Consider the following 273,902-nt stretch of genomic DNA (forward strand, 5'->3'; position numbering starts at 1 on the left):
CCCAAGTAGCTGGGATCACAGGTGTGCACCACAGTACCTGACTAATTTTTGTATTTTAGGTAGAGTCGGGGTTTCACCACGTTGGCCAGGCTGGTCTCAAATTCTTGGCTTCAAGTGATCCGCCCGCCTCAGCCTCCCATAGTGCTGGGATTACAGGCATTAGCCACCGCACCTGGCCTCAATATCCTTTTCCTTTGTCTTGTCACTTCTCCAAAAATTTGCTGCTGTATGTTGAAGGTGCTATATAAGCAGGAATTATGTAAGCTATATAAGACACCTCATTTCTATTGGCATCTCCCATGTATACACAAGGTATACATGTTAATAAATTTGTTTTTCCCTTGTTAATTCTTTTTTTTTTCTTTTTCTTTTTCTTTTTTTTTTTTGAGACGAAGCCTCTCTCTGTCGCCCAGGCCGGAGTGCAGTGGCGCAATCTCGGCTCACTGCAAGCTCCGCCTCCCGGGTTCACGCCATTCTCCTGCCTCAGCCTCCCGAGTAGCTGGGACTACAGGCGCCTGCTAATTTTTTTTTTGTATTTTTAGTAGAGATGGGGTTTCACTGTGTTAGCCAGGATGGCCTTGATCTCCTGACCTCCTGATCTGCCCGTCTCAGCCTCCCAAAGTGCTCGGATTACAGGCGTGAGCCACCGTGCTCGGCCTCTTTTTTTTTTTTTTTTTTTTTTTTTGAGACAGAGTCTCACTCTGGGAGGAACCAAATTTGTAGATGTGAGGCCGCCACATGTGTGCTCTCTGGGCCTGAGGACCCAGGATGATGCCCAGAGCTTGCTACATTCTGCCCCATGGTAGCTTGACCAACTACTCACAAAAAGGGGTAGAGTGCAGCGGCACGATCTTAACTCACTGCAGCCCTGAACTCCTGGGATCAAGTGATCCTCCTACTTCAGCATCCTGAGTAGGTGGCACCACAGGTGCCTGCCACCACAACTGGCTAATTTCTTTTTATTTTTTATTTTTTGTAGAAATGGAGTCTCACCATGTTACCCAGGCTGGCCTTGAGCCCTGGGCTTAAGCAATCTTCCCACCTCGACCTTCCAAAGTGCTGGAATTACAGGCGTGAACCACCGCGCCCACCCTTGTTAATTCTTTCATTGCAAGGATCCATCACAGCTAAGAACTAAGAATAAAGGAAAAAGTATTTTTCCTCCCCTACACCCTGTTCCCATAAAGCAATCACTCAATTCATCCCTCCTCCCAGCCCCTGGCAACCACTAATCTGCATTCTCTGCTGTCTCTCTATATTTTTACCACTTCTTGATTTTTTTTTTTTTTTTTTTTTTTGAGACAGAGTCTCACTCTGTTGCCCAGGCTGGAGTGCAGTGGTGCAATCTCAGCTCACAGCAGCCTCTGCCTCCCGGGTTCAAGCAATTCTCCTGCCTCGGTCTCCCAAGTGGCTGAGAGTACAGCTGCGTGCCACCACACCCGGCTAATTTTTGTATTTTTAGTAGAGACGGATTTTACCATATTGACCAGGCTGGTCTTGAACTCTTGACCTCTTGACCTCAAGGGATCTGCCCGGCTCGGCCTCCCAAAGTGCTGGGATTACAGGCATGAGTCCCCATGCCTGACCTCCTTGATATTTCACACAAATGGAATCATACAATGGAATCATACAATATGTGACCATTTGTGTTGGCCTCTTCCATCAAGCATAGTGGGTTGTTTTGGTTTTTGCTTTCTGTTTTTGAGATAGGGTCTTGCTCTGTCACCAGGCTGGAGTGCGGTGGTGCGATCATAGCTCACTGCAGCCTTGAACTCCTGGGCTTGAGAGATCCTCCTGCCTCAGCCTCCACATTGCCTGGGACTATAGGTGCACACCACCACATCTGGTCAATTTTTTTAATTTTTCTTTTGTAGAGATGGGGTCTCGCTATGTTCACCAGGCTGGTTTCAACCTCCTGGACTCAAGGGATCCTCCTGCCTTGGCCTCCCAAAGTGCTGGGATTATAGGTGTGAGCCAACGCTCACAGCTGAGCATAATGGTGTTGAGGTTCATCTAAGTTGCAGCATGTATCAGAATTTCATTCCACTTGCAGCTGAATAACATTGTGCCATATGGATGGACCACATTTTGTTTATCCACATATCAGCTGATGGTCATTTGGGCTGTTTCCGCCTTTTAGTGATCGTGAATAAGTACAGCTATAAACATTCATGAATATGTAGTTGGAGTCCCTGGATTCAATTCCTTTGGGTCTATACCTAGAAGTGGGGTTGCTGGGTCATTTTGTAACTCTATGTTGAACTTTTTGAGTAATTGCCCAACTCTTTCCCACAGTAGTGGTACCATTTTCCATCCCCACCAGCTATTACACAAGGGTTCCAATATTGCCACATCCTTGCAACATCCTTTTTTGATTATGATAGCTATCATAGTAGGTGCGAAGTGGTATCCCATTGTGGTTTTGTTTTGCCTTTTCCTGATGACTAATGATGTTAACCAGTCTGTTTGTTCGTTTGAATTTTTTTTGTTTTTGAGACAGAGTCTCAGTCTGTTGCCTAGGCTGGAGTGCAGTGGCGATATCAGCTCACTGCAACCTCCACCTCCCAGGTTCAAGCGATTCTCGTGCCTCAGCCTCCCAAATAGCTGGGATTACAGCACACCTGCCACTGTGCCCGGCTAATTTTATATTTTTAGTAGAGACAGGGTCTCGCCATGTTGGCCAGGCTGGTCTCAAACTCCTGATCTCAAGAGATCTGCCCACCTCGGCCTCCCAAAGTGCTGGGATTATAGGCGTGAGTCACTGCGTCTGGCCTTGATGTTAACCAGTTTTCTTTCACAAAATATTTCCTCTTGATTTCAACTCTTGTTACTCTTCTCCTGCACTGCCTTCCTCCTGTTGTTTAAAGTTACAGCAGATTCCTGCCTCAGGACCTTTGCACGTTCTGTTTCCTCTGCAGAAATGTTCTTGAGCCAGATACCAACGTGGCTCCCTCCTTCCCTAACTTCCTCTACTCGAATGTCATCGTCTCACGGAACTCACCCGATCACACCCTCCTGGACACTTCCTACCCATGTTACCCGCTGGTGACCTGTCTTGTTCACGGCTATATCCACACAGCCTGGCAGAAAACAGAGAACCTGTTTTGTAAGTTTCACTGCCTGTGGGGCTCAGCATCCTGTCCAAAGGTCTCTTCTTGTGCTCCAAGGGAACATGGAACACAAGAGGGCACAAGAAAGACTTTGTCCACTCCTATGATTTTCTTTCTCTCTGTCTCTTTTTTTTTTTTTTTTTTTTTTTAACAGAGTCTCACTCTGTTGCCCAGGCTGGAGTGCAGTGGCGTGATTTCGGCTCACTGCCATCTCCACCTCCCGAGTTCAAGCAATTCTCCTGCCTCAGCCTCCCGACCAGCTGGGATTACAGGCACCTGCCACCACGCCCCCACTAATTTTTGGAGTTCTTAATAGAATAGGGTCTCACCATGTTGGCCAGGCTGGTCTCAAACTCCTGGGCTCAAGTGATCCACCCACTTCAGCCTCCCAAACTGCTGGGATTACAGGCGTGAGCCACCATGCCCAGTCTCTTTTTTTTTTTCTTATTCTTTGTTTTTGAGACAGGGTCTCGCTCTGTTGCCCAGGCTGGAGTGCAGTGGCGTGATCATAGCACCACTGCTGCATTGAACTCCTGGGCTCAAGTGATCCTCCATCCTCAGCCTCCCATAGCACTGGGATTACAGGTGTGTGCCACCACACCTGGCCCCAAGAGACTCTTTAACTCCCACATCCAGCTCCTGTTAAGACTTGGGTCCACTGGCTGAGCTCAGTGACTCACACCTGTAATCCCAGAACTTTGGGAGGCCAAGGCAGGCGGATCACTTGAGGTCAGGAGTTGGAGACCAGCCTAGCCAATATGGCAATATGGTGAAACCCCGTCTCAAAAAAAAAAGACTTGGGTCCACGGGTCTTTGTGCACTCCCCTCTCCCCCAGTGGTGGTGGGGGGGGGGGTCACTTTTTTTCTTTTTTTTTTAGAGTCAGAGTCTCGCTCTGTCACCCAGGCTGGAATACAGTGGTATGATCTTAGCTCACTGCAACCTCTGCCTCAGGGTTCAAGCGATTCTCCTGCCTCAGCTTCCCAAGTAGCTGGGATTACAGGCACGCACCACCACACCCAGCTAATTTTTGTATTTTTAGTAGAGATGGGGTTTCACCCTCTTGGCCAGGCTGGTCTCGAACTCCTGACCTTGGGGAATCCGCCCACCTCGGCCTCCCAAAGTGCTAGGATTACAGGCATGAGCCACTGCGCCCAGCCACGGGGTCACTGTTTTCACAGCAGAAAAACTCAAGCCAAGCCAACTGCAGTGGCTTGTGCCTGTGGTCCCAGCTACTCAGGAGGCTGAGGCACGAGAATCGATTGAATCCAGGAGATGGAGGTTGCAGTGAACCGAGATCACGCCACTGCACTCCAGCCTGGGCATCAGCAAGACCCATCTCTAAAAAAGTAAAAATAAAAAAAAATAAAAAAATCCAAAGCCAAGGTCCAGACATGCAGAGGAAAGAGGCCTCTGGCTGTAAAGTCTGTTGCTGCATGAATAAGCAGATCCCTCCCCTCGGGCCCAACAGCCTTGGAACAGCGCAATGCATTTGCCCGAGTGCTTCCTGTGTGCTGGGTCCTGCTCTAGGCAACAGAGATACAGCAGTGAGCTTTGCAGACACAGCCCAGCCCTCCCAGCGTCCCCCATCTGACTAGGTCTGAGCTCGACCTTTGAAACAGACACAGGAGCTGGCCTGGTGTTCACAGCTGGCCTTGGTGTTGCTAGGAGCTGGCCTGGCAGTCAAAGCAGGGCCCTGGTGTCCTCCTACTAGACATAAACAATCTCACATGACACCGACATCAGACAAGGCCACTCTGTGACCGTGGCAGAGCAAGACAAAACAAGCCTGCTCCGTAATCATGTCTGAACACAGGCAAAACACGAACACTGTCCACACTATCAGAGTAACTGGACCTCTTTTGCTGCTAGCTAATACCAGCAACGGCTGGCTGTTCCTTACCAAGCACAGCTTTAGTCTTCTGACTTCTTTCCTTCCTTCCTTCTTTCCTTCCCCTCCCTCCTTCCCTCCCTCCTTCCTTCCTTCTTCCTTCCTTTCCCTCCCTCCCTGCTTCCTTCCCTCCTTCTCTCCCTCCCTCCCTCCTTCCCTCCTTCCTTCCTTCTTTCCTTCTTCCTTCCTTTCCCTCCCTCCCTCACTCCTTCCTTCCTTCCTTCCTTCTTTCCTTCCTTCCAGCTCCCAGCTTCCCTGGAGCTCTAAGGAGGCAGAATTTGCACAAAAAACAAAACCGTGCCCCCAAAACACTTAACAGAACTGCAGATCCCAAATCCCTCTCCCTCCCTCCCTCCCTCCCTCCTTTCCTTCCTTCCTTCCCTCCCTCTCTCCTTCCTTCCTTCCTTCTGACTTCTTCATACAGATGATTAAGATGCTGAGTAATAGTTACTTCTCTCCCTAGCTGCTCTTTTGTTTTGTGTTGTTTCTGAGACAGAGTCTCACTCTGTCGCCCAGGCTGGAGTGCAGTGGCGGAATCATAGCTCACTGCAACCTCAATGTCCTGGGTTCAAGAAATCCTCCCACCTTAGCCTCCCAAGTAGCTGGGACTATAGGCATGTGCCACCGCACCTGGCTTTTTAATTTTTTGTAGAGATAGGGTCTCACTTGTTGCCCAGGCTGGTCTCAAACACCTGGGCTCAAGCAATCCTCCCGCTTCAGCCTCTCAAAGTGCTGGGATTACAGGCCTGAGCCACTGCACTCAGCCTTCCTTGCTGCTTTTTTTTTTTTTTTTTTTTTTTTTGAGACAGAGTTTTGCTCTGTGGCCCAAGCTGGAGTGCAGTGGCACGATCTCGGTTCACTGCAACCTCCACCACCTGGATTCAAGCGATTCTCCTGCCTCAGCCTCCTGAGTAGCTGGGATTACAGGTGCCCGCCACCATGCCCAACTAGTTTTTTTTTTTCTTTGAGACAGAGTTTTGCTCTTGTCGCCCAGGCTGGAATGCGATGGCGTGATCTCGGCTCACTGCAACCTCCGCCTCCTGGGTTCAAGCGATTCTCCTGCCTCAGCCTCCTGAGTAGCTGGGAATACAGGTGCCCGCCACCACACCCAGCTATTTTTTATATTTTTAGTAGAGACAGGGTTTCACCATGTTGGCCAGGCTGGCCTCGAACTCCTGACCACAGGAGATCCGCCTGCCTCAGCCTCCTGAGTAGCGGGGATTACAGGTGTGAGCCACCACGCCCGGCTAATTTTTGTATTTTCAGCAGAGACAGGGTTTCACGATGTTCGCCAGGCTGGTCTCAAACTCCTGACCTCAAGTGATCCACCTGCCTTGGCCTCCCAAAGTGCTGGGATTACAGGCATGAGCCACCACACCTAGCCACAACAGCCCTTTTCTGGACAGTACTTTGGGAGGCTGAGATTACAAATGTGAGCCACCATGCCTCACCTGTGTGTTGTTTTTATTTGTTTTTATCTGCTCATCTCAAAAAAGAAAGTAAAATTTCCAACCAATAAATTCATCCCACCCAAATCCCCCACTTCCTTAAGCTGTGCCCCCAAAACACCGAGCAGAATTGCAAATCCCATAATAAGTGCTTTCTGGCCGGGCGCGGTGGCTCACGCTTATAATCCCAGCACTTTGGGAGGCCGAGGCGAGCGGATCACCTGAGGTCGGCAGTTCGAGACCAGCCTGACCAACATGGAGAAACCCCCATCTCTACTAAAAATACAAAATTAGCCGGGTGTGATGGCACATGCCTATAATCCCAGCTACTCGGGAGCCTGAGGCAGGAGAATCACGAACCAGGGAGGCGGAGGTTGCGGTGAGCTGAGATCGTGTCATTGCACTCCAGCCTGGGCAACAAGAGCGAAACTCCATCTCAAAAAAATAAATAACGAAAAAAAGTTATTTCTAACACCTCCCTACTGAGACCCCCATAGTGCCCTATGACATGTATGAGCTCTCTCTCCCTCTCTCTTTCTCTCTCTCTTTGATGAATAATAAGCTTGAATGTGTTCAATCACAGGTACATTCCTGGCGGTCTTTGGCTGGGGAAGGAGGGGTGACTGGCCCCTTTAAAGGGAGATCTGTGAGCCCTAGAATAATATCAAAAGGTGCAGTGATTCAGGGAAGTGGGTCCATTCTCTGTGGGGTGTGTAGAAGGTAGAGGGACAGAAAAACTTTAGAGGATGATAATAATAATGGACACCAGCAGCCTATTTCATCAAATCCTCAACACTGACACTGCTTTCTGAACTGGCTACCATCATTAGTCCCCTTTTGCAGATGACATAACCTAAGTCCTAGCTGGGCATCGTGGCACACACCTGTAGACCCACCTACTTGGGAGGCTGCGGCGAGAGGATCGCTGGAGCCCAGGAGTTCAAGTCCAGCCTGGGCAACATAGCGAGAGCTTACCTCAAAAACAAAACCAACCGAACAAAACCCCAGAGGCTCCAAGAAGTCAATTACTTGCCTGGGTTCCTGGAGCTCTAAGGAGGCAGTATTCGCACCAAGCCTGCCTGGTAATTTTCCTGCCGGCTGCCCCTAGAGGTGCTGAGTGGTCATTGTGACAGTATCATTACACAAAGGAAGCTCTTGGGGTCACAATGGGCAGGGCTGGACCACCCTTGGATGCAGCCTGGGAAGGAACATGAGGGTCCTCTGAGAGACCAAAGACAGAGGGAGATCCAAAGATCTAGTCTGTAGCTAAGTGCATTTTCTAAGACTCATTGATTCACACGCCATCCCTTGAGGTAGGTACACTGTCCTTGTCCTGATGTACAGAGGTGAAAACTGAGGCTCATGGGAGCTTAATTACTTATTCCAAGATTACCTGGCTAGTAGTCTCAGTTGTTGGATTCTCTGATGACCCATTTTGGAGGTCATATTCAACTCTCAACTATTGCAGGTGGCAAATGATTCAAAAAGCAGCAAACTCAGCCAGGCGCGGTGGCTCATGCCTGTAATCCCAGCATTTTGGGAGGCCGAGGCGGGTGGATCACCTGAGGCTAGGAGTTCAAGACCAGGTTGGCCAACATGGCGAAACCCCGTCTCTACTAAAAATACAAAAATTGGCCAGGCGTGGTGGCGGACACCTATAGTCCCAGCTACTCTGGAGGCTGAGGTGGGAGAATCGCTTGAATCCGGGAGGCAGAGGTTGCAATGAGCTGAGAAAAAAAAAAAAAAGCAACAGACTTATACACAGAAAAACTGTGGTTTCATTAAAACACACACAGACACACACATACACACACACACCCCTTCATCCATGCTTTCTTTCTATTTTTGTGATGGGGACTCGCTCTGTCACCCAGGCTGGAGTGCAGTGGCGTGGTCTCGGATCACTGCAACCTCTGCCACCCAGTTCAAGCGGTTCTCCCGCCTCAGCCTTCTGAGTAGCTGGGATTACAGGTGCATGCCACCATGCCCAGCTAATTTTTGTATTTTTTTCTTTTTTTTTTTTGAGACGGAGTTTCGCTCTTGTTGCCCAGGCTGGAGTGCAATGGCGTAATCTCGGCTCACCACAACTTCCGCCTCCCGGGTTCAAGCTATTCTCCTGCCTCAGCCTCTGGAGTAGCTGGGATTACAGGCATGCGCCACCACGCCTGACTAATTTTGTATTTTTAGTAGAGATGGGGTTTCTTCATGTTGGTCAGGCTGGTCTTGAACTCCCGACCTCAGGCGATCGGCCCACCTCAGCCTCCCAAAGTGCTGGGATTATAGGCCTGAGCCACTGCACCCGTCTGATCCATGTTTTCTAAATAGGTAGAGGTAAGCAGGTTTTGTGGGTTGAAGTGATATGGGAGGTCTTCCTGCAAGAGGTGAGCCTGAGAACTTGGAATGCTGGTCTCCAAGGGAGACAGACAGGAGAGCAGGGGAGACTCTTGTGATCTAAGCGAAGGCAAGAAAGTTCCAGGTGACTGAGCAGAGGCGGAGAGTCGGGGGAGGCTTGGAGTCTGAAGCTGAAGGTCAGAGGAGAGAGCTAACTCTCAGAAAGTGTGAAGACAGGAAGAGATTGAGAATAGGCAGGACCTAGGACAACTGCAGAGCCGGGGAAAACCGGTAAGAAGTGCGTGGCAGGCCGGGCACAGTGGCTCACACCTGTAATCCCAGCTTTTTGGGAGGCCAAGGCAGACAGATCACTTGAGGTCAGGAGTTCGAGACCAGCCTGACCAATGTGGTGAAACCTCGTCTCTACCAAAAATACAAAACTTAGCTGGGCGTGGTGGCAGGCATCTGTTATCCCAGCTACTTGGGAGGCTGAGGCAGGAGAGTCAGTTGAATCCAGGAGGTGGAGGTTGCAGTGAGCTGAGATCGTGCCACTGCACTCCAGCCTGCGGGACAGAGTGAGACTCTGTCTCAAAAAGAAAAGGAAAGAAAGAAAGAAAGAGAAGGAAGGGAAGGGAAGGGAGCGGAGGAGAGGGGGGAGGGGAAGGGGAGGGGGAGGGGGAGGGAAGGGAGAAAAAGTGTGGCAGAAACAGAAATGGCCAGTGGCTGGGGTGCAGGGCTGGAGTTAGGCAGAGGAACAAAAATGGGTCCCCCAGAGGGGAAGAAGGAGAAAACCGTGGCCTTGATAACTGATTGAAGGTGAGAAGACGGGGTTCTCGTATCAGACATACAGTAGAATGCAGTGGTTAATTCTCCAAGTTCTAGAATCAGAGTCGCCCTGGGTTCAAATCTCAAGCAAATGACCACCTCCCTGAGCCTCAATGTCTTTTGTGAAGCAGTGGTTAAAACCTACCCTTGGCCAGGCACGGTGGCTCACACCTGTAATTCCAGCACTTTGGGAGGCTGAGGCAGAAGGATTGCTAGAGCCCGGGAGTTTGAGACCAGCCTGAGCAACATAGCCAGACCCCTGTCTCTAAAAAAAAAAAATGGAAAGAATTAGCCATGCATGGTGGCACACACCTATAGTCCCAGATGCTCAGAAGACTGAGGTGAGAGGACCGCTTGAGCCCAAGATGTTGAGCCCACCACACTTGTCTAATTTGTGTGTGTGTGTGTGTGTGTGTGTGGAGATGGGGTCCCACTATATTGCCCAGGCTGGTCTTGAACTCCTGGGCTCAAGCAGTCCTCTCACTCTGGCCTCTCTGTGTGCCTGGATACAGGTGTGAGCCACAGTACCCGGCTATTACCTTCTAACCTACTCTTCAATTTTTGTTGTTATATTTTTTATTATTGTCTGTCATCTCCCGCCCCATTATCAATTCCACAAAGGCAGGGATCTAGGTCTATTTTGTGAACTAATGTTAGTTCCCCACCCTCCTGGCCTCCAGGCCTAGAGTAGGGACAGAAATAATCCATTTATGTGGTGCCTACTGTGTGCCCGGCCTACAGTAGGCACCACATGAAAGATTTTTTTTTTTTTTTTGAGACAGAGTCTCGCTCTGTCGTCCAGGCTGGAGTGCAATGGCACAATCTCGGCTCACTGCAACCTCTGCCTCCCAGGTTCAAGCGATTCTCCTGCCTCAGCCTCCCGAGTAGCTGGGATTACAGGCGCCCACCACCACTCCAGGCTAATTTTTTATTTTATTTTATTTTTAGTACAGACGGGGTGTCACCACGTTGGCCAGGCTGGTCTCGAACTCCTGACCTCAGGTGATCCACCGGCCTCGGCCTCCCAAAGTGCTGAGATTACAGGCGTGAGCCCCCGCGTCCGGCCATGAATGATTATTTCTATCTCTGCTGTCTCTGGGGGAAGGCACAGAAGCTGTACCAGTTTCCCGTGATGTCCCCAGCCTCCAGCTCAGTGCTTGGCGAACAGAAAGGAGTCAAAGGCAGCGGAAAGGAGTCAAAAGCAGGAGTCAAAAGCAAGTGCCCCAAGGGGCACTTGCTCAGTCCCTCATCTCCACCCTTTCGCAGGTGGCTGGTGTCCCGCGATGGCCGCAGGCGCCCTCCTGCCGTGCCCGCGCCCGTGCCCGATGTCCCGGCTGGACTTCCTCAAGGCCTCGCACTTCTCGCTGGGGCCTGACCTGCGCCTGCACGAAGGCACCATGCGCACCACGTCGCACCGGGACTTCGCCTACCCGGCTGCCACCCGGGAGCCGCCGAGCCTGCAGCCGTCGCCCGCGCTGCTTTTCCCAATGGACCCGCGCTGGGACCGGGAAGAGCGCGTGTCGGAGGCGCGCCGCGCGTTCCCGCCGCCGTCCACGCCGCCGTGGGAGCTGCTGCAAGCGCAGGCGCGGGAACGCACGCTCGCCATGCAGGCCAGCAACCTGCACCTGCACGAGGACGCGCGAGCCGGGATCGGCCTCTCCAACGCGCGCGCCGCCTACGGCTGGCCCGAGCTGCCGGCGCGCACCCGAGAGCGGATCCGCGGCGCGCGCCTCATCTTCGACCGCGACTCCCTGCCTCCTGGCGACCGCGGCAAGTTGCGCATCCCGCCCACCACGCACCAGGCGCTCTTTCCACCCCACGACGCGCTCCCGCAGCCTCGCGCGCCCAGTTGCCACCTCGGTGAGCGCGCGCCCGGGCTGAGTGGGCGATTTGCTTCACCTTGTGGTTCTCGAACAGGGGCAAGGACTCTTCATTCCCCTTCCCCCAGGGAACATTTGGCAATGTCTGGAAACGCTTTTGGTGGTCAGGACTTGGGGGGTGGCCGGGCGCGGTGGCTCAAGCCTGTAACCTCAGCTCTTTGGGAGGCGGAGGCGGGGGGATCGCTTGAGGTCAAGAGTTCGAGACCAGCCTGGCCAATATGGAGGAACCCCGTCTCTACTAAAATACAAAAATTAGTAGGGTGCGGTGAAGGGTGCCTGTAATCCCAGCTACTTGAGAGGCTGAGGCAGGAGAATCGCTTGAACCCGGGGGCAGAGGTTGTGGTGAGCTGAGATTGTGCCGCCGCACTCCAACCTGGGAGACAGAGCAAGGCTCCGTCTCAAAAAAAGGAAAGAAAGAAAGGAAGAAGAGAAAGAAGAAAGAGATAGAGGAAGGAAGGAAGGAAGGAGAAGGAAGGAAGGAAAAGCAGACAGAGAGAGGAAGGGAGGGAAGGAGGGAGGAAGACTTGGGGGGTGGCGAGGCCACCCGCGGTGGCTTACGCCTGTAATCCCAGTGCTGTGGGAGGCCTAGGCAGGAGGATCTCTTGAGGCCAGAATTGGAGACCAGCCTGGGCAACATAGCGAGACCCATCTCTACAAAATAAAAATTTTATTATTTTTATTATATATATATGTATATATATTTTTTTGAGAAAGTGTCTCTCTCTGTCACCCAGGCTGGAGTGCAGTGGCATGATCTCGGCTCACACAGACTAGATCTGCCCAGCTCAAGTGATCCTCCCACCTCCGCCTGCCAGGCAGCTAGGACTGCAGACACGCATGTCACCAGGCCCAGCTAATTTTTTGTACTTATTTGTAGAGATGCAGTCTTACTATGTTGCCCTGGCGGGTCTTGAACTCCTGGGCTCAAGCAATCCACCCGCCTCGACCTCCCAAAGTGCTGGGATTACAGGCATGAGCCACTGAGCCCAGCCCTTACAAAATAAAAATTTAAAAAGATGGGCAGAGGTGCTACCAGCAGACAGCGGGTAGAGGCCAGAGATGCTGCCAAGTATCCTCCCAGCCAGCCCCAAATGTCAATTACACCAAGCCTCAGAAACCCTGGAACCACCTTGAGCATCAGTTTCAGCATCAGGAGGGTGGACATATCCTCTGAATCTGTCCAGAGTGGTGCATGGTTGGCAGAAGTCATGAATGCCAGTTTGGGGTCAGACAAATCAGTTAAGTTCCCCAGCTGTACACCCTCCTCCCCACACCCCCCAGCCTTACCACCTTAGTAGCTGTGTGAGTCTGAGGGAGTTAACCTCTCCAAGCCTCAGTTTCCCAATCTACAAAATGGGTGCAATCACAGGGCCCAGTTCACAGGAGCTGGTAAAGCTGAATGTGTATGGTGTGTCTGGTGCAGAGAGCACTTAACAAAGAGTAGCCAGCATTCATGTGATTTTCTAATTTTGTGACTGTAGGGACCCTTCAGGTGAACATTACTGGTCAGAGGCCCCTAAGATGGGCTCAGGGATTTGACATTTAGTTGTGATTTCTAGTTTCTGTGGTTTCTGGCAAGTTGCTTAACCTCTCTGAGCCTCAAGGAGGCTGTAACATAAGAGAAATGATACCAGGTCCAAGAAGAAGGTGCGGCCGGGTGCAATGGCTCATGCCTGTGATCCCAGCACTTTGGGAGGCTGAGGCAGGTGGATCACTTGAGGCCAGGAGTTGGAGACCAGCCTGGCCAATGTGGTGAAACCCCATCTCTACTAAAAATACAAAAATTAGCCTGACCTGGTGGTGCGTTCCTGTAATCCCAGCTACTTGGGAGGCTGAGGCAGGAGAATTGCTTGAACCTGGGAAGAGGAGGTTGCAGTGAGTCGAGATTGTGCCACTGCATGGGCCACAGAGCGAGACTCCATCTCCAAAAAAAAAAGAGAGAGAGAGGGAGAGAGAGATACCCAGTCCTGGAAGAAGATGCAATGCACTTAACCTATGCGTGGCTCAATATAGTCCTTAGTAGATATTATTGGGTGTTTTTTGTTTTATTGTGTGTGTGTGTTTTTGAGACAGAATCTCCCTCTGTGGCCCTGGCTGGAGTGCAGTGGCATGATCTCGGCTCACTGCAATCTCCACCTCCCAGGTTCAAATTATTTTCCTGTCTCAGTCTCCTGAGTAGCTGGGACTACAGGCACATGGCAACACACCCGGCTAATTTTTATATTTTTGGTAGGGATGGGGTTTCACTATATTGATCAGGCTGGTCTTGAACTCCTGACCTCAGGTGATCCACCTGCCTTGGCCTCTCAAAGTGCTAGGATTGCAGGCGTGAGCCACCGCACCTGGCTGTATTTTTAAATTTATCATTATTTTTTAGAGATGAGGGTCTTACTGTGTTGCCCAGGCTGGTCTCCAGCTCCTGGGCTCAAGCCCATCTTCGCACTTCAGCCACCTGAATAGCTGGGATTACAGGCATGGGCCATTGCACCTGGCTTGTAGTATAATTTATTTTATTTTTATTTTTATCTTTTGGTGTTTGCCAGACAGCTCTCAGTCTACACTGTTCAGAATGGCCCAGCTCCCCTTCCCAGGCAAGAAATAGAATTCCTTCCAGAGAGCTTGAGATGGCAGGGAATCTCAATCTCTCTCTCTTTCCCCTCTTGCCTATCCTAAGGGGGCCCCAACACCCTCAAGTGGGACTACACGAGACAAGATGGGACTTCCTACCAAAGACAGTTCCAGGCCCTGCCAGGCCCACCTGCCTTGATGTGTAAGAGGGTAAATTGAGGCTGTGTTGGGGCTGCAGGCGGGGGCAAAATTGGAGGCTGGGTGGTTTGGGCCTTCCTATCCCTGTCTGCCCACAGGCCTCCTCCAGAGTGGAGCTGGGAGACTGCAAGATCAGCTATGGATCAACGTGTTCGGAGCAGAAAGAGGCCTACAGGCCCCAGGGTCTGCCTGAAGATAGGTATAAAGGGGCCACTGCCGGGCGCGGTGGCTCGTTCCTGTAATCCCAGCACTTTGGGAGGCTGAGGCAGGCAGATCATGAGGTCAGGAGCTTGAGACCAGCCTGGCCGATATGGTGAAACCCCGTCTCTACTAAAAATACAACAATTAGCTGGGTGTGGTGGTGGGTGCCTGCAATCCCAGCTACTCCAGAGGCTGAGGCAGGAGAATCGCTTGAACCTGGGAGGCGGAGGCTGCAGTGAGCCAAGACTGCGCCACTGTACTCCAGCCTATTCGACAGAGCAAGACTCTATCTCAAAAAAAAAAAAAAAAAAAAGTGGGGGACGAGAGGGCACTGCCTTCCCACCCAGATGGGACAACTGGCTTTCAGTATCATGTGGTATTTGCCCCTTAGGGCTTTAGGGCCAATACTCTGCCTTTGAGGTCTCTGTCACTGGTAGCCAAGGTGCACTATTGTGCCAGATCTCCCATTATCAGAGCCCCGCAGCTTGGTCATTAGGAAACCCTGCTCCCCTCCCTCTTTCTGGGGGTTGCAAGGCCCCAGATGGATCCACTTTACCTTCTTCTTTTTTTTTTTTTTTTTTTTTTTGAGACGTAGTCTCGCTCTGTTGCCCCGGCTTGAGTGCAGTGGCACGATCTCAGCTCACTGCAACCTCCGCCTCCCGGGTTCAAGCGATTCTCCTGCCTCAGCCTCTGGAGTAGCTGGAATTACAGGCATGTGCCACCATGCCTAGCTAATTTTTGTATTTTTAGTAGAGATAGGGTTTCACCATTTTTGCCAGGCTGGTCTCAAAAGCCTGACCTCAGGTGATCCACCCACCTCAGCCTCCCAAAGTGCTGAGATTACAGGGGTGAGCCACCGTGCCCGGCCCACTTTACCTTATTCTTCATGGAATAATACACTACGTGCAGGTATGACAAGGCCCAGGCCGCAGCCCACATCCACTATGTAAATATCCGTCCTGGTGACGGCCTCTTCCGCGACAGGACCACCACGGCCGAGCACTTCTATGCCAGGGAGCCAGGTGAGAGCCTGAGGCCCGCCCCGCCCCGCCTCCCACCGCTGCCTCCCAGGGCAGCTCTGCACCTGTTCCGTTTCTGGCAGAGCCTTTTGTTCTTCACCACGATCAGACTCCGGAGTCGCACATCCTGAAAGGAAATTGGTGCCCCGGCCCCGGCAGTCTGGACACCTTCATGCAGTACTTCTACGGCCAGGTGAGCAGGAAGAGCGAAAAGGCGGCAGGGAAAAGGGCTTCCCAGACAGAGCAAATAGCAGGTGCAGAAGTCCCAAAGTGGGAGTGAGCTTGATATGTATGCAGGAATCTCCTGGATGCACTTGAGTGATCTAGGGCGAGTCACTTAACCACTCTGATCCTCCTCGGTGGCTCCTTCTGTAAAATGAGATAAGAGTACCAACTCCCAGTGCTACCAAGTGGGGCCCAGAAGGGGTGAGGGATCTGTCCAAGGTCACACAGAGCCCACCTCCTCCCTCCCCCCCCCAGGCCCGGGGACCCCTCGGACGCCGGAGCTTTCAAATGCCATGTGGTCCTACAGCCGCCACCCCCGACTCAGCCACCCAGCCGCCACGTGCCTCATGAGAAATTGCAGAGTCATGTGACCCTAGGGGAGCCAAAGCTACTCAGACGCTTCTTCAAGACCACCATGGGCTCAGACTACTGCCCCTCAGAGTGGAGGCAGGTGCAGAAAGCGCCCAACCTCCACTTGCAGCAGAGCAACCTGCCGCGGGGCACGGGCGGTGAGCGCTCCCGGGAAGCCCCGCCCCATGGAGCCCCGCCCCGGGAAGCCCAGCCCTGGAAGCCTCGCCCCTGCCACTGCTCTGGCCCCGCCCCTAACCAGCCCTCCCCTCCCCCCGGCTTCACCCCCTGAAAGGCAAAATCCCACCCCCAATTGACCAGAACCCCAACTCTGCCCCTGGATAATCCCGCCCCTTCATGGCCATGCCTCTCCCCTTCATAACTCCATCCTTCTGGACACGGCCATGCCCCTTCTCCATCCTCTCTTATCTAGTCTTAGCTCCTCCTCCATTGTCAGACTCTGGCTCCGCCCCTGACCCGCTAGCCTGCCCTGCCTGGCCCTGCCCACAGACTCACCTGGCCTGGCCCCGCCCCTGACCTTCTTAGCCCTTTGCCCTAGCTCTGGGCTCCTCCCCTAGCTCCTCTCTCCTCCTCCAGCTCCTCCCTCTTCCCAAGCTCCTCCCCCTTTCTCTGGCTCCTACCTCCCCCGGCTCCTTCCTTTGTCCCAGCTCCTCCCTCTTTCCCAGTTCCTCCTTCTTCCCTAGCTCCTCCCTCCTCCCCTGGCTCCTCCCTCCTCTCCTCCCTCCTCCCTCTTCCCCAGCTCCTTCCTGTTTCCCAGCTCCTCCCTCTTCCCCAGCTCCTCCCTCTTCCCCAGCTCCTCCCTCTTCCCCAGCTCCTCCCCCTTCCTCTGGCTCCTCCCTCCTTCTTTGGCTCCTCCCTCCCCCCCTCTCCTAATCCTTTCTTCTCCTCTGGTCAACTTCAGCGTTGGCCTGGGCTTGGCTCTTGAACCCTTCCCTTGAACTTCACCACACCCTCAGGACTGCCTCGGCCCACAGCCCTCACTCAGCCTCCCCAACCTGAATCTCCAGAATTCGATTTTTTAACCATGAACCAGAAGATGCTGAAGCCACACAGAACAGCTCCGGCCCCGGTGACTGAAGAGATGCTACAGCGGGTAAGGGAGGGGGAGGGGAGCCACCCATCATTAGGCAACCCCCACATGGGTGTAGAGTTATCTCAGGACGACTATGCTGTCACCCAGCCTTAGAGTTAGTGATCACCCAGGCTCGGGGGCATCTTAATATCCCTTCAGCCTCAAGATCATCCCTAGCTTGGCTGGGTGTAGTGGTTCACGCCTGTAATCCCAGCGCTTTGGGAGGCCGAAGCAGGTGGATCACCTGAAGTCAGGAGTTCGAGACCAGCTGGGCCAACATGGTGAAACCCCATCTCTACTAAAAATACAAAAATTAGCCAGGCATGGTGGCGCATGCCTGTAATCCCAGCTACTGGGGAGGCTGAGACAGAATTGCTTGAACCGGGGAGGCAGAGGTTTCAGTGAGCCAGGATCGCACCATTGCACTCCGGGCTGGGCAACAGAGCAAGACTCTGCCTCAAAAAAAGGAAAAAAAAATTGAGGTCATCTCTAGCTCACCCCCCAGGATCGTGTCAAGATTAGCTCAGAGGCATCTTTGTACCACCACCACTGTTATACCCAAGACGAGGGGTTAATTCAGAGCCACCCAGGATCACCCCAGCCCTGGAGTCCTTCCAGGGACACCCCTGGTTTCTCTCCATCTTCTTATCCAGCTCCTCATTCAGCCCAGCCTGGGGCCCTTTTTGCCCACCTCTCCCCGGGGTTCAACCTCCCCAGCCTTTGATGCTCTGGCTCTGCCCCTAAGCGGCCCCACCCTACCCCAGGCTTCACCTCCTGAAGGGCTAAATCCCACCCCAAATTGACCAGAACCCCAACTCCGCCCCGGGACAATCCCGCCCCTTCGTGGCCAAGCCCCGCCTCTGCATAACTCCACCCTTCTGGCCATAGCCTCGCCCCCTTCCCTATCCTCTCTTACCCAGTCTTAACCATCCTCCTTGGTCAGACATTGGCTCCGCCCCGACCAGCTAGCCTGCCTGCCTGGCCCCGCCCCCTGACTCATCAGGCCTGGAGATCCTGGGGTGGACAGGGTGGATTGGCTACCTCCCAGGCTGGCCTGCCAGGCTGTCCTCCCTGTCTCCACAGTGCAAGTACAGCCACATGGAGCCCCCTCTGGGTGGACTGCGCTTCTTCTCAACCCAATACAAGGACGAGTTTCCTTTCAAGTACCAGGGCCCAGCAGCCCTGAGACTGAAAAATCCTCAGGAGGGCTTCATGCCCCTGGGCATGCCTCACCAGCGCGGCTGCAGGGAGAAGATAGACCCTCGGCTCCCCCAGCCCCCTATGTACCAGTGCCCCAGCCAGCAATAAATGCCGTCTTGGCAACATTCCACTCCTTCCCATCAGTCAGCCAGTCCAGAGGATGCTTGGGTGGGTGGGGGCTGGAGGAAGGGACTGCACGGGAAAGGATGACTCCATTGCTGCTGCGTTGCCATGAAAAGTATGGAGTCAAGGCTGGGCGCGGTGGCTCACACCTGTAACCCCAGCATTTTGGGAGGCTGAGATGGGAGGATTGCTTGAGCCCAGGAGTTTGAGATCAGCCTGGGCAACATAGGGAGATCCTGTTTCTACAAAAAATAAGATAATTGGCCAGGCGCAGTGGCTCACACCTGTAATCCCTGCACTTTGGGAGGCCCAGGCAAGCAGATCACCTGAGATCAGGAGTTCGAGACCAACCTGGCTAACATGGTGAAAGCCTGTCTCTACTAAAATACAAAAATTAGCCGGACGTGGTGGCACATGTCTGTAATCCTAGCTACTCGGGAGGCTGAAGCACGGGAATCACTTGAACCTGGGAGGCGGAGGTTGCAGTGAGCCGAGATCATACCACTGAGCCCCAGCCTGGGCGACAGATCGAGACTACATCTCAAAAAATAAATAAATAAATAAATAAAAATTTTAGAAAGCCAGGCATGGTGGTACGTGCTTGTAGTCCAAGTTACTCAGGAGGCTGAGGTGGGAGGATCACTTAAGCCCAGAAATTTAATGCTGCAGTGAGCTATATGATTGCACCACTACACTCCAGTCAGGGCAACAGAGCAAAAACTGTCTCAAAAAAAGAATAAAGTTATAGTGCTTAACAGAGATACTGGCGTGTGTACTTCAGAACACAGATCCCTGGGGCCGGGGAAGGGCGGGGGTGCTGGATGGGCATAGTCCAAACCCCGACTCCTCCACGTCCTGGATAGTAGTTTGGACAAGTCACTTAACCCCTATGAGCCTCAATTTGCTCATCTATGAAATGGGGATAAGTAGCAATTCTCCCATGAGACTGTTATACATGAGAAATGTACACGCTTTTCAGTGCATGGGGCTGGGGTCGTGGAGGGGAAGCTTCCCTTCTGAGGATGAAAGTGGGGAAAGCCAGGGTGTGGGGAAAAAGCTTTCAATGGTGGGGACACTGGATGTGGCCCATAGAGGACATGGAGGAGTGGACACAGCTGAGAATAACTCTGCAAGTTTTTTTCCATCATGGACAGAGACTAGAGACCGAATGGGACACTGGCTGTCTGGGCAACTGGTCCCCAGGTCAGAGCAGAGTCTGGGGCAAATTGAAAAAAGCCATCAAGATATTACGAGGTCCAAGGGGGTAAGTGTTCAGCCAGGGACAAAATGTAAAGGGTCAAAAGGAGGAGGATGTGATGGGGCTCTGCAGCAAGTGAGTGACAGGGCTTAGCAAGGACCAGTACCTTGGACAGCGCCTGACCTTTAAGGTCCAGGGTGTGGTGAGGAGAAAGGTCTGTCTGGGATAAGGTCTGTCTTGGGTAAGGTGGGCTTTAGTGACCATGCCTGGGGCCTGCCTCTGTAGCTGTTGAACGTCCAGTTTCAAGGAGTGAACACGGCTTTCCTGAATCAAGAATCAAACCTCCAAAGACCAAGGACCCCAATCCAATAAATCATGAGGTTGAGCCAATCTCAACCCTGCCCAGGAGCCCTTTCCTGGTTGGCATCAGTTCTTCTAGGCCAGGTTGTCATTTCTGCAGGAATGGCAGGAGGGAATCCAGATTTGCATCCTGTAGGGACAAGATGACCCTTTTGGCCACATGTGGTATCCACATTGACCACGCAAGAATCCGCCAGCTGTAGAATACGTCCTCTAAAGATATTTGGCATCATGCTCTTCTGAGTTACTTCAGGATAAACCAGGGCTTGTCATTTATTGATGTCTTAGATCAGATCATTCTTTATTGGAGGCTCTCCTGTGCATTGTAGGATATTTAGTGCCATCCTTGTCCTCTACCCACTAAATGCCAGTAGAACCTCTCCCTCCCACTTGTAACAAAATGTCCCAAATATTGCCATATATCTTCCAGATGGGAGAGAATTGCCCTGGTTGGAAACCACTTCGATAAACTCATCCTCTTCTGATGAAGCTGGTCTGCCTAGTGACCAGACTACTAGAACAGAAAAGCTTTCCCTTTTTGCCTTGCCTGCTGGGAAGCTCAGAATATTTATTTGGTCTTAAGTTCCATGTAGCTCTAGTTGCAGGATTATCTTCCTGCCTCATCCCAGGAATGGCTTAAAACAGCCTTAGGCATTAGATGAAAACAGTCCATAGCAGTTAAAAAAGAGCTGGATTTCAGCACAACTTGAAGCATTTTCTAACAATGAAAATGACCAGCCCTAGGATGGCTTGCCAGGGAAGAATGGAAACTGTACTGGAGATGTTTAATCCGTGGGGAAAGACACTACATCAGGATTATTCTGGATGTATTTTATGGATTTATGACTAACCCTCCTATATTCCACTCACTCCCTTCCTTCCCCCAAAAGCCTAGGGATTAAGACAAAAAATATAGAATTGAATGTGAGAAACCAAGATTTTTTTTTTTTCGAAATGGAGTCTCGCTCTTGTCACCCAGCCTGGAAAGCAATGGTGCAATCTCAGCTCACTGCAACCTCCACCTCCTGGGTTCAAGCAATTCTCCTGCCTCAGCCTCCCAAATAGCTGGGATTACAGGTCCCCGCCACCATGCCTGGCTAATTTTTGTATTTTTAGTAGAGACGGGGTTTCACCATGTTGCTCAGCTGGTCTTCAACTCCTGACCTCGTGATCTGCCCGCCTTGGTCTCTCAAAGTGCTGGGATTACAGGCATGAGCCACCGTGCCCAGCCACCAAGATTAATTTTTAAAGGAAAACAACTTTCTCAGTGGTAAGCATCACCCAGCAGCAGAATTCAGACCTGCCTTTCTGTCCTTAGGCAAGAATACACCCTGACCCTCACTTTCCTTACCTGTAAAATGGGAATGCCAATAGTTCCCGTTTCATAGAGTGGTTACAGGAATTAAATAAAAGGTGCATGTACCATGCTCAGAAGAGGGCCTGGCACTTGGCTGCAGCTCAATGAATGGTGACTAAATGTGTTAATGTCTTATGTCATTTTGTTGCAAGTGACAGAAACCAAGCTCCATCTGGCTCAAGGAAAAAAAAGGAATTTTATTGATTTAGAAAAAGACAGGCCAGACGTGGTGGCTCATGCCTGCAATCCCAACACTTTGGGAGGCTGGGGCGGGAAGATCACTTGAACTCACAAGTTCAAGACCAGTCTGGGCAACATAGCGAGATCTCATCTCCACTAAAAATAACTTAGAAAATTAGCTGGGCATGGTGGTGTGCACCTGTAGTCTCAGCTACTTGGGAGGCTGAGGTGGGAGGACTGTTTGAGCCAAGAAGATTGAGTGTGCAGTGAGGTATTATCACTCCACTCCAGCCTCGGCAACTGAGCAAGTTCCTGTCTCAACAATAACACACACACACACACACACACACACACACACACACACACACAGAAACAAGAAGGTCTGAGTTTGGAATTGGGTCTAATATCAGCCATTTTGCATCAGGACTCTGTCCCTCTGGCCATCTCTCAGTCCTGTGTCCCTCCAAGCAACAGCAAAGGAAGATGCTGGTAGTATTTTCCAATCATTATGATTAGAGCCCCCAGAGAAGGGCGGGGCTTTCCACCACGCTCCCTCTATTGAATTTTTTTTTTTTTTTTTTTTGAGACATCTGTCACCCAAGCTGGAGTGCAGTGATGCAATCTCGGCTCACTGCAACCTCCGCCTCCTGAGTTCAAGCAATTCTCCTGCATCAGCCTCCCAAGTAGCTGGGACTACAGGCGTGCACCACCATGCCCGGCTAATTTTTGTATTTTTTATTACAGACGGGATTTCACCATGTTGGCCAGGCTGGTCTTGAACTCCTGAGCTCAAGTGATCCGCCCGCCTCAGCCTCCCAAAGTGCTGGGATTACAAGCATGAGCCACCGCACCGGGCCCCATATTGGGATTTAAGGAACAGGCTGATTGGCCCATTTGAATCACTCACCCAGTTGTGGACCAATCAGTGTGCCCAGAGGAAAACAATATGGTGATTGGTTTGCCCAGCTCAGGAGCCCACCCCTAGGTTATTTAATTCCCCAAACCCAGCCAGGATCACTGCGCTGGAGCCCAACCTTAATTGACTGTGTCTCCTAAGGACAGATCTGTGTCCTGCCCCAGGTTGCAATCTGGAAGGTGGATTAGCTCAGTTAATAGGCTCTTCCCAGTGAGAGTGATTGTCAGCTTTGTAGACAAGGAATGTTCAGCGTTTGGCAGTAGTTTAGGGTGTCAGATGTTCTCCCATAATCCCAGTCTTATCTTCTACCTCATCATCTGCCTCGTCTTTTAGCCTGGAGCGGAAAATTCAGCTCTGACGATCTCACAAGATGAAGCAGATGATTCTCTGCTTTGAGAAGAAACACATTCCAGAAACTTGTGTCTTTCTTGGGAGACTTTGTTGAAGATTGCATGAAAACTGCCCCGGGCCAGGCATGGTAGCTCATACCTGTAGTCCAGCAAGTTGGGAGGATCGCTGAAGTCAGGAGTTTGAGACCAGCCAGGGCAACATAGTGAGGTCCCATCTCTACAAATAAAATAATAATAATAGCCAGTCATGGTGGCTGTAGTCCCACCTACTCAGGAGGCTGAGTCCCCAGCTACTCATCTGTACTCCCAGCTACTCAAGAGGTTGAGGTGGGAGGTTGGCTTGAACCCAGGAGTTCAAGGCTGCAGTGAGCTATGATTGTGCCACTGCACTCCAGCCTGGGTGACACAATGAGACCCTGTCTCTAAAAAAGAAAGAAAGCTTCCCCATATTCCAATATTCTGGTCCTTAGGAGAAACATGGTTAGAGTTCCATGAAAAAATTGGTAACTATTTATTTATTTATTATTCATTTATTTTTGAGATGGAGTCTCGCTCTGTCGCCCAGGCTGGAGTGTAGTGGCATGATCTCGGCTAACTGCAATCTCCACCTCCCGGGTTCAAATGATTCTCCTGCCTCAGCCTCCCAAGTGGCTGGGATTACAGGTGCCCGCCACCATGCCCGGCTACTTTTTGTATTTTTAGTAGAGATGGGGTTTCACCATGTTGGCCAGGATGGTCTCAAACTCCTGACCTCAGTGATCCGCCCATCTCAGCCTCCCAAAGTGCTGGGATTACAAGTGTCAGCCACTGCGCCTGGCCAGCCAACAATTTAATCCACTGGTTTTCTTCCACATAACTCTATTTCTGGGGGAAAGCTCTTTTACAAAGCCCCATATACATCAAGACAGGTTGTGCATTGCATAACCTAAGGTGCCCTATTCACTTTATAGTCCGTGTATGTGGCAACCCTGGCTGTCTGTCACATCTTTCGTTAGTTGGTTCCACATTTTAAGGTTTTTTTTTTAAGATTTTTTTTTATTACTCTTTCCTTTCCAGGTAATAATTCCTAAATTAGTCAAGACTGTCACGGATGAAAGGAACAGACATCCACTAAAACTAGCTCAAACACCCAGAACATTTATTGGTTTGTGGTACAGGAAAGAATGAGTTCTGTGGCTTCAGGTATGGCTGCATCCAGGAGCTCAACAAATATAGCCAGAGTTATCTCTCTGACTCTTACTTGTACATCTTGGTGCATATTGGCCTCAGTCTGCAGACTGTTCTTTTGAACAACTGGGGAAAGCGGCTGCAGGCAGAATGAGCCCCCTGTGGCTCATAACCCCAGAAGTAGAATGAGAACCTCCAGTGTCACCTTCTCAACCCATACCTAATTATTGTGGCCAGGGGATAGGGGCCCTTTGATTAGAGTCCAGATCACATGGGACTGGGAAGGGGTGTTAGACACATGTGCATCTGGAGTAGTGGAGGGGACTCCACAAAGGAAAAGAAAGTACTGTTATATTCTGAGCCAAAGAAACAACAGATGTCATCACATGTATTTGTAATGGGATCATCCAGGAAGTGGCAGGATAACGAACTAGGGGCATAATCCAATTGAAGTTATCTCCAATCTCTCAGATCTGCTGTGGGCTCTGCGGAAAGATGGAAAGCAGGTCTCAGGCTGAGTCCAACACACATCTAGAAGGTTCAAGAAGGAAGAAGGAACCATAGGGTGTCTCTATAAGGAGGACATGGGGACAGAGGAGCATCTTATAGAATTTGGGCTTGTACTTGGTGGTTTGGGTTTTTGGTTTTGTTTTTGTTTTTGAGATGGAGTCTCGCTCTGTTGCTTAGGCTGGAGTGCAGTGGTGCAATCTCGGCTCACTGCAACCTCCACCTCCTGGGTTCAAGCAATTCTCCTGCCTCAGCCTCCCGAGCAGCTGGGATTACAGGCACCCACCACCACGCCCGGCTAATCTTTGTATTTTTAGCAGAGACAGGATTTCACCATGCTGGCCAGGCTGGTCTCAAACTCCTGACCTCAAGATCCACCCGCCTTGGCCTCCCAAAGTGCTGGGATCACAGGCGTGAGCCACCGCACCCAGCCTATACTGGGTGGTTTTAAAGAGAATTACTAGGGTGGTATTGTCGGGAAGCTGGGAGTACTTTGCTGACTAAGTATTTCGGTGATTTTTATCTCGGAGTTGGGAGGATGGAAGTTGGGTTGGAATTGTCGTCGGTAAGAAGAGGCAGTCAATTCTGCTCACTTGGAGAGGGGGATGAGAGCTCATTTTTGTGGTTGCAGAGGGCCCATGTCTCTATCTTGGTTCAGACATGGTCACAGAGTGGCCTTGCCTCACCGTTGTTTATACTCTGTGGCCACTGTTTATATTTAGTGGAGAACATCGTGGGCCAGCCGTCGGGAGCTGATTTCCACTGTCTCTCCTGGCTGGTAGCGGGGATCTGTGTCTCCAAGGAAAGTTTGCCCCCAGCCCTTCCCGGCCCCGCATAAAGGTTCTCCGGAAACCGTCACTCACATCTAGCACTTGGAGGCCTCCGGGGACAGCGGTGACCCACCATCTGGGTAGGAGGCTGAAAACACTAGAGGAGGAATATCCCAAATCTGTGCCTTGGCGGGTGTTACCCAGAAAGGGTGACGGGTTTCACCATGCAAAAAGGAAAAATTGGAGGAAGGCTAGGTTAAGCAAAGATAGGCGTGTTTTTAGATTGCAGAGCTGAGAGGCTTGGCTGTGCCTGTGTGCACTGCAAGTCTCCAAGAACAACATGTGTAGAGTTTTATGAACAAAGATAGAGTCAGAGACATGGGCAGCAGGCAGAGACAGAGAGAGAGACAGACAGACAGAGAGAGAGATAGAGGCAGAGAAAGCAACAGAGGCAAAGTGATTGGAACACAGAGAGAAAGAGGTGGGGACAGAGACACAGAGAAAGGAACAGAGATGGGAAGACAGGGAAAGAGACAGACAGAGAATGAACAGAGATAGAGAGATAGGGACGGAGAGAGACAGAGAGAGGGACAGGGATGGAGGGAAAGAGATAGGGCCAGGGCCACAGAGGGGCTGAGACAGGCCCAGGAGGAGACTAGGGACGGGGCCAGGGCTGCGTGCGGGCGGGGCACGGTGCAGACAAAGGCGCGGCCGCGCGGTCGGGGTGGCCCGGCCGGGGACAAAGGCCTGCCCGGGGGGCGGGGGCAGCGATGGCGACGGCCGCGGCGGGCGCGGGCGAACTACAAGTCCCAGCAGCTCCCGCTGCGGCCCTCGGCCGGCCCCTCTCGCTCCCCGGGAGCGCCTGGCGGGGCCGCTGGGCCGAGGGGGCCGCCGGCGGGGCTGGCGGGCGGGGGGCTTCCTGCGGGCCCGGGGGGAGCCGGCGGCCGGCGCGGGCGCGGCGGGCCGGGCAGGGGCGAGGGGCGCCGGGTGAGTGTCCCCGCGAGCGGGCTGGGGCCGGGGCGGGGGGCTGGGTGGGGGGCGGGCGGGCGAGGGGGCTCCAGGCGCGGGGCGCAGCCCGGGGCGACCTCTATTCGTCCCCCGTCCTGCGCGCAGCCGGCCCTGGCCCAGGCGAGCGGGGGTCGCGGGAGCGATGGGGAGGGGACTCCGCGGCCAGCCCTGGCCTAGCGCGCCCATCCCGCCGCTGAGGCCCGAGGGGGAAAGGGCCAGGAGGTTGGGAGCCTTCAATCGGGCGGGGTGGGGGGCGCCCGCCAGCTCTGGGGTCTGGAGCTCAGGACGCCCCCTCCCTAGGAGGCGATCCAGGACCCCGTCCCCTCCTGATTCGAGGTATTGTTCCCACCTCCCGCCTAGGGTCTGGAGTTCAGGAGGCCCTGTCCTCAAAAGGGGGACCTAGGGGTTCCCTCTTCCCCCAGGACCCTAGGAAGGGTTCCAGCGATTGTTCCCCTGCCCCTCCAGTCTTGGGGTCTGTAGTTCTGGAAGCTCATTCCCCTGGAGGTGATCCAGGGGTCCACCTGCCCTCACCCCTGGGAACTCAGGAAAGACTTAAGTGATTTATCCTCCCACCTTCCAGTTAAGAGATGGGAATTCAGGGGGCCCCTTCCCCTGGAGGCAATCTAAGGGTTCCTCTGCCCCTCATGCAGGAGGGGTCCCAGGTCTTGTTTCCCCCACTCTCCAACTGTGGGGTCTGGGTTGAGGACCCCCGTCCAGGAACTCGGCTCTGTTTGCCTGCACACTCCCAGCAATGGGGTTGTGGCTCAGTGTATTCCCTTCCCCAGAAGTGGAGCCACAGGTCTCCCCACAGCTTCTCCCAGGAGCAGATCATTCATTGTTGACACCTCAACACCCAGCCATGGGGTGGGGAGCTCAAGGCATCCTCCCGGCAGGTCATCCTGGGCTCCCATTGCTCCCCAGAAGTGGTTCCAGCTTTTGTCCCTCTACCTCCCAGTCTGCCCCTAGCCACAAGCTGGCAATTCAGTTCAGGATCCTTCCTGCAGGAAGGGCCACAAGTGTGCTGACACTACCCACCATGTCCCAGCCATGGGAGGAGATGGCTCAGGCGTTCCCTCATTAACTTCAGAGGGTCCCCAGGTATTATTTTTGCCTATCCTCCAGCTAGAAGTTAAAATTCAGGACCTTCTAGCCAACAGGGAAAACAGATATACTGGCCGGGCATGGTGGCTCATGCCTGTAATCACCATACTTTGGGAAGCTGAGGTGGGAGGATCACTTGAGCCCAGGAGTTTGAGTCCAGCCTAGGCAACATACCAAGACCCCATCTCAAACATAAATAAATAAATAAAACAGGTATACTAACAACTGTCCCCACCCTCTTGCCTATGGGGTTCATGAGTCTCCCTGGTCACCCCTCCTCACCAGGAGGGGTCCCAAATATCACTCTATCATGCTCACCATCTGCCTGTAGGAAAGGGCATTTCCCATCTGTCTAAGAGAGAATTTGACACTGACTCCCACCTGGAGCTGTGAGTTCTGGAATTCAGGTTTTCTTTTCCCCAGAGGGCAAGCCAGCGTCTTCTTGTCTTTCCCCAGTGACTTGGGAGGGATACCTGACATTATTTGTTGCATATTCTTATCCCCCAGACATGGGTTCTAGAGCTCAGAATGCTGCTGCTGGAGGGGTGCCTCCCTACCAGAACTCACCCCCTAAATTAATCTGCCACCCCCAAGTATGGGACAAGAATTCAGGCCATGTGCTCAGGAGCACAGGAACCCTGACACCCACACTGTTCCCCATGCGGGGATGCCCAGCAACGGGGTAGGAACCTAGGACTGTCTCCTCCACAGGACCCCAGCTTCCCACAAGAGGAGCCCAGGATGGAGAGAGGGGCAGAGCCATGGAGTTGGGGACTAGAAACCTCTAGTGCCGGGTCTCATGACCTCCGTCCAGGTTCGGGGCTGAGAGGGGAGGGTCCTACCATGTCCCACCTGGGTCCCTCAACTCCCTGCCCTAGCTGGGGTAAGTCAGAAATCTCCTTGCAGTCAGAGACAAGGGAAAGATCCACGTGTATGCTCAGAAGTGAGTGGGGTTTGGCCAGGCACAGTGGCTCATGCCTGTAATCCCAGCACTTTCTGAGGCTGAGGCCAGAGGTTTGCTTGAGTCCAGGAGTTTGAGACCAGCCTGGGCAACATAGCGACACCCCATCTCAAAAAAGAGAGAGAGAGGGAGAGAGAAAGGAAGGAAGGAAGGAAAGAAGGAAGAAGAGAGAGAAGGAAGGAAGGAAAAGAAAGAAAGAAGGAAAGAAAGAATTGAAGTTAGCTGAGTGTGGTGGTGCATCTGTAATTCCAGCTACTTGGGAGGCCGAGGTGGGAGGATTGCTTGAGCCCAGGAGTTCCAGTCTGCAGTGAGCTATGATCACATCACTGCACTCTAGCCTGGGTGACAGAGTGAGACCCTGTCTCAAAAAAATAAAAATAAAGAAGTGGGGCTGGGCACAGTGGCTCACGCCTGTAATCCCAGCACTTTAGGAGGCTGAGGCATGCAGATCACCTGAGGTCAGGAGTTTGAGACCAGCCTGTCTAACATGCTGAAATCCCATCTCTACTAAAAATACAAAAATTAGCCAGGCATGGTGGTGGACACCTGTAATCCCAGCTACTCAGGAGGCTGAGGCAGGAGAGTTGTTTGAACCCGGGAGGCGGAGGTTGCAGTGAGCCGAGATGGTACCGTTGCACTCCAGCCTTGGCAACAGAACGAGACCCCATCTCAAAAAAAAAAGTGGGCTCTGGGGGCACAATCAGGTCCCCTCTCTCATCCCTAACCAGACTCCAAAAGACACCCCCGCTCCCACAGAACCCACCTACCCTCTACCCTCTATCCTTGCCCTTGCAGGTCTTGCCCCAGAAGCTGCCGGCACATCCACGCCTGAAATGAGGCGCTCAGTCCTGGTCAGGAACCCAGGCCACAAAGGCCTGAGACCCGTTTATGAAGAGCTCGACTCTGACTCCGAGGACCTAGACCCCAATCCTGAAGATCTGGATCCGGTTTCTGAAGACCCAGAGCCTGATCCTGAAGACCTCAACACTGTCCCGGAAGACGTGGACCCCAACTATGAAGATCTGGAGCCCGTCTCGGAGGATCTGGACCCCGACGCCGAAGCTCCGGGCTCGGAACCCCAAGATCCCGACCCCATGTCTTCGAGTTTCGACCTCGATCCAGATGTGATTGGCCCCGTACCCTTGATTCTCGATCCTAACAGCGACACTCTCAGCCCCGGCGATCCAAGCGTGGACCCCATCTCCTCTGGCCTCACTGCCACCCCCCAGGTCTTGGCCACCAGCCCCGCGGTGCTCCCCGCCCCCGCCAGCCCGCCCCGGCCCTTCTCCTGCCCGGATTGCGGGCGAGCCTTCCGTCGCAGCTCCGGGCTGAGCCAGCATCGCCGTACCCACAGCGGCGAGAAGCCGTACCGCTGCCCCGACTGCGGGAAGTCCTTCAGCCACGGTGCCACCCTGGCGCAGCACCGTGGCATCCACACCGGGGCGCGGCCATACCAGTGCGCGGCCTGCGGCAAGGCCTTCGGCTGGCGCTCCACGCTGCTGAAACATCGCAGCAGCCACAGCGGGGAGAAGCCGCACCACTGCCCGGTGTGTGGCAAGGCCTTCGGGCACGGCTCGCTCCTGGCACAGCACCTGCGCACGCACGGCGGCCCGCGGCCCCACAAGTGCCCGGTGTGCGCCAAGGGCTTCGGTCAGGGCTCCGCGCTGCTCAAACACCTGCGCACGCACACGGGCGAGAGGCCCTACCCGTGTCCGCAGTGCGGCAAGGCCTTCGGGCAGAGCTCGGCGCTGCTGCAGCACCAGCGCACGCACACGGCCGAGCGCCCCTACCGCTGCCCCCACTGCGGCAAAGCCTTCGGGCAGAGCTCCAACTTGCAACACCACCTGCGCATCCACACGGGCGAGCGGCCGTACGCCTGCCCGCACTGCTCCAAGGCCTTTGGGCAGAGCTCAGCTCTGCTCCAGCACCTGCACGTGCATTCGGGCGAGCGTCCCTATCGCTGTCAGCTCTGCGGGAAGGCCTTCGGCCAGGCCTCCAGCCTCACCAAGCACAAACGGGTGCATGAGGGTGCAGCCGCTGCTGCAGCGGCCGCCGGCCTGGGCCTTGGGCCTGGCCTAAGCCCTGCATCCGTGATGAGGCCGGGGCAGGTCTCCCTCCTGGGTCCTGATGCTGTTTCTGTGCTCGGCTCTGGCTTGGGCCTCAGCCCTGGCACCAGCTCTGGCCGCAACCCTGACCCTGGCTCTGGGCCGGGCACTCTGCCGGATCCCAGCTCCAAACCCCTCCCCGGCTCCAGATCCACCCCCAGCCCTACTCCTGTGGAATCTTCTGACCCGAAGGCTGGGCACGACGATGATCCCGACCTTGTGCCCAGCCCAGACCCTGATCCTGTGCCCAGCCCTGATCCCAACCCTGTGTCCTGCCCTGACCCCTGCTCTCCCACTCGTGGCCCTGTCAGCCCAGCCCTCCCTACCGGCGAGAGTCCAGAGTGGGTACAGGCGCAAGGGGCACTGCTGGGGCCTGATGGCTGAAGGAGACGCCGGCATCCTAGGGGGCCTGGGGAAGTTGTGTGTTGTGCAGTTAGTAAAATCCTCCCACTGCCTCCGGGGTCTGTGTCGTGGCTTGCCTTTTGTGCTTTCTTTCTGAGCACAGCCCCTAGCTCCGGAGATGGGACAGTGTGGCCAGGGCCAGCCACAATCTGGAGCTCCAGTGTCCTGGCTTCCTTCTTGGGCCCACCAGCTAGACTTTCCAGCTTAACCCACAATGTCTCACCCTGGTCCATCCCACTAGTCACCACTCTCTGTTCCTCTCACTTATCCCTTGCTCTTCAAAGCCCACATAGTAGGTACACAAGTGGGCAAAAAGAGGTTGCTCATTTATGCAAAAACAAACATCTCTGGGTTGCTGGGGTCTCAGCAGGGAGCAAAAAAAGTTGCTCATTTATGCAATCAACAAACATTTCTGGATTGCTGGGGTCTCAGCAGGGAACAAGATAAATATGGCCTCGACCTGCACAGAGCTCACAGATATTAAATTCAGAATACTTAAAAAATAATTACAGGGTATAGTACATTCTAGGAGAAGCATAACAAGACTTCTGATATAAATGGTAGGCAGCTTTCTCAATGAAGGATTTTGTAATCCCAATAATCACTAATTTAATAATCAGTACTGTTTGCCCAGCCTTATGCGATAGTTTTTGCATTCTCTCATTTAATTCTCTCAACAGCCCCAGTAGGTAGATGACTTTGATTGAATAGCCCCATTTTGCAAATGAGAAAATTGAGGCACTTTTTTTTTTTTTTTTTTCAGACAGTCTTGCTCTGTTGCCCAGGCTGGAGTGCAGTGGTGTGATCATAGCTCACTGCAGCCTCGACCTCCTGGGCTCAAGCAATCCTCCCACCTTAGCCTCCCGAGTAGCTGGGATTGCAGGTGCATGCCCCACCCACTGCGCTCAGCTTGGAGTTGAAGGGACTCTGGAAGATGTAGAAGTGGCATTTGTCAGTGCCTAGATTTAAATCCCAATTGCCCTCCAGGGTCCAAATTCTTAACCATTACGCTCCAGGGCAAAAGTATGCAAAGGCTCTGGGGCTATGGAAAGATGAGCTTTGGATGGAGGTAGGGGCCAGATCAGAGGGCCCTGATAGACGAGAGTGGGGACTCTGCCTGTCAGTCCAGAGCAATGGGAAGCCAAGGGCAGGTTCTCGCAGGACGGATAGGAATTATTCTTTGAAGATGCTTGTGGCTGCTGGGTAGAGAGTGGAGTGGAGGGAGGCTGAGATCGGGGAGGAGGTTGCTGCAAAGATCCAGGCCAGGAATGTTGGAAGACTCTGGGCTGGGGGCCATAGGGGTGGGGATAAGTGGTTCTATTTGATACATAATTAGGAAATCGTGTTTGCTGAAGATGCGCAGGAGAAGGGTAAAAGGAGTTTCTGGGAGTAAGAGGAAGACAGCGTTGAGATAGTAGGCAGGGTCATCACCAGGCACCAAGGAGGATAAGGGGTCAAGCTCTAGACATGGAAGTCACGAGCCTGGCACCGGATTCGGGGCATGGCCGGGAACCAGGGCGGAGCTCATCGTTGCCAAGCTCAGAGTCAGCCCATCCCCCGCCAACCAGAGCGTGTCGGCGCTAGGACCTCGCGACTGCCTTCGACCCAGAGGGCGCCGGCTGAGGCACGCATGCGCGCTGTTCCGGCAGGGGTTGTCGTGGCGCAGGGGGCGGGACCAGAGGCGGTCACGTGAGGGGCTCTGGACTACCGGGTCACGTGACCGAGGCACAGATCAGCTGATGCCGGAGGGTTTGAAGCCGCGCCGCGAGGGAGCGAGGTCGCAGTGACAGCGGCGGGCGATCGGACCCAGGCTGCCCCGCCGTACCCGCCTGCGTCCCGCGCTCCCGCCCCAGCATGACAGCCCCGGCGGGGCCGCGCGGCTCAGGTGAGGGCGCGGGCGGCACCGTGGGGCCCCGAACTCAGGCGGGCGGGCTGTTTCTCCAACCTGGGGCGGCGGAGCTCCCAGTCTCCTTTTTTCTAAGCTCCAGCGCTGACTTTTCACGGTGGAGAAATGGGCAGACGGCTCCTAGAACTTGGGCGGCGGGTGGGCACCAGCCTCTCCGATTCTCCCTCCTGAACCCAGGCTCTGCTGGGTTCCCAAACTCAGGCAGGGATCGCGCCGGGCCGCCAGCTTCTCCCTTTGGGGCGGCGAGGTTCCTGGGATTCCCACTGGGAGCCTAGGTTCCAATTGCTCAACTTCGTCTGGAACTCAGACAGCGGGCACCAGCTTCTCCAACCCGCACGTGAGACTCCCAGGCTTCCCCTCCTGATTCCAGGAGACAAATGCTCAGCTTCCCTAAGCTCAAGCCTGGAGAGCTGGAGGGATTGCCCCCAGGCGATTAACTCAGTTTTAGCTTTCCAAACCGGTGGAAGCGCAGCCTTCTTGAATTCGGGCTTCCAGCCAATTCTGATGCGACCCCTCCTCGGGGAGGCTGGAGGAAGATGCCTTGTGTTAGCTTCCCTTTCTGGAGCTAGCTGGGGACCCCTACCTGATAGGTGTCCTGGTGTCCCAGCTAGTAGGGTCTGGGGTGGGTTAGCTGTAATCTCAGCTTTGTAAGCGGGCCCTGCCCTCTGGCTTTGTCGTAAATAGCCACAGCAGCATCCCATTGCAAAGGGAGGGGCCGGGAACTTGTCCATCTCTGCAGGGGAGGTTCTGACAGTGCACACATTTATCCTGACAGCTTTGCTAGGCAGGGGCCAGGCCCTAGAAAGCAACACGGGGCCAGGCCCTAGAAAGCACATCCCCATGGGGGTGTGACAGGGACAGTTCTGGGCTACTGTGACTGGTTTTGACTCCAGCAGTTGCTGAAAGCTTAGATCTAACCGTTAGGTTGGAAAAAAATAAACAGTGATTAGAACAGCTTGTGTTTGCTGAAGAGGTCTTTATCTGCTGTCTCACTGAATTCTCAGAGCAGCTTCAGGATCTCAACCTCAAGGCTCAGGAAGAGGGTGGACTCTTTTTTTTAATAAACTTTTTTTTGTGGCCCAGGCTGTAGTGCAGTGGCATAATCCTAGCTCATTGTAACATCGAACTCCTGGGCTCAAGTGATCCTCCCAACTCAGCCTCCCGGGTAGATGGGGTCCCAGCTACTAACTATGGGCATGAGCCGTCACACCTGACTATTTAAATTTTTTTTTTTTTTTTTTTTGTAGAGAGGGAGGTCTCGCTGTATTACCTAGGCTAGATTCTCCCACCTTGGCCTCCCAAAGCCGTTGGGATAACAGGCATGAGCCACTGAGCCCAGCCAAGGGGTAGCCTTTTTAAAATTTCCACTCTTCAGATGAGGAGATGAGCCCAGCCAAGGGGTAGCCTTTTTAAAATTTCTACTCTTCAGATGAGGAGATGGAGGCTCAGGGAGGTACCTGGAGTCAACCTACTGTAAAGTGGCAGGTCTGGGATTTGATGCTAGGGCTGCATGATTTCCAGGAGCTGGTGCTTTTCAGGGAGATAAAATGAGTCTTTAGCGAACGTGTTCCATTATTATTACTTATATTGTCAATTACCTCTTCTCCAGGTCCTTGGCTTCTGAGAGTGTCAGCTGATGGGCCAGGTTATAATGAACCCAGAGGTCATGTTTTGGGTATTTGTCCAGACAAACCTAGAATACAGGCTGAGTTCTGTGCTCATGTCAGGAAGCTGGAGTTGGGATGAGCCCAGGAGCCTTGAACGCCCAGTGAAAAGCCAGTGGGAGCAGTTCATTCTCTCCCCACAGATCAATAACGGGAACATTGATGAAATGTTCCGACATTCACCATGGACCAGCCCCTGTGATCAGTGCTTCATAAGCATCCAGTCCTTAGCGTTCCCATGAGACGTATTATTGCCCCATTTTGCAGATGAGGAAACTGAGGCTCAAGAGAGCTGGTGAGCAGGAGGGGCAGGAATCAGCCCAGGCCCTGTACCTCCCAAACCCTGTACCTCCCAAACCCCAACTCATAACCTTTGAGCAGGACAGGTGCATAGATACCTACAATGTCACAGGTTTTCTGGTTTTCTTTAGACCTCTCAGAGCTCTTCCTTGGCAGGAGGATGGGGACATGAAGATAGGGCGTGTGCTGCCTTCCTGGTTGGAGAAAGGGGAAAAGGGGAATTGCCCAGGCCTCACCCCAGTGCCCTCTCCTATTCCCACAGAGACCGAGCGGCTTCTGACCCCCAACCCCGGGTATGGGACCCAGGCGGGGCCTTCGCCAGCCCCTCCGACACCCCCGGAAGAGGAAGACCTTCGCCGTCGTCTCAAATACTTTTTCATGAGTCCCTGCGACAAGTTTCGAGCCAAGGGCCGCAAGCCCTGCAAGCTGATGCTGCAAGTGGTCAAGATCCTGGTGGTCACAGTGCAGGTGAGGCCAGCCAAGCAGGGGCCCCAGCCGAAGGCCACCTGTGGCTGCTGTGCTCCTTGAAGAAGAGTCTTAAAGCAGCACTTTGGGAGGCCGAGGCCGGTGGATCACTTGAGGCTGGGAGTTCAAGACCAGTCTGGCCAGCATGGTGAAACCCCGTCTCTACTAAAAATACAAAAAATATTAGCCCTGCATGGTGGCAGGTGCCTGTAATCCCAGCTACTTGGGAGGCCGAGGCAGGAGAATCGCTTGAACTGGGAGGCAGAGGTTGCCGTGAGCTGAAATCATGCCACTGCACTCCAGCCTGGGCAACAGAGCAAGACTCTGTCTCAAAAAAAAAAAAAAAAAAAGAAGCCGACTCTGAGGCTCTGAGGCTCAGAGAGGTTAAGAGACCTGCCCAAAGTCACACAGCACCAGAACATTGGGAGCTGGGATTTGAACCCAGGCAGTCTGACACCATGTTGACCCAATGGCTGCACAGATAGTTCTCCCTCCCCCATGCCAGACCTTATGCTCGGCTCTGGGAACCCCATGATGAATCAGACCCAACCACTGCCCTAAGTACTTGCTTCACATCTTGGGCTGACTTTAGCATGTCACTATGCCTCTAATTTTCCCTCAGAAAAGGAACCCAATTGGCCAGGCATGGTGGCTCATGCCTGTAATGCCGGCACTTTGGGAGGCTGAGGTGGGTGGATCATTTGAGGCCAGGAGTTTGAGACCAGCCTGGCCAACATTGCAAAACCCCATCTCTACCAAAAATACAAAAATTAGCTGGGTGTGGTGGCAGGTGCCTGTAACTCAGCTACTCAGGAGGCTGAGACAGGAGAATTGCTTGAATCTGGGAGGTGGAGGTTGCAGTGAGCTGAGATCATACCATGGCACTCCAGCTTGGGCAACAGAGTGAGACTCTGTCTCAAAAAAAAAAGAAAAGAAAAGGGACCCAGTCATGGTACTTAACCCTGAAAGTTTGAGTTTAACACAGAATCCAACATCCAGTAAACATTTAATGAACATTAGTCCCTGCAGTGAGATACACGAGTGCCCACCCTGTGTTGTACGGGGGAGGATACCGTGGTGGGCGTGGCATGGAGCTTATGCCAGGAGGTGGGGTGAAATTAATCAAAGCAAAGAAATGCATAAGTGAAATCCGTGTTTGTGGCCCAAGTTAGCACGGCCCTGCCCCACCCCAGTGGACATCTGCAGGGCCCTCCCTGTCCTCTTCCAGGGCCTGTGCACCGAGGGAGATACGCCCCAACCCCCATCCTAGCCATGCCAACCTCCACTACCCTCTCCCCAGCTCATCCTGTTTGGGCTCAGTAATCAGCTGGCTGTGACATTCCGGGAAGAGAACACCATCGCCTTCCGACACCTCTTCCTGCTGGGCTACTCGGACGGGGCGGATGACACCTTCGCAGCCTACACGCGGGAGCAGCTGTACCAGGCCATCTTCCATGCTGTGGACCAGGTGCTGGTGGGCAGGCAGGTGCAGGTGGGCGGGCAGGTGCAGGTGGGCGGGCAGGTGCTGGTGGGTGGGCTGCAGAGAGCGGGCCAGACTCACAGGCCCTCCCCTTCTCTGCCCACAGTACCTGGCGTTGCCTGACGTGTCACTGGGCCGGTATGCGTATGTCCGTGGCGGGGGTGACCCTTGGACCAATGGCTCAGGGCTTGCTCTCTGCCAGCAGTACTACCACCGAGGCCATGTGGACCCAGCCAACGACACATTTGACATTGATCCGATGGTGGTTACTGGTGAGTGGGCAGGACGAGGCTTCGCTGTTTGGAGCCTGAGCTGCTGGGATTAAAATCAACAGCTGTGGCTGGGCGAGGTGGCTCACGCCTATAATACCAGCACTTTGGGAGGCTGAGGAGGGAGGATTGCTTGAGGCCAGAAGTTTGAGACCAGCCTGGGCCACGTAGGAAGACCTTGTCTCTACGCACAAAAAAATTGGCTGGGCGTGGTGGCGTGCCCCTGTGGTCCCAGCTACTCAGGAGGCTGAGGCAGGAGGATCGCTTGAGTCCAGGAGGTTGAGGCTGCAGTAAGCTATAACCATGCCACTGCACTCCACCCTGGGTGACAGAGTGAGACCCTGTCTCAAAAAGAAAAAAAGCAAGAAAAAAAAACAAGTGTGCTTAGTGTGAGTGTGACTGTTGCCACGTAGAAAGCACCAGGTGTTATATTTTAATATGGTTCATTCAGTAAAACATCCGCAGGCCCAGAGAGTGCCAGGCCTGTAGGAATGACCCAACCCTGGGGAAGCACAGGGAAGAAGGCCACTGGGGACTCTGGGGAGACCAGCCTGGCCTCCCCGGCCCCCTGAGGCCCTTCCCTGACTCCCTGTCCTCAGACTGCATCCAGGTGGATCCCCCTGAGCGGCCCCCTCCGCCCCCCAGCGACGATCTCACCCTCTTGGAAAGCAGCGCCAGTTACAAGAACCTCACGCTCAAATTCCACAAGTACTGCCTGCTCACTCAAGGGGGGCCCAGGGTGGGGGAGGCAGCACACTAGGCACTCTCACCCCAGCAACTACTTCCCTAAGGTGGGGACAGGGCCCCCCCACCCGTGCTGGTGCCTGCTGGCTGAGCACTTCCCCTGCCAGCTGCAGAGTCAGCACATGGCAGGGGACGCTGGCACTTGGGGCCGGAAGGGACCCGAAGACACCCCTGACCCTCACCCGAGCCTCCTGCCTAGGCTGGTCAATGTCACCATCCACTTCCGGCTGAAGACCATTAACCTCCAGAGCCTCATCAATAATGAGATCCCGGACTGCTATACCTTCAGCGTCCTGGTGAGGCCCCCCGGGAACCCACAGGGCTCCTGAGTTCCAGGGCAGGGACCTGGTCAGGGAGTGTCTTGGGAGCACTGACCAAGGGCAAGCGTGCGGGTAATGAGGGAGGGAGCCCGGGGTCTGTCAGGCCACCTGTCATGTGGACCTTGGGGCTTGGGGCTGCCAAGGTTTACTCTGCCCCCAACTGGCCCCCACAGATCACGTTTGACAACAAAGCACACAGTGGGCGGATCCCCATCAGCCTGGAGACCCAGGCCCACATCCAGGAGTGTAAGCACCCCAGTGTCTTCCGGCACGGTGAGCCCCTGAGCCCCAGACCAGCGCTGACCAGGGGCCCTGGCCTGTCCTGGGATTCCCCAAGCCCCAGATCAGCGCTGCCTGGGGGCCGTGACCTCCCCAGGAATCCGCTGAGCCTCAGATCAGCACAGACCAGAGACCCTGTCCTGTGCTGAGATCCCCCAAGCCCCAGACCAGCACTGACCAGGGTTCTTGACTCACCCCAAGCAAGCCCTGAGCCCACCGACCAACCAAAACCAACCGTGTAGCCCCCTAGGTCTCCAGCCTGGCCTGGCACCAACGCTAGCCTCCCAAGGCTCCATGCCATCCTTGGCCTTACCCACTCTGCCCTCCCCTCAGGAGACAACAGCTTCCGGCTCCTGTTTGACGTGGTGGTCATCCTCACCTGCTCCCTGTCCTTCCTTCTCTGCGCCCGCTCGCTCCTTCGAGGCTTCCTGCTGCAGAACGTGAGGCTTCTGCGTTGTGTGTGCCGGTGTGCTCCCCGCCTGGCCCTGGGGCGATAAAAGCCAGGGCTTTGAGGGTCCTGTTCCTGGTCAGGCCCTCACCCCGCCTGCCTTCTGCAGGAGTTTGTGGGGTTCATGTGGCGGCAGCGGGGACGGGCCATTAGCCTGTGGGAGCGGCTGGAATTTGTCAATGGCTGGTACATCCTGCTCGTCACCAGCGATGTGCTCACCATCTCAGGCACCATCATGAAGATTGGCATCGAGGCCAAGGTGCGTCCTGCCCACACCCTGGGCCCCAGGTCCCATTCCTGCTGTCAGTGCCTATCTGGGGCCATATCCTCCCCAAGGACCCCCAAAGGAAGGGCTGGGCCAGATAGGTTGACGCAGCTCCCACCCACAGAACTTGGCGAGCTACGACGTCTGCAGCATCCTCCTGGGCACCTCGACGCTGCTGGTGTGGGTGGGCGTGATCCGCTACCTGACCTTCTTCCACAACTACAATGTGAGTTTTGCGCACGCGGCTGGGCCTTCCGCATGGTTACCCCACACCCTCCAAATAAATTCCTACACATGCAGCACTCACCAGCCCCGGCCAATGGCCCCTCGCAAGCCTCCTCCTCCTGCCTGCCCACACCAGATGTATCTGTCACTGCACCTGCGCGGGGCCCCTGGAGCCTGCTCCTTTGTGCCCACCCAGCTGAGTCCAGCCGTGCGTTGCCCTCGGACCCCCTCAGACACAGCCACGCCCCCTCTAGGCACCCACTGGCTCCCATGGCCACACCCCTCCCACCCCCATCTGGGTGCCCACAGCTGACCTGAGTTGTGGCCACACCCTCAACGAGGCTCCCTCTGCCCCAACCCAGATCCTCATCGCCACACTGCGGGTGGCTCTGCCCAGCGTCATGCGCTTCTGCTGCTGCGTGGCCGTCATCTACCTGGGCTACTGCTTCTGTGGCTGGATCGTGCTGGGGCCTTATCATGTGAAGGTACATCTAACCCCTGATGTCCTTGACATTGACCCCGTGACCTTGTCATTGACACTGTGACCCCCCAGATGACCCCTTGGTGACTGCTGGGAGTCTGTCCACTGTCCCCTGTGGTCCCTGGTGACCCTGACACTGACCCTGTGACCCTGTGTCATTATTGTCAGAGTTTCTGATGACCCTAATTTCGACCTGGATTACTCCCCTCCTCCTTTATCTACCCAGACCCTAGGTCGGCCCTGTGACCCTGTCATTGACCCTTGGTCCCGGCCATTCATGTGGGACCCCAGCCTGGGTCCCAGCCATTCATGTGGGACCCCAGCCTGGGACCCGGCCATTCACATGGGACCCCAGCCCAGGACCCGGCCATTCACATGGGACCCCAGCCTGGGACCCGGCCATTCCTGTGGGACCCCAGCCCCCAGCTCCTGGCCATTTACATGGGACCCCAGCCCAGGACCCGGCCATTCACATGGGACCCCAGCCTGGGTCCCGGCCATTCACATTGGACCCCAGCCCGGGACCCGGCCATTCCTGTGGGACCCCAGCCCCCAGCTCCTGGCCATTTACATGGGACCCCAGCCTGACCCCAGCCCCCGGTTCCTGGCCATGCCTTGGCTCCCTCTGACCCCGCCGCCCCTCTGGCAGTTCCGCTCGCTCTCCATGGTGTCTGAGTGCCTGTTCTCGCTCATCAACGGGGACGACATGTTTGTGACGTTCGCCGCCATGCAGGCGCAGCAGGGCCGCAGCAGCCTGGTGTGGCTCTTCTCCCAGCTCTACCTGTACTCCTTCATCAGCCTCTTCATCTACATGGTGCTCAGCCTCTTCATCGCGCTCATCACCGGCGCCTACGACACCATCAAGGTCAGCCGCACGCGCCCAGCCCCGAGCTCGGGCTCTGGGTGCCCTGGAGTCTGCCATGAGGGGGTCTTGGGGACACCGCAGGGTGAACAGAGAAGACCCCAGGAGAGAATATGGGAGACTCTATGAAACCAAAAAGAGGGTGGTTCGGAATTGGGGGGCGCGGGGGGATGTCAAGGTGGGTTTGGGCCAGGAGGGGGCCTGAGTTGGCCTTTACCAACAGGGCAACCGAGTCATAGAGTTTATTTATTTGTTTATTTGAGACGGAGTCTCGCTGTCACCCAGGGTGGAGTGCAGTGGTGCAATCTTGACTCACTGCAACCTTCACCTCCAGGGTTCAAGCAATTCTGTCTCAGCCTCCTGAGTAGCTGGGACTACAGGCACATGCCACTACGTCCAGCTAATTTTTGTATTTTTAGTAGAGATGGCATTTCACCGTATTGGTCGGGCTGGTCTCAAACTCCTGACCTCAGGTGATCCTACTGCCTTGGCCTCCCAAAGTGCTGAGATTACAGGCGTGAGTCACTACGCCCAGCCTATTTTATTTTATTATTAATGTATTATTCTTTATTTTATTAGAGACAAGGGTCTCACTATGTTACCCAGGCTGGTTTCAAACTCCTGAGGTCAAGTGATCCTCCCACTTTGGCCTCCCAAAGTGCTGGGATTACAGGCATAAGCCACCACACCCAGCCTATTTTTTTTTTTTTTTTGAAATGGAATCTTACTCTGTGGCCCAGGCTGGAGTGCAATGGCATGATCTCGGCTCACTGCAACCTCCGCCTTCTGAGTTCAAGCGACTCTTGTGCCTCAGCCTCCTGAGTAGCTGGGATTACTTGCGCGTGCCACCACACCTGACTAATTTTTGTATTTTTACTAGAGATGGGGTTTCACCACTTTGGCCAGGCTGGTCTCGAACTCCTGACCTCAGGTGATCCACCCGCCTTGGCCTCCCAAGGTGCTGGGATTACAGGCATGAGCCACTGAACCCAGCTAAGTCATACAGTTTCAATGACCTTGTCATTGACCCTGGGACGTTGCCATTAACACAGTGACCCTCAGCTGGCCCCATTCCTACGGCGGACCCCTAAAAACCCCACCCTGACCCCAGCCCCCAGCGATGACCCCGACTCCCTCTGACCCTGCCCAAAGTTAGCTTCTTTATTTTTTTTTGAGACGGAGTCTCGCTCTGTCACCCAGGCTGGAGTGCAGTGGTGCAATCTCTGCTCACTGCAACCTCTGCCTCCTGGGTTCAAACGATTCTCTTGCCTCAGTAGGCAAGCGATTCTCTCTTGCCTCCTGAGTAGCTGGGATTATAGGCACACACCACCATGCCTGGCTAATTTTTGTATTTTTAGTAGAGATGGGGTTTCACCATGTTAGCCAGGCTGGTCTCAAACTCCTGACCTTGTGATCCACCCGCCTCGGCCTCCCAAAATGCTGGGATTACAGGTGTGAGCCACTGTGCCCACCCAGGTTAGCTTCTGAGCAGTAAAACTGGGCTCAACCCAGGGCTGTCTGATTTCAGAAGCCATGCTCCTAACCCCTCTGTCCTCTGTTTAGTAGGGTGGCTGGGAACAGTGGTTTCCCTGCAAGCTGCAAGGGTCAGGGGACAGAGCAGGATGCGGAAGTGGCAGGTGGATAGGATTCTTTCAGCAGACATATCCAAGGGCCAAGATCTGTGCTGGGTTCTGGGCATGGAGGAAAATCCGGTGTGCATGATCTGTCTTAAGGCCTGTGGGCAAGGATGGCACAGGAACAGATATCCCATGACCAATGACCTACTTGTAACAGGTATGAAGGAAGAGTGGAAGGTTACAGAGGGACCCCGCTTTAGATTGGTATGAGAGTAGGTCCAGGAGAGCTTCTAGAATGTTCTATCCATCACTAGTCTCTAGCCCCATGCAGCTATTTAAATTTTGATTTTAATTCCGGCTGGGCACGGTGACTCACGCCTGTAATCCCAGCCCTTTGGGAGGCCGAGGGGGGTGGATCACCTGAGGTTAGGAGTTCAAGACCAGCCTGGCCAACATGGCAAAACCCCATCTCTAGTAAAAATACAAAAAATTAGCCGGACGCGGTGGCACGCACCTGTAATCCCAGCTACTCCGGAGACTGAGGCAGTAGAATTGCTTGAACCTGGGACGTAGAGGTTGCAGTGAGCTGAGATCAAGCCACTGCACTCCAACCTGGGTGACAGAGCGAGACTCTGCTTCAAAAACAAAACAAAACAATTTTTTAAAAATTTTAATTCAAATGAAGTACAATTGCAAGTTCAGCCCCTGACTTGCACTATCCTGTATCCAGTGCTCAAAAGCCAGTGTGGCTGGTGGCTGCCATATTGGACAGCATAGATATTGAATACTTCCATTGTCTCTAAACCGAAGAGATGGGAGCCCAAGGGCAGTGCACCGAGGGGAAGGAATAGCTAAAGCAAAGGTCTAGTAGCCTGAAAAAACTTGGAGAAAAGATGGCCCCTCCATGAGGCTGAGTGAGAGGAAGGAAGCCTTGGCTGGGATCCTGCCACATCCAGTGTCACCGGCAGATGGGTACACCCCCTTTTCCCCATGCATGGATTCAGCTGTCCCACAGACACATTCACTCAGGCCCTTGGAACTACTTCCTGTCTTGCCTTAGCACGTAGACATCACACACATGCATCCACTCTGGTGGGCAAACTCAGGCCCTGCTCCCACTGCTGTGCTCAGCGTGCACCCAGCTCACTCAATAGATGGTTTCTGAGCACCGAGGTCGTGTCAGCCCTGGCTCTAGGTCTCTAGGTGCTGGGCCCACAGCAGAGGGCAAAGACACAGACTGGCAAAGACACAGCTTGTATCCACATTGAGGGGTCAGTGAAGGTCTCTCTGTGCAAGCAAACTATGGAACAACGGGTGGAGCAGGCACAGCAAGTGCAAAGGCCCGGAGGTGGGAAGCGATGCAGATATGGCTGGAGGGGAGGGCTGACTTCAAGGGCCTTGGAGGTTGGGAGCCACTTTCAGGCTGAGCCTCCCGGCTTCTCTCCCCAGCATCCCGGCAGCGCAGGCGCAGAGGAGAGCGAGCTGCAGGCCTATATCGCACAGTGCCAGGACAGCCCCACCTCCGGCAAGTTCCGCCGCGGGAGCGGCTCGGCCTGCAGCCTTCTCTGCTGCTGCGGAAGGTTCGAGTCCCGGGTCTGGCCCATTCAGATTGGGGGTTAGGGACTGGAGAAAGGGGAGCGAGCCAGAGAAAACTGACGCCCCTCTTCCCTGCTTCCCTCCTCCAGGGACCCCTCGGAGGAGCATTCGCTGCTGGTGAATTGATTCGACCTGATTGCCATTGGACCTTAGGCCCTGGACTGCGGAGAACCCCGCCCCCTACCCCGCTTATTTATTTTTAGGGTTTGCTTTTAATGATCTGCTCCCTGTCGCGCCCGAGGAGGGCCTGGACCTTTCGTGTTGGACCCTTGGGGGCGGGGAGACAGGGTGGGGAGGGTGTTGAATAAAAGGGAAAATAAATGTGTCGTTTTCATTTTTAGCGGGAGGAGCAGTCCTTTCGTTAAGTGGTGTGAGGCCCTTTAAGGCGCGGCCACACTCAGCATGGCGGCCTCAGTCTGCCTTCCAACCATGGCGCGGGGGGCGGGGGGGTGGGGGGGGCGGGGGGGTGGGGGGGGCGGGAGGGACTGCGGTGCGACTAGGAGTGAATAATTTAAAGGGGCCGCGCCTGCGGAGCCGGGCGGAACGCTAGCGGTGTTGGCGCGGAGTGGACTCCGGCTGCGGCCCCTGGGTGAGTCTGGGTTTCCGTTGGCCTCGCAGGGGTGTCCCTTCGAGGGTCATTAGCGAGCCTCCGCTTTCCCACGATCTGTTCTCCGATTCCTATTAACTCTAGACTTTCTGATGTTCCCATACCCCCACGACTCGGCAGGTGTTTCCACACCGGTAGGCAGCTGTGCCCTGAGGTGGAAGAGAACCGGCCACCCAGGAATTTTCCAAGTAACGACTCGCAGTCTCCGGGATTCCTATCTCCCGGCCCCCGAATTTCCATTAATACTCTAGCGGTGTCAGAAACATCCTCCGCTTCCCAGAAAAATCCCAGTAATATTCCAGCATCTCTCAGTATCTTCCAAGGAGCCCGGACGCCCTCCCCAGGCCCGCTCTCACAAGCACCCCAGGAATGTGCCCACCCACCTCCCGGTTTTCCCAGCAGTAGTATTGTAATCTTCAGAATCTCAGTAACTTTCCAGTGACCCCGCATCCCCACCCACTAATTCCAGCGTCTCTGGTTACGCCTCCCAGCAATGGCGCCACCATCGGTCCCGGAGTCCCAGTGATGCTCCGTGCCATAGATCCCCCATAACTTCACTACTACGTGATAGTAAATCCCCGGCAAAAACCAGCAGCGCCTTGCAAGCCCACGCCACCCCAAGCATCCCAGGACTCTTCTGAAACGTGGGTATCAGACGCTTTCCACGGATACCCCGGCAGTACTCCGGTGCCTCCCATCTCCTGGGTCTTTCCCGGGGCAGGCTTGGGTCGGGAGCCGAGTATCTAGGTGCCCACTCCCGGACTCCACGGTTTGCGGGCCCCAGTTTTCCTGGGGTGGGGCATTCAGTCTTCGACGGAGTAGGGGGTGCGGCCTGGGGGGTGGGGTGGTCAGGCTTGATCAACCCCGCAGAGGGCAGTGACCCGGGAGGAAGTCACCAGGTGCAGGGGACCGTGCCCTGTGGGGACCTGCCTGCAGGCTGCTGACAGTGGGTGCCAGGTCGGCCTTTGGCCCCGGGGTGGGGTTGGACAGGCGGGGCGTCTGGTAGGCCCTACGCGTAGGCGAAGGGAGCAGGAAGCCGGGAACCCGCCTCACCTCCTGGCCAGGGCCGGGAGGTCGGTTTGCTCCATCCCTTAGTCCCGCAGCGCCCCTCTAGCCGCGCCCCTGGCAGGTGGAGACGCTTCCCCCGCCACCCCAGAGGGCAGGGCTTGAGCTGGGGGCAGGGCTTGAGGCAGGGGAGGGGCGGGCCCAGATTGACGACTTGCACGGGTTCCTTCGACTCCTTGATTTCCCAGGACTCCAGGCTACCAGATCGGCCGTCCAGCTGGAATCAACCGATGGAGGCTCCGCTGCAAACTGGAATGGTAAGGGGTGGGGCGGGGACCAGGTAGGTGCGGGCGTGGGGCGCCACGAGGACTACAACTCCCGGCGTGCTCAGCGCGCATTACGTGGTCTGGCGATAACACGCTGCGTCCGCTCGGGCGGAACTACGTTTCCCGGCATGCACTGCGGGCCGCCGGGCCTCAGGGAAGAGTCGCGCCCCCGGGGAGGGAGCAGCGCTGGCCCATTCTGCAGATGGGGACATCGAGTCACGGGCTGGCTACAAACTCCTCGGGGGCGAAGGTGGCGGAGAGGGATGGGTTCCAGGACGTCCCGGCGCCCGGGGAAGGCGCAGCGGGACGGATTTGCGGTGCGCAGCCAGTGCCGTTCGTCCCTCAGGTGCTGGGCGTGATGATCGGGGCCGGAGTGGCGGTGGTGGTCACGGCCGTGCTCATCCTCCTGGTGGTGCGGCGGCTGCGAGTGCCAAGTGAGCACCCGAGGGGCCCCTCTTGGGAGGCTGTGTGGTGGGGGGCCCAAATGCCCGGGTCCCGAGGCGGCAGAGATGGGGATTTGCTGGCGTCTGTTCGCGATACCCCAGCTCTGGCAGGGTGGAGTCTGCACAGAGCTCGGAGTGCCCCTGTCCCCACCTATCCCCAGAAACCCCAGCCCCGGATGGCCCCCGGTATCGGTTCCGGAAGAGGGACAAAGTGCTGTTCTATGGCCGGAAGATTATGCGGAAGGTGAGTCCGGGACCCCTGGGGTCCGCCCTGACCGCACAGAGGCCGCGCCCCTTCCTTATTTACACTTTTTAGTGTCCGCCACCGCTCCTTCCTTGATGGAGACCCCCTGGATCGGTCTGCCTCTTCTCCAAGGTCTGAATTAGCAATTGACCCATCTCCGCCTTCATTCTCCCAGGTGTCACAATCCACCTCCTCCCTCGTGGATACCTCTGTCTCCGCCACTTCCCGGCCACGCATGAAAAAGAAACTGAAGATGCTCAACATTGCCAAGAAGTAAGGCTGTGCTGGGTGTGACCTGGTATTAGGTGTTATCTCAGGGGCCTTTTGAGTAATCAACCTACACCAAAGTGTTGTGGAAGTCTTCCCATGTTGGCTGGGCTCTGTGGCTCATGCCTGTAATTCCCAGAACTTTGGGAGGCTGAGGCGGGCAGATCACCTGAGGTCAGGAGTTTGAGACCAGCCTGGCCAACATGGCAAAACCTCATCTCTACTAAAAATACAAAAATTAGCTGGGTGTGGTGGCATGGGCCTGTAATCCCAGCTACTCAGAAGGGTGAGACAGGAGAATCACTTGAATCTGGGAGGTGGAGGTTGCAGTGAGCTGAGATTGTGCCACTGCACTCCAGCCTGGGCAAGAGAGTGAGACTCTGTCTCAAAAAAAAAAAAAGAAGAAAGTCTTCCTGTTTCAGAGAGACATCTCTGGACTCTCCTCTCAGAGCTCTTCCACACCAGATCCGCTGTCTCTAGGGTCTCTCTTCCCTGAGGGCTACCTCAGTGATGTTCTCCTTCCACTGGAGTATCTGAGCTATTTGTTCCCAAGTCAATATCTCAGAGGTCTTGCCGTATATTTAGTGGGGGGGTCTACATCAGGGGTCTCCACGTAGGTTATTTCATGAGTCTCCTCACATGAGTGGTTTTCTTCCAGGGTACCTCACTGAGGTTAATTGTGTTTTTACGATCTCCTAAAGGGGCTATCTCCAGCCTCCAGCCTCTCTTCTCCAGGGGTTATCTCAGGCATCTCTCTACATCAGAAGGCATCTTTCCTATATTATGGACCTTGGAGTTCTTCCCACACTAAGGAGGCTGTCTCAGGAGCTTCTGTTCCCTAGGGGCTATCTTATGAATTTTCTTGCACTAGAAATATAGGAAGGACGCGTCAGAGATCCCTGTTGGCAGCAAGGAGCTATCTCAGGGTCTGCGAGAAAGGCTCTCCAACTCTTTGCAAGTTGAGTGCTGGCTCTGGGATCCCCTTGCATCATGGAGTCTACCTGGAGGTCTGCCTCAAGGGTTTCTTCACACCAGGGCATCATCCTAGGGCTCTCCGTGATCAATAGTCCTGCAATGGCAGGCCTTTCTTTTTTTTTTTTTTTTTTTGAGACGGAGTCTCGCTCTGTCGCCAGGCTAGAGTGCAGTGGCGTGATCTCGGCTCATGCAGCCTCCACCTCCTCGGTTCAAAAGATTCTCCTGCCTCAGCCTCCCGAGTAGCTGGTACTACAGGCGCACGCCACCATGCCCAGCTAATTTTTGCATTTTTAGTAGAGACGGGGTTTCACCATGTTGGCCAGGATGGTCTCGATCTCTTGACCTTGTGATCCGTCCGCCTCGGCCTCCTAAAGTGCTGGGATTACAGGCATGAGCGACTGAGCCCGGCCAATGGCAGGGCTTTCTATGAGTTGAGTAGAAGGGCTATCTCAAAGTTCCACATTATCAGTTGAGGGTCTATACCTCAGGTTTCTCCACATCACAGGAGCTGTCTCCAGTGTTTGCATACTCTTTAAGTGACTACACTGATATCTTCATGATTGTCAGAGGGCTATCTCAGCTTTCTGTGACCTAGGGAAGAGTTAGCCCAAGATCTCCCTGATCAAAAAAGGAATAATACTAACAATTATAATTATTATTATTATTTTGGAGACAGGATCACACTCTGTTTTTGAGGCTAGAGTGCAGTGGCACAATCACAGCTCACTGCAGCCTTGACCTCCTGGACTCAAGAGATCTCTCCTGCCTCAGCCTCTTAACTAGCTGAGACCATGGGCATGCACCACGATGCCTGGCTAATTTTTAAATGTTTTTGTAGAGATGGGGGTCTCACTGTGTTGCCTAGGCTAGTCTTGAACTCCTAGCCTCAAGCAATCCTCCTGCCTCGGCCTCCCAAAGTGCTGGTATTACAGGCATGAGCCACCACACCCAGCAAAAAAAGGAATTATGTCTGAATTTCTTGATTTCACTGAGTTTAACCCGGGGTGCCATCCTCCAAGGTCTATCTAGGGATCTTTTGCCAGTGGAGGGTCTATCTCAGCAATCACTCTGACTTGTGGGGAAGGGCTCTCCCAGGTCCACGATTAGCAGAGGGGCTACCTCTGGATTCTCCGCTTATAATGAGGGCTACTTCAGGGACCTCTGTGGCCATCAGAGGAGCTGTCTCAAGGTTCTCTGAGACTGGGAGGAAGGTCTATCTCAGGAATGTTTACATAGAGTAGACAGGCTGTATCTGCCATTCTCATATATTGGAAGCTATGTCAAAGGCATACTCACATTAAGGGGACTATCTGAGGAATCTACTCTGTGACTACTGGAAGGACCGTTTCAGGACCCCCATGATAAACACAGGTACCACTTCTGGGCCTACCCTTATCTTGGAAGCTCTGTCAGGGGTCTCCCTTCCTAAAGGGTTCAGCTTGGGCCTATGCCTAGTGGAGGGGCCATCTCAGAGAACTTTAGGTCTGGGGTCATAGGGTTTTCCCATAAAGGGCCAGATAGTAAATGTTTCAGGCTTTGCTGGCCACATATGGTCCCCATTGCAACTCTTCAACTCTGCTGCATGGGAGCAGCCATGATGATATGCAAATACATGAATGTGGCTTTGTACCACTAAAACTTTATTTACAAAAATAAATGTGGCCAGCCGGGTGCAGTGGCTCACGCCTGTAATCCTAGCACTTTGGGAGGCTGAGGTGGGAGGATCACTTGAGTTCAGGAGTTTGAGACCAGCCTGGCCAACATGGGGAAACCCCATCTCTACTAAAAATACAAAAAATTAGCCGGGTGTGGTGGCACCCACCTGTAGTCCCAGCTACTTGGGAGGCTGAGGCAGGAGAATCGCTTCAGCCTGGGAGGTGGAGGTTGCAGTGGGCCGAGATTTCGCCACTGCACTCCAGCCTGGGTAAAAGAGCGAGACTCCTGAGGCCAGGCGCAGTGGCTCATACCTGTAATCCCAGCACTTTGGGAGGCCGAGTCGGGCGGATCACCTGAGGTCGGGAGTTCAAGACCAGCGTGACCAACATGGAGAAACCCCGTCTCTACTAAAAATGCAAAATTAGCTGGGCGTGGTGGTACATGCCTGTAATCCCAGCTACTAGGGAGGCTGAGGCAGGAGAATCGCTTGAATCCGGGAGGTGGAGGTTGCAGTGAGCCGAGATCGCACCATTGCGCTCCAGCCTGGGAAACAAGAGCGAAACTCCGTCTCAAAAAAAAAAAAAAAAAAAAAATGGTGGCTGGCCTGATTTGGCCAGCGGGCCAGAGTTTGCTGTACGTGAGCCCTGGGGAAAGGAGTATGTGGGGGTCTTAGGTTTGCCTGAGCCTTCTCCCTGTCCCCCTCACCCCCGGCACCCCCCCGCCCCACCAGGATTCTGCGCATCCAGAAAGAGACGCCCACACTGCAGCGGAAGGAGCCCCCACCCGCAGTGCTGGAAGCTGACCTGACCGAGGGCGACCTGGCTAACTCCCATCTGCCCTCTGAAGTGCTTTATATGCTCAAGAACGTCCGGTCAGTGTTGGGGTGCAGGTGGGGGTGGAGGGCTGCAGACGTGGGGCCGCCCTGACCTCCAGCCTCTGTCGCCCACCGCCTGTCCAACAGGGTGCTGGGCCACTTCGAGAAACCGCTCTTCCTGGAGCTCTGCCGTCACATGGTCTTCCAGCGGCTGGGCCAGGGTGACTATGTCTTCCGGCCGGGCCAGCCAGATGCCAGCATCTACGTGGTGCAGGACGGGCTGCTGGAGCTCTGTCTGCCAGGGCCTGTGAGTGGGCCTCCCCAGGGGCTGCTGCAGGAGGATGGGTGGTGGGAATGGGCAGCAGGCATTGGTCTGTAGAGCTGGTGGTCTTTGGAGATGCGTCATTGGGAGTCAGGGGAACGGGTGACCAAGGACATTTGGGGTGGTCTGTGTAGTTGCTCAGTAGTTACAAGTATTGAACGATGGGAGATGCCTGCTCGTTGGAAGGGTTGGTGGGTTCCCCTGAGAAGGGATGAGAAGTGTCAGTGATCATTGGGATGGGTGAGGGGGCGACATGCCAGTCACCAGGGCGAGGCCACTGAGGGTCCACGGTCTCCTGTGTCTCAGGACGGGAAGGAGTGTGTGGTGAAGGAAGTGGTTCCTGGGGACAGCGTCAACAGCCTCCTCAGCATCCTGGATGTCATCACCGTGAGTGACCAGTTTCTGAGGCAGGGGGGCTGGGGTGCGAGGTCCCACCCAAGGGACTAGGTTGAAGGAAATCACTGGGTCCCCAATCTCTGATTCATCCCTGATGCTGCCGATGGCCCCTCACGGGACTGGCGCCAGGAAGGATTAGGGGAGTAGCGACGGGGACTCGCAGCCCCTGCCCTTGTCTCTCTTCACGCCCTCCCCTCCCCCAGGGTCACCAGCATCCCCAGCGGACCGTGTCTGCCCGGGCGGCCCGGGACTCCACGGTGCTGCGCCTGCCGGTGGAAGCATTCTCCGCGGTCTTCACCAAGTACCCGGAGAGCTTGGTGCGGGTCGTGCAGGTCAGTGGGCCTTCGCCTCCTGTCACCCCCCGATGGACCCCACCCTGGCCCCCACCCATTCCAGGCTCCAAGGGGCCGAGGCCCAGCAGCCAGCAGGCGCTGGAGCTGTGGTTATCGGCCTGGAGCAGCCAGACGTCCGCAGCCGCGGACTCCTCCCTTAGCTGCCTCGCCCCATTTTCCCCAGATTGTGGGTCTCCCCCTGGTTCCCGCCCGACCCCTTATGCTGCGAACTAGCTCGGCCCACCATCTGGCCCTGCCCCTTACCCCGCCCCATCTTATGGCCACGCCCCTCGAGCCCTGCAGATCATCATGGTGCGGCTGCAGCGAGTCACCTTCCTGGCACTGCACAACTACCTGGGTCTGACCAATGAGCTCTTCAGCCACGTGAGTGGGTGGCGGGGAGCGAGCACAGGGGGGATGGGGGCGAGGTCAGAATAGGACTCCCAGGACAGGCCACAAGCTGTTCTCTGCCCCCAGGAGATCCAGCCCCTGCGTCTGTTCCCCAGCCCTGGCCTCCCAACTCGCACCAGCCCTGTGCGGGGCTCCAAGAGGATGGTCAGCACCTCAGCTACAGACGAGCCCAGGGAGACCCCAGGCCGGCCACCTGATCCCACCGGGGCCCCGCTGCCTGGACCTACAGGTACCCAGGGACCCGAGGCCAGCCGAGCCCAATCTCCCAGGAAGCCCTGTCTCAGCCCCCAGCCCCTTTCTCAGTTCTGCATAGAGTCAACCTGAGCTTGTCTAGCCCCACAGGGACTCCATAGCTGGGTACCCAGGTCTGACTCCCATCTGGTACCCAGGAAGCTCTGTCCTCATCCCCAAGGTCCCATTGGAATTACTTTAACTAGTTCATCAGTCCCCAGCATCTCCTTATCTCCCAACCTGCTAATCCTCCTAGTAGCTCTGAGGGGCAGGAGCCTGAACATGTGTCTCCCCCAGGGGACCCCGTGAAGCCCACATCCCTGGAAACCCCCTCGGCCCCTCTGCTGAGCCGCTGCGTCTCCATGCCAGGGGACATCTCAGGTTTGGAGCACTGGGTCTGTGGGGAGGGCCATGGAGCTTCCAGGTTTGAATCCAGGTCCACCGCCTGCCTGTCTTGATTTTTTAATCTGCGAAATGGGAACACTGCCAGTACTTCCCCAGGCACTTTTTTGTAGCTATTCATTGAGATAGTGCTTCTCCCACCTGTGTTGAGAAGGATTCAGAGGGAGAGTGCAGGCGTTGATTAGTCATGTCTTCTACAGCAGTGGCCCATGGCACATTGGTATCCATTGGTCTCAGACTGCAACTGTGGTTACTCTCATCTTTTTCTTTTCTTTTGAGACCTGTCTCCCAGGCTAGAGTGCAGTGGTGCCATCATAGCTCACTGCAGCCTCGAACTCCTGTGCTCAAGTGATCCTCCAGCCCCAGCCTCCCAAATAGCTGGAACTACAGGCCTGCACCACTACACCTGTCTCATTTTTTAAAAATCTTACTCTCATCTTTATGGTTTTTTTGCCCACCTGCAGGCTTGCAGGGTGGCCCCCGCTCTGACTTTGACATGGCCTATGAGCGTGGCCGGATCTCCGTGTCCCTGCAGGAAGAGGCGTCTGGGGGGTCCCTGGCAGCCCCCGCTCGGGTAAGGCCTGGACCCTGGCCGGTGGTGGAGCCTGCAGGGGAAGGTGGCTGGGAGGGAGGATCAGGAGGTCACAAGCCTGCCCCACTCAGACCCCCACTCAGGAGCCTCGTGAGCAGCCGGCAGGCGCCTGTGAATACAGCTACTGTGAGGATGAGTCGGCCACCGGTGGCTGCCCTTTCGGGCCCTACCAGGGCCGCCAGACCAGCAGCATCTTCGAGGCAGCAAAGCGGGAGCTGGCCAAGCTGATGCGGATTGAGGTGGGCAGCCAAGGGGAGCTGGGCACAGGGCGCAAGGGAGGCCTGGCTGCACCCATCTCAACCCCCCTCCCTCCCCAGGACCCCTCCCTCCTGAACAGCCGAGTCTTGCTGCACCACGCCAAAGCCGGCACCATCATTGCCCGCCAGGGAGACCAGGTGAGGCTGACCCCTGACCTGTAACCATGCCACCTGAGATCATTCCCTATGACTTCTGTGACCTCTGTCTGATCCCTGCCCTTTGACTGTAAGACCAGCACCTTCTCCCATAGAAGCAGACCTCTCTCATCCTATCATTTCCAACCTCTAACCCTTGGGTGCTGTGACCCCCACCCCCTAACCCCACCCTATGTCCTCTGGACCTGTCAACCCTTCACCTGTGACCCCTGAACCTTTTGCCCTAGGACCCCAACTCCTAGATCTCTCCTGCCTGCCCTGGCTCTTCCTGTAACTCTGTTTTCTGAACGTCTGATCCTGCAGTATTCACTAACATGTCTGCTTCTTACGCTGACCACTGCCAGGATAGGGGCTCAATAAATGGCTACAAATCGCCATCTGGCCCTGGAAGGCCATGAACCAGCCCTGGGGGTGGGGTTTCAGGGCCTTGTGGTGGCACCCAGGATGTGTAGGAAAATGTATCCCACCATTCTGTCCACTGTCCATATGGGGAAAGTGAGGCCCGCCAAGGGTTAGTGACCCGACTACCAGCTGAAAGTCAGGAAGCCCCAGGGCAGGAGGAGGAGGGGGAAGAAGAGGAAGAAAGTTCAAACCCACACTCTGCCCCCAGAATGTGGCAGATGATCTAGAAAGTTCTCTGCTTCCTCATCAGTGGAATGAGGTAATGAAGAAGAGATGCCTAGTTTGCAGAACCCCAGTAAGACTTTTTTTTTTTTTTTGAGACGGAGTCTCGCTGTGTCACCCAGGCTGGAGTGCAGTGGCACAATCTCGGCTCACTGCAAGCTCCACCTCCTGGGTTCACTCCATTCTCCTGCCTGAGCCTCCTGAGTAGCTGGGACTACAGGCGCCCGCCACCATGCCCGGCTAATTTTTTGTATTTTTACTAGAGGGGGGGTTTCACTGTGTTAGCCAGGATGGTCTCGATCTCCTGACCTCGTGATCCGCCCGCCTCGGCCTCCCAAAGTGCTGGGATTACAGGCGTGAGCCACCGCGCCTGGCCTTTTTTTGTTTTGTTTTGAGACAGAGTCTTGGCTGTTGTCGCCCAGGCTGGAGTGCAGTGGCACAATCTCAGCTCACTGCAACCTCCGCCTCCTGGGTTCAAGAAATTCTCCTGCCTCAGCCTCCCGAGTAGCTGGGATTACAGGGTTGTGCCACCACGCCTGGCTAATTTTTATATTTTTAGTAGAGATGGGGTTTTGCCATGTTGTCCATCCAGGCTGGTCTCAAACTCCTGACCTCAGGTGATCCGCCTGCCTCGGCCTCCCAAAGAGCTGGGATTACAGGCATGAACCACTGTGCCCAGCCTACTGAGACATTTTTGATTGTTAGGATTTCACAGGGTACTGTTCCTGACACCTGATGGGTACAGACCAGGGATGCTCAAATGTACAGAGCAGCAGGCCGGAACCATACAGTCCATTATCCACAATGTAGGGTTTGCAAGAGTGACAAGTGATCAGGGAGGGGGTTTAGCAGCAGCTTATAGTGAGCGGGGGCCTGAGGTGACAGTGAGCTGTCATAGGCACCGGGACCCCAGCACTGCCCCAGGTTTGGGGGAGAGAAGCCTGGGGCAGGGTTGGGGTGGGGTGGGAGCTGTGGTTCCACTGTTAGCCGGCTGGGGTGTTGCTGTGTCACTTGACCCAGTGACAATGCTGTCCCCTTGAACCACCCATGGCAGGGATGGGCTCTTTTCTGGAGAGGAAGTCGAGGCTTTTGCCAGCTGTTCTTAGAATAGCTGAGGAAGTAAGGTTACCTTGTGGCTTCTTTGGGGGCCCCTGGGCCCTGCTTATCTGGGAGACTGTTGGCCACAACCCAGCCCTGGCCTGTCAGTGTACCACGCTGGTCTGCAGCCCCTCAGAGCTTCTCTGGGTTGGCAGGACTTTTGTTAGGGACCCCTTGCTCTCTTGTGCTTCTGCTTGAAACTTTTTTTTTTTTTTTTGAAACGGAGTCTTGCTCTGTCGCCCAGGCTGGAGCGCAGCGGTACGATCTTGGCTCACTGTAACCTCTGCCTCGTGGATTCAAGTGATTCTCCCACCTCAGCCTCCCTAGAAGCTGGGACTACAGGCACATGCCACCACGCCTGGCTAATTTTTGTAGTTTCAGTAGAGACGGTGTTTCACCATGTTGGCCAGGCTGGTCTCAAACTCCTGGCCTCAAGTGATCCACTCGCCTCAGCCTCCCAAAGTGCTGGGATTATAGGCGTGAGCCACTGCGCCTGGCCACAGTCTGGAAATTCTGTCTTAGAAGGTTCCAGCATGTGTTTATATCTCCTGGGACTGTGCCTCACCCAGGGGTCCCTGCAACGTTTTGGCAGGTGGAGCTTCACTGGGTGCCAGACAGGTTGGTGTGGTGGATAAAGAAGGAATCTCTCCATTTCTAGGCGGTTTCAGTTCCTCATTTATAAAGGCGTGGAACAGGAAGGTGTCTAGCTGGTCAGGCTACCCAAAAAAGAAACGTGTTTATCCAGCATTTGCCCCATCTCAAACCGTGTGCTGCCAGCTGGACAAGAGGCAGGAAAAGGGCTGGGCATGGTGGCTCATGCCTGTAATCCCAGCACCTTGGGAGGCCGAGGTGAGCAGATCACTTGAGGTCAGGAGTTCGAGACCATCCTGGCCAACATGGTGAAACCCCATATCTACTAAAAATTCAAAAATTAGCCAGGCGTGGTGGCAGAGGCCTGTAGTCCCAGCTACTCAGGAGCCTGAGGCAGGAGAATCGCTTGAACCCAGGAGACAGGTTGCAGTGAGCTGAGATCGCACCCCTGCATTCCAGCCTGGGCAACAGAGTGAGACCCTGTCTCAAAAAAAAAAAAAAAAAAAAAAAGTGGGGAGGGAAAGCCCTTAGTGGTCCCTGCCCTTGGGCAGCCCACAGTATTCTGAGAGACATGACTCAAAGCATTACACAAATTCTTGTAAAATCATAAGTGCTTAGTGTCACAAAGGAGATGATCTTGGCACTACAAAGTCTGGCTTAGACAGGGTGGCACTTCTAAGGGCATGACCTAAGAAGGAAGGAGGGGGAGGAACAAACTGAGTGCAAGTGGGAGGAAAGGTCTTTTCTAGGCAGAAGGAAGAGCTTGTGCAAATGTTGTGTTGTGGGAAGAAATAGGTTGATCTCTAAGAAATGAAAAAGGAAGTCAGTGGGTCTCAAGTGAAACAATATTTTTTTGGGGGGCGTGTAATGGTTTTATTGAGCTATAATTCATGTACTATACAATTTACCCATTTAAAGTATATACTTTAGGCTGGGCACAGTGGCTCACGCCTGTAATCCCAGCACTTTGGAAGGCCACAGCAGGATCTCTTGAGTCCAGGAGTTCGAGACCAGCCTGGGCAACATAGCAAAACCCAGTCTCTACAAAAAACAAACAAAATTAGCCAGGCGTGGTGGTGCATGCCTGTGGTCCCAGCTACACGGGAAGCTGAGGCAGGCATAAGCCACTGCACCCGGCCATGCCCGCCTAATTTTTGTATTTTTAGTAGAGACAGGGTTTCGCCATGTTGGCCAGGATGGTCTTGAACTCCTGACCTCAGGTGATCCGCCTGCCTCACCCTCCTAAAGTGCTGGAATTACAGGCATGAGCCACTGCATCCGGCCTTATGTAAGGGTTTCTGTGTAGACATATATTTTATTTATTTTTTTAAAGGTGAGGTCTCACTATGTTTCCCAGGCTGGTCTTGAACTCCTGGGACCAAGTGATCGTCCCACCTTGGCCTCCCAAAGTGCTTGGACATATGTTTTCATTTATCTTGGGTATATACTTAGGAGTTAAATTGCTGGGTTATAAGCCAATTCAATTTTTTTTTTTTTTTTTTAAGGGAGAATCTCGCTGTGTCGCCCAGGCTGGAGTGCAGTGGCGCGATCTCAGCTCACTGCAACCTCTGCCTCCTAGGTTCAAACAATTCTCCTGTCTCAGCCTCCCGAGTAGCTGGGATTACAGGCACATGCTGCCACGCCCAGCTAATTTTTGTATTTTTAGTAGAGACACTGTTTCACCATATTGGTCAGGCTGGTCTTGAACTCCTGACCTCAAGTTTTCTGTCTGCCTCAGCTTCCCAAAGTGCTGGGATTACAGATGTGAGCCACCACAGCCAGCCTCTATTTTTAATTTTTTTAAGCACTGTGTGTTTGTTTGTTTCTTTGCTAGACTGTTTTCCAAAGCAGCGGCACCATTTTACATTTCCATTGGCAGTGTATGTGAATTCCAGTCTCTCTACATTCTCTCTAACCCTTTGTAATTCTAGCCATCTTTGTGGGTGTGAAGTGTAGTATCTCATTGTGGTTTTGCTTTGCATTTCTCTAATGACTTGATGTTGAACAGCTTTTTATGTGCCTATTGGCCATTTGTATATCTTCTTTGGAGAAGTTTCTATTCAGATCTTTTGCCCATTTTACTCTATTTTTTTTAGAGATGGGGGTCTCACTATGTTGCCCAGGCTGGTCTCCAACTCCTGGGCTTAAACTATCAAGCGATCCTTCTGCCTTTGCCTCCCAAAATGCTGGGATTGCAGGCGTGAGCCACCGCACCTGGCCTTTAATTTATTTTAGAGATGGGGTCTTGCACTGTAGCCCAGGCTGGAGTATAGTGACGCTATCATAGCTCACTGCAACCTCAAACATCTAGGCTCAAGCAATCGTCCTGCCTCAGCCTCCAGAGTAGCCAGGACTATAGACACATGCTACCATGCCTGGCTAATTAAAAAAAAAATTTTTGTGTGTGTAGAGACAGGGTCTCACTATGTTACCCAGGCTGGTCTCGAACTCCTGGGCTCAAGCGATCTTCACAGTTAGGCCTCTCAAAGTGCTGGGATTACAGTTGTGGGCCACCACACCCAGCCCCTTCAGTATACTCTAAATCAGAGGTGTCCAATCTTTTGGCTTCCCTGGGCCACATTGGAAGAAGAATTATTGTCTTGGGCCACACATAAAATACACTAACAGTTATAGCTGGGCACAGTGGCACACACCTGTAATCCCAGCACTTTGAGAGGCTGAGGCGGTTGGATCACTGAGGTCAGGAGTTTGAGACCAGCCTGGCCAACATGGTGAAACCCCATCTCTACTAAAAATACAAAAATTAGCCAGGCGTGTGGCCGGCACCTTTAATCTCAGCTACTTGGGAGGCTGAGGCAGGAGAATCACTTGAACTCTGGAGGCAGAGGTTGCAGTGAGCCGAGTTTGCATCACTGCACTCCAGCCTGGGCGACAGAGCAAGACACCGTCTCAAAACAAACAAACCAAAAAAAAAACCCACTAAAGATAGCTGATGAGCTAAAAGAAAAAAAATCGCAAAAAAAAAACTCATAATGTTTTAACAAAGTTTATGAATTTGTGTTGGGCCAAATTCAAAGCCATCCTGGGCCACTTGCAGCCCGTGGGCAGTGGGGTGGACAAGCTTGCTTTAAATCATCTCGAGATTACTTATAATACCTAACACAATGTAAATGCTATGTAAATAGTCATTATATTGTATTATTTAGGGAATAATGGGGAAAATAGTCTGTAAATGGTCTGCACAGATGCAATTTTTTTTTTCCTGAATATTTTAGATCCAGGGTTGGTTGAATCCTGGGTATATGGAACATATATATATATACACACACACACACACACACACATATATATACATATATCTATAGAGATGCTTCTCATCTATATATAATCTATGTAAAAAAATATATACATATATTTTTTGAGACGGAGTCTCGCTCTGTCGCCCAGGCTGGAGTGCAGTGGTGCGATCTCAGCTCACTGCAAGCTCCGCCTCCCGGGTTTAAGCCATTCTCCTGCCTCAGCCTCCCAAGTAGCTGGGACTACAGGCGCCTGCCACCACGCCTGGCTAATTTTTTGTACTTTTAGTAGAGACGGGGTTTCACCATGTTAGCCAGGATGGTCTCGATCTCCTGACCTCGTGATCCGCCTGCCTCCAGCCTCCCAAAGTGCTGGGATTACTGGCGTGAGCCACCGTGCCCGGCTAAAAATATTTTTATATGTATTTATATTTATATATAGATGCTGCTTATATCCAAAGTCTTTATTCTCTCCTTCATGTTTTTCTCTTTTTTTTTTCTTCTTTTTTTTTGAGATGGAGTCTGGCTGTATCGCCCAGGCTGGAGTGCAGTGGCGCGATCTCGGCTCACTGCAAGCTCCGCCTCCTGGGTTCACGCCATTCTCCTGCCTCAGCCTCCCAAGTAGCTGGGACTACAGGCGCCCGCCACTGCGCCCGGCTAATTTTTTGTATTTTCAGTAGAGACGGGGTTTCACTGTGTTAGCCAGGATCGTCTCGATCTCCTGACCTCTTGATCCGCCTGCCTAGGCCTCCCAAAGTTCTGGGATTACAGGCGTGAGCCACCGCACCCGGCCTCCTTTTTTTTTTTAAGACAGTGTCTCAGTCTGTCGCCCAAGCTGGAGTGCAATGGCATGATCTCAGCCCACTGCAACCTCCGCCTTCCAGGTTCAGGCAATTCTCTTGCCGCAGCTTCCTGAGTAGCTGGAATTACAGACATGTGCCACGACGCCCAGCTAATTTTTTTATTTTAGTAGAGACAGGTTTCGCCACGTTGGCCAGGCTGGTGCCAAACTCCTGGCCTCAAGTGATCCCCCCCTGCCTGGCCTCCCAAAGCGCTGGGATTACAGCCGTGAGCCACCGCGCCCTGCGCCTTCATATTTTTCTTAACCCTTCCTTTCTTCTTTAATTTTTTCCTGTGGGGGCATGTTGACCTGAGCTGGGGTCCACCCTGTCCGGGTTCTGTGTTCATCACATCCCCTGCCCGCACAGGACGTGAGCCTGCACTTCGTGCTCTGGGGCTGCCTACACGTGTACCAGCGCATGATCGACAAGGCGGAGGACGTGTGCCTGTTCGTAGCGCAGCCCGGGGAACTGGTGGGGCAGCTGGCGGTGCTCACTGGCGAACCTCTCATCTTCACACTGCGAGCCCAACGCGACTGCACCTTCCTTCGGATCTCCAAGTCCGATTTCTATGAGTATGACAGCCCGATGTTGGAGTAGGGGTGGTACTCAGAGAACCCCATCCCTCAACCTCACTCCCAGAAGAGCAGAAGGGAGCCCCCAGATCTGGCCTCCCAGCGCTGGTGTAGGACAATTTTGAGGCCTTCCTCTTTCATCCCAAGTCTGTTCCTGCAGGATCATGCGCGCACAGCCCAGTGTGGTGCTGAGCGCGGCGCACACGGTGGCAGCCAGGATGTCGCCCTTCGTGCGCCAGATGGACTTCGCCATCGACTGGACTGCAGTGGAGGCGGGACGCGCGCTGTACAGGTGCAGCTCCCACCGCGCTGCTTAGGCCCGGCCTAGGGGTGGGGACCTGGGGGTGGTCAGACCTTGCTGACCTCCACGCCCACTCAGGCAGGGCGACCGCTCCGACTGCACTTACATCGTGCTCAATGGGCGGCTGCGTAGCGTGATCCAGCGAGGCAGCGGCAAGAAGGAGCTGGTGGGCGAGTACGGCCGCGGCGACCTCATCGGCGTGGTGAGCGCGACCCCCACCCACTGACCTCTGGCCTTTTCCAGGCCAGTCCCCGGACAACGCACACACATCATCCCGGGTAATCCAGGGAGTGGTGAATGCGGCTCCCGACCTCTGATGTCACCCAGTCCACTCCCCGCCCAGACCTCATTTCGTCGGAAAAGGGGATTCCGCCTGTCGTGGATCCCTGTCCTCTCCCTCTCCCCGGAGCTCTAATGGGTAGAGAGCGAGGCTTGCTTCCCTACACCCGCATTGCAGGGGAGCCTTAGATGGGGCAGTACAGGCCCCTTTCCACCCATCTTCGGCCTCTCCAGTCCCCACCCAAGCAGCCCCAATCATGCACGCGGCCCCCCAGGTGGAGGCACTGACGCGGCAGCCGCGAGCCACGACGGTGCACGCGGTGCGCGACACGGAGCTGGCCAAGCTTCCCGAGGGCACCTTGGGTCACATCAAACGCCGGTACCCGCAGGTGCGGCCTGTTGTGGGCGGGGCAGAGAGGCGGAGGCGGGACCCCGGGGGGGGGGGGCCGGGCCTAGTGTGTGGGCGGGGCTTCTAGAGGGGCGGGGTCGAGGGAGGGGCCGAAGCGAGAGAGTGAGGGCGGGGGCTCTTGGGGGTGGGACCCAGGAGCCCCGGCATAGGAGGGAGAGTTGGGACCTGGACAGCCGCTTCCCAGGTCTCACTGAAATGCCGGCCTCCAACGCCCCCAGGTCGTGACCCGCCTTATCCACCTACTGAGCCAGAAAATTCTAGGGAATTTGCAGCAGCTGCAAGGACCCTTCCCAGGTGAGAGCCGGCCGGCCCAGAGCGTGCTGGGAGATGTAGTCCGGTGTCCAGAGCCTGCTGGGCGGGAAGCCTTCTTTCCGGAGGGATGTTGGGAAATGGAGTTCCGCGAAGAAATCGTGCCCCTGAGAGTTTCAAACCCTAAGTAGGACCGAGGCGCAGAGCATTCTGGGGAATGGAGTTCGTGTTCCTGAGCATGCTGGGAAACGGAGTCCTCGACCCCAGGCGTGCTAGTTAATGGGCTCGAAAGTAAATCAGTGGTGCCCAGGAGGGAGTCTTAGGCGGTGGAGTCGGCGGAGTCTGCCCGGGAGTCAGGGCTTGCTGGGGAAGTCCACGGCCTGGACGTTGAGAGAAAGGGAGTCCTAGATCAGAATATGATGGCAGGGCCGGGCATGGTGGCTCATGCCTGTAATCTCAGCACTTTGGGAGGCCGAAGCAGGAGGATCGCTTGAGCCCAGGAGATTGAGTTTGAAACCAGCCTGGGCAACATAGTAGGACCCCTGTCTTCTACAAAAATTTCAAACATTAGCTGGGCGTGGTGACACATGCCTGTAGTCTCAGCCACTCGGGAGGCTGAGGCGGGAGGATTGACTGCTTGAGCCCGGAGGTCGAGGCTGCAGTGAGCCGTGATCGTGCCACTGTACTCCAGCCGGGACGACAGAACTAGAGCCTGTTTCAGAAAAAACAAAACAGCAAACAAACAAAACTCCCCATACCATGATGGAAAATAGTCTGTGGATTGTTGTTTAGGACTCTGGGCACCTTGCCTTCTGAAGTTACAGCATGCTTGGAGATGTAGCCCCCTGTCTCAGCCTGTGGCTTCAGTGAGCTAGAACAGAATGGGACGTGGGGTGGGGTTGGAGGCCTGCTGAAATGCGGGCCTGAGTTTCTACATTGTGGCGGCCAGATTCTGGGCTAGCCCAGCAACCTAGATACCCCTTTTCTCTCCAGGGGCTCTACCCAATTGGCCCTGACCCCTAGATCCCCCGAGGCGGGGGCAGGGCAGTAGTGGCAGAAAATCCATCATTAAGAAATTACAGAGGCCTGGGGCGGTGGCTCACGCCTGTAATCTCAGCACTTTGTGAGGCCGAGGCAGGTGAATCACTTGAGGTCAGGGGTTCGAGATCAGCCTGGCCAACGTGGTGAAAGTCATCTCTACTAAAAGTACAAAAATTAGTCGGGTGTGGTGGTGGGTGCCTGTAATCCCAGCTACTTGGACCGCTGAGGCAGGAGAATCGCTTGAACCGGGGAGGCAGAGGTTGCAGTGAGCCGAGCCTACGCCATTGCACTCCAGCCTGGGCAACCAGAGCAAAACTCCATCTCAAAAAAAAAAAAAGAAAAGAAAAAGAAAGAAATTACAGATAGAGAATACAATATCTACAAGACAAAAGAGGGTCATGATGGCGTGTGGCTGACAGAGGGAGGGAGGGAGGGAGGAAGGGAGGGAGAAAGAGGCTTTTCTAAGGACAGTGAGCTGAGACTTGACAAATGACATGGGGCCAGACATGAAAGAGAAACCAGGAGTGCTGCACAGGAGGCTGGTAGTTTTGAAGCACTGAGGAGGAAAGTGATCAAGGGGAGAGGTGGTAGGGGTTGGGGGGTAAGTCACATAGGGGCTAGGAGCTGTGGACAGGCATTTGAGCTTATTTAGATTGTTATAGGGGAGGAAGAATTCCACCAGTAAGGAGGCAACAAGAGGTCTAGGCAAGATATGGGAGTTGACAGCTGGTCTAGACTGTTAGTGGAGAAGCTGGGAAGCAACAGATGGGTCAAAAGTAGCTTTTGTTTTGTTTTCTTTTCTTTGTCTTTTATTTTGTTTTTAAGACAGGGTCTCGCTCTGTAGCCCAGGCTGGAGTGCAGTGGCACGATCTCGGCTCACTGCAACCTCTGCCTCCCGGGTTCAAGTGATTCTCCTGCCTCAGCCTCCCAAGTAGCTGGGATTACAGGTGTATGCCACCACGCCTGGCTAATTGTTGTGTATTTTTAGTAGAGCAGTGTTTCTCTATGTTGGCTAGGCTAAAAATAGCTTTATTTCTGCCTCGTTTTATGCTCAGGTCCCCCATTAGACAGAGGAACCAAGGCCAGAATGGGGCAGGGGCACTGGCCAATTGATCTCCCAAGCACAGTGAATCTGAATGGTTGTAGAGTTGTGTAATGGATCCCACTGAGGTGATCAGGGCCCAAACTGGAGGGTGGATGGCCAGGTTTTAACAAAAGAGGGAATAGTAGTTGAGGCCGAGGGTCCAGGACCAGAGCCATGGCTTTCAGTATGGTAGAGTCAAGACTTTGGGCAACTGGGGGCTGCAGTCTGGGAGCACAGGAGCAGGAATTTCAGATAAGGAGGAAGAGGAAGAAGAGGAGGAGGAGAGTTCATCTCTCCAGACACAGGTTCACACCACGAATCTCATCCATTGGGTTCTTAGCAGGCTCCGGGCTGGGTGTGCCCCCACACTCGGAACTCACCAACCCAGCCAGCAACCTGGCAACTGTGGCAGTCCTGCCTGTGTGTGCTGAGGTCCCCATGGTGGCCTTCACGCTGGAGCTGCAGCACGCCCTGCAGGCCATCGGTCAGTGGGGTGAGGGTCATGGGTGGAGGCTGGCGGTGGGTGGGACATTAGTGAGTGAGAGATGTTCGGGTAGGTCATTTGGGGGGTGGAGGGGAACAGGGCCACAGGGGTGGGGTAATGGATATTCTTTTCTGAGTTAGTCCCCAGCCCTGTGGACCATGGTTCCCAGCCTCCCTTCCCCACCTACCCCTAGGTCCGACGCTACTCCTTAACAGTGACATCATCCGGGCACGCCTGGGGGCCTCCGCACTGGATAGGTGTGTGTTGCAGAAGGGAGTGGGGAGGGTGGTGGGTGGGCCTGGAGCCTCAAATTCTTTCAGATCTGAGTTCAAGTTCTCGGCTTCCAACCACAGAGCCTGCGTCCTACCCATAGGTCAATGGGGAGATTCGCAGTGGTGTGAATCTGCCCACCGGGGCACGGACTTCCATGGTGGGAGTTTGGGTGTCTAAGTTCCTCCCAGCAACGGAGCTATGTGGTCTCGGGGAGCACACTGACCCCAGGCCAACCCCAGGATGACGCTGCCCCCTTCCCACCCAAGCATCCAAGAGTTCCGGCTGTCAGGGTGGCTGGCCCAGCAGGAGGATGCACACCGTATCGTACTCTACCAGACGGACGCCTCGCTGACGCCCTGGACCGTGCGCTGCCTGCGACAGGCCGACTGCATCCTCATCGTGGGCCTGGGGGACCAGGAGCCCACCCTCGGCCAGGTCGGAAGCCCGTGCCCCCTGATCTCACCCACCTCAGGCCCCGTCCTTTGCCCTCCAGTACCTGTACCAGGCCACATGCACCCTCGCCATGGGGGTAGGCAATCAGGGACCCAGGTGTGGACAGGTGGTGGTGGGGCGGCTGGTGACCTCCGCCGTCCGTCTTCCGAAGCTGGAGCAGATGCTGGAGAACACGGCTGTGCGCGCCCTTAAGCAGCTGGTCCTGCTCCACCGAGAGGAGGGCGCGGGCCCCACGCGCACCGTGGAGTGGCTAAATATGCGCAGCTGGTGCTCGGGGCACCTGCACCTGCGCTGTCCGCGCCGCCTCTTTTCGCGCCGCAGCCCTGCCAAGCTGGTGAGGAGCGGGCCGGCCACAACCTTCTAGGGGCGTGGCTAGTGGGCGTGGCTTGGGAGACTGGGGCGGGGCCTGGGAGAGCTGAGGACAGGCTCGAAGGTCAGGGTATCCCTGGGGGATCCGCCGGACCCCGCCCTCATGCTCCTGGGTCGCGGCTATCTCCCCCATCCCAGCATGAGCTCTACGAGAAGGTTTTCTCCAGGCGCGCGGACCGGCACAGCGACTTCTCCCGCTTGGCGAGGGTGCTCACAGGGAACACCATTGCCCTTGTGCTGGGCGGGGGCGGGGCCAGGTGAGGGCGGGGCTTGCTCCCTGGGGGCGGGGCCTGGATGTCCGAGGGTGGAGCTTCCTGGGAGAAACCGTGGGGCGGGGCCACGTTAGGGGCGGGGCTTGTTTCCGGGGGAGGGGCCTGGGTGTTCAAGGGTGGAGCTTCCCCCGGGAGAGACCCCGTGGGTAGGGGCGGGTCCTTTGTTCCTTAGCAGTGCGGGAGGTGGGAGGAGGTAGGGTCAGGGGAGTTCCTGCAGGTGGGGCCTAGCGGGTCACTGGGGCCCATTTTAACCGGCAGGGGCTGCTCGCACATCGGAGTACTAAAGGCATTAGAGGAGGCGGGGGTCCCCGTGGACCTGGTGGGCGGCACGTCCATTGGCTCTTTCATCGGTGCGCTGTACGCCGAGGAACGCAGCGCCAGCCGCACGAAGCAGCGGGCCCGGGAGTGGGCCAAGGTGTGTGTTGCGAGGAGGGATTTCGGCACCCCAGGAGTGCCATAAAACCCGTGGCTCCACCCTAACCTGATCCCATGGGGAAGCCTCCGGGGTCAGGGTGACCATTCCTAATTGAATCTGTGAACCCCAGCTGTCCGGACTTTTGTAGATATGCTTCTAGGACTCTGGGTAACCACTTTGGGACCTCCTGTCTACTGACCCTAACCCATAGCCCCCAACAAGAGCACCCAGGGCCCTTGGTGACCACTTTGTGAATGGCCTTGGGTGACCACATCATCCCTGAGTGCTCCTTTTTTTTTTTTTTTTTTTTTTTTTTGAGACTGAATCTTGCTCTGTCGCCCAGGCTGGAGTGCAGTGGCGCAATCTCGGCTCACTGCAACCTCCACCTCCCAGGTTCAAGTGATTTATCTGCTTCAACCTCCTGAGTAGCTGGGATTACAGGCACGCCCCACCAGCCCGGCAAATTTTTTTGTATTTTAGTATAGATGGGGTTTCACCATGTTGGCTAGGCTGCTTTTGAACTCCTGGCCTCAAGTGATCTGCCCGCCTTGGCCTCCAAAGTGCTGGGATTACCAGCGTGAGCCGCTGCACCTGGCCCCTAAGTGCTGCTTGCTCACCCCCTATTGATGAACCTTATCTGTGACCCCACGTAACTCCTATTTGACCCTGTCTGGCCCCCTTGTCCCTAGAGCATGACTTCGGTGCTGGAACCTGTGTTGGACCTCACGTACCCAGTCACCTCCATGTTCACTGGGTCTGCCTTTAACCGCAGCATCCACCGGGTCTTCCAGGATAAGCAGATTGAGGTAGGCCCACCTCATCCCCTGCCCAGCCTACCCCTCCCCAGAGGAGCCCCCTGCTCCTCCCCCACCTCGATCCCTGTCCCCGCAGGACCTGTGGCTGCCTTACTTCAACGTGACCACAGATATCACCGCCTCAGCCATGCGAGTCCACAAAGATGGTGGGTGTCCCCGCCCAGCCCGCAGCAACCGCTGACGCCACGTGGGGTTGGGGGGATGCTTCCGGGAGGGCCGCTGAGCGTCTGGGACGTTGTTAACACGAGTGACCGTCCACCCTGGCCCGATCGCCGACCACTAACCGCCACCCACTAATGCCCCGGAGACCCCAGGTACGTCCGTCCTCTGGGGAGGGGAGCAGGGAGACTCGTCGGACGCCTTACCCGCCTCACGCCATCCCCACAGGCTGTGTGTGGCGTTACGTCCGGGCCAGCGCCTCCTACTGCCCCTACCTGCCCCCACTGTGCGACCCTAAGGACGGGCACCTGCTGGTGGATGGGTGCTACGTTAACAACGTCCCAGGTCAGCGAGCCCGCCGGGCTGGCCGGGCCTCTGGCGTGTCTGAGCGTGTCTGTGCGTGTTTGTGTCTGTGTGTCCCACCGCGCAGGCTCCCTGTGGCGGTATGTGCGCGCCAGCATGACGCTGTCGGGCTACCTGCCCCCGCTGTGCGACCCCAAGGATGGGCACCTACTCATGGATGGCGGCTACATCAACAATCTGCCAGGCAAGTGGCTGCCCTCACCACCCGCACACGCAAGCACCTCCCGCACCACACACACGCACACGCATGGGCACACGCAGACAGGCTCAATGATGGGACACGTGCCCAAGCTGCCCATACAGGGGTGCAGACACACATGCGCACACATATGGTCACGTGCACAAGTTGATACATGAACGTGCCTGGGGACAGCGACATGTGCGGTTGAAATCTACATTCTGGCCGGGCGCGGTGGCTCAGCCTGGAATTCCAGCACTTTGGGAGGCCTGAGGTGGGCGGATCACCTGAGGTCAGGAGTTTGAGACTCGCCTGACCAACATGGTGAAACACCGTCTTTACTAAAAATACAAAAAATTAACCAGGCTGGTGGGGCGTGCCTGTAATCCCAGCTACTCAGGAGGCTGAGGCAGATAAATCACTTGAACCTGGGAGGTGGAGGTTGCAGTGAGCTGAGACCGTTCTACTGCACTCCAGCCTGGGTGACAGAGCAAGACTCAGTCTCAAAAAGAAAGAAAGAAAGAAAGAAATCTACATCTACCTGCTGGTGTGCTGTGTTAAGCACAAGTGGATGTACACACAAGAAGGACAGGTGCACACGTCCACACGCACGTCAGGGGACATGTAGATGGAATGCAACACTCAAAGGTGTGCACACCAGCTATATACGCACATGCTTTCAGGGGCAGGCAGGGCTCACACACACGTGTACACACAGGCATGTGTGCACAGATGAACACGTGCATCAGTGAAATAAGGCATTTGCCAACGCATGCCAGTCTGTTCCATTTGTCCTGCACGTTCCCTCAAACATGCAGGGTTGTGCACACATGTAGATAGGATGCGGCACCTCTAACCGAGGTAAGCCATGCCTACCACCTTTATGGGTGCAGGTAAGAGGCAGGCAGGTACACAACTTAAAATTCCACACCCCAGAAGTGTGCATATATGAATAGACATGTATGCTAGCTGCACACATGCTCACAATCTTGTAGGCCAGGGGTGGGCAAACTATGGCCCACAGGCTGAATCCTGCCCTCTGTTTGTATAAATAAAGCTTTATTGAGCCGGGCACAGTGGCCCATGCCTGTAATCCCAGCACTTTGGGAGGCTGAGGTGGGTGGATCACTTGAGGTCAGGAATTCGAGGCCAGCCTGGCCAACATGGTGAAACCCGGTTTCTACTAAAAATACAAAAATTAGCCGGGCGTGGTGGTGTATGCCTCTAATCCCAGCTACTCGGGAGGCTGAGGCAAGAGAGTTGCTTGAACCCGGGAGGTGGAGGTTGCACTGAGCCCGGATCGCGCCATTGCACTCCAGCCTGGGTGACAGAGTGAGACTCTGTCTCAAAAAATAAAACAAAACCTCCCAACACCTGACCCCCCTCCTCAACTTCAGTTGCATCATTTCCACGCCTGTGCATGACAGCATGGTGTTTGCAAGTGTGGGTGTTCTTTTTTTTTTTTGGCGTGATCATTTGCACGATGGCATCTGTGGGACTGGGTTGAACATCTCTGCCCCGGGCCCCCAAGGGGAGCAGCCCGCTGACCCACCCGGCCCCACAGCGGACATCGCCCGCAGCATGGGTGCCAAAACGGTCATCGCCATCGACGTGGGGAGCCAGGATGAGACAGACCTCAGCACCTACGGGGACAGCCTGTCCGGCTGGTGGCTGCTGTGGAAGCGGCTGAATCCCTGGGCGGACAAGGTGAAGGTTCCAGACATGGCCGAAATCCAGTCCCGCCTGGCCTACGTGTCCTGCGTGCGGCAGCTAGAGGTTGTCAAGTCCAGCTCCTACTGCGAGTACCTGCGCCCGCCCATCGACTGCTTCAAGACCATGGACTTCGGGAAATTCGACCAGATCTATGTGAGTGGGCAGGAGTGGCATGGTGCCTGCATAGGTGCTCTGGCTACACTTTGCTACTTAAAGCCCAGAGTGGTATGAGGGGGAGGAATCCAGGAGGAATCCAGGAATCCCATCTGGAATCTCTGGAAAACAGATCAGTGATCAATTGGTGATGTCTGCAGGGGATGTAGTAGGGGTGTGGCTGTGCATGTGCTGTGTAAGAACTTTCTCCTTATAGGCCAGCTGCACCCCTGGAAGCACTGTATAGTGATTTCTAGTGCCATTTCTGCATTGGTGGGAATGAGAATAGTGACGAAGTAGAAATGTCTGCCACAGTTCCAGGAAAGGGAGGTAGCAGTGTGTGTGTTATGTGCCACTGACCCTGAAAAATGTGCCATACCCCAAGCCAATTGAAATTGATCAGGGGGCCAGGCATGGTGTATCATGCCTGTAATCCCAGCACCTTGGGAAGCTGAGGTGGGAGGGTTGCTTGAAACCAGGAGTTCAAGACCAGCCTGGGCAACATAGCAAAACCCCATCTCTACAAAGATTAAAAATAAAAAATTAGCTGGATGTGGTTGTGCATGCCTGTCACCCCAGCTACTCGGGGGGCTGAGGTGGGAGGACCGCTTGAGCCCAGGAGTTTGAAGCTGCAGTGAGCTATGATTGCGTCACTGCACTCCAGCCTGGGCGACAGAGCAAAACTCTGCCTCTAAGAAAAAGAAAGGGCCAGGCATGGTGGCTCATGCATTTAATCCCAGCATTTTGGGAGGCCAAGGTGGGCAGATCACTTGAAGTCAGGATTTCAAGACCAGCCTGGTCAACATGGTGAAACTTCATCTCTACTAAATATACAAAAATTAGCCAGGTGTGGTGGCGCATGCCTATAGTCCCAGCTACTTGAGAGGCTGCAGCAGGAGAAATCGCTTGAACCTAGGAGACAGTGGTTGCAGTGAGCCAAGATTGTGCCACTGCACTCCAGCCTGGGTGACAGAGTGAGACTCTGTCTCAAAAAATAATATTAATTTTAAAAATTAAAGATAAAAATAATAAAAGAAAGAAAGAAATTGATCAGTAGCTGCAGCCCAGAAGCCCTGAGTCTGAGAAGAGATGTGTGATGTCCCTTGTGGGCTCACTGGGATAGCATGCCATGAGAAATTCAAGATGTTTGCTGTGGGCTTGGGAAATGGTGACATCCACAGATGTACTGCCTGTTTGCAGACGTCAGAATAAGCTCACACATCACCACCTTGTGTTATTTGCTGCCCAGCACCCTGCATGGGGCTGTGTGGGAAAGAACATGGAGAGATTGATTGGTAATGTCTGTCAAGGGCAGGACAGGGGATGTGTAGGCGAGTGTGCTATGTGCAGCTAACTCTGAAATAAGTTTAGTCTCAGATGCAACTCCCCCAGAGCATCAGGCTTTTGAGGGGCCAGAGAATGGGCAGACAGTGGGGACAAGCAAAGCAGGGTTGCAGAGACATGGACGCAGCCCCTCACTTCCCACAGGATGTGGGCTACCAGTACGGGAAGGCGGTATTTGGAGGCTGGAGCCGTGGCAACGTCATTGAGAAAATGCTCACAGACCGGCGGTCTACAGACCTTAATGAGAGCCGCCGTGCAGATGTAAGCCTGTGATGCCCCCAGGGCCACTCTGACTCCACTGATTCCAGAACCCAAGCCCCCTTAAAGTCTCCCCAAAACCTCAGATGACCCCACGTATCCCTGGGTTTTGCTGAGCTCTCAGACCTCCGCTGACTTCAGAGAGTTCCCACCCTAGGATCTCCTCTGAGCCCCCAGTGCACCACTGGGCCCCCCAGGGGCCCCAAGACTCTGTGGGCCCCCCCTAAGAGCCTCACCAGTGTCACCCCACAGGTGCTTGCCTTCCCAAGCTCTGGCTTCACCGACTTGGCAGAGATTGTGTCCCGGATTGAGCCCCCCACGAGCTATGTCTCTGATGGCTGTGCTGACGGTGAGGGGCCCAGGGGATCCCCAAGAGGGAGGGGAGTGGCTGGAGATGGCAGGCCAGCCCGGATCCCCTCACCCATGCCCTGCTTCCCGATTCCAGGAGAGGAGTCAGATTGTCTGACAGAGTATGAGGAGGACGCCGGACCCGACTGCTCGAGGGATGAAGGGGGGTCCCCCGAGGGCGCAAGCCCCAGCACTGCCTCCGAGATGGTGAGAGTGGGTGGCCCAGGGTCCCCTCACATCCCCCAGAGGGTCATGAGTATAGTGTCGGGCAGGGGAGCAGGGGGTGTATTTGAGATCCTGTGTGTGCTGGGTGCTGGCTGACATGTAACGCATCAGTGTCCCGTGCTGGGTGACGTGTGTGTGACCTTTCCTTGCAGGAGGAGGAGAAGTCGATTCTCCGGCAACGACGCTGTCTGCCCCAGGAGCCGCCCGGCTCAGCCACAGATGCCTGAGGACCTCGACAGGGGTAGCTCACTCCCCCTCCTGCTGCTATGCCTGTGACCCCTGGGGCCCACACACTGGACTGACCTGCCCTGAGCGGGGATGCAGTGTTGCACTGATGACTTGACCAGTCCCCTCCCCCAATAAACTCACCTCTTGGAAATGGCTTCCTGTCGTCTTCGGGTTGGGGACCCACCTTCTGTGCTCAGGATGGCTGGGGCTGGGGTCTGACACCACCTGGTGCTTGCCCCTCACAGGGAATGCCTTTCTAGAATCCACACGGAGCCCCACTAGGTGCTTGTCCCCACTCTGCCCCTTCTCTGGCTCCTCAGAAGCCAGTGCTGACTCCAGACCACAGGGCCAGACATTCCGTGCCACCCTCCTGGGCTCACAGGTGCTCTTGGGGGCCCGATGTGGCACCCCTCTTTTTTTTTTTTTTTTTTTTTTTGAGACGGAGTCTCACTCTGTCACCCAGGCCGGAGTGCAGTGGCATGATCTCTGCTCACTGCAACTTCCACCTCCCGGGTTCAAGCGATTCTCCTGCCTCAGCCTCCTGAGTAGCTGGGATTACAGGCGCTCGCTACCACCACACCCAGCTAAATTTTGTGGGGTTTTTTTTTTTGGTTTTGTTTTGTTTTTTGTTTTAATTTTTGAGACAGTGTCTCTCTCTGTCACCTAGGCTGGAGTGCAGTGATGCGATCTCAGCTTATTGCCACCTCCAGCTCCTGCATTCAAGTGATTCTCATGCCTCAGCCTTCCAAGTAGCTGGGGCCACAGGCGAGCACCACTATGCCTGGCTAATTTTTGTATTTTTTGTAGAGAAGTGGTTTCACCATGTTGGCCAGGCTGGTCTCAAACTCCTGGCCTCAAGCCATCCCCCTGCCTCAGCCTTCCAAAGTGCTGGGAAGGAATACAGGGATGTGTCGCCACACCTGGCCTTAATTTTTGTACTTTTAGTAGAGATGGCGTTTCATCAAGTTGCCCAGGCTGGTCTCAAACTCCTGACCTGAAGTGATCTGCCTGCCTTGGCCTCCCAAAGTGCTAGGATTACAGGTGTGAGCCTCCTTGACCAGCCAGCACGGTTGATCTTTTTTATGACTGAATAATATTCCATTGTGTGGATGGACCACATGGTGTTTATTGGTTCATCTGTTGGACACTCGAGTTGCTTCCACCTTTTGGCTGTGGTGTCTTATGCTGCTGTGAACACAGGTGTACAACTATCTGGATCCCTGATTTCAATTTCCTTGGCTAGATGCCCGGGAGTGGAATTGTTGGGTTATATGGAGATTCTGTGTTGAATTAAGGAAACGCCAAACTTTTCCATAGCGGCTGCACTGTTTTACATTCCCACCGACTGTCAGTGCCTCGAGCTGTCAGCACCATGGACAGAGATGGCGCTGTCCGAGGTGCTACTGACGCCCCCTCTGTGTCTTTCCCTCCAAGCCCCCCACCCCGATATCCCTGCGCCCTCCAGATCTCTGGGGTTTGAGTGTGGAGGGGGACATTTAGGGGAAAGTTCAGTCCATAGTTTGGCACCTGCTGGTGTCTGCATCTTAACGGGCTCCCCTTGCATCCTGGCTCACGAGGCTCCAGTTGTACCAGCCTTCATTCTATTCCCCAAGTTCTCCATCGATTCCTGGCTTAATGCACAGAATTGGGCTTTTTACTCCCTGTGTAGCTGATTAAGCCTGTCCTCAATTGTCACCTCTTCAGACTGTGTACAGTAACTTCCCTGTCCCCGTTGGCCCCTGTCTCCTTGCCTTTAAAGCACTTCATTTGTCACAGTTGCTTCACTTGTTTTTATTGTTTTAGTTGTTTATTATTATTATTATTATTACTTTGAGACAAGATCCCACTCTGTCACCCAGGCTGGAGTGCAGTGCTGCGATCACAGCTCACTGCATCTTTGACCTCTGTAGCTCAAGTGATCCTCCCACCTCAACCTCCTGAGTAGCTGGGACTACAGGCGCAAGTCATCACACCCAGGTAGTTTTGTCTTGATTTGTTTTGTTTTTTGTAGAGATGGGGGTCTCACCATGTTGTCCAGGCTGGTCTCAAACTTCTGGGCTCAAGCGATCTGCCTGTCTTGGCCTCCCAAAGTGATGGGATTACAGGTATAAAGTGTTTGTTTGTTTGTTTGTTTTAGAGTTTCACTCTGTTGCCCAGGCTGGAGTGCAGTGGTGCCTCTGCCTCCCAAGTCCAAGCTATTCTCCTGCCTCAGCCTCCCAAGTAGCTGGAATTACAGGCACCCATCACCACACCTGGCTAATTTTTGTATTTTTAGTAGAGATGGGGTTTCACTATGTTGGCCAGGCTGGTCTCTAACTGTGGACCTCAGATGATCTGCCTGCCTCAGCCCCCCAAAGTGCTGGGATTACAGGTGCAAGCCACCACAGCCAGCCTGAAGTTTTTAATTACCTTTTTTTTTTTTTTTTAGAGACAGGATCTTGCTCTGTTGCCCAGGCTGGAGTGCAGTGGTGCAGTCATAGCTCACTGCAGCCTCAACTTCCCAGGCTCAAGTGATGCTCCCACCTCAGCCTGCCAAGTAGCTGGGACTACAGGCAAGCACCACCACACCTGGCTAATTTTTAAAAAAATTTTTTGGTAGAGACAAGGGTTTCACTAGGTTGTCCAGGCTGTTCTCAAATTCTGGGGTTCAATTGATCCTTCTGCCTTGGCCACCCAACGTGCTGGGATTACAGGCATGAGCCACCACATCAGGCCTCACTTGCTTACTTGTTTCTCATCTGTCTCTGCAAGACACACTTAAATATAAGTTCCATCACTGGAAGAACCTTGCATAGAACAGCACCTGGCTCATGGTAGGTGCTCAGTAAATGTTGAATGACATCAAGCTCAAAGACGAAGCAAAGATCCCTGAGATAACTCCCACTCTCTCTCTCTCTCTCTCTCGTTTTGTTTTGTTTTGAGATAGGGTCTGGCTCTGTTGCCCACCCTGGAGTGCAATGGCGCCATCTCAGCTCACTGCAACCACTCCCGGGCTTAAACCGTCCTCTTACCTCAGCCTCCCTGGTAGCTGGGACCACAGGCACATGCAACCACACCTGGCTTAATTTTTGTATTTTTGATAGAGACAAGGTTTCGCCATATTGCCCAGGCTGGTCTTGAACTCTTGGGCTCAAGCAATCCACCTGCCTCGGCCTCCAGAAGTGCTGGGATTACAGGCATGAGCCACCGCACCTGGCCGACAATATGTTTTTGTTGCTGAAGTCACCCCATCTGTGGAACTTTGTGACAGCGAATTCTAGCAAATTAACATAGAAGCCCTTGGCTAGACTCAGCTGCCATGATGTGGATGGTGTAATGGATCAGTCAGGACAAGTCAGGTTATGCCGCTGTAACAAATAACACCAAAGTCTTGGGGGGCAAAAATAATACAAAAGTAATTTCTGAACTGGGTGCAGTGACTCACGCCTATAGTCCCAGCTACTTGGGAGGCTGAGGCAGGAGGATTGCTTGAGCCCAGGAGTTTGAGACCAGCCTGGGAAACATAGCAAGACCTCATTTCTAAAAAACTTTTTAAAATCAGCTGAGCATAGTGGCATGCACCTGCAGTCTTGGCTATTTGCGAGGTCGAAGCAGGAGGATCGCCTGAGCCCAAGAATTTGAGGCTGCAGTGAGCTATGATTTCACTACTGCACTCCAGCCTGGGTGACAGAGTGAGACTGTCTCTAAAACAAAAGTAGTCACTATCTGGAATGTTTTAGGTCATGGTGACTGAGGAAAGACATCTCTGGAAGGCCTCATACCCATCATTAAATACTCTGGTCCAGAAACGATGCAATACTTTTATCTCACTGCTCATTGGCCAGAAAAGGTCACATGGTCCTACCCAACTGTAAGTGGCCAGGAAAAAACAGCCTTACCATGTGCCCAGAAGAGGGCGCATTGGAAATATTTGGTGATCATCACTAATGATCAACAGGCTGGGCCGCAGTAGCTCACGCCTGTAATCCAAGCACTTTGAGTGGCCGAGGTGGGCGGATTGCTTGAGCTCAGTAGTTCGACATCAGCCTGGGCAACATGGCAAAACCCCATCTCTACCAGAAATACAAAAAATTAGCCAGGCATGGTGGTGTGAGCCTGAAATCCCAGATCCTAGGGAGGCTGAGGTAGGAGGATCACTTGAGCCAAGGGAGGTCTAGGCTGCAGTGAGCCATGATCATGCCACTGCACTCCAGCCTGGGCAATAGGGTGAGACCCTATCTCGAAAAATTAAAATAAAAACAAACAAAAAACAAACTATTGACTAACAGAGTTGGAACTGAGCCTCAACTGGACCTTCCTGGACTCTCTAGGCTACCCCTCTCTGGTTTCAGAGCTTGAGACTCAACTAGTGCCAAGAAATTTTGAGGTTCCAGTGAGGACCTGGGTTCAGGGTCAGGGGCCCTGTCCTGCAATCCACAGGAGCTGGCCATGAGGTGTGGACCCAAGAGACTGATAGAGTCAAATTCATAAGAGTGTTTTCTTGGTCTCTCTCTCTCTCTCTGTCTCTCTCTGTCTGTCTGTCTGTCTCTCTCTCTCTCCCCCTCTCCCTCTCCCTCTCCCTCTCCTCTTTTTCTTTCGTTCTTTGACAGAGTCTCTCTCTGTCACCCAGGCTGGAGTGCAGTGGTGTGATCTCGCCTTACTGCAACCTCCACCTCCTGAGCTCAAGTGATTCTCCCACCTCAGCCTCCTGAATAGCTGAGATTACAGGTGCATGCCACCAAGTCCAGCTAATTTTCTTTTTTAATTCTTAGTAGAGATGGGGTTTTGCCATGTTGGCCACGCTGATCTTGAACTCCTGACCTCAAGAAATCTGCCTGCCTTGGCCTCCCAAAATGCTGGGATTACAGGCATGAGCCACCACACCTAGGCTTTTGGTGTGTTTGTTGCCCAGTCTCTGGAAATGGCCATGTAGAGGTTGGATAGGGAAGAACCAACCTGGTCAGGCTGTAGGACATCTTTTGGCCACCCAGGCCCAGTGCAGTGGCTCATACCTGTAATCCCAACACTTTAGGAGGCCAAGGCAGGAGGATCGATTGAGGCCAGGGGTTCAAGACCAGCCCGGGTGACATAGAGAGACTCTGACTCTATGAAAAATATTAAAAGTAGCTGAGTGTGATGGTGGGCTTCTGTAGTCCCAGCTACTTGGGAGGCTGAAGTTAGAGGATTGCTTGAGCCCAGGAGTTAGAGGCTGCAGTGAGCTATACTTGCACCACTGCACTCCAGCCTGGGCAACAGAGTAAAACCTTTTATAAAAATAATATTAATAATAAGTTTAGGCCAGGCACAGTGGCTCATGCCTGTAATCTCAGCACTTTGGGAGGCCAAAGCAGGTAGGTCACTTGAGGCCAGGAGTTGGAGACCAGCCTGGCCAACATGGTGAAACCCCTTCTCTACTAAAAATACAAAAATTAGCTGGGTGTGGTGGTATGCACCTGTAATCCCAGCTTTTTGCGAGGCTGAGGCACGAGAATTGCTTGAACCTGGGAGGCAGAGATTACAATGAGCCAAGATCATGCCACTACGCTCCAGCCTGGGCGACAGAGTAAGCTTCTATCTCAAAAAATAAATAAACAAATTAAAAAAAATAAGAGGCTGGGCATGGCGGCTCACACCTGTAATCCCAGCACTTTGGGAGGCTAAGGCAGGAGGATCACTTGAGCCCAGGAGTTTGAGGCTGCAGTGAGCTATTATCACACCACTATGCTCCAGCCTGGGTGACAGAGCAAAACCCTATCTCCGAAACAAAAATAAAAACAAAAAAAGCAAAACACAGGGAATTTTCCTTTCCTTCTTCATTGCCGGAAAGGAAAAAAAAAAAAATCAGGGTCCTAGATTTGCACAGATTGGCAGGTTCTGCCCATTGCTAGCCAGTTGACCTTGGGCTTCCCTTCCCCCATTCTCAAATTTGTCACCTGTGTATTCTACCTAATTTTAGGCCCAATGGGTTGCTTTGTAATTTATTTTTATTTTTATTTTTTTTGAGATGGAGTTTTGCTCTTGTTGCCCAGGCTTGAGTGCAATGGTGTGATCTCGGCTCACTGCAACCTCCGTCTCCGCTCACCGCAACCTCCGCCTCCGGAGTTCAAGCAGTTCTCCTGCCTCAGCCTCCTGAGTAGCAGGGATTACAGGCATGCGCCACCACACTTGACTAATTTTGTATTTTTAGTAGAGACAGGGTTTCTCCATGTTGGTGAGGCTGGTCTCGAACTCCCGACCTCAGACGATCCTCCCACTTTGGCCTCCCAAACTGCTGGGATTACAGGCATCAGCCACCATGCCCGACCTATGATCTAAATAAAAGGAAACAGGCTGGGCGCAGTGGCTCACACCTGTAATCCCAGCACTTTGGGCGGCCAAAGTGGGAGGATCGCTTGACGTCAGGAGTTCGAAACCAGCCTGGGTAACATAGTGAAACCCCTGTCTCTAATAAAGAATAATACATTAATAATAAAATAAAATAGGCTAGGCGCAGTGGCTCACGCCTGTAATCCCAGCACTTTGGGAGGCCAAGGCGGGTGGATCACCTGAGGTCAGGAGTTCGAGACCAGCCTGGCCAACATGGTGAAACCCCATCTCTACTAAAAATACAAAAATTAGCCAGGCGTGGTGGTGCACGCCTGTAATCCCAGCTACTCGGGAGGTTGAGGCAGGATAATCGCTTGAACCCAGGAGGCAGAGGTTGCAGTGAGCTAAGATCATGCCACTGCGCTCCAGCCTGGGTGACAGAGCAAGACACCATCTCAAAAAAAATTAATAATAAAATAAAAATAAGATAAAACAAAACAGCGCTCCTTGCAGGAAGAAACTCACACACCTACCTGGACCGGCTTCTTACTTTTCTGCCATCAGGGGGCGATCTTGCTATGGCGTTCAGGCGTCTGGCTCCGGGGGTGGAGCTTTGCTGACTAGGGAAGAGTTAAGCACCGAGTAGCTGTGGGCTGACTTCTTGCTTTTTTTTTTTTTTTTTTTTTTTTGGTCCTTTAGAATTAACATTTATTGGAAAGGAGTGGAGGGGAGTGAGTACTGTTCTCGTTATAAAATCATTACCTGTGTGCTTCGGCCAGGTGCAGTGGCTCATGCCTGTAATCCCAGCACTTTGGGAAGCTGAGGCAGGTGGATCACTTGAGGTCAGGAGTTCGAGACCAGCCTGGACAACAAGATAAAACCCCGTATCTACTAAAAATACAAAAAATTTAGCCGGGGGTGGTGGTGGGCGCCTGTAATCCCAGCTACTCGGGAGGCTGAGGCAGGAGAATCGCTTGAACCCAGGAGGTGGAGGTTGCAGTGATCTGAGATCGCACCACTGCACGCCAGCCTGGGCAACAGAGCGAGACTCCATCTCAAACAAACCCACAAACAAATTATTACTTGTGTGCTTAGAACAAATTTATAAAACAAATGCAACATAAACATAAAGGTAATATGTGCTCATTTGGAAATATACGTTCGTGGAAAGCAGAGTGTAAAAAAAAAAAAAGGTCACAGGAATTCCACTGCCTGGACGTGAACACTGCTAATACTCTCTTCTCTTTTCTCAATTTCCTTTCTTTTGTTTTGTTTTGTTCTGTTTTGTTTTTTGAGACAAAGTCTCACTCGGTCACCCAGGCTGGTGTGCAGTGGTTTGATCTCGGCTCACTGCAAACTCCGCCTCCCGGGTTCAAGCGATTCTCCTGTCTCAGTCTCCTGAGTAGCTGGGATTACATGCGCCCGCCACCATGCCCGGCTAATTTTTGTATTTTTAGTAGAGATGGGGTTTCACCATGTTGGCCAGGCTGGTCTTGAACTCCTGACCTCAGGTGATCTGCCCACCTCGGCCTCCCAAAGCAATGGGTTACAGGTGTGAGCCCCAGTTCCCGGCCCAGAGTCAGTTTTTTATTCTGCAATCAATTTAAATGTCCTAGATTTGCTTTTATTGCAAGTCAGTGCCTTGAAAGAAAAGATGAGCGCGTTTGATGACATGAAAACATGCTTAACAAAGACAGAAGACAAACAAAGCCAATAGCCTGGAAGGAAATATTTGTCACATAAATTAGGCAGATGATCGAGCTTTGTTCATGTTTATTGAACACTTACTATTATATATACCAGCCATTGTTTGGGGGGGTTGTATTTATCAAATAACTTAATTTTTAGCCCTTTGATATAGGTAGTATTATTATTTCCTTTTTTATCTTTTTGGTGTTTTTGTTGTTGTTGTTGTTGTTGCTTTTGAGAATGGGTACTGCTCTGTTGCCCAGGCTGGAGTGCTATTGGGCAATCATATCTCACAGCAGCCTCGACCTCCCGGGCTCAAGCAATCCTCCCACCTCAGCCTCCCCAGTAGCTGAGACTACAGGCCCCTGTCACCACACCTGACTAATTTGTTTTATTTTTTCAAAGTGAGAAGGGGCGGGGGTCTCACTTTGTTGCCCAGGCTGGCCTCGAACTCCTGGGCTCCAGTGATCCTCCTGCCTCAGCTTCCCAAAGTGCTGGGATTACAGGTGTGAGCCACCGCACCCGGCCAGTTTTCGCTTCTTAATTTGGCAAATGCTAAAAATATTAACACATCCAGTCACACTGAAAGTTGGGTGAATAAGAAACATCTTCACAGTGTTGGGCTGGGAAACTGTCAAGTATGGAGATTTTAGGGGGAAGGGAATTTGACTGTCATCAAACAACAAAATTTTTTTTTTTTTTTGAGACAGAGTCTCGCTCTGTCGCCCAGACTGGAGTGCAGTGGCGCGATCTCGGCTCACTGCAAGCTCCGCCTCCCGGGTTCATGCCCTTCTCCTGCCTCAGCCTCCCAAGTAGCTGGGACTACAGGCGCCCGCCGCCACGCCCGGCTAATTTTTTGTATTTTGAGTAGAGACAGGGTTTCACTATGTTAACCAGGATGGTCTTGATCTCCTGACGTTGTGATCCGCCCGCCTTGGCCTCCCAATAAACAACAAATATAAAGTGCATAACTTTTGACCTAGCCAGGTTTCATCCAACAATCAATCCTCTATAAATGTATGTGCCTAAAGATGTGTGTTCATCACAGCGTTTTTCTGCAATGATGCCGTTGCTTGTAAAAGTGAAAATTGGAAAACAGTCTCAGTGACTGACAATAGAGGCATAGTTTAATAAATTAGGGCACAGTACCTTATGGGAATGCTCTGAAGCCATTAACAAGAATGAAACAGACTTATAGCTATTGACAAAAAAAATTCCTAGGTACTCTGCTCCATGGATAAAAAGAGTCATAGAACACTGTATACAGTATGATCACATTTACGTCCAAGACCATCAATGACACACAGGTTTGTACATGCATGGGATGCGCTGGGAGGATAGTTCCTTGGGAAGAAATATCAGGGTGGGAATTTAAGGGGGAGAATTTCAATATTTTTACTTTTCTACCGTTTGACACTTTAACAATGAGATTGCATTATTGTGATAATTTTTAAATTTATTTTGATAATTTTTAAAGCCCCCAGAAATGATCTTGTTTTGAAATTGTTAAATATTTCTTTTTGTTTGTTTTATTTATTTATTTATTTATTTATTTATTTATTTATTTATTTTTGAGACAGGGTCTCATCCCATCACCCAGGCTGGAGTGCAGTGGCACTATCTCAGCTCACTGCAGCCTCTGCCTCCCGGGCTCAAGTGATCCTCCCACCTCAGCCTCCCAAGTAGCTGGGACTACAGGGCATGATACCACCATGCCTAGCTAATTTTTTTATTTTTAGTAGAGGTGAGGTCTCCCTATGTTGCCCAGGCTAGTCTCAAACTCTGGGCTCAAGCAATCTGCCCGCCTTGGTCTTTCAAAGTGCTAGGATTACAGGCATGAGCCACCTTGCCTGGCTCTTTTTAAATTTTATTATTATTTTTTATTTTACAAAAGTAGAGACAGGGTCTCACTATTCTGCTCAGGCTGGTGTTGAACTCCTGGGCTCAAGTGGCTGGCCCACCTCCGCCTCCCAGAGTGTTGGGATCACAGGCTTGAGCCACTGCACCTGGCCTAAATATTTCTTTAAAATGACAGAAAGCCGGGCATTGTGGCTCACTTCTATAATCCCAGCACTCTGGGAGGCCGAGGCAGGCGGATTACCTGATGTCAGGAGTTCGAGACCAACCTGGTCAACATGGCAAAACCCCGTCTCTACTAAAAATACAAAAATTAGTCCCAGCTACTTGGGAGGCTGAGGCAGGAGAATCACTTGAACCCGGGAGGTGGAGGTTGCAGTGAGTCAAGATTGCACTACTGCACTCCAGCCTGGGCGACAGAGCAAGAGTCTGTCTCAAAAAAACAAAAAGAAAAACAAAACAGAAAATAAAACACAACAGAAGAGAGGCAGAGCAATAGTCTGGGAGGAAATATTTGTCACATCAATTAAGCAGAATATCAAGCATTGTTCATGTTTATTGAACATTTATTGTATACCAGCCACTGTTTTGAGGTGGGGGGTTATGGTTATATTTATCAAGTAAATTAATCCTGTGATCATGGTTGTTTATGACATTTCAGTGTTATGAATGCAACTGGGATGAATACCTGTTTTTTTTTGGCGGGGGGATGGAGTTTCGCTCTTATTGCTGGAGTGCAATGGCACGATCTCAGCTCACTGCAACCTCCGTCTCCTGGGTTCAAGCAATTCTCCTGCCTCAGCCTCCTGAGTAGCTGGGATTACAGGCATGCGCCACCACGCCTGGTTAATTTTGTATTTTTAGTAGAGACGGGGTTTCTCCGTGTTGGCCAGGCTGGCTCGAACTCCCAACCTCAGGTGATCCACCCGTCTCGGCCTCCCAAAGTGCTGGGATTACAGGCATGAGCCACTGCGCCCGGCCAGCGGATGAATATCTTTATGTACGAATCTTCACGTGCATCTGTGAGGATATCTTTATGTTACCTCTAATTTGTGTGTTTGGTTTATTTCAGAGTTGGGATCTCACTATGTTGCCCAGGCTGGTCTTAAACTGGACAATTCTCCGGCCTCAGTCTCTCAAAGCACTGGGATTACTGACAAGCCACTGCCCCAGTCCTGTTTGGTTTTCTTTACATTACAAAGCAAACTTTTTTGTCAGGGACTAAAATCAGGTAGAATACAAAGATGGTAAAACAGTCTGGGAGAGCTTAAACCCGAGGCCATCTAGCTGGCAAGTGGCAGAAGTTGCCACTCTGTGCACGTCCAGTTCCCTGTGCTTTTGTTTGTTTCTTGCTTTTTTTTTTTAGAGACAGGGTCTCTCTCTGTCGCCCAGCTGGGAGGGAGTGCAGAGGCATGATCATAGTTCAGTGCAGCCTCCACCTCCTAGGCTCAATCGATCCTCCCACCTCTGCCTCCCAAGTAGGTGGGACTAGAGGCATACAACACCATGCCTAGCTCATTTTTAATTTTTTTTTATAAAGACGGAGTCACGGCTGGGCACAGCGGCTCATGTCTGTAATCCCAGCACTTTGGGAGGCCAAAACCAGCAGATCACGAGGTCAGGAGTTTGAGACCAGCCTGGACAACATAGTGAAACCCCGTCTCTACTAAAAATTCGAAAATTAGCCAGGAGTGGGGCAGGTGCCTGTAATTCCAGCTACTCGAGAATGCTGAGGCAGGAGAATCACTTGAACTCGGGAGGCAGCGGTTGCAGTGAGCTGAGATCACACCACTGCACTCCAGCCTGGGGCAACAGAGTGAGACTTAGTCCTAAAAAAAAAAAAAAAAAAAAAAAAAAAAAAAAAAAAAGGCCAGGCGTGGTGACTCACGCCTATAATCCTAGCCCTTTGGGAGGCCGAGGTGGGTGGATCACCTGAGGTTGGGAGTTCAAGACCAGCCTGGCCAACATGGAGAAACCCTGTCTCTACTAAAAATACAAAAATTAGACAGGCGTGGTGGCACATGCCTGTAATCCCATTTACTCAGGAGGCTGAGGCAGGAGAATCGCTTGAACCCAGGTGGTGGAGGTTGTGATAAGCTGAGATCGCGCCATTGAACTCCAGCCTGGTCAACAAGAGCAAAACTCCATCTCAAAAAAAAAAAAAAAAGGTATTGACTTTTAAATTTTTCTTTTTCTTTTTTATTTTACTATTATTATACTTTAAGTTTTAGGGTACATGTGCACAACGTGCAGGTTAGTTACATATGTATACATGTGCCATGCTGGTGTGCTGCACCCATTAACTTGTCATTGTTACCGTGTAGAAATACAGTTTAGTTTTATATATTGATCTTGTATTCTACAACTTCACTAAATCACTTACTGGATCTAGTAGCTTTTTTGTACATTCATTCTGATTTTTTGTGTAGATGATGTTTCATTTTTATTTCTTTTCATATATGTTCGCTATCATCTTTATCTTCTTTCCAAGCCTGTGTGCTTTTTATTTCATTTCCTGCCTTATTGCACTGTCTGGGACTTCCAATACAATACTGAATAGAGGTAGTAAGAACAGACATCCTTGGCCAGGCATGGTGGCTCATGCCTGTAATCTCAGCACTTTGGGAGGCCAAGGTGGGCAGATCACCTGAGATCAGGAGTTCGAGACTAGCCTGGCCAACAATGCGGAACCCCCTCTCTACTGAAAATACAAAAATTAGCTGGGTGTGGTGGCATGTACCTGTAATCCCAGCTTCTTGGCAGTCTGAGTTGGGAGAATCGCTTGAACCTGGAAGGCAGAGGTTGCAGTGAGACGAGATCGTGCCACTGCACTCCAGCCTGAGGGACAAAGCAACAACACCCTGTCTCGAAAAACAAAACAAAACAAAAACCAGGCTGGGCGCAGTGGCTCTCGCCTGTAATCCCAGCACTTTGGGAGGCCAAGGTGGGCGGATCACGAGGTCAGGAGATTGAGACCATCCTGGCCAACATGGTGAAACCCCGTCTCTACTAAAATACAAAAAAAAAAAAAAAAGCTAGGCATGGTGGCACGTGCCTGTAATCCCAGCTACTCAGGAGGCTGAGGCAGAGGAATTGCTTGAACCTGGGAGGCGGAGGTTGCAGTGAGCTGAGATTGCGCCACTGCACTCCAGCGTGGTGACAGAGTAAGACTCCATGTCAAAAAAAAAAAAAAACAAAAAACTGGACATCCTTACCTTGTTTCCAATCTTAGGATAAAACATTGAGTCTTACTATTAAGTATGATATTAGCCATGTTTCATGTATTTCTTTGTTTAATCTCTTAATTTGGCAATTCCATTGATTGATTTTATTTTATTTTATTTATTTATTTTTTTGAGACACAGTCTCCCTCTTGTCCCCCAGGCTGGAGTGCAATGGCGCGATCTCAGCTCACTGCAACCTCCACCTCCCGGGTTCAAGCCATTCTCCTGCCTTGGTCTCCCAAGTAGCTGGGACTACAGGCACCTGCCACCACTCCCGGCTAATTTTTTTATTTTTAGTTGAGACGGGGTTTCACCATGTTGGCCAGGCTGGTCTCGAACTCCTGACCTCAGGTGATCCACCTGCCTCAGCCTCCTAAAGTGCTGGGAGGCTTTTTTTTTTTTTTTTTTAAACAGAGTCTCTCTCTGAGCCACCTCGCCCAGTCCCGTTGATTGATTTTCAAATGCCGAACCCACCTTGTATCCCTCAGATAAATTCCACTTAATCAGGACATGTTTTCCTTTTTATATACTCCTGGACTCAATTTGCTAATATTTTGTGGTGGATTGTTTGGATCGATGTTCCTGAAGAATACTGGTCTGTACTTTTCTTTCCGGGCATGGTGGCAGGCGCCTGCAATCCCAGCTACTCAGGTGTCTGAGGCAGGAGAATCGCTTGAACCGGGGAGGTGGAGGTTTGCAGTGAGCCAAGATGTGCCATTGCACTCCAGCCTGGGTGGCAAGAGCAAGACTCCATCTCAAAATAAAATAAAGGCTTAGTGGTTTTGCATTTTGAGGAACTTGTCTATGTCAGGTAAATTGTCAAATTTATTGCCACACAGTTGCTCATAAAATTTCCTCATTATCCTTTTAACATCCATAGGGACTGTAGTGATATCCCCTCTTTTACCTCAGTGTGCAAATGCTTTTCAAGCCTCTGCTTCTCTCACATTTTCTGTTGTCTCATTGGCCAAAATAAGTCATATGGCCAAACCCTGAGTCAGCATGGGAGGGGACTCCCCAAGGGCGTGGATACGAGCAGATGTGAACAAACCAGGAATTATTACTTCTACAATCCACCACTCGAAGTCCCTCCCTGTGGTAAGTTTCTGCACCTGAGGGACAGATTTTTTCACATTAGTTGCTTGGTGATTTATTAATATATATTTATTTATATATTTATTAATATATATTTAACAAATACATTAATAAATATATGTTAATATAGTTATTATAAATACGTTTATAGGCCGGGCGCAGTGGCTCATGCCTGTAATCCCAGCACTTTGGGAGGCTGAGGCAGGTGGATCACGAGGTCAGGAGTTCAAGTGGATCACGAGGTCAGGAGTTCAAGACCAGCCTGGCCAAGATGGTGAAACCCCGTCTCTACTAAAAACACGAAAAATTAGCCAGGCATGGTGGCAGATGCCTGTAATCCAGGCTACTTGGGAGGTTGAGGCAGAGAATTGCTTGAACCCAGGAGGCGAAGGTTGCAGTGAGCCGAGACCACACCATTGCACTCCAGCCTGGGCAACAGAGTGAGATTCCATCTCAAAAAAAAAAAATAAGTTTATAGAAATATATATCTATATAAATATATATATATATGGCCAGGCCAGGTGCAGTGACTCACACTTGTAATCCCAGCACGTTGGGAGGCCGAGGTGGGTAGATCAGTTGAGGTCAGGATTTCGAGACCAGCCTGACCAACATGGAGAAAGCCCGTCCCTACTAAAAATACAAAAGTAGTCGGGTGTGGTGTCGCATGCCTGTAATCTCAGGTACTCGGGAGGCTGAGGCACGAGAATAGCCTGAACCCGGGAGACGGAGGTTGCAGTGAGCCAAGATTGTGCCATTGCACTCCAGCCTGGGCAACAAGAGCAAAACTCTGTCTCAAAAAAAAAAAAAAAAAATTAGCCGGGCATGGCAGTGGGCACCTGTAATCCCAGCTACTTGGGAGGCTGAGACAGGAGAATTGTTTGAACCTGGGAGGCAGAGGTTGCAGTGAGCCGAGATGGCACCACTGCACTCCAGCCTGGGTGAGAGAGCGAGACTCTGTCTCAAAATGAAATAAAATAAAATAAGTAATAAAATAAAATAATAAACTCTATGATGACTGCAAGTCACTTCACACCTTGAAAATTATGTTTACATCTAGGATATATATATAGACAAGCTCTCACTCTGTTTTCCAGGCTGGCGTGCAGTGGAGTGATCATGGCTCACTGGAGCCTCAAACTCTTGGGTTCAAAACATCCTCCTGCCTCAGCCTCCTAAGTAGCTGGGGCTACAGATGTGCTCCACTACACCCTGCTAATTTTTTAAATCTTTTGTAGAGATGTGGGTCTCCCTTTGTTGCCCAGGTTGGTCTCCAATTCCTGGGCTCAAGCGATTCTCCTGCTTTGGCCTCCCAAAGTGCTGGGATTACAGGCATAAGCCACTGCACCCAGCCCTAGGATACATAACTTAGTAGAGAAGCTGAGAAGTGAGGAGAGCATACTGAAAGGTAAGTCAGGGTGATAGGGGCTCAGAAAGTACCAGAAGGGCCAGGAAACAGATTCCACAAACATCAATTGAGTACTTACTGTATACATGACTCTGCTAAAGGAATAACTGTGTGGCCAGCAGAGCTAGAAAATGTGGCTTTTCTCAATAATAAGCTCCCTGTTCGCGGAAAGAATCAAGGATAGGCTGAATTTTGTGAGCTCTGGGGGAAAGGTTTGGACTAGCAGATGCTTAAGCTCCGTTCTTCTGGAATAGTCTACAATTCCAACAACAGGGATTGTGTTTGGGGGAAAGATAGGAGGTGGACAAGAAACAGAAAATGAGGACACTGGCTGGGCGCAGTGGCTCACGCCTGTAATCCCAGCACTTTGGGAGGCCGAGGAGGGTGGATCACCTGAGGTCAGGAGTTCAAGACCAGCCTGGCCAACATGGTGGCCAACGTGGTGAAACCCCATCTCTACTAAAAATACAAGAATTAGCTGGGCGTGGTGGTGGGTGCCTATAATCCCAACTTGGGAGGCTGAGGCAGGAGAATTGCTTAAACCTGGAAGGTGGAGGTTTCAGTGAGCTGAGATCACGCCACTGCACTCCAGCCTGGGTGACAGAGTGAGACTCTGTCAGAAAGAAAGAAGGAAAGAAGGAAAAAAAGAAAGAAAGAGAGAAAGAGAGGAGAAAGAAAGAAGGAAGGAAGGAAGGAAAGAAAGAGGAAGGAAGGAAGGAAGGAGAAGGGAAGGGGAGGGAGGAAGGAAGGAAGGAAGGAAGGAGAAAGAAAGAAAGAAATAAAGAAAGAAAGAAAGAAAGAAAGAAGAAAGAAAGAAAGAAAGAAAGAAAGAAAGAAAGAAAGAAAGAAAGAAAGAAAGAAAGAAAGAAAGAAAAAGAGAAAGACAGACTGAAAGACCGGCCAGGTATGGTGGCTCACACCTGTAACTCCAGCACTTTGGGAGGCCAAGGTGGGTGGATCACTTGAAGCCAGGAGTTTCAGACCAGCCTGGCCAACATGGTGAAACCCTATTTTTACTAAAAAAATATAAAAAATAAAGTTACCGGGGCATGGTGGTGGCTAACACTTGTAGTCCCAGCTACTTGGGAGGCAGAAGCAGGAGAATGGCTTGAACCTGGGAGGCAGAAGTTGCAGTGAACCAAGATCGTGCCACTGGACTCCAGCCTGGGTGACTGAGGAAGACTCTGACTCAATAAAACAAGACAAAAAAACAACAAAAAAGAGGACACCGAAGGAGGAAGGATGGGAGTGCAGGAGAGAACACCTTGGGAGAGGAGAGAGGAAAGGGATGCTGGATAGGCAGGCCCCAAAGTTTGGGCTTAGCCCAGGAGGGTTCTTGGCTTCACCGAGGAAAGAATTCAAGGATGGTGGTGTAAGTTTTACTGAAGTGACAGCAGCAGCAGAGGTTCTGCTCCTGGCAGAGCAGGGCTGCCCCATAGGCAGGGAGCCCAGAATAGCAGCTGAGAGGCAGTGCTGCAGTGAGACTTATACCTACTTTTAATTGCATGCAAATGAAGGGGCAGATTATGCAGAAATTTCTAGAAAAGGGTGGTAACTTCTGGGTGACTGCCATGGAAAGGGGCGGTAAGTTCTGCAAGTTGCTATGGCAATGGTAAACTGACATGGCACACTGGAGGGCGTGTCTTAAGGAGAGGTGCTTTCACCTGTTCCCCGTTTCAGCTAGTGTTTTTTGTTTGTTTGCTTTTGGGGGACGGAGGCTCACTCTGCTGCCCAGGCTGGAGTGCAGTGGTGTGATCTCGGCTCACTGCAACCTCTGCCTCCCAGGTTCAATATTCTCCTGCCTCAGCCTCCCAAGTAGCTGGGATTACAGGCGCCCACCACCACGCCCAGCTAATTTTCATATTTTCAGTAGAGATGGGGTTACCTCATCTTGGCCAGGCTGGTTTTGAACTCCTGGCCTCAGGGGATCCACCAGCCTTGGCCTCCCAAAGTGCGGGGATTACAGGCATGAGCCACCGTGCCCGGGCTGTTTCAGCTAGCCTTCGGTCTGGTCCAGGCTCTTAGCCCCATCTCGGGAGTCCAGTCCTGCCTCCTACCTCAAAAGGAGTAGATGTGGCCACCAGGTGTGGTGGCTCACACCTGTAATCTCAGCACTTTGGGAGGCTGAGGCAAGTGGATCACCAGAGGTCAGGAGTTTGAGACCAGCCTGGCCAACATGGTGAAACCCTATCGCTACTAAAAATACAAAAATTAGCTGGGCGGGCCGGGTGCGGTGGCTCACGCCTGTAATCCCAGCACTTTAGGAGGCGAGGAAGGAGACTGAGGCACGAGAATAACTTGAATCCAGGAGGCAGAGGTTGTAGTGAGCTGAGATTGCACCACTGCACTCCAGCCTAGATGACAGAGCAAGATTCTGTCTCAAAAAATAAAACAATTTAAAAAAAAGAGTGGATGGTGGGTGATGATGCAGAGAGGTTTAGGAGGGGAGGTTTTAGGGGAAACCTCCCTCACTGACTCCTCTCACTGACTTCTTCATCGGACACCTTCTTTCCTGCCTTCCCATACACATACCACTAAGACCATCTTCCCCAAGGTCACTATAGGACGCCATGTCCCGAGATCCAATGCAACCACCCACTTCTTATCTCACACAGCCTCCAGGCCAGCCCAGGACACTGGAGACTACTCCCGCCTTCCCAAAGACTTTGTTCCCTTGTTAGTTTGATTTCCTCCCTCCCTGGAAGCTCAGAGCCTCCTCTTTCTCCTCCATTCCCTTCCAGGGCCACATCCTCAACCCATGTCTCACATTCCACGGAGCTTCCATTTATATCACTGGCACACCTGTATTCCCAGTCTATGTTTGTTGTTTTGAGTCAGAGTCTTGCTCTGTCCCCCAGGCTGGAGTGCAATGACACGATCTCGGATCACTGCAACCTCTGCCTCCTGGGTTCAAGCGATTCTCCTGCCTCAGCCTCCTGAGTAGCTGGGATTACAGGTGTATACCACTTTTTTGTATTTTATTTTATTTTATTTTTTCAAGGCAGGGTCTCACTCTGTCTCCCAGGCTGGAGTGCAATGGCATGATCTCGCCTCACTGCAACCTCCACCTCCCAGGTTCAAGTGATTCTCCTGCCTCAGCCTCCTGAGTAGCTGGGATTACAGGCATGCACCACTATGCCCAGCTAATGTTTGTATTTTACTACAGATGGGATCTCACCATGTTGGCCAGGCCAGTCTTGAACTCCTGGCCTCAAGTGATCCACCCGCCTTGGCCTCCCAAAGTACTGGGATTACAGGTGTGAGCCACCGCACCCAGCCTTGTATTCCTAAGTCTTGACCATGACTTGGAGGGTCTGGATCTGCAGAGCCCAGAAACTCCTGCGCCATGTGGTCTTGGTACACGGAGGTATGGTGAAACCCCAAAGTTTGTATGTGATTTGCTTTTTCCTGTGTATCTGCATGGTTGGTAAGGACAAGAAGATACCACAGTTTCAGAGGATGATACAGACATTCATTTGTGTTGGGCTCCTGTTGGCTTCACCAATATCAAAAAAGCTTCCAGCTGGGCATGGCGGCTCATGCCTGTAATGCCAGCATTTTGGGAGGCCATGGCAGACTGCTAGCTTGAGCCCAGGAGTTTGAGACCAGCCTGGACAACATAATGAGACCCCATTTTTTTTTTTTTTTGAGACAGAGTCTCGCTCTGTCACCCAGGCTGGAGTGCAGTGGCGCGATCTCGGCTCACTGCAAACTCTGCCTCCCAGATTCAAGCTATTTTCTTGCCTCAGCCTCCTGAGTAGCTGGGACTACAGGCGCCTGCCACCACGCCCGGCTAACTTTTTGTATTTTTAGTAGAGATGGGGTTTCACCGTGTTAGCCTGGATGGTCTTGATCTCCTGACCTCATGATCTGCCCGCCCCAGCCTCCCAAAGTGCTGGGATTACAGGCTTGAGCCACCACGCCCAGCAGAGATCCTATCTTTAAAAAACAGCTTAGCCGGGCATGGTGGCATCCACCTGTGGTCTCAGCAACTTGAGAGGCTGAGGTGGGAGGATCACTTGAGCCTGTAAGGTCAAGGCTGCAGTGAGCTATGATCATGCCACTGCGCTCCAGCTTGGGAAACAGAAACCCTGTCTCAAAAAGAAAAGGAAAGAGCAGCTGGAGCCCCCTTATCTCTGCACGTCTCCCCCACTCTCAATCACGTTGGTCTTTTTTTTTTTTTTTTAATCTACCAGAGTCACTTTCTCGCTTCTGTCTGCCCAAACACCTCCTCCTACCAGAGGGAGGGAAGGGAAGTTTCTTCCTATCAAGGACATATAAATGACAGAGAGCACACTTGAAATAATGTCCCTCCTTTGACCTCCATCAATATTGAGCATCTGCATGAACGTATTTATGCGTGTGTGCATGTGCGCAGATGTTCGTGTTAATGCATGCAATTCTGTGGGTATTACTGGGTACCTTTGTAAATATTTGAGTATGTATTTGTGGAGATTATCTATATTTTATTTTATTTTATTTTATTTTAATTAATTTATTTATTTTGACACAGAGTCTCGCTCTGTCACCCACGCTGGAGTGCAATGGCGAAATCTCAGCTCACTGCAACCTCCGCCTCCCGGGTTCAAGCGATTCTCATGCCTCAGCCTTCCGAGTAGCTGGGATTACTGGCGCGTGCCACCAATGCCGGGCTAATTTTTTGTATTTTTAGTAGAGATAGAGTTTCAACATGTTGGGCAGGCTGGTCTCGAACTCCTGACCTCAGGTGATCCGCCCACCTTGGTCTCCCAAAGTGCTGGGATTACAGGCATGAGCCACTGCGCCCGGCCCACCGTTATAGTGTCATACAGAGTAGTTTCATGCCCTGAACATTCTCTGTGTTCCACCTACTCATCCGTCCTCCCTCTTAACCCTTAGTAACCACGGAGCTTTTACTGTCTTCATAGTTTTGCCTTTTCCAGAATGTCATAGAGTTGGAGAAGTACACAATAAGTGGCCCTTTCAGACTGTGTTTTTCACTTAGCCATATGCACCTAAGTTTCTTTGGCATCTTTTTCACAGCTTCAGAGCTTTTTTTTTTTTTTTTTTTTGAGAAGGAGTCTTGCTCTGTCACCCAGGCTGGAGTGCAGTGACATGATCTTGGCTCACAGCAACTTCCACCTCCCAGGTTCAAGTGATTCTCGTGCCTCAGCCTCCTGAGTAGCTGAGATTACAGGCAAGCGCCACCACGCCCGGCTAATTTTTGTTTGTTTGTTTTTGTTTTTGAGGCGGAGTCTCGCTCTGTCGCCCAGGATGGAGTGCAGTGGCGCGATCTCTGCTCACTGCAAGCTCCACCTCCCTGATTCACACCATTCTCCTGCCTCAGCCTCCCGAGTAGCCGGGACTACAGGCGCCCGCCACCACGCCCGGCTAATTTTTTTTTTTTTTTTTTTGATATTTTTAATAGAGACGGGGTTTTACCATGTTGGCCAGGGTGATCCTGAATTCCAGGCCTTAAGTGATCAGCCCGCCTTGGCCTCCCAAATTCCTGGGATTACACACATGAGCCACCGCGCCCGCCTTTTTTGTTTTTTGTTTCAAAGAGAGATAGGGTCTTGCTGTGTCACCCAGGCTGGAACACGGTGGTGTGATCATAGCTCGCTCCTCTCACTCCTTTGGGGATCTTGTGTATTGGTGGAGGCGCCTGGGCCCGCTCTCATCATCACGTGATAAAGATGACAAATTTCTGGACTGCTTGATGGCTCTCCGGGATGTGAAACTCAACCCGTCCAAGATGAAACTCAACCTCCCCACCCAGCCTGGCCCCTCATATCCTGTCCCCATCTCAGCATGCAGCACCACCATCTACCTGCTTGCGAAAGGCAGAGATCTGGGCATCTTCCAAGACTCCGCCCTCCCTCTCTTGGCCGCCTGTTCCCATCCTCCAGCAAGCCCTGCCAATTCCATCTCCCAACACATTCTGCACCCGTGCGTGCTCCCCGGCCCCAAAGCCACACCCTGGGGCTGACCTCGTTACTGAAGCCTCTGTGGTCTACCTGAAATTGTCTTGGCAACACCGGGTCCCCCAAGGGTGACCTGAAGCTCACAGATGTGCACGGTTTTTTCTGGACCAAGTTTTCAGGTTTGATTTTGTCACCCGTATGTACGCAGTTTTCTTTTTTTCTTTCTTTTTTTTTTTTTGAGACGGAGTCTTGCTGTCACCCAGGCTGCAATGCAGTGGCACGATCACGGCTCACTGCAACCTCCGCCTCCCGGGTTCAAGCGATTCTCCTGCCTCAGCCTCCTGAGTAACTGGGATTACAGGTGTGCACCACCATGCCCGGCTTACTTTTTTCTATATTCTTGGTAGAGACGGGGTTTCACCATGTTGGCCAGGCTGTTCTCGAACTCTTGACCTCAAGTGATCCGCCTGCCTTGGCCCCCCGAAGGGCTGGGATTACAGGAGTAAGCCACTGCACCCAGCCTGTTCATGGTTTTTAAGGGGACAATGATTCCTCCTGCTGGGGGACATTTGGCGATGTCTGGAGACATTTTGGGTTGTCACAACTGGAGTGGGCTGCTACTGGCATCTGGTAGGTAGAGACCAAGGGTGCTGCTAAACATCATGCAATGCACAGGATGGCCCCCACAGCAAAGAGTTAGCCAAATATTCTACATCTCAATAGTGCAGTGATCAAGAAACCCTGTACTGGTACTACTCAAAGCGTGAGCTGCAGCCTGCAGCTGGTCCCCAAGCTGTTGATTTCCCATTTAGATGAGAGAGTCCAGAAAAAAAAGCTTTCAGAATCTTTATTTTTATTTATGTTTTTTGAGACGGAGTCTCACTCTGCCACCCAGGCTGGAGTGCTGTGGCATAATCTTGGCTCACTGCAACCTCCGCCTTCCAGGTTCAAGCAATTCTCCTGCCTCAATCTCTGAAATAGCTTGCACCACCATGCCTGGCTAATTTTTGTATTTTTAGTAGAGACAGGGTTTCACCATGTTGCCCAGGCTGGTTTCGAACTCCTGACCTCAGGTGATCTGCCTGCCTCGGCCTCCCAAAGTGCTGGGGTTACAGGCATGAGCCACCGCGCCCTGGCCAGCTTTTAGAATCTTTAAAGGCTGGGTACGGTGGCTCACGCCTGTGATCCTAGGACTTTGGGAGGCCGAGGCAGGAGGATCGTTGGAGCCCAGGAGTTCTAGTGCAGCCTGGGCAACATGGCGAGACCCCATCTCTGCAAAATAAAAAATAAATTAGCCAGATGTGGTGGCACATGCTTGTGGTCCTAGCTGCTTGGAAGGCTGGGGTGGGAGGATTGCTTGAGCCTGGGAGGTCCAGGCTGCAGTGAACCATGATCACACCACTGCACTCCAGCCTGGGTGACAGAGTGAAACCCTCTCTCAATAAATACATAAATAGAATCATTACAGTAATTTCACATAGTAATTTTATGACAGCTGGGCTCATGTTCTGCATGCCTTTTAAATTCCTTCCTGTATTAATAGAATTTTTATTTTATTTTTTTATTTTCATTTTCTTTTTTCTTTTTTTTTTTTTTTTGAGACGGAGTTTCGCTCTTGTTGCCCAGGCTAGAGTGCAATGGTGCGATCTCGGCTCACCACAACCTCCGCCTCCCAGGTTCAAGCAATTCTCCTGCCTCAGCCTCCCAAGTAGCTGCATGCGCCACCACGCCCAGCTAACTTTGTATTTTTATTAGAGATGGGAGTTTCTCCATGTTGGTCAGGCTGGTCTCAAACTCTCGACCTCAGGTGATCCGCCCGCCTTGGCCTCCAAAAGTGCTGGGATTACAGGCGTAAGCCACCGCGCCCGGCCTTTTATTTTCATTTTGTTGGAGACAAGGTCTCACTCTGTTGCCCAGGATGGAGTGCAGTGGTGTGATCACAGCTCACTGCAGCCTCCAACTCCTGGGCTCAAGTGACCTTCTTGCCTCAGCCTCCTGAGTGGCTGGGACTACAGGCTTGTGCCACCATGCCCAGCTAATAGACTTTTTAAAGAACAGTGTTAAATTTTCAGAAAAATCAAGTAGATGGTACAGAGAGTTTGAGTACACTCATTCTCCCCCAACACATACACAATACAATTTCCCCTTTTATTAACATCTTACACTGGTATGGCACATTTGATACAATCAATGAACCAATTTTTTTTTTTTTTTAGACAGAGTCTCACTCTGCTGCCCACACTGGAGAGGAGGGGTGCGATCTCAGCTCGCTGCAATCTCTGCCTCCCAGGAATGAACCAATATTGATACATTTTTAGTAACTAAAGTCCATTCTTCATTCAGTTTCTTCAGCTTTCCCTTAATGCCCTTTTTCTGTCCCAGGATCCCATGCAGGATTTCACATTTATTTATTTGAGACAGAGTCTCACTCTGTCACCCAGCCTGGAGTGCAATGGCGTGATCTTGGCTCCCTGCAACCTCCACCTCCCAGGTTCAAGCAATTCTCCAGCCTTAGCCTCTCAGTTCCTGAGAAACTGTCCCAGTTGAATGGAAGGAGAAGTGATGATTAAATATCATGTGAGGCCGGGTGTGGTGGCTCACGCCTGTAATCCCAGCACTTTGGTAGGTGGAGATGGGCAGATCACCTGAGGTCAGAAGTTCGAGACCAGCCTGGCCAACATGGTGAAACCCCGTCTCTACTAAAAAGACAAAAATTAGCCGGGCGTGGTGGTGTGTGCCTGTAATCCCAGCTACTCAGGAGGCTGAGGCAGAAGAATCACTTGAACCCAAGATGCAGAGGTTGCAGTGAGCCCAGATCTCGCCACAGCACTGCAGCCTGGGTGACGGAATGAGACTTTGTCTCAAAAAAAAAAAAAAATAGTCAGGTGTGGTGGCACCCACCTGTAGTCCCACCTACTCAGGAGGCTGAGGTGGGAGGATTGCTTGAGCCTAGGAGGTGGAGGCTGCAGTGAGCTGTGATCGCACCACTGCACTGCAGTCTGGGTAAGACAGCAAGACTGTGTCTCAAAAAAATAAATAAATAAAAGTACATACTAACAACATAATTTCTGACTGTCAAGGTTGTCTTTGACCGTCTGCTGGAGTAGTGTGTTAGGTTTCTCCACTGTAAAGTTATTCTTTTTTCCTCTTTCCTCCTTCCATACTGTGCTCTTTGGAAGGAAGGCACCCCGTGTAGCTTACACCTAAGGACTGGAGAGTTACATTCCACTCCTTGAGGGCAGAGCATCTTCATGAATTATTTGAAATTCTTCTGCAGAGGAAGAAGTCCCTCATCCCCTATTATGAAATTATGTGCTCCTTTTTTTTTTTTTTTTGAGACAGGGTCTTGCTCTGTTGCCCAGGCTGCAGTACACTTCTGCAAACACAGCTCACTGCAGCCCTAACCTCCCACTCTCAAGCAATCCTCCCACCTCAGCCTCCTGAATAGCTGGGATTACAGGTGTGCACCGCCACGTCGAGCTAATTTCTTTAATTTGTTTTATTTTTAGTAGAGATGGGGTTTCGCTATGTTGTAAAGGCTGGTCTGGAACTCCTGGCCTCAAGCGATCCTCCCGCCTTGGCCTCTCAAACTGCTGGGATTACAGACGTGAGCCACCATGCCTGGCCTGCTCATTTCTTGACATCAGTATGGACTCACAAATATTCATTTTATACTTCGGATTATAATCATCCGATGTCATTTTTTTTTTTTTTTTTTTGACAGGGTCTCTCTCTGTCACCCAGGCTGGAGTACAGTGGTGCAATCATATCTCACTGCAGTCTCAAACTCCTGGGCTCAAAGGATCCTCCCGCCTTAGCCTCCCAAGCAGCTGGGACCACAGGCATGCACCACCATACCTGGCTAATTTTTAAATGTTTTATTTTTCAGCCTGGGCAACATGGTGAAACTCCATCTCTACTAAAAATACAAAAACTTAGCCGGGCATGGTGGCACGCGCCTGCACTCCCAGCTAATCGGGAGGCTGAGGCATGAGAATCACGTGAACACGGGAGGAGGAGGTTACAATGAGTTGAGATCTTGCCACCACACTTCAGCCTGGGTAACAGAGTGAGACTCCATCTCAAAATAAATAAATAAATAAATAAATAAATAAATAAATAAATAAATAAAAATTAAAAAAAAAAAAAAAAGAAGAATGGGACCATGTGCGGTGGCTTACGCCTGTAATCCCAGCACTTTGGGAGGCTGAGGCGGGCGGATCACCTGAGGTCAGGAGTTCAAGACCAGCCTGGCCAAAATGGTGAAACACCATTTCTACTAAAAATACAAAAATTAGCCAGGCATGGTGGCGTGCGCTTGCACTCCCAGCTACTCAGGAGGTTGAGGCGCGAGAATTGCTTGAACGTGGGAGGCGAAGGTTGCGGTCAGCTGAGATTGTTCCACTGCTCTCCAGCCTGGGTGACAGAGTGAGACTCCATCTCAAAAAAAAAAAAAAAAAAAAAAAAAAAAAAATGAAGAAGTGGTGCTTCACCAGGGAGAGTCTGGGCAGCAAAATACCCTCCAGCGTCTCCTTGCATTGCTCCTGGCTGCACTCCAGGGACAGTGACCTTCCTTGAGCACCAGCTTGGTCCTTCCCCAGGGCCTTTGTCCTTGCCAGTTGCTCTGCCCGGAATGCTCTTCTCCCATCTGCTTCTTTTCATCACCCCATTCCCTGCCTTACCTCTCCCTCCTCCTTGAAGAAGCTTGCCCGGACAACTGCCCTAGCAAAAGCAGCTCCCACCCTGACTGTCGCTAGCCCCTTTGCTAGACTGTGCGATTGTCCCAATATTTTATCCCTAGGTGAAATTATCTTTTTCTTTCTTTTCTTTTTTTTTTTTTTTTTTTGAGACAGAGTCTCGATCTTTCGCTCAGGCTGGAGTCCAGTGGCATGAACTTGGCTCACTGCAACCTCCGCCTCCCGGGTTCATGTGATTCTCTTGCCTCAGCCTCCCGAGTAGCTGGGACTATAGGCGCGTGCCACCACACCCGGCTGATTTTTTGTATTTTCAGTAGAGATGGGGTTTCACCATGTTAGCCAGGATGGTTTCCATCTCCTGACCTTGTGATCCACCTGCCTCGGCCTCCCGAAGTGCTGGGATTATAGGCATGAGCCACCGCGCCCAGCCATGAAATGATCTCTTTCACTCGTATTAGTTTATTGCATCTAAATGCAACTGTCACGAGGCGCAAGGACAGGGATAGCCTTTGGCATGCACAATATTTGTTTTTTGTTTTGTTTTGTTTGTTTTTTGAGACGGAGTCCCGCTCTGTCCCCCAGGCTGGAGCGTGGTGCGCAATCTCAGCAAACTGCAACCTCCGCCTCCTGGGTTCAAGCAATTCTCCTGCCTCAGCCTCCCAAGTGGCTGGGACTACAGGTGTGCACCACCACACCTGGCTAATTTTTGTATTGTTTTATTTTATTTTATTTTATATTATTTTATTTTATTTTATTTTATTTTTTATTTTATTTTATTGAGACGGAGTCTTGCTCTGTTGCCCAGGCTGGAGTGCAATGGCATGATCTTTGCTCACTGCAACCTCCACCTCCCGGGTTCAAGCGATTTCCAGCTAATTTTTGTCTTTTAAGTAGAGACGAGGTTTCAGCAAGTTGGCCAGGCTGGTCTCGAACTCCTGATCTCAAGTGATCCGTCCACCTCGACCTCCCAAAGTGGCTAGGATTACAGGTGTGAGCTACCACGCCCGGCCTAATTTTTGTATTTTAGTAGAGACAGGGCTTCACCATGATGGCCAGGCTGGTCATGAACTCCTGACCTCAAGTAATCCACTTGCCTCAGCCTCCCAGAGTGCTGGGATTACAGGTGTGAGCCACCGTGCCTGGAATGTTGGTTTTTTGTTTAGTTTTTGTTTTTGTTTTTGTTTTTGTTTTTGTTTTTGAGATAGGATCTTGCTCTGTTGCCCAGGCTGGAGTTTAGTGGCATGATCACAACTCGCTTCACTGCAACCTCAACCTCCCAGGCTCAAGGGATTCTCCTGCCTCAGCCTCCCAAATAGCTGGAACTACAGGTTCGAGCCACCATACCCAGCTAATTTTTTGTATTGTTTGTAGAAATAGGGTTTTTCCATGTTGCCCAGGTTGGTCTCGAACTCCTGGGCTCAAGTGATCTACCGCCTCGGCCTCCCAAAGTGCTGGGACTACAAGCATGCACCACCCTGCCTGGCTAATTTTTGTATTTTTGTGTGTGTGTGTGGAGACAGGATCTCACTGTGTTGCCCAGGTTGTTGTCAAACTCCTGGGCTCAAGCGATCTGCCCACCTCTGCCTCCTAAAGTGCCGAGATTACAGGCGTGTGCCACCATGCCCAGCCAATATTGTTCTTAAAAATTATTTTGAGGCTGGGCACGGTGGCTCACACCTGTAATCCAGGCACTTTGGGAAGCGGAGGTGGAAGGATCGCTTGAGGCCAGGTGTTTGAAACCAGCCTGGGCAACATAGCCAGACTCATCTCTACAAAATATTTTTTAAATTAGCAGGGGGTGGTGGTGCACACCTGTAGTCCTAGCTACTCAGGAGGCTGAGACAGGAGGATCGCTTGAGCCCACGAGTTCCAGCCTACAGTGAACTATGATTGCGCCACTGCACTCCAGCCTGGGCATCAGAGCGAGACCCTATTTCTACAAATATATATAACATATATATACATATATAGCATATAATACTTACATATATAACATAATATTTACATATATATATATACACACTATATATAAATAATTCTTTTGAAATATTTTGGACATGTCTCCCTGAGGTACCTGGGGAGTGCTGATAATAAACTCCATACTGGCTGGGCACGGTGGCTCACGCCTGTAATCCCAGCACTTTGGGAGGCCGAGGTGGGCAAATCACTTTAGGTCAGGAGTTCGAGACCAGCCTGGCCAACATGGTGAAACCCCATCTCTACTAAAAATACAAAAATTAGCCAGGCGAGGTGGCAGGTGCCTGTAATCCCAGCTACTCGGGAGGTGGCACGATCTCAGCTCACTGCAACCTCCACCTACCAGGCTCAAGTGATCTTCCTGCCTTAGCCTCCAGAGTAGCTGGGATTACAGGTGCCCAGCACCACACCCAGTTAATTTTTGTATTTTTAGTAGAGAGGGGGTTTCGCCATGTTGCCCAGGCGGCTCTTGAACTCCTGACCTCAAGTGATCCACCCGCCTCAGCCTCCCAAAGTACTGGGATTACAGGCATGCACCACTGTGCCCATCCTGAAGGTCATAGACATTGAGAAAAGGGTGAACCAGCCTCGCAGTGGAAGGGCTGCAACGTGGCTCAGCTGGTGGACCCTAGATCCAGTGACTTGGGGCTCAAAGCCTCCTTCTATTCTCCTTGGTATATGACTCAGTTTTTCCATCTGTAAAATGGGTACAATCCTCATTATGCTGGTGTTGGCGTGAGGATTAATGAGATGATGTTGGGCATATAACACACTCAGAAATTGTCATCTATGAGTCTGATCCCTGAAGTACACACACAGGTAGAATTTTGCAGATGATTTTATGGGGTTTCACATACTCCCCCAAACCAAATCCTGAACTCCTGACCTATAAACCCTCTAAGTCATCCCCACCCCCAGCTTAATAACCAGGCTCTCTCTAATGAGTTAGGAGGTGTAAGAGCCCAAAGAGCTGCAGGTGTGGAAGGAGGCGGGAGGCTGGAGGGGGGCTCGGGGAGGGGCCGCCCCATGCGCACAGGGCAGCCAGTGTGTCTGAGGCTGCCTAGGCCGTAGGAACAGGCCCCCAGGGGCAGGTGGGATCTTGATTCCAGCAGGCAGTGTGTGGGTGGGGCAGTCTAGACCAGCCAGGCTTTCCAGTCCGCCCAGTGTGGGGGTTGGGCCAGTGGAGGCCCCTGGAGGCAGGGACAGGAGCACTCGACCTGCACCGACACCTCTGGACCTGGATGGCCCACCACCCATCCTTCCCAAACTGCAGCCCCCTCCCGGGATGGGAAGCTGAACCTGTGCGTCCACCCCACATCTCCTCGGATTGTGTGTGAGCAAATTGCATTTGCCTCCTTTGCTGGGTTTGTCCTTGGGGTCCACGGAGGTCATGGGAACCATCCCAGGAAAAGCAAACCCGCGTGTGAGCCGGCAGGACACGCCAAGCTCACAGAGGGGCAGGTTATGGCAGGAGCACCCTTTCCTGCTGGAAATGCTTCCCTGGGCCGGGAGCCCCAGGTCTCCAGATGGGGAAACTGAGGTCTAGTGGGGAAAAGACCTCGTTTAGGTCCTTCGAGGGGACTGGGACAGGAGCTGGGTCATGTGTCATCCACATCAGCACCTGCGCTCACACACATACACACTGGCCCCTTTGCGCACCCACACCCACTCCTGCACGGGCACATCCAGACAGGAGGGCCCACGCCCCAGCTCCCCTCCCTCGGCACACCCACCCCGATGCCTGCTCACATGCTCCAGACCATGAGACCCACGCCCCAAACACATGTGCAATTTCAACAAAGAGCTAGCTCTGGGGCCACCATCCGGGATCAGGGGTCTTGGAGACCAGCTTGCCACAGCGTCCTTCCATTTCATAGCATTTTTTTTTTTTTTTTTTTTTGAGACGGAGTGTTGCTCTTGCTGCCCAGGCTGGAGTGCAACAGTGCGATTTTGGCTCACCGCAACCTCCACCTCCCAGGTTCAAGCGATTCTCCTGCCTCAGACTCCTGAATAGCTGGGATTACAGGCATGCGACACCACGCCTGGCTAATTTTGTGTTTTTAGTAGAGATGGGGTTTCTCAATGTTGGTCAGGTTGGTCTTGAACTCCAGACCTCAGGTGATCTGCCCGCCTTGGCCTCCCAAAGTGCTGGGATTTTTTATTTATTTATTTTTTTGAGACGGAGTTTCGCTCTTGTTGCCCAGGCTGGAGTGCAGTGGTGCAATCTCAGCTCAGCGCAATCTCTGTCTTCTGGTTTCAAGCAATTCTCCTGCCTCAGCCCCCCAAGTAGCTGGGATTATAGGCATGCACCACCACCTCTGGCTAATTTTTTTTTTATTTTTAGTAGAGATAGGTTTCTCCATGTTGGTCAGGCTGGTCTTAAACTCCAGACCTCAGGTGATCCGCCCACCTCAGCCTCCCAAAGTGCTGGGATTACAGGCGTGAACCACTGGGCCCAGTCTTTTTTTTTTTTTTTTTTTTTTTTTTTTAAGATGGAGTCCTGCTCTTTCGCCCAGGCTAAAGTGCAGTGGCACGATCTCAGCTCACTGCAACCTCTGCCTCCTGGGTTCAAGCAATTCTTCTGCCTCAGCCTCCTGAGTAGCTGGGATCACAGGCGCCCGCCACCACACCCAGGTAATTTTTGTATTTTTAGTAGAGATGGGGTTTCACAATGTTGGCCAGGCTGGTCTTGAATTCCTGACCTCAGGTGATCCACCTGCCTCGGCCTCCCAAAGTGCTGGGATTACAGGTGTGAGCCACTGCACCCGGCCTGTATGTTATCTTTTTATGTATCACTTTCTGAGTGCATTTGTGTGCATGAAGCTGACATTTACATTTGTGTGAATTTGTGAATATTTGTGTGAGTCTGTGAGCACTTATTCCTGTGTGTGTGTGTGTGTGTGTTTTCTGAAAGTAACACACTTTTTTTTTTTTTTTTTTTTTTGAGACAGAGTCTCGCTCTGTCACCCAGGCTGGGGTGCAGTGGCATGATCTCAGCTCACTTCAACCTCTGCCTCCTGGGTTCAAGCGCTTCTCCTGCCTCGGCCTCCCAAGTAGCTGGGATTACAGGCGTGTGCCACCATGCCGGCTAATTTTTGTATTTTTAGTAGAGATGGGGTTTCAGCATGTTGGTCAGGCTGGTCTTGAACTCCTGACCTCAAGTGATCCACCCGCCTCGGCCTCCCAAAGTGCTGGGATTACAGGCTTGAGCCACCGCGCCCAGCTGAAAGTAACACACTTTTCTTTCCAGGCCTGGAAAGAACAAACTCACACAAACACTTGTGCATTCACAATTATATACAGCTAAGAGGCAGGCAGGGGATATTTTGACAAAAATACAATAGAGGGACAAGCACAGTGGCTCATGCCTGTAATCCCAGCACTTTGGGAGGCCAAAGCGGGAGGATCCCTTGAGCCTAGGAGTTTGAGATCAGCCTGGGCAATATAAGGAGATCCCATTTCTACACAAAACAAAAAATTAGCCAGGCATGGTGGCTGCAGTGAGCCATGATTGTGCCACTGCACTCAAGCCTGGGGTGACAGAGTGAGATCCTGTCCAAAAAAAAAAAAAAAAAAAAAACCACAGCAACAACAAAACAGACAATGAAACAAAAGCAAATATTAAAATATTAAAAACATCCGGCTGGGCGCGGTGGCTCACGCCTGTAATTCCAGCACTTTGGGAGGCCGAGGCAGGTGGATCACCTGAGGTCAGGAGATCGAGACCATCCTGGCTAACACAATGAAACCCCGTCTCTACTAAAAATACAAAATATTAGCTGGGCATGGTGGCTGGCGCCTGTAGTCCCAGCTACTGGGGAGGCTGAGGCAGGAGAATGGCATGAACCCGGGAGGCGGAGCTTGCAGTGAGCTGAGATCGCGCCACTGCACTCCAGCCTGGGTGACAGAGCGAGACTCGGTCTCAAAAAAAAAAACAAACAGAAAAAAAGACAAAAATCCACAAATTAGCGCTTAGACCTTACAAATAAACACAGAATTGCACTCATGTACACAAATATTTGTACTCAACACATTCACACACACTTCCATACTGACAGACACAATCAGATTCATACACAGATATGAATTCCTAGATAAATACGCACATTTGAACTCTCACAAAAGCATTCAGAAACAGGCATTCTTTTTTTTTTTTTTTTTTAGTGTGACGGAGTCTCACTCTGTCTCCCATACTGGAGTACAGTGGTGCAATCCTAGCTCGCTGCAACCTCTGCCTCCTGGGTTCAAGTGATTCTCCTGCCTCAGCCTCCCAAGTAGCTGCAATTATAGGTGTGGGCAACCACGCCTGGCTAACTTTTGTATTTTTAGTAGAGACGGGGTTTTACCATGTTGGCCAGGCTGGTCTTGAACTCCTGACCTCAGGTGATCCACCCGCCTCAGCCTCCCAAAGCACTGGGATTACAGGCGTGAGCCACTGCACCCGGCAGAAACAGGCATTCTTGCACAGGTATACCTGCTTTCATGCTTACACAATCTGTCACAGGCACCCACCATATATTCAAATCCATAAAGATACTCACATGTAAATACACATATATGCACAAAAATATAGTCAGGAACTGCTCATCATAAATCACACATTTGCCGGGCGCAGTGGCTCAAGCCTGTAATCTCAGCACTTTAGGAGGCCGAGGTGGGCGGATCACAAGGTCAGGAGATCGAGACCATCCTGGCTAACATGGTGAAACTGGTCTCTACTTAAAAAAATATATAAAAAATTAGCCAGGCGTGGTGGCGGGTGCCTGTAGTCCCAGCTACTCGGGAGGCTGAGGCAGGAGAATGGCGTGAACCCGGGAGGCAGAGCTTGCAGTGAGCCAAGATCGCGCCACTGCACTCCAGCCTGAGCGATAGAGCGAGACTCCGTCTCAAAAAATCAATCAATCAATCAATCAATGAATCACACATCCATGTGCATATAGCCAGATTCACATACTCAAATACAAACCCACTTAGACAAACATCCTCACCTCCACACACAGCCTTCTCCCAGCACACACTGCAGATACCAGAATAATACACGAAGACACTTGCAAATACACCCAGTACAGCTATGCAAGGACACTCATAGACACAAATAGTCACACTCCTGCAGAAATATACACACTTTTTTTTTTGAGACAGAGTCTCACTCTGTTGCCCAAGCTGGAGTGCCGTGGCACTATCTCAGCTTCTGCCTCCCTGGTTGAAGCGATTCTCCCGCCTCAGCCTCCTGAGTGCTTGGGTTTACAGGCATGCACCACTATGCCCGGCTAATTTTTTAAAAATTTATTTTTAGTAGAGACGGGGTTTTGCTATGTTGGCCAGGCTACTCTTGAACTCCTGGCCTGAAGTGATCTGCCCGCCTTACAGGTGTGGCCACCGCTCTCGGCCTGAAATACACACACTCTTAATGTCTCTCCATACTCCTGCATTGACAGAGGCATCAATAACACTTTCAAACAACACACCAGTACGTTTAGATGCACAGAGACAAGACATACTCGCAGCACTCCAAAAACAGACACACAGCCGGGCGCGGTGGCTCACGCCTGTAATCCTAGCACTTTGGGAGGCTGAGGCAGGTGGATCACCTGAGGTCAGGAGTTTGAGACCAGCCTGGCTAACATGGTGAAACCCCATCTCTAGTAAAAGTACAAAAATTAGCCGGGAGTGGTGGCGCACCCCTGTAATCCCAGCTACTCGGGAGGCTGAGGCGGGAGAATCGCTTGAGCCCGGGAGGCGGAGGTTGCAGTGAGCCGAGATCGCACCACTGCACTCCAGCCTGGGCGACAGAGTGAGTGAGACCCTGTCTCAAAAACAAAAACAAAAAACAGACACACACTCATCACTTCCATCCATCCTCAGGATACAGACATCTATATAATAGAGATCCTTGTACACACAACAAATTAAACACACACTTACACGTGCCCAGATACATACCCCAGACACACATACCCCTAGACACCCCCCAATACACTTGGTCACCACCCAAATGCATTCAGAGATACACAGATAGGAAGACACACATATTCTTGCGCCTTCACCAACATAATCAGAAACAGGTGCACCCAACTACTCGCTGCCTGCGGGCCGGCATTTATTGCAAGCACTTGCAGGAGCTCCTACGCCTAAGGGTAGACACTGGGGCTGGCACACACAGAGGGTCCCTAATCCTTTCCAGTACGCCAGGCGCGCGCGCACACACACACACACACACACGCGCGCGCACACATACACACTCAGTCCTCCGCAAGCTCCCTCCACCACCGCCGCAGTCCAGGCCGCCCCCCTCCGCCGCGCCCCTGCTGCTCCGTGCACCCTGCAGTGAGGGGCCTGGGCGGGGCGCAGGGGCGCGCCAGGGTCCGGGTCCGGGTTCGGGGGCGGGGCGCACCTGGGCTCCTCCCCGGGGCGGGCCCGACGCAGCGTCGCCAGCGCAAGCGGCCGCACCTGGCTCAGCGGCGGCGGCGGCGGCGGCGGCGGCAGCGGCGGTAGCAGCAGCGGGCCCGGCTGGGGCGCGAGCGCGGCGCAGCCCAGCCCAGCCCAGTCCGAGCGCGGACCCGGCGCCCGCAGCCCCGGCGCCGCCATGGTGGAGGCGGCGCCCCCCGGGCCCGGGCCGCTGCGGAGGACCTTTCTAGTGCCCGAGATCAAGTCGCTGGACCAGTACGATTTCTCGCGGGCCAAGGCGGCGGCCAGCCTGGCGTGGGTGCTGCGGGCCGCGTTCGGGGGCGCAGGTACCGGGGCTCGGGGGACCGGGGTGGAGGGCGGCGGGCCGGGCGCGGCAGGTGCGGGGGGGAGGCGGGGCGCCGGGCCGGGAAGGCCGGGGGCCGTGGGAACAATAGCGCCGGCCGCCGGGGGTCCCCGGGCTCGGGCCCCTGCCGGGCCGGGGCCTCCGAGCTTCCTGCTCGGCCCGGGCGGTGGACTTTGCCCCGCCGGCTGCGGGAACGCGGTGGGGGTGGGGCCCGCGGCCCAGCTCCGCGCGGGGGTCCCCGACATCCAAGCCTCCAGGTGAGCCGGGCGGGGTCTGCGGGCCGGGTGGGGTCTCCCGGTGCGGACCTCTCGTTCCCGCCTCCCGCACCCCCAAGGCCTTCCCTTGCACGCCTTTTTCTCTTTTACACACATCACGCCCCTGCGAGGATCTCCTCTCGGTCTCTTCCCCCGCCACACACCCTGGAGACCCAGACCCCAGCCTCGCTGGGGGGTCTCAAGCGCTCCGGTCTCCACCACCGCACGACCCCCAGGCCCCGACACACACCCCGCGTCGGCCCTGGCCGCGCTGCAGACGGCGACCGGGGAGCTCTGGGAACCCCCTCTTTCGCCTCCATAGCCCCCTCCAGCGCCTGGCAGCTGTGACTTATGGCCCCATTTTACTGGGGAGGTTGGCGAGCCCAGCCGAAGGGAAACGGCTAGTACAAGATCGCCTGGCGTGGGCCCCCCCCCCCCCCCCCCCCGCTCCCGGCTGCGGGGCCTTCTCCCATTAGAGCAGATCCTTCACTCCCTCCCCCAGGCCGGCTTGCCTGAGAGCCCGAGCCACCCTAATGGGGAGGATGCTGTAATCCCGGGTCCCCTGGATTAGAGGCCCTGGACACACTCAGTCTTGGCTTTGGGCAGCTTCACAACCCCAGGCCAGAGCTAGGAGTCAGGGCCTGCCCAGAGAAGACAGGGGTTAATTAAGGTCTGGGCCTTCCAGCGGGGAACCGTGGGGGGTACACCCTTTTCTCCCACTGGTTCTGCCCACTGGTGTTGGCACAGCCCATCCCCCCTCTCCCTGGCCTTCCCAGATCAACCTGTTCTGGGTGTGGGTCTCGGTGACAGCTGTCCGTCTCCTGGTTCCGCCCCAGCCTGTCCCTCTTTCTCCCAGACACTCTCTCTGTCTGTGCCTTTCCATGCACGCATTTCCCACTCTGGGGTCTACCTGCCTGCAGATATTTGCTTGAGGAAGAAAGATATTGGGGATTGGACAGCCAGGACAGCCCCAGCTCGTCACTTCCAAGGTTACCAGGCTGTAGAGAACTCAACGTGGAGAGGCAGAATTGAATGTGAAGTGCAGCTGCACCAGAATGCGAATTATCCCAATTATCTGAGCTTCCGTTTCCCCTTCTATAAAAGAACGGGTTCGTTCACAGATGTATCTGTTTTGCAGATGTTTGTGGGGCAGGGGCACTTACTATGTGTAGGGCACTGCTCCAGTGATGGAGACCCCAGTTACCTCTTTGCAAGGTTGCTGGGAGGTGTAAAAGCCGTAGTGACCGCGGAATCCTTCACGTGGCACAGGGTGCGCGATACATGCGAAACAGATGCTCGCTGCTGGTGTGATTGGCGGTGGTATATTTTTATGAATAATATTAACGTTATCCATTATCCCCTGGCCAGGAATCAGAGTAGAAATTATCCCATTTTGAAGAAAGCAAAGCAAACTTCTGATGAGGGGTGTTGGTGAGCTCCCAGTGCCCTGACTCACCCAGTTCTGTTCTTGTTGACCCAGCTCCCTCTGCTGTGTGACACACGGCAGTGGCTGCCTCTACCGTGAGGGTCAAGTTCAATCTGTTCCCTGTTCCACTCCCCTAAAAAGAGGAGAAGGGCTGAAGGAAATGGGAGCAGAGTTCTACAAGATTCATGAGCTCTGGGGACTCTTGACGGTATGATACCTATCAGGTGTCGGGCTGGGCGCTCGGGGTGTAGAAGAGATGGCAGGGGATAGATATGGAGCAGAGGGGGATGGGCAGGAAACCAGATCATAGGGAAGCTGGCCAGCGGGGCCTGGGGAAGGAAATTCTTGAAATCTTCCAGGGAGGGAAGAGATCCCACAGGTGGAAAGATTTGAGTCTGGAGGGATGCATAGATGTTTGACACGGAGAAGAGATGTGTGGGCAGTGGGCAGAGGCTCGGAGTGTGGACCAGCAGGGAATTCTCAGAGAAGAAGATGCAGGTCCTGGGGGTGGTGGTGGGAGATGAGGGAGGCTGGTCAGACTGAGGAAGGCCCTTCAGGCCCCTGGTTGTGGATCCAAGGGTACTGGGGAGCCACGGACGGTGTTGGGAACTGACAAGATCAGCTATGCAGTGGCCCCGTGGGAGCAGTGATGGCTCAGAGGAAGGGATAGTTCTGGCAGCTCCAAGGCACAGGTGTGAGAAGGCTGTGCAGAAATAAAAGCAGAACACAAGCTCGGAGATTAGATAAGAAAGGGTTCCAAGCCTGGCCAACACAGTGAAACCCCGTCTCTACTAAAAATCCAAAAATTAGCCGGGCATGATGGCGCACGCCTGTAGTCCCAGCTACTTGGGAGGCTGAGGCAGGAGAATCGTTGAACCTGTGAGGCAGAGGTTGCAGTGAGCCGAGATCGCACCACTGCACTCCAGCCTGGATGAAAGAGCGAGACTCTGTCTCAAAAAAAAAGGGTTCCATGTTAAACAGATTTGGAAAACACCCCATGCAGTTCTTTATGCCTTCAGAACAGCTGTGTGATGTGTGAGGGAAACTCGAGTTCATGTTGGACATTTTTATCCTGGACAAGTTATCTTAGCTCTCCAGGCCTTGGTTTTCTCACCTGTACAAGGGGTATAATAATAAGTGTTGTAAGGATTAAATGACTGGATGCAGGGAAGGTCATGGTATAAATAAATGGTTGGGTGTGGTGGCATGCGCTTGTAGTCCCAGCTACTCAGGAGGCTGAGGCAGGAGGATCGCCTGAGCCCAGGAGTTCCAGGGTACAGTCAGCTATGATCATGCCACTGCACTCCAGCCTGGGCAACAGAGTGAGACCCTGTCTCAATCAGTCTTCCATCCATCCATCCACCCATCCATCCATCCATTCATCCATCCATCCACCCATCCACCCACTCATCCATCCATCCACCCATCCATCCACCCACCCATTCATCCATCCATCCATCCATCCACCCACCTGCCTACCCACTGCACTCATCCATCCACCCACCCACCCACCTCACTCATCCATCCACCCACCCCACTCATCCATCCACCCATCCACCCACTCACTCATCCATCCATCCATCCATCCATCCATCCATCCACCCACCCATTCATTCATCCATCCATCCATCCATCCACCCACCCACCCACCCCACTCATCCATCCACCCACCCACCCACCCCACTCATCCATCCACCCACCCACCCACCCCACTCATCCATCCACCCACCCACCCACCCCACTCATCCATCCACCCACCCACCCACCCCACTCATCCATCCACCCACCCACCCACTTATCCATCCATCCACCCACCCACCCACCTACCCACCCACCCATCCACCTATCCACCCATCCATCCACCCGCCCACTCATCCATCCACCCGCCCACTCATCCATCCACCCACCCACCCATCCATCCACCCATCCATCCATCCATCCACCCTCCTACCCCTTCATCCACCCACCCACCCTCACACCCTCCCACCCATCCACCCTCCCACCCATCCACCCATCTACCCATCCATCCATCCATCCACCCACCCACTCATCTACCCATCCATCCATCCACCCACCCACCCACTCATCCATCCACCCACCCACCCACCCACTCATCCATCCACCCACCCACTCATCCATCCACCCACCCACCCACTCATCCATCCACCCACCCACTCATCCATCCACCCACCCACCCACTCATCCATCCACCCACCCACTCATCCATCCACCCACCCACCCACTCACCCACTCATCCATCCACCCACCCACTCACCCACTCATCCATCCACCCACCCACCCACTCATCCATCCACCCACCCACCCACCCACTCATCCATCCACCTACCCACTCACTCATCCATCCACCTACCCACCCACTCATCCACTCATCCACCCACCCACCCTTCCATCCACCCATCCATCCACCCACCCACCCATCCTCCCACCCTTCCACCCACCCACCCACTTATCCACCCATCCACCCTCCCACCCATCTACCCATCCATCTATCCATCCATCCACCTACCCATTCATCCATCCATCCATCCATCCACCCACCCATTCATCCATCCATCCATCCATCCTAGCTATGTTGTAGACCAGTGCTATTCAATATGGTGGCCACCAGCCAGATGTGGCTACTGAGTCACTTGAAATGTGGTTGATCTGAACCAAGATGCGCTGTAAATGTAAAATATACTCAGGGTTCCAAAGACTTGGTACAAAAACAAACAACAAAAACCAGTGTAAAATATCTTGTTAATAATATTTTTATGTTGATTACATGTTAAAATAAGAGTTGGATATGTCTTGGGTCAATAAAATATATTACTAAATTCTTATTGTTTCTACATATGTAATGTGGCTTCTAGAAAACTTGACGGCTAATGTGGGCTCACATTATATGCATTATATTTCTTTTTTTTCTTTTTGAGACAGCATCCTGCTCTGTGGCCCAGGCTGGAGTGCAGTGGCACGATCTTGGCTCACCACAGCCTCCACCTCCTGGGTTCAAGTGATTCTCATGCTTCAGCCTCCTGAGTAGCTGGGATTACAGACATGCGCCACCACACCCAGCTAATTTTTGTATTTTTAGTATAGATGGGGTTTCACCATGTTGGCCAGTCTGGGCACATTGTATTTCTATCAGACAGCAGTGTTCTGCTGTAAATAATGTTCAGTGAACATTTTAGCCAGGTGTGGTAGCACATGCCTGTAGTCCCAGCTACTCAGGAGGCTTAGGTGGGAGGGTCCCTTGAACTCAGGAGTTCAAGACCAGCCTGAGCAACATAGTGAGACCCTATCTCTAAAATAAAATAAAATAAAATAAAATAAAATAAATGAATAAATAAAATAAAAACAAAGTGGGGCCAGGTGTGGTGGCTCATGCCTGTAATCCCAGCACTTTGGGAGGCTAAGGTGGGTGGGTCGCTTGAGGTCAGGATTTGAGACCAGCCTGGTCAACGTGGTGAAACACTATCTCTACTAAAAATACAAAAATTAGCCAGGCATGGTGGTGCACGCCTGTAGTCCCAGCTACTTGGGAGGCTGAAGCAGGAGAATCCCTTGAACTTGGGAAGCAGAGGTCGCAGTGAGCTGAGATGGCACCACTGCACTCCAGCCTGGGTGACAGAGCAAGATTGTCTCAAAAAAAAGGAAAGAAAAATAAAATAAGTTTATAGTATAAGGCAGTGGCTCTCAACTGGTGATGATTTTGACACTTAATTGACATTTGGCAGTGTCTGGGGACATTTGTGGTTGTCATTACTTGGGAGGAATGTACTACTGACGTCTAGTAAGTACAGACCAGAGATTTTGCTCAACATCTTACAGTGTACGGGACAGGACAGCATCCCCTGAATACAGAGAATTTTCCAGCCCCAAGTACCAATGAACCAAGGTGGAAGAACATCGGTCTATAATAAGTGCCTGATAAATGTCAGTGTAGCCCTAGCTCAAGGTTTTGGTGTTTTTTGTTTCTTGTTTTTCATCTTAAAGGCCCTGAAAAGTCCTGTAGGAAAGAAACACGTGTGATTTTGCTGGTGGGAGCAAGACGTGCCCAAGGCCGGGGCTGGGGAGGTAGAGAGGAGGGTTTGGATTTGGGAGATATCAGGAAGTTGAAAGCCAAGGACGCATTAAATGTGGGGTGAGGGCGTGAAGAAAGGGAGGGAGGGTGATTTCTCACCGCCTTGGGGGCAGGGAGGAGGGGAGGTGTGGGTGAGATGTTGAGAGTTGTGGGAGATGCCCAGGGCGCAGTGGGGCCCATGGCAGCAGCTGTTGCGGTCTTCAGGTGGCCCTGGAAGCCGTCACGGGGTAGGGTGGCCTGGGGTGGGGGTGGGGCATGTCCATTTACAAGGAGACGCCTGTGGGAGGAAGATTTCTGGAAGAAGGAGGCACTGGGCACAGAGCCCAGGCGAGATACGGGCCCACAGATATGCTTTGGAGGTCCCTGCTGGCCTTGGGGAGACCGGAAACCATGAGGGCAGCACCAAGCTCAGGGAGATTGAGGGAGAGGTGGAGGGGGGCTGGGAGGGCAGGGAGGAAGTGAGCCTGAAATACCTCTTCTTTCAAGGAGCCAAGATGAGAGGGACAAAAAGAAGGCCCAAGTCTACATGCGGGTGGCGCGTTAAGTGGGACGGTCCAGTGTGGCTTTAGAAGGTGGGAAAGGAGCCAGGACAGGGAGGGACAGAGGGCAGCCAAGAGTGCCTGGGTCCTCACAGGTGGAGAACTCACATTCAAACATGTTCTGAAGCACTAGAACCCCTTACCCTGTTCTTTCTTTTTTTTTTTTGAGACAGAGCCTTGCTCTATCACCCAGGCTGGAGTGCAGTGGCACGATCTCGGCTGGCTGCAACCTCTGCCTCCCAGATTTAAGCGATTCTCCTGCCTCGGCTTCCCGGGTAGCTGGGATTATAGGCGTGTGCCACCATGCCCAGCTCATTTTTGTATTTTTAGTAGAGATGGGGTTTCACCATGTTGACAAAGCTGGTCTTGAACTCCTGACCTTAAAAGATCTGCCCACCTTGTTTTCCCAAAGTGCTGGGATTACAGGCATGAGTCACAGCACCCAGCCCCCACCCCGTTCTTTCAAACACACGCACAGAACCCCAATATACAAAACAAGTCTGGGCACAGTGGCTTATCCCTATAATCCCAGCACTTTGGGAAGCCGAGGCAGGTGGATCACTTGAGGCCAGGAAATTCGAAACCAGCCTGAGCAACATCGTGAGACTTCCGTCTTTACAAAAAAATTTAAAAATTGGCTGGGTGTGGTGGCACGTGCCTGCGGTCCCAGCTACTCAGGAGGCTGAGGCAGGGAGGATCCCTTGAGCCTGGAGTTCAGGTTGCAGTGAGCCATGATCGTGCCACTGCACTCCAGCAAAAACTCAAACAAACAGAGAAAGCTGTGCAGGCTGGGCGTGGTGGCTCATGCCTGTAATCCCAGCACTTTGGGAGGCCGAGGTGAGCAGATCGCTTGAGGTCAGGAGTTCAAGACCAGCCTGGCCAAAATGGTGAAACCCTGTCTCTACAACATACAAAAATTAGCCGGGTATGGCAGCATCACGCCTGTAATCCCAGATACTCGGGAGGCTGAGGCAGGAGAATCATTCGAGCCCGGGAGGCAGAGGTTGCAGTGAGCCAAGATTGCACCACTGCCCTCCAGCCTGGGCGACAGAGACTCTTATCTCCAAAAAACCACAAAAGCTGTGCAGATTAGAACAAGAGCTAGACAGATTCCCTGCTGTTGATTTCAGTCACCTCTTCCCCGACCCCTGCCAGGCCTTCCTGGCCTTCTCCTCTCCACTCTTGGTCCTACGTGGATTTCTGCCCCCAGCCCACTGTCCACCTGGGGCTTCCTCATGCCTCTTCCCACTGTCCTATTTAGGGACTTCAGGCTGCCTCTATGATGTGACCTCACCATCTCCCTAAGCCCCAGCCTTTCATATAATCTGCCTCAAGGATGTCCTCAAAGCCCCTCACATTCAATTTCACCCCTTCACCTCCCATTCCTCCTGCACCCCAGCTCAGTCATTACCCCTCTGTTCCATCTTCCCCCTCAGACTCAGCAAGGTCCTGGCTACCTCCCTCCCTGTCCCTTGCCTCCTCCCTTCAATCACCAAGTTTACATCACTCAACTCCCTTGATGTGCCTGTGGCGTGCCCACCTCCCCTGCTCGCCTGTGTGTCCCCTACTCATGCCCCACTGCCTGCAAGCTAAGAGAGGGCGTCCAGCTTGCTGGGTGTAACCCCAGTCCTGGCGTTGAAGAGCTATTTGGCCTGGGGCAAGGGACTTTCCTTCTCTGTGCCTCGGTTTCCTCCTCTGGAACATGGGGGTTGCCAGTTGGGACCTGGCTGCCTCCTAGCGTTGACGTAAGGCTCAGTGAGTCTACACTGGCAAGAGCAGGAAGGCTCTTAGGATTGCCGATGTTATTGTCTTTCCTGGGACCTACAAGAGCCAGTCCAGCTGGCCTGGGATTGGGGGTAGCCTCCCCTCCTTTCCACTGTAAGTGCCCATCAGCTCCCTGAGGCACCGTGTTCTCTCCCACCTCCTGGGCTTTGCATCTGCAGGACTCTCTGCGTACCACGCCATCACCCCTTCCTCCAGCAAACTCCTGCATATCTGCACTGTCAGTCCAGATCCCCTCTCTCCCTTCCTAGTGCCATCCTCCCTGGTCCAGACCCACTCTTAATCCGGGCCATGGGGTGTGTGTGTGTGTGTGTGTGTTGTACCTGGTGACCCTGACCCCCGGGTTTCCCCTCTATGCCCCCACAGAGCACGTGCCCCCGGAGCTGTGGGAGCCCTTCTATACCGACCAGTACGCGCAGGAGCATGTGAAGCCCCCGGTGACACGGCTGCTGCTCTCAGCCGAGCTCTACTGCAGAGCCTGGCGCCAGGCACTGCCACAGCTTGAAACACCCCCCAACCCCTCTGCACTGCTGGCCCTGCTGGCGCGGAGGGGCACAGTGCCTGCTTTGCCCGAGCGCCCGGTGCGCGAGGCCGACCTGAGGCACCAGCCCATTCTCATGGTAGGCCCCGCCACTGCCTGTTAGACCACGCCTACCATGCGCATCTCTTCCCCTCAAGCTCCTCCCACCAGTCCTGGCTCCTCCCAAGTTCCCTCTATCAGTCCTGGCTCCTCCTTTCAAGCTTTGTCGATTAAGCCTAGCTCCTCCCATCAGGCTTGGCTCCTCCCTCAGGTTCCTCCCACGAGGTCTGGCTCCTCCCCTCAAGCGCTATCCATTAAGTCTAGCTCCTATCAGTCTTGGCTCCTTCCCTTAAGCTCTGTCCATCAAACCTGGCTCCGCCCACCAGTCTAGGCTCCTCCCCTCAAGCTCTGTCCATTAAGCCTAGCTCTTCCCCCCAGCCCTGGCTCCTCCCCTCAAGCTCTTCCCATCAAGCCTGGCCCCTCCCATCAAACCCAGCTCCCCAAAAAGGCACTACTCTGGCCCTTGAGGATTTGCGTACACAGCCCACCCTATCCTAAGGCCTAGCATCTGACCTCAAAGTCCCGCCCATCGTGCGTGGCTCTTCCGGGACCCCATTTCTGGTTCCTTCCCTTAAGCCCCACCCGTGAACCACTGGCCCCGCCCCCTGAAGCCCCCCCCCCCCCCCCCCCCGTCAAATCCCTCCCATCTCCAGGTTCTTCGTTTTCCCAGGCCCTTGGGGGCCGAGGTGCGCCTCCTGCAGCTCTCAGGTCTCACCCTCTAGCGCTTGCCCCCACAGGGAGCCCACCTAGCTGTCATTGATGCTCTCATGGCTGCCTTTGCTTTCGAGTGGACAAAGACCCTGCCAGGTCCCTTGGCCCTGACCAGCTTGGAGCACAAGCTGCTTTTCTGGGTGGACACGGTAGGTGGGGTTGGGCCCGGGGTGGGTTCGGGGACCAGCATCGTCCAGTGGCCAGACCACTGACCCCCTCCCTGCCCTCCAGACCGTCCGGCGGCTGCAGGAGAAGACAGAGCAGGAAGCGGCCCAGCGAGCCTCTCCAGCAGCCCCTGCAGACGGGGCGGCCCCGGCGCAGCCCTCGGTGAGGCCAGGGCATAGAACCGTCAGAAGGATGGGGAACCGGAGATCTGGGAGGGCAGGGCTGTGCTTCCCGGCCACTCCTGAAGTGGGGAGGGGGCTAGAGGTGACACACTCTCTCTTTCTCCCCCCCCCTCAATCTCTCTGTGCCCCGCCCGTCCCCTGTGCCGGTACCCGCTACCCTCCTCTCTGCCTCTCTGGCCTCAGTGCCCTACGCGCTGGTACTGGAAGCTGGTTCCTGTAAGTGGGGCTGTCTGTCCGCCCCGTCTGCCTGCCCTGCTTGTAGCTCTGTCTGTCTGTATGTCTGTTTCTGCCTGCCTGTCTGCGCGCCCTCTCATACCTCCCCAAGCTGTGAGCAAAGGAGGTTGGACCCCAGTCCTGGGAGACAGGGAGAACCCCTCTGTGAACCAAAAGGTAGAACTGAGAGGGCGGACTCCTCCCCCAGCGAACTGATGGGTGGGGACGAACTTCCCCTCCCGTTATTCAGAAGGGCAAACACTCCCTGTTCCCATTAATGAAGAGGGTGGGACCCCCTGAACCTGTCCGCCTTAGCCGAGGTGGGGAGACCACATAAATTTCTGAAGGGGGGACCTGCAGCCCATCGCAAACGTGGATCCTGACCCTAGCAGGCAGGGCACCCTCTAGCCAAGGGGAAGACCCTCCGATGCAGAAGACGATAGACTAACCTTCCTAACTGAGACCCCCAGCTTCCCTAGAGAAAAATCCCAGCTTTGAAAAGGAGGAGGAGGCCCATCCCTGAAGCTGGAAGTTGAAATTTCTCTCTTCCCTGAATGAGCTGTGTGACCTTGCAGAAGTATCTAAACCTCTCTGTGCTTCATATAAATTACTCCCATAGTAGATAAACAAGGAGGAAGTGGGGGAGGTTTTGGGCTGGCTGGCGTCCCCACCTTTGCTCACTCCTTCCCCCACCCCGGGGCCTGGGTTGGGAGGTTTCCTTCCTGCCTACCCGCTTCCTCTGCATCCTCTCCCCAAGCTGGGGGCCTGGGTCTTTTGTGGGAGGAGGATTCCCCGCATAAGAGGGGGTTCCTACTCTGTGGGGTCCCTTGGAGCTGGGAGGAGCTGGGGTTCGTGAAGCCGGCCAGAGCAGTCAGGGAGCTTGACGGCCGGAGCTCAGGACCAGGGTCAGGGCTACCCCCTCCCCTCCAAAGGTGGGCTTGGGGGCCCAGCAGGTCAGCACCCCTCCCCCTTGCTGATGGCTGCTCCTCTCCCCCCAGCACGCAATTGCCTTCTGTTTGAAGGAGTCGGGGAGCAAACCCCCCATGGTAATGTATCCCCCGCCCCGGGGTCCCAGGAGTCCCTGTCCCCAGCCCCCGCTGCTGGCCTGGCTGCTCGAAGACATCTCCTCTGCCTCTTGCTGCTGCCCCTCCCCTGCTCCAGGCTGGCCCCCCAACTCTGTCTCTGGGACCCCAGCTTCCCGCCCCCTCATGGCGGAAACCCCAGGCCTCCCTGCCCAGCCTGCATGACCGCTGACCCTGGGGGCCAGCCTGGCCACTCACCTGACCTGGCTCCCATCTGCAGATCCGATACCGCAAGGACCGTGTGGTGGCGCGACGTGCCCCCTGCTTCCCGACGGTGACCAGCCTCCAGGACCTGGCCAGTGGGGCCGCGCTGGCCGCCACCATCCACTGCTATTGTCCCCAGCTGCTTCGACTTGAGGGTGAGTAAATGGATGTGGACCAGATCTTGTGCCGGGGAGCTGGGCATCCTAAGTCCCAGCCCCTAGACCCTCCATCCCCAGGTCTGCGAGACCAGCAATGATGCAGTGGCCATGAGGGCAGCTTCCGGAACTGGCAGGCCTGAGTTTGTGTCTCTCTCTTCCCCAATTGGCTGTGTGACCTCACACAAGTGTATAAACCTCTCTGTGCTTCCAGGAATTCATTCCTGCAGCAGATGAAACGTATGGAGTGTGGACTGTTTGCCAGACCTTGTTTTAGGCACTGGGGATCCAGCCAGAATAGACCCACTCCCCACTTCACAGACGGCTCTAGCTGGGGGAGAAAGATACTAAGTTTATCCAGAAGTACTTTTTTTTTTTTTTGAGACAGGAGTCTTGCTCTGTTGCCCGGGCTGGAGTGTAACGGCATGATCTCGGCTCACTGCAACCTCCACCTCCCAGGTTCAAGCCATTCTCCTGCCTCAGCCTCCTGAGTAGCTGGGACTACAGCCACATACCACCACGCCCGGCTAATTTTTGTATTTTTAGTAGAGACAGGTTTCACCGTGTTGGCCAGGCTGGTCTCGAATTCCTGACCTCAAGTGATCTGCCTACCTTGGCCTCCCTAAGTGCTGGGATTGCAAGCGTGAACCACTGCACCCGGCCCAGAAGTACTTTTTGGATATTGGGTACTCCTAAAGGCAATGGGTGGTCAGAAAAAGCTTTTTTTAAAAAAACTTTTTTTCTTTTTTATTAAAAAAAAAAATTATAGGGCTGGGTGTGGTGGCTCACGCCTGTAATCCCAGCAGTTTGGGAGACCGAGGCGGGTGGATCACAAGGTCACGAGTTCAAGACCAGCCTGGCCAGGATGGTGAAACCATCTCTACTAAAAATACAGAAATTAGCCGGGTGCGGTGGCGGGCGCCTGTAATCCCAGCTACACAGGAGGCTGCGGTAGGAGAATTGTTTGAATCCAGGAAGTGCAGGTTGCAGTGAGCCAAGACCATGCCATTGCACTCCAGCCTGGGTGACAGAGCGAGACTCCATCTCAAAAAAAAAAAAAAAAAAAATTATAAAATAGAGATGGGGTCTTGCTATGTTGCCCAGGCTGGTCTTGAACCCCTGGGCTCAAACATCCTCCCGCCTCAGCCTCCCCAAGTGCTAAGATTAGAGGTGTGAGCCACCACACCTGGCCCGGAAAAGCTTTTTGAGCTGAGGTCTTGGGGGAGAGTGTTCTAGAAAGATGCAAAGGCCTAAGGCAGTAGTCGCCAACTTTTTGGCTCCAGGGACCGGTTTTGTGGAAGACAATTTTTCCATGGACGGAGGCAGGGAGGTGGTCTTGGGATAATTCAAGCACGTTAATCTTTATTATGTACTTTATATCTAATACGTTGTAATATAGAATGAAATAATTCTACAACTCATCATCATGGGGAATCAGTGGGAGCCCTGAGCTTGTTCCTGCAACTACACGGTCCCAGCTGGGGGTAATGAGAGACAGTGACAGATCATCAGGCATTCGATTTTCATAAGGAGGGTGCACCCTAGATCCCTCACATGCAAGGTTCACAATAGGGTTCGCGCTCCGATGAGAATCGAATGCCGCCGCTGATCTGATGGAAGCAGGGCTCAGGCAGTCGGTCCTGCGAGTGATGGGGAGCGGCTGTAAATACACTCACTGTAGCTCACCTGCTGTACGGTTCAGTTCCTATCAGGCCACGCCCCGGGGGTTAAGGACCCTTGGCCTAAGGATGGTCTATCATAGAATTCACCTCGGCCGGGTACAGTGGCTCACGCCTGTAATCCCAGTACTTTGGGTGGCCGAGGCAGGCGGATCATGAAGTCAGGAGATCGAGACCATCTTGGCTAACACAGTGAAACCCCATCTCTACTAAAACCACAAAGGAGTGGCGCACTCCTGTATTCCCAGCTACTCGGGAGGCTGAGGCGGGAGAATCACTTGAACCTGGGAGGCAGAGGTTGCAGTGAGCCGGGATTGCGCCACTGCACTACAGCCTGGGTGACAGAGCGAGACTCCATCTCAAAAAAAAAAAAAAAAAAAAAAGAATTCACCTCTCGAAGGGCACCTGGCAGAAGCTGGGCTCATAGGAGGTCTTCCATGTGTGGGGGGCTGCTGGTCCCTGGCTTCCCTGGGGCCCCGTCTTCCTCCTCATGGAGTCGGGGACCTACTCCTCCTGTCCCCACAGAGGTGTGCTTGAAGGACCCCATGTCTGTGGCGGACAGTCTGTACAACCTCCAGCTCGTGCAGGATTTCTGTGCCTCTCGCCTTCCTCGTGGCTGCCCCCTGTCCCTTGAGGACTTGCTGTACGTCCCACCGCCACTCAAGGTAAGGCCATCCTGGGGCCTCCTGGGCCGAGGTGGGCGTCTGGGGCCAGGGGTCCCGTCTGCTGACCCGGCCTCCCACCTCCAGGTCAACTTGGTGGTGCTGCTGGCCGAGTTGTTCATGTGTTTTGAGGTGCTCAAGCCCGACTTTGTGCAAGTGAAGGACTTGCCTGATGGTCACGGTGAGGCCCTGGGGGCCTGGGGGCCGGGTGGGGGGCGGGTACGAGAGCCAAACCCCCGCCTGACCCTGTTCTCTGTATTGCAGCTGCCTCCCCCCGGGGCACTGAGGCTTCCCCACCTCAGAACAACAGCGGCAGTAGGTACGCTCCCCACACTGGGCGAGTCTCTGGCATTGTGGGTGGGGGGCTCCATGTCTGCCCTGCTGAGCACTGGGACGCAGCTGGGTGATGCTGTTGTCTTCCCCCTGGGGAGAGGTGGAGGAGGAGGTGGGGGTCCTGAGGCTGAAGTACGTCTCTCTGTACAGTTCTCCTGTCTTCAACTTCCGCCACCCGCTTCTGTCATCTGGTGGCCCCCAGTCCCCACTCCGAGGATCCACAGGTGAGGAGGGGGTAGGTGGCTTCTGTCATGGGGGACCCCCCCACTCACAGACTGCCCCAGTGGGCCTCATGTTGTCTCCTCGTGAGCCTTCCAGTAGCCTCTCCATCAGATCCCCCTTGGGCATCCTAAGGTGACCCCCAGAATGGCCTCCCCAGTGGCCCCACAGTACCCCATAGTGACAGTAAATGGCCCCGGGTATCTGTTTCTGGAAACCTCTGGTCTCACTAGACCACATAATGAGCCATCAGTGACTCACCCAATGACCTTGCAGAGGTTGTCCTCAGATGCTGGCTGACCCCACTCAGGGTTCCCAGGGTCCCCATAGTGACCACTCATCGCCTCCCCCAGGCTCCCTGAAGTCTTCCCCGTCCATGTCCCATATGGAGGCCCTGGGCAAGGCCTGGAACCGGCAGCTCAGGTGAGTACACCTCACAGGCCAGGGTAGGGGGTGGAGCAGGCTAGGGCGGGTTGGGGCCGAGGCTGGTCCCAGGGGCTGACCCCTCCCTTCCGCCGCCCAGCCGTCCCCTCTCCCAGGCTGTGTCATTCAGCACCCCCTTTGGCCTGGACAGCGACGTGGATGTCGTCATGGGAGACCCTGTGCTCCTCCGCTCTGTGAGCTCGGACAGCCTGGGCCCCCCGCGTCCCGCGCCGGCCAGGACCCCCACCCAGCCACCCCCGGAGCCTGGTGACCTGCCCACCATCGAGGAGGCTCTGCAGATCATCCACAGTGCCGAGCCCCGGCTCCTCCCAGATGGGGCCGCCGACGGCAGCTTCTACCTCCACTCCCCTGAGGGGCCCTCCAAGCCATCCCTGGCCTCCCCCTACCTGCCCGAGGGGACCTCCAAACCACTGTCCGACAGGCCCACCAAAGCACCGGTGTACATGCCACACCCCGAGACCCCCTCGAAACCATCTCCCTGTCTGGTGGGGGAGGCATCGAAACCGCCAGCCCTATCCGAGGGGTCGCCGAAGGCGGTGGCTTTGTCCCCAGCAGCCACCAACTCCGAGGTGAAAATGACCAGCTTTGCGGAACGCAAGAAACAGCTGGTGAAGGCAGAGGCTGAGGCCGGAGCGGGGTCCCCCACGTCCACTCCGGCCCCGCCGGAGGCCCTGAGCTCGGAGATGAGTGAGCTCGGCGCCCGGCTGGAGGAGAAACGCAGAGCCATCGAGGCTCAGAAGCGACGGATTGAGGCCATATTCGCCAAGCACCGCCAGCGGCTGGGCAAAAGCGCCTTCCTGCAGGTGCAGCCGCGGGAGGCCTCCGGGGAGGCGGAAGCAGAGGCGGAGGCCGATTCAGGTCCAGTCCCTGGTGGGGAGCGGCCCGCGGGCGAGGGCCAGGGTGAGCCAACCTCACGGCCCAAGGCAGTGACCTTCTCGCCAGACCTGGGCCCGGTGCCCCCCGAGGGGCTGGGGGAATACAATCGAGCGGTCAGCAAGCTGAGTGCCGCCTTGAGCTCGCTGCAGCGGGACATGCAGAGGCTCACGGACCAGCAGCAGCGGCTCCTGGCCCCGCCCGAGGCCCCCGCATCCGCCCCACCACCTGCTGCGTGGGTCATCCCTGGCCCCACGACGGGGCCCAAAGCTGCATCCCCCAGTCCCGCCCGGCGGGTCCCGGCCACGCGGCGCAGCCCTGGGCCCGGGCCCAGCCAGTCACCCCGCAGCCCGAAACACACGCGGCCGGCGGAGCTGCGGCTGGCACCCTTGACCAGGGTGCTCACGCCACCCCACGACGTAGACAGCCTCCCCCACCTGCGCAAGTTCTCGCCGAGCCACGTGCCCGTACAGACGCGCTCTTCCATCCTCCTGGCGGAGGAGACGCCCCCCGAGGAGCCAGCCGCCCGGCCGGGCCTCATCGAGATCCCGCTGGGCAGCCTGGCAGATCCCGCCGCCGAGGACGAGGGAGACGGGAGCCCCGCTGGTGCTGAGGATTCCTTGGAGGAGGAGGCGTCTTCGGAGGGGGAGCCCCGGGTGGGGCTGGGGTTCTTCTACAAGGTGAGTCCCCGAGCAGGTGGCTGGAGGGTCCTGGGCCTGGGGCAGGGGTGGGTGGGGGCGGGGGAGAGGTGGACAAACCCACCGTTGGATGAATAGGGCTTTACTGAGGGGTGGGTGGGCGGGTGGGGGATGGATGGGGAGCCAGGTGTGAGTGGACAGAAGAGGTGTGAGTGGCTGGGTAAGGCCTCCATGGGTGGGAGTGGGGGAGAGGGACATTTGCACTGTGGGGGGCAGGTATGTGGGGTGGCAGGAGCCTCAGATGGGATTTGACCCTGTCTGTTGGATAAGGACTTCCACAAGGGGCTGTGGGGGTGCAGTGGGGTGAGAAGTCCTCCCCCTATGGCTTAATGAGTGAGGCCCTCCGGTATGTTTGGGGGTGAGGGGTTTCCAGTGGCGGCTGACCCAGTCATGTCCCTCCCAAACAAGATATGGGTGGCCGGACAAGGGGGATATAGATGTGGGCAGGGGTGGAGAAACAGGGAGGAGTCATGGATAGACAGATGGATGAATGGCTGGTTGCATGGGTGGGTGGGTGATGGACAGATAGACGGACAGGACCAGGATCTTCAGGGCACCTCCTTGCTCATCCTCTCCTTCACCCCCTCGCCCCCAGCACGCTCCTACCGGCCCCCATTCTTGGCCCTGTCCTGTGTCCATTGTCTCTCCATTGCCATGGCTTTCCCAGCCGGGGCCACCACCATGTCTCACCTGGACACCTAGGGTCACCTTCTGACTGGCCTCTGCTGCCCGCCTCCATCCCGGGCCATTTTCCATTGAGCGGTTGGGGATTTTGACTGCTCCCCTTACCCTTGCTTTTAGAATGAAAGTCCTCCCCAGGGTGGCTGGGCACATTGGCTCATGCCTGTAATCCCAGCACTTTGGGAGGCCAAGGCGGGCGGATCACGAGGTCAGGAGATCGAGACCATCCTGGCTAACACGGTGAAACCCCGTCTACCAAAAATACAAAAAATTAGCCGAGCGTGGTGGCAGGAGCATGTAGTCCCAGCTACTCAGGAGGCTGAGGCAGGAGAATGGCGTGAACCCAGGAGGTGGAGCTTGCAGTGAGCCGAGATTGAGCCACTGCACTCCAGCCTGGGCGACAGAGCAAGACTACATCTCAAAAAAAAAAAAAAAAAAAGTGAGCACAGCCCAGAGCCCTGGGGAGGACTTTCTTTTCATTTTTTTTTTTGTTTTTTGTTTTTTGAGACAGTCTCGCTCTGTGGCCCAGGCTGGAGTGCAGTGGCATGATCTCGATTCACTGCAACCTCCACCTCCTGGGTTCAAGTGATTCTCTTGTCTCAGCCTCCCAAGTAGCTGGGACTACAAGAGCATGCCACCACACCCAGCTAATTTTTGCATTTTTAGTAAAGACAGGGTTTCTCCATGTTGGCCAGGCTGGTCTCAAACCCCTGACCTCAAGTGATCCAACTGCCTTGGCCTCCCAAACTGCTGGGATTACAGGTGTGGGCCACTGCGCCTGGCCTGTGTTCACTTCTGACTTAGTCCTGCGCCACTGTCCTCAGCTCTGTGTCCCAGCCACACTGGCCCCCCTGTACTTCTGTGCCCAATAGGTTTGCTCCAGCCTCAGGGCCTCGGCACTAGCTGTCCCCTCTGCCTGGAACGCTCTGCTCTGTACCCCTGTATGCCTACCTAGTTAAATCCTGATCATTCTACAGGGTACTTCCTCCGGGAAGCCTTCCTGGGTGTCTCCAGGCCAGGCCAGGGTCCCCCCGCAGTGTTGAGTGTCTGTGCCCAACACGAGCTTTTGCTGGTACTCACTGCTGTCTGCTGCCTTTGTCTTCCCCGTTGGGTTAAGCACTGTGTTTGTGAGCGGCACCCAGTGTATCCCATCCCTGTTGTGTCCCAGTACTTAGTGTGGGGCTGTGCATACAGTAGGCACCAACTAAGTGCATTTAAAACAATGATGAAAACAGAAGCACAGGTGGGTGGCAGGCTGGCTGGGTGGATGGAAGATGGGCCTCCAGCCATGTTGGGGGAGGGGGTGGCTGGCTGGACTCGGCATCTGTCCCCAGGATGAAGACAAGCCTGAGGACGAGATGGCCCAAAAGCGGGCCAGCCTGCTGGAGCGGCAGCAGCGGCGAGCAGAGGAGGCGCGGCGGCGCAAGCAGTGGCAGGAGGTGGAGAAGGAACAGCGGAGGGAGGAGGCCGCGAGGTGAGGCCGGGCTCCTTGGCCTGTCTGCCACCGCGGACCCCGTGAGTGGTTCTGATGCCGATTCCCTGTGATCTGCAGGCTGGCCCAAGAGGAGGCCCCCGGCCCAGCCCCGCCTGTGTCCGCAGTCCCCGCAGCCCCAATGGCGACCCCAGCCCCTGCTGCCCGGGCTCCAGCCGAGGAGGAGGTGGGCCCCCGGAAGGGGGACTTCACGCGGCAGGAGTACGAGCGCCGGGCCCAGCTGAAGCTGATGGACGACCTCGATAAGGTGCTGCGGCCCCGGGCTGCGGGGTCCGGGGGTCCAGGTCGGGGCGGGCGGAGGGCCACCCGGCCTCGCTCGGGTTGCTGTGACGACTCGGCCCTGGCACGAAGCCCAGCCCGCGGCCTGCTGGGTGAGGACCCTTGGGGGATGGGGCCTGCCCAGTGCCCTTTCCGGGGCTCACTGGGTGAGGCCCCCATGGGTAAGGGGGGAGGGGGAGGGATATGTAAGCAGGGGTGCCGGGAGGGGGCGGGTATGTGGGTGACAGGGGGCCTCAGGTGGGGTTGGACACTGTCTCTTGGGTAAAGACTTCCATAGGGGGCCGGGCGCAGTGGCTCCCGCCTGTAATCCCAGCACTTTGGGAGGCTGAGGAGGGCGGATCACCTGAGGTCAGGAGTTCGAGACCAGCCTGGCCAACATGGTGAAACCCCATCTCTGTTAAAAATACAAAAATTAGCCGGGCATGGTGGCACGCCTGTAGTCCCAGCTACTTGGGAGTCTGAGGCAGGAGAATCGCTTGAGCCTGGGAGGTGGAGGTTGCGGTGAGCCAAGATTGTACCACTGTACTCCAGCCTGGGCAACAGAGCGAGACTCCGTCTCAAAAATAAGACAAAAAAACAAAAAAAGACTTCCATAGGGATGTGGGGTGCAGTGGGGTGAGGGGTCTTTCTTCTGTGGCTTAATGGATAGGAACCTTTGAGAGTATGTTTGGGGTGAGGCGTTGCCAGTAGGGGCTGACCCAGTGCTGCTCCCCACTTGCCTGCTGGGCAGAGCATCCTCCCTCATAGAGCGGCCCCCCCATAGGGGTGCTACAGAGGGCTGAGGGGTCTTGGGCAGGGCTGACTCCTCCTGTGTCCCCTCACAGCCTGCTGGACCGGGTGTTGTGGAGGGCAGGGGCTTCTGGTGGGCACTGACCTACACTCTCTGTCCCCAGGCTCTCGGCTGAGCAAAATCTATTCCCAGTCCACCCTGTCACTGTCCACTGTGGCCAACGAGGCCCACAATAACCTCGGGGTGAAGAGGCCCACGTCTCGGTGAGTTTAGCCCGCACAGGCGGGGTTCGTGTGCCGGGTGGCCTCCCAGAGCCTGGGAGGTGTGTGGGCATCTGGGTGAACCTAGAGGGCGGTATGGCTCGAGTGTACGGATACACCATGAAGAGATGGAGGGACGCGTGTGGGCACGTGTGCATGGGGGATAGTCTACCTGGCAGACAGGACTCAAGCGTGTGCCTCAGTGCACCTGAGTGCCAGGTGTTCCTGAGGGAGGAGGACAGCACGGGGCACTGCATGGACTTGGGAGGGTGTGCAGTGTACACCGCCTCCTCTGCAGTGTGTGGCCTGCCTTTTTTCTTTTTTCTTTTTTGAGAGGGAGTCTCGCTGTGTCGCCTAGGCTGGAGTGCAGTGGCGCAATCTTGGCTCACTGCAACCTTCGCCTCCTGGGTGCAAGCGATTCTCGTGCCTCAGCCTCCCGAGTAGCTGGGGTTACCCGTGCCTGTAGAGATGGTGTTTCACCATGTTGGCCAGGCTGGCCTCGAACTCCCAACCTCAAGTGATCTGCCCGCTTTGGCCTCCCAAAGTGCTAGGATTACAGGCATGAGCCACGATGCCCAGCCGTGGCCCTTCTTTTCCTTGGCCCCTCTGCACATCGGGAAGCTTCCCATCTCTGACCCCACCTCCATCCCATCCTTCCCCCACTGCAGGGCTCCCTCCCCGTCAGGTCTCATGTCCCCAAGCCGCCTGCCTGGAAGCCGCGAACGGGACTGGGAAAATGGCAGCAATGCCTCCTCCCCAGCGTCAGTGCCCGAGTACACAGGTAAGCAGGGGCTCTGGGTGATGTGAGGAGCAACAGGCACCCTCCTCCACGGCCCCTGCTCATTCCTACTGCCCCCCGCCCCTCCCCCTGCCTCACCCTCTAGGTCCACGGCTGTACAAGGAGCCCAGCGCCAAGTCCAACAAGTTCATCATCCACAACGCCCTATCACACTGCTGCCTGGCGGGCAAGGTGAACGAACCGCAGAAGAATCGCATTCTGGAGGTGAGCCCACCCACATATGGGAGTTGGGGGCTGGTGGGTGGGTGGGTGGCCTGGCTTGGCCAGCTGACCATTTCCAGCACTCCTGCCCAGGAAATTGAGAAAAGCAAGGCCAACCACTTCCTGATCCTCTTTCGCGACTCGAGCTGCCAGTTCCGGGCGCTCTACACGCTGTCGGGGGAGACAGAGGAGCTATCGCGGCTGGCAGGGTATGGGCCCCGGACCGTCACGCCCGCCATGGTGGAAGGTATCTACAAGTACAACTCAGACCGCAAGCGCTTCACCCAGATCCCCGCCAAGACCATGTCCATGAGCGTCGATGCCTTCACCATCCAGGGACACCTCTGGCAGGGCAAGAAACCCACTACTCCCAAGAAGGGCGGCGGCACCCCCAAATAGCCCCACCCGGGCAGTCCACGGGCCGGGCCCTGTGTGCTGCGGCCGCCATCCCCTGGAGGACAGTCAGTCGGTATTCCTGGGTCCTGTCTGTCCCCAGCCGTGTCTGGGTGGGGCTGGAGTCTCCACCCTCTGACTTTGAGTCCAGTCCTGCTGTGGGGGCTGAGCTGGGAGGTTCAGGGACTCAGGGCTCAGCTCAGTCCCCTTGTCTGTCCTCCCCCACTTCTTGAATAAAATAATTCAAAGAGAAGTTGAACCTTGTCCCCTCCGAGGCTGGCCGGGGTCCCACACTCCCTGGCTGTGTTTTTAGTCTCCTGTTCTTTCTCAAACCAACTCCTGTCTTCAACCCCCATAATCCCCTAATGCAGCTTCAGCCAGGGCACTCCCAGCCCCCAACCAGGGCTGTTTCGAAGCTGCCTCTGAACTGATCTCTCGGGCTCGAGGTGTCCGACTGGCCCTTCCTGTGGCCTTGGCCAGCCCCGCTTGCTGGATTCTCCTGGTCTGTGGCTGTTGTTACTGGGCCTAACCAGCGTTTGGCATGGGGCCAACTTCTAACTTGATCTTGTCTCCCCTGGCCGGCCTGGTGTTTCCAGGCCTGGCATCTACCTCTGGGCCAGCGATTCCAGGTTTCTGTGAGATCTGTGTTTGACAATCCAGTTGCCCCCTTGGCCTTGCCTGGGTGCCTCAGATGTAAGGCCTGCCCTGCAACCCAGGCTGGCACTGGCTTCCCAGCTGCCACCCAGTTCTACCCAGCTCAGCCCTCCCCTCCTGTCTCACTTGCTTCTCTCCAGCCCTGTCACCTCCCTGCAAAGTCCAAGCCAATGGCCTGGGCCTCCCCATGTCCCCAGCTGCCTCCTGTCCACACAGCAGCCTGTGTGACCCATTCGAAGCACAAATCTGATTATATCCCTTGATGCTTAAAACCCCTTAATAGCCTAGAGCCCACTAATGGTTTCCCAGGCTTAGGACTAAGGACCACGCCCTGGTCCTGGGCCGTGCACAAGGTCTGGCGCCTGGCCCCCCTCCAGGCACAGAAGCGCGTTACTAATCACTTCCCAGAGCTGGGCCAGAGCCTGCCTGACTCCAAGACTTGAGGGCAAGGGCCAGTCCCTGGTGGGGAACAGACAGTGGGTGCCACCCCAGGGAGGCGGCAGCTGCCTGGGGCCACAGAAGAAGGGCTCTGAGAGGCAGGGGCTGGCGAGACCTGGGCAGCCAGGGGCTGGATCGCTCTTCCCAGGCTACAGAGGCTCAAGGAAGTTTCCGGGCAGGACCCACTCCAAGGCCCCAGGCAGCAGAGGGACTGGCCTCTCGAGTCCAGAACTGGCTCTGCGGGGTGAGGCCGGGCAGTGTCTGGCCTGGGGCCCAGCCGCCCCACCTCCCACAGCAGCCAATCCCGGCCCAAGGCCAGGCACTCCTGAGCTGTACTCCCTCGGGCACCTGGGCAGCAGGAAGGAGGCTCAGACCACGATATACAAACGTAGCTGTATTGGGGAGGGGGTGGGGAAGGGGGATAGGGGAGGGACAGGTCAGTCTTCCTTCAGGCTCCCGAACACTGCGGCTGGCACGCTCTGCTGCTCCAGCCTAACCTCTGTGGGGAAGGCGGGAGCCAGTCACCCTCCTGGCGTTGGCCTGTTCCCCAAGGCCCGCCCCGGCCCTGCCCCCATCCCTGCCCCCGCCAGGCCCTCACCGTTGGGCTCCAGGTCCATCTCGTCCTCGTCCTCGTCCTCGCCCAGCTGGATCTCCTCAGGGTTGACCTGCTGTGCCAGCTCTGCCAGCTCCTCCCGGGAGGCGTCACTCCTAGGGAGGGGCCATGCTGCCTCAGTTCCCCACCCCGGGACCCCTCGGGACCTGTCCCAGTCCTGTCCCATCCGAGGATCCGCCCTCACCTCACGAACAGGATCTTGCTCTGGGCGCGCAAGGGCTGGTCGCGCTCCGCTTCAGCCGCCAGCTGCTCTGCCCGCTGTTCCAGCAGCTTCATGTCGTCCATGCCGCTCTGCCCAGGGGCCAGGTCAGATACTAGTGGGTGGGAGCAGGGGGTCAGCGCCACGGGGGCCCCTCCCACACATCGGACGCTGCACTGTCCCAGTCCCCCAGGTGATGGCCCAGCCCTCAAGGAGATTGCCATCAGGATCCCAGGCTCCCAGACCCAGAAAGCCCAGGTCAGGCCGGGCTGAGATGCCCTGGATGAGGGACCCAGCCAGCTGGGACGGCTCACCGGTGCCCGTGGCACTGCCCGAGACCTTGAGCATCTGCGAGGCCATGAAGTTGACCTGCGTGTTGTATGTGGCCTGCACGCTGCGCCGGATACGCAGCATCTCCTTGATGGTGTCCTCGTTGCCATGCCGGACCTCGAAGTCCTTCCACGTCTGCCAGAACACGCCGGTCGTCTGTGTGGAGAGCAGGGCAGGGGTGGGTGTGTGTGCCCGTGAGCTGGCTGACTCCGCTGCAGCCCCCAACCCTGATGCCCGTCCCTCCCCACAGCCCCCAGCCCTACCCGGGGGTCACAGATCTGGGAGCAGAAGCTGTAGATGGCCCGGGCGCGGTCGATCTCCCCGAGCTTGCACTCCATGTCTGCAAATCTCAGGCACATCTCACGCGCATGCTCGTCCGACAGCACCTGGACACCAGGGTTGGGGAGGCCGGGAGTGAGGCCGGGGTAGCTCGGGGGCTCCCAACACACCATGGCCATCCCTGTGCTTCCAGAAGGCTCCTCCCCAGCCCCTCCCACCTGTCTGGACCCCTTCCGTCTGCTCAGGGACCTCCGGCCCCGGCCCAGCCCCCCACGGTGGGTACCTCAATGGCCTTTTGGTAGATGCCGCGGGTGTGGGTGACCCCATAGATCTCGGCCGCCCGCTTGATGTAGATGTTGAACATGTCGTACTGCTGGGCGGGCTCCACGGCCCTGGTGGCACGCTCGTACACGGCCATGGCATGCCGGGCCAGGCCCCACTCCTCCTCCAGCTGCGCATACAGCAGGTACAAGGCTGGGCGGGGAAGGGGGGAGAGGGGAGCATGGTCAGCCGAGGCCAGTCAGAAACCCAGCCCGCCCACAATCCCCACCCCAAGCCCTCTGCGCGCCTCACTCTTGGCGTATTTTGGGGGGCAGCCATCCAGAGCCTGTTCAAACAGGTCCCGCGCCCGCTCCAGCTTGCGGCCCCCATAGCGGGCAATGAATTTGGTCAGGTAGGTGCTCCAGATGTCGGACACGTTGGGCCACTTGAACAGCGAGATGCCGCGCTCGTACGCCTGTTACCACAGGGAGAGTCACATGTGAAAATCTGCAGATAGAGACCACCAGGCACCCGGGATGTCCTTGGGCGACGTCTGTAGGGAGCCCGCCGGGATCTCCCTTGGGGCCCTTCCCTGTCCACGCCTCCCTGTCCCTAATGGCAGTTGTGGGGGTCTGTCCTCTGCACTGTCTCCCTCTGTGAGAACCCCAAGAACAGGGGTGCAATGGGACCTGCTAAGCACAGTCTGGCCCCATAGGAGGTGACATGATGGGTGAAGGTGGGTGGCTCCCCAGCTCTGCTGATGCTGGCTGCCTGTCCCCAGGGAGGAGGTTGCACCCCCTGACAGAGAGGCAGGCAGTAGCACGCATGTGCATGTAGGACCTCCCCATTTGCGTATCTGTATAACGCCCACACGATCCATAGAAACACACACTCAAACATGACTGCTCCGGCCGCGGGACAGGGCCTTGCCACGGCGACACGCAACACACCCCCTGGACCCCACAACCCGTCTCCTGAGCAGTGGGGCAGGGAAAGCCCGCACACACTGGCACCAACACCCTCCCCACGAGTGATGGGTGCACATGGAAGTAGGACTCTGTGCCTGCTATGGAATGCACTGTGCCCCCCCAAAACACTCATATGCTCAAATCTTAACCCCCAGTACCTCAGAAAGTAGATTCGTTTGAAGATGAGATCATTAAGTTAAACTGAGGTCGTTAGGGGCCTCCTAATCCATTATGCCTGATGTCCTTTTAAGAAGAGGAAATTTCAAAAGTGACACACACACACAGAGAAGGCCACACAAAGACAAAGGGAGAAGGCGGCTGTCTGTAAGCTGAGGAGAGAGGCCTCAGGAGGAACTAGCCCTGCCCATGCCTCAATCCTGGACTTCCAGCCTGCAGGACGGGGAGAAGCTGAATCTCTGTTGTTTACATCACCCAGTCTGTATACTGTGTCACACAAGCCCCAGCAGACTTGTAAGTTGCCGAGGACCCCTGGGGAGGGGACACCGCCATCAGGGGCCTCTGGGTCCGCCCCAGCCCCTCACTTTGAAGCTCTCCTCGAAGTACTTGTGCTCCTCCAGGAACATGGCATAGTTGATGACGATCTGGGGCGTCGCGATACGCAGGTCCAGGATGCGGTCATACACGGCCTTAGTGGACTGCGGGGGTGGGGATGGGAAAGGTCGGAGCTGGTTCTGGAGCTGAGTCCGGTGCCCCGTCCCTCCCCAGCCACAGGCAGCTCACCTGGAAGGTGCCGAGGCTCTCCTCCAGGTCAGCGAGCATGGACCAGACCTTCAGCGACTTGTACACGCGGTTCTGCACAGGCTCTGAGCCATCAAAGTACTCGGCCCGGCGGGCAGGCAGCGCCGTGGCCTTCTGCAGGGGCAGACAGCGGCCGGGGAGGCACTCAGGGGCTGTCCCCAGCCCTTGCCGTACAATCTGCAGCCCCCACCCCACAGCCTGGGCCTGTTCTCACTCGCAGCAGCCGCAAGGCCTCATCGTAGTTCTCGTGTCGGAGCTCCAGCTCCCCGCACTGACACCACACGCTTGCCAGGTCATCCACCTGCTTGAAATTCACCTTGGTGGCCTTCTCCAGGATGACGCGGGCCTGCCGGGGCGGGCAGAGGCGAGGCTGAGACCCTGCCCACCTGGACAGCCCCCACCATCAAGGGTCAGAAAGGCCACCATGCTCACAAACATACAGGCACAAACACACAGGCACATGCACACGCACACACACACAGGCACACGCACACGCACACACACACAGGCACACGCACAGGCACACGCGCACAGGCACACACAGAGGCACGCACAGGCACACGCACAGGCACACACGCACACACACAGGCATATGCACAGGCACACACACAGGCGCACACACACACACAGGCACACGCACAGGCACACACACACACAGGCACATGCACAGGCACACGCACACACATGCACACACGCACACATCCATGCACACACACAGGCACACAAACATACATGCACACACATACAAGCACGCACACATGCATGAACACACAGGCACACACAACAGGGTGCTCACATCGTCCAGCTGCCCGTTGTCCTCATAAAACTTGGCAAACGCCACCCACAGAGTGTGGGGCTTGCCTGTGGCCTTGAAGGGGTCCACCGTCTGCACAGCCTCTGTGTAGGTGTTGATGATCTGGGGACAGGAGGGAGGAGGTCACATACAGGACTCAGGACCCTGCAGATGACGGTCGGGGCAGAGCTGTGGCTGAGGGGTGGGGCCTGGAGGGTGCTGTGGCCCCCGTCGGGAGAGGCCAGGAAGGAACTATGGTCCTTGCCAATGGTCGGGACCGAGAGAGAGTTGTGGCCCTCCAAGGGGCGGGGCCAGGAGGGACTGTGGCTCTGAGGGGCAGGGCTAGAGCAGGACGAGAACTCCAAGAACAGGGGTGGAATTGGACCTACTAAGCTGAGTCAGGCCCCTAGGAGGTGACATTATGGGTGAACGTGGGTAGCTCCCCAGTTCTGCAGGAAACTGTGGCCCTCAGGGGCAGGACCGGGGCAGCCTTCACACACCTCCCGGGGGCGGCCCTGGTGCAGGGCGACACGCTTGTGCCACTCGTGCACGTGGTGTGGGTTTTGGCGCAGCAAGACGCTGTTGAGGAGCAGGGGCCGCCGGCTGATGAGCTGCTCAAAGCGGGCCAGGCGTAGCTCCAGGTCCACATCATCTGGGAGCCGCGAACATGTTCGTGAGGGGCAGAGACCCAGGATGCAGGTCCCCGGATGTCACCGCCTCCGCTGCCCACCCTCACTGCCCTCTAACCCCCAGCCAAGTGCTCTGGGCCCTAGACACTCAGCTCGGGTGTCCACCTGAGCCCCACCCCCAGCCCCAGGTACTGCGGATATCCCCTCCTACCCGCACTGTTCCCCTAGCCCTCCTGCCCTGCCAGGATCTGGCCCAGGCCTGAGACGTGTCCCCATTCCTGGCTCCTCCAAGACCCCCACACCCCCTGCATCCACCCAGCCTCCTTCCCTGCTGGCCCCCAGCTGAGCCTCCTGGGGCTGCCTCACCTGAGATGTGTCCCACCCCTACCGCTAATGTGCACTCAGCTCTCTCCCCACCAGCCGGGGCCCCCAGAGGCTCACCCTCCTCCTCGCGCCCCAGCTCTGAGGCGGTCTCCATCTTTGCGGCGATCATGCTCTCCTCGAACTGGGCGTAGCTGTCAAACACCTGTGTGAAGTCCCGCACGGTCATCACCGTCCGGATGGCCTCCTCGTACACGTCCCGAGCCTGTGGAGACCCAGGGAAGGGGAGGTGAGAGGAAAGTGACGCAGGGGACAGGCAGCAGCACTCTTAGTACCAGCCCCAATCTGGAACCCCTGGGGGCCTTCTGGGGGCCCATCCAGCACCTCTGGGCAGTGATCCCAGGACAGAGCCTCAGTGGAGCCTTCTCACCCCCACCCTGCCCTGCACTGCCAGGGTGATCTTGGGAGCTTCAGGACCTCCTCAGTAAAGCGGGCAACTGCCCTTTGTGCACAGTGACCTCAGGCTCAACTGAGACACATGTGTGAAGCACTTGGCACCCAATAAATGGCCAAAAACCCCCCAGCACCTATGGGTCCACCCTGCAGGGACCCTCGCCTCAGCTCATCCTCCGAGGGCTCAGAATTTGCTCCAAAGCACCCCTCTCGCTTGCCTGACCCTCTTCCCCAGCCCGCCTGTCCCCCACCTGGCTCACCCGCCCCAGCTCAGGTCCCCTTTCTACCCAGCCCTGACGGGTCTTGCCCTGCTGCCTCCAACAGCCTTGGCCTACACGTGCCCCTGGAAGGGGCGCTGTGAAGCGCATGCCGCCCACACCGCACTGGCAGCTCCCCCAGCCAGCAGCACGGCCAGCCCGTTTGGCTTTCGAGGCTCCCAATCTATCTTCCCTGGGTTCCTGAGCCTCCCTGCTCTCGGCTCCAGTCCCCTCTGCACCCATCTGCCCCCAGGCCATCCCCTGAGCTTGCCACTCCACTGCCTGCAAAGAGCCATAGTCAGCTAACCCCTGAGGGAGTGGCCCTCACGCCACGTACCTCCTCAGTGCTGCGCCTGCGTCACTGAGCTGATTGGTGACAGGCAGTAACTGTCACCCTGATTTTACAAATGAAGACACCCCGCCTTAGTGGGGCCAAGGCCGCACAGCCAGAGGGTGAACCCTGAACGCGGATGTGGCTGACTCCAAGGCTGATGTGCTTGCGGGCGGGAGTGTTCCCCTCCCCTCACCAGGATGGCAATCATGTGCAGGGACATGCATGTCTGTCACAAATGGCACTTTTTTTTTTTTTTTTTGAGATGGAGTCTCGCTCTGCCACGCAGCCTGGAGTGCAGTGGTGCGATCGCAGCTCACGGCAACCTCCACCTCCCAAGTTCAAGTGATTCTCCTGCCTCAGCCTACAGGCGCTCACCGTCATGTCTGACTAATTTTTGTATTTTTAGTAGAGATGGGGTTTCACCATGTTGGCCAGGCTGGTCTTGAACTGCTGACTTCAAGTGATCCTACCGCCTCGGCCTCCCAAAGTGCTGGGATGACAGGCATGAGCCACCGCGCCTGGCCATAAATGGCACGTTTTCTGCCTGTGCATGTGTCAACATGTGTCCCCGAGTGTCGGAGGGAGACCCCGCCCCGAACCCAGAGCCCCGTGTGCCAGCATGCACCTTCTCGAAGTGGCCGCTGCGGATGTAGTAGTCAGCGAGAGAACACCAGAGCTTGCCCAGCTGGTCGGTGAAGCGGGTGAGGCCCCCGCGGATGATGGCGTCCACATTGAGGGACTGTACCTTGTCCGGATTCTGGGAGATGAGGTCGCACAGCTCGTGCCACAGCTGCAGGGCATGGGGCAGTGGGGGGAGAGTCTCAGGCTCAGTCACGGAGAGGGGTGGCCCTCCCACCCGGCTCCCGGCTCCCGGCAGGCCCACCTGGTAGTTGGACTTGCCGGCCTTGGACACGAAACGCTCATCGTTCACCACAGTGGCCAGGCGCTGGGCGGCCTCATCCAGCCGGTCACTTGACTTGAGGTACTCAATGTACTCCTCTGCACTCTCGGGACTCAGCTGGGGACCGAGCCACCCCTCAGGCAGTCAGTGGGGTGGCAGGGCTACGCCCACCTCCTGATTCAGTGGCTTTGGGGCGCCCCCCCACCCCCACCCATTTACGACTGTCTTGGGCAAAAGCAAGCCCTGTCAAACCAGCCTCAGCCCCACTGGGTTAGGCTCAACCCCCTATGGCTGTCAAACCAGCCTCAGCCCCACTGGTCCAGCCCAGTTCCTACTGGTCTAGCCTCAGCCCCACTGGGCTAGGCTCAACCCTCTATGGGTCCTGCCTTGGCTCCACTGGTCCAGCCTCAGTCCTGACTAGACGAGCTGTGGACTTTTTGGGTTAGCCTTGACCCACAAGGGCACAGCCTTGACTGCAGTGGTCCAGTCTCAGCCCCAATGGTCCAGCCTTGGTCCTTTTAGGTTAGAATTGACCCCCAACCCACAATGGGTCCAACCTTGGCTCCACTAGTCCAGCCTCAGTCCTGACTGGTCTAGCCTTGGCCTCTTTGGGTCGGCCTTGATCACATGGATCCAGCCTTGACTATAGTGTCCAGCCTGGGTCCCATGGGTCTAGCCTCAGTCCTGACTGGTCCAGCTTAGAATCCAAATGTCACAGAACAGATACTACAAGTTTGAGCAAACCATGCCCCACTCCCGCCCGGCTGGTGCTTCCACTCTCCACCCTGCCTGCTTCTCCCCACCCCTATTCCTGGCCCTTATCATGGCTGTGGTTTTACTCTAGTTCATGCCATCAGCTCATATGCATCTGTCTTCCTAGTTAGACTAAAAGCTCCGTGCAGGCAGGGAGTGTCTTAGTCACACTGTCCTCAGCACCCATCACTATGCCTAATGTGAAACTGGTGTGAGCAAACTATTTGGAAAATAAAGACGTGAATCACGGACAACAAAACACATGCATCTCCAGGAGCCTCTTCCCACATCCCGTCTGCTGGGTGACATCCTACACGGAGCTAGTGTCACAGTGAGGCCGTTTCTGGAAACTAACCTGGGGAACCAGCGCACCTGCTCGGCTCACCTTGAGGAAGCGCCGATAGCCTCGCACAGCTGTCTCAGGCAGTGGGTGTGAGCGCAGGAAGCGCAGATACAGGGGCCAAATTCGAGAGTGCTGAGTGATAGGCAGTGCCCGGAGGGCACGGTCGAAGGTGCGGCGGGTATGTGTGACGCGCCCCTGGTCCATGAGGAACTGGCAGTAATCTAGCCACAGACGAGGCATCTGGGGGTGTGGGGAGAGGCGGCTGGGGCTAAGCCACGGACTCCATGGCCTGGCCACAGACACTCGATGTCCTGTGGCTGAGCCACACCTGGGGCCTCCACATAAATGCAGCGGGACCCCAGAAACCCCCAGCTCCAGGACTGAGTCCAGCCCAACTTCCCGTGCAAAGAAGCAACAGGAATCCAAGCCCCCATCCCTAACGTGCTGAGCCCAGCCCCTGTCCCCACCCCACCCACCACCATGGACTGAGCCCCTCCTCCCGATTCATCCCCTCGCCTAGCCCCAAACCTTGTGCATGAACACAAAGGCCCTCTCATGACAGTTGTTGACATCTTCATAGGCGGGGTCGGTCACACAGCGATGCTTCACCTGTGCCCGACGCGCCTTCAGGTATCGGTACCAGAGTTTGTAGCTGGGGAATAGGAGGGGACAGATGCTGATCAGTCAGCTTTATGGACCCCCCCCCCAGAACCATTTGCCCTGCCCCAGTTGGCAAGTGTGGGAGGGGTGACATGTCTCAGCAATGACAGGGACAGACTGGGACATCAGAGAAGGTGTGCTGACCCATCAAGGGATGTACAGGTCAGTGATGGAACACGAAGCAATCACCCGGGACCTACTTAGCAGTTTTGTTATAACTGGACCAGGTGGGGTGGGGGCTGGTGGGCAGGGCAGCTGGAGCCATTCCCACCTGCAGGGCAGCAGCTTGAGTGCACGCTCGTATAGCTGATTGAGCCTGGGCTTCGGGGCGCCCTGTTTGAACTCGATGTAGCGAAGCCAGCATTTGACAGAGAACTGGTTCCGCATGATTTCCTCCTCATAGGGGAGGTCCTCTTCCTCCTGCCAGGGCCAGGGAACGGGAAGAAGAGAGGCCTACCCTCAGAGCCTGTGTGCAGCACCATCCCACTGCTGGGGCTCACGTCCAAACTCCGGACTTTTACTTAGATCCCACCACCCACCAAGAAAGTCAGGTCACCAGATGCCCAGGCACCAAACCAGATGCCCAGACACCAAGACAGTGGCCCAGACCTTTACCCCTCAGAATTCAACTACCCAAAATCGAACCCAAATCATCAGACTTCTCAATCTTTAGGGCTCTGGGCCAGGAATGAGTCCGCATCACCACTCGCTTTCTGCCCCAGATGGTCAGACTCCTTAGATACCAAGGCCCTGGCCCAGATGCCAGGCCTCTGTCCTGGACACCAGACCCCACTTCTTCAAAACGTGCCTCTTCCCAGACACCAGGTCTTTGGCCCCTCAGACTCCCACTGTCACCATCTGACCCATCTCCACCCCAGGCCCAGATGACCAGATCTTTACCCCAGCCACCAGGGCTCTCAGGTCCAGATTCCAAGCCACTAGCCCCGCCCCCAGGATCCCACTAGCCAGCGTCTAGCTCAGCTCTGCCCCAGAAGTTAAAAGCTAGGCCTTTATCTCATAAGAGGAGTTATACACCAGAAGCCAAGCCTTTAACTCTGCACACCAAGAATCTGGTGAAGATGTCACGCCTCTGTTCCAGACAGCAAGTATTTCATTGGCCATCGCCTGACAAGCTCCACATCACCAGGGTTCTTCTAGCCTGGCCACCACCCCAGAAACTGTCATGCTGCAGTCCAGGCCTAGAGACCGCTATCCAGAAAATCAAGCCTTCATCCCAGAAACCAGAACCCTGGCCTCGTAATCACGCCTTCACTTCAGACACCGGTCTTCACCTCTCAAGGTTCAGTTATGCGATCTCCCTCCTCTCCCATTCCCTGCACGCCCCCATTTCCGCCCCTGGTTCGGGAAGCTAGACGCTTCCCTTCGACACTAGTTTTCTACTCAGACCCTAAAATACAACACCATATTTTTACTCCTGGACAGTTCGGTGCGGACATGACGATCCGGTCTCTGGCCCGTTAGGGTTCCCAGCCCTTGGCCTGGCAGTTTCGGCCTAAATCCCCTTGGCGACCCGGCCCCGATCCCCTGCGGCGTCCAGGTCCCAATGCCCCAAAGCAGGCCACCCCCGGCTCCTCTGTGGACTCACGAAGACAAGGTCCGGCCGCTCGGGCCGCGAGAGTCGCGCCATTACCACCATTTTTCTGGATGCCCAGGTACAGGCGAAGAGTCGCGCGCTTATGACGTCTATACTGACGGCCCGCCCCTCCGAGCCAAACCCGCTTTCTATTGGTTACATCCTCTTTGACAGACAGGCCCACGTTATTGACTTCGTCTCGACGACGCCAGCGACCGGAAGCAGAATAGGGGTGCCAGAAGATGCGTCATCAGGATACACATTGACCAATCAGCTTCAGTAATGGAGCGTGCAAAACACCAGTGAGCTTCTGTCTTGCTGGAGGGTCGGCTTTGGGCGGAAGTGGCTTTGTTGACCGGGAGAAACGAGATGGGGGTGAAGCTGGAGATACTTCGGGTCAGTGGACACGGGAGTGGGTTGGGAGGCTTGGCAGGGGATCTTCCTGGATCTGAAGATGAGGTTGGAAATGGGGGGACTTCAAAGGAAGAGGGCGCTCCAAGGAGAAAGCTCTTAAGATTTGAGAGGAACCTTTCTGGTTGGAAATCCAGGAGAGGGGACGCTGGGTTGGGGGGTGGTTCTCGGATTTGGGCTTCTGGGTTTGGGGGCTGCGGGAGGGCTTGTCCGAGTAAGGACCTCAGAGAGGGGTGAGCTGAGAAGGGGGCTCTAAAGAAGGAGGACTTAAGATCCTGGGGGAGCTCTCAGCCTCGTGATGGGTGGGTGTCTATGACAGGGAGATTCCTAGACTTCGAGAAGTGGAGTTGAAGAGGGACGCCTCCTGGGTTTGGGGGTGCTCCCGGGATCTTAAGTGGGGATGGGTAATGAGGTCTCGAGGAGATGCTTTTGATTGTAGCTGGGGCCTCTGTGTGTCTGTCTGTCTTTGAGAGGAAGACTCCAGCTCAGGGGGGACTTTCAGGAATGAGGCCTCCTGGATTATAGGAGTTAGGTTTTAGGATGCGAGGTTTCTGTACCCTTGGTGGGAGTTCTGGGGTTCTTGGGTCGGCCGTAACGAGGCGCTTCTAGACTCTGCAGTAGGATGGGTCCCCCAGGCTCTGAGGAGCCTCTGCACATTGCTTGGGGGAGCTCACCTCACCCACCCTCTGCCATTCCAGATGATAATCTACCTCACTTTCCCTGTGGCTATGTTCTGGGTTTCCAATCAGGCCGAGTGGTTTGAGGACGATGTCATACAGCGCAAGGTGGGCATAAGAGGAGTGTTGGAGGGTTCATTCCAGGGGTGGGAGAGGGTGTGGGGCACCAGTCTGCTGGGGACCAATGTCTGCCTCCCATAAGCCGACTCTACCCTGATGTGGGGCTCTGGAGGCCTTTGGCTCGTGTCCCAGTTGTGACTTTTCCTTACAGAGGGAGCTGTGGCCACCTGAGAAGGTAAGTGATCTCTTCTTCCTGCCAGAGGGATGGAGGAGGCTGGATTCTTGTATCCGGGATGGGTTTTAGATGAAAATTTTAGGCCAGGCATAGTGGCTTATGCTTGTAATCCCAGGGCATGGGAGGCTGAGGTGGGTAGATCACTTGAGGTCAGGAGTTCAAGACCAGCCTGGCCAACGTGGCGAAACCCCATGTCTACAAAAATACAAAACTTAGCCAGGCGTGGTGGCAGGCGCCTATAATTCCAGCTGCTTGGGAGGCTGAGGGAGGAGAGTCACTTGAACCCAGGAGGCGGAGGTTGCAGTGAGCCCAAGATCACGCCACTGCACTCCAGCCTGGGCAATAGAGTGAGACTTTGTCTCAAAAAGAAACATTTTACTCTCAGCCATGAGTAACAAACCGATAGCAGAGGAGTAGATGGTTTCCTTATTGCCTTCTCCTGGAAGAGTGAAGCGGATCCCACTCGGACCCCTTTGTAATTGGCAGGGGGCTTCCAGTGAAGACACTGAACCCTGAAGCCGTCGTCTGGGGCAGGGTGTGGGAGATGGGGGGGAGGGGGTTCCCGGCTCTGAGGTGTGTGCCCCTCCCCCCTTCCTGTCCCACCTGCTTCTCCACCTCTAGCTTCAAGAGATAGAGGAATTCAAAGAGAGGTTACGGAAGCGGCGGGAGGAGAAGCTCCTTCGCGATGCCCAGCAGAACTCCTGAGGCCTCCAAGTGGGAGTCCTAGCCCCTCCACTGATGAAATATACATATATTCAGTTCCTTGTTATTCATTTAAGTGTTTTATTCTTTTATCAGTTTTTGGGGGCTGAGTGAGACCCAGGATGCCTCAGGCCCTCAGGGGGCTTGTGTCGGGGGCTGGGGGCTGCTGTTCCGACGGAAGCCGAGAGCGGTCGGATCCTGAGGGGTGAGCAGGGGTTGGGGACTGAGGGTCCCAGCTCGTTTCTGTGCTCCGTCCTGTGGATGAAGAGGGGTCAGCCAGGGGGAGAGCTCAAGGGCAGTGCCGGCCAGAGGTGGCGAACATTGGAGAGAGGGCACAGGTAGGCACCGTGTCCCACCTCATCGTGAGCACTGGTCTATGTTTACCCTCAATATCTGCCATTTAGGGTGGCATTTGAGTGTGAGGTGGCAGGTCTTGGGGCCCTCGCTGGGGTCTTGATCAGAACCCAAGCTTCGTGTATGTGTAAAGTCAACACGTGAGTATGCAGATGTATATATCCTATGCATGAGCTTACGTGCCCTCCTCCCTGGGGTACTTTCCTAGGAAGGGGTCCTATTTTCTCCCTTTGGCCTCCCCAGAACCTTCAGACTTGGGGGCAGGAGCCACAAGTTCCAGCCACGGGTATGACACTAGCATGGCCCCTGTATAACCTTGGGCCCCTCTAGCCACTGCCTGGGCCTTGGTCCTCCCATCTAAAGTCAGGGCGGTGGATGGACAGAGGTGGGGCAGGCCCTGTTCCCTCCTGGCTGGGGTGGAGGGCAGGATCGGAGAGCACTTCCTGGCGGGTTTCTCCTCGGCATCGCCAGAACATCACCTACCTTGGACCCCACGGGCTGGAAGCCGGGCAGGCTGCTGACTGTCACACGTTGGTCATCCATGCGGCGGCCCTGGGTACTGGCCAGCATGTCCATGAAGCTGTCCATCTCGGGGGTGAGGTCGCTCTCTGCGTGGACGTTCACAGACTTGGGAGGACACAGCCGGACTGGGGGCCCCCAACCCTACCCCTTCACCCCCACGCAGATGCTTCAGGGTGCACAACCACCTCCCACACCCCGTGCCCCCAGGCCCTCCAGATGACCACCCGCCCTGCACTCCCACCCCGTTGACGCGCCATGGACGGCACCCCCGTGCCCATGCTCACGACTCTTGGTGGTCTGGCCCGGCCCGGCCTGCAGTGAACAGCGCTGCCCCTCCATCCGGTCGCCCTGCACGTGGCTCAGCAAATTGAAGAAGCCCTCCTGGTCTGGGGAGCCCGCCTGGGGACAGACCTGCTCAGTCTGGTTGGCCCTTCAGCTTGGGGGCCCCTCCTCAAACTTCCCAGCCAGCCTGTTCACACCCTGACCCCAGGGCTTGCCGTCCCCGCTTCCTCAGCTCTCACCATGGTCCCCGCCGATCCTCTCTGCAGAGCTGTTCTGAATGAGACATGAGTCTCCTTCCCAATCCCGGCCCCCGCCCCAGGGGCCCTGGCCAGCAGTGCCACTTCACGTGGTACCGCCTCAAGGGACAGGCTCCGATGCCAGTGTCCCGCCGTCCTAGATTGGGGCCTGATGAGTGTGGCCTGGGAGCTGGGACACGAATCAGGGAAACATGGCCCAGGAGCTACCCCCAGGTCCCAGCATCTCCCATCAATAGGGGTCCATACGGACAGCCCTGCCCTCTGCCCTGGGGCCTGGCACTCAGACCGCCAAGCCCACCAGCCCCTTTCTACAGCCACAACTGGGTCAGGGGGTCCTAGGAGACTCACTCGCTAATTAGGTGCCCTACAAACTAATTAGTCTTGTCAATCACGGGCTCTGAGACCTTGAGCTGGGGGTGGGGTGGGGGCAGGGCCCTCTCACCTCGGCACAGGGGCCTGAGCCTTCCTCCGTCTTCTCTTCCTGGTCCATCATGTCCCTGGACTCCGGTCGCTTTTCTGCTGGCCTCTGCCCCGGCCCAGTGCCAGAGAGGGCCTTTTAAACGTCCAGGACGTGGGGGTGTGGATTCCCCCCATCCCCAAATCCCCAGCTCATGCCCCATCTGCTCCCACCCAAGCTTAAGCCCCATAAAGATCATCCAGATAATTGTTTGCCCACAACGATGCTGGATCTGGCATGGGGGGTAGGGGGCAGGGCGACCTGAGCTTGGACCTCGCTGGGCCCAGCAGCAATGACCGGACCCCGGGGACTCTCGGGTGTGATGTCACAAAAGGCCTGAGCAGCGTCCCCACAGTTGGAGAAGGGAGGCCGACAGTGTAGGGTGGTAGCTGGCTTAGGCGAGGACTTGCAGGTGTCCACACCCAGCCACCCAGGTTCCCCCACTGGCTCCTGGAAGGGCAGCTGCCACCTGCAGTCGGTAGAGAAAGAGGAGGTTGGAGTCAAAGTCCCCTTCCCTCCCTCTCTCTCCGCACCTGCCTCAGACACCACCAGCCACCCTAGCTCCAGCTCTGTCTCCTTGGCAGCAAGTCAAGGGGTCTCCCAGCCACCCTTCCTTCAACCCACTGTCCCTGGAGCCTGGTTGCCTGCCCCAGACCCCAAAACAAGAAAGTCTGGGGTCTCCTGTTCCCACACCACCCAAATGCCAGGTTGAGCTATCTCCTCTCCTCTATCACCCTAGCCCCAGGTGGGAACAGGAGGTGAGACTCCCTGGGGACAGAGGCAGGCGGGGAGAGGACATCCCTGCCTTTTCCCCCGAGCCGCTGTGGCTTTCCCTCAGTGCCCAAGCAGGGGATGCCACGGGGAGGTCCCCATCCCCTTCCCTGCGCTCCCCAAGACGCCTTTACGGAAACCAGTGGAAGTTTCATCTCAGAATGAATGGGCTGCACTATCACCACCTCTGCCCGAGGCTCCCCTGTTCCACAAAGGGCCAAGTTCACACTCTCTCCCTCTATGCCAATGAAGTGACCCCTCCTCAGCACGTGTATCCCTTTCCTAGGCCTAGCCAGAACAAAGTGTCATAGACCAGATGGCTTAAAGCAACATAAGTTGACTTTTATTATATATTTTTATAAAGAGATGAGGTCTCACTATATTGCCCAGGCTAGTCTCAAACTCCTGGGTTCAGGTGATCCTCCCGCCTGGGCCTCCCAAAGTGCTGGGATTACAGGCATGAGCCACCATGCTCAGCCTTTTAAATTTCTTTTTAACAAATTTATTGAGCCGACGTTCCAGAGGCCAGAGCCTGAAATGAAGATGTTGGCAGAGCTGTGCTCCCTCTGAAAACCAGGTCTCAGGAGCCCTCCTTGCCCTTCCCTGGCTTTTGGCAGTGGCCTGCCGTCCTTGGTGTCCTTGGCTTGTCACTGCAGCTCTTCACTCCCTGCTTCCGTGGTCACATGGCATTCTCCTTCTGTGTCCCAGTCTTCATATACCCATTTCCCCACCCCCCAACCACCTACACAGAATCAGGTAGACATATAACTATCTTACAAGGACACCGGTGATATTGTATTAGGGGCTTACTCTACTCCAGTGTGACCTCATGCTCACTGCTAATATCTATAATAACCCTATTTCAAATAAGATCCTATTGTGGGGTATAGGGGATTAGTACTTCATATCTTTTGGGGGTTAGTGGTGAGGTGGCTGGCCCTATCAGCTCTCCGTCCCCCCAAGGGGTCAGGCTGAGAAGCTGGAGGCGGTCCTGGCTTCCATCCCCCCAGGATCTGGAGGGTTCCCCGCCTTCCCCTGCTCAAAACTCTTCCCTTCTCAAGACAAAACCCAAACACCTAGGGGTTGTGGAAATGTTCTAAAATGTATTGTGGTAATGGACACACAACTCCAAAAATACTGAAAGCCATTAACTTATGCACCTTAGGTCAGCGAGTTGTATGGTATGTGAATTATATCTCAGTAAAGCTTTTAAAAAAGGAGGAAGGGGCAGGGTGCAGTGGCTCATACCTAAAATCCTAACACTTTGGGAGGGCAAGGCAGGAGGATCCCTTGAGCCCAGGAGTTTGATACCAGCCTGGGCAACATAGGGAGACCCTGTCTCTTAACAACAACAACAAAATCAGCTGGGCACGGTGGTGTGCACCTGTAGTCCCAGCTACTTGGGAGGCCGAGGTGGAAGAATTCCTTGAGCTCAGGAAGTCGACGCTGCAGTGAGCTATGATCGTGCCACTGCCCTCCAGCCTGAGCAACAGAGCGAGACCCGTCTCTTTACAAAACAAAAACAAACAAAAATGGGGAGGAGGGAGAAGAAGGAAGAAAGGAAGGGAAAAGGAAAGGAAAGGAAAGGAAGAAATAGCTCAAACTCCTACCTACGGTTGCCAACCGTCCTGGTTTGCCTGTGACTGTGCTATTTTTAGCACTGAAAGTCCTGCATCCTGGCACTGGGATGGGTCAGTCTGACCTTGTCCTACAGAAGTCCGGCCCCTGCTGCCCCCACCCTCCAGCCTTCTTAAGCTCGGGGCTCCTCCCTTCTCTACCTGGACATGCTGTGTGGCTGCTTCTAGAATTCATTCAGGGATAATGTCAAAAGGCTGCTTCTTCAGAGAGGCCCTCGGGGGTCATCCTCAATAAAGTCCCCTCCCACCCCTACCTTCCGTGGCCCTTGCTGTCACATTAGTTTATTTCCTTTAGGGCAGCGTGGATCCTTTCCTATCTCCCCCAGAACTTCGGGTCTGATTCACTCCCTATGTCCCATGTAAGCGGCAGGGGGCTTGGTACCTTCATCAACACGGCGGAGCGAAGGAACCAGCTCAGACCAGCAAGAGTCTGTTTACACACATACCTCGCACCTTAAATCGGAGACCTCATTTTGTATGGGTGCTGCTGGGGGCTGTGCCTTCCAAGCGACAGGACACACAGCAGAAGCAGCTTCTGAAATTCCGAGTTGAGTGTGTTGTGTGTGTGTTTGCAAGCATTTGAGGGCGTCACTCACCCCATGTGTGTATCAGCATGTTAATTCGATTGTTGGTCCACGAGGGTAAGCGTGGCTCCTCCCGGAAGAGGGTAAGGCTGTGACAAATGCTCCCCGGGGACAGGCTCCTGGCTTGAATTCCAGCAGGCTCACTCGTCGTGGCCTTGGATTAGGGATCCCGCTAAGCCTCGGTTTCCTCGTCGGCACCGCAGTCCAGGTCGGGACATCGGGCAGGACTGAATGAAAATTATGTCCAGGTGCCTGCACACAAGAGGTCTCCAGCAGGTGCCTGCTCACAAGAGGTCTCCAGGCCTCCTGAATCCATCAAAAGTTATCCAAGACGGCTGCTGCTGCTGCTGCTGCCTCTAAACCCTGAAGTACAGAAGGCAAGTAGGTCAAGATCCCAGGCCCAGACAGTGGCGGCCCGGTGGCATCGAGTGGGTGCCGTGTATCTTGCAGGCACGGAACCTCCCGGGGAAGATGGAGGGATTATTGCCCTGCGATCCCGCTTCGCACGCAAGCCAGGAAGTGTGTGTCTGAACTCCCGTCTGTGAGCGTGTCGTCGAGGTGTGCCCCTCCCGCGACTTCGTGCTCGGCAGCGCGGACGCACCTGCCCGTCCTCCCCGCCAGGGACTCAATTTCCTGGGCCTGGGCGAGAACCGACGGCGGGGAGGGGCCAGGTGCGCAGTGGGCGGGGACAGGGCCCGCGGGGCGGGGTCCACGTGGGTGACGCGCGGGGCCACGCCCCCACCTTGGGACACACCCGGAAGCGGCGGCGGCGCCCCTCGGGGAAGATGGCGCCCTCGGGGCTGAAGGCGGTGGTGGGGGAAAGTGAGTGCCTCTCCGGAGCCGGGCTCTGGCGTCCGGTGGGGAACGGGGGTCGGGGACGCACAGGCTCTGGGATCCTGGGTTTCATGGCGGCTGGGAGTTGGGGGCCAGGCTGGGCGTCCGAGCACCTGACCCTCGAGGGGGCGGGCGGGGACGGGTTCCCAGCTGGACGCCCCTGCTCTCCGGTGCCAGAACAGAACAAAATTGGGGGGCCGGACTCCGGGGACTCCGGTAGAGTGTGGCGTAGGCTGGGGCCCGGACTCCTGGGCCTCCTAGGGTGCCTGCCGGGGGAGGAGGGCACAGCTGGATGCCCACACTCTAGGACCTCTTAAGCCGGGCAAAGTTCAGGGGCTGGATTCTTGGGGCCTCCTGGGGCTCTGGTCAGCGACCCTAGGTGCTGTGAGCGCTCAGGGGACGTGTCCAGGCCCCACAGGGGTGGTGTAGGGGATGCCTTCCTCCTTGCCCCATTTCCAGGAGCGCCTTGCAGCTGGAGGACACAGGCGTCCAGGCCTCACCGGCCCCGGTTCTTGGGGGAAGGGTGGAGGGCGCCTCTTCCTCCACCCCGGGGAGTTCCGGCCTCAGCTGCTCCTTCCGCCTTGGCCGTCTTGATAACAGTGGACATGACACAGTGGACGTGGCTGGGCGGGGCCACCCCGTTACTTCTCTCCACTCTCTCCTCTAGGCAGGGCAGTCTGTAGCTCAAACCCCTTTAATTGGTGGAGATTGGAAAAAAGTGATTCCATTTTATAGATGAGGAAACTGAGGCCGGAGGTCAGTGGGATAGCCTCAGCTAGGCATGCCTCAGAGCTGGGAACCAGGGGTCCTACATTTTAGACCAGGGTTGGGGGACCGGCTGAAACCCTCACAGCAGGAATACTTGAGGTAGCAGGTGGGGAAGCCGAGAGCCTGGCTCTAGAGGCAGATAGAGCTATAGATGATCCCGGTTCTCCTCTTTTCATTCATCTAAAACGTTCATCGAGTGGCACCTTTTGCCCCAGCACTCTGCCACTTAGACACTCAGGATGCTTAGGTGAGTTGCATGTTGCCTAAGAATCTGTTTCCCTGTCTGTAAATTGGGGGTGACCCCAGAAGCCAATTTGCAGAACTGGGGGCTAAAAATAAATGATTCCTGTGCAGTGTCTCACACCTGTAATCCCAGCACTTTGGGAGGCCGAGGCAGGAGGATTGCTTGAGGCCATAAGTTTGAAACCAGCTTGGGTAACCTAATAAGAGCCCCCACCTCTACAGAAATAAAAATAAATTAGCTGTGGGTGGTACACGCACCTGTAGTCCCAGCTACTCAGGAGGCTGAGGCAAGAGGATCGCTGGAGCCCAGGAGTTGGAGGCCACAGTGAGTTATGATCACACCACTGCACTTTAGCCTAGGTGACAGAGTGAGATCCTCCTCTCTTAAAAAAAAAAAGTAAATGGGAATTAAGATGGGGGTTCAGCCCCAAGGCTGAGAAGGCTTGGGGCAGTGGTGGGACCAGAGAACCAGCATTCTGACCCCTCCCCTCCCTTCCCTGCAGAAATTCTGAGCGGAGTTATTCGGAGTGTCAAGAAGGATGGGGAGTGGAAGGTAGGGGCGAGGCAGATGGCTGGGTACCCAGAGGCAGCCCATCATCAGGCCCATGGGGAAGACCCTGAATGTGGGACCCCAAAGAACTGCCTGTCCACATGGGTGGTGTTGGGTGAATGAGTCCTGGGTCCTCCCACCCAGCCAGCCCTTGAAACTGCCCCTCCCACGGCCTTGGCCCCTCCTGGGGCCAGCTGTGGCCTCTTCCGCCTGCTCCTCCATCCATCTGTCCATCCATCTGGACAGGTGCTTATCATGGATCACCCGAGTATGCGCATCTTGTCTTCTTGCTGCAAGATGTCAGACATCCTGGCCGAGGGCATCACCAGTGAGTGAACGCGTCCCCAGTGAGATGGGACCTGAGTGTGGGAACCCCTGACTGTGCCCTGCTCCCAGGGTTCAGCCCTTGAGTGTAGGATCCCCTCAAATCGTTCAGAACTCCCAAGTACGCAGCTCCCTGCACGGACAGCCCGGATCATGTGACCAAATCCATTCTTAAACGTTGCAAGCTGACTGCCGGAGCCCATGGATTGCAGGACTCCCCTGCAGGACTCCCTGGCTGCAGCCCCTTCCTGACCGCGCAGCCCCCGCGTGGAGCCCTGTGTGGGACTCCAGGGTGGACTCTGGATGTGGGGTCCCAAGAATGCAGAGCCTTCTATGAGTGACCCCAGGAGGTGTCCCAGTCACTTTGCCATTGAGGGACAGGTGCTGAGGGAGCCTGTTCTCTCAGAACCTCAGTTTCCCTGTCTGTAAATTTGGGGAACCAGTTGGCTGCACAGCCCCTGCAGAACCCTGTCGTGTGGCTCTTAGCTGGTGATCCCTAGGTGGGTTTCTCCTGCAGTCCCTCCTAAGCATCCACCCCTTCTTCCCAAGCCTCCAACTCCCCACACCTGAGACTCCCCACGTGGCCCTGCCTGGATGCCACCCACCTGTGTCCCTTCCTCTGTTCCTACTAGTTGTTGAAGACATCAACAAACGGCGGGAACCCATTCCCAGCCTGGAGGCCATTTATTTGCTGAGCCCCACGGAGAAGGTGCCTACATGAGTGAGCGTGTGTGTGTATGCGCGTGCATGTGTATACATGTGCATGTGTGCATGTGCGTGTGTATGTCTGCAGGCATGTGTGATTGCATGTGTGTATGTGTGCATCTGTGTATGCGTGTGCATGTGTGTCCATGTGTATGTGAGTGTGCGTGTATGCGTGTGCATGTGTATGTGTGTGCATCTGTGTATGCGTGTGCATGTGTATCTGTGTGTGTCTGCATGTTTGTGTGTGTGTCTGTATGTGTATGTGTCTGTGTGTGTGCATGTGCCTATGTCTCTGTGTCTGTGTGTGCATGTGTGTGTCTCTGTGTGTGCATGTGTGTGTCTGTATGCGTGTGCATGTGTGTGTGTCTGTGCATCTCTGTGTGCATCTGTGTGTGTGTGTTTGTGTGTGCATCTGTGTGTGTGTGTGTACGCATCTGTGTGTGTGTGCACGTGTGCCCATGTGGATGCCACACTAGTGTGCATGTGCACATATACATGACCCTGTCCATCCATGTTTGCATATGGTGGCGGATGGGGGTGGCTGGGAGGCCTAGGCAGACAATGAGCCTGGGTGTGCAGGCTCAGGCCCAGAGAGTGATCCACCTTCCCCAGTCGGTTCAGGCCCTGATCAAAGACTTCAAGGGGACCCCGACCTTCACCTACAAAGCAGCCCATATCTTCTTCACCGACAGTGAGTGAGGAGAGCCTAGGGTGTTGGCGGGTGGGGCGAGGAGGTGTGGGGGCTGCTCTGGCCTGATGCCCCACTCCTGCCTCACCCCAGCCTGCCCCGAGCCCCTGTTCAGTGAGCTGGGCCGCTCTCGTCTGGCAAAGGTGGTGAAGACGTTGAAGGAGATTCACCTTGCCTTCCTCCCCTATGAGGCCCAGGTACGGCCCGGGCTCATCCTGGGCAGGGGGTGGGGGTTTGTGACCAAATGTCCCCTGTTCCCTCAGAAACAGACACTGAGGCTGGGCGCAGTGGCTCATACCTGTAATCCCAGCGCTGTGGGAGGCCAGGGCTGGAGGATCACTGGGGGCCAGGAGTTCGAGACCAGCCTGGGTACAGATCAAGACCCCGTCTCTTAAAAAAAAAAAAAAAAAAGAAATTAGCCTGGCATGGTGGCGTGCACCTGTAGTCCTAGCTACTCATGGGGCTGGGGTGGGAGAGTCGCTTGAGCCCGGGAGGTCGAGGCTGCAGTGAGCTATGATTGCACTGCTGCCCTCCAGACTGGGTGACAGAGCGAGATCCTGTCTCAAAAACAGATACATAAATTAAAATTTTAAAAAGGGGAGGTACCCACAGAGTCCAAGGAGCTCTTGCCTTGAGTTCTATCCCACTGGGCCCCTGCAGGGGGCAGCATAGAGCACACTGCGGGGTTGTCCAGCCAGCCTAAGGGACACGGGCTGGGGTATTTATCCACTGACTCCTGCAGGCATGGGTTTAGGGTTGACCTGGGCCTGCCTCCAATTCGGCAAAGCAGGCTTCAGGGACCAGGGACGGCTCCCAGGAGGTGCAGGTGGTGGCAGCGGGAAGCGGGGCAGGTGTGCACCTGCAGCAGCAACCCTGGTGCTTCTGTCCCCTCCTCGCCCAGGTGTTCTCCCTCGATGCCCCCCACAGCACCTACAACCTCTACTGCCCCTTCCGGGCAGAGGAGCGCACGCGGCAGCTCGAGGTGCTGGCCCAGCAGATTGCCACGCTGTGCGCCACCCTGCAGGAGTACCCGGCCATCCGCTACCGCAAGTGGGGACCCCACCCCGATGCCACCACCCCCTTAACCGCGTGCAACACCTAACCTTTAACCTCTCTTGTGACCCCAGCCCCGGCCCTACCCTGGCCCCTGACTCTCACCTTCAAACCCATCCTTGACCCCAGCCCCGGCCCTACCCTAGCCCCTGACTCTCACCTTCAAACCCTTCCTTGACCCCATCCCCTGATGATGTCCCCCGTGTCTGACCTCCCCGCCAGGGGCCCAGAGGACACAGCCCAGTTGGCCCATGCCGTCCTGGCCAAGCTGAATGCCTTCAAGGCAGACACTCCCAGTCTGGGCGAGGTGAGGGGGCGTGCTTGGGAGGTGAGGGGCAGCCCCAGCCAGCTCAGGGTCAGTGCCTCATTCCTGCCATAAACCCCACCCCAGGGCCCAGAGAAAACCCGCTCCCAGCTGCTGATCATGGACCGGGCAGCTGACCCCGTGTCCCCACTACTGCATGAGCTCACGTTCCAGGCCATGGCCTATGATCTGCTGGACATAGAGCAGGACACATACAGGTCTGCAGATTTGGAACCCGTCCCCACCCTTGCCACTAGCCTGGTTCCGCAGTCCTCAGCTCCCCTGACCCCCAGGCTTCCTCCTTCCTCCCCAGGTATGAGACCACCGGGCTGAGCGAGGCACGGGAGAAGGCCGTCTTGCTGGACGAAGACGATGACTTGTGGGTGGAGCTTCGCCACATGCACATCGCAGATGTGTCCAAGTGCGTGCACACGGGGACCGGATCCCCCCCCGGCCCCAACTGTGGGCCTGGTAGCAGCCTTGGGATCCCTGGCTGCTGCCAAGTCTTTGGCCCTCATGAGCACCCCCCAGTGTGACTCCAGACTGGCCTCCAATTTCACCCCCCCTCCCCCCGTGCCCCCTGAGTGGGCTTACCCATGGCCCGGGGCAGGGACACGTGGCCTGTGGCTCCTCTCCCCTCAATCTCACCCCTGCTAACCCTCATGGCCAGGAAGGTCACGGAGCTCCTGAGGACCTTCTGTGAGAGCAAGAGGCTGACCACGGACAAGGTAGGGGCGGACCCAGGTCACCAAGGGCGCTGGTGGAAGGAAGCCCCCCTCCCCATGGGCGCAGTTCCGCAGCCTGGATTTCGAGCCTGGACTGGGACCCAGGTGGGCACTGCCTGGCCTCGCCCTCCAATCCCTACCCTTTTCCCCCTACTTCCCCAGGCGAACATCAAAGATCTATCCCAGATCCTGAAAAAGATGCCGCAGTACCAGAAGGAGCTGAATAAGGTGCGCTCGGGTGGGCAGGGAGCGGGGACACCTCGGCCCCTCAACCCCATGCTCTGTCTGCGTTCTGCCTTGACTCAGCCTTTGTTATCCCCCAACCCCCACCCTGCACCCTGCAGTATTCTACGCACCTGCACCTAGCAGATGATTGCATGAAGCACTTCAAGGGCTCGGTGGAGAAGCTGTGTAGTGTGGAGCAGGTGGGGCGGGGCCTGCGGGGGGCAGGGGTGATGGTTCTGCCAAGGCAGGGTATTGGGGAGGGGCTGAACTGTAGAGATGGGGGGTTCTGGGGGAGGGGCAGGGCTTGTGGAGAGGTGCAGGGGCCTTGGAGAGAGGTGGGACCTGGTGGGGAAGGAGTGGGTCTTGTGGAGAACCGATCCTAGGATGAGGGTGTGGCCTGTGCATAGGTGGATAGGGCCCTGGAGAGGTCGGACCTGGGTGAGGGGCAGAGCCTTGGACAGGTGGTCCCAGGACAGGAATGTGGCCTATACATAGGTGGGTGGGACCTTGGAGAGGTAGGCAGGGCCTTGGAGAGCTGGGACCTGGGTGAGGGGTGGAGCCTTGGAGAGGTAGTCTCAGGATAGTTGTGTGGCATGTGCTTGGGTGGGTGGGGCATTGGAAAGGTGGGACCTGGGTGAGGAGCAGGGCCTGTGGAGAGACTGTCCCTGGACAGGGGTGGGACCTTGAGAGACCTGGTGCTGAGATGAGGTAGGACCCAAATGTCCTTTTGCCAAGGATCCTGGGGACGTCCCTGGCCCGCCTCTCCCGTCCCCTTCCCTGACACATAGCGGCCGGTGGACGGCTGACCCCATGCCCGCAGGACCTGGCCATGGGCTCCGACGCAGAGGGGGAGAAGATCAAGGACTCCATGAAGCTGATCGTGCCGGTGCTGCTGGACGCGACGGTGCCCGCCTATGACAAGATCCGTGTCCTGCTGCTCTACATCCTTCTTCGGAATGGTGGGTGGGGGCTGCGGGGAGTTGGAATGTCCCCATTCGCCAGCGTCTCCCACGATCCTGGGAACTGCTGAACCCCACAGCTCTCCTTGGGCCATTTCCACTCACCAGGCTCACCAACCCCCACAGCTACCCCTTTGGACCCGGGAACCCTCCTCCATTGGCTTGGGGATTCCTCCATTGAAGTGAGGGCTCCCTGCTGACGTGGAAACCCTCACATCTGATTCCTATAGATGTGGGGCTCCCTCAGCTCATCTGGAGGAGCCCCTGATCTACCCCCTCCAGGTTTCCCACTCTTGCTCACACTAGCACAGGGTCCTGAGGCCCTCCCCACTGCAAGATTCTCCCATCAGAGTCCTGGGAGCTCCTCAGCCCACCCCAAACTCCCCTAAACCTGGGAGCCCACCAGGCCGCCGCCTCCACCCCGCCCATTCCCATCCCCCAGGTGTGAGTGAGGAGAACCTGGCCAAGCTGATTCAGCATGCCAATGTACAGGCGCACAGCAGCCTCATCCGCAACCTGGAGCAGCTGGGAGGCACTGTCACCAACCCCGGGGTACGCCAGGAACGGGCATGGGGGGAACCGGGGAGAGGGTGCGGATCACAGCCGGGGCTTTGCAAGGCAGAGGGCCGGTGGTGCACAGGCACGGTGTGGTTCCTGGCGTGGTGTGGTTGCTGGGAGGCCAAAAGCAGTGTTTCGGATCTGGTCTGCGGCCCAGAGGACACTGGGGCCTCTCCCAGTCCCAGCTCACACAATAGGCAGGGGGAGTGAGACATGGGCGCTGCCAGGCTGGTCCTGGCAGTGGTGCGGTTGGGGGCGGGTGGTCTGAGTGCTAGAGGCAGGGAGTAGGGTCCCCAGCGTGGGGGCTACAACACATTGTCTATCTGGGCTCCCATGGGTCTCTGAGGGTCGCCCGCACCCATCCAGCACCCACACACAGCCATGTGTGTGCTTGACTCTCGGGTGAGCCTCTCCTGTCTCTGTCTGGCCCTGTGCGTCCCCTTCCAGGGTGCCCTCACCCCGTCCCCATCTCTCCCCCATCCCTCATCCATCTCGCTGTGCACTGTTTCTCCATCTCTCTCTCTCTCTCACCCTTCTCTCTGCCTTCCCCTTTCTCTCTGTTCTCTGTCTCGCTCCCCTCCCTTCTCCGTCCCCCTTCTGTCCCCGTCTTCCTCTCTCTGTTTCCTGCTTCATCTCTCGTCTCTCTCTTTGCCCTCATACTTTGTCTCACTGCCTCTTATCTCTTTGCCTCTCTCTGCCTCTGTCTTTGTCTTTCTCTGGCTTGCTCTCTCTCCCTTTGGCTCTCTTTCTCTGGCTGTCTGGCTCACTGTTTCTCTCTCTCGCTCTCTCGCTGTCTCTCGCTCTCTCTCGCTCTCTGTTCCACTTCCCCATCTTTGCCTGCCATCCCCCACCCTACCAGCCACACCAGGCCCAGCCCCTCTGTGACCAGCCTCCTTCCCCTCAATCCCCCTGTGGCCCTCCCTGCCCTGCCTGTAGGGCTCGGGCACCTCCAGCCGGCTGGAGCCAAGAGAACGCATGGAGCCCACCTATCAGCTGTCCCGCTGGACCCCGGTCATCAAGGACGTAATGGAGGTACTGGGTGGGCAGGTCAGGGTGGGGGCCAGCCCTCCGCATCAGCTGGTGGCTCAGCCTCCCTCCTGCTGAGGCGCTAAGCCTCAGGGCTTAGGGGAAAATGCTCATTGCTGGCATTCCCTTGGCACCGATCTGCTCTGCCGAGGGGGGCACGCCAAGCCCGCAGCTGAGGACTTGGGGCGACAGCGGGGCCTGTGCTGGGGAGCCTCACTTCCTCCCCACCTGCCGGCTGCCTCCTCCATATCTCTCTAGTCTGTTCCCCTGTCCCCAAGGAGTGCCCCTGAGCCCCAGCCCTAGCCTTCCCAGGATCCCAGGGCAGCACCATCCAATGGCAATGGGCCCGGGGCAGCTTCCTGGCTTCCTCCTTGTCCCTCTAAGAGCCCCGGCCCCTCCTTCTGCCTGGGGGCCAGAGACCTGGGCCTCCTCATCCCCATGGATCTTGAATACCTGGACTTCTGGGGCTCGGAGGGGCTGAGAGCCCAGAAGCTGGGTTCCCCAAAGGGCTGGGGGTATTGACTGATGGTCCCCAAGGGCCTGGAGGCCCAGACTACTGGGTCGCCAAGGAACTGTGGGTTTAGACTTCCGGGTACCCAAGGAGTTATGGTATTAGATTCGTGGGTCCCCAATGAGTTATGGATCTAGATTTCTAGGTCCCCAATGGACTAGAGGCCTAGACTCCTGGGTCCCCCAGAGGCAGGAGTTGGAGATGCTGGTTCCTGTCTGCCAGGATCTTGGCCCCTGAATACCCCGTGGGGGGCACTCCTGACCCCGGGCCCCATGCCTGGGGTTCCTCCCCTAACCCCCTTCTCGGCCGCCAGGACGCCGTGGAGGACCGGCTGGACAGGAACCTGTGGCCCTTCGTATCCGACCCCGCCCCCACAGCCAGCTCCCAGGCCGCTGTCAGGTGAGGCCCCGGGGCCGCCCCCGCCCACGCCTGGGTCCATGTTAGGTGGGCGGCCTGGCGGCGGTGAGGGCCTCCTGCCTGAACTTTCTGCCCCTGCCCTGCACAGTGCCCGCTTCGGTCACTGGCACAAGAACAAGGCTGGCGTAGAGGCCCGGGCGGGCCCCCGGCTCATCGTGTATGTCATGGGCGGTGTGGCCATGTCAGAGATGAGGGCCGCCTACGAGGTGACCAGGGCCACCGAGGGCAAGTGGGAGGTGCTCATTGGTAAGTCACCAGGACTGGGACCCTGGGGCTCTGGGGCTTGGGTTCCCGGGGGCTAGGCTTGTACCTTCTAGGTGTCTAGACTCCAGAGTCCTTTGAGTCAGGGACCTGGTTTGCTGAGGGACAGGGACAGCCCCACACCAGCCGGGACCGGGAGCCTGTCAAAGATGAAGGCAGTGCTCCCCAGCATCGTCCCCAAACCTCTGCTCCTGCACAGGCTCCTCACACATCCTCACCCCGACCCGCTTCCTGGATGACCTGAAGACATTGGACAAGAAGCTGGAGGACATCGCCCTGCCCTGACCCCTGGCCCCGCCCCCTACCCCTTCCTTTCCAGAGAAATAAACTCTTCCTGTCTCTGCCAGCCAGTGCCTACCTCACTTTCTCACCAAGGGAGCCCCTGGGAGTTGTGCTGAGCCAGGCCTGTGCCTCAGGCCCCACCAACCCCTATTATCCTCTCAGAAGGAGAATTAGTCTCTCCCTGCCCCCGAGGGCATCTCAAGCCCACATGGAGGTTAAGAACTTGGACTTTCGACAGGGCACGGTGGCTCACGCCTGTAATCCCAGCACTTTGGGAGGCCAAGGCGGGAGGATCACTTGAGATCAGGACTTCAAGACCAGCCTGGCCAACATGGTGAAAACCCATCTCTGCTAGAAATACGAAACAACTAGCTGGGTGTGGTGGTGTGCACCTGTAGTCCCAGCTACTTGGGAGGCTGAGGCAGGAGAATCGCTTGAACCCAGGAGGTGGAGGCTGCAGTGAGCCAAGATTGCCCCTCTGCACTCCAGCCTGAGCAACAAAGCAAGACTCCGTCTCAAAAAAAAAAAAAAAAAAAAAATGGACTCTCATTTGAATATCGGCTCTAAGATTTTCTAGCGGTGAGGCCCTGGCCAACTTACGGGGTTCCCAATCTAAAAACAAGGAGCCCAAAATAGCAGCTGCTGTGCAGAGGAGAGAACGGAGATAGCGCAGGATGGCTGGCAGCATGCAAGCGTGACAGCTGCTGCTACCCCATTTTCACTGGAACCATTTTGGCTGCTCCGTTAATACTGTTATTAAGCAGAATGGACCCTGGAACTCCAACCCCCCTAGAACTGTTTCAAGGGGACCTGTAGGCACACGATGCCAGGAGTTGTGTTCAGCTTCTGCTGTATTCATGTAAGGCACACAACAAACTCTCCCTGCTTTCTCCTCGCAGCCCCATGGAGTTCACAGAGACTCCTGACTGCAGGACCTATCAGGGCCTTCAGTGGGTGTGTCTGTTTGTTAGGGCTGTCATAACAAAGTACCACAGACTAGGTGACAACAGAAATTGCCAGGCACCGTGGCTCATGCCTGTAGTCGCACTTTGGGAGGCCAAGGCAGGTTGATCACTTGAGGCCAGGAGTTCAAGACTAGCCTGGGCATCATAGTGAGATCCTGTGTCTACAAAAAAATAGAATTAGCTGAGTGTGGTGGTGTGCACCGTGGTCCCAGCTACTCAGGAGGCTGAGGCGGGAGGATCATTTGAGCCTGGGAGGTAGAGGTTGCAGTGAGCCAAGATCGTGCCAGTGCACGCCGGCCTTGGGTGACAAGAGCGAGACGTCCATCTCAAAAACAAAACTATAATCCCAGCACTTTGGGAGGCCAAGGCGGGTGGATCACCTGAGGTCAGGAGTTCAAGACAAGCCTGGCCAACATGGTGAAACCTTGTCTCTACTAAAAATACAAAAATTAGCCAGGTGTGGTGGTGGACGCCTGTGGTACCAGCTACTTGGGAGGCTGAGGCAGGAGAATCGCTTGAATGCAGAAGGCGGAGGTTGTAGTGAGCCGAGATCACATCGTAGCACTCCAGCCTGGGCAACAGAGCAAGACTCTGTCTCAAAACAAACAAACAAATGTATAGTCTTCTGTTTCTAGAGACTGGAAGTCCAAGATGAAGATGTCCACAGGAGTGACTCCTTCTGAAGCTTCTCTCCTCTCCTTGTAGACAGCTGTCTTTTCCCGGTGTGCTCACACAGTCTCCTCCCCCCGCCCCGTGCATGTCTGTGATCCTAATCTGCTCTTCTTACAAGGAAACTGGTCATATTGGATTAGGGCCCATGCATATGACCTCATTTTTACTTAATTATTTCTTTAAAGCTCCTATCTCCAAGTATAGTCACTTTCTGAGGCAGTTGCGGGGGCAGGACTTCAGCATAGACATTTGTGGAGAGGGCACAGTTCAGCCCATAGCACTCAAGTGAGGTGTGAATCTCACAGCGCCAATAGAACAGGAGAGGCCGGGCGAGGTAGCTCACACCTGTAATCCCAGTGCTTTGGGAGGCCCAGGTGGGAGGATCGCTTAGACCCAGGAGTTCGAGACCAGCCTGGGCAGCATAACAAGATCCTGTCTCCACAAAAAAATTTTAAAATTAATTTTTAAAAAATTTTTTTATCAGCATGATGTCTTGCACCTGGGGTCCAGTTTACTCAGGAGACTGAGGTGGGAGATCGCTTGAGGCTAGGAGTTTAAGACCAGCCTGGGCAACATAGCAAGACCCCATCTCTACAAAAAATAAGAAAAATTAGTCTGGCACCTGGTGGCACACGCCTGTAGTCCCAGCTGCTCAGGACTTTCAGGTGGAAGGATCACTTGAGCCCAGGAGGTTGAGACTGCAATGAGCTATAATCATGCCACTGCACTCCAGCCTGGGTGGCAAGGTGACACCCTATCTCAAAAAAAAAGAAAAGAAAAGAAAAAGGAAAAGAAACCTCTCTGAGGCACAGATATACAGCCAGCCACACTAGTAATCTGAGGCAAAAGGGGCTGTGGGAGCCCATATCACATCTAATCCACCCAGACTGGGGGCAATCAGGGAAGACTTCCTAGAGGAGGTGGCATTTGCATAGAGAATGAAAATGAAGAGGGTGAAGGGAAGGGAGGGGAGGGGAGGGTAGAGCAGAAGCCAAGGCCAGAGAATGCAGGAGGCCCCTGAGGAGCTGGAGGGGAGGGTACTGACCTGCAACCCAATCTGAGAACCACGTGGAGCCACACAGACCATGGTGAGGGTTTTGGTCCCTGCTGAGGCCATAGGACATCATAGACAGGGTCTGAGTTGGGACAGGTAGGGACCCATGTCTCATGTTGGCAGTGAAATTCTCGCTGATGGAGTGGGTGCCTGGCGGGGGGGCAGAGGATGGGGAAGCAGCCTCTTCAGAGGTAGAACCTCTCTTGCCGCCTGGGCTCAAGCGATCCTCCCACCTCAGCCTCCTGAGTAGCTGGGACCATGAGTGCACGTCACCAAGCCCAGTTAATCTTTTAATTTTTTGTAGAGACTGGGTCTGGCTATGTTGCCCAGGCTTGTCTCCTGGGCTCAAGCGATCTGCCCACCTCGGCCTCTCAAAGTACTGGGATGACAGGCGTGAGCCACTGCGCCCGGCCTCTCTCCTGATTTTGAGGTCACAGATCCTTTTGAGAATTCAGGGAAATCTAAGGACACTCATCCCAGAAAAACTGCACACACAATTTGCAGGTGGGGGCTGAGGAAAATGCAGCCCCCTCTGATTCAGCAGTTCCACAATTAGGATTTATCCGAATCTCCCACCAGGGCAGGGAGATGGATGAGGAGAGTTGTGAAGGGGATGAGGTGTGGGGAAGAAAGTGGGTCGGCTGTGGACCCCTGGGGTCCGCCTGCCCTGGATATGCCTTTGCAGGGCCTCAGCAGGGATGCGTTTTAACTTACGGGAGGTGCAGGGAGTGGGAGGGAGGTGGTTTTAATGTTTAAAACTTAAGCTCAAGGTCGGGCACAGTGGCTCACGCCTGCAATCCCAGCACTTTGGGAGGGTGAGGTGGAAGGATTGCTTGAGGCCAGGAGTTTGAGGCCAGCCTGGGCAACATAGCAAATTCCTAAATATATGTATTTTTGAGACAGGGTCTCACTCTGTTGCCCAGGCTGGAATGCAGTGGTGTGATCTCGATTCACTGTAACCTCTGCCTCCTGGGTTCAAGTGATTCTCCTGCCTCAGCCTCCCAAAAAGCTGGGATCATGGACGTGCGACACCATGCCCAGTGAATTTTTGTACTTTTAGTAGAGATGGAGTTTTGCCATGTCGGCCAGGCTGGTCTTGAACTCCTGGGCTCAAGAGATCCTCCCACCGCAGCCTCCCAAAATGCAGGAATTAGAGGTGTGAGCCACTGCGCCCAGCCAATCTCTACAATACTCTTTTTATTTTATATTTTATTTTATTTATTTTATTTTTTATTTTTTGGAGACGGAGTCTCACTCAGTCGCCCAGGCTGGAGTGCAGTGGCGTGATCTCAGCTCACTGCAACCTCCGCCTCCCCGGTTCAACCGATTCTCCTGTCTCAGCCTCCCGAGTAGCTGGGACTACAGGTGCGCGCCACCACGCCCAGCTAATTTTTGTATTTTTAGTAGAGACGGGGTTTCACCATGTTGGCCGGGATGGTCTCTGACTCCTGACGTCGTGATCCACCTGCCTTGGCCTCCCAAAGTGCTGGGATTACAGGCGTGAGCCACCGCGCCCGGCCAATACTCGTTTTAATAAAAACTTAAAAATGTATTCACGCCTAACTGGGTAGTTACTTGATACAATAAATGATCTTTTCTAGATTAAGAAAAAAGAAAAAAGAAAAACATTTAAACTCAACTTCCTGGGAAGCCGCAGTTTTGCTCCGGGAGTGGCTTGTGTAGGCACGCGCTGCGAGCGCCAGTGGGCGCTGCGGCGCAATTTCCCGGTTTCTTTGCTCTTCCGCGTCTGTAACTGGAGATGAGGTGACCCTAATTAGACACGACGGGGAAGTAGGTCAGGGGTTATTCCGTGGTTCTCAGCGGAGACAAAAGTCTGTTGCTTAAACCGCCTCTGCCTCTGCTCCTTACTTATACCCAGGTGATGCAATGTCTTCACACTAAAGGCAAATATTGAGTCTACAAATATTTATGTGTCCCTGTTGGCAGCGGCAGCTGACAATATCAGGTCCTAACGAGCACGAAGTCAAGCTCCCTCTGCACGCGTTATGCAGATCCTCAAAACCCTGCTGTGAGGATCGCTGGAGCCTAGGAGTTCGAGGCTGCAGTGAGCTATGATCGCGCCTCTGCACTCCAGCCTGGGAGACAAAGCGAGAAGTTGTGTTAAAAAAAAAAGTTGGGGGACCGGGCGCGGTGGCTCACGCCTGTAATCCCAGCACTTTGGGAGGCCGAGGCGGGCGGATCACGAGGTCATGAGTTCAAGACCAGTCTAGCCAACATGGTGAAACCCCGTCTCTACTAAAAATACAAAAATTAGCTGGGCGTGGTGGTGGGCTCCTGTTATCCCAGCTACTCGGGAGGCTGAGGCAGGAGAATCTCTTGAAACCGGAAGGCAGATGTTGCAGTGAGCCATCACGCCACTGCACTCCAGCCTGGGCAACAAGAGCGAAACCCTGTCTAAAAAAAAAAAAATTATCCTATGAGATCCCTTCCCCCAAGTCCATTTCCCACCTCATGGTGGACCTGGCTGCTGTTCTTCAAACACACCACACTGTCCCTGCCCCAGAACCTTTGCACCTGCTATTCCCATCATCCGCAATGCTGTGCCTTGCAAGCTATTGTACTCCTTCCTCCTTCCCTTCCCCAGCTTGGAGAGGCCCCTGCTTTACTTCCTCGTGGTATCCCCACTTAGGGTGCTTTCTTTCTGGTTCTCTTCTGGTACTGAGGAATGATCCTCATTCTGGATTTGGCAGGTTGCTTCCTCTCTCCCCATCCCTGCCCCAATGTTTACCCTATAAATGGCTTAGAACCACATGCTCTATTGGAATAAGGGTCAGTTGTAGCCAGAATAATATAATGCTGGTGGGGCTGGGTACTTGCTGGTACATCACATCAGGGGGTCCATAATGTCATGTCACTACGATTGATGGGTGGGTTTGGGGAATGTCCCTGGTCCCCAGTAACTCTCCACATAAAGATGTTAGCAGGAGCTGGGCCCAGTGGCTCACGCCTGTAGTTCCCAGCACTTTGGGAGGCCAAGGCAGGAGGATCACTTAGGCCCAGGAGTTTGAGACCAGCCTGGGCAACACAGCAAAACCCTGTCTCTACTGAAAATAAAATAAAGGCCGGGCACGATGGCTCATACCTGTAATCCCAGCACTTTGGGAGGCTGAGATGGGCGGATCACTTGAGGTCAGGAGTTCAAGACCAGCCTGGCCAACATGGTGAAACCCCGTCCGTCTCTACTAAAAATACAAAAATTAACCAGGCGTGGTGGTGCACACGTGTTATCCCAGGTACTCAGGAAGCTGAGGTAGGAGAATCACTTGAATCCAGGAGGCGGAGGTTGCAGTGGGCTGAGATCATGCCATTGCACTCCAGCCTGGGTGACAGAGTAAGACTCTGTCTCAAAAAATAAATAAATAAAATAAAACAAAATAAAATAATTAGCCAGATGTGGCAGCAATTGCTTGTATTCCCAGCTACATGGGAGGCTGAGGTGGGAAGATCACTTGAGTCCACGAGGTTGAGGCTGCACTGAGTTATGATCTCAGCACTGCACTCCAGTCTGGGCAATAGAGTGAGACCCTGTATCATAAAAAAATAAAAATAAAAAAGGAAAAAAAAGAAAAAAGTTGTTAGCAGCCATCAGTTTCGTTGTTGTTGTTGTTTGTTTAGTTTTGAGATAGAGTTTCGCTCTTGTTGCCCAGGCTGGAGTGCAGTGATGCAATCTTGGCTCATTGCAATCTCCACCTCCAGGGTTCAAGCAATTCTCCTGCCTCAGCCTCCCAAGAAGCTGGGACTACAAGCATGCGCCACCATGCCAGGCTAATTTTTGTAGTTTTAGTAGAGACGGTGTCTCACCATGGTGGCCAAGCTGGTCTTGAACTCCTGAGCTCAAATGATCCACCTGCCTCGTCCTCCTAAAGTGCTGGGATTACAGGCATGAGCCACCGCGCTTGGCCCACCATCCATTTTTGATTCATTACTCTCTTGAGGGTTATGTCTAACTTTATCATTCCTTCTACTGGAATTAGCTGTGGTTCTTCTGAAAAAGGCTTTCTGCTTCCCTCAGGAACTAGCTGGTTTGTACAGAAAGTGACAACATGATACATTGACTTATGTACTATTTGCGGAATGCCTTGAGGCAAGCAGTTACATGAGCTCAGCAGAAGAGCCTGGAATGGGCACAGCCCTGAGGGTCATGTGTGGCTCCATTGGAAGCATCTAGGGAGCACCCAGGAACGCTTGGCTGCCATAATAATTACTATCTAATTTATTAGACATAGTAAAAATAAATTTATTACTAATTATTATCATTAATGATTCTGATTACTGGGTGAGAACAATGGTGAGCTCATGTATTTATGTGCATTGCAGGGTGAGAGTTCTCCTTCCTGTGGTGTGCAGGAGATTCTAGAATATAAACTCATTGAAATAGTGAGAGGAAAACATTTGTGATCTTGAACCTGTTCCGCTTAAAAATACATGAGGGAGGCTGGGTGCGGTGGCTCACGCCTGTAATCCCAGCACTTTGGGAGGCCGAGTTGGGTGGATCACCTGAGGTCAGGAGTTCGAGACCAGCCTGGCCAACATGGCGAAACCTCGTCACTACTAAAAATACAAAAATTAGCCAGGCATGGTGGCACGCACCTGTAATCCCAGCTACTTGGGAGGCTGAGGAAGGAGAATCACTTGAACCGGGGGAGTGGAGGTTGCAGTGGGCTGAGATCACGCCACTGCACTCCAGCCTGGATGGTACAGCAAGACTCTGTCTCAAAATAAGTAAATAAATAAATCAATTAATAAAAAAATACATGAGAGAACTGGTGCAATGGCTCATGCTGGTAATCCCAGCACTCTGGGAGGCTGAGGTGAAAGGATCATCTAAAGCTGGGAGTTTGAGACCAGCCTGGGCAATATAGCAAGACCCCTGCCTCTACAAAAAATGTAGCTGCACCTAGTGGTGCATGCCCAGCTACTTGGGAGGCTGAGGCAGGAGGATCACTTGAGTCTGGGAGGTGGAGGCTACAGTGAGCTGTGATTGCACCACTGCACTCCAGCCTGGGTGACAGAGCAAGACCTCATCTCCAAAAAAAACCCACAAATAACAAAAACATGAGGGTCCAGGGAAATTAAAGCTGCGGGCTGGGCCAGCAGCAGTGGTGGTGGGATGGTGAAGCCAGCAACCCTGGCAGAGAAATCGGGGACAAAGGAATCAGTGCTGGAGACCTGCAGAGGAGGCGTCCTGGCCCCAGACAGGAAAAGGAGGTGATGTAACTCAATGAAGCAAGGAAATCTCGTGGAAATGAGTAAGGTGACAAAGAGAGGCCACCCAGGGGGAGACCCAGACATTGAGGGGAGCTTCCCTTTTTTTTTTTCTGTAAAGTTGCTCAAAAACCTTAAAACACAGTTGACCAACAGCTGCTGCCAAGAACATTGTGAAAAGGTTTCTGGGTAAGGAAATGGCCCTGCGAATGGGAAGGTTACGCTCTGGTGAGATCAGAGATGAGGTCTCCAGGGCTGGGGTGGGAAGGCCAGGATAGCAAAGCCCTGGCAGACAGAGGCTCCATTTTGGGTGTCCTTCATTCCCTTCTTTTTTTTTGAGGCAGAGTCTCACCCTGTCACCTAGGCTGGAGTGCAGTAGTGCGATCTCGGCTCGCTGCAGCCTCTGCCTCCCGAGTTCAAGTGATTCTCCTGCCTCAGCCTTCCAAGCAGCTGGCATTACAGGCATGTGCCACCACGCCCAGCTAATTTTTGTATTTTTAGCAGAGACAGGCTTTTGCCATGTCTCTGCCTAGGCGAATCTCGAACTCCTAATCAAGCAGTCCACCCGCCCTCAGCCTCCTTCATTCCCTTCTGAGATGATTCAGTTTCTGTCTCTGTTGGCAGCTGAGAAAGTTCTGAAAAAAGAATGAAGAGCAGGCCAGGCGTGGTGGCTCACAACTGTAATCCCAGCACTTTGGGAGGCTGAGGTGGGCAGATCACCTGAGCTGGGAAGTTGGAGACCAGCCTGACCAAAAAGGTGAAACCTCACCTCTACTAAAAATACAAAAATTAGCTGGAAATGGTGGTGGATGTCTGTAATCCCAGCTACTCGGGAGGCTGAGGCAGGAGAATCGCTTGAGCCTGGGAGGCAGAGGTTGCAGTGAGCTGAGATTGTCCCACTGCCCTGCAGCTTGAGTGACAGAGTGAGACTCTGTCTCAAAAAAAAAAAGAGAGAAAAAGTAAAGACAATGGCATTAGACAAATTCTGGCTCTGAAATCTAGGCTAGCTGGCCTGGTGACTTTTTTTTTTTTTTTTCATAGAGATGGGGTCTTGCTATGTTGCCCAGGCTGGGTTTTGAATTTTTGGCCTCAAGCCGTCCTCCTGCCTCAGCTTCCCAAAGTGCTGGGAATATAGGTGTGAGCCACCAATGCGCCCCAATTTTTTTTTTTTTTTTTTTTTGAGACAGAGTCTCATTCTGTCGCCCAGGCTGGAGTGCAATGGCGCAATCTTGGCTCACTGCAAACTCCACCTCCCAGATTCAAGTGATTCTCCCACCTCAGCCTCCCGAGTAGCTAGGATTACAGGTACCCACCATCATGCCCAGCTAAGTTTTGTATTTTTAGTAGAGACGGGGTTTCACCTTGTTGGCCAGGTTGGTCTCGAACTCCTGACATCAGGTGATCTGCCTGCCTCGGCCTCCCAAAGTGCTGGGATTACAGACATAAGCCACCGTGCCCTGCTTTTTTTTTTTTTTTTTTGAGAGTCTCTATCTGTCACTTAGAATGGAGTGCAGTGGTGCAATCATAGCTCACTGCAGCCACAAACTCCCGGGCTGAAGCAATAGATCCTCCCCCTTCGGCCTGCTAAGTAGCGGCTGGGATTACATGGGCATGCCACCACACCCAGCTAATTTTTAAAAAGTTTTTGTAAAGACGGGGGTTTTCCTATGTTGCCCAGGCTGAACTCAAACACTTGAGCTCGACGGATCCTCCCGCCTTGGCCTCCCAAGGAGCTGGAATTATAGGCGTGAGCCATTGTGCCTGGCCCTGGTGACATTTTGACAGTAGCCCCACCTTCCCTAGCATGGGTTTTGCCCTCTGTAATGTTGCGTAGGGCTGTTGCGATCACAGAAGGAGGTGGAGTGTGAGTACTTCTGGGGTACATGCCGGAGGCTGGGGATTTGTGGAGGTGTGTGGCTCAATTTTATTCCAGGAAACCATGGCCAGACGGGCCCGTCAGCACCTTTCCTTTCATCGACAGTTCCTCAGTTGGGGGGTGTGAGTTGTTTCGTAATCCCCTCCCCCTCATTTCTTGCAGGAAAGTAGTCATGCAAAGAAACTTTTACTTTATCCACATCTATATTCTTTGTAACCTTTAAAATAAGATACTTGGCCTGGCGCCTGTAACCCCAGCATTTTGGCAGGCTGAGGCAGGCAGATCACTTGAGTTCAGGAGTTCGAGACCAGCCTGGCCAACAGGGGGAAACCCCACCTCTACTAAAAATACAAAAATTAACTGGGCATGGTGGCGCACGCCTGTGATCCCAGCTACTCGGGAGGCTGAGGCATGAGAATTGCTTGAACTCGGGAGGTGGAGGTTGCAGTGAGCCAAGAGGGTTAGGGTTAGGGTTCAGAAGGAAGAAAAAACCTAGGGTGTTTAGCCCTGGAAATCTCTCTTTTGATGTTCACTGCCTTGAGGTTCTTGCTACCTCTTGCTCCAAGTCACAGCCTGGCCCCCGCAGGTCATGCCAGAGCCCCCAGCCTGTCCTCTGCCAAGCGGTGGTCGTGGCAGCCGCTTAGACTCCCACTCCGAAGCTGGATCATCTGTAGATGAGAAGTGTTTGCATAAATGGGGCCAAGGAGTGCTTTCCAGCTCTTTGGTAAAGAAGTCTGACAGCCGTCAAGGCTTTTACTTTTATTTTCCATCCTTCACCCAGGAGGGGAAGCAAGTATTATTGTGTTCTGATTTGGCAGAGCCACCTGTCATTGTAACATTGTCACCAGGGCAACAAGTTACCATCTTTGTAAGGCAACCAATGAGAAGCATGGATTTCCTCTGGTGGTCGGTTTCACAGAACGGCAACAGTTTCTAGGCATCGGAGTGATACCAGAACTCTTTGTTCAAATAAGGCTTCAAGGACAGATGTATAGTGACAGAGAGGAGAACAAGCTGGTAGCAATTATGAATTTTCACAAGGAAAACTAGTTGTGGGGAGCAGAAAAATCCTCTCTGTGGCTTCAGGAACAAAGAGGCCATTTCCTTTGGGTCTTTAGGAAACCCCTTTTTTCCAACTATAATTTATTTCATTATTATTTTTTGAGACGGAGTTTCACTCTTGTTGCCCAGGTTGGAGTGCAATGGTGCGATCTTGGCTCACTGCAACCTCTGCCTCCTGGGTTCAAGCGATTCTCCTGTCTCAGCCTCCCAGTTAGCTGGGATTACAGGCGTCCACCACAATGTCCAGCTAATTTTTGTATTTTTAGTTGAGACAGGGTTTCACCATGTTGGCCAGGTTGATCTGGAACTCCTGACCTCAGGTGAACTTCCCCCTCAGCCTCCCAAAGTGCTGGGTTACAGGCGTGAGCCACCGCACCCAGCCCAACGATAATTTAAATTATAAGTATTTGGCTCGGCATTAGTGGTGCATGCCTGTAATCTCTGCACTTTGGGAGGTCAAAGAGCAAGGATCCTGGCAACATATGAGACCCTGTCTCTACAAAGAAGAATCAATTTTTTGAATTAACTGGGGGTGGTGGTGGGTGCCTGTAGTCCTAGCTACTCAGGAGGCTGAGGCAGGAGGATCGCTTGAGCCCAGGAGTTGGAGGATGCAGTGAGCTCTGATGGCACCACTGCACCCCGGCGTGGGAGATCAAGACAGAGTGAGACACCATCTCTAAAAAATAATAATAAATAAATAAATACGTATTTGCTGGTGATGGTTACAAGACCGTGTGCAGAATTTTAATGTACATAAATGCCACCTTAACAAAACCTGATTTTTAGAAAATAATTCTTGGGAAAACCAAAACGTGCAGCAGGCAGGTAGACACATTTGTCAAAATGCATCAAACTCAGTAACAGCAGACCAAAGACTGCCTGTTCTCACTTACAAGTGGGATCTAAACTTCAGGTACTCATGGACAAAGGTGGCAATAATGAACACTGGAGATTACCAGGGAGGGGTGAGAAAAAGGGGCATGAGGGTTGAAAAACTAACTGTTGAACACTGTGCTCACCATCTGGGTGACACAATCGCTCATACCCCAAACCTCAGCATCATGCAATATACTCAGGTAGGAAACTGGCACGGGTATCCCCTGAATCTAAAATAAAAGTTGATAAAGAGGGTCCCAGGCGCAGCGGCTCACAACTGTAATCCCAGCACTTTGGGAGGTCAAGGCAGGCAGATCGCTTTGAGGCCAGGAGTTCCAGACCAGCCTGGGCAACATGGTGAAACCCCGTCTCTACTAAAAATACAAAAATTAGCTGGGTGTGGTGGTGGGCACCTGTAATCCCAGCTACTTGGGAGGCTGATGCAGGAGAATCGCTTGAACCCGGGAGGCAGAGGTTGCAGTGAGCCAGGATCACACCACTGCACTCCAATTTGGGCAATAGAGCGAGATTCCGTCTCAAAAAATGAAAAAATAAATAAAAGTTGATAAAGAGGGCTGGGCATGGTGGCTTATGCTTATAATTCCAGCACTTTGGGAGGCCGAGGCAGGCAGATCACTTGAGGCCAGGAGTTTGAGACCAGCCTGGGCAACATGGTGAAACCCCATCTCTACGAAAAATACAAAAATTAGTTGGGCGTGGTGGTGTGTGCCTGTGGTCCCAGCACTTTGGGAGGCCAAAGTGGGTGGATCACTTGAGGTCCAGAGTTCGAGACCAGCCTGGCCAACATGGAGAAATCCTGTCTCTACTAAAAATACAAAAATTACCTGGGTGTAGTGGCACATGCCTGTGGTCCCAGCTACTCACGAGGCTGAGGCAGGAGAATTGCTTGAACCCGAGAGGTGAAGGTTGCAGTGAGCTGAGATTGTGCCACTGCATGCCAGCCTGGGCAACAGAGTGAGACTCTTTCTCAAAAAAAAAAAAAATTTTTTAAGTTGAAAAAGAAAAACAATGCATAAAACCATAAGATAGGCACATTCTACCGTATGTAAATTACACATCAACAAAATGGATTTTTCAAAAATCACTGTTTCTGGGATTTTATTAGATAGCATTAGGTACAAAACTGAGGTCAGTAGAGCTCAGTTTTACTGGTAGAAATCAGAGGAAGTTAAAGGATTTTATGTTTTAGAAGAGAATTAAGGGGCATATTGCCTTTTCCTGCTACTGAACCAAGAGTTTTCAAACTGGGTCCCTAGGGAACCCTAGGGGTTCCATGCCTACCCTGCTTTCTCCTCAATCTGTCATCACAGCTGCCCACTTCTTTTGTGTCCTTCAAAAGGTTTTACCTGAAGAGTTCTGAGACCAAAGGGTTTGAAAAATCAGAGCTCTCAAAAAATGATTTTTCTTTTTCTTTTTTTTTTTTTGAGACAGGATCTCGCTTTGTTATCCAGGCTGGAGTGCAGTGATGCCATCATGGCTCACTGCAGTCTCAGCCTTCCTGGGCTCAAGTGATCCTCACACCCCAGCCTCCTCAGTAGCTGGGGCTACCAGCATGGACCACCACACCCAGCTAATTTTTTTTCCATTGATTGATTGATTGAGATCGAGACTCACTCTGTCACCCAGGCTGGAGTGCAGTGGTGCAATCTCAGCTCACTGCAACCTCCACCTCCTGGGTTCAAGCGATTTTCCTGCCTCAGCCTCCTGAGTAGCTGGGATTACAGGTGACTGCCACCACACCCATCTAGTTTTTGTGTTTTTAGTAGAGACAGGGTTTCGCCATGTTGGCCAGGCTGGTCTTGAACTCCTGACATCAGGTGATCTGCCCGCCTTGGCCTCCCAAAGTGCTGGGATTACAGGCGTGAACCACTGCGCCCGGCTTTTTCCCTTTTATCTTTGTAGAGATGCGGTCTTGTTATGTTGTCCAGGCTGGTCTCAAGCTCCTGGCCTCAAGCGATCCTCCCGCCTCAGCCTCCCAAAGCACAAGGATGACAGGTGTGAGCCACTGCACCTGGCAATAACATGGTTTCTGTCTCTTTCCAAGCTACCCTTTGTCCAGGGTGTGTCAAAGAGTAGCTCAAGAAGAGACAGAAGTCATGTCTTCAAGGAGGCAGGATGAGCTGGGACTTGAGCGTGCGGAAATATCTGGACGAAAATGGACTTGAAAGTTCCTGCTAGGACCAGAAGAGACAGGGAGCCTGTGGAATTCACTTTTCCCCTCCAGATCCCCTGTCCCACAAATTTGCTTTCAGTTCCTCTAAATGCACACACTCCATTCTGCCTCAGGGCCTTGGAACACGCAGTCCTCTCCCTCCACCCAGAAGGCCCTCCCTAACTGCCTCTCCTGGTTAACCCTTGTGCCTCCTCCACCCTCCCTTCAGACATCTTTTCCTCCCCCCAAAATACTTTCTGGATTCCCCCATGTGGGGCTGATTGTTAGGCCAGAGGTTCTCACGGAAAAGGGTTCCTCTCCTTAGGAGATGGAAGGGTCCTTGAGGCTGATGGCTGATTGAGCATTCTATTGGTGTTTTTTGTTGTTGTTGTTTTGTTTTTTTTAGAGATGGGGTCTTGCTCTGTTGTCCAGGCTGGAGTGCAGTAGTGCGATCATAGCTCACTGCAGTCTCCAACTCCTGGACTCAAGCGGTCCTTCTGTCGCAGCCTCCTGAGTAGCTGAGACTACAGGAAGGCACCACCACTGCCTGCCTAATGTTTTCTTATGTTTTGTACAGAGGGAGGGTCTCACTGTGTTGGCCAGGCTGGTCTTGAACTCCTGGGCTCAAGCAATCCACCCACCTCGGTCTCCTAAAGCACTGGGATTACAGGTGTGAGCCACAGTGCCCGGCCTTTTTTTTTTTGAGATGGAGTTTTCTTTTGTTGCCCAGGCTGGAAAGAAATGGCGCAACCTTGGCTCACCACAACCTCCGCCTCCCGGGTTCAAGCAATTCTCCTGCCTCAGCCTCCCAAGTAACTGGGATTACAGCTACCCGCCTGGTGTGCCACCACGACTGGCCAATTTTGTGTTTTTAGTAGAAAAGGGGTTTCTCCATGTTGGTCAGGCTGGTCTCAAACTCCCGACCTCAGGTGATCCGCCCGCCTCAGCCTCCCAAAAGGCTGGGATTACAAGCATGAGCCACCATGCCCGGCCCATTGCCCGGCCTTTTTATTGCTGTTTTGTTGGTGTCTGCCTTCCCCTGACTGACAAGGGCCAACTCGTCCCGGGCAAGGGCAGCATCCCTCTGCTTCTTACTGTATACACGGTGTTTAACACAGCATGTGGAACATAATAGTTGCTCAATAAATATTGCCTGCGCTTTGAACCTGTGTGCACCGTTGCATTTACACAGGGATTTAATCACACGCATCGTGTTGATTGATATATAAATACATAGAGAATATTGTGCAAATGAGAGTTACAGCTCAAAATTTTTACAAAACTCTCCCCTCACTAGGGGCCTTCCTGGTATGCTTTTATCACCACTATCTCTGATTCTCCAGGACTCTTCCATCCTCATTTCCAATAGCATAAATTAGTTTTGTTTGTATTTCATTTATTATTATTATTATTATTTTGAGATGGAGTCTCTCTGTTGCCCAGGCTGGAGTGCAGTAGCATGATTTTGGCTCACTGCAACCTCCACCTCTTGGTTCAAGCGATTCTCCTCCCTCAGCATCCCGAGTAGCTGGGATTACAGGCACCTGCTGCTACACCTGGCTAATTTTTGTATTTTTAGTTTAGTTTTTTTTTTTTTTTTTTTGAGACAGAGTCTTGCTCTTTTGCCCAGGGCTGAAGTGCAGTGGCGTGATGTCGGCTCACTGCAACCTCCGCCTGCTGGGTTCAAGCAAGCATGTCTGGCTAATTTTTGCATTCTTAGTAGAGAAGGCATTTCGCCATGTTGGCCAGGCTGGTCTTGAACTCCTGACCTCAAGTGATCCACCTGCCTCAGCCTCCCAGAGTGCTGGGACTACAGGTGTGAGCCACTGCACCTGGCCTAATTTTTGTATTTTTAGTACAGACAGGGTTTCACCATGTTGGCAGGCTGATCTTGAACTCCTGACTTCAAGAGATCCACCCTCTTAGGCCTCCCAACGTGCTGGGATTATAGGCATGAACGACCACACCCAGCCTATTGTTATTATTATTGTTCTGAGACAGGGTCTGGGTCTGTCATCCAGGCTGGAGTCTAGTGGTGCAATCATAGCTCACTACAGCCTCAACCTCCCAGGCTCAAGTCATCCTCCAGCCTCAGCCTCCTGAGTAGCTGGGACCACAGATGCACAATACCATGCCTGGCTAAATTTTGTAATTTTTTTGTTGAGATGGGGTCTCACCATGTTGCCCATGCTGTCATCCTTTTTTTTTTTTTTTTTTTTTGAGACGGAGTCTTTCTCTGTTGCCCAGGCTGGAGTGCAGTGGCGCCATCTCGGCTCACTGCAAGCTCCGCCTCCCAGGTTCACGCAGTTCTCCTGCATCAGCCTCCCGAAGAGCTGGGACTGCAGGTGCCCGCCGCCACCACGCCCGGCTAAATGTTTGGATTTTTAGTAGAGATGAGGTTTCATCGTGTTAGCCAGGATGGTCTTGATCTCCTGACCTTGTGATCCGCCTGCTTCAGCTTCCCAAAGTGCTGGGATTACAGGCAGAAGCCACCGCGCCCGGCCCCCTTTTTTTTTTTAATAAATGGATTTGTATGGTATGTTCTTTTTGGCGTCTGGCTTCTATGCTAACATTATGTTCATGAGAATCAGCCATGTGGTTGGGTGTAGCTGTAATCCATGGACTGTTGTCTCATTCTCACTCATCACCACATACCAGGGGTACAAAAAATGTTTTCTGTAAAGAGTCAGATAGTAAACATTCTCAGCTTTGGGGGCCCTACTGTCCATCCACTCTACAGCTACTGAGCTCTGCCATGGACGTGATAGCAGTCACTGATGATATATTAAAAAATGGGGCCAGGTGCAGTGGCTCATGCCTATAATCTCAGCACTTTGGGAGGCCAAGGCGGGCGGATCACTTGAGATCAGGAGATCGAAACCAGCCTGGCTAACATGGCGAAATCCCATCTCTACTAAAAATACAAAAATTAGCCGGACATGGTGGCGCGCCTGCCTGTAATCCCAGCTACTCGGGAGGCTGAGGCAGGAGAATCGCTTTAACCCGGGAGGCAGAGGTTGCAGTGAGCCAAGGTTGTGCCACTGCACTCCAGCCTTGGTGACAAGAGCAAGTCTCCCTCTCAAAAAAAAGGGGGTAGCAAACTGTGTGTGTGTGTTTGTAGAGACAGGATCTCACTATGTTGCCCAGACTGCCCTCAAACTCCTGGGCTCAAACAATCCTCCTGCTTTGGTCTCTCAAGTAGCTAGGATGACAGGTGCCTGCCACTGAGCTTGGCATTTTTTTTTTTTTTTTGAGACAGAGTTTCGCTCTTGTTGCCCAGGCTGGAGTGCAATGGCACCATCTTGACTTACTGCAACCTCTGCCTCCCAGGTTCAAGCAATTCTCCTGCCTCGGCCTCTCAAGTAGCTGGGATTACAGCCGCGTGCCACCACACCCGGCTAATTTTGTATTGTAAGTAGTGATGGGGTTTCACCACATTGGCCAGGCTGGTCTTGAACTCCTGACCTCAGGTGATCCACCCGCCTTGGCCTCCCAAAGTGCTGTGATTACAGGCATGAGCCACCACACCCAGCTGACAATGTTTTAAGAAAATTTTCTTTATGGACTCTTTATGAAAATTATATGAATTTGAATTTTATATGATTTTTATTTTCACTAAACATTACAAATATTTTTTGGCTAGGCACAGTGGCTCATGCCTGTAATCTCAGTGCTTTGGGAGGCTAAGGTGGCAGGATCTTTTGAGGCCAGGAGTTTGAGACCAGCCTGGGCAATATAGTGAGACCCCACCTCTACAAAAAAATTTAAAAAATTGGTTAGGTGTGGTGACACACGCCTGTAGTCCCACCTACTCAAGAGGCTGATGAAGGGGGGATTGCGTGAGCCCAGGAGTTTGAGGCTGCAGTGAGCTATGATTGCACCATTGCACTCCAGCCTGGAAAACAGAGCCAGACTTTGTCTTTAAAAAAAACCAAAACTTTTTTTTTCCCTATGGTTTAAAAATGTGAAAATTGGCAGTGCCTCAAAAAGTTAAACATAGAATTACCATATGATCAGGCAGTACTACTCCTGGGCATATGCCCAGAATTGAAAGCAGGAACTACAAACAGATATTTGCACGTCTATGTTCATAGCAGCATTATTCACAATAGCCAAAAGGCAGAAGCAGGCCAGGCACAGTGGCTCACACCTGTAATCCCAGGACTTTGGGAGGCCGAGGCGGGCAGATCACTTGAGATCAGGAGTTTGAGATCAGTCTGGCCAACATGATGAAACTTCATCTCTACTAAAAATACAAAAAAAAAAAAAAATTAGCCAGATGTGGTGGTGGCACATGCCTGTAATTGTGGCTACTCGGAGGCTGAGGCAGGATAATCACTTAAACCCAGGAGTCGGAGGTTGCAGTGAGCCAAGATCGTGCCACTTGCACTCCAGCCTGGGTGACAAGAGCGAAACTCTGTCTCAAAAAAACTAAAACCAAAAACCTTTTTGATCCGCCATCTGTGGTGGAGCCGCCACCAAAATGTAGATTTTCCTGCAAACCCTTACAGGGAAGACCATCACCCTTGAGGCTGAACCCTTGGATATGGTAGAAAATGTAAAGGCCAAGATCCAGGGTAAAGAAAGAATTCCTCCTGATCAGCAAAGACTTATCTTTGCTGGCAAGCACTGGAAGATGGACGTACTCTGTCTGACTACAACATTCAAAAGGAGTCTCCTCTTCATCTTGTATTGAGAATTCGTGGTGGTGCTAAGGAAAGGAAGAAGTCTTTTTTTTTTTTGAGATGGAGTCTCGCTCTATAGCTCAGGCTGGAGTGCAGTGGTGCAGTCTTGGCTCACTGCAACCTCTGCCTCCGGGGTCCCGGTTCAAGCAATTCTCCTGCCTCAGCCTCCCAAGTAGCTGGGATTACAGGCACACACCACCACGCCCAGCTAATTTTTGTATTTTTAGTAGACAGGATTTCACCATGTTGGCCAGGCTGGTCTTAACTCCTGACCTCGTGATCCACCTGCCTCGGCCTCCCAAAGTGCTGGGATTACAGGTGTGAGCCACTGTGCCCAGCCAGAAGAAGAAGTCTTACCTGCAAGAAGAATAAGCACAAGAGAAAGAAGGTGAAGCTGGCTGTCCTGAAATATTATAAGGTGGATGAGAATGGCAAAATTAGTCACCTTCATCGAGGTTACCCTTCTGATGAATGTGGTGCTGGATTGTTTATGGTAAGCCACTTCGACAGACATTATTGTGGCAAATGTTGTCTGACTTACTGCTTCAACAAACCAGAAGACAAATAACTGTATGAATTAACAAAAGATGGCCAGGCGCGGTGGCTCACACCTGTAATCCCAGCACTTTGGGAGGCCAAGGCAGGCAGATCACAAGGTAAGGAGATCGAGACCATCCTGGCTAACACGGTAAAACCCGTCTCTACTAAAAATACAAAAAAATTAGCCAGGCGTGGTGGCGGGCGCCTGTAGTCCCAGCTACTAGGGAGGCTGAGGCAGGAGAATGGCGTGAACCTGGGAGGCAGAGCTTGCAGTGAGCCAAGGTCGTGCCACTTCACTCCAGCCTGGGCGACAGAGCGAGACTCTGTCACAAAAAAGAAAAAAAAAACCCACAAAAGATGTGAACTAACAAAAACAAACAAACAAACAAAAAACAAAACAAAAGCTGGAAGCAACCCAAGTGTCCATCAATGGATGAAGGAATAAACACAACGTGGTTCATCCACACAAGGGAATGTGATGCAGCCGTGAAAAGGAAAACAGTTCTGACTCAGGCTGCAGCAGGGATGAACCTTGGGGATATTATGCCCAGTGAAATAAGCAGATACAAAAGGACAAGCACTGTGTGATTCCACTCCTAGGAGGTCCCCAGAGTCGTCAGATCCGTAGAGACAGAAAGCAGGATGGAGGGCTGAGGAGAGGGATAGGGAGTGAGTGTTTCATGGGGACGGAGTTTCAGTTCGGAAAGAGGAGAAAGTTCTGGAGATGGATGGCGGTGGTGGCTGCACAACATGAATGTGCTTATTGACACAGAACTGTGCACTGAAAAATGGTTAAAATAGGCCAGGCATGGTGGCTCACACCTGTAATCCCAGGACTTTGGGAGGCTGAGGCGGGCGGATCACTTGAGGTCAGGAGTTTGAGAACAGCCTGGCCAACATGGTGAAACCCCGTCTCTACTAAAAATACAAAAAATTAGCCGGGCGTGGTGGTGCACACCTGTAATCCCAGCTACTCGGGAGGCTAAGGCAGGAGAATTGCTTGAACCCAGGAGGCGGAAGTTGCAGTGAGCCAAGATTGAGCCACTGTACTCCAGCCTGAGCAACAGAGTGAGACTCTGAAACAAAGAAACAAACAAAAGCAATGGTTAAAATGGAGCAAGATGGTGCATACCTGTAGCTTCAGCTACTGGGGAGTCCAAGGTGGGAGGAATACTTGAAGCCAGGAGTCTGAGACTAGCTTGGGCAACATAGCAAGACCCCGTCTCAAAAAAAAAAAAAAAAAAAAGGCCGGGCGCGGTGGCTCACACCTGTAATCCCAGCACTTTGGGAGGCCGAGGCGGGCAGATCACAAGGTCAGGGGACCAAGACCATCCTGGCTAACACGGTGAAACTCCGTCTCTACTAAAAAAAAAAAAATACAAAAAATTAGCCAGGCATGGTGGCAGGCGCCTGTAGTCCCAGCTACTTGGGAGGCTGAGGCAGGAGAATGGCGCGAACCCAGGAGGCGGAGCTTGCAGTAACCCGAGATGCGCCACTGCACTCCAGCCTGGGTGACAGAACAAGACTCCGTCTCAAAAAAGAAAAAAAAAAGTTATAATGGTAAATTGTATGTTATATGTATTTTACCACAAAAAAGCCCATTGTATTGGAAACAAAGAACAAATAAAAATGTAATAACCATTCCTAGCTCATGGGTGGTCCAAGAAGAAACATGAACTGGACCTTGGCCCATGAGCAGTGGCTTTCCAACTTCTGTTGTAGGTGATGCCATTGATGGAATAAACCATGATTTTGCTTTCTTCTTTTTGAGATGGAGTCTTGCTATGGTGCCCAAGCTAGTCACCCAGGATGGAGCGCGGGGGCGCAATCTCAGCTCACTGCAACCTCCGCCTTCCGGGTTCAAGTGATTCTCCCACCTCAGCCTCCCAAGTAGCTGGGATTACAGGCACACGCCACCACGCCCAGTTAATTTTTGTATGTCTAATGGAGACAGGGTTTCATCATGTTGGCCAGGCTGGTCTCAAGCTCCTGACCTCAAGTGATCCGCCCACCTCGGCCTCTCAAAGTGCTGGGATTACAGGCGTGAGCCACCGGCCATAAACCATGATTTTATTTACCAGTTCTATTGCTCATGGGCATTTGGGTATGAATGTGGTATGTCATTCTCACCCAGGGACATAATTATTATTACTATTTTAGAGAAGTGGTCTTGCTCTGTTGCCCAGGCTGGAGTGCAGTGGTGTGATCATAAGTCACTGTAGCTTTGAACTCCCGGGCTCAAGCAATTCTCTCACCTCAGCCTCCTGGGTAGCTGGGACTACAAGTGCTTGTCCTCACCATGCCTAGCAAGAGACATTATTTTTGTCATGTTTGCATCAGCTACCCTTGCATGCAAAACTCTGCTTGTCTACCTGTTCCTCAGACCACAGCCCCTGGCATTATCCCTGGGGCACCACCTCCTGACCAGTCTCTGGATGTGAAGAGGGAGGCCCTGTTGGAAGCGGGGAGGCTCCCTCCCTCCTCCAGCCCTTACTGTCTGTTCAGGGGCTTCCTCTTGGCCCCGGATGTGGGGCCGGAGGGTTGGGGGCCCAGGGACTTATTAGCCAAGACAGGAAGCCCCACCCCAAGAGGCCTCAAAGAAAGAGCCGCGGTGCAGGAATTCGTGTGCCACATTTGGTTAGCTGAGCCCACCGAGAGGGTAAGTGACAGCTGCTCCTGCCCTTGCCATGGCACCAGCGGGGAGCCTGGGATCAAGGCTGAGCCTCCACCCCTGTCCCCCACAGCCGGGGACAGGGGTCCAGGTCCGGGGGTCCAGATCCCACTCCCTCCACGGGCCGGATCTTCCCCACATGGGCAGGGCTGACCCAGCTGTGGGTCTCTTGGTTCCCTCTTTCAGCGCCTGCAGGATGAAAGCTGTCTGTCTCCTCCTTCTCCCTGTCCTGGGGCTGCTGGTGTCTAGCGAGAGCCTGTGCTCCTTGGAAGAAGCCATCAACGAGAAGATCCAGGAGGGCGCCAGCTCTCTAAGTAAGGACCGCCCACTTGGGCAAGCTCCCCAAGGGTCTCAGAGACCTCACTGATCCCTGGCACAGACCTGACTCCAACCCAGCCCCAGCGCTCACCAAATCTCATCCTCAAATCCAACCAGATCATAAATTCAACCCCAACTCCACTCCCAACCCCTCCGACTGTCCCCATCTTATCCACAGCTCCAAACCCAATCCCCGCTCTCACTCCAAACCTTCCCTTACTCCAAAACACCCAACTCAAGACAGGGTCCTGGAGGCCAGTGAGCTCCTATGCCCACAGGGACCTAGCTCCAAACCAACAGGGCGAACGTAGCGGGAGGATGGGGGAGGGACCGTTTGGTCTCACGGCTCCCCCTGTCTCTTTCCCTCCGGTCTCCCAGTATTTAGGGCAATAAGGAGCATTGACCTGGAGTGCCAGAGCGTCACCTCCAGGGGGGACCTGGCTACTTGCCCCCGAGGTGAGTGCAGAAGACTGTTGTCCAGGTGCCCATTTCTGTTCCAAGTCCCCTGGGAATGCCCCTCCCCGCCATGTTCCCCATGTCCAGCCTCTACTCCCCTAGGATCTTGGTCCTGACTCCCAGCCTTCTCCGCCCATCTGGACACTGGTGTCCACCCTCACTCCCTGCCTCCAGTGCCCATTCCGTGGTTGGAGCCTCCAGCCGTCCCCGTCCCCACCCCTCTCCCGCTCCCACCCCCCGGCTCCCATCCCCCCCGCTCCCACACCCCACCCCGCTCCCACACCCTCCGCTCCCCCCGCCGCCCCCGCTCCCACCCCCGCCTCCCGCTCCCACCCTCAGCCTCCCAGCTCAGAGTCCACGCTCCTCTGTTCCGGGCTGCAGGCTTCGCCGTCACCGGCTGCACTTGTGGCTCCGCCTGTGGCTCGTGGGATGTGCGCGCCGAGACCACATGTCACTGCCAGTGCGCGGGCATGGACTGGACCGGAGCGCGCTGCTGTCGTGTGCAGCCCTGAGGTCGCGCGCAGCGCGTGCACAGCGCGGGCGGAGGCGGCTCCAGGTCCGGAGGGGTTGCGGGGGAGCTGGAAATAAACCTGGAGATAATGATGATGATGATGGAGCGGATCTGAGCCCTGCGTGGTTTCTTTAGTAGGCCTGGAGGGACTGATCTAGCGTCTCCAAGAGAGTGGGGCGCGCAGCTGCTAGAGGGGGCGGGGACACCGCGACTTTCTACTGCCCCGTCCCCCTTCCTCCTATGGGGTCTCCAACTGCTTCCTCCGAAAATAGGGCCTGAACTTCCTCTAGTGACGTCACCACCTAAGGCTCATGGCTGCCTTCAAGAGGTGATGTCTCATCTTTGAGGCTACCTTGACGCTCACCCTGGGGTCTCCGACCTCCCCAGGAAGTGGCTGGGTCATTTTCCCCCAGTCCTCATAATGAGGCTTCATCTAGGACCTGGGTCAGTCTGGGCAGTGGACGGGACCCTCCAGGGCCCCAAGACTCCAGGAGCCCCAGGTCAGGGTGGGCCCCTGAATCATGTCTCAGCCCAGAGCTGGAACCTGTATCCCTCACTTCCTACCTGCAAGGAGGAACCCCCAAGGCACAGGCAAAGTTGGGTTACGGACAGTCAGGGACGCCTACCTGATGTCACGCATCATCACAAGTTCACGTTTTCATACAGGCAAGTGCAGTTGTGAGTAGTTAGTTACAACCAGATACACACAGGGTGCTTACCCCTTCCTGGATACTAGATTATAAAAACACAGAGCAGGGGACTTGTCTGCTCCTAGATCCCCCCAGGGTTTCGTTTCTTTCCTTCCCTTCCCCTCCCCTCCCCTCCCCTCTCCTCTCCCCTCTTCTCTTTTCTTTCTTTCTTTCTTTTTTTTTTTTTTTTTTTTTGAGACAAGTTGTCGCTCTGTTGCCCAGGCTGGAGTGCAGTGGTGCGATCTCGGCTCACCGCCAACCTCTGCCTCCTGGGTTCAAGCGATTCTCCTGCCTCAGCCTCCCATGTAGCTGGGACTACGGGCGCTCGCCACCATACCTGGCTAATTTTTGTATTTTTAGTAGAGAAGGAGTTTCACCATGTTGGCTAGGTTGGTCTTGAGCTCCTGGCCTCAAGCGATTCACCTGCCTCAGCCTCCCAAAGTGCTGGGATTACAGGCATGAGCCACCACGCCTGGCCTATTTTTTAATTTTTATTTTTGAAACAAGGTCTTCTCACTCTGACGCCCAGGCTGGAGTGCAGTGGCACAATCTCGGCTCACTGCAACCTCTGCCTCCTGGGTTCAAGCGATAGTCCTGCCTCAGCCTCCCAAGTAGCTGGGATTACAGGTGCCCACCACCATGCCCAGCTAATTTGTATTTTTAGTACAGAGCGGGTTTCACCATGTTGGCCAGGCTGGTCTCAAACTCCTGACCTCAGGTGATCCACCCACCTCGGCCTCCCAAAGTGCTGGGATTACAGGGGTGAGCCACTGCACCCAGCCCCCCCAGGGTTTAGAATAGAGCATGGTACACAATAGATGTTCAGTAAATGTTTGTTGATCAGTAGCCACGTGTACACTTAGATACAGCACCGACGCGCACATACTGCACATGCACACACAGCTATACACAGCCACTTGCACACACAGAGTACACAACCCACTTACCACTGCCACATGGAGACACCACATCCACAGACACACCCATGTGCCCACAGACACTCTTGGACACAGAAAGGCACCCTCCCCCTCCCGCCGCACCGATGTACAGAGAATCACAGATTTGACCACGGTGGGTAAAGATGATGCAGGAACACAAACACACACATGTTCCAGGCAGACTCTTGCGTTTCTGACTCAAGTCCCCACTGCACCCTGGATAAGTATCTGATGCTTATCCAGCGATCTCCAACCTTTTTGGCACCAGAGACTGTTTTCATGGAAGACAATTGGTGTGTGTATGGGGTGGGGGGGGAGCGGGGATGGTTTCTGGATGATTCAAGCACATTACATTTATTTTTCACTTTATTTTTATTATTATGACATTGTAATATAGAATAAAATAATTCTACAACTCACCATAATGTGGAATCGGTGGGAACCCTGAGCTTGTGTTCTTGCAACTAGACGGTCCCAGCTGGGGGTGATGGGAGACAGTGACAGATTATCAGGCATTGGATTATCATAAGGAGTGAGAAAGCTACATCCCTCAAATGCGCAGTTCACAATGGGATTCTTGCTCCTACGAGAATCTAATGCTGCTGCTGGTCTGACAGGAGGTGGAGCTCAGGTGGTAATGCGAATGATGGGGAGTGGCTGTAAATACAGATGAAGCTTCTCTCGCTTCCCCACCACTCACCTCCTGCTGTGTGGCCCCGTTCCCAACGCCCGGTGGCTGGGGGCCCCTGTTCTAGTGGGCAAAAGCCTCAGCATCCCCTGCCCCAGCTCCCTGGGGCACAAATTCAGGTGATTCAGGGTCCAATTCTACAGGAAGCCTGACCCAGGAGTCTTGCCATCCAGTCCCTGATTTCCCACCACAGACTTCAGAATTCCTAGCAGCTAGTCTTGAAAGGGATCCCAGACTCAAATGTCACACCTGGACAATAGATGATAGAGTGAGGTTCTGGTTTTCAGGATGTTTTGGACTCTCCTCCCACTGCCACCCACCCCCTGTGATGGTCCCAGCCCCCTGTCTGATGCTGGTGGCCATGAGCAGAGATTACAACCACTTCTGGTGCCAGGGACCCCACCCAGACTCCAGCCCAGGGATTCCCTTCCCAGACCCTCTCTCCTGACTTCACAGAGATCATGGGGGTAGGGCAGGACCACTGAGTCAGAAGCATGGCTAGGGCCAGAGAGGGTGAGCCTAGTGCCTTGTGTGTGGCCCTGCCCCTTACTGCTCTGTGTATGTGTTGGGGGCGGGGATGCTCCATTGTCCCCAGAACTATTTGTCTTCAACCCCCATCCAATAGTCCTGTATCTGAACCCTAAGAGGGATCTCTTCTGGTTCCTCAATTCCAACATAGACATTCTCCTGCCCCAGAGTGCAGACTTGGAGGTCATATCTGCCCAGGTGATGTGGACAGGCAAACCCCCTATTAGAGCCTCCATTTCCTCAATAGCTAATGCCTAGACCCCCTGTGGTAGGCAAGATATCCTCCTCCCTCCTCCTTCCCTCCTTCCTCCTCCTCATCCTCCTCCTCCTCCTTCTTCTTCGTCTTCTTCTTCCTTTTTGAGATGGAGTCTCACTCTGTTGTCCAGGCTGGAGTGCAGTGGCACGATCTCAGTTCACTGCAACCTCCACCTCCAGGTTCAAGTGATTCTCCTGCTTCAGCTTCCTGAGTAGTTGGGATTGCAGGCTCCCGACACCACTCCTGGCTAATTTTTGTATTTTTAGTAGACACGGTGATTTCGCCATTTTGGCCAGGCTGGTCTCAAATTCCTGACGTCAAGTGATCCACCTGCCTCGGCCTTCCAAAGTGCTGGGATTACAGGCGTGGGCCACAGAGCCCAGCCAAGGCAAGATTCTTCTGCTTGCAAGTACAACAGACCCCACTTCAAACTAGCTTGGGCAAAACTAAAAGGAAGTTTCGTGTTTGTGTAACTGACAAGCCCAGGGTTAGAACGACAAGTTCAGGTATGGCTTGGAACCAGGGTCTCAAATGATGTCTCCAGGACCCAGACTTCCTCTTGGGTCTCATTTTCTCAGCACTGCCTTCGCTCTCAAGTAGATTCTTCCCTGTCACAGCTCCCATTACATCCTCCCATTGTGGCAGCCCTAGTGAGGGTTGGAAAAAAAAGAGAATGCTTTTTTCCCCCTGGTTAAACCAATAAAAATCCCAGACCAGAGTTTCATTGGCTGGATCTTGCTCAAATGCCTGCCTCTCTGCCCAATCTTATACTCTGATTGGCTGGGTCTGGATCATTTGTCCACTGTAAACCAATCCCTAGCTTATGGTTTGCTGGACCTAGCACACATTTTCTTTCTTAAAAGAAAATTGAGAATGTTACCCTATGAAAGGGACGGGTGCTGGTCAGGCAGCTTTGCAGATGTTTCCCACATGACATGATTGCTTGTGGGCCTCTGGTTTAGCGTGACCTTTTTCTCAGAGGAAGTCCAGAGCCTGGAGCCGGGTCTCAGCCCCACCCAAGCCTGGAAAATGTGCAGCACTGTGGCTCCACCCCCTGCGCCTGCCATCAAGGCAGAGCCCACATCCAATTGGTCCGTCTGCTCCATTAGAAGGTGGTCCTATAGCTCAGTAACTGACTTCTTTCTAAGACCAAATAGAGGAGCTGGCATGAAGTCATTATCAAATTGATCTTTCTTGGAGACACAGGATTTGGCAATATTTTAGGAAACAGAACATTATCCTCACCAGATCTCGACGCTCATTTCTCAACGTTCAAGTTGTCTGAAATTTAACCACATATTTTTAACCAAAACATCATCACTTTCTGCACATAAGACAGTCTTATACTTGTTTTTTTCTTTTTTCTTTTCTTCTCCTTCCTTCCTTCTTTTCTTTCTTTCTTTCCTTTTTTTTTTTTTTTTTTGACGGAGTTTTGCTCTTGTTGCCCAGGCTGGAGTGCAATGGCGCGATCTCGGCTCACTGCAACCTCCACCTCCCGGGTTCAAGCGATTCTCCTGTCTCAGCCTCCCGAGTGGCTGAGATTACGGGCACCTGCCACCACGCCCAGTTAATTTTTGCATTTTTAGTAGAGACGGGGTTTTATCATATTGGTCAGGCTGGTCTCTAACTCCTGACCTCAGGTGATCCGCCCGCCTCAGACTCCCAAAGTGCTGTGATTACAGGCGTGAGCCACCACACCTGGCCAGAAAAAAATAAAAATAAAAATGTATGCCTGTAATCCTAGCACTTTGGGAGACCAAGGCTGGAGGATCAGTTGAACCCAGGAGATCAAGACCAGCCTGGACAACATATTGAGACTCTCATCTCTACAAAAAATAAGAAAAATTAGACCGGGCACGGTGGCTGATGCTTGTAATCCCAGCACTTTGGGAGGCCAAGGCGGGTAGATCACGTGAAGTCAGGAGTTCGAGACCAGCCTGACCAACATGGTGAAACCCCGTCTCTACTAAAAATACAAAATTAGCCTGGGGTGGTGGTACATGCCTGTAGTCCCACCTACTTGGGAGACTGAGGCAGGAGAATGACTTGAATCTGGGATACGGAGGTTGCAGTGAGCTGAGATAGCGTCATTGCACTCCAGCCTGGGTGACAAGAGCAAAACTCCATCTCAAAAAAGGAGAAAAATTAGCCAGGTGGAGTAGTGCCCACCTGTAATTTCAGCTACTCGGGAAGCCGAGGCCGAAGGATTACTTGAGCCAGGGAGGTCAAAGCTGTAGTGAGCCATTCACGCTGCTGCACCCCCAGCTCGGCAACAGAGTGAAACCCTGTCTCAAAAAAAAATTATTAAAAAACATTTAAAGAGACAGGGTCTTGCTACGTTGCTCACGGTGGTCTCAAACTCCTGGCCTCAAATGGTCCTCCTACCTCAGCCTCCTGGGTAGCTGGCACTATAGAGCGAGCCGCCATACCCAGCTACTTCATGCCTTTTGTAACCCCTGTTTTCAAGATCAGATAAACACAAAGTGAACTAAGACATCTTCTAGACAGAGTGCGGGCATGTGAACGCATGCCTGTGTCTATTTTTCTGAGTGTCACAAGGCAAATAGTATACAAATGAGTTTGTGATGTGTGTCCGTGTGCAGACCTGTGTGTGTACGTGTGTGTGCGAGAGAGAGAGACACAGAGAGAGAGAGAGTATCTGGGTAGATAAGCAGATGGATGGATGAGAATGAGAAACCTGGATTTTCCAGGTGCAGAGGAAACTGTTCCTCCGGTGTTCTTTTTTGAGACAGAGTGTTGCTCTTGTCACCCATTCTGGAGTGCAATGGCGTGATCTCCGCTCACTGCAGCCTCCGCCTCCCAGGTTTAAGCGATTCTCCTGCCTCAGCCTCCTGAGTAGCTAGGATTACAGGCGCTCGCCACCATGCCCAGCTAATTTTTGTGTTTTTAGTAGAGACGGGGTTTCACCATGTTGGCCAGGCTGGTTTCGAACTCCTGACCTCAGGCGATCCACCCACCTCAGCCTCCCAGAGTGCTGGGATTACAGGCGTGAGCCACCTCTCCCGGCCTCCTCCAGGTGTGTATAAAAGCAGGGGATTTGGGGAGGGAGGGAAGGATGTGGGTCTGTCCTCAGTCTCAGATGTGGGTGTGGCGTTCCAGTGGTTAGTTCCCGTTGCCTCACATCTGTGCTTTTCCTCCACGGGGACTTGTAGAAGTAGAAGAACTTCTTGAGGGTGGAGCTGAGGGGTGGAGCTGAGGCTGGAGGAAGGAAGGTGGGGGGGACCCAGGTGTCCTGTCTCCAAGACTGGTTGCTCTTACCCAAAAAGTTGGGACACTGAGGTGTCACAGCTTCTCTTTTGAAACGGAGAGGAGGTAGGAGGGTGAGGTCCATCCAGGTAGACACAGAAACACACAGAGACCACAGCTTCCTGTAACATTTCCGAGTGTCGAATACTGTCTCCCGGTCTAGAGGTTTATCTTCTTGGTCCTTTCTGAGACCTCTTGGCTCCCAAGACCCTCTTGATCGGGGCAGGGATAAGGGTGCCCCAGGGTGCAAGAGTCATGGATCCCTCAAAAGAGGAGGCTGCTCCCCCTCTTTCCTCCCCCCACCTCCAGATTTCCTCATCTGCCTTAACACTTTCCGGTGGGCGGGGACGTGTATGGACAAATTCGCGGGCTGGGGAGCATGGAAGTGGAGGAAATCTACAAGCACCAGGAAGTCAAGATGCAAGCACCAGCCTTCAAGGACAAGAAACGGGGGGCCTCAGCCAAGAATCAAGGTTAGGGACCTCGAGGTGGAAGGGAGGGGTTAAGAAGGAGAGATTGGGGGGCCAGGGGCCGTTGCTCACGTCTATAATTCCAGCACTTTGGGAGGCTGAGGCGGGAGGATTGCCTGAGCCCTGGAGGTGGAGACTGGCCTGGGCAACATAGAGAGACTCTGTCTGTAAAAAAAATAAAAATAAAAAAAGGAGAGTTCAGATGGGAGAGGTAAGGGGTCAAAGGTGGGGGCCGGGGGCTCCTTCCCCTCCAAGATGTGTGGATGTGTGTGTGGATGTGTGTGTGGTGTGATCACTCAAACCCTCAAACACCCGCTCTGCTTAATCAAAAAGCAGATTTTAGCTTCTCACTCCTTATCTTTCACCCCTTACAATTTATTGAGTGCAAAGGGTTGGGTAAAACAAGATCCCAGATCCACTCTCCACACCACAGAGCTCTGAGCGGTCTCCAACCCCTCCCAGGTGCCCGTGACCCAGACTATGAGAATATCACCTTGGCCTTCAAAAACCAGGACCATGCGAAGGGTGGTCATTCACGACCCACGAGCCAAGGTGAGCAGACACGCACCTGCTCACATCCCATCACCTTGGGAAGGGGCAGGCGGGCGGGCAACTGCAGGGCCCCCGGGGCTGCATGGAAGGGAGGAGGCGATGGGGAAGGAAGAGGTGACAGCTGTTGATGTGCTAATGAGGTCTGTTGATGATGACAATGTTGGGGAATGCTGGAGAGGGGGTCTGTGATGGTGACGGTGTTAGATCGCTGAGGGTGGCTGGTGGCGGCAGTGTTGTTGATGATGATGGCAAGCTGCATGAACACAGCTGCTGATGGTTTTGGGACGAGCGAGGTGTCCATGGTGTTAGAGACAGTGAGGATGGTTTGAGTGGTGGTGCTGGCCCCTCAAGGTCACTTCGCTGCCTCTTTGCTCCAGTCCCAGCCCAGTGCAGGCCGCCCTCAGACTCCACCCAGGTCCCCTCCTGGTTGTACAGAGCCATCCTGAGCCTGTACATCCTCCTAGCCCTGGCCTTCATCCTCTGCATCATCCTGTCAGCCTTCATCATGGTGAAGAGTGAGTACTTCTTGGGAGGAGGGTGCTGGGGGGCCTAGACTTTCTCCCTTGTCCTTCTCTCTCTCTCTCCCTGGGTGCTTCAAGGATTTTCCTGCCCCTCCTGAACAGATGCTGAGATGTCCAAGGAGCTGCTAGGCTTTAAAAGGGAGCTTTGGAATGGTGAGTGGAGGGTCTGAGGGAGACCCATGGGGTCATGGTGGGGGTCTGGAGAGGAATGGATGCACAGACACCCCTGTTTCATGCCCTCAGTCTCAAACTCCATACAAGCATGCGAAGAGAGACAGAAGGGAGGCTGGGATTCCATTCAGCAGAGCATCACCATGGTCAGGAGCAAGGTGGAGAAATTAGAGAAGCTATTAGCAGGTGCCTCTGTAGTCTTGCCTTCTATGGGGGGAATTTGTCACCAATGCCCGGAGCTGAGCTGGGGGCAGGGGATTCAGCGGAGGAGAAAGCCGGGGTCCGACCCTCCCAAAGCTCAAGTTGTGGAGGGGCGATGGGTGTTACCGTCTGGGTTGCTCTGTGGGTATTGAAAGGCTCCTGGGAACCCCAAATCCATGGGCTCTGCTGTACCCTAGGGTGGGTGTGGGGCAGGGAGGGGGCTTCCAAGGAAGGTGGGGGCTTCGTTTGAGGCTCCACTGCAGCTTGACTTATCTGTTCCCACCCAACCCTCCCCGCCCCCTGGGCATAGGAAACATTGATGCAAAGGTACAGAAAATCTTGGAGGTGCTGCAGAAAATGCCACGTAAGTTGGCGCCCCGAGGGGAGGTGGAGGAGGGTGAGTGGGGCTTCAGATTTGGCCCCAGCTCCTCTCCCAGGGGCAGGATCTGCCTCACTGTGGATCTCTCCCCATCCCCAGAGTCCTCACCTCAATAAATGAGAGGACATTGTGGCAGCCAAAGCCACAGCTTGGAAGATGGGGCTGCACCTGCCAATGAAGACGGGAAATGACCCCCCTCCAGACTAGTGTGAACCTGCCCCTCGTCCCATATATAGAAAAACCTTGAGTCATGGTGAATGAGTGTCTCGGAGTTGCTCGTGTGTGTGTACACCTGCGTGCGTGTGTGTGCATGTGTGCACGTGTGTGCGTGCGAGTGTGTGTGCATTTTGCAAAGGGAGGACATTTCAGTGTATCTCCCAGAAAGGTGATGAATGAATAGGACTGAGAGTCACAGTGAATGTGGCATGCATGCCTGTGTCATGTGACATATGTGAGTCTCAGCATGTCACGGTGGGTGGCTGTCTGAGGACCTCCAGCAGGTGTCACTCTGAGTGTGGGTGTTGGTGACATGCATTGCACGGGCCTGTCTCCCTGTTTGTGTAAACATACTAGAGTGTACTGCAGTGTGTTTTGTGTCTACCCATGTCATGGTGGGGGAGATTTATCTCTGCACATGTGGGTGTCGCCATGTGCGCCCTGTCACTATCTGTGCCTGGGTGAACGGCTGTGTCATTATGAGTGTGCCAAGTTATGCCACCCTGTGTGCTCAGGACACATGCACACAGACAGTCATTTATCTCTGCACTCACATTTTGTGACTTATGAAGATAAATAAAGTCAAGGGAAAACAGCGTCACTATGGGACCTGTTATTGGGGCAAGGAGAGGGGTTTTGGGACCTGGGGAGAGGGAGAGTCTGCACGTGACAATGACCTCGGGGCACGAGGGTGGGCGAGACTGAGTGCCCTGCGTGAGTACCTGTGTGTCTGTGAATGAGTAACTCATTCCCTGTGTCTTCCGTGTGTCCCAGAGTGGGTGCCCCTGAGCATACAACATCTTCCTGAGTGTACCTGGGACCACGGATATATACAAGCCCTAAGCGTGTACCCACGTGTGTAATTGTGCCCGTGAGTGTATCTATGCCACTGATCATGTATCCGTGAGTGTACATGACCCTAATGTACTATGTCCACCGCTCATGCATGCACTTGATTTGTTTCGTTGTTGTTGTTGTTGTTTGTTTTTGTTTTTTTTGAGACAGGGTCTTGCTCTGTCACCCAGGCTGGAGGGCAGTGGTACGATCATGACTCATTGCAGCCTCGAACTCCTGGGCTCAGACGATCCTCCTGCCTCCGCCTCCCGAGTAGATGGGATTACAGGTTCACACCACCACATCTGGCCAAATTTTTTTAAAGAGGTGGGGGTCGAGCTATGTTGTCCAGGCTGGTCTCAAACTCCTGGCCTCAAGTGATTCTCCCACTTCGGCCTCCGAAAATGCTGGGGTTACAAGGCGGGAGCCACCGCGCCCGGCCACATGGATGCACTTGAGACAATTGAACCCATCCCCAAAGACATAGGAGTGCCTGGAAACGCCAACAGGTGTGTCCATGTGCAAGGGTATACATTGGCCCATTGTCATACGTGTGCCCTGAGCAGGTGACTAGGTCTGCAAGCGTCCCCTCCAGCGTGGGCCACCCAGAGCCAGCGAGACCCTGGCCACGCGCGGAACAGCCATCACAGCCGTGGGCCAAGTCCCTGGGTCCGGCTCCGCGGACTCGCGCGCCCCCCTGCGGCCGCTCTCGGGCACCGCCGCGCGCGCCCCGCCCACACGCCTGGCCCGTCGCGCGCCTGCGCACGCAGCGCCTTTTACGGCGCCGTAAAGCAGCTCGGCCGAGCAGACGGCTGCGGTTCCTGGTGAGACCCTACCCACCCCCCCTGCCCGCGCCGAGCTTCGTCCGCTCCCCGGCCCCTTCCCCGCGGGCGTGTGGGTCCTGGGCTGGGGTCTCGGCGTCCGCGATCACGGGCCCGCTCGCTTCGGCCCCCCTCAGGAGGCTGCGAGGAGGGTGGGTTTCTCCCCAGTGTAGAGGTACAGGGCGAGGGTCGCGGGGCCCTGACGCTGCGGCAGTTCAGCTCACTTCAGCCCCCATCGCAGCCCGGTGGTGGGGTCTTAACGATCCCTCTCCCATCTCGCGCGCCCAGGGCCCTCGGCACGGACGGATCTGCATGCTGGGGCGGGGGCGGCCCGGAGCCTCTGGGACCCCCCCCTCCCCGCTGGTTCTCCCACCTCCTACGCAGACCTCGTTGGGGTCGGCTTAGCATCCACAAACCTCCCCATGCATGATAGGGGCGGGTTCTCAGCTGCCCCTCCGATCCCGTCTCGGCGCCTGCTCCCCACCCCATTTCTCTCCAGGAGCCCCCTACCCCATCTCGCTTTCCCCGCACCGACAGCTGATGGGAGGACCACAGTTTGCTCAGCATCCAGCTTCCTTTCTGGAGAGCACGAGGGTGGGAGGCTCCCAACACCTCTGGGCCCCTCCTCCCAGCCTTCAGAACCCAGGCCCATCCGCGTCTCAAAGGACGAAGGGTTCCTGCGTGACACATCGGAGCTGCCTGAGGGCTTGGGGTTGGGGGTTCCCTGCCCCTCCCTGCCCCACGGATCTCCCCTGTTAAAGCCCCCAACCCTCCTGGTCTCTGGTCTTGACACGCTCCTACCCCACTCCCACCCTCCACCCTCTTTACTCTGGCTTTCCGCAGAGGGCGGGCAGGAAAGTTCCTGAGGGTCGTCAGTGCCGGAGCGCATGGCGAGGCAGGGGCGACTGCCCATATCCCCTCGTGGTGCCTCATCTTTGTCACCTCCCTGCCCTAGATCTGACGCCCCTCTCCCCATACACTAGTTTTCTAGTTACTCCCGTAGGTGGCGGAGCAGGCAGGAAGGCGCTTTCGCAATTGAACCGTCTGCATGCCTGAGGGTTGGGTGGTTTCCGGTGCCCTCTTCTGTTCCCCCTCGTGTCTCTCCTCCCACCTTTTCCCCACTCCCGCTAGCCCGCTGCCTGCCGAGGGTATGACTCTCCCCTTCCCTGATTTATCTGGTTATGTGTAATCGAGGCGTGTTTTACGCGCATCTCTTTGCACGTGGGAAGTCGGCACTGGAGCACACAACAGTGGCGTGGGGCAAGGGTGTCCCAGGGCCCCTCGCGGTTCTCCCTCCTTCCCTCCCGGCCTGGTCCCCTTCCCATTGCCCCTGACACCTGCGCTTCCTGGTCTTCCCGCAGGGTGGCGGCGGCATGGAGGCGCGCTTCACGCGCGGGAAGTCGGCGCTGCTGGAGCGCGCGCTGGCGCGGCCGCGCACCGAGGTGAGCCTGAGCGCCTTCGCGCTGCTGTTCTCCGAGCTGGTACAGCACTGCCAGAGCCGCGTCTTCTCCGTGGCCGAGCTGCAGGCGCGCCTGGCCGCGCTGGGCCGCCAGGTGGGCGCGCGCGTGCTGGATGCGCTGGTGGCGCGCGAAAAGGGTGCCCGGCGTGAGACCAAGGTGCTAGGCGCGTTGCTCTTCGTCAAAGGCGCCGTGTGGAAGGCGCTCTTCGGCAAGGAGGCGGACAAGCTGGAGCAGGCCAACGATGACGCGCGCACCTTCTACATCATCGAGCGCGAGCCGCTCATCAACACCTACATCTCCGTGCCCAAGGAGAACAGCACACTCAACTGCGCCAGCTTCACGGCGGGCATCGTGGAGGCGGTGCTCACACACAGCGGCTTCCCTGCCAAGGTCACGGCGCACTGGCACAAGGGCACCACGCTCATGATCAAGTTCGAGGAGGCAGTCATCGCTCGAGACCGGGCCTTGGAGGGCCGCTGACCCTGCCGGAGATAAAGGATACAGAGAGCCCCTCCCCAAGTGTGTCTTGTGTCTTGTGTGGGGACCTCAGATCCACTCAGTACCTTGAGCCACAACGCTGCCCCAGGCTGGGGAGCGAGACCAGGTCCAAATGTGTTTACAGTAGAGTAGGGGCGGTGGGGGCGGGTCTGGCCATAGGGTTGGGGGGTTCAGTGAGACCAGGAGTGGTGGGGAGAAATAAACCGGACAGAAGGAGTTGGTGGGAAATGCTGGCAGTTCTGGAATCACGGTTGGAGGCTGTCTGCAGGCTGGAGGGGGCATGGGGTCCTGGGAGACGCATCAGGCTGAGACAGACTCCTTTAGACTGGGGGTGGGCAAACTGCGCAAAGTGCCAGATGGGCAATATTTTATGCCATGTGGTCTTTATTATTATTTTTTTCTTTGTTGAGATAGAGTCTTGCTCTGTCGCCCAGGCTGGAGTGCAGTGGCACCATCTCACCTCACTGCAAACCTCCACCTCTGGGGTTCGCGCGATTCTCCTGCCTCAGCTTCCCAAGTAGCTGGGATTGCAGGTGCCTGCCACCACACCCGGCTAATTTTTGTATTTTTGGTAGAGATGGGGTTTCACCATGTTGGTCAGGCTGGTCTTGAACTCCTGACCTCAAGTGATCCGCCCACTTCAGCCACCCAAAGTGCTGGGATGACAGGCGTGAGCCACCGTGCTCAGCCGCCATGTGGTCTCGTCCCATTACTCCGCTGATGTATTGAAAGCAACCACAGACAACATGTAAAGGAGGGGGTGTCACCGTGTGCCTAGAAAACAGGCTGAGGGGGATTGTTTGCCTTCTTCCCTCATTTATTATATTTTTCAGAGACAGGATTTTGTTCTGTCGCCCAGGCTGGAGTGCAGTGGCACGATCTCGGCTTCGGCTCACTGCAAGCTCTGCCTCCCTGCAAGCTCCGCCTCCCTGCAAGCTCCGCCTCCCAGGTTCATGTCATTCTCCTGCCTCAGCCTCCCGAATAGCTGGGACTACCGGTGCCCACCACCACGACTGGCTAATTTTTCGTATTTTTAGTAGAGACAGGGTTTCACCATGTTAGCCAGGATGGTCTTGATCTCCTGACCTCGTGATCTGCCCACCTCGGCTTCCTAAAGTGCTGGGATTACAGGCGTGAGCCACGGGGCGCCCAGCCGTGCCCAGCTAATTTAAAAAAAATTTTTGTAGAGATAGGGGCTCTTATTAGGTTGCCCAGGCTGGTCTCAAACTCTTGGCCTCAAGCGATCCTCCCGCCTTGGCCTCCGTAAGTGCTGGGGTTACAGGTGTGAGCCAAATCAAAGTGTGTTCTGTAGATCAGCAGTAGCAGCATCAACTGGGAGTTGGTCCATAATGCAGTCTCAGGCCCACCCCAGAGCTGCTGAATCTGAGGCTGCATTTTAGCCAGGCCCCCAGGGGATTCCTGGGGACCTTAGATTGAGATGCAGGCTTTAGGGTATCAGAATCACCAGGAGGGGCTGGGTGCGGTGGCCCACGCCTATAATCCCAGCACTTTGGGAGGCTGAGACAGGTGGATCACCTGAAGTCAGGAGTTCGAGACCAGCCTGGCCAACATGGTGAAACCCCGTCTCTACTAAAAATACAACACATTAGCCGGGTGTGGTGACACATGCCTGTAATCCCAGCTACTTGGGAGGCTCAGGCAGGATAATCGCTCGAACCCGGGAGGTGGAGGTTGTAGTGAGCCGAGATTGCGCCATTGCACTCCAGCCTGGGCAACAAGAGTGAAACTCCATCTAAAAAACAAAAAGTTCGGGCGCGGTGGCTCACGCCTATAATCCCAGCACTTTGGGAGGCTGAGGCAGGTGGATCACGAGGTCAGGAGTTCGAGACCAGCCTGGCCAATATGGTGAAACCCCATCTCTACTAAAAATACAAAAATTAGCCGGGCGTGGAGGTGCATGCCTGTAATCCCAGTTACCTAATTTTTTGTATTTTTAGTAGAGACAAGGTTTCACTGTGTTGGCCAGTCTGGTCAATACTTTAAAGTTAATTTTAAAGTCCAGGATGATACAAACACATTTTCCTTGTTAAAAAAATTTAAAATAAGTGGGGTGCAGTGGTGCACACCTGGAGTCCCAGCTATTCAGGAGGCCGAGGCAGGAGGATCACTTGAGGCCAGGGGTTGGTATCCAGCCTGGGCAACATAGTGAGACCTTGTCTAAAAAAAATTTGAAATAAGGCCAGGCGTGGCGGCTTATGTCTGTAATCCCAGCACTTTGAGAGGCCGAAGTGGGCAGATCACTTGAGGCCGGAAGTTTGAGACCAATCTGGTCAACATGGCAAAACCCATCTTTACTAAAAATACAAAAATTAGCTGGGCATGATGGCGGGCACCTGTAATCCCAGCTACTTGGGAGGCTAAGGCAGGAGGATCACTTAAACCTGGGAGGCGGAGGTTGAAGTGAGCCAAGATTACGCCACTGGTACTCCATCCTGAGCAACAGAGTGAGACCCTGTCTTAAAAAAGAAAAAAAAAATGTAATGTATTACACCTCAGGCAATTTTCCTTTCCCTTTTTGTTCACCACACTTGGTTCCTGATCACTCCTCCTCTCCCCCAAGGAAAGTTCTTCCAGATTTTTTTGGGGAACCGTGACCCAATCTTCCCTGCTTCCTTTCCCCCGCCCCCCAGAATGTGAACAGACAGGTCTGTTCAGAAAAGGAACTGCAGGGACTGTCAGCTGGGCTCCCCTCACTGGTTATGAGAAGGGCCAAAGGGGTCGGTGTTGCCTCTAGATTTGTTTAGGATGCTCTGTTGGGCTGCCTGGTGGACCAGGGCTGAGGGCTTGGTCAGGGCAGTCTCAGCCATCCCAGCAAGAGGCGTTGAGCAGGGTGGGCTTCAGCACACTGGAGAGAAGGTGGCGTCTCTAGGATGAATGAAACCATTGAGCAACCACCACGCATAGCCCAGGGCTGATCCTGGAATAGCTGTTGGCTGTTGGAGGTGGAGGGAGGCGCTGGGAGAGGGCTTGGGCAGGGTGACAGCCTGGATCTGGAATGAGGGGGAGGTGTCTAGGGGGCCAGCAGATGCACAGGTCTTGGGGTTTGGGGTCTGGAGTTCTGGAGGAAGGTCTGGGCTTCAGCACAGACAGAAACCACAGTCCTGGATGGGGGACGGAGCGAGAGGAACATGGTGTCTGAGAAGCTGGATTTCAGAGCAAAATGCAGGACGCTTTGGGCTAAGCAGCCCCAGGCAGGTCCTCCGAGATCCTGGCGAGAAGGGCTTCCAGGGCCTGCCAGGGCAGGGGCTATTCTTCTGTCCAGAGGCAGGGCTGTGAAGGATGTCAGAGAAATCGGGAGGGAGGAAGAGGGGCTGCGGGAATTTGTAAGCTGGGAGTGCAGGGCCCAGGGTCTGTTCCCACACCCCGTCCGGCCACCGAGGGTGAGTTAGGGGGCTTGAGGAGAAGGGAAAAGGTTTGAACAAGCTGTAGGGTTATGAGGCTGGGCCCGGGGTTGGGGCAAGGGAGGATGAAGAGAAAGAAGAGCCTGTGGTCCGGCAGCTTCTGATCACAGCAGCTCTAACTTACGGTGCTCTGGGCTGCAAGGAAGGTCTCCCCTGGACCCTCCAGGTGGGTGGGTGAGAGGAAGAGGAGGAGGAGGAGCCAGGCACCAGCCCTTGGTGAGCTGGGCAAGCAGCATCACCTCATTTCACAGGCAGGTTCCAAAAGAAGTCGTGTGCCCATGGTCACACAGATTTATTGTTATTATTATTATTATTATTATTATTATTTAGAGATGGAGTCTCACTCTGTCACCCAGGCTGGAGTGCAGTGGTGCGATCTCAGCCTCCTGGGTTCAAGCAAGTCTCCTGCTTCAGCCTCCGTAATAGTTGGGACTATAGGCGTCTGCCACCACACCCAGCTAATATTTTTAGTAGAGACAGGGTTTCACCATGTTGGCCAGGCTGGTCTGGAACTCCTGACCTCAAGTGATCTGCCCGCCTTGGCCTCCCAAAGTGCTAAGATTACAGGCGTGAGCCACTGCGCCTGGCTGGCTTTTTCTTTCTCTTTTGTTCTTTTTTTTTTTTGAGACAGGTTCTCACTGTCGCCCAGGCTGAGTGCAGGGGCACAGTCCGCCCACCTCGGCCTCCCAAGCAGCTGGGACCAAGGCGCCCACCACTACACCTCTAATTTTTGTATTTTTTGTAGAGACGGGGCCTCACTATGTTGCCCAGGCTGGCCTCAAACTCCTGGACTCAAGCGGTCCTCCCACCTTGGCCTCCCAAAGCGCTGGGATGACAGGCATGAGCCACTGTGCCCAGCTGGCTTTGGCCTTTTATCTGAGCTGGAGGAAACTTCTGGAAAGCGGGCAGTGAAGAGAGAGCCCCGGGTGGAGGTGACTGCACCAGTCGAGGCAGTGGCAGGAGGAGTGAGCAGTGAGTGATTGTGAACGCCATTTGACAGCAGAGCCCACGGGCATTTCTTATGGTCTTGGACTTGGAGGTGGTGTCAGGGGAAAGGGAAGAGGCGCAATGACCCCAGTGTTGGCCTGAGCCACTGGTAGAGGAGGGTGGAGAGGGGACCCTGTGCTCCTGGCCTCCCTCCCGTGGCCTCGGGCATGGGTTGACCTTGGCTGAGCCTGAGGCTGGTGCCACCTCAGCCTCCCAGACCCTGAGTAGGGTTAACACCTCCAGACCCAAAATGGCCTCCGGTTGACCGGGCCAACTCCCCATCAGCCTGTCCAGCCAGCCAGCACTTACTGAGCGCCTTCTGTGTACTAAGCCCTGTTCTGGGTACTTCCATGAGTCAACTCACGCCCTCCCCGCCTCAGGGTGATCCACCACCTTCCCCTACAATATTCCAAGGCGCCATTGGACCTCAGAGGCTTCATGTCCTGCACATTCTCCTTGTAATAGAGCAGGAAAAAATAAAAACAGGAGATAGAATTCTACTTCAGTTGCTCCTCAAGTTGTTTCTTTTTTCTTCTTCTTTTTTTTTTTTTTTTTTTTTTTGAGACGCAGTCTCCAGGCTGGAGTGCAGTGGCGCGATCCTGGCTCACTGCAACCTCTGCCTCCCAGGTTCAAGTGATTCTCCTGCCTCAGCCTCCCGAGTAGCTGGGATTATAGGCGCCTGACACCACGCCTGGCTAATTTTTGTATTTTTTTTAGTAGAGACGGGGTTTCACTATGTTGGCCAGGCTGGTCTTGAACTCCTGGTCTCAAGTGATCGGCCCACTTCAGCCTCCCAAAGTGCTGGGATTACAGGTGTAAGCTACCACGTCTGCTTGCTCCCAATTTTCTTTCTTTCTTTCTTTCTTTCTTTCTTTCTTTCTTTCTTTATTTATTTAGTTGGGGTCTTGCTCTGTCGCAGTGGTGTGATCTCGGATCATTGCAACCTCCACCTCCTAGATTCAAGCACTTCTCCTGCCTCAGCCTCCTGAGTAGCTAGGATTACAGGTGTGCGCCACCACGCCCAGCGAATTTTTGTTTTTGTTTTTGTTTTTGTTTTGAGATGGAGTCTCGCTCTGTCGCCCAGGCTGGAGTGCAGTGGCGCAATCTTGGCTCACTGCAAGCTCCACCTCCTGGGTTCACGCCATTCTCCTGCCTCAGCCTCCCCAGCAGCTGGGACTACAGGTGCACGCTGCCACGCCCAGCTAATGTTTTTGTATTTTTAGTAGAGACGGAGTTTCACCGTGTTAGCTAGGATGGTCTCGATCTCCTGACCTTGTGATCCGCTTGCCTCGGCCTCCCAAAGTGCTGGGATTACAGGCGTGAGCCACCGTGCCCAGCTGAATTTTTGTATTTTTAATAGAGACAGGGTTTTGCCATGTTGGCCAGGCTGGTCTTGAACTCCTGACCTCAGATTATTCGCCTGCCTCAACCTCCCAAAGCGCTGGAATTACAGGCATGAGCCACCACGCCCGGCCAAAGATCTGATGTTCCAACTTTCAAAGGTGGTCTCAGGCATCAGACTCTGGAATTCCCAGATCCCACGTGCCACACCCAGAGACCAGACCCAGCCAGGCTCCAAGAAGGGAACAAATGTGGGAGGCCATCATTGCCCCATTTTATTGATGCAGGCTGGACAGGAGGACTCACCACCTGAGCTGGGGGTACTCAGGTCCTGGGGTGCTGAGGACATGGGGCTGCATCTGGAGAGGGTGCTGTTGGGGGCACTTCCATCTGGAGAGGGTACTGTTGGGGTGTACTCCTGGGAGGCAGGGGCCATAGAGGAGCGGGAGATGTGTCAGCTGCCTCCGTTTGGGTGGCAGAAAATGTCACAGGGAACTTTCAGCCACAAAGAGGCTTTTAGGCCGTGGTTGGGGGTCTTCAGGGTCTTGCTCTGGGCCTGGCTGTATCCATGCTCAAGAGCGGAGAGGGGCAGAGGGGGCGGGCAGGCGGCCGTCAGGGCCTGGTCTTGAATCGGGTCCCACGGACTCCGCGGAACCTTCGCTGGCTGGCGGCGTGCATGTGGCCAGCCGGTCACACACCCAGGTGCCCAGCTTACGGTCGCAGAAGGCGTCGTGCCAGTGGCCGGATCCCCGCATCATCACGCAGTCCTCGCCCTGGCTCCGGCTGGTGGGCTCCCCTGGAGCCCAGTTGCTGGAGCAAAAGGCTTTGGGTCGGGGATGGGGTGGGGAGAAGGAGCCCAGTTCCCGGCAGCCCTCTGAGTCTGCACCCTCCCTTCTCACCCCCGGTTGCCCCATCCTGAGTCTGTGCCTGGGGACCTGGACCTCATTCTGGTGCCCCGTACCCTGTAGCCCAGGACTCACTCTTATTTATTTATTTGTTTGTTTATTTATTTATTTTGTTGAGACAGAATCACTCTGTCGCCCAGGCTGGAGTGCAGTGCGCGATCTCGTCTCACTGCAACCTCCGCCTCCTGGGTTCAAGTGATTCTCCCGCCTCAGCCTCCCAAATAGCTGGGATTACAGGCGCCCGCCAACATGCCTGGCTAACTTTTGTATTTTTAGTAGAGAGGGGTTTCGCCATGTTGACCAGGATGGTCTTAAACTCCCGGCAGGTGATCCACCCACCTCGGCCTCCTACAGTGCTGGGATGACAGGCACCAGTCACCCTGCCCGGCCAAGACTCACCCTTCTAATCTGTGCATGGAACTTCCTCCCTGAGCCCCTTCCTCTATATCCCCTTCTCCAGGTCAGAGAAGCCTTGGCCAGGTCCCCCAGCCCCCACTGGCATCCTCCTCCCCTGCACCCTAGAGACCCTTCTCTCTGAGCCCTCACCCGCTTCCTGGTGCACTCTATCCAAGGAGCTCCTCCCTCCACAGTATTTCCGCCTCCTCCCCTGGGTCCCAGAGGCCCCCTCCTCACCTGTAGTCCACGTGGCTCCCATCCACCCAGATAAACTCCCCCTTCAGGTCCAAGTTCCGAAGGCCAATCCAGGAGCCAATGTGGCTGGCATGCTTGGTTAGGAAGTCCTGGGGGGCAGGACAGGGCTGGAGGACCGGAGACGTGTGCCCGGGGCCTTCCAGCCCACTTCGAGAGGTTGGGTAGAGTGGGGTGGGGGTCTCCCCAGCCTCGCCATGCTGCCCGCCACCTCTGCAGAGCCCGGGCCCACCTGCTCCTCCGGGCTATGGATGCTGACCAGCTGCCCTTCCATGTCGTCACAGGCGTACCGGGCGTGGACCCACTGCTTGGTGCCTTTGCCGAAGTAGTAGCACTTCCGTTGGAAATTGATCCACTTTTCAGGACACGTGTTGCACACAAAGCCTGGGGTGGAGGAGAGGCTCAGGGGCGGTGCCAACGGAGGTGCCTTGGGCACCCTGGGCAGACTAGGTGGCAGCGCCCCTCCTAGGGCCACTTCTGGGGTCCCGGCTAAAAGCAGACCCACCCCAGGGCCTAACAGACGGCCTCATGGGCTGTGTTCTCTGCTGGAGCTATGATGCTGACCAGATCCATAGTAGAAGCACCTCAGCCACCATGGCCACAAACACCTTCCTGGTTAGCAGAGCATGGTGTCGACCATCAACACCTCAATCACCGTCAGCATCTCCACAAACACCTCATGGCCAGAAGCACCACAAGCACCAACACTGCCACCACACATTCGTGTCCCACGTGGTCAACACCACGACCACAAACACACTCACGTCCAACAACACTTCAACCACCATCACCACAGACACCTCACAGCTAGAGGCCCCTCAACCACCAACACCACGACCACAAACACACTCAGTTCAACCACCATCATCACCACAGACGCCTCACAGCTAGAGGCCCCTCAACCACCAGCACCATGACCACAAATGCATTCACGTCCAACAACACTTCAACCACCATCACCACAGACACCTCACAGCTAGAAGCCCCTCAACCATCAACACCATGACCACAAACACACTCATGTCTGACAATCATTCAACCACCATCATCACCACAGACACCTCACAGCTAGAAGCCCCTCAACCATCAACACCATGACCAGAAACACATTCATGTCCAACAGCACTTCAACCACCAGCACCATCGCCAGAAGCACCACCATGGCCAGAAGCACTTCAGTTGTCATTATAATCACCTTAAATCCACCATGGCTTGGGAACTCTTCGATCACCAACGCCATGACCACATCACCAGCTCCACAGCCAGCAGCACCTCAGCCACAAATCCCACCATCACAAATGCTTCACAGTGAGCAGAGCATCCATCACTAACACCATCGCCATCGACACCTCATAGTTAGAAGTGCCTCAATTGCCACCAACATCACCATAAATCCATCCATGGCTAGCAACACTTCAATCACCAACATTATCACCACATCACCAGCTCCACAGCCAGCAGCACCTCAGCCACAAGCACCATCGCCAACAGCACTTTGACCACCCTCATCACCTCAAACACCTCATGCCAGCAGCACTTCAACCACCAACACCAGCACCACAAATACCTCATGGCCAAAAATGTCACCAACACCATCATCACAAATGCCTTACAGCCAGCTGAATATCAGTCACCAACATCATCTCCACAAACACCTCCTCAACCACCATTACATTACCATAAATACACCCATGGCCAGCAACACCTCAGTCACCAACACCATGACCACATCGCCAGTTCCACAGCCAGCAACACTGCAACTGCAAACACTGTCACCACAAACACCTCACAACTAGAAGCACCTCAACCACGAGCACTATCACCACAAATACATTCATGTCCAACGACACATCAACTACCAACACCATCGCCACAAACACATTCACATCCATCAACACATCAACTACCAACACCATCGCTACGAACACATTCATGTCCAAAAACACATCATCTACCAACACCATTGCCACGAACACATTCATGCCCAACAACACATCAACAACCAACACCGTCACCACGAATACATTCACATCCATCAACACATCAACCACCAACACCATCGCCACAGACACATTCATGTCCATCAACACATCAACCACCAACACCATCAGCATGAATACATTCACATCCAACAACACATCAACTACCAACACCATCGCCACAAACACATTCACGTCCATCAACACATCAACTACCAACACCATCGCCACGAACACATTCACGTCCAACAACACATCAACCACCAACACCATTGTCACAAACACATTCATGTCCATCAACATATCAACCACCAACACCATCGGCACAAATACATTCACGTCCAACAACACATCAACTACCAACACCATCACCACGAACACATTCACGTCCAACAACACATCAACTACCAACACCATTGTCACGAACACATTCACGTCCAACAACACATCAACCACGAACACCATTGGCACAAATACATTCACGCCCAACAACACATCAACTACCAACACCATCACCACGAACACATTCATGTCCAACAACACATCAACCACCAACACCATCGGCATGAATACATTCACGTCCAATAACACATCAACTACCAACACCAGCGCCACGAACACATTCATGTCCAACAACACATAAACCACTAACACTGTCACCACACACACCTTACAGCCAGCAGAACACCAGTCACTAACACCATCACCATCAACACTTCGTGGTTAGCAATACCTCAGCTGACGCCAACGTCACCACAAACACCTCATGGCCAGAAGCAGCTCAACCACCAACACCATTATTATAAATACATTCTTGACCATCAATGCTTCAACTGCTGACACCATTACCATAAACACATGCATGGCCAGCAATACTTCAGTCACCAACACCATGACCAGCAGCACGTCAGCGGCCATCCCTGTCATCACAAACACATTCATATCCAATAACACTTCAACCACCATCATCACCACAAACACCTCGTAGCCAACAGTGCCTCAGCCACCAACCCCACCATGACAAACACCTCATGGCCAGCAGCACTTCAACCACCAACAAACCCCTCCAAGGTCAGCAACACCTTCATCACCGACATCATTAACAGAGGTACCCACCACCAGCAGCAGCCTATCTCCACCACCCACACCACAGCCAACACCATTTTTACCAACCACACCAGCCATGTCTTCCTCACTGGCACCAACAGCAAAATCAGTGCTGTGGCCAGGTCCACCAGCGATTACTTTCCCCAAGCACCATCCCTACCAACAGCCCTGGTCATCATCACTGGCAGAACCCCCCAAAACAGCACTCCTAGCCAATGTCTGGGAAATTGAGATGATTTTCTTTCAGTGGGAGGCTTTGGTCAGGAGAGCCAATGGGATTGCAAGTCTAGGTCCCACAATCCCTCAATATGGTCTCTTTCTCCCCTTCCCCCCACCCCAAGGAGACTCCCAGACATTGTTGCTATCAACTCCCAGGTGGGAGGTTAAACCCACTCTTACTGGATCAAATCTTTCTTGCTTCAAAATAGATTTTCAGCAGTGGTGTGCACCTGTAGTCCCAGCTACTTGGGAGGCTGAGGCAGGAGGATCGATTGAGCCCAGGAGTTTGAGACTAGCCTGGGCAACATAGCAAAAACCCGCTTTAAGAAAGTAGGTTTTCCTATAGTGATATGCAGGGAAGGTTCCACAACACATGGTCAGATGTTTTTTGTTTTGTTTTGTTTTGTTTTGTTTTGAGACAGAGTCTTGCTCTGTCTCCCAGGCCAGAGTGCAGTGGCGCTATCTCGGCTCACTGCAACCTGCACCTCCCGGGTTCAAGTGACTCTCCTGCCTTAGCCTCCCAAGTAGCTGGGATTACAGGCATGTACCACCATGCCCAGCTAATTTTTGTATTTTTAGTAGAGACGGGGTTTCACCATGTTGGTCAGGCTGGTCTCGATCTCCTGACCTCAAGTGATCCACCTGCCTCAGCCTCACAAAGTGCTGGGATTACAGGCATGAGCCACCATGCCCAGCCATAGATTTTTTTTTTTTTTTTTTTTTTAAGAGGCAGGGTCTCATCATGTTGCCCAGGCCAGTCTCGAACTCCTGGGCTCAAGTGATCTTCCTGCCTCGGCCTCCCAAAATGCTGGGATTACAGGCGTGAGCCACCATGCCCACCCTCACGTGGTCAGATTTTTCTAAGGGGCTTAAGGTCTGCAGTAGCTTGAGATGGGTGTGCTTCTCACCCATGAAATGGTAACCAGTACTCAGCCCTCTGGAGGTGCAGTGTTAAAACAGGAAGAGGTGGCCAGGTGCAGTGGCTCATACTTGTAATCCTAGCAATTTGGGAGGCCAAGATGAGAGGATCACTTGACCCCAGGAGTTTGAGGCCGCAGTGAGCCATGATTGTGCCACTGCACTCCAGCCTTGGTGACAGAACCAGGCCCTGTCTCTAAACAACAAAAACAACAACGAAAACCCAGACCCCAAAACCAGGAAGAGGACATTTCTGAGCCCTTAAAGAAAACTTCAGGGGAAGGTGTCTTGGTTGTTTGTTACATAGTCACCCAGAGACAACCCCAGGGCCAGGCTCAGATCCCAGGCTGTGGGGCTGGATTTCGGGGAGACTTCAGGGACTGGGGAAGAATTAGGAGGTGACCTGTCAGAAGTTGTCATGGTCCGGAGTGCTCTTCCCCTGTGCCTCTCCCTGAGGGACCACACTGAGGTTTCTGCCTGGGATTCCCAAAGCCACCTCACATCCCAGGGGATGGGACTCCAACACACCAAGCACAGAAACTTCCTCTTCTCCGCCCCAGTTAGGGCAGCTGGGGCTTCCCAGAGGTCAAAGACCAAAAATCAAGGGTGGGGGCATTGGTTGGGGGAATGGCAGGGCTGTAAAACCCCAGTTCCTACCCTACATTAATTTTTTTTTCTTTAGAGGCAAGGTCCCACTCTGTTGCCCAGGCTGGAGTGCAGTGGCTCAATCCTAGCTCACCGCAGCCTCAAACTCCTGGGCTCAAGTGATCCTCCCACCTCAGCCTCCCGAGTAGATGAGACTACAGGTACACATCACCACATCTGGCTAATTTTTTCATGTTTTTGTTGAGGCAGGATCTTGCTGTGTTGCCTAGGCTGGTCTCAAACTCCTGGACTCAAGTGATCCTCCTGTCTTGGCCTCCCAAAGTGCTGGGACTATAGGCGTGAGCCAGTGCACCTGGTTCCTACCCCACGTTAAGGGTACAGTGACTGAATGTCTGCTCTCTCTACAGCCTGCTAGCCTCCCGAGATCAACACTGCCTCCATTACTGCCACCCCTGGGAAAGAGGCCACCATCTCCATTGTCCCATCACTGCAGACATTACCCCCGTCCGGCTCCCTGGCTTGGTCAGACAATCTACCAGGAGGGCTATGTGTATGGGAATCCTACTAATAACTCCTCACTGGGCCACATCAGGCAGAGGATACCAGCGAGGAGAACCCAGCAAGGGTCAACACTGGACTGCTTTAACGCAGAAGAGGAAAAAAATTGTAGGAGCCTCCAAATCTGTGAAAGGACGCAGTTGGAATCAGAAAGAAATTGCCAGGCAAGACGGCTCATGCCTGTAATCTCAGCATTCTGGGAGGCCGAGGCGAGAGGATTGCTGGAGCCCAGGCGTTCAGGACCAGCCTGGGCAACATAGCGAGATCCTGTCGCTACAAAAAATAAAAAAATTAGCTAGGGCCAGGTGCAATGACTCATGCCTGTAATCCCAGCACTTTGGGAGACTGAGGTGGAAGGATCGCTGGAGTCCAGGAGTTCAAGACCAACCTGGGTAACAAAGTGAGACCCTGTGGCTACAGGAAAATAAAAAATTAGCTTGGCATGGTGGCACACACTCATAGTCTCAGCTACTCTGGAAGCTGAGGTGGGAGGATCTCTTGAGCCCAGGAGTTAGAGGCTGCAGTAAGCTATGATTGCACCACTGCATTTCAGCCTGGGCAAAAGAGTAAGACTCCATCTTTCTTTTGCTTTTTGTTTTTTTGTTTTTTTGTTTTTTTTTTTTTTTTTGAGACAGAGTCTCGCTCAGTTGCCCTGGAGTGCAGTAGTGCGAAGACAGCATGATCTCGGCTCACTGCAACCTCTGCCTCCTGGGTTCAAGTGATTCTTGTGCCTCAGCCTCCCAAGTAGCTAGGATTACCTATGCCCGCCACCACACCTGGTTAATTTTTTTTAATTTTTATTGAGACGGAGTCTTGCTCTGTCTCCAGGCTGGAGTGCAGTGGCATGATCTTGGCTCACTGCAGCCTCCACCTCCCGGGTTCAAGCAATTGTCCTGTCTCAGCCTCCCGAGTAGCTGGGACTACAGGCGCGCACCACTACACCCAGCTAATTTTTGTAGTTTTAGTAGAGATAGGGGTTTCATCATGTTGGTCAGACTGGTTTTGAACTCCTGACCTCAAATAATCCACCCGCCTCGACCTCCCTAAGTGCTGGGATTACAGGCGTGAACCACCACGTCCAGCTAATTTTTGTATTTTTAGTAGAGACGGGGTTTCACCATGTTGGTCAGGCTGGTCTCGAACTCCTGACCTCAGGTGATCCACCCGCCTCGGCCTCTGAAAGTGCTGGGATTACAGGTGTGAGCCACCATGCCCAGCCAAGACTCCTTCTCTTAAAAAATAGAATAAGGGGTGTTTTATGCATGCCCCATGTGTCCTGCCCCATCAGAAACTTAGTCCTATTTCCGTCGTCACACACACCTCTGCCTCGAATCCAAGCACACTCCCCACCCTGCACTTATATCTTTGTGTCCTCCCGATGGCACTTGGGTCACACAAACGTATAGACATGCTGCCTCACGTCACACATGCGTGCCATCACTCACATTTGCCAACACACCTGAGCCCCAGGTGCAGTCACGCGTCATCCTGAGCAGAGACTCACACACTCACCGCTGGACACTTGCAACTCCATCCTTAGCTTCGTCACCTCCTTCCGGAGTCTTTCCAGCAAATCTGAAGCTTCGTTCCTCTCGTTCAATTCTTGGGGAGTCGACAAGGGGCGGTGCTCAGAGACCGACTGGCAGACCCCCTCCTTGTCCGTTCCCTCCCCCACTGCCCCATCCCCTCGCAATTCTCACCCTGGGACTTGAAGCTGCTCAGATCTTCTTGAAGCCCGTTCAGGTTCCAGGACAGCTCCAAGTCTGGTGTGTGTAGGAGCGCAGGGCTGGTCTCAGGGAGGATGTGTACAGGCCGAGGGTGGCCCCCAAGCCTGGCCCCCCAGCCTCATGGTTCCCCAGGGCTCTGAGACACTGAGACACTCCCTCCTTCCTACCCAATCTGGCTCCATACCCCAGATCCCAGTCTCTTACCCTGAGATTTCAATCTCTGCTGTTCAGCTCGAAGTTCCTCCAGGTCCTGTGAAATCTGCGTGGCTGTTTGCAGGGGAGGGGGCTTTATGGTAAGCAGGTCCTCATTGTCTCCCCCATCTACCCCCACCCTCTCTTGACCTCTTTGCCTGGGTTCTTAGAACCACCTGCTCAGTTTGCAGTTCCCGGGTGTCGGGGGTGGGGCACAGTGAGTCTTAACGCTCTGGGTCCAGGAAGTCATCCAAGATCCCCTCACTTTTTCCCCTGCAACCCCAACTCCAGGAGTCACTCACACTGGGATTTCTGCGCCATCTGGTCACCGTGGTGTCTTTCCAAGTTCTTGGAAACTTGAGAGACTGGAGCGGCGGGAGGGAAGAGATATCCCAGGAACCTCAAAGGCAGGTCCTTAGACCCCGCCCATGCCCCAGGCTCAGGGACCCTCTCACATAGTCACAAGAGCTGCTGTTGCTGTTTGTTCATTTACTGGAGCAGGAGGAGTGTACTCAGGAAGGTATATGCAGGAATATAATGAACCTGTGTACCTTTCCCTCACCCAGGATTAACTATGAAAGCAGTAGGCAACTATCAGAGCACTTCACAAATCTTAGAGCTTGTTTCTGTCTCACGGCACTAAAATTATGCCCATTTTACAGATGAGGAAGTGGAGGCACAAAGCAGTTACAAAATCCTTATGCTACAGATGCTTAAGGCTGCCGACTTACAATGGCTCACCTTACAATAGCTCAAGTTACAATGGCTCGACTTAACAATGGTCTGAAACCAATATGCATTTAGTGGAAACCTTAACTCTCTTGCAATGCTGGGCAGTGGTAGGGAGCCAAAGCCTTCAGCCAGCCACACAGTTTTGACTTAAACTATTTTCAACGTACTTTGCGCTTATGGGGACATAACCCCATTGCAAGCGGGAAAGCATCTGTATTAGGATGCTATCAGGCACTTTTCCAAGCTTCCCTGGGTCCCCGCCTTGCCTAGGACGGGGAGCAACTTAGGTTGACCTTCAGTTCCTTATCAAGGGGACACTGAGGCCCAGAGAGGAGCGGGATGAGAGCTGGGCATCCTGACCCTCACCCCCACTCCCTCCACTTTGACCCCTTCATACCGTTCCGGGCAGCCCTCTCTTCCAGCTGTTTTAGACTCTGTGTGGTGTCCCAGTCTGGGGAGGAGGAGAGAAGAGGAGTGGAGAGGGGGGATTGGCAGTGCCCCCACCTGCCTGCACCCCACCTCCCAGCTGGGAATGGAGGTCTTGGGTATAAGCCATGGAGGTGCTGAAAGGGTGGAGGACGGGGATGCTGGGTGGGGGGTGAGGGGCTCTGGAGGGGGGGATGGGAAAGGGCTGGCAGTGGCAAGGTGGGAGGTAGGATGGGAAAATTGGGCTTTGAGGGGTGCGTTGGGCTCCCCAGGCTCTGAGATGGGGGTGAGGGAGGGAACACAGAAGGGCCCCATGAGTTGGGGGGACCATGTGGAGCTGGGGGTGTCCTCACGCCACAGGAGAAGCAGAGTCAGCAGCCCGGACCACAGAGCGGCGGTCAACAGCCCCAGCAGCACGATCTGAGTCCCGCGCCTGCAACACCGCCTCCTGGAAAGCTCCTCGATCTCTGCCGGGGGTGGAGGGACTGACTACAGGTGCGGGGTGAAGCTGGACGCTGGCCCTGTCCGTCTCCCCATTACCCAGAGCCCCCGACAGCCTGGGAGCCTGTCCAGAGCCCACGCTGAAGCAGAGGGTCTCGGTGGACCCCCAGCTCCATTTGCACAGCTTCCTTACCTGACTTAGAGCTGGGTCACTGTCCACAGAGACGGATCTGGGACCAAGAGCTAAGACTCCCTCAGCCCCCACAACCAATGCCAGGCCCTCAGCCTCACTTCCGGAAGACTAGGTCCTGCTTTTTCCTTCCCCTCTGACCCCCCAGCGCTCACCCTTACACCTCTGCACCTGTCCCAAACCTGGAGTCTCTTCCCTAAACCAGGACGCCGAGTCCCAGTTCTTCCCCAACATCGGAGCCACTCCCCAGCTGCTTTCCCAGGTGTCATCCAACATCCAGACCTCCAAAGCTCTCCCAGGCCCCACCCAAATGTCTATCTGGATGTCCCACCCCAAGCCCCTGGCCCTCTGCACTCACCCTGGCTTGGAGGATTCATTATGCTAAATTCTGCTTGTTCCAAGTTCCTGTTCTACTTGGCCTCTGACTCTACTGGGCTCCCAGCTCCCTAGCTGGAGCCGTTTTTTTTTGTTGTTTTTTTTTTCTTTTTCTTTTTTGGTCAGGAGGGTGTTAGATCAGAAAAAGGAGGGGCCCTCAATTTTCCATGCTTTCCCAGCTCTGCGCCAGGAAAGTCAGTCCGGCCTCACCTCCTTACTCACACCAGTCCCTTTCTTAGAAATTCACCCTCTTTCCCAGAGAGGGACTGGGGAGACCCCCTTCTCTTCTGGGTGAAAGGCAGTAGCTAAGGGTCATTGCTTCTGCCAATGTTAGAACCAGAGAGTCCTCCTACCTGAATATTGACCTTCCTCCATGGCGGTCCTGCTTGGATCCTCCCGATGATGGAGCACTCACTCCCTGACAACGCAGTCCACTCAGTGGGCACAATCACAGCTCTGGCTGATCTGGGATTTAATGACGGTTAGGGTGAGGCGTCAAACCCTAGTTACCAGCGCAGGATAGCATCTGGGACTTGGTGGGACTCAGTGGCCATTTGCTGATTTTGTTTAGTCTACAATCTCGACTCACTAGCGTGGTTAGCGGGGAGACACAGCTGGTGTGGAGAGACAGCAGCCTGAGATCAGAAGTGGGGCACTCCAGAGCCCATCACACTTGAGCCACACAGCAGGTGCACACGTGAGATCTTGACAAATGACTTAATTAACCTGGAAACTTCTTTCCTCCTTCGTCAAATGATGATACTGAGAACACCTATACTGTTGGTTGGTGATCTGTCCTAAAAATATCACCAGCTTTTATTATAATTGCCTTGCCTGTGTGACCTCAGCCAAGGAATTCAACCATTCTCAGCCTCAGTTTTCCCCTCTGTAAAATGGGCTGATGACAGCACCCAACTCATGAGGCCAAGATAGGATCCAATGAGATCACAGTATACCTGAGGTTTTTGGTGCGGGGCTGCGCACAGTGGGTCTTCAGATTCTAAACATTTATGAAACATCTACTCTGTGCCACGTCCCACTGAGAAATGCTAAGAGCCCATAACCCAGGCCTCAGCCTTCTCCTCTGCCAATGTCCCCAGGGCATCTGTAAAGTGCTCTGACTTTATTTATTTATTTATTTATTGAAATGGAGTCTCGCTCTGTTGCCCAGGCTGGAGTGCAGGGGCACGATCTTGGCTCACTGCAACCTCCGCCTCCTGGGTTCCAGCGATTCTCCCACCTCAGCCTCCCGAGTAGCTGGGACTATAGGCACGTGCCACCACGACCAGATAATTTTTGTATTTTTAGTAGAGACGGGGTTTCACTATGTTGGCCAGGCTAGTCTCAAACTCCTGACCTCGTGATCCGCCTGCCTCGGCCTCCCAAAGTGCTGGGATTACAGGCGTGAGCCACTGCGCATGGCCTATTTTTTTATTTTTTGAGATGGAATCTCACTCTGTTGCCCAGGCTGGAGTGCAGTGGCACCATCTTGGCTCACTGCAACCTCTACCTCCTGGGTTCAAGCAATTCTCCTGTCTTAGCCTCCCAAGTAGCTGGGATTATAGGCGCCCACCACCACACCTGGCTAATTTTTGTATTTTAGTAGAGATAGGGTTTCACCACATTGATCAGGCCGGTCTCGAACTCCTGACCACAGGTGATCTGCCCTCCTCAGCCTCCCAAAGTGCTAGGATTACAGGCGTGAACCACTGTGCCTGACCAAGTCCTCTGACTTTAAAGCATCTACTATGTGCTGAGGAGCATGGGACTTGGGGTCCTTCAGGCCTGGAGGTCACTGGCTACCTTCTTTCGCTGCTTGACTATAGGTAAGTCCCTTCTCTCGGAGCCTCAGGGAGGTGGGGTGTGGGGCGGCCAGGCTCTGATTAGCGGCAGCTCAAGCTGGCCCTTTTGACATTGTGAGAGGAGCCTGGAGGTGTCACCATCCTGGGACTGGGACTGTCCAGGGAGGCAGCTGGACAGACCTGAGCCCGAGTCCTGGCTTCTCCCTGGATGAGCAGCTCAGTTTGCTCGTCTGTAAACTGGGAGTATTCAAAGCACCAGCACACGGTAGGTGCTCAGTAAACCTACTGGCAGGATGCTGGGAGAGTGTCCTCATTCTGTGGGGCCTCTCTCAGTGGAACTGAGGTTCCAAGAGGGTAAGTCATTTGTCCCCATCATGCAGTGGTGGGACTGGGACTCAAACCCAGGACCCTTGACCTGGGAGCCCATTTGCTCAATCATCTGGAGACATAATCTTATGGTGGGGTATCTACTGGTAAGTACCGGGTGGCAGGATCCCAATTCCTGCCGTCCTTCTAACCCAAGAGGTCCTGCCTCTGCCTAGAGCCTTCCATGGCTCCCCAGGGCCCTCTGTGATCGGCCCAGCGCACTCACCAAACTCATCTCAGACCAGATGGCCTGCTTTCACTTCCCCAAATCAGGGACCCGAATGGTTCGAGATTCTGTCCACACTGCAGCCCCCACTCCTGCCCTCTCACCACCCACCACCGCCCTTCTCTGGCTTTGACCTCCTCCTGGTCATCCCTTGAGGCTCAGCCCAAGGTCGTTTCTTCCAAGAGCGCTTCGATCTCCACTTCCCATGGCCAACCCCTGACACACACAGATACGTACTCACTTAGTGGAGTTTGGAGCCTGTGTCTGTCCTCCTAGTGTGTTGGGGTCGACCAGAGAGATTGGCAGGGACCGTCAGAGACAGAGGTTTAAGCAGGAAGAGAGACACTTTCTTCTGAAAGTAGAGCCACTGACAGCTTCTATTTTCATAGACCTAAATATGGGCTTGCCACCCAGATAACATTACACGCATGGCCTCTCCTGGTGCTCCCCACACCCCGGTGAAGTCCGTGTTATTATTATCTCCATTTCTCAGGTAAGAGAATCGGGTGAGAACCAGAGATGTTAAGCAGCAAGTTCCCACAGGGCTGAAGGAGGTGAGTGGTAGCGTCAAGATTTGAACCACTATTACTGCACACTGAATCACTATACCACTATGGCCGATCGCAGAGGGCCCTGGGGAGCCACGGAAGGCTCTAGGCAGAGGCAGGGCCTCTTGGGTTAGAAGGATGGCCTGGAGTTGGGATCCTGCCAGCCGACTCTTACCAGCAGACACCCCACCATGAGATTATGTCTCTTGATGATTGAGCAAATAGGCTCCCAGGTCAAATGTCCCAGGTTTGAGTCCCAGCAAGAAAAAAGGGAAGAGGAAAGAGAGGCAGAGGAAGGGAAAAAAAAGACAAAAGAAAGGAGAGGGAGAAGGAGGAGCAGGAGGGAAGGAGGGAAGGGGGGGAAAAAGAAAGATACATGAGATAATATTCAGGTCAAATATGGACAATTTTGGCTGGGCATGGTGGTTCACGCCTGTAATTCCAGAACTTTGGGAGGCTGAGGTGGGAGGATCACTTGAGCCTGGGAGTTCAAGACCAGCCTGGACAACATAGCAAGCCGTTGTCTCTACAAAAACTATAAAAATTAGCAGGGCATGGTGGTGCATGCCTGTGGTCCCAGCTACTGGGGAGGCAGAGGTGAGTGGATCACTTGAGCCCAGGAGTTCAAGATCAGCCTGGGCAACATAGTGAGATGAAAGAAAGAGAGAGAGAGAGAGAGAAAGAGAGAGAGAGAGAGAGACCGGGCACAGTGGCTCACGCCTGTAATCCCAGCACTTTGGGAGGCCTAGGCAGGTGGATCACCTGAGGTCAGCAGTTCAAGGCCAACATGGTGAAACCCTGTCTCTACTGAAAATACAAAAAAAAAAAAAAAAAAAAAAAAAAAAATTAGCCGGGCATGGTGGTGGGCACCTGTAATCCTAGCTACTCGGGAGGCTGAGGCAGGAGAATCGCTTGAATCCAGAGGCAGACGTTGCAGTGAGCCGAGATTGCGCCATTGCATTCCAGCCTGGGCAACAAAAGCTAAACTCTGTCTCAAAAAAAAAAAAAAAAAAAAGAAAAGAAAAAAGAAAGAAAAACAGAAAAGAAACACCAAACTCCATCCCAGCCCCATCCTGGAACTAAGACTTCATCCCCATGTCCTCACAACACGGCCCAGCTGGACTTATTCCCAAGCTTCCTCCTCCTCCTCCTCTTCCTCCTCCTGTGTCCCCATTGGTGGGACAGTCTGTCCATCCACCCAGACACCCCGGCCCAGGCCCAGGCCTTGTCCAAGCGCTTCTCGATCTTCTACCCCACCGCTCACCCAGCACCAGGGCCTGGCTTTTCTCAAAAAAATAACCTGCTTCTCCCCATCCCCACAGCTGCTCCCTCTTCCCCCTGGACCAAGTGACATCCCCCTCTTAGTGTTCCCCCTGCCTGGTTTGCCTTGTCCCTGGGATAGCCTCCTCCATGGCCTCGCCACTCCCAGCCTGCCCCCATGACAGCCTTCCTTGGGGCCCCACCTCCTGTCTTGCCCCCCAAAACAGACCCTCCAGGATCCTCACACCCACCTGGCCACCACGGCAGACCCCCTTAGGGTTCCCAACCCTACCTGCCCCCATGACAAATCCCCCAGTGACCCCACCCTGGCTTGGCCTCAAATGCTGTCCCTATGTCCACCCAGCAGCCCCCAGCGACCTCTCCAATGCTCAGCGGCCAACTCTTTCCCTTCCTTTTTTTTTTTTTTTCTTTTTTTGAGACAGAGTCTTGCTGTGTCATCCAGGCTGGAGTACAGTGGCACGATCTCAGCTCCCAATAACCTCTGCCTCCCGGATTCAAGTGATTCTCCTGCCTCAGCCTCCCAAGTACCTGCGATTACAGGCACGTGCCACCACACCTGGCTAATTTTTTGTATTTGTAGCAGAGATGGGGTTTCACCAAGTTGACCAGGCTGGTCTTGAACTCCTGGTCTCAAGTGATCCACCCACGTCGGCTTCCCAAAGTGTTGGGATTACAGGCGTGAGCCACCGCACCGGCCCCTCCCTCACTTCTTTACCATCTCGGTCCTCGGCCATTACCCCAGATCAAGGTGGAGGGGACATTTTGGGACCCAAAATGAACAGCCTTAGACCACCAGAGTCAGTCATTCACTCAACAGGCATGCACCAAGGGCCACTCGGTCCAGGGTGACAGACAAGGCAGCATGGTCCCAGCTGTTCTGGAGTGCAGGGTCCAGGGGACATTTCAGCCAGGCCCCTCCCTGACACGGTGGGAACGTCCAGCCCTAGTGGATGGCCCAGCCCAGCCCCCTCCTGGTTGGGAGGTGGGTTGTAGGGGCACAGGTGGGTGTCTTCTGGAGTGAGAGACATGGGAGGTAGCCCACCCAGGAGTGGGGATTTGGAGTTCCCCAGTTGAGAGTGGGGAGGGGGTTAAGGATCAGGGGACACATTTTGGGAAGGATGAGGAGGGTGGGCAAAGTGCCAAGGGGTCTTAGTATATAGAAGTCTAGGTGGCATAGTGGCTAGGGCTGCAGACGCCTGACCCACACTACCTGTGTTCAAATTCCTGGTTCTTCCATTGAAGTACTGTGTGACCTTTGGCAAGTCACCTAACCTCTCTGTGCTTCACAAAAGGCAGCATTGATCACCAAAGCATCACATTCCTAGGGTGGTGATGAAAATTAGATGTGTTAATATGCACACAAGACACTAAGAACTGTGTCCGGCTGGGCGTGGTGGCTCATGCCTGTCATCCCAGCACTTTAGGAGGCTGAGGCGAGTAGATCACCTGAGGTCAGGAGTTTGAGACCAGCCTGGCCAACACGGTGAAACCCCATCTCTACCGAAAAGTGCAAAAATTAGCCAGAAGTCGTGCCAGGTGCCTGTAATCCCAGCTACTCAGGAGGCTGAGGCAGGAGAATCGCTTGAACCTGGGAGGCGGAAGTTGCAGTGAGCTGAGATTGCGCCATTGCCCTCCAGCCTGGGCGATCCCAAAAAACAAACAAACAAACAAAAAAATTCCTGTGCCCAGCATCCATTGCTACTAAATTAAACTATACAACAAAATTGTCCATATTTTTTTTTAGAGACAGGGTCTCACTCTGTCTCCCAGGCTGGAGTGCAGTGGTGCGATCTCGGCTCACTGCAGCTTCAACCTCCCGAGGTTCAAGAGATCCTCCTACTTTCTCCTCCTGAGTAGCTGGGACCACAGGCACGCACCACCACGCCTGGTTAATTTTTTAAATTTTTGTTAGTGATGGGGTCTCACTATGTTGCCCAGGCTGGTCTCAAACTCCTGGGCTCAAGTGATCCTCCTGCCTCAGCCTCCCAAAGTGCTGGGATTACAGGCATGAGTCACTGTGCCCAGCTGGAATTTGGTGTTTCTGAGTTCTACAAGCCCAGGTGCCCCAGCCCAACCCCACCGGCTCCATCATGTCCTTCCCAGGGGTGAAAGCCCCCTGCCCGCTGGGTTCCTGCCAAGACTCAGCTCAAACACTAGGATGCTTTGGGGCCCCAAGGACCCAGTCACGGGACTGCCCCACCCGCTTCCCCTCTGCGGTATTAACAAGCCTCTTGCTCACTTCGGGGGAAAAACAGAAAATTGTGCGGATGTGGGCCCCAGATCTGTGGGTGTCGGTTCTTCTTTCAGATTTGGGATCCTCTGCATGTTGGGGGAGGCCACGTCTTGCTCCTCGTTTGACCTAGATCAGAATTGAACAGGAAGGAGTTTAGGGTGTCCAGCAACAACAACCCTCAACCATCTCCAGCTGAGCTCTCATCCCAGCCCCGGCCCTGACCGTAACCCCAGCTCAACTACAACTCGATCCCCTCACCCCACGATGCTCTGATCCCAGCCCTAACCTCTGCTCTGCACAGGACGGAGGCGCGTCCGCGGCTCTAATCACAGAACCCCCACACCTGGGACAGGGCCTGGCGCTGTGTCCCAACGGGATGGAGCCTGGCGACCCTGACTCTAACCCCATCCCGACACAGCCCTGGGCTCCCCTACCTGTTTAACCTCTCCTGGGGTTACAAAGGGGAGAAGGAAAGGGTGCAGGGGTGGGGAGGAAGGGCAGTAGGTGTGTCAAATCCAGGGGGGCTTCCAGGAGGAGGTGTGTTCAAAGCTGGGTCTCTCCCGCACTGCACTGTTGACTTTGGGGCTGATGATTCCTCGTTGGGATGCCGTCCTGTGCATTGTTGGATGTTTAGAAGCATCTCTGGCCACTAGTCGCCAATAGAGTCACCGTGGTTGAGAAGCGCTGCTTTGAACACATGATTCCTAGATGACGCTTTATTTGTTTTCATTGTGGCAAAATATACATAACATAAAATTTACCATCGTAGCCATTTTTAAGTGCACCGTTCAGCAGCATGAAACACATTCACATTGTTGTGCAACCATTACCACCATCCATTTCCAGAACTTTCTCATCTTCCCAAACTGAAACCATGTCCCCATGAAAAACTCACTCCCTATTTACCCAACTCCAGCCCCCATGACAGCTCCCCTTAGGGTCCTTACCCCCACCAGACCTTCATGACAGCCTCCTTTAGGGTCTCCCTGAAACCCCTCCTCTGTGTCTTCCCTGAACGGCAACCACCTGCCCATATCTTCTGTCTGCCTACAACCATCCATGGCTCCCTTCTGCCCTGGGCGCAAAGCTCCAGCTCCCCCATGTCCTGGAGTTCAAGGGTCCTGCCTGCTCAGGCCTGGCAGCTGGTCTCTCCAGCCGCACCCATACCTCTTTCTCCAAGACTCCACAGAGTGCCTTAACTTCACACAATTCTGAAACACCAGGCTGTCTCCAAGCCTTCGCACGGGCAGCTGCTGCCTAAAGTGCTGAGCCAACCCGCAGCACCAATTTGTATGGAAGCCTCCCTGACACCCCTCCCTGCCACCCATAGTCCTAAGGCCCCCTCTTTTCCCAGCCTTGAGCTCCTGCACTGGATGGGCCCCTCCTGGGACTGGGGGCTCCCCAGGGACAGGACCTATGCCCCACTCCTAGAAGGGCCAGGAGGGCGGCCCTGAGTCACGGTCACATGCACCCCTTTCCCTCCGCTTCCCGACCCCCACTCAGGCAGAGAGCCAGTCAACAGGAAGAGGAAAGGGGTGTGTGGGATGAGAAGAGCCTGGATGTGCACTTTCGTCTTCCGGGAACCTCGGGATCTGGAGCCCAAACCCAGGCTGTTTTTTTGGTGTGGATTGTGGCAGTGGGGTGGGGAGAGCTTGGGGGCACTGGTATGTGTGGTTGGGAGTCCTCAGGCTAAGAGGGGACACAGAGATGGGGTTGTCCACACCCTTCCCTCCAGAGGGCCCCCCAGAACTCCAGGAGGGGGGTCCTGGATCGCTCATTGCCTCCCTGCCCCCTCCCCTCAAGGCCTCAGGATACTTCAGGGACCAGAGAGCTGAGCCAGCAGGTCCTGAGACTTCTGAGAGCAGCCCAGGCCCAGCCTGGGAGATTTGGGGATTTCTCTCCAAGAACGCCCTCAGCGACCCTGAAATCCTGGACTCCGGGCTCCACCCTCACAGACCCAGGCCTTCACCTTCCTGGAGACCCAGGAAGCCAGGCCCCTAGACCCCACCCTCAGGGACTCAGGCTAAGCTCCCTAAGGATCAGGAAGACAGACCCCCAAACCCCATCTTCAGGAACTCAAATTCTCAGCCCTTCAGGGACCCAGATGGTTGGACTCCAGCCTCTCAATCCCTGAGAGACCCACGCCTCCAGCCCGGTAGGGACCCAGGAAGCCAGGCCCCAAGACCCCATCCTCAGGGACCCAGGCTTAGTCTCTTGAAGACTCAGGAAGCCAGGCCCCCAGACCCCACCCTCACAGACCTAGGCTTAGCCTCTTTTTCTTTTTCTTTTTTTTTTTTTTGAGATGGAGTCTCGCTCTGTCGCCCAGGCTGGAGTGCAGTGGCGCGATCTCAGCTCACTGCAACCTCCACCTCCCAGGTTCAGGTGATTCTCCTGCCTTAGCCTCCCGAGTAGCTGGGATTACAGTCACCCACCACACCCAGCTAATTTTTGTATTTTTAGTAGAAATGGGGTTTCACCAAGTTGGCCAGGCTGGTCTTGAACTCCAGACCTCAGGTGATCCATCCACCTCAACCTCCCAAAGTGCTGGGATTACAGGTGTGAGTGAGGCTTAGTATCTTAAAGACCCAGGAATCCAGGCCTCCAGACCTCATCCTCAGGGTCCCAGGCCCCCAGACCCCTAGGGACTTTGGTGTGGGATCGTGTGTTTTTCTTCTCTGTCCCTGCTGATCTCATGCCGGTTTCTGGGTCTGCCAGGACAGTGGTGGGTGCTGCCTCTTTGCTGGACACACCTGGTCACTGCCACCACTGTGTAACCCCTGATGTGGGTAACTAAAGGCCATGGGTTCCCAGCCCAGCTGCACCCCTTTACCTGCCGTGTGACTTAATCCTCTCTGGGCCCCAGTTTCCTCACCTGTACAATGGGGATAACTTCATCTGTAAAATCTGTCACATAGGTTGCTGTGTGCATAAAGCCTTCAGCCCAATGCCAGATATAGGCAGGCTCTAAAAACGAGAACATTTTTAGTACGATTTCCTGAAAAATATCTCTCACATAATTAAGCAGCTCCCAACCCGGCAGCCAGCAAGGCCCTGTGTGGCTGACACCTTCTCCTCTGTATTGCCCCCTCTGTATGCCTCTCCAGTGACAATGGCCTGCCTTTCTGTTTTATTTTTGGAGAGATGGTCTCACTCTGCTGCCCAGGCTGGAGTGCAGTGCAGTGGTATGATTACAGCTCACTGCATCCTTGACCTCCTGGGCTCAGGCCATCCTCCCACCTCAGCCTCCTGAGTAGCTTGGACCACACGCACATGCCACCCGCCCAGCTAATTTTAAAATTATTTTGTAGGCCCAGGCATGGTGGTTCACGCCTGTAATCCCAGCACTTTGGGAGGCCGAGGTGGGCGGATCACGAGGTCAGGAGATCGAGACCATCCCGGCCAACATGGTGAAACCCCATCTCCACTAAAAATACAAAAATTAGCTGGGCTTGGTGACATATGCCTGTAATCCCAGCTACTCGGGAGGCTGAGGCAGGAGAATCACTTGAACCCAGGAGGCGGAGGTTGCAGTGAGCCGAGATCGTGCCACTGTACTCCAGCCTGGCAATGGAGCGAGATCTCCACCTCGAAAAAAAATATTGAGTTTTTGTAGAGATGAGGGTCTCCCTATGTTGCCCAGGCTGGTCCCCAGCTACTGGCCTTAAGCAATCCTCCTGCCTCAGCTTCCCAAAGCATTGGGATTACAGGCATGAGCCACCATGTCCTGCTCTTCCTTCATCTTCACAGCCAGAAGCACAGCCTCTTCCAATCTCTCTCTGACTCTCATCCTCCTGCCTCCTCTTGTAAGGACTCTGTGATGACATTGGGCCACCTGGATAATCCAGAGTGATCTCCTATCTCAAGACCCTTAACGTAATTCCATCTTCAGAGCCCCATTTGCCATATAAGGTGACCTAGTCACCGGTTCCCGGGATTAGAATGTGGACATCTTTGGGGAGCTGTTATTCAGCTGACCACTATACCCTAGGAGACAGATGTTGTTATTATTATTATTATTTGTTTTTGAGAGGAGTCTTGCTCTATTGCCCAGGCTGGAGTGCAGTGGCGTGATCTCGGCTCACTGCAGCCTCCGTGTCCCAGGTTCAAGCGATTCTCGTGCCTCAGCCTTCACAGTAGCTGGGACTGCAGGCATGCACCACCATGCCCGGCTAATTTTTGGTAGAGACGGGGTTTCCCTATGTTGGCCAGGCTGGTCTCGAACTCCTGGCCTCAAATAATCCACCCACCTCAGCCTCCCAAAGTGCTGGGGTTACAGGAGTGAGCCCCCGTGCCCGGCCCCAACTCTGGGCTTTTTGTTGGCGTCCGCTACATTCATCCTTTTGAGCTGTGTCTGGCTCTGGGGACACAGGAAAGGTAAGAATCCTCATGGTGGTTTGGGGGACAGGCCTGACGAGGATACTCTATCTGCCCCCACTTCTTTGCAGAGCACCCTGGGGACTTCCCCACACTCCCCAGCCTTCCTAGGAAGAAGCCCTCGGGATCTGAGGGGGTTTCCTGGGATCGGGGGAGGGGGTGGGAGGCTGATAAGAACAGACTACTCTGTCTCAAAGTCATGACTTTGGAAAGCGGGATCACCATGGGGCTGCTCTATCCAGGAAACCCTAGCTGGGCTCCAAGGTCACCAGCAATTTGCTGACTGAGCCCCAGAGAGAGTTGCCCTGTGGTCACTCAGGGGGCTAGTGGTGGGGACACCCCCTAAAAAGAATCAGGGAGTGGCTGGAAGGTGCCCCTCTCTGCCTCCATGCCCTGCTTTCCAGCACAAACCCCCATTGGTCTCTCCAGGGCAGACCCTACTTTCTCTCCCTGTACCCCACTCCCCAGGCCGGAAATGCAGCGAAGGAGTTACTTTTCCAGAATTGTTCATGTCAAACCTCATCACGTGGGCACACCCTCTATCTGTCCTCACCACCTCTTCCTCTCTCTGCCAGACTGTGGGCCCCAGCAGGGCAGCAACCATGATCTGAACTCCAACATTTCACTATGACAGTTTTCTTTTCCTTCCTTTCTCTTTCTCTTTCTTTCTTTTTTCTCTTTCTCTCTCTTTCTTTCTTTCTCTTTCTCTCTTTCTTTCTCTCTTTCCCTCCCTCCCTCCCTCACTCCCTCCCTCCCTTCTTTCTTCCTTTCTTTCCTTTCTTTCCCTTCCTTCCCTTCCTTCCTTCCTTTCTTCCTCTTTTCTTTTCTCTTTTCTTTCCTTTTCTTTTCTTTTTTCTTTTCTGTTCTTTCATTAGAGTCTCACTGTGTCGCCCAGGCTGGAGTGCAATGGCGTGATCTCGGCTCATTGCAACCTCCACCTCTCAGGTTTAAGTAATTCTCCTGCCTCAGCCTCCCAAGTAAATGGGATTACAGGCGTGCACCACCACACCCAGCTAATTTTTTGTATTTTTAGTAGAGACAGGGTTTTGCCATGTTGGGCAGGCTGGTCTCGAACTCCTGACCTCAGGTGATCTGCCCACTTCAGCTTCCCAAAGTGCAAGGATTATGGGCATGAGCCACTGCACCTGGCCCCCTTCCTCCATCTTTAAAGCCAGCAATGGTGGGTGGAGCCCTCACATCACAGCACTCTGCCCCTTCTGAAGGGCTTCTACCTCTCTGATTTTCTCCTGCCTCTCTCACTCACTTTTAAGGACACCTGTCATTACTTCAGGCCTACCTAGATAACCTAAAATAATCTCTCCCATTTTAGGAGTCTTTTTTTTTTTTTAATTTTTTGAGAGGGAGTCTGGCTCTGTTGCCCAGGCTGGAGTGCAGTGGCGCCATCTCAGCTCACTGCAACCTTAACCTCCCGGGTTTAAGCGATTCTCCTGCCTCAGCCTCCCGAGTAGCTGGGATTACAGGCATGTGCCACCATGCTTGGGTAATTTTTGTATTTTTAGTAGAGACAGGGTTTCACCATGTTGGTCAGGCTGGTCTCGAACACCTGACCTCAAGTGATCTGCCTGCCTTGGCCTACCAAAGTGCTGGGATTACAGGCATGAGCCACGGTGCCCAGCCAGGACTCTTACTTTAATCACATGTGCAAAATCCCTTTGTGATACCTACCTAAGGTATGACATATTCACAGATTTGGGGATTGGCACAGGGACATCTTTGGGGAAGGCATTTTTTTGCCTACTACAGACCTTTCATGGTGTTCTAAGCAATTGGTGTTGTGCCCCAGGGTTGTTACAGGTGTATTTCAGGTCTTACAGGGGTTTCTCCGAGCCCCTGGGAACTCCAGGAAAGTGGGTCTGTCTTGAGAATGCTGAGGGGCTCAGCCTGGGTCTGGCGTCGGTCCCACCAGGCTCTGGGGAAATGTCACACGGTTTGTCAGGCACAGGCCACTTCCTGCATCCCCATCAGCCCTTTTTTTTTTTTTTTTTGAGATGGAGTCGTGCTCTGTTACCCAGGTTGGAGTGCAGTGGCGTGACCTCAGCTCACTGCAACCTCCACCTCCCAGGTTCAAGTGGTCCTCCCACCTCAGCCTTCTGAGTAGCTGAGACCACAGGCACATGCTACCACACCTGGCTAATTTTTTGTATTTTTGATAGGGATGGGATTTCACCATGTTGTCCAGGCTGGTTGAACACTCCTGACTCAGGCAATCAATCCACCTGTCTCAGCTCCCAAAGTGCTGGGATTGCAGGCGTGAGCCACTGCACCTAGCCTGTTTTTTGTTGTATTTTGTTTTGTTTGTTTGTTTGTTTTTTGAAATAGAGACAGGATCCTGTTATGTCACTCAGGGTGGACTGCTGCAGTGACGTGATCATAGCTCATTGTAACCTTGAACTCCTGCACTCAAGCCTCTTGCCTCAGCCTCCTGAGTAGATAGGACTACAGGCATGTACCACCACGCCCAGCTCATTTAATTTAAAATTTTCTTTTTATAGAGCTGGGGGTCTCACTATGTTACCCAGGCTGGGCTTAAACTCCTGGTCTCAGATGATCCTCGCACTTCAGCTTCCCAAAGTGCTGGGATTACAGGCGTGAACCATCACACTCATCCACCTGTCAGCCTTTAGAATAGTTTTCCTGGCACCACCAATATTCCAGGAAAACAAAAGCCAACTGAAGGTTAAGGTCTGTTCCAGAAATAGGGATAGGATCCAGGGATTCCTTTCTTCCCAGAGAAGTTGAATCTTGGAGTGGAGGGTGTGGCCTGGGGCCTGGGACCTGACTCTCTCATTTGGGGTCTTTATGGGCCTTCTGGAACACTGGTGGGTTACAGCCAGGCAAATGGGAGGTAGGGCTTGTGAGCTGATCATAAATGCGGATGGCAGGTGGTGAGGAAAGGACGGAAATATCCAGGCCAGCCACTTGGCTCTCTGGGCTCCTGACCTGGAGCTCCCTTGGGCCCTGCTGCCCCCAGAATCTGAGCCTGGGGGTACCAGGGCTCCAGGGCATGCACTGGCCGTGGACAGGATCCCAGGGCAGTCCAATTTAACTCTGCTGTCTGGGGTCTCTGCCAGACTGGTGTGCGGTGGTACAATCATAGCTCACTGTAGCCTGGAATTCCTGGGCTCAAGCAACCCTTCTGCTTCAGCCTCCCAAGTACAGGAGAATACAGGTGTGCACCACCACGCCCAGCCTTTTATTTTTAATTTTAATTTTATTTTATTTTATGTTGAGACGGAGTCCCTCTCTGTTACCTAGGCTGGAGTGTAGTGACACAACCTCGGCTCACTGCAACCTCTGCCTCCTGGGTTCAAGCGATTCTCCTGCCTCAGCCTCCCGAGTACCTGGGATTACAGGCGCCCGCCACCATGCATGGCTAATTTTTTGTATTTTTAGTAGAGACGGGGTTTTGCCAAGTTGGCCAGAGTGGTCTCAAACTCCTGAGCTCAAGTGATTCATCCGCCTCAGTCTCCTAAAGTGCTGGATTGCAGGCGTGAGCCACCGCGCCTGGCCAGATAAAACTAATGCTAGATTTCAAGCTTTAAGACCACAGGGTCAGGCCAGGCATGGTGGCTCACACCTGTAATCCCAGCACTTTGGGAGGTTGAGGAGGGTGGATCACTGGAGGTCAGGAGTTTGAGACCAGCTTGGCCAACATGGTGAAACCCTGTCTCTACTAAAAATACAAAAATTAGCGGGGCGTGGTGGCACATGCCTATAGTCCCAGCTACTCAGGAGGCTGAGGCAGGAGAATGGCGTGAACCCAGGAGGTGGAGCTTGCAGTGAACCGAGATTGTGCCACTGCACTCCAGCCTGGGCAACAGAGCAAGACTCCGTCTCAAAAAAAAAAAAAAAAAAAAAAGACCGCAGGGTCAATTTCTATGTTTATTGAAAAGAACTGTCTATGGCAACAGTCCCCAACCTTTTTGGCACCAGGGACCAGTTTTGTAGAAGACAATTTTTCTTTTTCTTTTTTGTTTGGAGACAGAGTCTTGCTCTGTTGCCCAGGCTGGAGTGCAGTGGCACGATCTTGGCTCAATGCAACTGCCGCCTCCCAGATTCAAGCCATTCTCCCACCTGAGCCTCCCGAATAGCTGGGATTACAAGCACACACCACCACGGCCGGCTAATTCTTGTATTTTTAGTAGAGTCGGGGTTTCGCCATGTTGGCTGGGCTGGTCTCAAACTCCTGACCTCCGGTCATCTGCCCAACTCAGCCTCCCAAAGTGCTGAGATTACAGGCATGAGCCACCACACCCAGCCGACAACTTTTCCACAGACTGGGGTGGGGGATGGTTTCAGGGTGATTCAACTGAGTTACATTTATTGTGCACTTTATTTCTATAATTATTACATTTTAATATGTAATGAAATAATTATGCAACTCTGCATAATGCAGAATCAATGGGAACTCTGAGCTTGTTTTCCCGCAACTAGGACAGTCCCATCTGTGGGTGATGGGAGACAGTGACAGATCATCAGGCATTAGGTAATCCTACGACCTAGATCCCTCGACGTGCAGTTCACAATAGGGTTCATGCTCCTATGAGAATCTAATGCCGCTGCTGATCTGACCGGAGGCAGAGGTCAGGTAGTAATGCAAGCAAAGGAGAGTGGCTGTAAACACAGATGAGGTTTGCTTGCTCACCTGCTGCTAACCTCCTGCTGTGTGGCCTGGCTCCTAACAGGGCACAGATCAGTACTGGTCTGTGGCCTGGGGGATAAGGACCCCTGTTCTATGAGACTGTTGGGTGGGTTTCAGGATGACAGGTGCACACCACTGCACTCAGCCTCTCTTCCTTCTGCCTCAGCCACAGCTGGCACTTTCTCAGCTCCATCCTCAGGGGAGATGCTGAAACCTCTTGTGCCTGCTTGTGCTGTTGTTGTACATTTGTCACGACAGCCTGGCAGGGGCTCCCCATTGAGGCTGTCGGTCAGACTTGAAGTCCATCTGTTGTTCTTTATAAAAAAAAATTTTTTTTTTAGATGGAGTTTCACTCTGTTACCCAGGCTGGAGTGCAATGACGTGATCTCAGCTCACTGCAACCTCCACCTCCCGGGATCAAGCGATTCTCCTGCCTCAGCCTCCTGAGTAGCTGGGATTACAGGCACCCACAACCATGCCTGGCTAATTTTTTTGTATTTTTAATAGACACGGGGTTTTGCCATGTTAGCCAGGCTAGTCTCGAACTCCTGACCTCAGGTGATCCGCCCACCACAGCCTCCCAAAGTGCCGGGATTACAGGTGTGAGCCACCACACCCAGCCATGAAGTCCGTCTGTCGTTCTGTCTCTGTTGTTCTTCATTCGATCCGGAGTCTCCACCTCATTGTCAGTGTGTTTGATTACAATCTGTCTGCATCATCCAGACCATCACTTAACCTGGCTCATCAAGCAGTTAGACCTCTAGGTAAGTAGCTCACTGCTGTCCCACCTGGGAGTCTATCTCAGCTGGCTCTGCCCTGTGCTGTGATGCTGCGATGTTTAACACCCGGTGTCAACTTGACTGGATGGAGGGAGACGCCTGGATGGCTGGTGAAGCATTGTTTCTAAGTGTGTCTGTGAGGGTGTTACCAGAGGAGGTTGACATTTGAGTCGGTGGACTGGGAGGGGAAGACCCATCCTCAGTGTGAGTGGGCACCATCCCATCAGCTGCCAGCGTGGCTAGAACAAAGGCAGGTGGAAGAAGGTGGGAGAAGCTGGCTTGCTCGCTGAGTCTGCTTCCTCTCTCTTCCCCTGCTGTGCCAATCACTTGGTTTCCTCTCCTCCTACCCTTGGACATCAGCCTCTGGGTTCTTTGGCCTTTGAACTCTGGGACTTGCACCAGTGGCCTCCCAGGGGTTCTCGGGCCTTTGGCTGCAGACTGAAGGTTGCACTGTCCCCTTCCATGGTTTTTAAGGCTTTTGGACTGGGTCTGAGCCACGCTACCACCTTCTGTCTTTCCCGGGCTTGAAGATGGCCTACTATAGGACTTTGCCTTGTAATTGTGTGAGCTAATTCTCCCAAATAAACTCCCTTTAATATTGTGTTAGGCTGTTCTTTTTTTTTCTCTCAAGATGGTGTCTCATTCTGTCACCCAGGCTGGAGTGCAGTGGTGCGATCTCGGCTCCCTGCAACCTCCGCCTCTCGGGTTCAAGTGATTCTCCTGCCTCAGCCTCCCAAGTAGCTGGGATTACAGGCGCCCACCACCACACCTGGCTAATTTTTGTATTTTTAGTAGAGATAAGGTTTCACCATATTGGCCAGGCTGGTCTTGAACTCCTGACCTCAAGTGATCTGCCCGCCTCGGCCTCCCAAAGTGCTGGGATTACAGGCGTGAGCCACTACACCCAGCTGTGTTAGGCGATTCTTGTATTGCTATAAAGAGATACCTGAGACTGGGTAATTTAGAAGAAAAGAGGTTTAATTGGCTCATGGTTCTGCAGGCTGTACAGGAAGCAAAGCAGAGGTATCTGCTTCTGGAGGGGACTCAGGAAGCTTCCAGTCATGGCAGAAGACAAAGGGGAAGCAGGTGTCTCACATGGTGAAAGCAGGAGCAAGAGACAGCGTGGCAGGGGAGGTATCACACACTTTTGAACAACCAGATTTTATGTGAACTTCGAGTGAGAGCTCACTTATCACCAAGGGGATGGTCCAAGCCATTCACGAATAATCTGCCCCTATGATCCAAAACACTTCCCACCAGCCCCCACCTCCAACACTGGGGATCACATTTCAACATGAGATTTGGGTGGGGAAAAATATCCTAACTATATCTCACACACACACATATATCCTAGCAGTTCAGTCCTTCTGGAGAACCCTGGCTAATACAGATTTGTGATGACCTGCAATATACCATGTCCTCATCCCTGGATCCTGTGAACGTCACCTTATATGGCAAAAGACACTTTGCAGACGTGGTGATGGATTTCAAGATGGGAAGAGCTTGTGTGGTGAAGAATTTGTCCCTGGTTCCTGCTAGGAAGCGTCGAAGCCCTTGGAACTTTCCAAGTGCTGCGAGTCTATGTTATTCATCAGGGCCCTGGACCACACTTGGGTTTATATGACGGGGTGGCTTAGGATGGGGGCTGGTCATGCCAGAAACATCAACCATGAGGGTTCGAATTTGTAGCCACTTGACCAAAAGGGGAACTGGAGATAAAGTTCAATCACAAGGCCAGTGATTCAGTCAATCCTGCCTATGTAATGAGACCCCACTAAAAACTCCTGAGGCCTTGTGAGGTGGCTCATGCCTGTAATCCCAGCACTTTGGGAGGCCAAGGCAGGAGGATCACTTGAGCTCAGAAGCTCGAGACCAACCTGGACAATATGGTGAAACCCCGTCTCTACAAAAAATACAAACATTAGCTGGACAGAGTGGTGGCATGTGCCTGTAGTTCCAGCTACTCAAGAGGCTGAGAGGTGGGAGGATCGCTTGAGCCCAGAAGGTTGAGGCTGCAGTGAGCTATGATTGTGCCACTGCACTGCAGCCTGGGCAATAGGGCAAGACCTGGTCTCAAAAAAACAAACAAACAAAACTGAAACACTGAAGGAGTAATTGGATCAATCCTGCCTACATACTGAAACCCTAATAAAAACTCAGGACACTGAGCTCAGTGGAGTTTCCTGGCTGGTGAACCCATCACCCTGGGAGTGGGGAAGGCATAGAGAGAGTGATGTGTACTGATGTTATAGGGAAGGACACAGGAGCTCTGTGTTTGGGACCTTCCCAGACCTCGCCCTATGTATCTCCTCATTTGGCAGGCCCTGATTTGTATCTTGTTAAGAAAACTGAAATCAGGGCCAGGCACAGTGGCTCATGCCTGTAATCCCAGCACTTTGGGAGGCCAAGGCGGGTGGATCACCAGGTCAAGAGATTGAGACTATCCTGGCTAAAATGGTGAAACCCCGTCTCTACTAAAAATATAAAAATTAGCCAGGCATGGTGGTGGCGCATGCCTGTAGTCCCAGCTACTTGGGAAGCTGAGGCAGGAGAATTGCTTGAACCCAGGAGGCAGAGGTTGCAGTGAGCTGAGATCGCACCACTGCACTCCAGCCTGGGCGAAAGAGCAAGACACTGTCTCAAAAAACAAACAAACAAACAAATAAAAACAAAACACAAAACACAAAACACAAAACACAAAACAAAACAAAACAAAAAACAAACTGAAATCGTAAGTATAGCATTTTCCTAAGTTCCGGGAGTCATTCTAGTGAATTATGGAACCTGAAAGGGTCAGGAGAATTTGTAGGCAGTTGATCAGAAATGTGGGTGGCCGGGGATCCCCAAACTTGTAGCTGGTATCTGAAATGAGAGCAGTCTTGATGGGGACTGTGTCCTTAACCTGTGGGTGGAGTCTGCACTGTCTGGGTGAATAGTGGCAGAACTGCATTTAGAATCACAGGAGGCCAGGAGCGGTGGCTCATGCCTGTAATCCCAGTGCTTCGGGAGGCCAAGGTAGGCGAATCACTTGAGCTCAGGAGTTTGAGACCAGCCTGGGCAGCGTAATGAGACTGCTTCTCAACAAAAAATAAAAAAAAAATTAGCCAGGCATGGTGGCACACACCTGTAGTCCCAGCTACTCAGGAGGCTGAGGCAGGAGGATTGTTTGAGCCTGGAGGATTGCTTGAACTTGAACCTGGGAAGTCAAGGCTGCCGTGAGCCACGTTCGTGCTACTGCACTCCAGCCCAGGTGACAAAGCAAGATCCTGCCTCAAAAAGAAAATTAAAAAAAAAAAAAAAAAGGAACCACAGGAGATCATCCTGTATTATCGGGTCAGGCCCTAAATGCAATCCCAAGTGTTCATATAAGAAGGAGGCAAGACCAGCCTGGGAAGCATAGTGACACCCCATCTCTACAAAAAAACTAACAAACAGCTGGGTGTGGTGGTGCATGCCTGTAGTCCCAGCTACTTGGGAGGCTGAGGCGGCAGGATTTCTTGAGCCCAGGAGGTTGAGGCTGCAGTGAACTATGATCGTGCCATTGCACTCCAGCCTGGGTGACAGAGCCAGACCCTGTCTCAAAAAAAAAGGTGATTGTGGGGGCATTCATAGAGAGATTTGATACAGAAGGAGTAATTGTCATAGCTGAAGCTAGATGCTACCCTACTGCCTTTGAAGATGGAAGAAGGGGCCAGGAGTCAAGAAAGATGAGGACAACAGCTCTAGAAAAGCTAAAGAAGAGGTAAAGAAACGTTTTCCCTTTGATATGGTTTGGCTGTGTCCACCTCCCCAAATCTCACCTTGAATTGTAATAATCCCCATGGATCAAAAGTGGGGCCAGGTGGAGATAATTGAATCATGGGGGCAGTTTCCCCATACTGTTCTTGTGGTGGTGTATAAGTCTCGAGATCTGATGGTCTTATTTTTTAATTTTTTAATTTTTTTTTTTTTTAGATGGAGTCTCGCTCTGTCACCCAGGCTAGAGTGCAATGGCATGACCTTCAGCTCACTGCAACGTCTGCCTCCCGGGTTCAAGCAATTCTCCTGCCTCAGCCTCCTGAGTAGCTGGGATTACAGGCGCCTGCCACTACGCCTGGCTAATTTTTGTATTTTTAGTAGAGATGGGGTTTCACCATATTGGCCAGGCTGGTCTCTTGGCCAGGCTGGTCTCGAACTCCTGACCTCGTGATCCGTCTGCCTTGGCCTCCCGAAGTGCTGGGATTACAAGTGTGAGCCACCATGCCCAGCCTCAAGATCTGATGGTTTTATAAATGAGAGTTCTCCTGCACAAGTTATCTTGCCTGCCGCCATGTAAGACATGCCTTTGCTCTTCCTTTCCTTTCTGCCATGATTGTGAGGCCTCCCCAGCCATGTGGAACTGTGAGTTCATTAAACCTCTTCCCTTTATAACTTACCCAGTGTCAGGTGTGTCTTTACTAGCAGCATGAGAACGGATTAATACATCCTTAGACCTTGGTTTTTGCCCAGCAAAATCCATTACAGTAGTGGTGGGAAATTCAAACACTCCTCCAAGCCAACTGTATCTGGAAGCCCAGCAGCCTGGCCCTCAGTCCAGTAGGCAAGTCAATAGGCTCCTGGACTTGCCCAGTGCCTGCTCCAGACTGCAGGTTTAGAGGGATCAGAGGATAGGGGGGTTGACAGGTTACAGCAGTGGAAGATTTCCACCTGGCCAGGGAATGTGATAGTGTTCTTCTATTTCCTGCTCAGTTGATGCTGTTATACAGTCCAGCAGCCTGGGGGCTCCCAGCAGCCTGTAGTTCTAGACTCAGTTCTGCACAGAACTAAAAGCTGCCAACCTGTCACTCCCCTGTTGAACCTGTCTCCATGGGAAGTTCTTGGAGAGCCCCTAACTCTCCGAGATGGAAGTAAGAAACTGGGAGTGTAGGGTGAATTCAGATCAAAAGTCCCTCGTTGAGAAAGCCAGGTTCTATGTAACATACACTGCCGTGTGAATTTAGCAATCTGTGTACCTTCTTCCAACCTCGTAGCCTTCCTTTTTTTTTTTTTGACACGGTGTCAATGCATTGCCCAGAATGGAGAACAGTGACTCTATCAACAGGCATGATCATAGCTCACTGCAGTCTCAAACTCCTAGGCTTAAGCAATTCTCCCACCTTAGCCTCCTGAGTAGCTGGGACTACAAGCTTGCACCACCACACCCACTCTCCAGGCCTTTTTCTTCCTGGGCCTTCTGCCTCCCAAGTCCTACCTTCCCAGCTTCATCTACTCAAAATTCCATTGTCCCTTGGAAAATCCACCTTCTCTGGAATGTATTTCCTGACCGACCCATCCAATAGTCACAGACCCTAGATGCATGGAGCAGAAAGGACCTGCTCATTCCATCAGGGTACCCTGTCCCCCACCTGCCTCAAGGGCTTGTCTCAGGATGCCCATAATCTCCACGATGAGGTGACAGTCTTCTCAAAGACTGCAGTATCTCAGGACAGTCCCTCTCCCCAAAGACAAAGGTGGCCCCTCCAAATGCTTCAGATGTCCTCTCCACGCATTCATCCATTAAATTACTGGTCACTTTGTTCCTGTGCCCAGCTAGACCAGAATGCAGAGGTCCCAAGGGAAAGGACTGCGTCTGACCCATTTCTGTGTCCCCAGCACCCTCTGAGCCAAGCCCCATGCCAGGTACTGAGGAAGTAATGGTGTAGAGTGGGAAACTGCCCCTACCTTCAAGCCCTCCTGGACCAGTGCAAGTTACCCACCAAAGGCCAAGAGGTCACTGAGAGAGTCCAGGGGTCACTCGTATGGATTAAACTAGGACATCCAGGATAAAGCATAGAAGATCTCACCAGAGCCAGGATCCTGGATTCGTTTCTCAAATATTTATTGATGCTTCCTCAGGCTGCAAAAACAGCTTCCAGTTTGGTGGAAAATGCGAGAAAACCAAACAGCTCCAGTCCTCAGTCACCTAACCTTGGTTAGGGAGAGAAGTGGAGGCATATCACGGGGATGGAGGAGCAGGGATTTTGGAGCTAGTGGAGGTTAGGTTGGGTCTGCGTGAGTGGAGTTAGGATGAGGTTGGCATGGAGGTCCCAGAGCCCAGGCACTGGACTGGACAGGGCTATCTATGTTGGGCCGAGTGTTTCTGAGACTCAGTAGTGGTGGATGAGGAAGAAAGAACTCTTTTGCAATCAGCTCCAGGAGCCCGGGAGGAGAGCAGCCCCCAGGGTACCACGTGCTGCAGTGGGAGCGGCTCCGGGGCACTGGGCGGGGTCAGCAGTTGCGCCTTTTCTCACAGATCCAGCCGTCCTTCTCGCTGTCACACGGTGCGTCGTTCCACAGCCCCGTGTGCAGCATCATGACACAGTTCTCGCGCCCCCAAGCGTCATTGGGCTCTCCCTGGTTCCAGTGGCTACAGTGGTTGAGTGGGGGTGTTGCTGGGAATCTAGACGGAGGATGAACTCGGGGTCCCGCCTTCCTCTCCAGGCTGTAGCCTGTTTATTGCTTGGGTCTACTCTAGACACCCCAACTGTCTAACCTGAGTATACACCTGGTATATAACTTTTTAACGCCCAGAATTTAACCTGAGGACAGTTCCTGGGTCCAGCCTGCCCATTCCTAAGCATGGAGCCCCAGCCGAGGGGTCCCTGAGATCTAGCCAAAGCATGTCCTCTAGAGCCTAACCTGTCTCCCTCCCCAGGTCTCACCAGGAGCCTTTCCCTCACCTGAAGCTGAGAGAGACTCCGTCCACCCACTGGTAGCCCTGAACCTTGCCCAGATGGCGCACAGCCCTCAGGCCCAGCCAGTAACCACGGCCACGCGTGTTCCGAGTGAGGAAGCCCTAGAAAGGAGGGGACATCTGAGCCTGCAGAGTCCGCCCCGCCCCGCCCCACCGCCTGACCACGCCCCCTCCCCCTGCGCACCTGCTCATCCAGGCCCCCAACGATCACCAGGTGCGCGCTGGCATCCGCGCAGTGACCCTGAGCCGCCGCCCACGTCGTCTTTGGCACAGAGAAAAAGTAGCAGGAGCCCTCGAAGGACAGCCACGACGTGGGGCACGGCTCGCAGGAGTCTGCGGGGTGGCGAGGGTCAGAGAGGTCGCGTGCTTCCAGAGGGAACGCACCGAGAGGATGCAGTGGGTAGGGGTTCGGCCCCGCGGGCTCAGGGGTGGAGACACAGAACCAGGCCAAGGTCCAGGAGGGACAGGGTCCACTTACGCCCTCACAGCCCGCCCCCAACCCCCCCGTCTCCCTCACTGTTCTGGAGCCTCACGGCCTCCAGCGCCCGAAACAGCTCAGTGCGGACGTCCTCACGGTCCCTGCCGGCTTCAGCCAAGCCCTGGGTCACTGCGGGGTCAAGGGAGCAGGGATTATGGCTGGGGTCAGGGCCAGGACCAGGGTCAGGGCCAGGACCAGGGTCATGACTAGCTAAAGGTCAGGACCCCTGTCTGTGGTCATTGTACCCTCGGTGCCAGCGTGCAGGACGGCACAGGGTCAAGGGCGGTTACAACTGGGCAGGGTCTGGGTGTGGCTGGCGCTAGGAGTGGCAGTCAAGGTCAGAGTGCAGTGTCAGGGTCAGGACGGGGTGCATGATCGGGGTCGGGGGTCAGCACTCAGAACCGGGTCGGGGTCGGGGGACGCGGCCAGGGCTCAGGGCTGGGGTCGCGTCGGGCTCTCACCGCGCTCACGCAGTTCCTGCAGGGCGCTCTCCTGCTCCATCAGCTTCGCCTGCGCCTCCCCAAGCTCCGCGCGCGTGGTCTGCAGCTGCGCCTGCGTCCCCGAGCCTGGGAGCCGCGGGGTGAGAGGGGCGAGGGCGGCGAGGATGGGGCGGGACTTCGGAGACCAGCCCGCCCCGCACCACCCGCCGCAGGCCTCGGCCCCGGCCCCGGCCCGCCTCCCATCGCGACCGCAAGACCCCGTCCCTGCGCGGATAGCCTGGGCCGCGCCCCCTCACAGCAGCTGTGGCAGTCTCCGACCTCCTCCTTCAGGGCACCCAGCGCCGCCGTCTGCTTTGAGGCTGGAACGACCCCCGCCCCAAAATGCATGCCCCTCGGGTCATTTGGGAGGACTCAGGGGACCTCTTTCTCCACCCCGGGGCCAGCCTCAGGGACCATAGGGCCCCCAAGCACTCGAGACTCCATCTCCAGGGTCTCAGACGCTCCCGCCCCGCACGCCCCGGGGGCCCAGGCGCCCTGCTCTGCACGCACCGTTTGTCCTCAGCAGGTCCTGGCCGTCAAGCAGCGCCGCGCGCTCCGTGGAGGCTGCGGAGAGAGGCTCCTGCAGGCGAGGCCGGGGACTCGGGAATCCTCCCCTCGCCCGGGGGGGGTGCAGGGTCCCCCAACTCGGGACCATGGAGCGGGCGGGCAGGCATACAGCTCACACGATGTGCACACACGCCGGTAGGAGACAAACGCGCGGGGACTTGCACACATACGCGCGTGAGTGCACACGGCCCAAAGATGTACACACACTCTGCTCACACTCAGACGCGAACAGGACGCCAGGATGCAGCTGGTGCGCCATGCAGTGGGGGTTTTGTGTCCCCAGGGGAGCCGGACGCAACGCCTCTCCATCGAGAGTCACTCACCACTGGACAATAGGATACTCAGAATCACAGCCCAGAGGACTGTGGCGACCAGGACAGCCAGAGCCAAGAAGAGGGGTCTCCTGCTCCAGTGCACCCAGCGTCCCCAGGGCCCTGGCATAACAATGACGGCATGCTGGGTCCCCCAGGACTGAGCCCTGGAGGCCTGAGTTCCTCCCAGGAAACTGAGATTCAGAGAAGTTAAGTAACTTGCCTATGGTCACACAGCTTCTAAGTGGCAGAGTTGGAATTAGACCCTGGTCCAACTGGCTCTATGGCCTGTGGTGTCTCTCCTGCACCCACAACCCTGGCCTGTCTCAACCCTTCCCTCCCCTCCCCCATCAAACCCCAGACACTGGGGCAGGAATGGGGCAGTGTCCTTGCTCATACCTCCGGGGACCTCCTCGGAGCTGCCGCCCCACTTGCTGTACCTGGTGGTGTCCATGGCAGTGCAGGCACCCAGTCCTGGGCAGAGAGATAAATTTCACCCCTGTTCTCACTGGACCTACGCACTCCCTTCCTTCCTTCCCATTTTCTTGGCCTTAATTCCTGACAATGGGAACCCGTGGACCAATCACAGGATTCGGCCCTTTCAAGGCTGGGCTGGGCTGGGCCGGGCTGGAGTGAGGCGAGGTGGTTCCAGCCTCCTGGTTCTGGCCACTGCAGCTCCATCCCCAGGCTGGTGCTGGAGGCTTCTCTTTGGAGCTTAGTCCCCATCTCTTATGGGCCTGGGGCTGGGTTTTATCCCGAGAGGGACACACTGAACCCGACCAAATTGTAACCCCTGCTGGCTCCTGAGAATGCCCCCTCGGGCATAGCCCCCCAGGCCAGTTCAAGTCCCTTCTCAACTCCCCTGCAGATGCCTGCAGAGGCTGGGTTTGAACCTGACCTTGATCCAGTCCCTCTGGACCAGAAGGGAACAAACAGGTTTGTTAGGGAGGTAGCCGGCTGAGCTGCAGGTCTCTACCACTGTGTGGGTTCTAGATAGCTTCTAGAAGCCTTAGTTTTCCCCACTGTAAAGGAGATAGAGATGGGCCTCTCTCACAAAGATGCTATGATAAAGAAACAAGACAGTCTCGCTGGCTCACGCCTGTAATCCCAGCACTTTGGGAGGCCGATGTGGAAGGATCGCTGAGCCCAGGAGTTCCAGACCAGACCAGCCTGGGCAACATAACAAGACCTTCATTTCTACAAAAAAAATAAATAAATAAATAAAATATATATATATATATATATATATATATATATGAAAAAGAAAACAAAAATTGAAAAAATAAAAAAAGGAAGAAAATGAGGTTATACATGTCTACCTAGCACCATTTCAGGCACATCAAAAACGCTCAGTGTTCATGCATTCTTTCAACAAACACTGAGCACTTGCCATATGCCAGGCATTCATCTTGGAACTGGGGCCACATCAGAGAATAAAATAAGCAAATTCCTCTCTTCTTGGAGCTAATATTCTAGAAGTGTGGGGAGACAGACTCCATAGTCAATGTAATAAACATAATTGAAAACATAAGTTGTACAGCATAGTAGTTCTCAGCTAGGGGCAATTATGCCCACCAGGGGACATTTGGCTATGTCTGCAGACACTTTTGGTTGTCACAGAATGTGTGTGTGTGTATGTGAGTGTGTGTGTGTGTGTGTGTGCGCGCGCGCTCCAGGCATCTAGTGGGTAGAGGCCAGGGATGCTGCTCAAAGCCCTATAATGCACAGGGCATCTCCCATAGCAAAGAATGATCTGACTCCTAATGTTATAGTGCAAAAGGTGGGAACCGTAGTATACTCTATTCAAAAGGCATAAATGCTATGAAAAAAAATTAAGGGAAGAAAAAGTCCAGTAGGATAAGTGCTTGGCAGGACTGGGATGGGCACTAGGCAGTGGGCAGTGGCCGGGGTGGCCAGGGCCAGCCTCACTGACAAGGTGAAATGTTGAGCACTTAATAGAATGTTCCAGCCCCTCTTGTAGATATGTAAACACATTCCATCTTCTTGAGCCTCTCGAAAACCCTTATCCATTTTTTCATTTCAAAATTTTATTTGAGCCGAGGCGCGGTGGCTCAGCTCTGCAATTTCAACGCCTTGGGGAGCCAAGGCAGGGGGATCGCAAGACCAGCCTGGGCAATGTAGCAAGACCCCATCTTTACAAAATTAAAAAAAAAATTTAATTACCTGGGCATAGTGGTGTGTATCAGTAGTCCCAGCTACTCAGGAGGCTGAGGCTGGAGGATCGCTTGAGCCCAGGAGTTTGAGGCTGCAGTGAGCTGTGATTGTGCCTGCTGCACTCCAGCCTGGGTGACAGAGTGAGACCCTGTCTCAACAATAAATAAATAAATAAATAAATTGTACTTGTTGTCTATTTTCCCCCTCTTCTTCCAGGAATGAAAGGCATTCACAATAAAATGAAATTAAAAAACAAGAGGATTTTGTAAAGGAAACATGGAAGGGAAAGGAAGGTGAAGAAAAAAACACACATCTAAAAAGACAAGCCTTGTACACAAAACTCAGACCAGGGTGTCAGGCTTCATACCAACATCTCCTGGTTTTGTTGAGGCAGGGAATAGGGTCAGACACCCAGCAATGTGCAACTGACTCTCCGGAGTAATATTTTGGGGGTGGGGTGTGAGAGGGGGATGTGTAGAATTAAGTCCTCATGAAAGTTTCCATAAATGCAGTAGCAATTGGCTGACACTGAGCAGAGAGTAGATGGCTTCCTGGCTCAGGGAGTGGAAATGAAACCCCGCAAGAATTGCACAACCTCTGTCCAAGAAAACCATCAGAATGTGTTCTGGGGAAAGGATTTACATGGAAGTGTTTCATCAGCCCTTATGGAGGAGATAGAATTAGTTCATTTGGGAAATCGGAGGGGGTTTTCTGGAAGAGATAGCATGAGACGTGTGGCTTCGAGGACATGTGTATTGTGGACAGAGAAAAGAAGGACACACCAGGCACAGGGCACAGCCAAGGCAAAGGCAAGGGGGCAGGAAAGTGGCGCTTAGCTGGATACACCTGTGGCTGAAGCTGCCTTGGCGAGCCAGGGTGGAGCTGCCCAGCTTAGCGAGGAAGCCAGAAGGCTGCCCATCAATGTCCCGTGCCCAGACCTCGCTGTGGGGTAACTGAGAGGGGAAGAGAGGTCCTAGAAGGAGGCAGCAGACCTCCACTATCTACCCCGGCCTAAGACAGGGAAGGGAGGCCTGTTTCTCGGGTGGGCAGGGAACATGTAACCAGGCAATTTGAAGCAATTTGATGAGTCTGGGAAGTATAGGAGACTGTGAGGACCACTGGAGACACTGGCTGAGCCGGGAGGGCTTCCTGGAGGAGGTGATGCCTGGGGAAGGAGTCAGAATTATTCCAGAGGAGATGGATACATTAAAGAATGGCCCCAACATGGTATCAGCACATGCAAAGATTGGGAGAGTAAGGGAACAGGACTTGTTGGAGAAGCTGAGACTAATTCAGGGGCAGTCATCTGGGGCTAGGGTATCAGCTGGGTTCACATCATACAAGGACCTGAAGAGCAGGGACAAGAGGTTTGGGCGAATGTGGGAAGAAGGTGAAATTCACAGGATTCAGCTCCAAGGCCATGACCACTCTGATTTCCATTCTCTGCAGAGATGAGAGGGTTGCTGTAACCAGGGAAGCCAGCCCACTGCAAAGGGCATATGGTGTATTGGTTGTCGCTCTGAATTTTGGCTTTGCTTTTATTTTTTATTATAAAGTATGCAAAGAGGTATGCAGGAAAAAATGAAAACGCTTATGTCTTCCATTCAGCTTTATCAAGTTTTGATATCTTCACATATTTCAGATCTTCTTTAAAATCATCATGTAACAAATAACAAAATGTAACAAATAACATCACATAACAAACATAATAACATAACAAATAACATCACATAACAAATAACATAACATCATCACATAACAAATCATAGCAAATAGAGTGGAGGTCTCTTGTACCCCACCCTCCTCTTATTCCCCTCCCCAAGGCCACTGCCCTCCTAAACTTGGTGTTTATCCTATCTTAAAATGCTTTAATTACACATCTTTCAATGGTGAATATATTCGGCTGTTTTGCACATCTGGGAGCTTTATTAAAATGTCATCACATGGTCTATATCCTTCCGGAACTTGTTTTTGTCCTTTCCACATTACAATTATGAGATATGTCTATTCAACATTCATTCTGCATTTAAAATGAAGATAAGCACAAAAAATAAATGCTTAGTAAACACAGAACAGGATAAAGCTTCCTTAATTTGAGAAGTGGCAATTTCCAGGATCTTACAGAAATGCCTTCCTTAATAGTGAAACATGAGAACCATTTTTGGTAAGATCCAGAACAAATTCAAAATGTCCACGGTGTAGTGGATTGAACAGTGTCCCCCAAAAGCAATGCTGGGGCTAACTGTGGTGGCTTACACCTGTAATCCCAGCACTAGGCTGGAGAAGCGCTTGAGGCCAGGAGTTGGAGACTAACCTGGACAACACAAGAAGATCCCATCTCTAAAAAAAATTTAGCTGGGTGTGGTGGCACATGTTTGTAGTCCCAGCTACTCAGGAGGCTGAGGCAGGGCAATCTCATGTCACTACACTCCAGCCTGGGCAACAGAGCGAGATCCTCTTTTTTTTTTTTTTTTTTTGAGACAGGGTCTCACTCTGTTTGCCCAGTGGCAGAATCACAGCTCACTGCAGCCTTGACCTCCAGGGCTCGAGTGATCCTCTTGCCTGAGCCTTCCAAGTAGCTGAGACTGCAGGGGAGCACCACCATGCCCAACTCTTTCTTTCCTTCCTTCTTCCCTCCCTCCCTCCCTCTCTCTCTTTCTTTCTTTCTTTTTTTCTTTCTCTCTCTCTCATTCTCTCTTTCTTTTCTTTCCTTCTTTCTTTCTTTCTCTGTCTTTCTTCTCTTTCTTTCTTTTTCCTTCCTTCCTTCCTTCTCTCTCTCTTTTTTTTTTTTTGTTGACAGAGTTTTGTTCTTGTTGCCCAGGCTGGAGTGCAGTGGTGCAATCTTGGCTCACTGCAACCTCCGCCTCCTGAGTTCAAGCAATTGTCCTGCTTCAGCCTCCCAAGTAGCTGGGGTTACAGGCGCATGCCACCACTCCCGGCTAATTTTTTGAATTTAGTACAGATGGGGTTTCACCATGTTGGCCTGGCTGGTCTGGAACTCCTCATCTCAGGTGATCCCCCCACCTCGACCTCCCAAAGTGCTGGGATTACAGATGTGAGCCACGGCACCCAGACAGTTTTTCTATTTTTTTTTTTTTTTTTTGTAAAGATTCGATCTCACTTTGCTGCCCAGGCTGGTCTTGAACTCCTGGCCTCAAATAGATCCTCCTACCTCTGCCTCCCAACATGCTGGAATTATAGGCGTGGGCTGCCTCACCCAGCCCTATCCCTAAAAAACAAAACAAAGCAAAATGAGGGGAGAGAGACACAGAGGGAAGATGATGTGAAGAGGTAGGAAGGGAGAAAATCATGACAACAGAAGCAGAGATTCCAGCAATGGGGGTACAAGCCAAGGAATGCCAAAGGTTGTCGGCAACCACCAGAATCTAGAGACACGCAGGGAAGGATTCTCCCCTACGCGATTCAGAGTAAACACGGCCCTGCTGATACCTTGAGTTCAGACTTCCGGCCTTCAGGACTGTGAGAGAATAAATTTCTGTTGTTCAAAGTCCCTGCTTTGTGCTACTTTGTCATGGCAGCCCTAGCTCACTGATTCTGGCTGGATAAGGGGTAATTTCTGTGAGCCTGCTGAAATACCTTACTCAATAGTGAAATGTGAGAAGCATATTTAGTAAAATCAAGAACACGATAAAGATGCCCCTCTTGCTATTTTGTCGATACAATAAGGAAATATAAAGAATTAAGACCTGTAAATATTGGAAAGGATGAGTCAAAGTTGGCAATATTTGGAAGCCGCGATCTTGCATCTAGGAAGTTCTAGGGACTTCTAGACTAATTAAAGATCTCAGCTAGGCACGGTGGCTCATGCCTGTAATCCCAGCACTTTGGGAGGCCGAGGTGGGCGGATCACGAGGTCAGGAGATAGAGACCATCCTGGCTAACACGGTGAAACCCTGTCTCTACTAAAAATACAAAAAAAAAAAAAAAAAATTAGCCGGGCATGGTGGTGGGCGTCTGTAGTCCCAGCTACTCGGGAGGCTGAGGCAGGAGAATGGTGTGAACCCGGGAGGCAGAGCTTGCAGTGAGCCGAGATCGCACCACTGCACTCCAGCCTAGGCGACAGAGCGAGACTCCGTCTCAAAAAAGAAAAAGATCTCAGCAAGATTATTCTATAAAAGGAGCAGCTTTCTTATGTTGCAGCAAATACAGGAAGAAAGAAAACCCTCTTGGTCTTGCTATGTTGCCCAGGCTGGTCTTGAACTCCTGAGCTCAAGCGATCCTCCTGCTTCCCAAAGTGCTGGGATTATAGGCATGAGCTACCACAAGAAAAATTCTTGAACATTAAAGAATAATTATAGGAAAAGTATAGATTAAGCCCTTACATGTAGCTAAGATCTAAATAACTAAAGACACAAGGCTTGGCGCTGTGGCTCACACTTGTAATCTCAGCACTTTGGGAGGCCGAGGCAGGTGGATTGCTTGAGGTCAGGAGTTCGTGACCAGCCTGGCCAACCTGGTGAAACCCCATCTCTACTAAAAATACAAAAATTAGCTGGGCGGGCACCTGTAATCCCAGCTACTAGGGAGGCTGAGGCAGGAGAATTGCTTGAACCCGGGAGGCGGAGGTTGCAGTGAGCTGAGATCGTGCCATTGCACTCCAGCCTGGGTGACAGAATGAGACTCTGTCTCAAAAAAAAAAAAAAAGATACAAAATGAGTTCCCCAAAAGAACACTCAGTATTTTAAAGAGGTTAATTCTTCCAAAATTAATTTATAAATGTAATGCTGTAGTGAATTCCTATAATTCGTGTTGGACCCATGCCCATTTTGAATATGTCTCCCATGTCTCATACCGGAAGCAGGGCTTACTCACTCTGGAAACCATTTCTAGCTCACCTCCTCCCAGTTCCTCAATGGGATTGATCCAGATATCTGCTTTATCCAACCTCCCCATGGTGACCACCTGCCTGTGGGACAGCTGGACATACCCTACTGAATTAGCCCTGCAGATGACTCCCCTGACTCTGCAGTTTCTGCAGACTGTGCACAAACGTTGTAGTGACCACCTCTCAGCCACAGTGAGATCTCCTAGAACCCATGCCTGCTTGCATTAAACCCACCAAATAAATCTCCTCACCAGAAATCTGTTTGGATGAAGTCATGAACCCCAGTGAGGGCACTGGCCCATGGATCTCTCTCTCTTCCCTCTCCCATCCCCCAAGCACTCTCTGACCGCCATGCTGTGTGTGGCCACCGGATATGCCATGTACCCTCCAGGTCCTGTAAGTAATAAAATCCTTATTTCCATTTTCTGTCTCTCTTAATAACTGAAGGGGTACCCTCCATCCAAAAGATCCTAAATTAAAACAAATGCCACCCCATAAAAATCCTAAATAGATTTTCTTTTTTCCTTGACACGGAGTCTCACCCTGTTATCCAGGCTGGAGTGCAGTGGCGTGATCTCGGCTCACTGCAACCTCTGCCTCCTGGGTTCAATTGATTCTCCTGCCTCAGCCTCCCGAGTAGCTGGGATCATAGGCGCATGCCACCACACCTGGCTAGTTTTTGTATTTTTAGTAGAGATGAGGTTTCACCATGTTGGCCAGGCTGGTCTTGAACTCCTAGCCTCAAGTGATCCACCTGCCTCAGCCTCCCAAAGTGTTGGGATTACAGGCGTGAGCCACCATGCTTGGCCTAAATAGATTTTTTGATAAGAGTTTTATTACGGTAAAATATGCATAACATAAAATCTATCACGGTAACCTTTTTTTTTTTCTTTTTTTTTTTTGAGATGGAGTCTCGCTCTGTCAACCAGGCTGGAGTGCAGTGGTGCAATCTAGGCTCACTGCAACCCCCACATCCTGGGTTCAAGCGATTCTCCTGCCTCAGGCTCCCAAGTAGCTGGGATTACAGGCGTGCACCACCATGCCCGGCTAATTTTTGTATTTTTAGTAGAGACAGGGTTTCACCATGTTGGCCAGGCTGGTCTCGAACTCCTGACCTCAAGTGATCCACCTGCCTTGGCCTCCCAACATTGTAACCATTTTAAGTATATGATTCAGTGACTTCAGCACATTCACATTATTGGGCAACCATCACCACCAACTTTCTCCACCTTTTTTCGCCTTTCCAAACTAAATCTCTGACCGCATTAAACACTAACTCCCCATTCCCTTCCCTTCCTAGCCCCTGATAATCACCATTCTGCTTTCTTTCGCTATGAATTTATCTGGATACCTCATATAAGAAGAACACTTGGCCTGGCCAAGTGTTTTATTTATTACAATTGATGAACTGATATTGACCTGTCATTATTACCTAGAGTCCGTAGTTTAGATGAGGGTTCACTCTTGGTGTTCTACGTTCTATGGTTTTGGACGAATGTATAATGACATATATTCACCATTACAGTATCAGACATACAGAGTAGGTTCCTAAAAATCCTCAGGCTCTGTCTGCTCACAAATAGATTTTTCAAAACTCTATTGAAGGATTGCCAAACAGATTTAAAAACAAACCTGACAAGCAGATTATCTGGAATATGATAAAGAGGTTGCAACTAAGGAGAATAACCTCTCGAGGTCAGAGAATGACAAGTGAGCCAGCTTTTGTTTTCACTGTAGAGCTTAATGTTTCAGCTCCATGTGCACAAGCGACATTCAAAAAGCAAAACAAAAGGTTTAAAGATAGAGTAATTTAAAAATCATCTAAAATATTTCACCAGAGTGGCTGAGAACATTTTGAATAAACAAGAACCATAACAGGGCAGGGCTTGGTGGCTCATCCCTATCATCTCAGCTTTTTGGGAGGCTGAGGCAGGAGGGTCTCTTGAGCCCAGGAGTTTGAGACCAGCCTGGGCAACATACTGAGACCTCGTCTCTACAAAAAATAAAAAGATCTGCCAGTTGTGATGGTGCATGCCTCTAGTCCCAGCTACATAGGAGGCTGAGGTGGGAGGATCGCTGGAGCTCGGGAAATCGAGGCTGCAGTGAACCACTGTGATCACGCAACTGCACTCCAGCCTGGGTGAAAAAGTGAGATCGTCACACACACACACACCCCCCACCCACCCACACACCCACACCAAGTGCCATGCCTAGTAGTTATCAAAATATTATAATTTGGCTTGGGTTTCCTTAGATGCAGAGCTTAAGACAAGGGTTTGGATACAAGTAGTTGATCTGGGAGGAGATTCCAAGAAGCATCAGTAGAGGAAGGGGAAAGTGAAGGCAGTCAAGTAGGGAAAGGAAGAAAGTCAATTCAGAGGCATCAATGAGCTTCTGACCCACATGGGTGACTGGACTCAGCTCCTCTGGGAGCCTCTGCACTCCAGGGAGATGGTACAGACAAGCTTTACAGTTCCCCTGTCTGTTGAAGGTTGACTCTAAATGAGATGGAATTTAGCCTGCAAGCTGCTTATGAAGGAGTGTCCTTGGGGTCAACACTGGTAGAAGGGAGGTGGCATTTGTAGAGTCTTTTTTTACACCAAAATATTATCTAATTCTAACACTGGCCACCTGGAGTTAGCACCACATTCCACAAGTTAAAAAGCCCGGTCCCACAGGAATAACCCTATTTCAGATCCCAGGAGCAAAGGGGGTGCCCAGGCCACCCACACTTCCACCTGCCCAACAAAAACTGGGGGTTCTCACAACTCCTTTCAGGTCCCGTAATTTGCTAGAATGACTCACAGAACTCAGGAAAACATTTTGCTTATGTTCTTACCGAACTGAATTGGGTCTGTTTACCCATGTGCAAAGGAAAAGCAAACAACAAAGCACAGATTTTGTAGAGATAAAAGTTTACTTCAAGGCAGCCAAGCAAGGAGAGAGGAGTCTGGCTCACATCTGTCTCTCTCAGCCGCGGGCTGCTGCAGATTTTACATACAGAGGGTAGTGAGGCATAACCTCATTGGATCATGTAATGAGGTGATGTGGGAGGCTTGATCTGATTGGATCATACCATGGGATGGTGTCAGAGTGCAATCTGATTGGATCATAGATCATGCCATGTGGTGTCCGCCTAATTCGGTCCCCATTTGTTGGATCGAACGCTTAGGCTCTGCCCGTGTCTGCTTGTTTGGTTCATCTGGGCATGATCAAGGTATGTAACTTGCAACCTGGGAGTCCATGGCAACTGAAAAATAACTGGCCATTTAATTACACAAAGTTGAACCAGATTGGGCTACTTCTGTGGCTATAGTGTTTACCAGTTTATTACAAAGGATACAACTTAGAAACAGCCAAATGGAAGAGATGCATAAAAGAAAGGAGGATGTGGGGGTGGAAGGGGTTGCATCGAGCCTCCATGTCCTCTCTGGGTGCCATTGGTTGACCGGGGGAATTAATTCCCTGGTGCTTCCAGCCTGCAAGATGAGCTCTGGCAACCAGTAAGTCCCCATTCAAAGGGGTTCAGGGGCTGGTAGACAGAAATTGAGCAGATGGTAGTTTGCACGGATGAGATAAAGCCTCAAGGGACGTAGCAGCTACACACAGCAATCCAAATACTCTAATCTCCAAAAGAAAGAGAGAGTAGGTTAATGGAACACACCAAGCCCACCCTCCAAAGGCATTCCACACCAGGTCACTTATAAAGCTCCAAAGATGAACCAGAAACACAAGCTCTACACCAGGAGAACTTGGAGGCATCTGAAGAAGGACAGACTGGACCCAGGCCCATGGGCATGAAGAATTTGACAGAGGCCAGGCACAGTGGCTTACGCCTGTAATCCCAGCACTTTGGGAGGCCAAGACCATCAGATCACCTGAGCTCAGGAGTTCAAGACCAGCCTGGGCAACATAACAAGACCTTGTCTCTACAAAAAGTGTAAAAATTAGTGGGGCTTGATGTGTGCCTGTGGTCCCAGCTACTCAGGAGGCTGAGGTGGGAGAACCGCTTGAGCCCAGGAGGCTGAGGCTGCAATGAGCTGTGATCATGCCACTGTACTCCAGCCTGGGTGACAGAGACCCTATCTCACAAAACAAAACAAAAATAAAGAATCTGATAGAGAATAGTCCCAGAGATTTTGTGAAGGTCCAAGGATGGAGAGAAGGAACCCTGGCTTAAAAGTGGTGAAGTTCCGTTACACTGCATGGGCAGTCGGAGATATGGAGGCTGAGGGGAGAAGCCGCCCTTCATCTCTGGAGCAGGAGGCTGCAGACTTTTTGCAGATCCAGAATTTGGCAGCACTGCATTTGTCGTCGTTCCAGCCATTGCCGTTAAATTCCACACAGTCTTCCTCCCCGATATTGTTAGGCTCTCCTCTGTTCCAATACTGCTTGAAGCTGCAAAGCCCATACGGACCGTGAGCCTCTGCCCCCACCTGCTACATGAGCTGTGTTTCTACCGTCCGAAATCTTGATGCTTTTTCTTTTGAGACGGAGTCTCGCTCTGTCACCCAGGCTGGAGTGCAGTGGTGTGATCTCGGCTCACTGCAACCTCCGCCTCCCGGATTCAAGCGATTCTCCTGCCTCAGCCTCCTGAGTAGCTGGGATTACAGGCGTGTACCACCAGGCCTGGCTAATTTTTGTACTTTTGGTAGAGACGGGGTTTCGCCATGTTAGCCAGGCTGGTCTCAAACTCCTGACCTCAGGTGATCCGCCTGCCTCGGCCTCCCAAAGTGCTGGGATTACAGGTGTGAGCCACCGTTCCAGGCTTCTTGATGCTTTAATATCTGGCCTGCATGTGTATGCTGGACACGTATTGCTCTGCACACCCCATAGTGTTTGAGTGACATTGCCTTGAGTTCCTGTCTCTCTTGCTGCACCCCGTCCTTGAAATAACTTCACCTATTGAGGGTGTGATTTTCAAATACAAACCAACCAATCTGGAGTCCACACCCCTAACCACCTGCCTTACTGGGCTCTTGCATTCAAACCCACTATCTTTTTTTTTTTTTTGAGACAGAGTCTCACTCTGTCACCCAGGGTGGAGTGCAGTGGCCTGATCTCGGCTCATTGCAACCTCTGCCTCCTGGGTTCACGAGATTCTCCTGCCTCAGCCCCCCAGGTAGCTGGGACTATAGGTGTGCACCACCACGCCCGGCTACTTTTTGTATTTTTAGTAGAAACGGGGTTTCACCATGTTGGCCAGGCTGGTCTCAAACTCCTGACCTCAGGTGACCCGCCCGAGCCAAGTGTCAGACAGCTAGGGACAGAGCCTACCCCCAGAGCCTGCTGATATATGATTCATACCTGCCAATCCTAAGCCTCCTTGCCTGGCCCTGTTCCTTCCCACAGAATCTATAATAAAGGCTCTGGCTGACAGTTCCCCCCTCTCTGTCTCATGACCCACCTGGTGCTTCATCTGTTGTGATGTGTCCTCTCTTTAGGGATCTGTGTATATGAGAAGCTACTCACAATGGCAGGTGTATCCTGAGCTGGTGGCCTTACTGGACTTCAGACTTCCTATTAATACACTATATTTTAACACACCTCCCCAGTGGCAGGCTTCTCCTGCAGCTCTGCTGGTGGAATTCTAGGCATCTGCCATGCTGTCTGGAGGTGGGTATGAAGACCACCTTCCTCAACTCAGTAAAACTCCCAGATTCTTGGGTCTAGGGTGTCAGGGAGTTGGGGAGGACCCCCAGGGAAAGTTCAAGTCAGAGTTTCAGCCCCAGTGGATAGGGCGCCCCTTCTGAGATCTACCTGGATGACAGAGGTGAGCCGTCCATCCATTGCCATGTGCCTTCCTGATTTAGATCTGAAAGTCCCATCCAGGCGAAGCGGTTACTTCTGGAAGACTGCAGCTGTAGAAAGTTCTGGAGGGTAGAGGAGGAGTCAGGAGGGAGCTCTGCTTCCCATTTTCCAGGCTCCGTCTCCCCATCTCTTGGCAGGAAGTTCTGCTTGTAGGCTAACCTTCAGCCTTCCAGTATAATAGGTCATGAGCTCCCTCGTGTCTGAGTCCCCCTCACATGTGTATCCCACAGCACATGTGTCCTGACGTGCACACACCCATGCACAGCTGGCCTCTCCTCACACACTCTTGCTAATGCTGCATGTTTATCCATTTCACATGTTCTGGGCATGTCCACACACATTTACTCGTAACTGGGCTTAATGTATTGGAGCCAGATCCAACCATTTCCTGATTGCTGGTCATGGACATCTCCTTTCAGCTCTGCACTGAGTGACATCACATCAACAGCTTGAAATCAGCCACCATGGGAATATTTACACCAGGGAAACTGGCAAAACGACGCATCAGGACTTCTTCCCCCAGAGAGCTGGTTGTTAACCACTTGCAGCATGCCACTGGGGGTTACTTATGTTTGATATTTTCCCCAGAGCTTTCACACGTGTTCAGATTTGGTTTGTATCTGCTCTAAGGGTACTTGGGACTCCCTCATTCATATCCTTCTCCTCCCATCTTTTTAAGTGGAGCAAAGCCTCTCTTTTGCAAAATCCTCTCCGAGCACCTCCTCCTCGGTTGGCCAGAAGCCATGCCCTAGGCCAAGACGGGGACCCCCACCAGGTGTACCTGCTCCTCAGCACTTTTGATTATGACGAGCTGGGCCCCCACTTCTTGGCAGGCGGTGATGGAGTCGTGCCAGTTCCGCTGGGAGTTAGATATGAAGTAACAGTTTCCTTGGAAGAATGTCCATTCCCAGGGACAGGGGCGGCACAGGCGTTCTGTTGGGGGAGGCTGGTCAGGGCTGGGCTTAGATTAGGTTGCCCATATTCCTGTATCTGCCCAGCCTTCAAGGTCTTGAGAGTCAGAGCCCTCCCTTGACTGTCCACGCTGGGTGGACCATTCCCGTCCCCCCTTCCCGAGACCCTCCCCCATCCCCATGAGAACTCAGGAGTCCTGGCCCCATCTCCTCCAGACTAGGAGAAGTCAGGGCTTTAGAGCGCAAAACAGAAGTCAAGAGACTAGCTTGATTGAGTGCCTACTGTGTATCCAGCCCACTGAATACCGAGTGCAATGACCGCAGTTACCCTGTGTTCTCATTTCACAGAGGAGGAAACTGAGGCTCAGAGAGGGTTAGTGACTCAAGCAAACTCACATCTCGTGGAAACCCTCCCAGGCCTAAGGAACCCTGGCATCTGGCCACTCACCCACTGCAGCCTTCAGCTGGGACAGGTCCTGGAAGATCTCCTCCTGCTTGGACTGCTCCTGCCTCTGGGAGCTGGGGTTCTTGGAACCTGGGACAAGGAAAGAAATTGAAATTATTAAACACCTGCTCTGTGCCACACCCTACACTGTGCCCCTAAAGACGTCATTTCCGAGCACCAAAATCTTGTTTAAGCCCTTTTGTGGATAAGGAAAACTGATACCCAGAGAAAGCAGCAGGAAAGGAACAGGAGAGCCTGTCCTCCTCTCCCCTGCTGTGGAGATGGGAGTGGTCATACGGAAAGGCCTCTGAAAACCCAAAGGGACAGAAGGCCAGCTTTTAGCCCCTCGTTCCTCTTGGACCTGGCCACCCCCAGCTGTGTCTACAGCAGAAGAACCAGGCCTGGGAAGCCAGGACTCTCAGAGCCTGCTGCTGACCTTGGACAAGGATGGCCACCAGCAGCCCAGTGAAGAGTGTGAAGAAGAGGAGCAGCAGCACCAGGGGCGCGTGGCCCAGACACCCTGCAGGAGAAAAGATTGCTTGGTTTCGGCATGCCGGTGCCCATGCCTTGGCCTGGCCCAGGGAAAGCCTGGCCCCAGCCCCATCTCCCCACGTGGCAGGAGTCAAGGCCCCAGCCTCCACTTACCCAGGACCCAGGGGTCCAGGAACCCAGTCCTTACTTCCCAGGTCCCAGGAATGAAGGCCCCAGCCCCCACCTCCCCGGGACCCAGGAACCCAGGACCCAGCCCCCACCTCCTTAGGATGCAGGAGTCCAGGACCCTGCTCCCACCTCCCCAGGATTCAGGAGTCCAGACCCCAGCCTCCACCTCCCTAGGACCCAGGAGTCCAGGAACCAAGCTCTCACTTCCCAGGTCCCAGGAGTGAAGCCCCCAGCCCTCACCTCGCCAGGACCCAGGAACCCAGGCCCCAGCCCCTACCTCCTCACGTACCAGGAGTCCAGACCCCAGCCTCCACCTCCCTAGGACCCAGGAGTCTGGGAGGCTCTGTTCTCTCCTCCCTTCCAACTAACCCTTCTCTACCTGCTAAACTCTTGTAGCCTCGAGTCTGTCGGAATCCAAAGTTTCTCGGAAAAAAATTCATACCGCTAGTTATCAGCTCTTCCTCTTCTAAATGGATAAACATGAACTCAGAGCCTGGGCAGGCTGAGACCAGGGCTGGCCATCCCCTTCCCCACCCCAGGATCCCAGAGCACCCCAGGATCCCAGAGCCCCAGCTCAGCCTCACCCAGGAGGCCCAGCGGCTGCGCCCTTGGTTCCTTGGAGTCACTCATGTTTCCCCCACCGTCCCTCAATGTCCAGAACTTCTGGGGACCACGATGCTTATTTCCCACCCCGTGATTCTCACTCCCTAAATCTCTTCTTATTGAGGAAGAAAAACAGGAAACTGGGTAGGGACATAACACCCGAAAGGCTAGTGGGAGGGGTCAGAGCATGAGATGGCCCTGACCTTGCAGGAATTTCAAGGAGCTGGTGGGGGATGGTTTGAGGTTGACAGGGAGAAGGATTCGTCCACTCCTTCCATAGCTGAGCTGTGCGATGCTTTTAATGAAATCCAGTAAGTTCTAATGAAAAGTGACTTCGTTATGCCCCTCCACCTAGGGCAGGGATGGGCAGGCAGTACCCCTCGTTCCTAGAACCATCAACCTCCCTGACCCCCAGGCTTTGTTGCTGTGGTCTGCTAATGTCCTCATTTATGAGAATTTTTGCTGACTTTGGGAGTTGGGGCTGAATCAGAATTGTTTGTTTATTTAATGCCTATGATAGTCAAGCATTTTTCTAGTAAGTTTATAAACTCATTCACTTGAATCTTCCTACCCTATGGTAGATCATATGATTTCCATTTTGTAGATGGGGGATACTAAAGCACAGTGAGGTTATGTAACTGGCCCAAGGTCACACAGCTGTGTGGGACATCTGGGATTTGAAACCAGACGGTCTGCCTCAATGACAGTCAAAGACAATTCACCAAAAGATGATTAAATGGCATCAAGGAGGAAATAAAATATTCATAATGGCTTTGAATTGTTCCCAAATTCCTAAATTTGGTTCTTTCCAAATTGGAACAACCTGTGTGGCACCAGCAGGTGAATAAAAAATTAGATAGATAGATAGATAGATAGATAGATAAATAGATGATAGATAGATAAATATAGATAGATATGTATTTATATATTTTATATATATATTATCTATATTATCTATATATATTTATGTATCTATATGTCTGTATCTATATCTATATATCAGAAATCCTAGCCAGAGCAATCAGGCAAAAGAAATAAATAAAAGGTATCCACATTGGAAAAGAAGTCAAACTACCTTTCTTCACTGATGACATGATTTTATACATAAAAAACCCTGAAGATTCCACCAAAAGGCTCCTGGAACTGATAAATGGCTTCAGTAAAGTTTTAGGATACAAAATCAATGCACAAAAATCAATAGCATTTCTATATACCAATAACATTCAAGCTGACAGCCAAATCAAGAAAGCAATTTCAGCCAGGCATGGTGGCTCATGCCTGTAATCCCAGCACTTTGGGAGGCCGAGGTGGGCAGATCACTTGAGGTTAGGAGTTTGAGACCAGCCTGGCCAACGTGGTGAAACCACATCTCTACTAAAAACACAAAAATTAGTTGGGCGTGGTGGTGCATGCCTCTAATCCCAGCTGCTCGGGAGGCTGAGGTGGGAGAATCACTTGAACCAGGGAGGCGGAAGTTGCAGTGAGCCAAGATCACGCCACTGCATTCCAGCCTGGGTGACAGAGCGAGACTCTATCTCGAGAGAAAAAAAAAAGGATACAATTCCATTTACAGTAGCCACACACACAAAAATTATCTAGGAATGCATCTAACCATGGAGATGAAGGATCTCTAAAAGGAGAACTACTAAACACTGCTGAAAGAAGTCATAGATGGCACAAACAAATGAAGAAATATTTCATGTTTGATACGGTTTGGCTCTGTGTCTCCACCCAAATCTCACCTTGAATTGAAAGCATTTATGCACCCAACAAACATATGAAAAAAAGCTCATTATCATTGGTTATTAGAGAAATGCAAATCAAAACCACAATGAGATACCATCTCACACCAGTTAGAATGGCGATCATTAAAAAGTCAGGAAACAACAGATGCTGGAGAGGATGTGGAGAAATAGGAACACTTTTACACTGTTGGTGGAAGTGTAAATTAGTTCAATCATTGTGGAAGACAGTGTGGTGATTCCTCAAGGATCTAGAACCAGAAATACCATTTGACCCAGCAATCCCATTACAGGGTATATACCCAAAGGATTATAAATCATTCTACTATAAAGACACATGCACACGTATGTTTACTGCAGCACTATTTACAATAGCAAAGACTTGGAACCAACCCGAACGCCCATCAATGACAGATTGGATAAAGAAAATGTGGCACATATACACGATGGAATACTATGCAGCCACAAAAAAGGATGAGTTCATGTCCTTTGCAGGGACATGGATGAAGCTGGAAACCATCATTCTCAGCAAACTAACACAGGAACAGAAAACCAAACACCACATGTTCTCACTCATAAGTAGGAGTTGAACAATGAGAACACATGGACACAGGGAGAGGAACGTCACACACCGGGGCCTGTTGGGGTTTGGGGGACAAGGGGAGGGACAGTATTAAGACAAATACTAATGCATGTGGGGCTTAAAACCTAGATGATGGGTTGATGGGTACAGCAAACCACCATGGCACATGTATACCTATGTAAAAACCCTGCACATTCTGCACATGTACCCCAGAACTTAAAGCAAAATAAAAAATAAATTTAAAAAAAGAAAGCAAAAGCCAGGCTTGGTGGCTCAGGCCTGTAATCCCAGCATTTTGTGAGGCTGAGGCAGGAGGATTCCTTGAGCCCAAGAGTTCCAGACCAGTCTGGGCAATACAGGGAGATCCCATCTCTACAAAGAATTTTTAAAATTACCTCACCATGGTGGTGCATGCCTGAAGTCCCAGCTACTTAGGGCGTTGAGGTGGAAGGATCACTTGGGCACAGGAGGTTGAGGCTGCAAGGAGCCCTGATTGTGTCCACTGCATTCCAGCCTGGGTGAGAGAGGGAAAAGAAACTTTCACTGAAAAAAAAAAAAAAAAAGAATTGAAAGCAAGGACTCAAAGAGATATTTGTACACTCATGTTCACAGCAACGCGATTCACAAGAGCCCAAAGGTGGATGCAATCCGAGTGTCCGTTGACAGAGAAATGAATTTAAAAAATGTGATATAACCATCCAATGAAATATTATTTATCCTTTAAAAAGGAAGGACAGTGGCCAGTTGCAGTAGCTCACGTCTGTAATCCCAGCACTTTGGGAGGCCGAGACAGGTGGATCATGAGGTCAGGAGTTCAAGACCAGCCTGGCCAATATGGCGAAACCCCGTCTCTACTAAAAAAAATACAAAAATTAGTCAGGAGTGGTGGCGCACGCCTGTAGTCCCAGCTACTTGGGAGGCGGAGGCAGGAGAATCGCTTGAAACTGGGAGGCGGACATTGCAGTGAGCCGAGATCGCACCACGGCACTCCAGCCTGGGCGACAGAGTGAGACTTCATCTCAAAAAAAAAAAAAAAAAAAAGGGAGGACATTCTGACACATGCTACAACATGATGAACCTTGAGGAAAATATGCTAAGTGAAATAAGCCAGTCATAACAAGACAAAAGCTGTACGATTCCATTCATACGGGGTCCCTAGAGTCGTCAGATTCATAGAGACAGAAAGTAGAATGGTGGGTGCCAGGGGCTGGGGAATGGGGAATGGGGAGTCAGTGTTTCCTGGGGACAGAGTTTCACTTGGGAAGATGAAAAAGTTTGCGAGATGAATGGTGGTGATGGTTGCATAACAACGTGAATCTACTTTGTAAAAGAAAAGAAAATTTCATAGGCAGGGGAAGGTGGCTCACACCTGTAATCCTAGCACTTTGGGAGGCCAAGGCGGGTGGATCACCTGAAGTCAGGAGTTTGAGACCAGCCTAGCAAATGTGGTGAAACCTTGTCTCTACGAAAAATACAAAAAAATTGCCGAGCGTGGTGGTGGGTGCCTGTGATCCCAGCTACTCAGGAGGCTGAGGCAGGAGAACTGCTTGAACCCAGGAGGCAGAGGCTGCAGGGAGCTGAGAACGCACCACTGCCCTCCAGCCTGGGCGACAGAGTGAGACTCTGTCTCAAAAAATAAAAATAAAAATAAAAATCCTTTAGGCTCCACCTACTCCACAGATAGATTTTCAAAATTCTATTGAAGGATTTTCAAACAGATTTTAAAACAAACTTGACAAGCTCATTATTTGGAATATAATAAAGAGGTTATATGCTTTAGTTGGGAATAAATAGCAAAGCTACAAGTGGGGACAGTAACCTCTTGAGATGGGAAGATGGGGATGGAATGAGCTTTAGTTTTCACTGTAGAGATTGGTACGTTTTGGTTCTGTGTGCACATGTGACTTATTCCACAAGTAAACGAAAACCTTTAAAGCTAGAGTAGTTTCAAAAATCATCCAAAAATTGTACAAGAATATCTGAGAACATTTTGATAGAGAAGAGCCATGACCAGGCAGGCCACAGCAGCTCATGCCTGTAAACTCAGCACTTGGGAGGCTGAGGCAGGAGGATGAGTTGAGCCCAGGAGTTCAAGAACAGCATGGGCAACACAGTGAGACCCAATCTCTACAAAAAATTTTTAAAAAGTAGCTAGATATGGTGATGCACACGTGTGGTCCCAGCTACTCAGGAGGCTGAGGTGGGAGGATCACTGGAGCCCATGAGGTCGAGGCTGCAGTGAGCCATGATTGCACCACTGCACTTCAGCCTGGGTGACAGAGCAAGACCTTGTCTCACACATAAAAAGAGCCATGCCTGGTAGTTATCAAAATATAAGCTTGGCTTGGGTTTCCCCTACTAAAGAGCTTGAGACAAGGATTTGGATATAAGTAGCTTATCTGGGAGGAGATTCCAAGAAGCACCAGCGGGGACGGGGAGAATGAAGAGGAGCAGGTAGGGAAAGGAAGGAACCCAATACAAAGGCACCAATGAGCTGAAAAGGGCAATTGGGTCCAATCCCCCGGAAGCCTCTGGGAGACGACATAGAACAAGCCTCACAGTTCCTCTGCCTGTTGAAGGTCAACTCTAAGTAAGATGGAATTTAGCTCGCAAGCTGTTTATGAAGGCGCGTCTTTGGGGTCAACATCAGTAGAAAGGAAGTGATGTTTGTGGGGTCTTATTTACACCAAAGAAATTCTCTAACACTAGCTTCCTGGAGTTAGCACCACATTCCACAAGTTAAAGGGCTAGGTCCCAAAAGACTGACCCCGCTTCAGATGCCAGGTGCAAAGACAGTGCACCCACACTTCTGCCAGGCTGGCAAAAAAATTGTGGCTTCCCATAAGTCCATCTCAAGTTCAGTAATTTCCTAGAATGATTTAGAGAACTCAGGAAAATATTTTGCTTATGTTGTTACCGAACTAAATTGGGTCAGTTCCCTGGCTCACAGTGGAAAACCAAACACTGAAGCACTGGGGTTTTGTAGAGATAAAAATTTATTGCAAAGCAGCCAAGCAAGGACACAGGAGTCCGGCCCAAATCTGTTTCTTCAAGCTGGGGTCTGGGGCAGATTTCGTACACAGAGGGTAGTGAGGCATGATATGATTGGATCTTGTAATGAGGGGATTCAGGAGGCTTGATCTGATTGGATCATGCCGTGGAGTGTTGCCAGGGCTCAATCTGATTGGATCACGGATCATGCCACGTGGTGTCCACTTCTTAACTCAGTCCTTGTTCCTCGGTCTGAGCACTTAGGTTCCACGTGGATTTGCACACTTGGTTCATCTGGACATGCCCAGGGTACGTAACTTGCAACCTGGGGGTCCACGACAACTGAAAAACAACTCGCCATTTTATTACTCAAAGTTGAACCTGATTGGACTGGATCTGAGGTTACAATGTTTACCAGTTTATTATAAAGGATACAACTAGAGGGGCGGGGAGGTGCCGGCAAGATTGCTGCGCCCGAGAAGGTGACATTTCCAGAGAAACCAAGCCACAAAAAGTACAGGGCCGCCCTGAAGAAGGAGAAACGAAAGAAACGCCAGCAGGAACTTGCTCCACTGAGGGACTCAGGACTCTCACAGAAGGAGGAGGACACTTTTATTGAAGAACAACAACTAGAAAAGCTATGGGGAAGAGAGAGGCAAAGATTACATGAGGAGTGGTTGCTGAGACAGCAGAAGGCACAAGAAGAATTCAGAATAAAGAAGGAAAAGGAAGAGGTGGGTAGAAAACGGCAAGAACAAGAGCGAAAGTTAAAGGAACAATGGGAAGAACAGCAGAGGAAAGAGAGAGAAGAGGAGGAACAGAAACGACAGAAGAAAGAAAAACAGGAAGCTATCCAGAAGATGCTGGATCAGGCTGAAAATGAGTTGGAAAATGGTGCCACACGGCAAAACCCGGAACCCCCCTCCCTTGGATTTCAGAGTCATGGAGAAGGATGGAGTTAATTGTCCCTTCTACAGTAAAACAGGAGCTTGCAGATTTGGAGATAGATGTTCACATAATTTCCCAACATCCAGTCCTACCCTTCTTATTAAGAGTATGTTTACAGCGTTTGGAATGGAGCAGTGCAGGAGGGATGACTATGACTCCGACGAAAGCCTGGAGTACAGCGAGGAAGAAACCTACCAACAGTTCCTAGATTTCTATGAGGATGCGCTGCCCGAGTTCAAGAACGTGGGGAGAGGCTGGGAGCGGTGGCTCAGGCCTGTAATCCCAGCACTTTGGGAGGACGAGGTGGGCGAATCACGAGGTCAAGAGATCGAGACCATCCTGGTCAACATGTTGAAATCCTGTCTCTACCAAAAATACAAGAATTAGCTGGGCGCGGTGGTGCACGCCCAGCTAATTTTTGTACTTTACTAGTAGAGTCCCAGCTACTCGGGAGGCTGAGGCAGGAGAATCGCTTGAACCCGGGAGGCGGAGGTTGTAGTGAGCCTAGATCGCGCCACTGCACTCCAGCCTGGCGACAGAGCAAGACCCCATCTTTAAAAAAATAATAACAATTAAAAAATAACGTGGGGAGAGTGATTCAGTTGCAACTTGGAACCTCACCTGAGGGGCAATGTATATGTTCAGTACCAGTCGGAAGAAGAATACCAAGCAGCTCTTTCTCTGTTTAACGGACGATGGTATGTATGCAGGACGACAGCTTCAGTGTGAATTCTGCCCAGTGGCCCGGTGGAAAATGGTGATTTGTGGTTTATTTGAAATACAACAATGTCCAAGAGGAAAACACTGCAACTTTCTTCCGGTGTTGAGAAATCCAATAGAGACCTCTGCTTGTCTCCAGATCTGACTGGCTCCACCTTTGGCAAGAGCTCCAAGAGGAGGGAGAGGATGGGCCACCACGACAAATACCACAGGCTGCGGGGAAGGAGAAACCCTAGTCCAGACTATTCCTACAAAAGAAATGGGGAATCCGAAAGGAAAACGAAGAAATCTCACGAGCACACGTCAAAGAGCCGGGAGAGGCACAATTCACCAAGTAGAGGAAGAAATAGTGACCGCAGCAGGGGGCCGGTGCAGCCGGAGCCAGAATCGCAGGAGCCGTCACAGCCGGAGCCAAAGTTCTTCTAGGTCCCAAAGTCGTGGCAGGAGGAGGTCAGGTAGTAGAGACAGAACTGTTCAGAGTCCCAAATCCAGATAAACCTGTTTTATTCTTACAAAAAATAATAGGCCAGGCGCGGTGGCTCACACCTGTAATCCCAGCACTTTGGGAAGCCGAGGTGGGCAGATCATCTGAGATTGGGAGTTCAAGACCAGCCTGACCAACACGGAGAAACCCCGTCTGTACTAAAAATACAAAAAATTAGCTGGGCCTGGTGACGCCTGCCTGTAATCCCAGCTACTCGTGAGGCTGAGGCAGGAGAATCACTTGAACCCGGGAGGCGGAGGTTGCAGTGAGACGAGATCGCGCCATGGCACTCCAGCCTGAGCAACAAGAGTGAAACTCCATCTCGAAAAATAGTAATAATAATAATAAAATAAAGAATACAACTTAGAAACAGCCAAATGGAAGCCATGTATAAGACAAAGGAAGATGTGGGGGTGGAAGGGGTTGCGTGGAGCCTCCATGCCCTCTCTGGGTGCTATTGGTAGACTGGGGGAATTAATTCCCTGGTGCTTCCAGCCTGCAAAATGAGCTCTTGCAACCAGTAAGTCCCCAATCAAAGGGGTGCAGGAGGTGGTAGGTGGAAGTTGAACAGATGGTAGGTTTGCATGTATGAGATAACGCCCCAGGGGACATAGCAGCTACACATGGCAACCCAAATATCCTAATCTCCAAAAGGAAGACAGAGTGGATTCTTGGAACACAAGTCCACCCCCAAAGACATCCCACACTAGCTCACTCATAAAGCTCCAAGGATGGGCCAGAAAAACAAGCTCTACACCAGGGGAACTTGGAGGCACGACAAGAAGGACAGAATGGCACCCAGCCTTCTAAAGGAGGAAGAATCTGACAGAGAACAGTCCCAGAGATTTTGTGAAGGTCAAAGGATGGAGAGAAGGAACTGTAGCTTAAAAGTGGGTGAAGTTCTGCTACGCAGGAGGGGGGTTTGGGGTGGCAGGGGCTGGAGAAAGAAACTGTTCTTCATCCCTGGAGCAGGAGGCTGCAGACTTTTTGCAGATCCAGAATTTGGCAAGATTACATTTGTCATCATTCCAGCCATTGCCACTAAATTCCGCGCAGTCTTCCTCCCCAACGTTGTTGGGCTCGCCTCTGTTCCAATACTGCTTGAAGCTGCAAAACCCATGCGGAATGTGAGCCTCTATCCCCCCCAGCTACATGAGCTGTGTTTCTACCTTCTGTCATCTTGATGCCTTAACATCTGCCCTGCGTGTGTATGCTGGACTTGAATCCCTCTTCATACCTGATAATATGCCTGACTCACGATGCCTTGAGTTCCTGCCTCTCTTCTCACAACCTGTCCTTGGGTGGACTTCACCTATTGAGGGTGGGATTTTCAAATACAAACCAACCAATCTGGAGTCCACACCCCTAGCCACCTGCCTTACTGGGCTCTTGTACTCCAAGCCACTATCCTGTGCTAATCACCCCAAGGCCAGGTGTCAGACAGCGAGGGGCGGCCCCTGTGCCCCAGAGCCCAAAAAATGCTTCATACTTCCCAATCCTAAGCCTGTTCACCTGGCCTTGACATTTCCTTTCCATAGAAACCATAACAAAGGCTCTGGCCCACAGTCCCCCCTCCCCACCACTCTGCCTCATAACACACCCTGGTGCTTCCCCAGGTGGCCCCCAGCTGTGATGTGTCCTCTCTCTAGGGATCTGTGTATATGAGAGGTTACTCACAATGGCAGGTGTATCCTGAGCTGGTAGCCTTACTAGACCTCAGACTTCCTATTAATACACTATATTTTAACACACCCACCCACGGGGTAAGCTCCTCCTGCAGCTCTGCTGGTGGAATTCTAGGCATCTGCCATGCTGTCTGGAGGTGAGTATGAAGACCACCTTCCTCAACTCAGTAAAACCCCCAGATTCTTGGGTCTAGGGTGTCAGGGAGTTGGGGAGGACCCCCAGGGAAAGTTCAAGTCAGAGTTTCACAATTCCAGCCCCAGTGGATAGGGCGCCCCTTCTGAGATCTACCTGGGCAACAGAGGTGAGCCGTCCACCCATTGCCACGTGCCTTCCTGATTTAGGTCTGAAAGTCCCATCCAGGTGAAGCGGTTACTTCTGGAAGACTGCAGCTGTAGAAAGTTCTGGAGGGTAGAGGAGGAGTCAGGAGGGAGCTCTGCTTCCCATTTTCCAGGCTCTGTCTCCCCATCTCTTGGCAGGAAGTTCTGCTTGTAGGCTAACCTTCAGCCTTCCGGTATACTAGGTCCTGAGCCCCCTCGTGTCTGAGTCCCCCTCACATGTGTATCCCACGGCACATGTGTCCTGACGTGCACACATCCATGCACAGCTGGCCTCTCCTCACACACTCTTGCTAATGCTGCATGTTTATCCATTTCACATGTTCTGGGCATGTCCACATACATTTACTCGTAACTGGGCTTAATGTATTGGAGCCAGATCCAACCATTTCCTGATTGCTGGTCATGCACATCTCCTTTCAGCTCTGCACTGAGTGACATCACATCAACAGCTTGAAATCAGCCACCATGGGAATATTTACACCAGGGAAACTGGCAAAACGACGCATCAGGACTTCTTCCCCCAGAGAGCTGGTTGTTAACCACTTGCAGCATGCCACAGGGGTTTGCTTACATTTGATGTTTTTTTCCGGAGCATTCACACATGTTCAGATTTGTTTTGTATCTGCTCTAAGGGTACTTGAGAATCCTTCATTCATATCCTTCTCCTCCCATCTTCCCAAGTGGAGCAAAACCCCTCTTCTGCAAAGTCCTCTCTGAGCACCTCCTCCCTGGTTGGCCAGACGCCATGCCCTAGGCCAGGACGGGGACCCCCACCAGGTGTACCTGCTCCTCAGCACTTTTGATTACGACGAGCTGGGCCCCCACTTCTTGGCAGGCGGTGATGGAGTCGTGCCAGTTCCGCTGGGAGTTAGATATGAAGTAACAGTTTCCTTGGAAGAATGTCCATTCCCAGGGACAGGGGTGGCACAGGCGTTCTGTTGGGGGAGGCTGGTCAGGGCTGGGCTTAGATTAGGTTGCCCATTTTCCTGTATCTGCCCAGCCTTCAAGATCTTGAGAGTCAGAACCCTTCCTTGACTGTCCACGCTGGGTGGACCATTCCCCTCCCCACTTCCCGAGACCCTCCCCCATCCCCATGAGAACCCGGGAGTCCTGGCCCCATCTCCTCCAGACTAGGAGAAGTTGGGGCTTTAGAACTCAGAACAGAAGGCAGGAGACTGGCTTAACTGAGTGCCTACTGTGTACCCGGCCCACTGTGAACACTGAAGGCAATGATCACAGTTACCCTGTGTTTTCATATCACAGATGAGGAAACTTGCTCAGGCAGGGTCAGTGACTCAAGCACACTCACACCACACAACGACCATCTCAGGCCCAAGGAGCCCTGGTTCCAGAAACTCACCCACTGCAGCCTTCAGCTGGGTCAGCTCCTGGTAGATCTCCTGCAGCCTAGATTTCTCTGGAAGCTCACCCACTGCAGCCTTCAGCCGGGTCAGCTCCTGGTAGATCTCCTGCAGCTTAGATTTCTCTGGAAGCTCATCCACTGCAGCCTTCAGCCGAGTCAGCTCCTGGTAGATCTCCTGCTGCTTACATTTCTCTGGAAGCTCACCGACTGCAGCCTTCAGCCGGGTCAGCTCCTGGTAGATCTCCTGCAGCTTAGATTTCTCTGGAAGCTCACTCACTGCAGCCTTCAGCTGGGTCAGCTCCTGGTAGATCTCCTGCTGCTTAGATTTCTCTGGAAGCTCACTCACTGCAGCCTTCAGCTGGGTCAGCTCCTGGTAGATCTCCTGCAGCTTGGATTTCTCTGAGAGCTCACCCACTGCAGCTTTAAGCTGGGTCAGGTTCTGGTAGATTGAGTCTTGCCTGGATTGTTCCTGACTTATGGAGCTGGGGACCTTGGATACTAGGGCAAGAAAAAAAGGAACTGCAATTATTAAACACCTACTGTGTGCCAAGCCCTGAACTGAGCCCCATAGGGACATCATTTGTGAGAGCCAAGGTCTCGGTTAATCCCCTTTGAAGATGAGGAAAGCTGACACCTGGAGAAGGCAGCACAGAAGGCCAAGGACAGCCAGGTTCTTCCCCTCCTCCTCCTCCTTCTCCTGTCCTGCCCTAGAGTGGGGAGGAGCTGTGGGAGAGGCCCGTACAGAACCCCAGGGAGAACATCTTGGCTCTCAGTCCCACCTCCCTCCCAGACCTGGCAGCCCCAGGCTGTGTCCACAGCCAAAAGCCAGGCCTGGGGACCCCAGACCCTCAGAAACTGCTCCGACCTTGTACAAAGAGCCCAGCCAAGAGCGTGAAGGAGAGGAGTTGCAGCACCAGGACGCCATGGCCAAGACACCCTGAGAGAGGATACATGCGTCAGCCTGCAAGTGTCCCCACCTGAGCCTGGCCCAGGGAGAGCCTGGCCCAAATCCCTCAGCACCCCAGGACCCAGGAACCCCAGCCCCAGCCACCTCCACTCCAACACCTGGGAATCCAGGCCCTAGCTCGCAGCCCACCAGGAACCAGGAACCCCATCCCCAGCCTCCCCCTCCCCAGGTCCCAGGAACCAAGTACCTGCTTCCACCTCCCCAGGACCCAGGAATCCAGGCCCCAGCCTCTACATCCCCAGGTCCCTGGAACCCAGGCCCCCAAACCCCACCTCCATAGGACCCGGGAACCCAGGACCCAGCCTCCCCCTCCCCAGGTCCCAGTAACCCAGGTACCTGCTCCCACCTCCCCAAGACCCAAGAATCTGGGTCCCAGCCCCTACATCCCCAGGTCCCAGGAACCCAGGCCCAAGTCCCCACCTCCCCATGACCCAGGAGTCCAGGCCCAGGCCCCCACCTCTCCAGGACCCAGGAGTCTAGGCCCCTGACCCCACCTCCTCAGGACCCGGGAGTCCAGGCCCAGGCCCCAGGAGTCCAGGCCCAGGCCCCTACCTCTCCAGGACCCAGGAGTCTAGGCCCCTGACCCTACCTCCCCAGGACCCAGGAACCCAGGCTTCAACTTCTACCTCCCCAGAACCCAGGAGTCTTGGCCCCAGCCTCCACCTTCCCAGGAACCAGGAATTCAGGCCCCAAACTCAACCTCCTCGGGTCCCAGGAGTCCAGGACCCTAGCCCCACAGCCCCAGGACCCAACAGTCCAGGCCCCAGCCTCCAGCTCCTCAGGGCCCAGGAGTCCAGGAGTCTCTCGTCTCTCCTCCCAAACTGCTAACCCCTCTCTACCTGCTAAGCTCTTGTAGCCTCGAGTCTGTCGGAATCCAAGGCCTCTCAGCTGTTCCTCCTCTGAATGGATAGATGTGAAATCAGAGCCTGGGCAGGCTGAGGCCATGGCTGGCCATCCCTTCCCCCTTCCCAGAATCCCAGCGTCCCAACCCAGCCTCACCCAGAAGGCCCAGCTGCTGCAGTCTTGGTTCCTTGGAGTCACTCATGTCGCCCCACTCTCCCCCAGTGTCCAGAACTCCTGGGGGCCACAGCTTTTATTTCCCACCCTGTGATCTTTACTTCCTAAATCTAGTCTCCCACAGGAAGAGAAACAGGAAGTTGGGTAGGGATCTGTCACCCAAAAGGCTAGTGGAAGGGATCAGAGCATGAGATGGGCCGGATCTTTCAAGAATTTCAGGGAGGCAGTGGGGGATGGTCTGGGGTTGACAGGGAGAAGGACTCATCCACTCATGGATGGCTGAGCAGTGGGATGCTTTTAGTGAAATCTGATAAATTGTAAGAGAAAGCTACTGTGTTACACCCCCTCCACCTAGGGCAAGGGTGGGCAGGTAGTCCCCCCAGTTCCTGGAAGCACTGTCCCCTGTGACCTCCTGGCTTTCCTGCTTTGAGCTGCTGCTGTCCTCATTTTTGGGAATTCCTGCTGACTTTGGGAGTTGGGGCAGAATCATAATTGCTTGTTTATTTAATGCCTAGGGTAGTCAGGTACTTTTCCAACAGCTTTATAAACTCATTCATTTAATGTTCCTACCCTTCAGTAGATCATATGACCTCCATTACACAGATGGGGAAACTGAGGAGGCCCTGCAAGATTAGCTAACTAGCCCAAGGTCACACAGCTGGTAAATGGTGGGGCTGAGACTTGAACCCAGTCTGCCTCCACAGTGCATGCTGTTAACCAAAGAGTGAAATAGCATCAAAGAGGAAAGAAAAGATCCATAGCGGCTTTATTTAGAATGATCTGAAATTGGAACAGCCCCGTGCCCACCAGCAGGTGAACGATAAAAAATATAATGGCATATTCAAAGATTGGAGTACTATACAGCAATGAAAAAGCAAAGTACTGATACATTTAATAACATAGATAAATCTCACAAAACAGTAAAAGGACCCGGACAGAGTGAGTACATACTGTAAGATTTGATTTTATGTGGATTTTGAGAACAGGCAGAACTAACCTTTGAAGGAGACTCAGAATGGGAATTATCAGGAAGGAGCAGGTGGAGATTGACAACGGGGTTTCTGTATGCTGGAAATGTTCTATATTTTGATCATAGAGATGTGCATTTACCACACATGTGTTAAATCTCAATTTAAAAATGGAAAATACATACATACATGTATCATAATCAAATGGTGGTTTTTGACCTGATCTTTACTTTGTATTCTTTTTCAAAAATTTTTAATTTTAGAATAATTTTGGGTTTATAGCAAAGTTGCAAATGTAGGAAAGAGATTTCCCATATGTAAATCCCTCACCTAGGGGTCCCTAGTGTGAACCCAGTTTCTCCTAATGGTAACATTTCACATGGTAATGAGGTAGGAAACTGGCAGAACTTGTTTTCTGGCCACAACCCTGCAGACCCACACAGAATCTGGTCCAGATGAGATGATGTGAAGAAACCAGCAGGAACCAGCAGATGGCAACCAAAGCAATCCCTGGCTGCCTCATTGCTCGTTGGCATAAGATGCTCCCACCAGTGCCATGACTGTTTACCAGTGCCATGGCAACAACCCAGAAGTTCCCACCTGTTTCCATGGAAACAACCTGGACATCATTGCCCTTTTGCTTAAAACTTCTAAAGACCTGCCCCTCAATTTGCATTGACCCACCCCTTAACTGACATATAACTGAAAATGAGTTGACATGAGTATAACTACAGTTGCCAAGAGCTTGTATGTTGTTGACTCTGGGTGCACTGCCTATGAGTTAGCCCTGCTTCACAAGGAGCAGTATCATTACATAGAAAATATCTGCCTAAGGCCAGGTATGGTGGCTTACGCCTGTAATCCTAACACTTTGGGAGGCCGAGGTGGGCGGATCACAAGGTCAGGAGTTCGAGACCCTCCTGGCTACATGGTGAAACCCCATCTCTTTTAAAAATACAAAAAAAATTAGCCAGGCCTGGCACATGTCTGTAGTCCCAGCTACTCGGGGGGCTGAGGTGGAAGAATTGCTTGAACCTGGGAGGCAGAGGTTGCAGTGAGCTGAGACTGTGACAATGCACTCCAGCTTGGGCGAGAGAGTGAGACTCCATCTCAAAAACAAACAAACACAACAAAACTGGTGGCTCACGCCTGTAATCCCAGCACTTTGGGAGGCTGAGGCGGGCAGATCACCTGAGGTCAGGAGTTCGAGACCAGCCTGAGCAACATGGTAAAACCCTGTCTCTACTAAAAATACAAAATTAGCCAGGCATGGTGGCTGATGCCTGTAATCCCAGCTACTTAGGAGGCTGAGGCAGGAGAATCATTTGAACCTGGGAGGCGGAGGTTGCAGTGAGCCGAGACTGCAATACTGCACTCCAGCCTGGGCAACAGAGTGAGACTCTATGTCAAAAACAAACAAACAAACAAAAAAAAGGTGGCTCACACTTGTAATCCCACCACTTTGGGAGGCCAAGGCAGGCAGATCACCTGAGGTCGGGAGTTCAAGACCAGTCTGACCAACATGGAGAAACCCTGTCTCTACTAAAAATACAAAATTAGCCAGGCATGGTGGCTGATGCCTGTAATCCCAGCTACTCAGGAGGCTGAGTCAGGATAATCGCTTGAACCTGGGAGGCAGAAGTTGCGGTGAGCCAAGATCATGCCATTGCCTTCCAGCCTGGGCAACAAGAGTGAAACTCCGTCTCAAAAAAAAAAAAAAATCTCTGTCTAACATCACTGGCTCACCCTTGAATTCTTTCCAGAGCGAAGCCAAGAACCCTCCCCGGCTAAGCCCCAATTTTGGGGTTCATCTGTCCTGCAACATTTGGTGACCACGAAGGGACAAAGACAGGGAGCAAGAGGCAGTGACTGATGCAGCACTGCCGATGGTGATCGGCAATGAGACAGCGAGACTGTGGGGATCACTGAAGAATTAGTAAGACAGCAGAGACAGTGGCAATTGGTGATTGGCAGAGAGGTGAAACAGCAAGGGACAGCAAGACGGCAACTGGTAAGGTGGCAAGAGGTGCCTATCGGTGATAGGTCAGTGGGACAGAGAGGTGGTGATCAGAGAGTGGTGGAGTGGCGGGAAAGAAAGACAGACAGAGAGGTGGTGTATTAGTCTGTTTTCATGCCGCTGATAAAGACGTACCTGAAACTTGGCAATTTGTAAGAAAAAGAGGTGCCTTTTGGCCATAACCGCCATCTTCCAGTAATTTGCTAAAGTGACGAACGCAAAGGGAAAGAGGAGAGGCACCCGATATATGTTCTCTAGGCCTTTTAGAAAGCATGGAGTTGTTCCTTTGGCCACGTATATGTGAATCTGTAAGAAAGGTGATATTGTAGACATCAAGGGAATGGGTACTGTTCAAAAAGGAATGCCCCACAAGTGTTACCATGGCAAAACTGGAAGAGTCTACAATGTTACCCAGCATGCTGTTGGCATTGTAAACAAACAAGGGCAAGATTCATGCCAAGAGAATTAATGTGTGTATTGAGCACATTAAGCACACTAAGAGCTGAGATAGCTTCCTGAAACACGTGAAGGAAAATGATCAGAAAAAGAAAGAAGTCAAAGAGAAAGGTACTTGGGTTCAACTGAAGCGCCAGCCTGCTCCACCCAGAGAAGCACGCTTTGTGAGAACCAATGGGAAGGAGGCTGAGCTGCTGGAAACTCTTCCCTATGAATTCATGGCATCAGAGGTGTTAAAAAAAATAAAAGACCTCTGGATTGTTAAAAAAAAAAAAAAAAAAGAAAGAAAGAAAGAAAAAGAGGTTTAATGGACAGTTCCACATGGCTAGGGAAGCCTCACAATCATGGTGGAAGGCAAAAGGTAAGTCTTACATCGCAGCAGACAAGAGCGAATGAGACAGCCAAGCGAAAGGGGTTTCCCCTTATAAAACCATCAGGTCTCATGAGACTTACTACCACGAAAACAGTGTGGAGGAAACTGCCTCCATGATTCAATTATCTCCCACTGGGTTCCTCCCACAACATGAGGGAATTATGGGAGCTACAATTCAAGATGAGATTTGGGTAGGGACACACCCAAACCATATCAGATGGTGATCATCGGTCAGCAGGATGATGATTGGTGAGATGGAGAGGCAGCAGTTGATGAGAGACAGCAAGACACCCATCAGCACTACAGTAATCAAAACTGCAGAGCTGTAACACTAACCAAGGACTCTTTTAAGAACCATCATCTTCCCTAGCAGGCAATGGAGCTGAGCAGATGAACATTCGGCTGTAGTGCCATGTGATATGGGACCAGCCACTCTGACCAGCAGGCCAATAGGCTACTGGTCCCCTGTGACAGCTGAGCTGGCCCAAGCTGGGAAACCTGGGGACCCAGCCTTGGTGGAGGAGACCTTCACCCAGGCCCTAAGTTGGAGACCAGTCAGTGCCATTTTGGCTCCTGGAGACAGGTGAGTGTCCCCTCTGCCCCTGCCTCCACAGTATTGTGTGAGCCAGGAAATAAGACTTTTGGCTAGATAGTCAATTCAAAGTCCCCTGTAGCGCATCTGACCAACTACGTTCTTTTTTTTTTTCTTTCTTTTTTTGAGGTGGAGTCTTGCTCTGTCGCCCAGGCTGGAGTGCAGTGGCGCGATCTCGGCTCACTGCAAGCTCCGCCTCCCAGGTTCACGCCATTCTCCTGCCTCAGCCTCCCGAGTAGCTGGGACTACAGGCGCCCGCCACCAGGTCCGGCTAATTTTTTGTATTTTTAGTGGAGACGGGGTTTCACCGTGTTAGCCAGGATGGTCTCGATCTCCTGACCTGGTGATCCACCAGCCTTGGCCTCCCAGAGTGCTGGGATTACAGGCCTGAGCCACTGCGCCCGGCCCAACTACATTCTTATTACCTCTTTTCTTGGTCCTTTCTCCTGTAATATCATTTTATTTTTCCATCAGCCATTTATTTTATTTATTTTATTTCACTTGAAATGTATGTTTTGTTTACAGTTTTAGTTTTTTTGTTTTTGTTTGTTTATCACGATATTACTTATCATGGATATTACTTATTACTTATCATCAGCCAAGCTTGATAACTTAGCTGAGGTACTGTTTGTCATGTTTCTCCCTATACAACATTATGATCAAATAAAGTTTTTTGACAAACACATGGATGGCATCAGAAAATCTATTAATAATAGCATACCATCTGGGCACGGTGGCTCACATCTGTAATCCCAGCACTTTGGGAGGCTGAGGTGAGTGGATCACCTGAGGTCAGGAGTTCAAGACCAGCCTAGCTAACATGGTGAAACCCTAGCTCTACCAAAAACACAAAATTAGCCAGCACAGTGGCACATGCCTATAATCCCAGCATCCCAGCTACTTGGGAGGCTGAGGCAGGAGAATCACTTAAACCCGAAAGGCAGAGGTTGCAGTGAGCCGAGATTGTGCCATTGCACTCCAATTTGGGCTACAGAGTGAGACTCCATCTCAAATAATAATAATAATAAATCAAATAAACAACTTAAAGTAGAAAACCTACATAAGTATCACAACAGATCAAATAAAGTGTTGAGTAAAACTCAACAGTGACTCGTGATTTACATTTTTAAAAGTCTTCGTCAACTAAGAGTAGAAGGAAATATCCTTAACATGGTTGTGGTATCCATCAAGAACCCACAGCAAACACCATTTCTACTGGAGAAAATTTAGAAGCATTCCCATTGAAATCAAGACAAATGAAAAGAAAATCCACAAACTTGAAAAAATATTTGCAAGACATATATAAAGAAATCATCCAGCCTGGGCAGCACCGTGAGATCTTGTCTCTATAAATAATTTAAAAAATTAGCCAAGCATGGTGGTGCACACCTGTAGTCCCAGCTACTTGGGCAGCTGAGGTGGGAGATTGCTTAAGCTCAGGAGGTCAAGGCTGCAGTGAGCTTCAGCCTGGGAAACAGAGCAAAAACCAATCTCAAAAGAAGAGAGACTCATATTCAAAGTAAGTAAAGAACTGCTAAAACCCAACAGTAAGAAAACAACAAACCTAGTTTAAAGATGAGCAAAAGTACAGATCAACAACGGAAAAACAACCCAATTAAAAATGGGCAAAGGACTTGACTAAACATTTTTCCAAAGAAGGTATACAAGTGGCCAAGGAGCACGTGAAAAGATGCTCAACATCACTAATCATTCAGGAAATGCAAATTAAAACCACAGTGAGATACCACCTCACACCCACTAGGATGACTACTACAAAAAATAATAACGTAACAAATAATGGCAAGGATGTGGAGAAACTGGAACCCTTGTGTGTTGTTGATGGGAATGTAAAATGGTGCAGTCACTAGAGAAAACATTATGGCAGTCCCTAAAAAATAGAAATAAAAATTTCATTACGTATAATCCAGCAATCCCACTTCTGGGTATATACTCAAAACAATTGAAAGCAAGGACGGTTTTCTGTTTTATTGTGTAATTGTCTAGTTTCAGTCTTGGAGTAATGTGGACCTGGTAGAATGAGTTAGGAAGAAGTCCTTCCTCTTCAATTTTTTGGGTTAGTTTGAGAATTTATGTTAGTTCTTTATAAGTTTGGTAGAATTTAGCAGCGAAGCCATCCAGCCCTGGGCATTTCTTTGTTGGGAGGCATTTTACTTTGATTCAATCTCATTACTCACTATTGGTCTGTTTCAGGTTTTCTCTTTCTTCCTGTTTCAATCTTTGTAGGTTGTCCAGGAATTTATCCATTTCCTCTAGGTCTTCTAATTTGGTTAGCATATAGTCCTTCATAATAGTCTCTGATGATTTTTTTTCTGTGTATTTCTGTGATTTCAATCGTAATATCTCCTTTTCATTTCTGATTTTGTTTATTTGGGCCTTATCTCTTTTTTTCTTGGTTAGTCTAGATAGTGGTTTATCAATTTTGATTATCTTTAAAAAAATTCCTTTTGCTGATCCTGAGTTTTTGTTTTTGTTTTTTAGTCTTTATTTCATTTAGTTCTATTCTGATTTGTGTTATTTCCTTCCATCTAATTTTGGGTTTGGTTTGGTTTTACATTCCTAGTTCCTTGAGGTGTATTCCTAGGTTGTTTATTTGAAATCTTTCTACTTTTTTTATGTAGGCATTTTGTGTGTTTTTTTGTTTTTAAGACGGGGTCTCACTATGTTGCCTAGGCTGGTCTTGAACTCCTGGGCTCAAGCAAGCCTCCCACCTTGGCCTCCCAAAGTGCTGGGATTACTGGTGTGAGCCACTGCGCCTGGCCCTGATGTAGGAATTTATTGCTATAAACTTTCCTTTTAGCGTTGCTTTTATTGTATCCCATAGATTTTGGTATGCTCTGTGTCCATTTTGATTTGTTTCAAGAAATTTTTTTATTTCTTTCTTAAGGTTTTCATTGACCCAGTGGTTGTTCAGGAGCACATGGTTTAATTTCCATGTATTTGTACAGTTTCCAGAGTTCCTCTTGTTATTAATTTGTAGTTTTACTCCATTGTGGTCTGAGAAGATATTTGATATAATTCTGATTTTGTAAAAAATGTGTTGTGGCCCAACATGTGGTCTCTTCTGGAGTATGTTCCATGTGCTGATGAGAAGAATGTGTGTGCTGCAGCTGTTGGATGAAATATTCTGCAAATATCTGTTAGGTTCATTTGGTCTAAAGTGTAGTTTAAATCTGATGTTTCTTTGTTGATTTTTCTGTCTAGATTATCTGTCTGGTGCTGACAGTGGGGTGTTGAAGCCCCAAACTATTATTGTATTGAAGTCTATCTCTCCCTTTAGATCTAATAAGATTTCCTTTATATATCTGGGGCTTTGGTGTTGGGTACACATATATTTAAAATTGTTACATCCTCTTGCTGAATCAGTCCCTTTATCATTATATAATGACCTTCTTTGCCTATTTTTACTGTCTTTGACTTTAAGTCTGTTTTATTTGATATAAGTATAGCTACTCCTGCTCACTTTTTGTTTCCATTTGTTAGAATTTCTTTTACCATCCCTTCACTTTTAGTCTATATGTGTTTTTTTTTTTTTTTTTTTTTAAGAGATGGGGTCTCACTCTGTTGCCTAGGCTGGAGTGCAGTGGCTATTCCCAGGCACAATCATGGCTCATTGTACCCTCAAACCCCTGGGCTCAAGCAATCCTCCTGCCTCAGCCTCTTGAGTAGTTCGGACTATAGACACATGCTATCATACCTGGCTAACTTTACAAAAATTTTTTTAGAGATGCAGTCTTACCATGTGGCCCAGACAGGCCTCAAACTCCTGACCTCAATCAATCATCCGGCTTCAGCCTCCTCCTGAGTATATACATGTCTTTACAGGTGAAGTGAGTTTCTTATAGACAGCATATAGTTGGGTGTTTTTAAAAAATTCATTCAGCCAGTCTATATCTTTTAAGTGGAAAATTTAATCCATTTACATTCCAGGTTATTACTAATGTCTGAGAACTTATTCCTTTCCTTTTGTTAATTGTTTCCTGGTTGGTTTGTATATCTTTTGTTCCTTTCTTTCTCTCTTATTGTTTGTCATTGTGGTTTGGTTGTTTTCTGTAGTGGTAACATTTGAGTCTTTTCTCTTCTTCATTTGTGTTTTGCTCTACCAATGAGTTTTATACTTTTGTGTGTTTTCATGATGGTGGATATTGTCCTTTCACTTCCAGAGGCAGGACTTTCTTAATTATTTCTTGTAGGGCTGGTCTAGTGATGATGAATTCCTTCTGGTTTTGCTTGTCTGGGAAAGTCTTTATTTCTCCTTCATTTTTGAAGAATAACTTTACTGGGTATAGTATTTGATATGGTTTGGCTGTGTGCCCACCCGAATCTCATCTTGAATTGTAGTTCCCATAGTCCCCATGTGTCATGGGAGGGACCAGGTAAAGATAACTGAATCGTGGGGGCAGTTTCCACCATGCTGTTCTCATGATAGTGAGTGAGTTCTCATGAGGTCTGATGCTTTTATAAGGGGCTTCCTCCTTTGCTCAGCATTCATTCTCTTTCTTCCCACCATGTAAAGAAGGATGTGTTTGCTTCCCCTTCCACCATGATTGTAAGTTTCCTGAGGCCTTCCCAGCCATGCTGAACTGTGAGTCAATTAAACCTCTTTTCTTTATAAATTACTCAGTCTTGAGTATGTCTTTATGAGCAGCATGAGAACAGACTAATACAGTAAATTGTTACTGCAGAGGCCGGGGTGCTGCTACAAAGATACCACAAAATGTAGAAGCAACTGTGGAACTGGGTAACAGGCAGAAGTTGGAACTGTTTGGAGGGCTCAGAAGAAGACAGGAAAATGTAGGAAAGTTTGAATCTTCCTAGAAACTTGGAGAGCTCAGAAGACAGGAAGATGTAGAAAAGTTTGGAAATTCCCAGAGACTTGTTAAATGGCTTTGACCAAAATGCTGATAGTGATATGGACAATGAAGTCCAGGCTGACATGATCTCAGATGAAGATGGGGAACTTTTTGGGAGCTGGGGTAATGGTGACTCTTGCTATACAAAGAGACTGGCAGCATTTTGCCCCTGCCCTAGAGATCTGTGGAACTTTGAACTTGAGAAAGATAATTTATGGTATCTGGTGGAAGAAATTTCTAAGTGGCAAAGCATTCAAGAGGAAGCAGAGCATTAAAGTTTGAAACATTTGCAGCCCAGTGATGTGACAGAAAAGAAAACTCCATTTTCTTGGGAGAAATTCAAGCTGGCTGAAGAAATTTGCATAAGTAATGAGCTGAATATTAATCACCAAGACAATGCTGGAAATATCTCTAGGGCACATTGGAGACCTTCACAGCAGCCCCTCCCATCAAAGGCCTGGAGGCCTAGGAGGAAAAAATGGTTTCGTGGGCTGGGCCCAGGGACCCCCTGTTCTATGCAACCTTGGGATGTACTGCCTTGCATCCCAGCTGCTTCAGCCCCAGCTGTGGCTAAAAGGGGCCAAGTTACAGCTCAGGCCATTGATTTCAGGGGTGCAAACTCCATGCCTTGGTGACTTACACATGGGCCGTGGGCCTGCGGGCACACAGAAGTCAAGAATTGAGGTTTGGGAACCTTCACCTAGATTTCAGAGGGTGTGTGGAAACACCTGGATGTCCATGCAGAAGTTTGCTGCAGGAGCAGAGCCCTCATGGAGAACCTCTACTAGGGCAGTGCAGAAGGGCAATGTGGGGTTGGAGCTCCCACACAGAGTCCCCACTGTGGCACTGACTAGTGGAGCTGTGAGAAGAGGGCTACTGTCTTCTAGACCTCAGAATGGTAAATCCACTGACAGCTTGCACCATGAGCCTGGAAAAGCCACAGGCACTCAATGCCAACCCATGAAAGCAGCCAGGAAGGGGCCATACCCTGCAAACCCACAGGGGCAGAGCTGCCCAAAGCCATAGGAGCCCACCTCTTGCATCAGCGTGCCCTGGATGTGAGAGATGGAGTCCAAGGAGATTACTCTGGAACTTTAAGGTTTAATGACTGCCCTATTGAGTTTCAGACTTGCATGAGGCCTTTGTTTTGGCCAATTTCTCCCATTTGGAATGGGTGTATTTACCCAATGCCTGTACCCCCATTGTATCTAGGAAGTAACTAACTTGCTTTTGATTTTACAGGTTCACAGGCAAAAGGGACTTGCCTTGTCTCAGATGAGACTTGGGCTTTTGAGTTAACGCTGGAATGAGTTAAGGCTTTAGGAGACTGTTGGAAGAGCATGATTGCGTTTTGAATTGCGAGGACATGAGATTTGGGAGAGGCCGGGGTGGAATGATATGGTTTGGCTGTGTCTCCACCCAAATCTCATCTTGAAATGTTGTTCCCATAATTCCCTTGTGTCATAGAAGGTACCAGGTGGAGACAATTGAATCATGGGAGTGGTTTCCGCCATGCTGTTCTTGTAATAGCAAGTGAGTTCTCATGAGATCTGATGCTTTTATAAGGGGCTTCCCCCTTTGCTTGGCACTCATTCTCCTTCCTGCCACCATATGAAGAAGAATGTATTTGCTTTCCCCTCCACCATAATTGTAAGTTTCCTGAGGTCTCCTCAGCCATGCTGAGCTGTGAGTCAATGAAACCTCTTTCCTTTATAAAGTACCCAGACTCGTGTATGTCTTTGTTAGCCACATGAGAACAAATTAATACAGCATTCTTGCCTGACAGTTTCTTTCTTTCAGCACTCTGAATATATCATCCCATTCTCTCCTGGCCTTTAAGTTTTCTGCTGTGGAATCTATTGTTAGTCTGATAGGGGTTTTCTTACATGTGACTAGATGCTTTTCTCTGGCTATTTATAGAATTCTGTCTTTGTCTTTTATTTTTTACAGTTTGACTATAATGTGCCTTAGAGAAGTTGGCTTGTATCTATTTGGGATTCTCTGAGCATCCTATATTTGGATGTCTAAATCTTCCTAGGCTTGGGAAGTTTTCAGTTATTATTTTTTAAATAGGTGTTCTATGCTTTTTCTCTCTGATACACCCAAAATTTAAATATTTGGTCACCTTATGATGCCCCATATATTATATAGGCTTTGTTTGTTCTTTTTATGTTTTATTCTCTTTTTGTTTTTATCTGACTAGATTATTTCAAAAGACCTGTCTTCAAGTTCTGGAATTATTTCTTCTGCTTCATCTAATCTTTTTTTTTGTAGCTCTCAACTGTATTTTTTATTTCACTCATTGAATTCTTCAGTTCCAGGATTTCTGCTTGGTTCTTTGTAAATAATTTCTATCTCTTTGGTGAATTTCTTATTCATATTCTGAATTTTTTTCCTGATTTCTTTGAATTTTTAATTTTTTGAGATGGGGGTCTCACTATGTTTCTCAGGCTTGCCTAGAACTCCTGGGCTTAAAGGACCCTCCTGCTTAGTGAGGATTACAGGCATGCATTGCCACACTCAGGTAGTCTTTGTATTGTTTATCCATGTTCTCTTGTATCTAACTGAGCTTCTTTAAGATCATTATTTTGAATTATTCTTCAGGCAATTTCACAAATTTAGTTTTCATTGGAATCTCTTACTGGAGAATTATTGTGTTCCTTTGGAGGTGTCATATTTCCTTGC

The 273,902-nt window shown here is 53.1% G+C and overlaps 16 protein-coding genes and 2 pseudogenes across 49 annotated transcripts; 12 read left to right on the forward strand and 6 right to left on the reverse strand.

The window, feature by feature from the left end:
- The first annotated feature begins 7,587 nt into the window (after positions 1-7,587).
- SAXO5 (stabilizer of axonemal microtubules 5) lies at positions 7,588-18,460 on the forward strand. Of its 5 annotated transcripts, none has more exons than XM_024238259.2 (9): positions 7,588-7,760; positions 10,870-11,463; positions 14,158-14,261; positions 14,348-14,448; positions 15,360-15,472; positions 15,553-15,662; positions 16,002-16,203; positions 17,071-17,156; positions 18,219-18,460. In XM_024238259.2, the coding sequence occupies exons 2-9, from the start codon at positions 10,887-10,889 to the stop codon at positions 18,441-18,443; spliced, it is 1,518 nt and encodes a 505-aa protein (XP_024094027.1). In that variant the 5' UTR covers positions 7,588-7,760; positions 10,870-10,886; the 3' UTR covers positions 18,444-18,460. The 5 variants fall into 5 exon arrangements, with proteins under 5 accessions (XP_024094027.1, XP_054395457.1, XP_054395460.1 ...); XM_054539482.1 differs by having other exon boundaries at positions 7,614-7,760; positions 17,020-17,156; XM_054539483.1 differs by lacking the exon at positions 7,588-7,760 and adding an exon at positions 8,778-9,069 and having other exon boundaries at positions 17,020-17,156.
- A 7,558-nt stretch (positions 18,461-26,018) lies between these two features.
- On the forward strand, positions 26,019-30,898 carry ZNF358 (zinc finger protein 358). Of its 2 annotated transcripts, XM_009252693.4 has the most exons (3): positions 26,172-26,250; positions 28,084-28,186; positions 29,129-30,898. In XM_009252693.4, the coding sequence occupies exons 2-3, from the start codon at positions 28,114-28,116 to the stop codon at positions 30,820-30,822; spliced, it is 1,767 nt and encodes a 588-aa protein (XP_009250968.1). In that variant the 5' UTR covers positions 26,172-26,250; positions 28,084-28,113; the 3' UTR covers positions 30,823-30,898. The 2 variants fall into 2 exon arrangements, with proteins under 2 accessions (XP_002828595.3, XP_009250968.1); XM_002828549.5 differs by lacking the exon at positions 28,084-28,186 and having other exon boundaries at positions 26,019-26,250.
- A 721-nt stretch (positions 30,899-31,619) lies between these two features.
- On the forward strand, positions 31,620-44,042 carry MCOLN1 (mucolipin TRP cation channel 1). Of its 2 annotated transcripts, XM_002828548.6 has the most exons (14): positions 31,624-32,725; positions 34,973-35,178; positions 36,476-36,643; positions 36,762-36,927; positions 37,524-37,632; positions 37,868-37,964; positions 38,162-38,261; positions 38,601-38,707; positions 38,825-38,974; positions 39,105-39,206; positions 39,568-39,690; positions 40,336-40,551; positions 43,575-43,705; positions 43,811-44,042. In XM_002828548.6, the coding sequence occupies exons 1-14, from the start codon at positions 32,695-32,697 to the stop codon at positions 43,845-43,847; spliced, it is 1,743 nt and encodes a 580-aa protein (XP_002828594.3). In that variant the 5' UTR covers positions 31,624-32,694; the 3' UTR covers positions 43,848-44,042. The 2 variants fall into 2 exon arrangements, with proteins under 2 accessions (XP_024092505.1, XP_002828594.3); XM_024236737.3 differs by lacking the exon at positions 43,575-43,705 and having other exon boundaries at positions 31,620-32,725.
- Positions 44,043-44,217: 175 nt separating this feature from the next.
- On the forward strand, positions 44,218-71,705 carry PNPLA6 (patatin like phospholipase domain containing 6). 10 transcript variants are annotated; one of them, XM_009252688.3, is made up of 35 exons: positions 44,218-44,310; positions 44,820-44,972; positions 45,582-45,650; positions 46,006-46,093; positions 46,264-46,346; positions 46,522-46,619; positions 49,975-50,115; positions 50,206-50,365; positions 50,687-50,767; positions 50,980-51,108; positions 51,412-51,492; positions 51,586-51,748; positions 52,048-52,131; positions 52,617-52,726; positions 52,816-52,983; positions 53,062-53,139; positions 59,936-60,141; positions 60,302-60,433; positions 60,521-60,644; positions 60,997-61,110; positions 61,349-61,424; positions 63,845-63,988; positions 64,182-64,245; positions 64,528-64,696; positions 64,866-65,048; positions 65,222-65,340; positions 65,614-65,770; positions 66,460-66,576; positions 66,662-66,731; positions 67,175-67,291; positions 68,850-69,151; positions 70,640-70,756; positions 71,006-71,102; positions 71,199-71,308; positions 71,479-71,705. In XM_009252688.3, exons 3-35 carry the CDS (start codon positions 45,624-45,626, stop codon positions 71,551-71,553), a joined length of 3,984 nt encoding a protein of 1,327 aa, XP_009250963.1. In that variant the 5' UTR covers positions 44,218-44,310; positions 44,820-44,972; positions 45,582-45,623; the 3' UTR covers positions 71,554-71,705.
- A 34,430-nt stretch (positions 71,706-106,135) lies between these two features.
- On the forward strand, positions 106,136-127,971 carry CAMSAP3 (calmodulin regulated spectrin associated protein family member 3). Of its 5 annotated transcripts, none has more exons than XM_054539491.2 (19): positions 106,136-106,423; positions 114,895-115,148; positions 115,846-115,968; positions 116,051-116,146; positions 116,350-116,382; positions 117,378-117,425; positions 117,682-117,820; positions 120,025-120,164; positions 120,249-120,342; positions 120,426-120,480; positions 120,645-120,718; positions 121,067-121,136; positions 121,237-122,710; positions 124,744-124,883; positions 124,962-125,272; positions 126,074-126,173; positions 126,839-126,951; positions 127,055-127,173; positions 127,264-127,971. In XM_054539491.2, exons 1-19 carry the CDS (start codon positions 106,276-106,278, stop codon positions 127,567-127,569), a joined length of 3,837 nt encoding a protein of 1,278 aa, XP_054395466.1. In that variant the 5' UTR covers positions 106,136-106,275; the 3' UTR covers positions 127,570-127,971. The 5 variants fall into 5 exon arrangements, with proteins under 5 accessions (XP_054395466.1, XP_024092897.1, XP_054395469.1 ...); XM_054539494.2 differs by having other exon boundaries at positions 106,251-106,423; positions 121,288-122,710; XM_054539493.2 differs by lacking the exon at positions 117,378-117,425 and having other exon boundaries at positions 106,251-106,423; positions 127,264-127,970.
- A 1,065-nt stretch (positions 127,972-129,036) lies between these two features.
- XAB2 (XPA binding protein 2) lies at positions 129,037-139,301 on the reverse strand. Its single transcript, XM_024238043.2, has 19 exons — positions 139,115-139,301; positions 137,780-137,928; positions 137,377-137,500; positions 136,891-137,088; positions 135,735-135,869; positions 135,477-135,641; positions 133,928-134,072; positions 133,358-133,509; positions 132,861-132,980; positions 132,279-132,410; positions 132,047-132,178; positions 131,848-131,961; positions 130,650-130,812; positions 130,360-130,550; positions 130,061-130,183; positions 129,782-129,953; positions 129,453-129,582; positions 129,254-129,363; positions 129,037-129,154 (listed from the first exon to the last, which is right to left on the reverse strand). Exons 1-19 carry the CDS (start codon positions 139,163-139,165, stop codon positions 129,093-129,095), a joined length of 2,568 nt encoding a protein of 855 aa, XP_024093811.1. The 5' UTR covers positions 139,166-139,301; the 3' UTR covers positions 129,037-129,092.
- A 24-nt stretch (positions 139,302-139,325) lies between these two features.
- LOC100456216 (protein PET100 homolog, mitochondrial) lies at positions 139,326-141,258 on the forward strand. Its single transcript, XM_002828553.5, has 4 exons — positions 139,326-139,498; positions 140,212-140,298; positions 140,462-140,485; positions 141,107-141,258. The coding sequence occupies exons 1-4, from the start codon at positions 139,472-139,474 to the stop codon at positions 141,188-141,190; spliced, it is 222 nt and encodes a 73-aa protein (XP_002828599.1). The 5' UTR covers positions 139,326-139,471; the 3' UTR covers positions 141,191-141,258.
- Positions 141,242-146,702, reverse strand: PCP2 (Purkinje cell protein 2). 7 transcript variants are annotated; one of them, XM_054539500.1, is made up of 6 exons: positions 146,653-146,696; positions 146,064-146,414; positions 143,045-143,528; positions 142,348-142,462; positions 142,025-142,149; positions 141,247-141,442 (listed from the first exon to the last, which is right to left on the reverse strand). In XM_054539500.1, exons 3-6 carry the CDS (start codon positions 143,093-143,095, stop codon positions 141,323-141,325), a joined length of 411 nt encoding a protein of 136 aa, XP_054395475.1. In that variant the 5' UTR covers positions 143,096-143,528; positions 146,064-146,414; positions 146,653-146,696; the 3' UTR covers positions 141,247-141,322. The 7 variants fall into 7 exon arrangements, with proteins under 7 accessions (XP_054395474.1, XP_054395475.1, XP_024092962.1 ...); XM_054539499.2 differs by having other exon boundaries at positions 141,242-141,442; positions 146,064-146,702; XM_024237194.3 differs by having other exon boundaries at positions 145,914-146,702.
- Positions 146,703-146,765: 63 nt separating this feature from the next.
- STXBP2 (syntaxin binding protein 2) lies at positions 146,766-156,548 on the forward strand. Of its 5 annotated transcripts, XM_054538297.1 has the most exons (20): positions 146,814-146,873; positions 147,869-147,900; positions 148,400-148,449; positions 148,693-148,774; positions 149,403-149,479; positions 150,088-150,166; positions 150,257-150,360; positions 151,065-151,213; positions 151,439-151,523; positions 151,608-151,738; positions 151,834-151,941; positions 152,191-152,248; positions 152,408-152,473; positions 152,590-152,670; positions 153,291-153,429; positions 153,872-153,981; positions 154,924-155,019; positions 155,838-155,923; positions 156,030-156,187; positions 156,402-156,548. In XM_054538297.1, exons 4-20 carry the CDS (start codon positions 148,702-148,704, stop codon positions 156,485-156,487), a joined length of 1,686 nt encoding a protein of 561 aa, XP_054394272.1. In that variant the 5' UTR covers positions 146,814-146,873; positions 147,869-147,900; positions 148,400-148,449; positions 148,693-148,701; the 3' UTR covers positions 156,488-156,548.
- Positions 156,549-174,871: 18,323 nt separating this feature from the next.
- LOC112130157 (ubiquitin-ribosomal protein eS31 fusion protein-like) lies at positions 174,872-175,703 on the forward strand (annotated as a pseudogene).
- A 2,496-nt stretch (positions 175,704-178,199) lies between these two features.
- RETN (resistin) lies at positions 178,200-179,684 on the forward strand. The gene is made up of 4 exons (XM_002828554.3): positions 178,200-178,272; positions 178,471-178,598; positions 178,981-179,058; positions 179,440-179,684. Exons 2-4 carry the CDS (start codon positions 178,481-178,483, stop codon positions 179,568-179,570), a joined length of 327 nt encoding a protein of 108 aa, XP_002828600.1. The 5' UTR covers positions 178,200-178,272; positions 178,471-178,480; the 3' UTR covers positions 179,571-179,684.
- A 6,616-nt stretch (positions 179,685-186,300) lies between these two features.
- On the forward strand, positions 186,301-188,828 carry MCEMP1 (mast cell expressed membrane protein 1). 2 transcript variants are annotated; one of them, XM_054539503.1, is made up of 7 exons: positions 186,301-186,408; positions 186,868-186,957; positions 187,335-187,472; positions 187,581-187,631; positions 187,722-187,835; positions 188,161-188,214; positions 188,329-188,828. In XM_054539503.1, exons 1-7 carry the CDS (start codon positions 186,315-186,317, stop codon positions 188,343-188,345), a joined length of 558 nt encoding a protein of 185 aa, XP_054395478.1. In that variant the 5' UTR covers positions 186,301-186,314; the 3' UTR covers positions 188,346-188,828. The 2 variants fall into 2 exon arrangements, with proteins under 2 accessions (XP_054395478.1, XP_054395477.1); XM_054539502.2 differs by lacking the exon at positions 186,301-186,408 and having other exon boundaries at positions 186,486-186,957.
- Positions 188,829-189,825: 997 nt separating this feature from the next.
- On the forward strand, positions 189,826-192,074 carry TRAPPC5 (trafficking protein particle complex subunit 5). 3 transcript variants are annotated; one of them, XM_054539505.1, is made up of 2 exons: positions 189,826-190,103; positions 191,462-192,074. In XM_054539505.1, exon 2 carries the CDS (start codon positions 191,474-191,476, stop codon positions 192,038-192,040), a length of 567 nt encoding a protein of 188 aa, XP_054395480.1. In that variant the 5' UTR covers positions 189,826-190,103; positions 191,462-191,473; the 3' UTR covers positions 192,041-192,074. The 3 variants fall into 3 exon arrangements, with proteins under 3 accessions (XP_054395480.1, XP_009250976.1, XP_054395481.1); XM_009252701.2 differs by having other exon boundaries at positions 190,063-190,252; XM_054539506.2 differs by having other exon boundaries at positions 190,087-190,275.
- Positions 192,075-198,046: 5,972 nt separating this feature from the next.
- On the reverse strand, positions 198,047-211,579 carry FCER2 (Fc epsilon receptor II). The gene is made up of 11 exons (XM_024237677.2): positions 211,467-211,579; positions 209,185-209,296; positions 208,179-208,292; positions 207,797-207,850; positions 206,970-207,032; positions 206,680-206,742; positions 206,449-206,511; positions 206,261-206,350; positions 199,594-199,745; positions 199,347-199,453; positions 198,047-198,618 (listed from the first exon to the last, which is right to left on the reverse strand). The coding sequence occupies exons 2-11, from the start codon at positions 209,204-209,206 to the stop codon at positions 198,381-198,383; spliced, it is 966 nt and encodes a 321-aa protein (XP_024093445.1). The 5' UTR covers positions 209,207-209,296; positions 211,467-211,579; the 3' UTR covers positions 198,047-198,380.
- Positions 211,580-230,936: 19,357 nt separating this feature from the next.
- On the reverse strand, positions 230,937-234,118 carry CLEC4G (C-type lectin domain family 4 member G). The gene is made up of 9 exons (XM_002828562.2): positions 234,050-234,118; positions 233,663-233,773; positions 233,283-233,336; positions 233,030-233,092; positions 232,755-232,859; positions 232,333-232,422; positions 232,000-232,148; positions 231,802-231,917; positions 230,937-231,488 (listed from the first exon to the last, which is right to left on the reverse strand). The coding sequence occupies exons 1-9, from the start codon at positions 234,102-234,104 to the stop codon at positions 231,350-231,352; spliced, it is 882 nt and encodes a 293-aa protein (XP_002828608.1). The 5' UTR covers positions 234,105-234,118; the 3' UTR covers positions 230,937-231,349.
- Positions 234,119-243,573: 9,455 nt separating this feature from the next.
- LOC112130103 (CD209 antigen-like protein 2) lies at positions 243,574-249,216 on the reverse strand. Its single transcript, XM_024237003.2, has 7 exons — positions 249,083-249,216; positions 248,878-248,964; positions 248,275-248,358; positions 247,842-247,928; positions 247,264-247,415; positions 246,432-246,544; positions 243,574-245,069 (listed from the first exon to the last, which is right to left on the reverse strand). The coding sequence occupies exons 1-7, from the start codon at positions 249,126-249,128 to the stop codon at positions 244,868-244,870; spliced, it is 771 nt and encodes a 256-aa protein (XP_024092771.1). The 5' UTR covers positions 249,129-249,216; the 3' UTR covers positions 243,574-244,867.
- A 6,275-nt stretch (positions 249,217-255,491) lies between these two features.
- LOC100455423 (U2 small nuclear ribonucleoprotein auxiliary factor 35 kDa subunit-related protein 2-like) lies at positions 255,492-256,581 on the forward strand (annotated as a pseudogene).
- On the reverse strand, positions 256,144-261,968 carry LOC100460708 (CD209 antigen). 2 transcript variants are annotated; one of them, XM_024237004.3, is made up of 7 exons: positions 261,923-261,968; positions 261,763-261,822; positions 260,822-260,893; positions 259,908-260,454; positions 259,377-259,551; positions 258,544-258,656; positions 256,144-257,676 (listed from the first exon to the last, which is right to left on the reverse strand). In XM_024237004.3, exons 1-7 carry the CDS (start codon positions 261,966-261,968, stop codon positions 257,475-257,477), a joined length of 1,215 nt encoding a protein of 404 aa, XP_024092772.1. In that variant the 3' UTR covers positions 256,144-257,474. The 2 variants fall into 2 exon arrangements, with proteins under 2 accessions (XP_024092772.1, XP_024092775.1); XM_024237007.3 differs by lacking the exon at positions 260,822-260,893.
- Positions 261,969-273,902: the final 11,934 nt, after the last annotated feature.

Source organism: Pongo abelii, chromosome 20 (genome assembly GCF_028885655.2).
Source record: "Pongo abelii isolate AG06213 chromosome 20, NHGRI_mPonAbe1-v2.0_pri, whole genome shotgun sequence".
NCBI lineage: Eukaryota > Metazoa > Chordata > Mammalia > Primates > Hominidae > Pongo > Pongo abelii.

Excerpts from the sequence above, each read along its gene's own strand:
- SAXO5 (XM_054539482.1), top strand. The coding sequence starts at position 10,887 with ATGGCCGCAGGCGCCCTCCTGCCGTGCCCGCGCCCGTGCCCGATGTCC. Across the intron at positions 11,464-14,157 it reads CGCGCCCAGTTGCCACCTCG|GGGGCCCCAACACCCTCAAG; the intron begins GTGAGCGCGCGC and ends GCCTATCCTAAG. Across the intron at positions 15,473-15,552 it reads CTTCTATGCCAGGGAGCCAG|AGCCTTTTGTTCTTCACCAC; the intron begins GTGAGAGCCTGA and ends CGTTTCTGGCAG.
- ZNF358 (XM_002828549.5), top strand. The coding sequence starts at position 26,034 with ATGGCGACGGCCGCGGCGGGCGCGGGCGAACTACAAGTCCCAGCAGCT. Across the intron at positions 26,251-29,128 it reads GCAGGGGCGAGGGGCGCCGG|GTCTTGCCCCAGAAGCTGCC; the intron begins GTGAGTGTCCCC and ends TTGCCCTTGCAG.
- MCOLN1 (XM_002828548.6), top strand. The coding sequence starts at position 32,695 with ATGACAGCCCCGGCGGGGCCGCGCGGCTCAG. Across the intron at positions 32,726-34,972 it reads GGCGGGGCCGCGCGGCTCAG|AGACCGAGCGGCTTCTGACC; the intron begins GTGAGGGCGCGG and ends CTATTCCCACAG. Across the intron at positions 38,262-38,600 it reads CCCCAGTGTCTTCCGGCACG|GAGACAACAGCTTCCGGCTC; the intron begins GTGAGCCCCTGA and ends CCCTCCCCTCAG.
- PNPLA6 (XM_009252686.4), top strand. The coding sequence starts at position 45,862 with ATGGGGACATCGAGTCACGGGCTGGCTACAAACTCCTCGGGGGCGAAG. Across the intron at positions 67,292-68,849 it reads CTACATCAACAATCTGCCAG|CGGACATCGCCCGCAGCATG; the intron begins GCAAGTGGCTGC and ends CCGGCCCCACAG. Across the intron at positions 70,757-71,005 it reads ATGAGAGCCGCCGTGCAGAT|GTGCTTGCCTTCCCAAGCTC; the intron begins GTAAGCCTGTGA and ends GTCACCCCACAG.
- CAMSAP3 (XM_054539491.2), top strand. The coding sequence starts at position 106,276 with ATGGTGGAGGCGGCGCCCCCCGGGCCCGGGCCGCTGCGGAGGACCTTT. Across the intron at positions 115,969-116,050 it reads TGCTTTTCTGGGTGGACACG|ACCGTCCGGCGGCTGCAGGA; the intron begins GTAGGTGGGGTT and ends CCTGCCCTCCAG. Across the intron at positions 116,383-117,377 it reads GGTACTGGAAGCTGGTTCCT|CACGCAATTGCCTTCTGTTT; the intron begins GTAAGTGGGGCT and ends CTCTCCCCCCAG.
- XAB2 (XM_024238043.2), bottom strand. The coding sequence starts at position 139,165 with ATGGTGGTAATGGCGCGACTCTCGCGGCCCGAGCGGCCGGACCTTGTC. Across the intron at positions 131,962-132,046 it reads AGAGCCTCGGCACCTTCCAG|TCCACTAAGGCCGTGTATGA; the intron begins GTGAGCTGCCTG and ends CCACCCCCGCAG. Across the intron at positions 129,583-129,781 it reads GGGCAGTGCCACGGGCACCG|TATCTGACCTGGCCCCTGGG; the intron begins GTGAGCCGTCCC and ends CCCACCCACTAG.
- LOC100456216 (XM_002828553.5), top strand. The coding sequence starts at position 139,472 with ATGGGGGTGAAGCTGGAGATACTTCGG. Across the intron at positions 140,299-140,461 it reads ACGATGTCATACAGCGCAAG|AGGGAGCTGTGGCCACCTGA; the intron begins GTGGGCATAAGA and ends TTTTCCTTACAG. Across the intron at positions 140,486-141,106 it reads AGCTGTGGCCACCTGAGAAG|CTTCAAGAGATAGAGGAATT; the intron begins GTAAGTGATCTC and ends CTCCACCTCTAG.
- PCP2 (XM_054539497.2), bottom strand. The coding sequence starts at position 143,095 with ATGATGGACCAGGAAGAGAAGACGGAGGAAGGCTCAGGCCCCTGTGCC. Across the intron at positions 142,150-142,347 it reads GGGCCAGACCACCAAGAGTC|AGAGCGACCTCACCCCCGAG; the intron begins GTGAGCATGGGC and ends ACGTCCACGCAG. Across the intron at positions 141,443-142,024 it reads TCCAGCCCGTGGGGTCCAAG|GACGGAGCACAGAAACGAGC; the intron begins GTAGGTGATGTT and ends CTTCATCCACAG.
- STXBP2 (XM_054538294.2), top strand. The coding sequence starts at position 146,837 with ATGGCGCCCTCGGGGCTGAAGGCGGTGGTGGGGGAAA. Across the intron at positions 150,361-151,064 it reads TCCTCCCCTATGAGGCCCAG|GTGTTCTCCCTCGATGCCCC; the intron begins GTACGGCCCGGG and ends CTCCTCGCCCAG. Across the intron at positions 152,474-152,589 it reads ACCAGAAGGAGCTGAATAAG|TATTCTACGCACCTGCACCT; the intron begins GTGCGCTCGGGT and ends TGCACCCTGCAG.
- RETN (XM_002828554.3), top strand. The coding sequence starts at position 178,481 with ATGAAAGCTGTCTGTCTCCTCCTTCTCCCTGTCCTGGGGCTGCTGGTG. Across the intron at positions 178,599-178,980 it reads GGAGGGCGCCAGCTCTCTAA|TATTTAGGGCAATAAGGAGC; the intron begins GTAAGGACCGCC and ends CCGGTCTCCCAG. Across the intron at positions 179,059-179,439 it reads CCTGGCTACTTGCCCCCGAG|GCTTCGCCGTCACCGGCTGC; the intron begins GTGAGTGCAGAA and ends TCCGGGCTGCAG.
- MCEMP1 (XM_054539502.2), top strand. The coding sequence starts at position 186,669 with ATGTGTGTGTGGATGTGTGTGTGGTGTGATCACTCAAACCCTCAAACA. Across the intron at positions 186,958-187,334 it reads TTCACGACCCACGAGCCAAG|TCCCAGCCCAGTGCAGGCCG; the intron begins GTGAGCAGACAC and ends TCTTTGCTCCAG. Across the intron at positions 187,473-187,580 it reads AGCCTTCATCATGGTGAAGA|ATGCTGAGATGTCCAAGGAG; the intron begins GTGAGTACTTCT and ends CCTCCTGAACAG.
- TRAPPC5 (XM_054539505.1), top strand. The coding sequence starts at position 191,474 with ATGGAGGCGCGCTTCACGCGCGGGAAGTCGGCGCTGCTGGAGCGCGCG.
- FCER2 (XM_024237677.2), bottom strand. The coding sequence starts at position 209,206 with ATGGAGGAAGGTCAATATTCAG. Across the intron at positions 206,351-206,448 it reads GAGCAGCTTCAAGTCCCAGG|AATTGAACGAGAGGAACGAA; the intron begins GTGAGAATTGCG and ends CGACTCCCCAAG. Across the intron at positions 199,746-206,260 it reads GGAGTTGCAAGTGTCCAGCG|GCTTTGTGTGCAACACGTGT; the intron begins GTGAGTGTGTGA and ends CCTCCACCCCAG.
- CLEC4G (XM_002828562.2), bottom strand. The coding sequence starts at position 234,104 with ATGGACACCACCAGGTACAGCAAGTGGGGCGGCAGCTCCGAGGAGGTC. Across the intron at positions 233,337-233,662 it reads GAGTATCCTATTGTCCAGTG|CCTCCACGGAGCGCGCGGCG; the intron begins GTGAGTGACTCT and ends CTCTCTCCGCAG. Across the intron at positions 232,423-232,754 it reads GCAGGAACTGCGTGAGCGCG|TGACCCAGGGCTTGGCTGAA; the intron begins GTGAGAGCCCGA and ends TTGACCCCGCAG.
- LOC112130103 (XM_024237003.2), bottom strand. The coding sequence starts at position 249,128 with ATGAGTGACTCCAAGGAACCAAGGGCGCAGCCGCTGGGCCTCCTGG. Across the intron at positions 248,359-248,877 it reads AGGCTACAAGAGTTTAGCAG|GGTGTCTGGGCCACGCGCCC; the intron begins GTAGAGAAGGGT and ends TTTCTCCTGCAG. Across the intron at positions 245,070-246,431 it reads GGCTCACCTCTGTCATCCAG|CTTCAAGCAGTATTGGAACA; the intron begins GTAGATCTCAGA and ends TGGGCTTTGCAG.
- LOC100460708 (XM_024237004.3), bottom strand. The coding sequence starts at position 261,968 with ATGAGTGACTCCAAGGAACCAAGACTGCAGCAGCTGGGCCTTCTGG. Across the intron at positions 259,552-259,907 it reads GGGCCTGAGATGGTCGTTGT|CCCTGACCAGCCTCCCCCAA; the intron begins GTGGTGTGAGTG and ends ATCTAAGCCCAG. Across the intron at positions 258,657-259,376 it reads TCAAAAGTGCTGAGGAGCAG|AACTTTCTACAGCTGCAGTC; the intron begins GTACACCTGGTG and ends TCTACCCTCCAG.